This window comes from Radiomyces spectabilis, assembly GCF_025331425.1.
Source record: "Radiomyces spectabilis strain NRRL 2753 chromosome Unknown BYT42scaffold_14, whole genome shotgun sequence".
NCBI classification, from domain to species: Eukaryota; Fungi; Mucoromycota; class Mucoromycetes; order Mucorales; family Radiomycetaceae; genus Radiomyces; species Radiomyces spectabilis.
This window is the reverse complement of record NW_026251939.1, coordinates 1-227,640: the sequence shown is the minus strand read 5'-3', so window position 1 is coordinate 227,640 and position 227,640 is coordinate 1. Positions and strand designations below refer to the sequence as shown.

At 44.4% G+C, this 227,640-nt stretch overlaps 81 protein-coding genes and 2 non-coding genes across 83 annotated transcripts; 39 read left to right on the top strand and 44 right to left on the bottom strand.

Moving 5' to 3' along the window:
- Nucleotides 1–911: 911 nt before the first annotated feature.
- BYT42DRAFT_585594 (uncharacterized protein) lies at nt 912–1,619 on the bottom strand. Its single transcript, XM_051570003.1, has one exon. The coding sequence runs from the start codon at nt 1,528–1,530 to the stop codon at nt 946–948; it is 585 nt and encodes a 194-aa protein (XP_051419306.1). The 5' UTR covers nt 1,531–1,619; the 3' UTR covers nt 912–945.
- A 229-nt stretch (nt 1,620–1,848) lies between these two features.
- Nucleotides 1,849–2,997, top strand: BYT42DRAFT_120803 (uncharacterized protein). Its single transcript, XM_051562142.1, has 3 exons — nt 1,849–2,548; nt 2,628–2,780; nt 2,851–2,997. Exons 1-2 carry the CDS (start codon nt 2,054–2,056, stop codon nt 2,676–2,678), a joined length of 546 nt encoding a protein of 181 aa, XP_051419305.1. The 5' UTR covers nt 1,849–2,053; the 3' UTR covers nt 2,679–2,780; nt 2,851–2,997.
- A 3,156-nt stretch (nt 2,998–6,153) lies between these two features.
- BYT42DRAFT_504051 (uncharacterized protein) lies at nt 6,154–7,464 on the bottom strand (the record flags this gene model as incomplete). Its single annotated transcript, XM_051564947.1, has 1 exon — nt 6,154–7,464. The coding sequence occupies one exon, from the start codon at nt 7,462–7,464 to the stop codon at nt 6,154–6,156; it is 1,311 nt and encodes a 436-aa protein (XP_051419304.1).
- A 4,002-nt stretch (nt 7,465–11,466) lies between these two features.
- On the bottom strand, nt 11,467–11,946 carry BYT42DRAFT_476111 (uncharacterized protein; the record flags this gene model as incomplete). The annotated part of the gene is made up of 1 exon (XM_051563625.1): nt 11,467–11,946. A coding segment is annotated over one exon (480 nt), but the record flags the coding sequence as incomplete, so codon positions are not given.
- A 1,073-nt stretch (nt 11,947–13,019) lies between these two features.
- On the top strand, nt 13,020–13,093 carry BYT42DRAFT_t134. The gene has a single exon. It is a non-coding gene; the product is annotated as a tRNA-Val (tRNA).
- Nucleotides 13,094–14,943: 1,850 nt separating this feature from the next.
- On the top strand, nt 14,944–16,015 carry BYT42DRAFT_539300 (uncharacterized protein). The gene is made up of 3 exons (XM_051565525.1): nt 14,944–15,383; nt 15,443–15,751; nt 15,815–16,015. Exons 1-3 carry the CDS (start codon nt 15,222–15,224, stop codon nt 15,899–15,901), a joined length of 558 nt encoding a protein of 185 aa, XP_051419302.1. The 5' UTR covers nt 14,944–15,221; the 3' UTR covers nt 15,902–16,015.
- Nucleotides 16,016–16,024: 9 nt separating this feature from the next.
- BYT42DRAFT_585573 (NUDIX hydrolase domain-like protein) lies at nt 16,025–17,167 on the bottom strand. Its single transcript, XM_051570002.1, has 5 exons — nt 16,818–17,167; nt 16,664–16,747; nt 16,541–16,607; nt 16,328–16,479; nt 16,025–16,256 (listed from the first exon to the last, which is right to left on the bottom strand). Exons 1-5 carry the CDS (start codon nt 16,884–16,886, stop codon nt 16,146–16,148), a joined length of 483 nt encoding a protein of 160 aa, XP_051419301.1. The 5' UTR covers nt 16,887–17,167; the 3' UTR covers nt 16,025–16,145.
- Nucleotides 17,168–17,393: 226 nt separating this feature from the next.
- BYT42DRAFT_585570 (uncharacterized protein) lies at nt 17,394–17,925 on the bottom strand. Its single transcript, XM_051570001.1, is given in 3 exon segments — nt 17,394–17,603; nt 17,691–17,708; nt 17,723–17,925. 3 exon segments carry the CDS (start codon nt 17,818–17,820, stop codon nt 17,420–17,422), a joined length of 300 nt encoding a protein of 99 aa, XP_051419300.1. The 5' UTR covers nt 17,821–17,925; the 3' UTR covers nt 17,394–17,419.
- Nucleotides 17,926–18,974: 1,049 nt separating this feature from the next.
- On the bottom strand, nt 18,975–19,394 carry BYT42DRAFT_503653 (uncharacterized protein; the record flags this gene model as incomplete). The annotated part of the gene is made up of 1 exon (XM_051564918.1): nt 18,975–19,394. A coding segment is annotated over one exon (420 nt), but the record flags the coding sequence as incomplete, so codon positions are not given.
- A 3,094-nt stretch (nt 19,395–22,488) lies between these two features.
- Nucleotides 22,489–23,667, bottom strand: BYT42DRAFT_585558 (Alpha/beta knot methyltransferase). The gene is made up of 6 exons (XM_051570000.1): nt 23,329–23,667; nt 23,223–23,273; nt 23,057–23,147; nt 22,884–22,997; nt 22,682–22,822; nt 22,489–22,604 (listed from the first exon to the last, which is right to left on the bottom strand). Exons 1-6 carry the CDS (start codon nt 23,566–23,568, stop codon nt 22,522–22,524), a joined length of 720 nt encoding a protein of 239 aa, XP_051419298.1. The 5' UTR covers nt 23,569–23,667; the 3' UTR covers nt 22,489–22,521.
- A 4,677-nt stretch (nt 23,668–28,344) lies between these two features.
- BYT42DRAFT_t130 lies at nt 28,345–28,418 on the bottom strand. Its single transcript has one exon. It is a non-coding gene; the product is annotated as a tRNA-Ile (tRNA).
- A 354-nt stretch (nt 28,419–28,772) lies between these two features.
- Nucleotides 28,773–29,785, top strand: BYT42DRAFT_624751 (uncharacterized protein; the record flags this gene model as incomplete). Its single annotated transcript, XM_051572398.1, has 1 exon — nt 28,773–29,785. The coding sequence occupies one exon, from the start codon at nt 28,773–28,775 to the stop codon at nt 29,703–29,705; it is 933 nt and encodes a 310-aa protein (XP_051419297.1). The 3' UTR covers nt 29,706–29,785.
- A 4,089-nt stretch (nt 29,786–33,874) lies between these two features.
- BYT42DRAFT_469859 (uncharacterized protein) lies at nt 33,875–34,738 on the top strand (the record flags this gene model as incomplete). The annotated part of the gene is made up of 1 exon (XM_051563552.1): nt 33,875–34,738. A coding segment is annotated over one exon (864 nt), but the record flags the coding sequence as incomplete, so codon positions are not given.
- A 6,648-nt stretch (nt 34,739–41,386) lies between these two features.
- On the top strand, nt 41,387–42,210 carry BYT42DRAFT_585537 (cytochrome c oxidase subunit IV). Its single transcript, XM_051569999.1, has 3 exons — nt 41,387–41,699; nt 41,774–41,905; nt 41,984–42,210. The coding sequence occupies exons 1-3, from the start codon at nt 41,495–41,497 to the stop codon at nt 42,115–42,117; spliced, it is 471 nt and encodes a 156-aa protein (XP_051419295.1). The 5' UTR covers nt 41,387–41,494; the 3' UTR covers nt 42,118–42,210.
- A 38-nt stretch (nt 42,211–42,248) lies between these two features.
- BYT42DRAFT_585532 (uncharacterized protein) lies at nt 42,249–44,831 on the bottom strand. Its single transcript, XM_051569998.1, has 10 exons — nt 44,536–44,831; nt 44,378–44,473; nt 43,889–44,312; nt 43,724–43,815; nt 43,549–43,655; nt 43,361–43,490; nt 43,231–43,300; nt 43,066–43,169; nt 42,634–42,994; nt 42,249–42,564 (listed from the first exon to the last, which is right to left on the bottom strand). The coding sequence occupies exons 1-10, from the start codon at nt 44,548–44,550 to the stop codon at nt 42,302–42,304; spliced, it is 1,662 nt and encodes a 553-aa protein (XP_051419294.1). The 5' UTR covers nt 44,551–44,831; the 3' UTR covers nt 42,249–42,301.
- Nucleotides 44,832–46,473: 1,642 nt separating this feature from the next.
- BYT42DRAFT_585526 (uncharacterized protein) lies at nt 46,474–47,308 on the top strand. The gene has a single exon (XM_051569997.1). The coding sequence runs from the start codon at nt 46,480–46,482 to the stop codon at nt 47,050–47,052; it is 573 nt and encodes a 190-aa protein (XP_051419293.1). The 5' UTR covers nt 46,474–46,479; the 3' UTR covers nt 47,053–47,308.
- A 1,078-nt stretch (nt 47,309–48,386) lies between these two features.
- BYT42DRAFT_585523 (Non-repetitive/WGA-negative nucleoporin C-terminal-domain-containing protein) lies at nt 48,387–53,513 on the bottom strand. Its single transcript, XM_051569996.1, has 18 exons — nt 53,305–53,513; nt 53,130–53,234; nt 52,972–53,068; nt 52,816–52,886; nt 52,518–52,753; nt 52,337–52,439; nt 52,199–52,272; nt 51,630–52,124; nt 51,209–51,569; nt 50,937–51,141; nt 50,772–50,867; nt 50,631–50,712; nt 50,461–50,570; nt 50,178–50,391; nt 49,122–50,103; nt 48,950–49,057; nt 48,739–48,881; nt 48,387–48,682 (listed from the first exon to the last, which is right to left on the bottom strand). Exons 1-18 carry the CDS (start codon nt 53,441–53,443, stop codon nt 48,611–48,613), a joined length of 3,693 nt encoding a protein of 1,230 aa, XP_051419292.1. The 5' UTR covers nt 53,444–53,513; the 3' UTR covers nt 48,387–48,610.
- A 130-nt stretch (nt 53,514–53,643) lies between these two features.
- BYT42DRAFT_585517 (phosphoribosyltransferase-like protein) lies at nt 53,644–56,263 on the bottom strand. The gene is made up of 6 exons (XM_051569995.1): nt 55,723–56,263; nt 55,527–55,656; nt 55,351–55,436; nt 55,137–55,273; nt 54,825–55,063; nt 53,644–54,738 (listed from the first exon to the last, which is right to left on the bottom strand). The coding sequence occupies exons 1-6, from the start codon at nt 55,816–55,818 to the stop codon at nt 53,897–53,899; spliced, it is 1,530 nt and encodes a 509-aa protein (XP_051419291.1). The 5' UTR covers nt 55,819–56,263; the 3' UTR covers nt 53,644–53,896.
- Nucleotides 56,264–56,787: 524 nt separating this feature from the next.
- Nucleotides 56,788–58,919, top strand: BYT42DRAFT_585514 (uncharacterized protein). The gene is made up of 6 exons (XM_051569994.1): nt 56,788–57,310; nt 57,431–57,697; nt 57,760–57,906; nt 57,959–58,105; nt 58,176–58,287; nt 58,363–58,919. The coding sequence occupies exons 1-6, from the start codon at nt 56,981–56,983 to the stop codon at nt 58,491–58,493; spliced, it is 1,134 nt and encodes a 377-aa protein (XP_051419290.1). The 5' UTR covers nt 56,788–56,980; the 3' UTR covers nt 58,494–58,919.
- Nucleotides 58,920–59,108: 189 nt separating this feature from the next.
- BYT42DRAFT_120131 (major facilitator superfamily domain-containing protein) lies at nt 59,109–61,309 on the top strand. The gene is made up of 8 exons (XM_051562140.1): nt 59,109–59,367; nt 59,426–59,611; nt 59,678–59,737; nt 59,804–60,043; nt 60,107–60,178; nt 60,256–60,404; nt 60,497–60,639; nt 60,703–61,309. The coding sequence occupies exons 1-8, from the start codon at nt 59,219–59,221 to the stop codon at nt 61,192–61,194; spliced, it is 1,491 nt and encodes a 496-aa protein (XP_051419289.1). The 5' UTR covers nt 59,109–59,218; the 3' UTR covers nt 61,195–61,309.
- Nucleotides 61,310–61,428: 119 nt separating this feature from the next.
- Nucleotides 61,429–62,857, bottom strand: BYT42DRAFT_120120 (uncharacterized protein). The gene is made up of 7 exons (XM_051562139.1): nt 62,395–62,857; nt 62,260–62,333; nt 62,122–62,201; nt 61,946–62,044; nt 61,761–61,883; nt 61,655–61,699; nt 61,429–61,594 (listed from the first exon to the last, which is right to left on the bottom strand). The coding sequence occupies exons 1-6, from the start codon at nt 62,684–62,686 to the stop codon at nt 61,693–61,695; spliced, it is 675 nt and encodes a 224-aa protein (XP_051419288.1). The 5' UTR covers nt 62,687–62,857; the 3' UTR covers nt 61,429–61,594; nt 61,655–61,692.
- A 1,486-nt stretch (nt 62,858–64,343) lies between these two features.
- On the bottom strand, nt 64,344–66,153 carry BYT42DRAFT_585508 (P-loop containing nucleoside triphosphate hydrolase protein). Its single transcript, XM_051569993.1, has one exon. The coding sequence runs from the start codon at nt 65,992–65,994 to the stop codon at nt 64,495–64,497; it is 1,500 nt and encodes a 499-aa protein (XP_051419287.1). The 5' UTR covers nt 65,995–66,153; the 3' UTR covers nt 64,344–64,494.
- A 12-nt stretch (nt 66,154–66,165) lies between these two features.
- BYT42DRAFT_585505 (adenylosuccinate lyase) lies at nt 66,166–68,007 on the top strand. The gene is made up of 4 exons (XM_051569992.1): nt 66,166–66,581; nt 66,665–66,969; nt 67,057–67,719; nt 67,788–68,007. The coding sequence occupies exons 1-4, from the start codon at nt 66,251–66,253 to the stop codon at nt 67,929–67,931; spliced, it is 1,443 nt and encodes a 480-aa protein (XP_051419286.1). The 5' UTR covers nt 66,166–66,250; the 3' UTR covers nt 67,932–68,007.
- On the bottom strand, nt 68,008–69,128 carry BYT42DRAFT_585504 (RNase P subunit p30-domain-containing protein). Its single transcript, XM_051569991.1, has 6 exons — nt 68,981–69,128; nt 68,851–68,906; nt 68,690–68,785; nt 68,420–68,633; nt 68,229–68,361; nt 68,008–68,168 (listed from the first exon to the last, which is right to left on the bottom strand). Exons 1-6 carry the CDS (start codon nt 69,069–69,071, stop codon nt 68,081–68,083), a joined length of 678 nt encoding a protein of 225 aa, XP_051419285.1. The 5' UTR covers nt 69,072–69,128; the 3' UTR covers nt 68,008–68,080.
- Nucleotides 69,129–69,693: 565 nt separating this feature from the next.
- On the top strand, nt 69,694–75,412 carry BYT42DRAFT_119892 (uncharacterized protein). The gene is made up of 26 exons (XM_051562138.1): nt 69,694–70,192; nt 70,263–70,343; nt 70,416–70,482; nt 70,553–70,885; nt 70,960–71,309; nt 71,387–71,694; nt 71,766–71,986; nt 72,045–72,105; nt 72,167–72,202; nt 72,262–72,291; nt 72,350–72,427; nt 72,488–72,535; nt 72,596–72,649; nt 72,711–72,761; nt 72,827–72,871; nt 72,944–72,982; nt 73,046–73,090; nt 73,152–73,469; nt 73,525–73,745; nt 73,807–73,893; nt 74,005–74,025; nt 74,090–74,173; nt 74,245–74,377; nt 74,453–74,760; nt 74,832–75,000; nt 75,066–75,412. Exons 1-26 carry the CDS (start codon nt 69,741–69,743, stop codon nt 75,284–75,286), a joined length of 3,861 nt encoding a protein of 1,286 aa, XP_051419284.1. The 5' UTR covers nt 69,694–69,740; the 3' UTR covers nt 75,287–75,412.
- Nucleotides 75,399–77,849, top strand: BYT42DRAFT_585497 (glucosidase II beta subunit-like-domain-containing protein). The gene is made up of 8 exons (XM_051569990.1): nt 75,399–75,640; nt 75,718–75,840; nt 75,908–76,003; nt 76,074–76,319; nt 76,387–76,773; nt 76,910–77,029; nt 77,126–77,285; nt 77,355–77,849. Exons 1-8 carry the CDS (start codon nt 75,538–75,540, stop codon nt 77,707–77,709), a joined length of 1,590 nt encoding a protein of 529 aa, XP_051419283.1. The 5' UTR covers nt 75,399–75,537; the 3' UTR covers nt 77,710–77,849.
- Nucleotides 77,820–79,874, bottom strand: BYT42DRAFT_521873 (Alpha/Beta hydrolase protein). The gene is made up of 6 exons (XM_051565286.1): nt 79,789–79,874; nt 79,629–79,733; nt 79,463–79,552; nt 78,940–79,396; nt 78,465–78,866; nt 77,820–78,394 (listed from the first exon to the last, which is right to left on the bottom strand). The coding sequence occupies exons 1-6, from the start codon at nt 79,836–79,838 to the stop codon at nt 78,014–78,016; spliced, it is 1,485 nt and encodes a 494-aa protein (XP_051419282.1). The 5' UTR covers nt 79,839–79,874; the 3' UTR covers nt 77,820–78,013.
- A 2,016-nt stretch (nt 79,875–81,890) lies between these two features.
- On the bottom strand, nt 81,891–83,661 carry BYT42DRAFT_648344 (aminotransferase; the record flags this gene model as incomplete). Its single annotated transcript, XM_051572735.1, has 5 exons — nt 81,891–82,148; nt 82,794–82,888; nt 82,963–83,332; nt 83,394–83,548; nt 83,610–83,661. 5 exons carry the CDS (start codon nt 83,659–83,661, stop codon nt 81,891–81,893), a joined length of 930 nt encoding a protein of 309 aa, XP_051419281.1.
- Nucleotides 83,659–85,435, top strand: BYT42DRAFT_585485 (PQ loop repeat-domain-containing protein). The gene is made up of 8 exons (XM_051569989.1): nt 83,659–83,880; nt 83,953–84,017; nt 84,078–84,138; nt 84,196–84,241; nt 84,299–84,411; nt 84,498–84,671; nt 84,744–84,803; nt 84,880–85,435. The coding sequence occupies exons 1-8, from the start codon at nt 83,698–83,700 to the stop codon at nt 84,997–84,999; spliced, it is 822 nt and encodes a 273-aa protein (XP_051419280.1). The 5' UTR covers nt 83,659–83,697; the 3' UTR covers nt 85,000–85,435.
- Nucleotides 85,436–85,447: 12 nt separating this feature from the next.
- BYT42DRAFT_521864 (Alpha/Beta hydrolase protein) lies at nt 85,448–86,818 on the top strand. Its single transcript, XM_051565285.1, has 4 exons — nt 85,448–85,718; nt 85,778–85,891; nt 85,972–86,070; nt 86,151–86,818. Exons 1-4 carry the CDS (start codon nt 85,469–85,471, stop codon nt 86,636–86,638), a joined length of 951 nt encoding a protein of 316 aa, XP_051419279.1. The 5' UTR covers nt 85,448–85,468; the 3' UTR covers nt 86,639–86,818.
- Nucleotides 86,819–87,057: 239 nt separating this feature from the next.
- BYT42DRAFT_585476 (P-loop containing nucleoside triphosphate hydrolase protein) lies at nt 87,058–89,416 on the top strand. The gene is made up of 3 exons (XM_051569988.1): nt 87,058–87,219; nt 87,300–88,745; nt 88,818–89,416. The coding sequence occupies exons 1-3, from the start codon at nt 87,123–87,125 to the stop codon at nt 89,321–89,323; spliced, it is 2,049 nt and encodes a 682-aa protein (XP_051419278.1). The 5' UTR covers nt 87,058–87,122; the 3' UTR covers nt 89,324–89,416.
- BYT42DRAFT_648341 (uncharacterized protein) lies at nt 89,417–91,151 on the bottom strand. Its single transcript, XM_051572734.1, has 2 exons — nt 90,381–91,151; nt 89,417–90,318 (listed from the first exon to the last, which is right to left on the bottom strand). Exons 1-2 carry the CDS (start codon nt 90,933–90,935, stop codon nt 89,476–89,478), a joined length of 1,398 nt encoding a protein of 465 aa, XP_051419277.1. The 5' UTR covers nt 90,936–91,151; the 3' UTR covers nt 89,417–89,475.
- A 165-nt stretch (nt 91,152–91,316) lies between these two features.
- BYT42DRAFT_585474 (uncharacterized protein) lies at nt 91,317–92,761 on the bottom strand. Its single transcript, XM_051569987.1, has one exon. The coding sequence runs from the start codon at nt 92,742–92,744 to the stop codon at nt 91,731–91,733; it is 1,014 nt and encodes a 337-aa protein (XP_051419276.1). The 5' UTR covers nt 92,745–92,761; the 3' UTR covers nt 91,317–91,730.
- A 2,121-nt stretch (nt 92,762–94,882) lies between these two features.
- BYT42DRAFT_617695 (Parvulin-like peptidyl prolyl CisTRANS ISOMERASE, Hpar14) lies at nt 94,883–95,970 on the bottom strand (the record flags this gene model as incomplete). The annotated part of the gene is made up of 10 exons (XM_051572206.1): nt 94,883–94,897; nt 94,963–94,998; nt 95,079–95,104; nt 95,182–95,208; nt 95,332–95,385; nt 95,504–95,543; nt 95,607–95,657; nt 95,718–95,750; nt 95,811–95,857; nt 95,919–95,970. 10 exons carry the CDS (start codon nt 95,968–95,970, stop codon nt 94,883–94,885), a joined length of 381 nt encoding a protein of 126 aa, XP_051419275.1.
- Nucleotides 95,971–96,802: 832 nt separating this feature from the next.
- BYT42DRAFT_503739 (uncharacterized protein) lies at nt 96,803–97,865 on the top strand (the record flags this gene model as incomplete). Its single annotated transcript, XM_051564923.1, has 5 exons — nt 96,803–96,820; nt 96,883–96,989; nt 97,067–97,203; nt 97,275–97,367; nt 97,435–97,865. 5 exons carry the CDS (start codon nt 96,803–96,805, stop codon nt 97,863–97,865), a joined length of 786 nt encoding a protein of 261 aa, XP_051419274.1.
- Nucleotides 97,866–98,290: 425 nt separating this feature from the next.
- On the bottom strand, nt 98,291–99,260 carry BYT42DRAFT_585454 (60S ribosomal protein L21-A). The gene is made up of 3 exons (XM_051569986.1): nt 99,221–99,260; nt 98,959–98,978; nt 98,291–98,833 (listed from the first exon to the last, which is right to left on the bottom strand). Exons 2-3 carry the CDS (start codon nt 98,975–98,977, stop codon nt 98,370–98,372), a joined length of 483 nt encoding a protein of 160 aa, XP_051419273.1. The 5' UTR covers nt 98,978; nt 99,221–99,260; the 3' UTR covers nt 98,291–98,369.
- A 163-nt stretch (nt 99,261–99,423) lies between these two features.
- On the bottom strand, nt 99,424–102,322 carry BYT42DRAFT_585453 (uncharacterized protein). The gene is made up of 8 exons (XM_051569985.1): nt 101,922–102,322; nt 101,811–101,851; nt 101,556–101,736; nt 101,304–101,477; nt 101,073–101,245; nt 100,889–101,007; nt 100,353–100,818; nt 99,424–100,290 (listed from the first exon to the last, which is right to left on the bottom strand). Exons 1-8 carry the CDS (start codon nt 102,022–102,024, stop codon nt 99,793–99,795), a joined length of 1,755 nt encoding a protein of 584 aa, XP_051419272.1. The 5' UTR covers nt 102,025–102,322; the 3' UTR covers nt 99,424–99,792.
- A 708-nt stretch (nt 102,323–103,030) lies between these two features.
- On the bottom strand, nt 103,031–103,342 carry BYT42DRAFT_549345 (uncharacterized protein; the record flags this gene model as incomplete). Its single annotated transcript, XM_051566065.1, has 1 exon — nt 103,031–103,342. One exon carries the CDS (start codon nt 103,340–103,342, stop codon nt 103,031–103,033), a length of 312 nt encoding a protein of 103 aa, XP_051419271.1.
- A 2,102-nt stretch (nt 103,343–105,444) lies between these two features.
- Nucleotides 105,445–106,027, top strand: BYT42DRAFT_119256 (uncharacterized protein). Its single transcript, XM_051562137.1, has one exon. It carries the CDS (start codon nt 105,476–105,478, stop codon nt 105,830–105,832), a length of 357 nt encoding a protein of 118 aa, XP_051419270.1. The 5' UTR covers nt 105,445–105,475; the 3' UTR covers nt 105,833–106,027.
- A 284-nt stretch (nt 106,028–106,311) lies between these two features.
- Nucleotides 106,312–108,189, bottom strand: BYT42DRAFT_617689 (uncharacterized protein; the record flags this gene model as incomplete). Its single annotated transcript, XM_051572205.1, has 2 exons — nt 106,312–106,532; nt 106,599–108,189. The coding sequence occupies 2 exons, from the start codon at nt 108,187–108,189 to the stop codon at nt 106,312–106,314; spliced, it is 1,812 nt and encodes a 603-aa protein (XP_051419269.1).
- A 2,374-nt stretch (nt 108,190–110,563) lies between these two features.
- On the top strand, nt 110,564–112,491 carry BYT42DRAFT_585442 (S-adenosyl-L-methionine-dependent methyltransferase). The gene is made up of 5 exons (XM_051569984.1): nt 110,564–111,114; nt 111,187–111,278; nt 111,355–111,482; nt 111,554–111,859; nt 111,934–112,491. Exons 1-5 carry the CDS (start codon nt 110,996–110,998, stop codon nt 112,231–112,233), a joined length of 945 nt encoding a protein of 314 aa, XP_051419268.1. The 5' UTR covers nt 110,564–110,995; the 3' UTR covers nt 112,234–112,491.
- Nucleotides 112,492–112,511: 20 nt separating this feature from the next.
- BYT42DRAFT_549341 (uncharacterized protein) lies at nt 112,512–115,368 on the bottom strand (the record flags this gene model as incomplete). Its single annotated transcript, XM_051566064.1, has 13 exons — nt 112,512–112,616; nt 112,693–112,833; nt 112,902–113,603; nt 113,663–113,853; nt 113,921–114,029; nt 114,103–114,192; nt 114,255–114,393; nt 114,461–114,665; nt 114,733–114,844; nt 114,912–114,992; nt 115,059–115,121; nt 115,185–115,227; nt 115,289–115,368. The coding sequence occupies 13 exons, from the start codon at nt 115,366–115,368 to the stop codon at nt 112,512–112,514; spliced, it is 2,061 nt and encodes a 686-aa protein (XP_051419267.1).
- A 1,988-nt stretch (nt 115,369–117,356) lies between these two features.
- Nucleotides 117,357–119,383, bottom strand: BYT42DRAFT_585433 (uncharacterized protein). Its single transcript, XM_051569983.1, has 2 exons — nt 118,450–119,383; nt 117,357–118,072 (listed from the first exon to the last, which is right to left on the bottom strand). The coding sequence occupies exons 1-2, from the start codon at nt 118,958–118,960 to the stop codon at nt 117,507–117,509; spliced, it is 1,077 nt and encodes a 358-aa protein (XP_051419266.1). The 5' UTR covers nt 118,961–119,383; the 3' UTR covers nt 117,357–117,506.
- Nucleotides 119,384–120,094: 711 nt separating this feature from the next.
- BYT42DRAFT_617685 (Dak1 domain-containing protein) lies at nt 120,095–122,412 on the top strand (the record flags this gene model as incomplete). Its single annotated transcript, XM_051572204.1, has 8 exons — nt 120,095–120,122; nt 120,182–120,210; nt 120,295–120,364; nt 120,448–120,856; nt 120,935–121,551; nt 121,625–121,762; nt 121,859–122,047; nt 122,117–122,412. The coding sequence occupies 8 exons, from the start codon at nt 120,095–120,097 to the stop codon at nt 122,410–122,412; spliced, it is 1,776 nt and encodes a 591-aa protein (XP_051419265.1).
- Nucleotides 122,413–122,748: 336 nt separating this feature from the next.
- Nucleotides 122,749–123,210, bottom strand: BYT42DRAFT_595588 (uncharacterized protein; the record flags this gene model as incomplete). The annotated part of the gene is made up of 4 exons (XM_051570865.1): nt 122,749–122,760; nt 122,798–122,854; nt 122,930–123,055; nt 123,115–123,210. 4 exons carry the CDS (start codon nt 123,208–123,210, stop codon nt 122,749–122,751), a joined length of 291 nt encoding a protein of 96 aa, XP_051419264.1.
- Nucleotides 123,211–126,135: 2,925 nt separating this feature from the next.
- Nucleotides 126,136–127,473, bottom strand: BYT42DRAFT_118638 (uncharacterized protein). The gene is made up of 2 exons (XM_051562136.1): nt 127,074–127,473; nt 126,136–127,019 (listed from the first exon to the last, which is right to left on the bottom strand). The coding sequence occupies exons 1-2, from the start codon at nt 127,275–127,277 to the stop codon at nt 126,486–126,488; spliced, it is 738 nt and encodes a 245-aa protein (XP_051419263.1). The 5' UTR covers nt 127,278–127,473; the 3' UTR covers nt 126,136–126,485.
- A 916-nt stretch (nt 127,474–128,389) lies between these two features.
- BYT42DRAFT_482876 (uncharacterized protein) lies at nt 128,390–128,656 on the top strand (the record flags this gene model as incomplete). Its single annotated transcript, XM_051563710.1, has 1 exon — nt 128,390–128,656. A coding segment is annotated over one exon (267 nt), but the record flags the coding sequence as incomplete, so codon positions are not given.
- Nucleotides 128,657–129,123: 467 nt separating this feature from the next.
- Nucleotides 129,124–129,459, top strand: BYT42DRAFT_504089 (uncharacterized protein; the record flags this gene model as incomplete). Its single annotated transcript, XM_051564950.1, has 1 exon — nt 129,124–129,459. A coding segment is annotated over one exon (336 nt), but the record flags the coding sequence as incomplete, so codon positions are not given.
- Nucleotides 129,460–129,699: 240 nt separating this feature from the next.
- Nucleotides 129,700–130,533, top strand: BYT42DRAFT_503749 (uncharacterized protein; the record flags this gene model as incomplete). Its single annotated transcript, XM_051564925.1, has 1 exon — nt 129,700–130,533. A coding segment is annotated over one exon (834 nt), but the record flags the coding sequence as incomplete, so codon positions are not given.
- A 5,337-nt stretch (nt 130,534–135,870) lies between these two features.
- On the bottom strand, nt 135,871–136,990 carry BYT42DRAFT_585372 (uncharacterized protein). Its single transcript, XM_051569982.1, has 2 exons — nt 136,780–136,990; nt 135,871–136,704 (listed from the first exon to the last, which is right to left on the bottom strand). The coding sequence occupies exons 1-2, from the start codon at nt 136,927–136,929 to the stop codon at nt 136,012–136,014; spliced, it is 843 nt and encodes a 280-aa protein (XP_051419259.1). The 5' UTR covers nt 136,930–136,990; the 3' UTR covers nt 135,871–136,011.
- A 617-nt stretch (nt 136,991–137,607) lies between these two features.
- BYT42DRAFT_585371 (uncharacterized protein) lies at nt 137,608–139,676 on the top strand. Its single transcript, XM_051569981.1, has one exon. It carries the CDS (start codon nt 137,662–137,664, stop codon nt 139,534–139,536), a length of 1,875 nt encoding a protein of 624 aa, XP_051419258.1. The 5' UTR covers nt 137,608–137,661; the 3' UTR covers nt 139,537–139,676.
- Nucleotides 139,677–139,817: 141 nt separating this feature from the next.
- BYT42DRAFT_585369 (P-loop containing nucleoside triphosphate hydrolase protein) lies at nt 139,818–144,951 on the top strand. Its single transcript, XM_051569980.1, has 12 exons — nt 139,818–140,816; nt 140,901–141,033; nt 141,099–141,119; nt 141,184–142,203; nt 142,288–142,358; nt 142,414–142,534; nt 142,597–142,762; nt 142,838–143,717; nt 143,775–143,923; nt 143,984–144,381; nt 144,460–144,768; nt 144,831–144,951. Exons 1-12 carry the CDS (start codon nt 140,004–140,006, stop codon nt 144,887–144,889), a joined length of 4,140 nt encoding a protein of 1,379 aa, XP_051419257.1. The 5' UTR covers nt 139,818–140,003; the 3' UTR covers nt 144,890–144,951.
- Nucleotides 144,952–149,135: 4,184 nt separating this feature from the next.
- On the top strand, nt 149,136–149,372 carry BYT42DRAFT_539209 (uncharacterized protein; the record flags this gene model as incomplete). Its single annotated transcript, XM_051565524.1, has 1 exon — nt 149,136–149,372. A coding segment is annotated over exon 1 (183 nt), but the record flags the coding sequence as incomplete, so codon positions are not given.
- Nucleotides 149,373–149,685: 313 nt separating this feature from the next.
- BYT42DRAFT_585360 (uncharacterized protein) lies at nt 149,686–151,081 on the top strand. The gene is made up of 5 exons (XM_051569979.1): nt 149,686–149,835; nt 149,903–150,001; nt 150,079–150,227; nt 150,298–150,481; nt 150,545–151,081. The coding sequence occupies exons 1-5, from the start codon at nt 149,788–149,790 to the stop codon at nt 150,710–150,712; spliced, it is 648 nt and encodes a 215-aa protein (XP_051419255.1). The 5' UTR covers nt 149,686–149,787; the 3' UTR covers nt 150,713–151,081.
- Nucleotides 151,082–151,741: 660 nt separating this feature from the next.
- Nucleotides 151,742–153,597, top strand: BYT42DRAFT_585358 (uncharacterized protein). The gene has a single exon (XM_051569978.1). The coding sequence runs from the start codon at nt 151,816–151,818 to the stop codon at nt 153,448–153,450; it is 1,635 nt and encodes a 544-aa protein (XP_051419254.1). The 5' UTR covers nt 151,742–151,815; the 3' UTR covers nt 153,451–153,597.
- Nucleotides 153,598–154,033: 436 nt separating this feature from the next.
- Nucleotides 154,034–155,083, top strand: BYT42DRAFT_624606 (uncharacterized protein; the record flags this gene model as incomplete). The annotated part of the gene is made up of 1 exon (XM_051572397.1): nt 154,034–155,083. The coding sequence occupies one exon, from the start codon at nt 154,034–154,036 to the stop codon at nt 154,949–154,951; it is 918 nt and encodes a 305-aa protein (XP_051419253.1). The 3' UTR covers nt 154,952–155,083.
- BYT42DRAFT_585354 (FRG1-like family-domain-containing protein) lies at nt 154,902–156,140 on the bottom strand. The gene is made up of 5 exons (XM_051569977.1): nt 156,057–156,140; nt 155,926–155,993; nt 155,474–155,857; nt 155,234–155,372; nt 154,902–155,156 (listed from the first exon to the last, which is right to left on the bottom strand). Exons 1-5 carry the CDS (start codon nt 156,113–156,115, stop codon nt 155,009–155,011), a joined length of 798 nt encoding a protein of 265 aa, XP_051419252.1. The 5' UTR covers nt 156,116–156,140; the 3' UTR covers nt 154,902–155,008.
- A 111-nt stretch (nt 156,141–156,251) lies between these two features.
- Nucleotides 156,252–157,422, bottom strand: BYT42DRAFT_585351 (translation protein SH3-like domain-containing protein). The gene is made up of 5 exons (XM_051569976.1): nt 157,137–157,422; nt 156,957–157,052; nt 156,782–156,885; nt 156,553–156,692; nt 156,252–156,494 (listed from the first exon to the last, which is right to left on the bottom strand). The coding sequence occupies exons 1-5, from the start codon at nt 157,242–157,244 to the stop codon at nt 156,370–156,372; spliced, it is 573 nt and encodes a 190-aa protein (XP_051419251.1). The 5' UTR covers nt 157,245–157,422; the 3' UTR covers nt 156,252–156,369.
- A 35-nt stretch (nt 157,423–157,457) lies between these two features.
- BYT42DRAFT_118346 (HotDog domain-containing protein) lies at nt 157,458–159,145 on the bottom strand. Its single transcript, XM_051562134.1, has 5 exons — nt 158,981–159,145; nt 158,748–158,894; nt 158,247–158,678; nt 158,067–158,176; nt 157,458–157,987 (listed from the first exon to the last, which is right to left on the bottom strand). Exons 2-5 carry the CDS (start codon nt 158,808–158,810, stop codon nt 157,648–157,650), a joined length of 945 nt encoding a protein of 314 aa, XP_051419250.1. The 5' UTR covers nt 158,811–158,894; nt 158,981–159,145; the 3' UTR covers nt 157,458–157,647.
- On the bottom strand, nt 158,606–159,328 carry BYT42DRAFT_118374 (uncharacterized protein). Its single transcript, XM_051562135.1, has 2 exons — nt 158,981–159,328; nt 158,606–158,876 (listed from the first exon to the last, which is right to left on the bottom strand). Exons 1-2 carry the CDS (start codon nt 159,268–159,270, stop codon nt 158,813–158,815), a joined length of 354 nt encoding a protein of 117 aa, XP_051419249.1. The 5' UTR covers nt 159,271–159,328; the 3' UTR covers nt 158,606–158,812.
- A 66-nt stretch (nt 159,329–159,394) lies between these two features.
- On the bottom strand, nt 159,395–161,790 carry BYT42DRAFT_617674 (uncharacterized protein; the record flags this gene model as incomplete). Its single annotated transcript, XM_051572203.1, has 4 exons — nt 159,395–160,459; nt 160,552–160,605; nt 160,673–161,146; nt 161,311–161,790. 4 exons carry the CDS (start codon nt 161,788–161,790, stop codon nt 159,395–159,397), a joined length of 2,073 nt encoding a protein of 690 aa, XP_051419248.1.
- Nucleotides 161,791–163,093: 1,303 nt separating this feature from the next.
- BYT42DRAFT_585344 (uncharacterized protein) lies at nt 163,094–165,168 on the top strand. The gene is made up of 3 exons (XM_051569975.1): nt 163,094–163,549; nt 163,615–163,729; nt 163,828–165,168. Exons 1-3 carry the CDS (start codon nt 163,505–163,507, stop codon nt 164,925–164,927), a joined length of 1,260 nt encoding a protein of 419 aa, XP_051419247.1. The 5' UTR covers nt 163,094–163,504; the 3' UTR covers nt 164,928–165,168.
- Nucleotides 165,169–165,890: 722 nt separating this feature from the next.
- On the top strand, nt 165,891–167,056 carry BYT42DRAFT_617672 (PLC-like phosphodiesterase; the record flags this gene model as incomplete). The annotated part of the gene is made up of 4 exons (XM_051572202.1): nt 165,891–165,927; nt 166,000–166,107; nt 166,207–166,427; nt 166,511–167,056. The coding sequence occupies 4 exons, from the start codon at nt 165,891–165,893 to the stop codon at nt 167,054–167,056; spliced, it is 912 nt and encodes a 303-aa protein (XP_051419246.1).
- A 1,135-nt stretch (nt 167,057–168,191) lies between these two features.
- On the bottom strand, nt 168,192–169,729 carry BYT42DRAFT_585334 (Decaprenyl diphosphate synthase-like protein). The gene is made up of 4 exons (XM_051569974.1): nt 169,093–169,729; nt 168,879–168,968; nt 168,575–168,806; nt 168,192–168,485 (listed from the first exon to the last, which is right to left on the bottom strand). The coding sequence occupies exons 1-4, from the start codon at nt 169,628–169,630 to the stop codon at nt 168,395–168,397; spliced, it is 951 nt and encodes a 316-aa protein (XP_051419245.1). The 5' UTR covers nt 169,631–169,729; the 3' UTR covers nt 168,192–168,394.
- A 57-nt stretch (nt 169,730–169,786) lies between these two features.
- Nucleotides 169,787–170,679, bottom strand: BYT42DRAFT_585332 (uncharacterized protein). The gene is made up of 2 exons (XM_051569973.1): nt 170,302–170,679; nt 169,787–170,197 (listed from the first exon to the last, which is right to left on the bottom strand). Exons 1-2 carry the CDS (start codon nt 170,539–170,541, stop codon nt 169,823–169,825), a joined length of 615 nt encoding a protein of 204 aa, XP_051419244.1. The 5' UTR covers nt 170,542–170,679; the 3' UTR covers nt 169,787–169,822.
- Nucleotides 170,667–174,255, bottom strand: BYT42DRAFT_585323 (Muskelin N-terminus-domain-containing protein). Its single transcript, XM_051569972.1, has 11 exons — nt 173,616–174,255; nt 173,499–173,528; nt 173,276–173,412; nt 173,053–173,190; nt 172,717–172,981; nt 172,480–172,645; nt 172,225–172,405; nt 171,986–172,152; nt 171,353–171,925; nt 170,948–171,255; nt 170,667–170,830 (listed from the first exon to the last, which is right to left on the bottom strand). Exons 1-11 carry the CDS (start codon nt 174,052–174,054, stop codon nt 170,721–170,723), a joined length of 2,514 nt encoding a protein of 837 aa, XP_051419243.1. The 5' UTR covers nt 174,055–174,255; the 3' UTR covers nt 170,667–170,720.
- A 1,563-nt stretch (nt 174,256–175,818) lies between these two features.
- On the top strand, nt 175,819–177,139 carry BYT42DRAFT_585320 (uncharacterized protein). Its single transcript, XM_051569971.1, has one exon. It carries the CDS (start codon nt 176,178–176,180, stop codon nt 176,820–176,822), a length of 645 nt encoding a protein of 214 aa, XP_051419242.1. The 5' UTR covers nt 175,819–176,177; the 3' UTR covers nt 176,823–177,139.
- A 3,043-nt stretch (nt 177,140–180,182) lies between these two features.
- BYT42DRAFT_503966 (uncharacterized protein) lies at nt 180,183–180,568 on the bottom strand (the record flags this gene model as incomplete). Its single annotated transcript, XM_051564944.1, has 2 exons — nt 180,183–180,302; nt 180,449–180,568. 2 exons carry the CDS (start codon nt 180,566–180,568, stop codon nt 180,183–180,185), a joined length of 240 nt encoding a protein of 79 aa, XP_051419241.1.
- A 1,182-nt stretch (nt 180,569–181,750) lies between these two features.
- BYT42DRAFT_585310 (DnaJ domain-containing protein) lies at nt 181,751–182,645 on the top strand. Its single transcript, XM_051569970.1, has 4 exons — nt 181,751–181,846; nt 181,911–181,992; nt 182,057–182,190; nt 182,258–182,645. The coding sequence occupies exons 1-4, from the start codon at nt 181,781–181,783 to the stop codon at nt 182,432–182,434; spliced, it is 459 nt and encodes a 152-aa protein (XP_051419240.1). The 5' UTR covers nt 181,751–181,780; the 3' UTR covers nt 182,435–182,645.
- Nucleotides 182,451–186,103, bottom strand: BYT42DRAFT_503740 (p115 like vesicle tethering protein; the record flags this gene model as incomplete). Its single annotated transcript, XM_051564924.1, has 14 exons — nt 182,451–182,548; nt 182,624–182,741; nt 183,027–183,217; nt 183,298–183,357; nt 183,427–183,602; nt 183,771–183,832; nt 183,894–184,069; nt 184,139–184,330; nt 184,429–185,026; nt 185,110–185,297; nt 185,369–185,564; nt 185,629–185,676; nt 185,739–185,858; nt 185,933–186,103. 14 exons carry the CDS (start codon nt 186,101–186,103, stop codon nt 182,451–182,453), a joined length of 2,394 nt encoding a protein of 797 aa, XP_051419239.1.
- A 607-nt stretch (nt 186,104–186,710) lies between these two features.
- Nucleotides 186,711–190,299, top strand: BYT42DRAFT_503910 (leucyl-tRNA synthetase; the record flags this gene model as incomplete). The annotated part of the gene is made up of 15 exons (XM_051564935.1): nt 186,711–186,809; nt 186,894–187,046; nt 187,104–187,244; nt 187,331–187,405; nt 187,477–187,584; nt 187,657–187,769; nt 187,863–187,957; nt 188,035–188,387; nt 188,450–188,530; nt 188,606–188,724; nt 188,793–188,891; nt 188,961–189,163; nt 189,382–189,476; nt 189,542–190,066; nt 190,126–190,299. The coding sequence occupies 15 exons, from the start codon at nt 186,711–186,713 to the stop codon at nt 190,297–190,299; spliced, it is 2,433 nt and encodes an 810-aa protein (XP_051419238.1).
- A 1,119-nt stretch (nt 190,300–191,418) lies between these two features.
- Nucleotides 191,419–192,366, top strand: BYT42DRAFT_503880 (uncharacterized protein; the record flags this gene model as incomplete). The annotated part of the gene is made up of 1 exon (XM_051564934.1): nt 191,419–192,366. One exon carries the CDS (start codon nt 191,419–191,421, stop codon nt 192,364–192,366), a length of 948 nt encoding a protein of 315 aa, XP_051419237.1.
- Nucleotides 192,367–192,543: 177 nt separating this feature from the next.
- On the bottom strand, nt 192,544–193,861 carry BYT42DRAFT_585302 (uncharacterized protein). Its single transcript, XM_051569969.1, has 4 exons — nt 193,716–193,861; nt 193,477–193,642; nt 193,029–193,258; nt 192,544–192,949 (listed from the first exon to the last, which is right to left on the bottom strand). The coding sequence occupies exons 1-4, from the start codon at nt 193,725–193,727 to the stop codon at nt 192,860–192,862; spliced, it is 498 nt and encodes a 165-aa protein (XP_051419236.1). The 5' UTR covers nt 193,728–193,861; the 3' UTR covers nt 192,544–192,859.
- Nucleotides 193,862–195,874: 2,013 nt separating this feature from the next.
- BYT42DRAFT_595577 (PMCA-type calcium-translocating P-type ATPase) lies at nt 195,875–199,712 on the top strand (the record flags this gene model as incomplete). Its single annotated transcript, XM_051570864.1, has 4 exons — nt 195,875–196,354; nt 196,472–196,702; nt 196,946–199,272; nt 199,367–199,712. 4 exons carry the CDS (start codon nt 195,875–195,877, stop codon nt 199,710–199,712), a joined length of 3,384 nt encoding a protein of 1,127 aa, XP_051419235.1.
- Nucleotides 199,713–200,540: 828 nt separating this feature from the next.
- On the top strand, nt 200,541–206,081 carry BYT42DRAFT_585297 (uncharacterized protein). The gene is made up of 6 exons (XM_051569968.1): nt 200,541–203,492; nt 203,583–203,780; nt 203,861–204,597; nt 204,670–204,938; nt 205,019–205,299; nt 205,380–206,081. The coding sequence occupies exons 1-6, from the start codon at nt 200,693–200,695 to the stop codon at nt 206,057–206,059; spliced, it is 4,965 nt and encodes a 1,654-aa protein (XP_051419234.1). The 5' UTR covers nt 200,541–200,692; the 3' UTR covers nt 206,060–206,081.
- Nucleotides 206,082–209,188, bottom strand: BYT42DRAFT_585292 (uncharacterized protein). Its single transcript, XM_051569967.1, has 11 exons — nt 208,753–209,188; nt 208,567–208,681; nt 208,232–208,359; nt 208,100–208,158; nt 207,891–208,025; nt 207,655–207,827; nt 207,317–207,586; nt 206,974–207,250; nt 206,652–206,908; nt 206,506–206,585; nt 206,082–206,431 (listed from the first exon to the last, which is right to left on the bottom strand). The coding sequence occupies exons 1-11, from the start codon at nt 208,794–208,796 to the stop codon at nt 206,092–206,094; spliced, it is 1,878 nt and encodes a 625-aa protein (XP_051419233.1). The 5' UTR covers nt 208,797–209,188; the 3' UTR covers nt 206,082–206,091.
- BYT42DRAFT_521781 (uncharacterized protein) lies at nt 209,189–210,657 on the top strand. Its single transcript, XM_051565284.1, has 6 exons — nt 209,189–209,351; nt 209,410–209,553; nt 209,626–209,763; nt 209,830–210,082; nt 210,164–210,297; nt 210,361–210,657. Exons 1-6 carry the CDS (start codon nt 209,283–209,285, stop codon nt 210,373–210,375), a joined length of 753 nt encoding a protein of 250 aa, XP_051419232.1. The 5' UTR covers nt 209,189–209,282; the 3' UTR covers nt 210,376–210,657.
- A 296-nt stretch (nt 210,658–210,953) lies between these two features.
- On the bottom strand, nt 210,954–212,960 carry BYT42DRAFT_585288 (delta-6-desaturase). The gene is made up of 3 exons (XM_051569966.1): nt 212,760–212,960; nt 212,504–212,683; nt 210,954–212,372 (listed from the first exon to the last, which is right to left on the bottom strand). Exons 1-3 carry the CDS (start codon nt 212,788–212,790, stop codon nt 211,186–211,188), a joined length of 1,398 nt encoding a protein of 465 aa, XP_051419231.1. The 5' UTR covers nt 212,791–212,960; the 3' UTR covers nt 210,954–211,185.
- Nucleotides 212,958–214,354, bottom strand: BYT42DRAFT_117707 (rab11 protein). Its single transcript, XM_051562133.1, has 6 exons — nt 214,173–214,354; nt 213,927–214,088; nt 213,802–213,835; nt 213,539–213,732; nt 213,333–213,413; nt 212,958–213,252 (listed from the first exon to the last, which is right to left on the bottom strand). The coding sequence occupies exons 1-6, from the start codon at nt 214,207–214,209 to the stop codon at nt 213,125–213,127; spliced, it is 636 nt and encodes a 211-aa protein (XP_051419230.1). The 5' UTR covers nt 214,210–214,354; the 3' UTR covers nt 212,958–213,124.
- A 1,367-nt stretch (nt 214,355–215,721) lies between these two features.
- On the bottom strand, nt 215,722–216,385 carry BYT42DRAFT_117678 (60S ribosomal protein L38). The gene is made up of 4 exons (XM_051562131.1): nt 216,340–216,385; nt 216,104–216,164; nt 215,909–216,031; nt 215,722–215,836 (listed from the first exon to the last, which is right to left on the bottom strand). The coding sequence occupies exons 1-4, from the start codon at nt 216,340–216,342 to the stop codon at nt 215,811–215,813; spliced, it is 213 nt and encodes a 70-aa protein (XP_051419229.1). The 5' UTR covers nt 216,343–216,385; the 3' UTR covers nt 215,722–215,810.
- A 333-nt stretch (nt 216,386–216,718) lies between these two features.
- On the bottom strand, nt 216,719–220,086 carry BYT42DRAFT_585272 (uncharacterized protein). The gene is made up of 10 exons (XM_051569965.1): nt 220,064–220,086; nt 219,826–219,961; nt 219,316–219,697; nt 219,024–219,211; nt 218,673–218,906; nt 218,559–218,599; nt 218,249–218,471; nt 217,977–218,172; nt 217,121–217,876; nt 216,719–217,056 (listed from the first exon to the last, which is right to left on the bottom strand). Exons 2-10 carry the CDS (start codon nt 219,955–219,957, stop codon nt 216,959–216,961), a joined length of 2,250 nt encoding a protein of 749 aa, XP_051419228.1. The 5' UTR covers nt 219,958–219,961; nt 220,064–220,086; the 3' UTR covers nt 216,719–216,958.
- Nucleotides 220,087–223,956: 3,870 nt separating this feature from the next.
- On the top strand, nt 223,957–225,078 carry BYT42DRAFT_585249 (thaumatin). The gene has a single exon (XM_051569964.1). It carries the CDS (start codon nt 224,150–224,152, stop codon nt 224,963–224,965), a length of 816 nt encoding a protein of 271 aa, XP_051419227.1. The 5' UTR covers nt 223,957–224,149; the 3' UTR covers nt 224,966–225,078.
- Nucleotides 225,079–225,139: 61 nt separating this feature from the next.
- BYT42DRAFT_585248 (SPX domain-containing protein) lies at nt 225,140–227,640 on the top strand (the record flags this gene model as incomplete). Its single annotated transcript, XM_051569963.1, has 5 exons — nt 225,140–225,416; nt 225,481–225,669; nt 225,768–226,827; nt 226,904–227,248; nt 227,328–227,640. Coding segments are annotated over exons 2-5 (1,780 nt in total), but the record flags the coding sequence as incomplete, so codon positions are not given.

Below are 227,640 nucleotides of genomic sequence, written 5' to 3'. Positions count from 1 at the left end.
GTTCCAGAACCATTTGCAGGATCGTCGAGGGGCGGCGCCGTCCAACGGTGCTGTCAAGTGATGAATAAATGGCATCACAGAGGCGGTGGTGGAGGGAATCGAGAGAAGGAGTGGTGTGGGAATCGGATATTTCGATCAGGTCTTGTTGTAATGAATGTATGTTGATGGTAAATGATTGGAGGAGGCGATCGCAATGATGGGGGTCGGCAAGTTTGTTGAGATTCCATAATTGGCGTGGATGATGAGTGGTGGAGGAAGGAGGTGGTATGTTGGGAACGAAAGTGAGGTGGGAAAGCTTATGATCGGAACCCAGGGATATGTCTTGATCGATGTGCATGGAAGGTGTAAGGAGCGGCTGAGTACTTAGGAACCAGTCAATAATACTGGAACCATTACCACGGAGGTAGGTGTATTGGGCATAGGCCAGCAAAGCATTCCATAGGGTGAGGCCATGTTCGTGGATCCATTCTAAAAATATTGTACCGCGAGGGCTAACATAGTGGTCACCAACAAAGGAACCGATACGCGCATTGAAATCACCGCACAGTATGGTATTTGTGGTGCCGGGTGCAGAGTAAGGTAAGGCATTAAGGGTGGCAAGGGCGTCGGAATCGGAGAGGGATGGGGGAAGGTACAAGCAGTGAATTAGATGTTTGGCAGTAATACATGAGAGGACATATGGTGATGTGGTTGGAAGGACTGTGATGGGGTAAGGAAAGGAAGGATTTACAAGGAGTGAAATACCCATGCTACCGACGTAAGCGTTGGGGAGGCGTTGGCCATAGTTATGGTATTGGGACCAGTGGGTGGGAAATGAGTGTGGGGAGAGAAGCCAGGTTTCAGTAATAAAGATTAGTGAGGAATCTGAGGTAAAGGAAAGTAGATTATCAATAAGTTGACGTTGGAGCCCGTTGGCATTCCATAAAGTGATCGTTAGAGGGTCACTCATTGATGGATATTTTCGGGGGTGGAGGTGCTGGTGGAGTCTGAGCTGGCGATTTGCATCGGTTCGTCATGATCATCATTCATTGTGAAAGGATTGGCAGGGGTGGTGGTGGGTTGGGATCGCGATTGGAGGAAAGAACGGAGCATCTCATCGTCGATCCACTTGTGGCTGTGGAAGGAACGGGCAACGGCAAATTTAACCGATTCACGAATGAACTGGAGAGCACGTTCAAGGCGCTTGAGGTGGATCTGATCAGCCTCACGTTGACGGTCCTCCGTGGATAGTTCAGCGAACTTGGGATCGCGCAGACGCGATTGATCACGGGGATTATACTCGTTGAGGGGTGAGATGTTGTGACGAGCAAACAAATTGGTCAAGGTTTCGTGGTAGTCATTGTGGATCAACAAAGCGACGACCTGGCGATCGGGGTAATGCACATCAAGAAGGCGAGAATTATCGAAACCGAGTGTACGAAGGGTTTGGCGAAGGGCCTTGGTTCGCATTCGGTATTTGCTAGGGATATACACATAGCGGAAACCATGGTTTTCACTAGGTGAAGTAAAGGCGCGGGCGAGAGTAGCCATACGTTTGGGGGAGACCTTGGATTTTGTGGTGCGCTTAACGCGCTGGGCCCAAGTTTCCACAATGGTGGAGGGAGCGGTGGTGGTGATGGACGGGAAATCGTCATGGGCATACTTGGATGCCATGGCACCAGACGAGGTAGAAGACGGGTGCTGAGTTTCCAGCTGGGCAATTTTGGCCTCAGCATCGGCCAATGATTTTTTCAACCGTTGGTTTTCCACGATCAGTTCGTCGTACTGATCCATGCGGCCGCGGAGTTGGTTGAGTTCAGCCATGATGGCGGTCATGAACTCAGGGAGTGCTTCGTGGTGTTCGAAGTGGAGAGCAGAGGATGGCTTGGTGGTCGCGGTTGCACTAGCGGCAGCAGGTGTAACCGTGGTGGTGGGAATGGAGGGAATTTCCTGTTGGGCATCGCCCATTTGGGAGTCCATGGTTTGGGAGGCAGAGGCAGCTCGACCGAGATGTTGTTCGATCAAAAATTGCATATCTATATGACCAAAGCGGTGGCCACAACGGCAAAGGAAAATGGGCATGGCGGGATTAGTTTTGGTATGGCCATTTTTGTTGATGTGGCCAAGATCCAGGCATTTCGGGCATTTGAGGGCAGTGTGGCGCAAGGCCTCAAAATCGGAGTTCAGTTTTTTCAGGGCAGTGGGCGAAAAATTTTTAAGAGGTTTTGCCCCCCCAGCTAGTTCTTGGGTTTTTTCTATTTTTTTGGTGGTTTTAATCGCACCCATTGGAAGTTCGCGTTCGGCGGATGCAGTAACGGTTTCAGGAAGTGTGGTTCGGGTACGTTTCTGTATCGGTAGGCGGGAGATGCGTAGCGGGAGCAGAGATGAGCGGCGCCGTTTGCTTAAAGAATATTGTTTCAGCTGGCGGCCAGATGTCGGAATCGCGGGGCAAAAGTTCACTATTTCGCTTGGCGGTTCTAATGGATCTTGCTTAGCAGGTGCTGGGCAATGCGTGGAAGGTAAATTTGGGGAAGGTTGTGTTGCTGTATCTTCCTCTCTAGTTGTCAAGGTAATTACTAAATCCGGTTAAACGTTTATCCGCGAGAAAAGTGATGGATAACGGAATAACCGGTGACTTCTTGGTGTAGATGAAAGTTTTATTAAAGCGAGGCGAAGCCGAGCACAGACTTCTGGAGTGAAGCAACGTTGCTCTCGCCAGATCGAGGGGGGAGATAGGTCATGAAAAAACCTACTGTACTAGACAGCAGGAAAAAACGAAAAAGGAAACAAATGCATGAAAAATAAAAAATAAAAAATAAAAATAAAAAAAATCTAAACGGAGCTAATGTCTGATTCCGAAGAAACAGAAACAGGTGGGGGCAAAAGCCAGTTCACGAGGGAACAACCAGGAGCGGGATCACGGTAAGCAATGAAATCAGGATCGGGATGACAAGCCTGATCTACCTCAAGGAGGATTTGACAAACAATCGGCCAGGTACAGCGCCAGTAAGCAATGCGATGGGATGAGGTGGGGCGGGTTTTTGGGAGCTGGTTCAAAATACAAGAAAGTGGATCAGCATGATCAGGATCATTGCGAACGTTGAGACGACGGTGCATGTTCAAACACCAGATTAAATGGCGCCGGCTTGTGTGATCATGCTTGCACCAACAGGTAATAGGGCGGCCAGGAAGCCAACCCATTCTCCATCGGATGCAGCGACTTCGTTCATGGCGGGTCATTGGTAGGAACATGATGGGATCTATGCCTAGACGAGGACGACAGGCGCGAAAAAGGATGCTGTTACGACTATCCAGCCGATGCTGGAAAGTGTTTTGACGGAAGGTCCAGAGTGCGGATGTAAAGTCTTTTGCAGACGTGTGGGAGCGGGGTCGAGGGAGGCTAACCCAGATTTGATTCCTGTAGTAGGAAGGCCAAAGGTGCGGAGTATGTTTATGTGAGGCTTTAAAGCACTCAGAAGACTGTCGTCAGGAAGGTGGTAAGATCGGAATAAATATTTAGCTTGGAGAATGCTGTATCGTTCAGCCATTGTGGGCAAGCGGGTCAAGTGACGGAAAACCACTGTGGATGCGGTGCGATGGCCACCAAAAATCATGCGTAAGCATTGATCTTGAGCACGATCGAGCTGAATACGCTGTTTCACAGAAAGGCGAAGAAGGGCAAGGCCATATTCGAACTTGGGACGGACGAATTGTTGGTACAAGCGAGCGGAGAGCAAACGAGAGAAACCATGTGGGTTGACACCCAGGCCACGTAGGACACGCATGGTACCCAAGGCGCCGCTGCTGTTCTGGTGAATGAGGAGAGTCGGATCGATCAAGCCCTGGTTGTTGAAAGGAATACCGAGGTACTTGAAAGTGGAGGCGGTTTGGAGGGGAATATTATATAGAGTTAAAGGAATGGAGGGAGGAACCGAAGGAGAGCCATCGTATACAACGACACACTTTTCGGGATTCCAGCGATAGCCTAGTTGTTGGCTATGCCTTTCACAGGCAGCAAGAAGAGTAGGCATGATATTCCAAGTACCAATGATCGCAACATCGTCGGCATACAGGAGGCAGTTGATGCGTTGGCCGCGGATAAGGAAGTGTGGGGGAGCAGCAAAGTCATCATCATCGGGAAAAAGTGATGCTTCGGCAAGACGGAGGACACCAGGAAGGGTGTTAATGTACAAAGAATAAAGGAATGGAGAGAGTACGGAACCTTGGAGGACACCGGTTTTAGGTTGGAAACGAGAGGAATTGATGCCTGAGAGCAGGACTTCGATGGAGACGTCGTCAAATAAATTACGGAGGAGAGAAAGGAGTGGAGGTAGGGCCGTAGACTCAATTTCTTGCCATATGACGTTCCGATCAACGGTGTCATAGGCAGATTTGATATCTAGGAAAGCTATAACAGGACTTTGTCCATGGATGGTTCGGTGGATGACAGAAAGCTCGTGGAGGCATAAGGCTTGATCCATTGCACTACGTGCTGGTCGGAATCCGCCTTGAGCGATATCGAGGGGAGGGGAAATGCGTTCGAGTTCGGGCATAAGACAGTATTCAAGAATTTTTCTGAACATGGAGGTGAGGCAGATGGGTCGATAGTTTCCTGGGTCAGTAATATCGCCCTTTTTGTAGATGGGTACAGCCTGTGCGACTCGCCAGTCAGAGGGACAAGTCCCCCATTTCCAACAGAGTGCAAAAAGGCGGGAAAGGAGTGGAGAGAGTGGATCAATGAGGACTTGGAGTACCTCAGCGCGAATGTGGTCTACACCAGGTGCTTTTCGGGAGGCAAGGCGTTTGATAGCGGCGGCAACCTGGGTGGAAGTGATGGGGCAAACGAGAGAAGAGGGAACAAGGGAAAAATGAGACGGATCGCCAGAAGGAGTTGAATGGGCGAGGAGGTTACCAGCATATATTTGCTCGAGATGAGAGGCGATGCGGTTGGCGGCAGTTGTGGGGCCAGCAGGGCCTGTGAACTGAGGGGTGGTTTTACGATTGCGCCGTAATTTCCCCATCATGGCAGTGGCATCACTAAAGTTGCCAGTGGTCAGCTTGTCACAAAATTCACGCCAGGTTTGTCGCTTGCGTTGGCTGACTAAAGGCGGAACTGGGCAGAGGCTCGTTGATGGTCGATCCATCGGGACATTTTGCTAACGCCTTCGGCGCGGCGCCATTTCTGGTAACAGGATTCACGATAATCGAATGCGTCTTGAAGTTGTGAGTTCCAAAACCATTTACAAAATCGTCGAGGAGGGGTGCGGCGGCCAACGGTGGTGTCTAAGGAAGCATAAATTGCATCACAGAGACGTTGGTGGAGGCGATCAAGAGAAGGAGCGGTGGGAGAATCGTAGAGTTCGATCAGGTCATGGTGTAGGGAATGTATGTTGGATGTAAAGGAGTGGATGAGGCGGTCGCGGTAAGTGGGATCAGCGAGTTTGCTGAGGTTCCATAATTGACGTGGATGTGGGATGGCAGAGGAAGGAGGAGGTGCTGATGGGATAAAGGTAAGGTGGGAGAGTTTGTGATCGGAGCCCAAGGAAATATCGTGGTCAATATGCATAGAAGGTGTAAGGAGTGTGTGGGTGCTGAGAAACCAGTCAATGATGCTAGATCCGTTACCGCGGAGGTAGGTGGGCTGAGCGTAAGCCAGTGAGGCATTCCATAGGGTAAGACCATGTTCATGTATCCATTCCAAAAATAATGTGCCGCGGGAATTAACGTTATGGTCACCAACAAAGGGACCGATACGAGCATTGAAGTCGCCGCACAGTATGGTATTTGAGGTGCCAGGTGCGGAGAAAGGGAGGTTGTTAAGGATAGTGAGAGCGTCGGCAGAAGAGAGAGAGGGAGGAAGGTACAAACAATGTACGAGATGGTCAGCGGTAATACAGGAAAGGACATAGGGTGATGTGATCGGAAGGATTGTGATGGGATAAGGAAAGGAAGGATTGATAAGGAGCGAGATACCCAGATTACCAACGTAGGCATTGGGAAGGCGTTGGCCATAATTATGGTGTTGGGTCCAGTGGGTGGGAAATGAGTGTGGTGAGAGAAGCCAAGTTTCGGTAATAAAGATGAGTGAGGAATCTGAAGTAAAGGAGAGAAGGTTATCAATGAGGTGTCGTTGGAGCCCATTGGCATTCCATAGAGTAATCGTTAAAGGGTCACTCATTGATCAGATTTTTCGTGTTGGGAGGTGCTGGTGGAATTATTGCCAGAGAGAATCATCTTGTCATCATCATCATCCGTGGTGCGGAAAGGAATGGTGGAGGTGGCAGCATTGGATTCTGTCTGGGTACGGGATTGTAAAAAGGAACGGAGCATATCATCATCAATCCACTTTTGGCTGTGGAAGGAGCGGGCGACAGCAAATTTCACAGGTTCACGAATGAACTTGAGAGCGCGTTCAAGCCGTTGGCGGTGGATCTGATCGGCTTCACGCTGACGGTCTTCCAAGGATAAAGTATTGAACTTGGGATCACGCAGACGCGATTGATCACGGGGATTGAAGTCTTTGATTGGGGTGATGTTGTGATGGGCAAAGGAAGCAAGCAGCGTATCGTGGTAGTCGTTGTGAATCAACAGAGCAACGACCTGACGGTCTGGATAGTGGATATCAAGGATTCGAGAATTGTCGAAACCAAGCGTACGTAAGGTCTGTCTAAGGGCCTTGGTCTTCATACGGAATTTGCTGGGGATGTACACATACTGAAATCCGTGAGTTTCACTAGTGGGGGCAAAAGCTCGGGCGAGTGTGGCCATGCGCTTAGGGGACACTTTGGGTTTTTTTGCGTGTTGCGCACGCTTAGCCCATGTGTCATCAGTCGTGGGGGCGGCAGGGGTGGGCGGCGGAATGGTGTCATGGGCATATTTCGATGCCATGGCACCAGACAGAGCAGGGAAAGAGGTCTGAGCTTCAAGTTGGGCGATTTTGGCTTCCGCAGCAGCCAATGACTTTTTCAATCTCTGATTTTCAGCAATTAGTGCATCATACTGGTCCATGCGGGTGCGCATTTGATTAAGTTCAGCCATGATAGTGGTCATAAATTCAGGCAAGGCTTCATGGTGTTCAAAACGCAGAGCAGACAGCGGCTGGAAAATCGAAGTTTCACTGGGAGCAGAAGGTGGTACAGAAGCCTGTTCAGCTTCGGTCATTTTGGAATCCTTGGGGAGCAAGGCGGAGACAGAGGCAGCACGACCATTGTGTTGGTCGATGAGAAATCGCATGTCGATATGGCCGAAGCGATATCCACAGCGGCAAAGGAAGATGGGCATGGGTGGCTCCGTTTTGGTATGGCCATTCTTGTTGATATGGCCAAGATCCAGGCATTTCGGGCACTTGAGAGCAGTGTGGCGCAAGGTCTCGAAATCGGAGTGGAGTTTTTTCAGGGCATTGGGTGAGAAAATTTTAAGAGATTTGGTCACTCCAGCCGGGTCTTGGGCTTTTTCTATTTTTTTGTTGCTTTTTATCGCACCCATCTGAGGTTGGCGTTCGGTGGATGAAGTAAGGAGTTCAGGAAAAGTAGTACGGGTACGTTTGTGAATTGGTAAGCGTGAAATGCGGAGCGGGAGCAGAGATGACCTGCGTCGTTTGTTCAAAGAATAATTTTTAAGCAGGTGGTCAGATGTTGGAATCGCGGGACGGAAATGCACGATTTCGCTCGTCGGTTCTAATGGAACTTGCTTAGCTGGTGCTGGGCAATGCTTGGGAGGTAAGTTTTTGGGAGGTTCGGTTGTTGTGTCTTTCTCTATTGTCGTCAAGGTAATTACTATATCCGGTAAAACTATTATCCGTGAAAAAAGTGATGAATAGTGGAATAACCAGTGACTTCTTGGTGTAGATTAAAGTTTTATTAAAGAAGGATAAAAGGCGGCTATGAACACTTGTCCGCATGGGGACTATTGCTCTCGCCAGATCGAAGGGAGGGAGGGTCATGAAAAACCTGCAAAGCAGGAAAAAGGTATAGGGGAAGGGTAGCCTGAGTTACTTTCAGTCGGAGCTACTCAATGATTCTGAAGAATGCAATGAGGGTGGTGGTGGTGGGGAGAGCCAGTTCAAGAGAGGACGGCCAGGATCAGGGTCGCGGAAAAGAAGGAATTCAGGATCAGGGTGGCAAGCTTGGTCTACCTCAAGAAGGATGCAACAGACCACAGGCCAGGTATGTTTCCAGTATGTGATGCGTGAAGGGGAGGTGGGAGGCGATTTAGGTAGACGGTTCAGAATGAAAGATAAAGGATCAGGATGGTCAGTATCGAGGGGAACTCGAAGACGGTGGTGCATGTTCAGGCACCAAATTAAATGGCGTCTACTGGTATGATCGTGTTGACACCAACATGGGTGAGGACGACCGGGGAGCCAACCCATACGCCATCGGATACAGCGGCTGCGTTCCTTGTTAGTCATGGGCAGAAACATGATCGGATCAATGCCGAGGGTGGGGCGGCACGCGCGGAGGAGAGTGCTGTTACGGGAGTTAAGGCGAAGTTCAAATTCTTCTTTGTGGAATGCTTGTATGGCCGCCTTGAGATCTTGGGAGGTAGCTTCAGCACGCGGTCGTGAGAGATTAATCCAGATCCGGTTTTTATGAAACATGATCCAATGATGGTGGGAGCGGCGTATGTGTGGTTGAAGGGTACGCAGTAGACAATCATCTGGTAAATGGTGGGAGCGATGAAGATATTTCGCCTGGAGAATGATTTGGCGTTGGGTCATGGTTGGGAGCCGGGTCAAATGACGAAATACAACAGTTGAGGCAGTACGGTGGCCACCAAAGATCAGCCGTAAACATTGGTCTTGAGCACGGTCAAGTTGTACACGCTGTTTCATGGAGGGGCGGAGGAGGCCAAGGCCATACTCAAATTTAGGACGTACAAATTGTTGGTAAATGCGGGCAGAAAGCAGACGGGGAAAGCCAGTAGGGCTAACGCCTAGGCTATGTAACGTACGCATGGTGGCAAGGGCGCCCCGACTGTTCTGGTGAAGAAGGCGATCAGCATCAATCATACCTTTGTTGTTGAATGGGATTCCAAGATAAGGAAAGCAGTCAGCGCCTGGGAGTGGGGTACCATACAAGGTCAAACGGTGGGAGGGGCTAGATATAGGTGAGCCATCGTAGATGAGAACACATTTGTCAGGGTTCCAGCGGTAGCCTAGTTGACGGCTGTGTCGTTCACATGCAGCGAGAAGAGTAGGCATGGTATCCCAGGTACCGATAATGGCAACATCGTCTGCGTATAGGAGGCAGTTGATGCGTTGGTGGTTGATCAGGAAGTCCGTGGGCATGGCAAAATCGTCATCGTCATTGAGAAACGCTTCTTCGGCTAGTCGTAGGACTCCCGGTAAGGTGTTGATATAGAGGGAATAAAGAAATGGGGAAAGGACTGAGCCTTGAAGGACTCCAGTGGTTGGGTGGAAGCGGGTGGAAGTAGCACCGGAAAGGATGACTTCAATGAAAACATGGTCAAATAGGTTCTGGATGAGGATAAGGAGAGGGAGGGGAGCGGTGGACTCAAGCTCTTGCCATATGACTGTCCGGTCTACTGTGTCATAAGCGGATTTAATATCCAGAAATGCGATTACTGGTGGTTGACCATGGATGGTTCGATGCATGGCACTAAGCTCATGGAGACATAGTGCCTGGTCCATGGCACTGCGGGCATGGCGAAATCCTCCTTGAGCTATATCGAGGGGGGGTGTAGCAGCTTCCAGATGTGGGGCAAGACAGTATTCTAGGACTTTGCGGAACATGGATGTCAAACAAATTGGGCGGTAGTTACCAGGATCGGTGGGGTCGCCTTTTTTGTAAATAGGAACAGCCTGGGCAATGCGCCAGCATGAGGGACTATTTCCCCATTTCCAGCATAGAGCAAAGATGAGAGTGAGCACTGGGGTCAATGGTTCAGCAACGGCGTGCAGCATTTCAGCGCGCACATGATCAATCCCAGGGGCTTTGCGCGGTGCGACACGTTTGATGGCTGCTATGACTTGTGCTTCAGTAATGGGGCAAGATTCCGTAAAAGGAACAGAGGATGGTGGGGCATTGGTAGGCGGTGAGGAAGGTAGGAGAGTACCATCATACACTTGTTGCAGGTGAGCGGCAATGCGGTCAGCAGCAGCAGAGGGTCCAGTAGGATCAGTAAACTGAACAGTAGTTTTTCGATTACGTCGTAGCTTTCCCAGGGTTGCTGCAGCAACCGAGAGATCGCCTTGGCCCATCTTGTCACAGAACTCACGCCAGGTTTGGCGTTTACGTTGGTTGGTCAGGCGGCGGAATTTTGCAGCAGCTTCTTGATGGGTAATCCAACGGGCTATTTTACTAGTGCCAGAAGCCCTACGCCAGAGCTTATAGCATTTTTCGCGGTGATCAAAGGCTGTCTGTAATTGTGGAGTCCAGAACCAACGGCAAGAGCGGCGTGGAGGAGACCGGCGGCCAACTGCATGGTCGAAAGCATCGTATATAGTATTTGACAGACGTGTGTGAAGGGATTCGAAACAGGGTGGGATGTTGGATGTGAGGAGTTTAGGAAGGTCATCGGCAAGTGGTTGGAGTAAGGAGCGGAATTTGTCGTTGAGATTTTCCAATGTGTTAGGGTCTGTCAGCTTACTGAGATGCCACAGTTGTCTTGGGTGTGTACTTCCGGGAGCAGGTGTAGGATGGGAGGTGATGAAAGTAAGATGGATGAGTTTGTGATCAGAGCCAAGGGAATTTTCTGAGTCAATGCGCATGGAAGGTGAAATGAGGGGGAGGGGACTTAGGAACCAGTCAATAATACTGGAGCCATTGCCTCTAATGTATGTGGGCGACGCATAGGCCAAAGAGGCATTCCAGAGGGTGAGACCATTTTCATGTATCCATTCTAGAAATAAGGTACCCCGTCTGGTAGTTTCGTGGTCGCCAACAAAGGAGCCAATACGAGCGTTGAGATCGCCACAGATAATGGTATTGCTGGTGTTGGGTGTAGAGAGCGGGAGATCGGAGATAATGGTGTATGCCTCTATGGCAGAGAGAGATGGTGGAAGGTAGAGACAATGGAGAAGAAGGTCGGCAGTAGTACATGACAAGACATAGGGTGAGTTGGGTGGCAGGACGGTGACTGGGTATGGATATGCAGGATTTATGAGAAGCGAGATGCCCATACTACCAGCATATGCGTTTGGTAATTGTTTTCCATAGTTGTGGTGTTGGGGCCAATGGGTCGGAAAAGAGTGTGGGGGGAGGAGCCAGGTTTCAGTAATAAAAAGTAGGGAGGATTCGGCAGTGAAAGAGAGTATTGTATCAATGAGATGGCGTTGTAAGCCATTGGCATTCCATAATGTCAGTGTAATCGTGTTATTCATTGGGAAGGGAGGTTGGTGGGGGTAGTGCTGGTGGGAGGGGTGCTGCCGGTAACCATGTCGGTATCTTCAACATCGTTGTCATCATCATCGGTGACGAAGGGGTTGGTGGGCTGAGAGGGTTGTGTATCAGGTTGAGGTGAGGTAAGAACTGACCGGAGCGTGTCTTCATCAATCCATTGTTGTTGGTAAAAGGAACGAGCAACTGCGTATTTGACCGGTGGTCGGATAAAACGTAGGGCTCGTTCAAGGCGTTGTGCATGGATCTCATTAGCCTTGGTTTGACGTTCATTTGCCGGCAAGTCTGCAAATTTGGGATCGCGGAGATGAGCAGGGTTACGAGGATTAAAATCAGAGATCAAAGTAATTTTGTGACGTTCAAGGTTTTGGAGAAAAGCAGGATGGTAATCATTGTGGAGCAAAAGTGCAACTACCTGACGGTCAGGATAGTGTACATCGAGGATGCGTGAATTGTCGAAGCCCAGAATGCGAAGACGTTGGCGGAGCTCTTTTGTTTTCATACGGAATTTGCTTGGGATATAGACGTACTGGAAGCCACTATTTCCACTGGTATCGAAAGCGCGAGCGGTAGTGGCCATCCGTTTAGCAGAAGGCTGTTGCTTCTTGGGGCGATGTTTGCTGGCTCGGGCAGCCCATGTATCCTGAGTTGGGGGGGGTGCAATAGGTGTGTCTGGGGCATACTTGGAGGCCATGGTACCAGTGGGTGCAGCAGGAGATGAAACAAATTCAAGCTGAGCAATGCGAGCTTCAGCAGCAGTCAGAGAGTCTTGGAGCTGCTGGTTGAAATTTTTTAATCGCTGGTTTTCAGCGATCAACTCATCGTATTTATCCATACGACTACGGAGGGTGTTGAGCTCATGGAGGACAGTTTTCATAAAATCCGGGAGCGCATCGTGATGTTCAAAACGAAGCGCAGGTTGCTGGGGTTCTCCTGAGGTAGCCGGTGGTTCAATAGTCGGAGTGCTAGGGGTAGTTGGAGCAGGGATGTCAGCTTCTGAATCATCGGTCATCAGCATGTCAGTTTTTTCTAGGGTAGATATATTTCGTGCGCGGTATTGTGCGATTAAAAATTGCATCGTAAGATGCGTAAACCGTTCTCCGCAGCGGCAAAGAAAAAGAGGCATGGGAGGATCGCTCTTATTATGGCCGTTTTTACGAATATGGCCTAGAGTGTGGCATTTGGGACATTTGAGATCTGTGTTGCGCATGTTCTCAAAGTCGGAGTTCAATTGTTCCAGGGCTTCAGGAGAAATCTTTTTTTGAGGTTTCGATGCCCCCGTTGGGTCTTGGGCTTTTTTTTCAATTTTTTTGATGGTTTTGACCGCACCCATAGTGTGTTCACGCTTGGTAGTGAAGCTAATAAGTTCAGGAAGGGTGACGCGGGTACGTTTTTTCGTGGGGATACGGGAAATGCGAGATGGGAGTAACGATGACCGCCGCCGTTTGTTTAAAGAATATTTTTTAGGCTGATGGCCGGATGTCGGAATGGCGGGGCAGAAATGCACTATTTCGCTCTGCGGTTCTAATAGATCTTGCGCAGCTGGTGGTGGGCAGTGCGTTGGAGGTAGGATATCGGGAGGTTCGGTTGTTGTGTCTTTCTCTGTAGTTGTCAAGGTAATTACTAAATCCGGTTAAACGTTTATCCGCGAGAAAAGTGATGAATAACGGAATAACCAGTGACTTCTTGGTGTAGTCGGTTATCACGTCTGTCTAACACACAGACGGTCGCCAGTTCGAATCTGGCAGAAGTCATATTTTTTAATTTTTTTTTCTGGAGTCTGAAATTAAGTGGCCAATCAAAAGGTTCCTTCTTTTTTTTTACCAAAAAAAAAAAAAAAAAAAAAAAAGAGGACGACGAACTGAAAGTTAGAGGAAAAGATACGAAGAAAGTTAATAAATTGAATTCGGTGCTTTTAATTTGTGAAAATATGCATATAGTGTTACAAGCTGTTACTGCATTTGGGACGCTTATCGAAGATCAAGCTAGAATAGAGTAAAAGAAAAGCAGTCAGCCTTCTCTCATAAAGAGAAAAAATGTATTACCCGGATAATCTTTGTAAACTAGGCATCCATCACTGTTCATGATTCCCCAGTCGTGTTAACAGCTGAATAATATTGATCCTTTCATATTTTTACACCGGAGATACGCTTTTCAAAATAGGCAAGTACGGAGTTGCGCTCTAGAACGTTGTTATTTTATTTAAAGGGCGTTTCTCAGCTGCATCACCGATGTTTGTGCATGACAATAACCTAATATCTAGTACTCGAGACTAGTATTCCGCATGTGCATTCAAACTTGCAGCGCGAAATTGTGCATTACAAAAAGGAACCGTGCTCTCGGTAAACAAAATGAACCAGTGGGAAAGCGAGATGGAGTCAGAAGAATTGTTTATGATACCAGAAAAAAAAAGTTATCGCCGAATATGTTCCAGACTTTGTAACTCTGTCACGGCGAAAGTGGGAGTGTTCGCGCAAAGATGCAGATATTCGAAATAAATTTACTTGACTGAGGATCTAGGTCATAGTTTTCGGTCGATAGTTATACAAACATGCATGAAAGATTGCAAATAAACGCGTAACTTACTCTGCTGCTCTCTCTTTTTGCAAAACAGGTCCCTGCATGGGTGAGTCTCAATAAGTACTCCAAATGGAATTGCCAGTGACGATGCACTGAAAATCATTCAAACAACGCTCCATAACAGTAAGGAACTTGATTCGCGACTTGAGCTAAACCTCAAACAATAACAAAATATGGTTGGTCTGGTATGTTGTCGGTAGAGTTCAATCGTGTGAGAAACAAGACGGATATCGACTTGCCACTTTATGCACGGTAACATATTCGTCGACATTCCTCCCCTGATCTGTCAGCTCCGGAATTAATCCGATGAATGATGTATTAATGTGCCAATTGGTCGAAATTTTTGTCCAGAGATGACGAAAAACGCGGCGTTTGTGTCATCGGCAGCGGCTGAATCAATACGCGGAAACGACTTACTAATACGAATGCGAAGGATTAAGCGTATATCTTTCAGGAAACGTTTTCTTGATAATGTTCGATGATAGCAGCGTACTTTTCAATTCATCAATCGTTGCCATCATATCCATTGCGTCAAAGCCTGAGGGTGGGTGTCCTCGCCTCCATTTACCGTTTTAATTTCCTTTATTGGGACATTTAATCGTTTCTGGCAACTTCCCCATCTGAAACAAATGATACAGAAAAAATAGCTGCGGAGTTTACATTGGTTACCAGGGAGATTGGAAATTTGGGGACATGGTCATGAATGCCAGGGGCAGCTGGAAAAAGAAAAAGACAATGTTGTGGCCGAATTAAACGTGCTCGAGTAGGTTATACTATATATAACCTTAATGAAGTAGTATGGGGGTTGTCCAGATTCTATCCATGGAATAAAAATTTTGTGAAAAGTAACAGACCGTGTGTTATCCTTTTACAGCAACACACACGCGGTTTCAGACCGTCCAATAAGACGTTTCTATTCGCTTCAGTTCACCCGTGTGATCGCACAGTAAAAGTTTGGGGATGATAAAAAATCGTCTTCAAATAAAAAAAGGTGGAGTCATCGTTAAAGAATAAACATCGTGCAATAAAAGCAACGTTTTGTGGCAAAGCCAGTGTACAAAAAAATATAAGGGCTCCATGTCCCATGTGTAAATTGAGATAATAGGATCGTACTCAGCGCGAGACCTGTCTTCCGTTCATCCGCCGTAACCGCATTGCGGATAAAACTCACACAACAATGATATGATTACGGAGTGTAGGCGTTATTCCATTTACAATTCCGGAACCAATTATAAAAAGAGCGAGCCACGTTGATTCAGCACCCTAACTTTTTACTTCAATTGCTTTAATACTCAATTCCCAATGGCCGCCGCAACTGCACCTGCACCTGCTCCTACCGATCTTTACGGCAAGGTTCCCGCTCTACAACCCTCAACCTTTGATACCGCGCAGTCGCCTGCTTCCAGCAATTCTTCGGTCACCGATAAAGATAGCACAGGAAAGAAAAAGAAAGGCATTCGTCAGGTAACGATTTCAGAAACTACCTTTTTGATAAACGAGTTGTCTGATTGCGATGTGTGTAGGCTGTCGGTATTATCGTTATTGATCCTGCGACTAAGAAGGTGTTGATGCTTTCCAGCCGTAAGCAGGAGGGTGCCCTTCGCTTACCACGAGGCCAATGCAATCGAGATACGCAAGAACAACCTGAAGCTGCAGCTTTGCGTGTGCTTCATGAAGAAGCTGGTGTCTCCACCAACGGCTTAAACTGTCGTGTAGGCACTTACACCGAAGCGAATAAGAAGGGTAACATCATTGCTCACCATTGGATGTATGAAGTGCATGCTTCCACCCTTATGGATACGTGGCCGGCGTCAGATCGCCAACGATTCTGGGTAAGTAATAAAATTGGTGGGGATGATAGTAGCGAAAATGTGTCTGACATGCATTTGATCCAGGTCTCGTACAAAGACGCTCTGCTAGCGACGGCTGACCGACGCATGGCCCATTTGGCCTTGACCAATTGCTCTCTTGCTCATAACTAAGTCCTAGTATTCGCTGTTCCCTTTATGCAATCCTTCTTCTCCTATTTCCGATGATTATCCTTGTCCATAACTTTACTGACCGATATTATAAACTGTTCTCATATTTTGACCTCCAAGATGTTTTCAAAGCCAATTTTCCGAAAGTTTATTGTCCTTTGTGTAACTGAAAAGAATTGTGGCATATTTATTTGTCACTCAGACAATGTTTATTTTTAAACAAGCCGTATGGATGCTATACATAGCATCATGAACGAGCAGGGCTGGCTGCTAGCTTTGGTGCAATGGAACTTTTTCGTACTGCATCTTGCATAAAGGGCTTTGGTGCAAGCACAGTGATGGCTTCATCAAAAGTAAACTACAAGAGGTCATGACAGTCATTATCAAATCGCAACTGATACATGCAATTTACTACGGCGTGCATCATACCCATCTTCGTTCACGTTTTTTCTTCTCAGGCCATTTTTTCATGATTTCATCCACAAGCAGTTCATATATCCAAAATTGTGATTTCGCTTGACCCTTTTTGTTGCTGTCATAAAAGCACCCTAAAAACCCGGAAATGACTCCGCGCACTCCGGCTGTTCCATGCTCTAGTTAGCGCTGACAGCTAATATGGACGTCAACTTTTTAACGATATACCTTCTTCCCATGTTTCCCGTAAAGCCGCCTCTACTTGGGTTTCATCGTTCTCCCAGCCCCCTTTCGGCTAGAGTAAATTATTAGTCATAAAGAATTCAACCAAATTGAACAATTCCAACTTACAATGACCCAGACTCCTTCATGTTTACTACTTGAGATGAGAAGTATTCGTTTAGTGCGGGGATCAATGGGTAAGCATCCCGCCACCTGCAATGAAAAATGATTTGAAGTTATTGCTACTTTCTCAACAACTAGAATGGCAAAGTATTGAGTATACCTGTCGAACATCATTGTCATCATATATTTGATTAGCACGCCCAATTCGTGCTTCCTCTGAATAATGCATCAAGAGTTTTATCAAATGAAGGAAAAGAGTAAATTAATGGGTTGTAGGGAGCGCTGCCTAGGATTGCATTGCGGATTTTGAAATCCCATGTTCACCCTTATCAAATGGTTCTGTTTCAATGAATGCAGGCAGTCTGAGTCTTTTAGAAATAAAGTGTCATCTACGTTGTGGTGTCTCCGATTATGCCACGATGTTGGATATTTTACATCGATAATCTATGGTTGGAAGTTGTGCAACAAGTGTACAGAGCTCTTAAAAGGTAAAATTGTGATGAACGACGCTTTGAGATCGATATGGATTTTTACTGTAATATTGAATTCAAATTGTACACAAATGCAGAAAGAAAGAAAATATGCCTGTTCGCTAGGTTGGATCGTAGTTTCTTACGGTAATCCTTTTGTTTGTCTTACTAGTGGATTATGAATAGAAACCAAGGCATGAATTATCATGTGAGGCAAATTTTGGGAAATAAATAATCCACTTACCCCGAGGGCATCTAGGTGTGGGAACAGCGATAACTGATCCGGATGATATCATGAATGTTTTGGAATCTTGCTACTCGAGGCTTCCGCTTCGGCTCGCTTCCTTTTGAAAAGTGTCGGTCTTTCGTTATTCTCTCGGTGGCCAAACAGAATCTTGCGGAAATTAAGGACTGCAGCCAAGTCTCGATTCCATAATTTATAGCCATGATCATGTTTACATTTTTGATTTGTACATCTAAGGATAAGCGTGAACAAGCACATTCAATATCCCACTTTCATTCATCGGTTACTTAACAGACCATGGCGTCATACTTCTGGCTACTTCGTTCGTCGGTATGACCTGGGATTGGGTACCTTCTTGATTTTTTCCAACGGATCGCCGCAGTCAGGACAGCACGAGGACGTTCAAATTCATCGAGCAAGTACACCTCAAAACCTTGTTTTTTGAGCATCCGTCGCATGCCTACGCCTCTGATCGGCTCATGGAACTTGACATTTGATGCCGACCAATTTCCCATGTGAACCTGATCCCACCCAAAGCACAAATTTATGGTTCTCGCCAATCGAGAATCTGCTCGGCATTAATTGAAATAGGCTGAGAGTCGTAGTTTTCGGATAGAGGGCATCCCAATAGATTTGATGTTGTGTTCGCTTAAAAATTCGATAGTACCCGAGATACGCTTGCGGTTTTCCGTCGATTGTGACAATACGTCTCGAGGTCATTGACTGAAATGGATGCTGTGATAATTTTTCCTGCGCAGTCGTGACATTTGGCAATTGGCTAAGTAATTTTCTCTGATCCTTCTGTACTTTTTCGTCTTCTGGCAGGAGGTGTAAAGATAGAGGATCCTTGCGTTTGGTTCAGAGTACGCGTGCATGCAGAAAAGCAAATCTCTTCGTCCTGGGTCGACCAACACACAGCGGCCCTCCAGGCATCTTTGCTCAATTGGAGCAAGCGAGTCAACGTACGGTACATCTTCGTCTAGAACCTTCGCCTTTTTTTGCCGGCCTGCTTTGCGACTTGGAAAATTTTGTTTGATGACACTCACCCCTACGCCATCAGTCTGCAGAGTCCCATAAAATAACAAACCTTTGCTCTTCGTTTGCTTGAAAGGTCTGCTGTCAAGATCCACGACTCGGCTCCACAGATCGAGGTTGCTGGACTTTGCGAAGCTTCGCTGGCTCATCTGGAGAATGTGTGTGCAAAGGAGCATCGCATCGATTTGCATGTACCGCGGCGACCAGGCAGTACGAATCGGAAAGCAAGTGAAGGAGCGCCAACCTCGTTGAGAAAATAAGCAAGATATCGATAAGATGCAAGAAACTGGTTTTTGGGGGAAGCTTTAACATCGTAATAAATACTATCTTTCGCGAATTGATATGTCGATGCGTAGGAACTGAAAAATGGTTGCAAGAAATCATGGTGTGCCTGAAGTGGAGAATCAATGCGCGAAATTTTTCCTGCGATATCAAGCTTGAACTTCCTTGCGGGCTCGTAGATTTCTGTTGTGAGTCTTGCTGATGTTTCACGTTGAGATAAGCTCTCGTTTTGCAATAGTGCTTTAAGGTTGTTTCGCCGGTTTTTTATGTAAAGAAGCAGATAAATTTATCGCCGCAAATGCTGTCCAAATCGTTCTTTGATATTATTAATGTAAGCGGTATATATCTGCTTTGCTTGATATAGGGCAATTTGCTGGGCGTTTGGTAGATCTGGTGGCGCGAACGATGCGTGGCGGCAAAACGATTCGACATACGGATTGATCAGATCGCGATAGGTTCTGGTCGCCGCTCTGACGGTGCTGCTTCTCGTGCGTCTGTTTGTGACCGAGAGGAAGACTTCAACGAAAAAGCCTTCTTGGACGTAAGCGTGAAGCTCGAACCCATCGTTTTTTGACAACTCTGACAGGAAAGTGTATTTCGCGAATAGGAAAGTGTGTTTGGTGAGGTTATGGACGAGAGCTACGAGCTCACGCAACGGTTGGATGAACTCTTCGCGCCAGCCGATGGCCTTGATGGAGGTTTTGATAACAGAAACTTTTTTGGAAGAAATGATGAGACAGTTTTAGGAAATGAGGAGATAAAGATAAAGAGGAAGATTTACCAGAAAAAAAACCAGCGTTCTCATGCTTTATATCTATTGCGTGACTCGCAATTTTTGGACGGTCTGTGCTGCTCACGCCAATGGAGCTTCAAGCGGTAAACCTCCAGACGTTAAAGACAAACTAACATGCTGGATTTAATGCGTTCATGGGGTATTCTAGTATCTGGAAAGGACACTTGTTTGGTTCCAGACGTCGATTTTGTCTTTTAAAGGTGCTTTTGGGCTGTTATGACGGTTGGCGTTGCTGACTTCGAAATTGCCGTAATGCATAGTAAATCCTCCACCCAAGACTGATAACAAAGTCCACTTTATCAAATGCATAAAACATGTGGGCCAACTAGTACTGATAAATTTTATTTTGATGATAAATAAAGTATCATATTTGTGCTTGTGATACACATGCTCAAACTTGGTGCTTGGGTGTCTAGGATTACGTTCGATCTTATGTCAGATCATATTCCAGCTATGCTTCAGGCACCATGGACTTGCAAACAGGTGTTTATGTTAATATGCGTCAAAATCTGAGGTTAACACGTAAAAAGTGCTCCCCAGATTGAATCGATCTGTGTGCTTTGATGATGAGAAACGACAATAGACCCTATCAAACCTCATACACTTGTCCAAAAGACGATCGCCCTCCATATTACGTCGAGTTTTTGATATAATGGGAAATGCCTATTCTGGGGTTCAACGAACACCATGAGAACCTGATTATTGGTGACTGGTACTTTCATAACGGCAATATACAGTGTAGAGTATGATAGTGAGTTTTTAAAAAGTCAAAGCCAAAGCGTTTTCAAGCAGTTCGCCATGCCCATTTTTTCGTTGTTTTTTTTTAAAAAAAAAAATGTTCAGTGTGGTTGTGCCTGTAAAAAAAAGGTAATGGCTTGCAAAACTTTCTCCAAATCCAGCCGGCCTTTTTAGAGTGCTTTAATACAGTTTATTCAACTTTTGGAGTCACAAAATAAAAATAAAAAATCGGGTGTCAAATGATAAATAACAAAATGGAGACAAACAATGAGAAATAAGCCAAAAAATGTGATCAGACGGACGAAAAATGGAAAAAGAGCACGTCAGTATGGCAGTATAGCAATAGATGTTGAGTGTAGTTGGCTTACCTGTAAACATCTGCAGGCCTTCGTTGCCCGGAAAAACCAACCAAGAGGACCAGGACGGACTACGCAGTACTGTTCAGCGCTTGTTGAACGTGGAGAGCACGCGCCGAAACCGTCGATGGTGGGCCAGTTGAATAAACTACTATATGAAAATCATATTTAGCATTCCAAATTTCGATTCTTAAAGGATCAACAGCCTTGAGCTCACCTTCAGTTCAATGCAAAAAAAAAAAAAAAAAAAGACAACCTCGGAGAAAAAGATGACCTTGAAAGGTAGAATAGAGGTTCGGGGAAAAGGGAAGAACTTTGGCAGACGCAGTGGGATGTCCATTTTATAGACTTTTTCGATGGACTGCTGTTGAGCCAGCCACTTTTCGGAAATCTCAAAAAAAAAGGGGGCGGTAATAGAGCAGAACCGCAAAGAAGCAAACAAAAGAACTATTTTGATACCTTACCACTCGGGAAAACAGAGGAGGTAACACAAGAAGCAATCGAGAATTTTTGTTTTTTTACTGCGATGTATGTACAGTACATATCTCAACACCAATCGAAGTAAACCCAAAAAGGGTATTGTACTTTCGGATGTAATGGATAAACCGAGATCGCGTCTTGGCCGGTGAGCAATTGTCGCAGCTCTTACAGGAGATGGCTGAAGGACGGGCAACTGGACCTTTCCCTGGTTTCAGCAAATGGCCAACCGAGGTTCTTGACGGGTTCCAGCTACTTTTTCGGCCTCCCAGCCTTTGGCTCCACAGGAAACACAGACCAAGGCCATGCTGCCATTATCCATTACTCCATCAACGTTGACGTTTGGACCTCGAATTGAGGCGCCTCCTTGAAATTCTTCAAAGGAGATTTGGGCAGTATTGTGGGATGGTCCTACTACGTAATTGGAAAATATAAGCTCTTATGCATGCCATGTTTGAAGGAGTTTTGAAGAAAATACATACCTTCCGTAGTTGAAGACACAAGAGCAGGCGGGACGGTATCCTCAACGTCGGCTGGCTCAACTGGTAGCCACATAATGGGAAAATGTAAACTTAATGCATGCAATGTCAGAGGAGTTTTGAAGAAACATCCATACCTTCCATAATTGAAGGCACTGGCGCAAGTGGAACGGTATCCTCAACGTCATCTATCATATTTCCAAGGTTTAAAGGACAGAGCGAGCTTGACACGTTTTGGTGGTCTGTACCGCCACATTGACAAAGTAGAACTATCGGGATCTGAGAAATTGAAAATATCCAAGCCGAATGTATATAATATGGCATAATTTTGAATAAACTGCTGCCAAGAGAATATGTAAAATACCTTGTTGGGTGACTTGAATAAACTCAGTAGTTGTATTCATGCGATTCAATGGACACCGTGAACTCGTCATTCTTTGATGATCCGTTATTCCACATTGGCAGCGTCTCGTAAGGTCTATTTGGATTTCGAGAATTTCTTTAATTTAATTAAAAAAATACATTTTGAAAAATTATCAAGAAAAAGTGTATATACATTGTGGAGAGACATGAAAAAACTGCTGCGCTTGTGCTTCTTGAATAAATGGCTGCTCTTGAATGAATTGTTCAGTAGTTGTATTCCTGAGCTTCAACGGAGAACGAGCTCGTAATCCTTCGATGATCCGTACTTGCACAGCGACAAGGCATACTGTAGATTATTTTTTAGCTGTGACAGGATATAACTAAATTAAAACTCAGAGCAATCGTACTATTTTATATACTGTCGGATAGTGTGTGGGCAACGTCCCCTTTTTTGGGTAGATTGTCGTTTAGAACAGGATGTGGCAATGGCCCGGAAAAGGCAATGTTACAGAGACTATTTTAACAGTGTGTGGGTAACATGCCTTTTTGGGTGGACTTTTTCGTACAAACAGTGCATAAACCGCCCCCCCCCCCAAAAAATAAAAATAAAAAAATAGTTTGTCTTATTTACATTACATCCCATAAGTCCTCTAAAGCACAACATACTTTTGCGCATGCAACTGAAGCTGATAGAGAAAACTCGGATATTCCTATTTTACGTATTTTGCGTTAACATAAGCGAAGAGAAAAAAAAAACGCCAACAGACTAGCAAAAAGCATCACTTACCGATTTTGGTGTCTACATAGCTGTCTGCAAATGTATCTGGTCCTTTTGCCATGGCTCCAACGGCAATCACGAGTGGTCCCTCCTCTGGTATTGATTTAAAGTACCGATATAGTCTAACTTTTGGAGCATTCCACGATAATGCTGACAGCTACATTAGATCCAAATATTCTTTAGAAACAGACAGACCATGACCAATACTTACCAAATCGCTTCGCATTTGTTGGCAAATACTGAGTCACTGGAGGAGGCACAATCTCCAATAACTTGACATGGCCTTCTTGATCGCTAACAATGCTGCCTCTTTCCAACAATTGCACTGAAGAAAATAAATCATCAGTTCTTCCGTCTGTTGAACCATATAACACTGGGACTCACCCATAAGCCCTGAGAATCGTTTGATTGTACGTGGTATACGGCATTCTGGATTAATTCGGATGACTACACCTTTAGCTGTGTGAATAAAAACCTAGTGGCAAGTTAATTTTCGAGGAATACATGCAAAGCAAGGATATAAAGCTCCTTAATAAAGACAAGTTCATACCTCCAAATGGCCTGCTTTGTTGAGCGGGCTATCTAAAAGGGTAAGAAGACACTTGACACAGTGTTAGTTTTGACAGTTTTGGAAAGCAGTTGATGTCACTTCTTACCTGATGCACAATATCTGGTCGAGCATCAGCAATGTCTCTACCCAATCTTTTCAGGATCGATTGATGTTCATCACAGTTTAAGAGCTGCATTTTCGTATCGTAACGGTAGGGATGAAGTCTGGCCGCTTCTAATGAAGCATTCTCCAATACGACGATAAGTTTTCGCGATGGTGGAACGGAAGCCTGTGGAATCGGCTGCTCCGGGGCATCTGCGAATGATTCTTCCCCTTCAAAGGCCATACTTCAAATGGGAAAAAGTGTTCAGAGTTGAAGGCTGACAGTTTCAACTCGCTTCGTATTTCCGATTTCTGATGGCAAACTTGGACCCGGTCACAGCTCAACAACTCACAGCCAATGCTTAGACCAATCAAAATTGAGTTTGTGACAAGATGGAAATCTTTCCCGGATGACTTTGAAAATTTGCAATCAGTAGCTACGCGATTTTTTTTTTATTCCATACAACCCGATGCAGCTTCAATGGGGCGGGATCCATCTGTTATAACCACGGTAACTTATCAATTGGCATTCGTGTTATAGTTCAGCTACCTCTTCTTTCAAGGAGACTGATTATCCAAGTTCCTACCTTTTTTCCTTTCCTTTTTCTTTGGCATATTTCACAATGCCATCAGTAGGGAAGTTAAGGAATTCAAAGCAGTGGCGTTCTTCTGTGGCATCATTCAATTTGTTTGTTTTTGTCAGTTATACTGTATATGTCCTTTCATTCTCTTTCAATTTTCAATGAATCGAATAATACATAAGCAGACGTGCTTCGATCTATGAATTCATGCATCAGTGGGGTGACTATTGTTTCATCCATGGAAAACCATATATTTTTGTCTTCAATCTTATCTTTTTTCTTTTGATTTTCTCTCTCTCTTTCTGTTTGCTTGATAAACCCTCACTATCATTGTATCAAGATCCCATCCGCATCCATCATCCAGACCATTCTTATCCCGTATATCTAACTTGGTTAAATCGACCACCATCCTCAAAAAGGTAAGCATCGAGTTGCCCACCATCAATTTTGCTGCGGCAAATCAGACTTACCTCTCTTTTTTTTCCATCCTTCTTTTAGCTTCCGGTTATCTCTGTTTTCTTTTCGCCTGACAAGTTCTGGATACTACAAGTTCACTTTCTCTCACCATCCATCCATCCATCTGGCGAAACCGGATGACGTCAAAGGCCATCGTTGGTGGTGTGGCTCTCTTTTTAATCAGAAAAACGCTTACGTGTCCTCTTCATGTTCCTCTCCTTTGGATTGCTTCTCATCATATGGTATTCGAGATGTCTTCCCGATTATTGTATTTTGTATTTTATATTTCATGTACATATTCTTTTCGCAGTCTTTTCCTCTTTTTTTCCCACAAGGTTTTTTAGGAGGTTTTTACTGACGCGATCATTGTTTTTTTTATCATCATGTACTTTATTTGTTCTTCTTTCTTTTTATTCGGGGGACTCTCGATATCTGGAATCCAACTCGAAATTACCGTCACTTCTGGCCACGTCAATATTTTTTGCCTGCTCAAGCTGACACCACCGATCCATCGCTTAACCGTCCCTGGAAGCAATTTTATTTTCCGCATCGAAGAAGAAGCTTACCTGGCGGTCCGTATTCATCTTTGTTTCTTCCGGTACACCATTTGGTTCAAAGGTAAGTCAATTACTTTTCCTTTGCTATGATGTAGTGAACGTATACTAATTCAAAAATTTTTCAATGTCATAGAATCCAAGTCATGTCAAGCGATCAATGGCTATCGAAAACTCAAATAACAAAGGTAAAATATCTTGACGAAAATTTAAATCAATCAAAGAGCTTACTAACTCATTTTTTTAAATACCCAACATACTCACACATCTTTCTAGATCTGTCATAGCCTGGGCGGGATGGAACTGAGGGGGTCAATCAGTGCTGCTTTGCGCGTGTTCAGAAACAAATCACGTTGCAACGTATGCCATAAGGTTGTCATTAATATACCGAAGTTCCGTCAAGAGTTCTCGCCCAGGTTATGCCGTGTATGCGTTAGGCTTTTTGTCTGACGAAAGTCGCTCAATGTAAGAGGGCGGCCTCCGGTGGCAGGCGGCATCCATTGCACAGCGGGTGTACGGCTTGTTAATGTTAATAACATTTAAGGAGGTCATAAAAAATAGTTATTAAAATTCAAAATCAGATTCCAAACTTGAACTTATGCTCGCCATGTCAGATTGTCTTGTGTCATGTTGTCGGCAAAAAGCGCGTCATACCGAAATTTTGCAAGTATCCTATCTGCAGTTTATTCAACTTTTGAAGTCACAAAAAAATCGGTGTTCAAATGACCAATAAAAAAATGGAGAAGCAACCAATGAGAAATCAGATTGAACGAAACAAATTGGGAAAAAGATCAAAAGTCAAAAAATGTGGCAGCCAGACGAAAAATAGAAAAAAAGCAAGTCAGTATGACTATATAGCAAAAAATGTTGATGCAGCTGGCTTACCTGTAAACATCTACAGGCCTTCGTTGCCCGGAAAAACCAACCAAGTGGGCCAGGACGGACTACGCAGTACTGTTCAGCGCTTGTCGAACGTGAAGAGCACGCGCCGGAACCGTCGATGGTGGGCCAGTTGAAGAAACTAATTATAGGAAAATCATATTAGAATTACAAAATGCTATTCTTAAAGGATCAACAGCCTTGAGCTTACCTTCAGTTCGATCCAAAAAAAAAAAAAAAAAAAAAAGACAACCTCGGAGAAAAAGATGACCTTGAAAGGTAGAATGGAGGTTCGGGGAAAAGGAAAGAACTTTGGCAGACGCGGTGGGATGTCCATTTTAAAGACTTTTTTGATGGACTGCTGTTGAGCCAGTCACTGTTGGGAAATCTCGTGAGAAGTATCATCGCATCAGCTGCGATGTACAAAAAAAAAAGGGGGGGTAATGCAAGAAGCAATCGAGAATCTTTGGTTTTTTTGCTGCGATGCACAGTAGAAAAAAGGGGGCGATAATAGAGCAGAGAAGAACCCCAAAAAAGCAAACAAAAGAACTATTTTGATACCTTACAACGAATCGGAAATACAGGGAATTTTTAGGTTTTTTTTTTACTGCGATACACAGTAAAAAAAAAGCGGGGGGAGGGTGTAATAGAGCAGAACTCAAAGAAGCAAACAAAAAACTTTTCAAGTCTATCTTGTGAACGCAACGGAGCCGACATTGTTACCAGAATGTTCATCGTCTTACAACTAATTTTAAGCTTTTGCTTCATGCCGTTTCCATCAGACTCTTCAAAGACGCCTACGGTTAACGATTCATAGCGTGTCGTTGTTAATATAGCGTCGCAAACAACTGGTCAGTGGGCAACGGAAATTGCCTTCGCTTTTCAATACGGAACTATTCTATCTACCGCGCCTTTTTTATACTTCTCTGCTGCTTTTGATGCACCCAATAGCTTATAGTTAAGAGCTGAAGGTCCCCTTTTGCATTCAGATATTCATTACGGTGTACCCACAGCAATGGCACTTCCTGTATCATTATAGTGTTCGTGCTCTCCATTTTTTTTTTTTTTTTTTTCACTGCTCCCTGCATCCGTTGGAACGAGCAATACTCGCAAACCTTGCGTGGGTATAAATTGATTAATTTCAAAATGGCATTTAATTCATAGTTTATTCGTTTATTTGGCATAAGAGTTTTACTGACATTAATCGCACCGCGTCCACAAGTTCTACACCATGTCACCAACAACCTCCCTCCTCCTCAGTCAACACTCCATGTATCTGATTTCAAGTTTCTTGTTCATTCCTTCCATCTGCCATCTGATGCACGTTTTCACTGCTCTGCTTCCTCTTTTGACGGAACAATTCCTTGGGTGCAAATGACGAAGAACGAACGTGATACGGAATCAAACGTCGGCATCCCCTCAAGACACTGCCCGAAAATCCTCTTGCTCGTACTTTTCTACACTTCCGGTAACAAGAACTCGACAAAGCCGTGCTCCTCATAACCCCCTTCCCTCCCGGATCCTGTTCTCCGCTTGCTGCCCGCATATAGGCCTTGGCCCGATCCATTTCCTGCCAATGCCCAACCATGAATGCAGTTGCTCCTCTGCCACCGCCGTCAATGGCTCCTGATGAACACGTCCACTGTGGCTACGCACGTACTGTACTAGACGCCACCATTTAACATCTTGTTGTTTACATTTTCAGTCTCGGATTATACCTCCTCCCGAACCCCACTCCCAATGTAATGATTATGTACTTCTGTCTTTCCTTTTCCTTGAACTTGACAAGCTCATTCTAGTGATGATTTGACTCACTTAGCTTCCCCTTCTCCTGGCATTGAGTTTCTACGTTGGCTCATCTCATCCCATGGTACTGAATAACTCGACACCCCTGTCTCTTTTTCTTTTCTTTTTCTGCCTTCCTGCTTCTCAAACTCCTCAGGATGCCTTCTATTTTCTTTTCCTATGCGGTTTTCCTGTTAGAACGCTCCGGGGCGAGCAATAATCTGAAAAGGACGCGTGTTCATGCACCTTTAATAAAAAAATCATATTTGTTTTTCCTCTTCTGATTTTTCCAATTGTACATTTCCTAGACATCCCAGGACGATGGATCGTCTTGCAGCGGACATACGTTCATTCACCCCTAATAAAAAAAATCTTCTACGTTTAATTTGCTTTTATTCTCTGTGGAAAACGATGCGTCAAGATGTCGTATCCTTTTTTGGTACTTCCTAAACGTTCACGGCAACATTTTCGTTTTTGGTAATGACCTTCAAGCCAGCGTTTCCTTTATCGAACAGCTCGGCCGAAAGGCTGAGCATTCAGAACCAAAATACCCTGCCAAGCCTAATTACGAAATTATTATGAACCCAAAACCATATAAATATCCCCTCGATCAAAACGAATAAAGAATCAATCATCTATCCTCCAATTCTAGTTTATTTCTTCTATCGTCCGTGGAACCAGTACTCGGAATAGATTCAGCAAACCTCGAAAACGACACAAAAGGGAACAAAAAAAAAGAAATGAGTAGACAAAGCCGAAAAAAATTGCTCACTACAGGGGTCGAACCTGTGACCTTGGCGTTATTAGCACCACGCTCTAACCAACTGAGCTAAGCGAGCACCCTTTTTCCGCTCTTCATCACTTTTTTCTCGTTTTTATAGCGGGGAAACTTTTAGCCGGAATTACACCTGTTCCACCCACACTTAAATCCCTTCCATCCATCATACATCCTTTGCCATATCGTGCATCCACCCCCTACCGACCTATTTCTGAAGTTTGAAATCGTTACCATCGTTCTTCTCTGAGATATCTCCAATTCAAGAAAAGTGTATCAAAGAAACACAACGTTAATTTCAGCCAGTTCCATCGCCGAATCTCGTTTTCCGGCAACCGCTTCGAAACTCGCATCGCCTTCTGTGTCCGGACCGGACTCAAATTTTGAATTTCGCTCGCCGACGACGCATCTCCATCCGATGTCCACAACTTCCCCTGACCAATTTGCGGCCATGCAGGCCCAAATTAATTACCTGACTGCGCAAGTCACTACGCACCGTACTGAACTCGACCAGATCCGCCACCTACTCGAAGAAAATCAGCAACTCCGTAATGAAAATGCCCAGTTGAAAGCCCAACTTGCTGCCGCTACCGCTAGCGTTTCCACTTTCTACTCCAAGCCTACTGTATCCACTTCTGCCCCTAATACTGAGACTGCAACCCGCCCAACTTCAACCCCTTCTGCACCCATGGGTTCTGACGCCTCGCAGTGGGCTACAGTCACCAAAAAGTACCGTCCTGTCCGACCTAAACCTAAGCCCAAAACTCGGGCTTCAGATGCTCGCACCTTTCAGATTACCGACGGCCCAAGTGGCTTCCAGTACTTGTATATTCCTCGATCTCGCCGCCTTACCCGCCACGAAACCCGTACCCGTCTTCGCCGTCTGGGCGTTGATCCATACCGTGTGCTTGACATCACTTTCCCCGTTCGTTCTGTTGTCGGCCTCCTGATCCATGTGCAATACCGTGCGCTCGTAGAGGAGACCCTCGGTCAGCATAATATCCTGGTGATCCACGACTTTGATCCCTGTGACCCCATCCACATGGCTGATCCTGAAGTCAAGCAGATGTCCCTCGCAGATCAACAAGCGTTTGCTGAGTCTCTCCATTCTGCACGATGCGAAAAAGCAGTGCTCCGTCTTCCATATCACCTTGCCTCCCCCATTGCCCGCTCTTTCCTGGAAGCCAACATTTTCGATACTGATGATGTCTCTCGTCTTCTGAGTCGCTGTCGTGGTGCTCCTGTGCCCCCTACCAACACTGATACTACCGAGAAAGACGACACTGATCCTGATACTGATATGGCCGACGCCAAACATGAACGCGCACCTGCCAGCAATGGCAAGCTTTAAAAAAAAATGATTAATCAACACAACACATTCACTCCTTCTTCGTCAACCTCGCTTGCCACTCATCTCCTAACGCTCCCATCTCCAACCCCACCTGTTTCCACCACCCCCTTTCGCATCGGCTTATGGAATGCCAATGGTCTCCAAGCCTCCTTAGTCGATGACATCCTCCAACACTGCCAGTCCTTTTCTCTACTTTTTATCACCGAAACTTGGTTAATCTCTCCAGCTCGACTCCGTACTTCTTGGTCCCAGTACCATTTATATGGTAGCCCTGTTGCGGGTAATTTCCGTGGTTCCCATGGTATTTCTGCTCTTGTTTCCCCCAGCTTTCCTTTCCACATTCTGCAATTTCCCATACCGTCTCCACATGCCCTCGGGCTACAGATCGGTACCTCGTTACGCATTATTTGCCTGTATCTGCCGCCCTCTCTGTCCTCTGATGAAGTCCTTGCTACCTTGAACGCTATCCCACTGACCCAAGACACTATTATTTGTGGCGATTTAAATGCTCGCCTGGGCCCCCTCACTGGTGACCATCGTTCAAATACCCGCGGACCCCTCCTCCAAGACTGGGTGGAAGAACGCAACCTTCAAATCCTCAACATCTCTTTGGCATACGGCATTCCTACCTTCCTCAACTACCGGAACGACCAGCTCCATAGCAGCATCGTTGATTATTTCATTACAAATATGCCTCACCTTTCGTCTTCATCGCTCCACATCTATTCTGCTTTGCATCTTGGCTCCGATCACAAGCTGATGGCCTTATCCTTCCCGTACCGTGACCCCAATGCCTCGGTCAACACGATCCCTCCTTCTTCATCAAGTCGCCGTCTCTGGAACCTCTCGCGCTTGAACGAAACGGACGTACACAAGCTGTACATTGATACTTTTCGCTGCCTGTCGGCACCTCTCTCTACCCAACTCCGGGACCTTTCCCATGATCCGCCTCCTACCCGACCCCCGATTGACCAGCTGAACCACGATCTTAACGATCTTATCTATACTGCATTGGACAAATCGGTGTGCCGGCGTGCCCCTCGGCCTCCTTCCTGGAAATCGTTTTGGAATGCAGAGCTACAGGCTCTTGCTGACGAACGTGAACGTTGCTACCGTCGATGGCATCGAGCCATTGGGCTTGACAAAGTCCCCTGGTGGGATCGCCTCCAACATGCTGCTGCCCGTTTCCGATGTGCTGTGCGTTATGCTAAGCGTCAGGCTTGGCGTGCATTCTGTGATAAATTGGCCCGCGGCGATTTCTCTCGTGCAACTGCGACCGTCAAAAGTATCCGAAACCGCCGTAACCAACAGGTGCGATTTACACATCCCGATGGCCCTGCGGTTGGTGCCCAAGTCCTCCGCAACCATATGGCGAACGTCTACTCTGGCCAGCATCTGCCAATTGCCCGACCTCCTCCACTGTCTGCCACCAGCCAATCGCTTCCCTTCGACATCGCCTCTACCTCTCTCTCGCACACGTTTACCAAAGAGAACATTATTGCCACCTTGAAACGCCTATCACAACGAAAAGCCCCAGGTCCCGATGACTTACGTGCCGAAATGTTACTCCCGATCGCAGACTCTCTTGCCCCCTTGCTTGCCCACCTGTTTACCATTTGTACCCAATGGTCCTATACTCCCACAGTGTGGCGTCATGCTCAGGTAGTTCCTATCCACAAACAAGGTGCCCCCAACGACCCTGCCCACTTTCGTCCAATTTCTCTGACCTCGATTGTACGCAAACTTTTCGAGATGATTCTCTTACCAGCATTGGAAATCACAGCCCCATCCCTGGACGTCGCACAAGGCGGTTTTCGACATCAACGTAGTGCCCTGGATCAAGCCCTCTGCTTGCACGACTTGATGCGCGCCTACCGAGATCGTCACAACCACTACCCTGTTGTTGCTTTCTTGGACATCAAGGCCGCTTACGATACTGTTGACCGTCGAATTGTCTGGCAGACCCTCCTTGCCTCTTCCACGCCTCTTGTACTCGTCTCGCTTCTAGCGCACATGTTTGATGATGTCTCCGTCACAGTTCTTTTGCAAAACCATGCCTCCACGCCTTTCACCCCATCTACTGGTGTGCTACAAGGCTCCGTCCTCAGTCCATTTCTCTATTCTTTATATATTAACACTCTGCCTGCTCTTTTGCGCTCTGCCGCCTCTCTTTCGACCACCACAGTGCCCTCCATTTCACCATCGCGACCACCTCTCTATGATGCTTCTGCGCCCAACGGCTTGCCGTTTGGACCCATCCCATCTGACAGTGACCCCATTGCCTCACCGACTCCCATCAACTGCCTGTTGTATGCGGACGACATCGCCTTGGTTGGCTCGGCTCGCGAGGTACAACACATGCTCACTCTTGCTGAAACTCATGCTCATGTCCTGGGCTATAAATGGAGTCCGCCAAAATGTGCCATCCTGAATGCACCTGTACCCACTTCTCGTAGCTTTGTCCATCTCTCCCTGTATGGTGATATGCTCCCTGCAGTGGATGAATTTATATATCTTGGGATTCCGTTCAACTCCAAAGGTCTCGCCACTTCTGCTTTGATCCGACATCGAGCACGCAGCACTTTTTTGGCCATGTCCCAGCTTAACGCTATGGGTCTCAATCGCAATGGCTTCCCACTTTTGTTTTCAGCACGAATCTACGCAACTTTCATCCGGCCCAAACTGGAATATGGGCTTGCTATCGCCCACTTACTCCAAAAAGATTATAAAGAGCTTGCACGTGTCCAAGACCGATGCCTTCGAATGATAGTGGGCGGCCATAAGAGTGCTTCTACTCAAGTGCTGGTTCACATCTGCAACCTCCCGAGCATGTCATTCCGCGCTGATACCTTGGTCCTGAAATTCTGCCTGCGGATGAGCTACCTGCCCGATGATTGCCTCATGCCTCTTGTTTCTTCGTCTGTGCGTTTGTCACTGCTGTCACGCCTCCAAGAACGTCCAATTGTGGTCGATCATCCTGCTGAACAGATGTCTTCCTCACGCCTTACCACATGGCTACGCAATTATCGGCAACGTCACTTCACTGCTTTCCTGGCCAGTACCCAAAGAGTTCTAATTCGAGCCTGCCGCCCTACCCTGATAGTGGATCCAATACTCTACGTCCCTGCTTCGCGAGCTGATCGTAGCCGCTTAGTGCGATGGCGTATGGGCTGGCTACCGGGGAAACCTCGTCCTTGTCGCTGTGGCTTCAGTACTACCACCCGTTCCCATCTCATGGAGTGCCCTGTTGTCCCTTCCCAACTTTGGTTCTCCCTTCCATCCTGTGTTCCAAATTTTCCTGGCGTTCGCATTGATTACGTTTTGAATCAACTGCCTCTCTCACGTTCCGCCTCGGCACCAACTTATTGGTCAGACCTTTGCACCATCCTCTGGCACTTTGACCAGCTCTGTAACCCTGACGGAGATTACACAAGTGATCCTACCCCCGGCCAAGTCTGGATAGACCTCTCGCCTCCTACTGCCTCTCGCGAATCGCGCCTGGAACTGCCTCTGGCATCTTCCTCCCACTGCGACACCATCTAAGCACGTTGCGGAGGGGACCATGTAGTGAAAGGTAGCTTAGTAGCCTGTGTTCCTCTACTCTCTCACCCTACTTTTTTTCTTCCATCTTTTTGTGATCTATAGATGTTTTTTTCGTTTTATTTCTTAATTGTCCCATAGGGTAGCCGATATCGATTTCATAATCATTAAGGCCATACCCCTCAATAAACATATACATTTTCGACTGAGCTAAGCGAGCCTCTCTTTCTGGTTTTTATCATTTTTCTCGTTTTTATAGGCGGGAAAACGTTTACCCGAAATTGCGAACGCCCCATCCACACCTCAAACCTATCCATCCACCAGCCATCCTTTGCAACATCGTACATCTGTTTGGCTAGACATACCTGCCCGAATCTCAGATTTTTCCACCGACCCATCCTCTCAATATCGCTAATTTTACAAAAGTGAATCGTACGAACGAAACCTCTCGTCTGTTTTCGCCTACTACTGCTCCCGCTTTGCCCCCTGTCTTTTCGAACCCAGACCCAATTTTTGTGTCCGGCCCGCACCCGACAAATTTTATTGACACCCCGATGGCGGCCAATTTCCCCTCCATGCCATCACCCAACGCCAACCAATTTGAGGCTTTATGTGCCCAAATGGCTCACCTGACCTCCCAAGTCTCCACTTACGAAGCGAAATTCGCTAAACTCGACTCCCTGCTCGCCGAAGTGGATGCACTCCGAGCAGAGAACACCAACCTCCGTGCCGACAATGAGGCCCTCCAAGCTCGTTTAGCCGCCGCACTGTCCCCACGCCCCACTTCTGCTGCTGTGACCTCCACCACCTCTTCGCCTGCCAAACCCTCAGGCACAAAAACCGCCAAGCCCTCCTCTTCCGTTCCCCTTGGCTCCGATCAGTCCTCATGGGCTACTGTGACCAAAAAATATCGCCCGGTCCAACCTGTTGCTCTCGCCCGCCGTCAGGCTGCTGCTGCCCGTGCCTTCCAACCAAACGATGGCCCCACAGGTTATAAATACCTGTATGTTCCTCGCTCCCGCCGATTGACCCGGCAAGAAGTCCGTTCGCGGCTTCGACGTTTGGGCATTGACCCATACCGCGTCCTCGACATCATATTCCCAGCTCGTTCCGTTATTGGACTTCTTGTCCATGTTCAATACTATGAATTTGCTATGGCCCAAATTGTGAACTCCAAAATTCAACCGCTCACCGATTTCGACCCCCTGGCTATCACCATCATTGGTGACCCTGAAATAAAACAAATGCCCATTCCCGATCAAGAAGCCTTTGTGTTTGATCTCCACCGCAGCCGATGTGAACGCGCAATTTCCCATCTGCCATACCACATTGCCTCCCCTGTTGCCCGCTCCTTCCTTGCTGACGGCATTTTGGACGACGCCGATCTGCCAAAACTGCTGTACAAATGTCGTGGTGCCCCTCCCCAGCCCATCAAGGATGCTGAATCCACCGACGGTAGCTCCAACGACCCGGATCAACCCATGACCGATGCTGACGACGCTCCCCTTACTGAAACATTTTAAATATGACGACCGTTTCTCCACATCTATTTTCTACAGTCACTCCGTTAATTCACAACACTTCTCCATCATCCATCCCACTCAACATTGGCCTGTGGAACGCCAATGGTTTACAAGCTTCCCTGGTTGATGATCTCCTCCGCCATTGTTCCTCCTTTTCCCTCGTCTTTGTTACCGAAACCTGGCTACTGTCACCCAACAAACTTCGTACCCATTGGCCCCAGCATCACCTCTACGGTTCTTCGGTTGCCGGTAATTTCCGTGGTAGCGAAGGTGTCTCTGCTCTCATCCACCCGGATTTTCCACTTCCTGTCACTCCTTTCCCACTTCCCTCTAAATATGCCCTTGGTATTCGCCTGGGTCCCTCTCTACGCCTGATCTGTCTCTACCTCCCGCCTTCTCTTTCCCTCGATGCTGTCTCCAATGTGCTCTCCTCTATTCCGCTCACCGACGATACCATCATTTGTGGGGATCTCAACGCCCGCCTTGGCACTGTTACTGGAGATCGCATCAGCACTCCACGTGGTCAGTTGCTACAGGACTGGGTCAACGAACGCTCCTTAACAATTCTCAACTCTTCCCTCGCGTATGGCATCCCTACTTACCACACTTTCCGCAACCACCAAGTTCACAGTAGCATTGTGGATTATTTTATTACCAACCTTCCCGCTCTCCCCCAGTCCCACCTCCATATTTTTTCTGATCTCTCCCTTGGGTCTGATCATAAGTTGATGTCGCTCTTATTCAACTACACACCTCCCAATTCCACCACTCCCTCCACTCCTTCACCCTCTCCCCGCCGTCTCTGGAATTTATCTCGCCTCAAAGAATTCGACGTTAACCAGTTGTACGTTGCCACCTTTCATTCATTATCACAACCACTCACAGAGACGCTTCAACAGCTATCCTCTGATCCCCCTCCCACATGTCCACCCATTGATCAACTCAATGCCGCTCTCAACACCGCCATTTATTCCGCTTTGGATAAATCGGTTGGTGTCCGAAACCCCCGCCCTCACAAATGGCAAACATTTTGGAATGCCGAACTGCAAACACTGGCTGATCACCGGGATCGCACTTACCGTAGGTGGTGTCGGGCCGTTGGCCTGGATAAAGCCCCTTGGTGGGATAAACACCAACATGCCGCCAACCTTTTCCGAAGTGCTGTTAGACGAGCGAAACGACAAGCATGGCGTACGTTTTGTGATACTTTGGCCCGTGGGGATTTCCCCAAAGCGATGTCAAAAATTAAATCCATCCGCAACCGTCGCCGCCAACAAGTGACCTTCTGCCATCCTGATGGACCTGCCGCTGGTGCTACTGCCATGCGTGACCACCTGGACACAGTGTATTCTGGTAATGGTTTACCATTGATCCGTCCTCCACCGCTTTCTTCTCCCGCTCCTCTACTCCCATTTCAGCCGTCTACGGACCCCACCATACCTTCCTTTGATTCTGACATCATTGCCAAGACCATTGATCGCCTCCCTCGACGCAAAGCTCCCGGATCGGATCACATCTGTACGGAGATGCTTTTACCGATCAAGTCTCTTCTGGCCCCCATCCTCTCATTAATTTTCGACCTTTGTGTCCAATGGGCATATGTCCCCTCCCTCTGGCGTGAAGCTCAAGTCGTCCCAATCCACAAGAAAGGTGATGCTTCTTCGCCCAGTAATTACCGCCCCATCTCACTCACCTCCATCATCCGAAAACTCTTTGAAATGTGTCTCTTGCCCTTTGTGGAACTCGCTGCTCCCCCCCTCGATGTCTCTCAAGGTGGCTTTCGGCATCAACGTAGTGCGTTGGATCAAGCCCTCTGCTTGCATGACTTGATGCGCGCCTACCGCGATCGCCATAATCATTACCCGGTAGTTGCATTCCTGGACATCAAGTCCGCTTATGATACCGTCGACCGACGTGTTATCTGGCAATCTCTTCTTGCTTGTTCTGCCCCCCCAGCCCTGGTATCCCTTCTTGCCCACATGTTTGATGATGTCTCCATTACGGTCCTGCTCAGCAATCATGTCTCCACTCCTTTCGTCCCTGCCACTGGTGTCCTACAAGGCTCAGTCCTCAGTCCGTTCCTTTACTCAATATACATCAACACCTTACCTGTTCTCCTTCGCTCCGCTGCTTCCCTTCCCACCACGTCCGTCCTATCTTGTTCCCCTACTCGTCCACCTCCCTACAATGTCGCTCCACCTTTTGGCCTTCCTTTCGGTCCCCTTTCCATTCCTTCCTCTGATCCCTCGCCCACCCCCATCAACTGTCTATTATACGCAGATGATGTGGCCCTCGTTGGTTCTGCCCGTGATGTCCAGCACATGTTGTCGCTTGCTGAGGCCCACTCGGTTGCTCTTGGTTACAAATGGAGTCCCTCCAAATGTGCCATCTTAAATGCGCCAGTTCCCAGTTCGCGCAGCTACGTTAGGTTGAGTCTCTACAACGTTCCCCTCCCACCAGTCGATGAATTCATTTATCTTGGTATACCCTTCCGCTCCAAAGGCATCGATGTTTCTGCCATGATCCGCCATCGCGCGCAAAGCACCTTCCTCGCCATGTCTCAACTTAACGCTATGGGCCTGAACCGCAATGGTTTTCCGTTGCTATTCTCGGTTCGGATATACGCTGCCTTCGTCCGCCCCAAGTTGGAGTATGGATTGGCCATTGCCCACTTGCTAAAAAAAGAATACGCCGAGCTCGAACGTGTACAAGATCGTTGCCTCCGAATGATCGTTGGCGGCCATCGCACATCCTCCACCCAAGTTCTGAAGCACCTGTGCAACCTTCCGACCATGTCTTTTCGTGCAGACACCTTAGTGCTGAAGTTTTGCCTTCGTACCGGCTGGCTCCCGGACGATTGCCTCCTTACGCTCCTTTCACCTTCCGTTCCTTTGTCTCTTCTCTCTCGTCTCCGTGAGCGAAAAATCGCTCGCGATTATCCCATGGATGATTCCTCTCCCTCACGTCTTAAGCGATGGCTACGCCAATATCGCCAGACCCATTTCACCGCCTTCCTTGCTTCCACCGATCGTGTTCTCATTCGTGCTTGCCGATCGTCACTCGAAATTGATCCTGTTCTTTTTGTCCCGGCTTCCCGGCCCGATCGTAGTCGCCTTGTGCGATGGCGTATGGGGTGGCTACCAGGAAAACCTCGTCCGTGCGCCTGTGGCTTTGGTGAGACCAAACGATCCCATTTGATGGTTTGCCACAAGATCCCTTCGACCCTTTGGGATAGCCTCCCCTTTCCTCCTTCGGATTTTACTGGTGTCCGATTGGATTATACACTCAACCAGTTGCCAACCTCCCGTTCCGCTGCCATGCCCACCTTTTGGTCCGACCTCTGTACCATTCTTTGGCACATCGACCAACTGTGCAATCCCGACGGCGATTATAGCACTGATCCCACCCCGGGCCAAGTTTGGCCTGCTGTTTCTGTCTCTACCCCTGGTGAAGCGCGCCTGGATCTCCCTCTGGCATCTTCCTCCCACTGCCACAACCATTAGAGCACGTTGCGGAGGAGACCATGGAGTGAACGGTGGCGTCTTAGCTAGTGTTCCTCACCCTTTCTTTTGCCTTTTTGCACCTCTGTGAGATTCTATAGGTGTTCTTTTTCGTTTCCCCCTTTCCTTTGTTTCTCATGATGGTATGGCCTATAGAGGACCCTGCAAAGGGTCGATTGGCCATCCCTCCAATAAACTTATACACTTTCGACTGAGCTAAGCGAGCTTTTTTAGGAAAAAAGCAAAAACTTGCTATATGGCCCTCTAGCATTGTGACTGCATTTTGTGACAATTATGTCACGTTTCGACGCTCTGATTGGCTTCCGTTACAATCACTTACCATATCAAGGCGGCGGTTGTTGAAACGTGAAGGTGAACAAATGCATAATGTGTATTTTTTGGGGCAATATTTGCAATACTTTTTGCTCCAAGGTCTCTTGTTGTTGATGTTTACCTTTTGGCTTAACTTCTGTTTTCAATCCCATATCCATGTCTTTTAGGGTTCTTCTCATCTTTCTAGCGCAATATAGCTGTAGATGTGTACATGCCAAGCTTCAAAAAAATTATTATGGAAATTGCAGCCTTAGTTTTTCACAACCGTGATCATTAGCTTTCGCTTCTTTTGTATCAAAGGCAATGCATACAGTCTAGTAAATTTGCATTAGTAGGCTTAGAATACTCGCTCGCTCTTTATTCAAAGGAAAAATGCAGAAGTGAAATGGGCATTGCTGCAATACTGATTTGATTGTTTTGGCCTTCGTAAGCCGCCACATCTCGGACAATTCACATTAGCTACCCTGTCTGCTCAATCCACTGTGCTTGATCGAGTTGGAGATTATTGCTTGACGTCTGAGTAAATCGAAGCGATCTACTTTGAGCTGTCGTTTGCTTGCAATTGCTAAAAATAAATCTCGATAAAGAAAAATAAACAAATGTTCATCGGCATTCCAATGTGCCGCGGGCGGTGTCTTCCGTAATAATCATCTCGTTACCCAAGAATCAGGCAAACGTGTTCGCACTAGTTCGCGAACGGATTGTGCCTGAAACTGTAAAGCATATTGTAAGACGGAAAACTTAGTTTCATGCACACAAAAGCAAGCGACTATCCGGCGTAGAGCGTTTTATTTGATGTCCAAAAGAACCATCGCTAAGACGGTGTTGCAACCAGGACCATTTACCTCCGATTGTGTCAATGGACATCTTCCGATCTCCTAGGAAATCTAACGATACTCTAACTTTGTTGCCAGCGAGATCAAAGCCTCCACTCCGAAATTTGTTTGCTGTCTTTTTAAGTTTTGGACAAGCCAATGCGGTGTCAAATGCAGTCACTGCAGAGTTGAATTGGCGGGCCTATTCACCAGGGCACCATTGGCCAAGGGTTGTAAAAAATCGTGACACCAATTTGGCGGCTGATGAGGAGGATAATCCAGAGTGTGCGTGAGGCATATTGTACAGGTTGAATACTGTTGCCGGCATGATGATCCCGACGTGAGCGCATCTGGCGGTCAGGCATGTTGTTTCATCGACAAATCCCGAAATCTATCTCTGTTGCCGTAGCGACGCCGCAATCGTTGCTAAGGCGCCCATGTTTGGGATCCGCATTGCATTCAGATATTTGTTGCACCTCGTTACTGGGAAAAATTATCCTTGCGGTTGCCGGGTGGAGTTGCTGAAGCCTTTGAGCGTATATCAACTCATTATCCCAGACCTGATGGTACCGACATCGTAGCGAGAGTTTGCCGCCTTCAAGCTTCGGTTTATGCCATTTTCATCTGACTCTTTATTGATATCTACGGATAATAATTTATATATATAGCTAAACGGTGTGAAGCCATCCTGATTTGTTTTTCAGTGTATGTCTTTTTATCGTCCGTATGCTTCGACCACTAATACAAACTCCACCGCCTTGTCGACAATCATCGCCCCATAAGTAATTTAGCGATGGCATGGAGATGGATATGGCGCAAAACCCCTGCATTCATGAACTTTAATAGTTCCGTAGTGGGCTCAGCGTAATCTCCCTTGGTTTTTTTATTTTTATTTTATTTTTGCATGATAACGAGAATGTATGAATTACACAATGTTTTCTGCAGGAACGAACCATGATTGCTTTTTGATAGTGCAGCCTGCGTCATTGCAGTCCTCGGAATGGAGTTCCATTTTACAAGTCAATAGACGATACTGCTGCGGGTGTCTTGGATCTCAGTACCATCTGTATGACAGTCCGGCTGCCGACAACTTCTGTGGTTCGCGAGGTGTCTCTGCTCTTGTTTTCCCACCTCCCTTTTCCAATTATTCAATTCTAGTATCGCATCGCCACATGCCCTAGGGCCACAGATTGGTGTCTGTCTCCACCTTGTTGCTTCTACCTACCGCCCGCTATCCTCTGATGAAATTCTCGCTTCAAAACATGTCGGTTGGACAAGGCCGAAAATAGGGCCGAAGCGAAGGCAACCCAGATCAATACCGAAAACAAACAATGAATAAATTGAAGTAATCGAATGTAGAGTATTTGACATTGCTCCCAAAAGAGCTTACTGACTATCAAGTGAAAAGGCGGCATACAGATTGTTCACTGAAGGCTTTATATAATCTATCTTTTTATTGAATGAAAACGAGCTGTTGGATCTTTTTGGAGAACATAGTGCTCCATTTGTAAGCATATAATTTCTTGACATTGAGCACTCTCTACCTTTGGACACTCACCGCAAGTACCGGCTGTGCATCATGGGAAAAGACGCTTGGTCTTTCGCCGGGGCCATCTGTTGAGTGGAGTGCAAATCTGAGGTGGATAGAATAAGAGCCTCCCTCCCAATCCAGACAATTGAAATTTGGATGTTTCCAAGAAACAAGACTTCCAGCAACAGCTTTAGGCTTCAAAGGTGTTACACTCAATATGTGGTGGTAGAAGCTGCACTTCATCAAGAGCGCCAGCCGCGCTTATAAACTGCATAATAAAAAAATAATCTGACTTCCCCCCCATTTTCGTGCGCTGTGGCCATTTGTTTCACCCAATCAAATAATTTTGATGACGTGCGCTGGTTAAATTTTTGTCGTGCCAGGATGATGACAAAACGGCGGGGCTGTTAGGCGCTTCAAGCAAATAACAAAAAAGCGGAATTTCTCCGCTCAGAATCCCATTGCAAAAAGACCGTTCTGATTTTTTTTTTTTCTTCTTTCGTCGAAAATCTCTCCCCCTCTCCGTCTTACACTCCATCTTGCAATAATGTTTCGCCTTACTGCCGCTCGCGCTCAAGCCAACGCTTCTCGTGTTATTGGTCGTCGTAACGCTTCCAACATTGCTGTCCAAAACTTGGAAGCACGCTGGAAGACCTTGTCCACCTCCGAACAAAACTCTATTGCTACCAAACTTGAGGAAGCTCAAAAGGGCGACTGGAAGGCTTTGACCACTGACGAAAAGAAAGCGTCGTGTAAGTTGCGCATGAGCCCTTAATTAGTGTCAACCATTCCGAAATTAATGACCCGCATTCCTGCTGCTTGTTAGATTACATTGCCTTTGGTCCTCACGGCCCTCGCGAACCTATCACCAAACCCGGACATGCCAGCAAAGTTCTTGCTGGTGTTTCCGGTGTCCTTGCCGTTTCCGCTGCTCTCTTCTATGCCATGCGCCAGGGTGGTAAGTTATCGTTCAGCAATTTTTTTTAACGTTAATTCTTTTTCGCGGATGCTAATATACACGTCATGGAATAAACAGCTAAAGAAGTGCCAATCACCACGACCAAAGAATGGGAGGAAGCCACCAACGAATACCTTCGAAGCCAAAAGTCGAACCCTATCACTGGTGTGTCCTCTGAAGGTTACAAGGGCAAAGGTGCTGTCACTCACTAAATTTGCTGCCATATAAATTATACATTTTTTAATCGATTACTGAACCTTTTTTTACTGACGGGGTTGTCGCAAAATAAACAAAAAAGTCATGCCATTTTTTTTTCCATTTCGTCTTCCTATTTTTTTTTTTGCCCCTTAGTCTTTTTTTTTTATTGATTATTACTTTTTTTTTCTTTTTTGATACTTATGTTCTCATGTAAAACAAAATGTAAGCTGTCTGATCAGTGTGCAATTTCTCAGATGTACGGGTATTTTCCTCCGTGACCAAAACATCCTCCTGAGAAACAGGTATGATGGCCGTATCGTCAATATGAAGCCATTCGCCGTTCTGCCTCTTGATATCACATGTGTAATGCCCGCCACCAGCAGACGCGCCATGATGATAAATAACGCCAAAAAGTTGATAAGTAATGGGACTTGATGTCCTCGCTGCAGGTGTCATCCATTCTATAGTAGTAAAAAACTCGTCAAAAGACATATTCAAAATTGTCACTCATGCGCAGGATGCAAACATACCTCGATCAATGGTGAGTTGTGGCTCGTAGGTTACGTGTTTCTGTAATTTCTGCACACCACCCACATTATCAAACACAAATCGTTTCAAATGTAAAACGAGAACAAGCGGCAGGCTCTCAAAAAAGATCTGCTTTGTCGCCTCCACTCGAACTCCCTTGTGCGACATGAAATCATGCATGATCTCAGGCACTGTCATGTTATGAATGGCATCTTGAATTGAGGCAACATTCTCAGGTTGGATATCCAAGGGTAACGATTGGAACGGTTCCAGGTTAGCCGAGTCTTTTGCGCCGGGACACCGTAAAACAGACCGGATTTTGCCTCCAAAGATATTGCTAATCGGTGATTCTTCGAAGCCGGTCTATTTGGATATATATATAAAAAAAAAGAATAAGAATATCAACGCGAAAAAAAGTAACCTTTTCAACTTACCGATCGCAAATTGCTCGTTTTATTTTTCGGTCCTACTTCCAACCATTCATCATCCGTTCCATCAGCAGCAAGTTTTGCCAACTTCTCATTATGTTCCTTCAGCACTAATTTTCAACGATTGAGCAAGACGTTTGCGACTGAAATTAGTCCAAAGCATTTGCTTACCAGAAACCATCTCCTCATGAAGTCCATCCAACAGGAAGCACAAAAACTCCTCTGCATCTTCTTGACGGCCCTGAAATATACGTGTTTGAGTTACGGCTTTGCTCATTTTCCTGTTAACTACTATACGTACCTTCAGTGAATCAAATCGTTTCTTTCCGCGCAAGGCGTCATACACATATTCCGGAACAAATGGCTCGCCATATTCCTCGTTTTGGAAGACATTCTTGGGCTGAAGTCGAAATTCGTTGATGAATTCAATACTGCAATAAAAGATGGCTCAGTTTTGCTATTTGTGAATACGATCCTGTTGAAGCTTACATGGAATCGGTTAACGGTGTTTTGCTCTTGAATGTGTGAGCAACATGCGTACTGATATCTTTGAACAAATTGTAGAACGGCGGACAATGGGACAAAGGTTGAAGGATCTATCAAAGACAATGGAACATGAGCCAGTCGGAAAAATTGTGAAATACCATGGCAGGTTTGTACGTACAACGTTCATGAAACAAGTGTTCACGTTGTTGATAAGACCGCGAGGCTCCAAAAGAGGACCCTCCGAAGAAGGTTGATAATTTTGAATCATATCTAGAACCCAAATTTATCAGTGAGTCTACAAAATATCACTTCTTTTCTAGGACGCGGCATCTCGAGAACTTACCTCCAATGCCTGACAATCTGGGAATCGAAGCAGCAGGAGGCACGACTTTGGCGGGTTTGACGACTTGCGAGGGTTTAGCAAGCGCTGCATTGGGTTTAACTTTGGCTGAATCGGAGGACTTGAGCAAAGCAGCCCAGCTGGAAGGTTTAACTTTGGGTGTGGAAGGTGTGACGTCAACTTTTCCATTCTGAATAGGCTTCGTTGCGTCGACTTCCACGCCATTGGGTTGTTGTGCCGACTCGTCTATTGCGTTTTCCGCAATGGCGTTGTCGTCTTTCGATTTTTCCTGGGAATGAGCTGTTGAGATCGAGGATTCTAAAGGTAATGAAGCTGGAATAGCAGGGGCGGCAGATGGCACAGCAGGAGGACCGTTGATGACGAGGCGCTTTTTGGTTTTTCTTTTCACCCCGAGAGCAAAAGGAATCTGGGGAGCGATGCATACGAATAAGTATCCCAGCAATCAATAAAACCGTATACTATACAACGTACTTTTCGAGGAGGTGACAAGGACACACCGGCCTGGTTCAGTGTGGTGTTAATTTCTTCTCGGCTAATGTCTCCAAAGCATATTGTCGGTGTCAAAGTCTGGAAAAAAAAACAAGTATGAGCAATATAATGTTTGAAATGCTCGAGATAGATTTGCGTACCTTTTCTGACGGCATAGTTTGAGGGGGTTATTGGGTTGGGTTCGTATCGTATATGTAAAGGGAAGATGTAATTACTTTGTACAGTCTATGGATCAAAATGGGGGGGGGGGTTGCGAACACGGAGAGGTATTATACAGTTCTAAAGAGGTTGTTCAGAGTAGGACTTTGCCTGCGCATAATTTGGTCACGAAATGGTCGATTTATATTGACAAGCGAAGAAACGACCGAATGGAAGAATGTCACAAACCCACACCAGGAGGGAAGACACAAGCAAAAAAAAGAAAAAAAAAAGAGGCGAAGAGAGAGAGAAAAAAAAAACAGTACCGTGTTTTTAAGGCGGAGAATGAAACTCATTTGTCATCCCAAAAGAATATGCATTCTTGCGTGATTTATGTTCTATCTTTTTTCTTGCTTCGTTTTGCAGCTTTTTATTCTTGTACAATCTTGTTTTTGTCTCACATTTTGATATATATTGAGACCTATATGTTACAATCCAATACATATATTTTTATGTTCGCTGCAGCAGGTGAAATAACCATCCAAGAGAGAGCACTTTGATCGATGTGCGCACCACAGGGGTATCCTCTTCTCACTCTTATTTATCAGGTATAGTTGCTATCGTTATTGAGTTTTCACTTGATAACTAGTTAATAGGTTACTTTTGAGGCAAGGTACCTTTATCAGGTAACTACTTAGTTATCTTACGTCTGATAAGTTCATAGATCAACTTGAAGAAGTTGGCAGTGTCCATGATAGTAACAGGATCACAAAGTAACCATAAAATTCCTATATTGATGACTTTTTTATATGAATGTTATCCGTCAAACCTTTTTATTTACTAGTAATAGTGTTATTCCTCGCTTTCACCTGCAGTCGTAGGTCGATCACGTTTCATGATCGATTCAATGGTGTTATGGCCGCGTCAGATTGGGATTTTCATTTTTATACAGATCGCTACGTCTTTTCAGAAAAGATGTGTACTGGGCATGAAGCTGCAGCTATTTTGACGCGAGCATCTTGAAAAAGATGTCAAACCTTAATATTGTTGTGTTCTGGAATACATTTATATGGCCCAGCGTGATGGTTAGACAACACACACACAGCATCTCATAAATGAGCTACTTGAACCTATCTCCATAGAGGAATTCAGGTGTCTGGATGTAGTTGACTCTTTGCGGTACTAAAACTGTTGGATGGAATGCCGCCTTCATAAATCAATAAAATTACATTAAGTTTTGCATTTCCATCCTTTCGTATAACGGCTTGACTGCTGTAGCAGAGGACGACATTGGAACTCGCAATATGTTTTATCAGAAGAAAAGTTAAAGAATTCTAATTGCAAGTTCACTATATCATTGAAGCTTGGCGTTAAATGGGAGAGTTGCATTTGCAGAGATTTCATTTACTGAAACCTTAATTAAAGCGTTTAAGAATGCTCAATATCTTTGCAGTGCATATGTTTCAATTGCCAGAGTTCAATTGTTTCTTGGGAGTCCGGACCATACCATGAAGAAAGCAGATAACGAGCGCATAGGACGCGCAAATACCACGCTACATGCTACCAAAAAAAATACTTCTTGTCTATTATACAGCGGTCCCATCTCCGATGTTCATTCTTCAGTGAAATGGATTTGCTTTCGTATTTTACCAAACTTCATATAGAAAATGCCAAAAGTTAACCAATGTGAACGAGCTTGACCAATATGAAAACAAGTATCATCATGGGTTCACAAATTCCTTTCGTGGCATCGAGACTTTTCCCTCTATCACACCGTTTATCATCATCAAAAAGCTCATCAACGCGCTATCATCCTGAGATCGGTTATATACGCTTTTCCATTGGTCAAAAATTTCTATCAGCAATCGGTTACATGACAACCGAAATTGCATCACTTCGGGGTTTGAAATGGGCGAAAAGAGAAAACGCAGGATTAGAGAAAAAAAATGCAGTCTAACTTCTTCATTAACTCACCAATATCCATTATGAGTTATCAATACAAAATTTTCGAACAAACTACAAATCCTGACAATCAATTTACCAGCTTTACCACCGTTACCATCAGTGAGGTTGACTCTAGCGACATGTTGCCGCCAATGCCACAAGCGTCATATGAAATCAGCGATGTCGACGATAGCTACGACATGGAGTTCGATGACAGCGACAGCGATGACAGCGACTCATCACAATTTATTGAAGAGCATTGGTTTCCATCCTTGTTACGAAAATCGTTAATTGAGTTTCTTGACGACGGAGACGAGGGAGATGACAACACTATGACAGACAATATGCAAGTCCTGTCGTCTTCAGAGTTTGCGGAGATTGAAGAATGGAGCAGTAGTGACGAGGACCATGACATGGAGGAGGATGAAGACCCTGCCCCTGCTACCCATAGAAAAAGAGCAGGATCTACTCGTCGCCATGATCGCAAGAAATCAAGAAAGATTAGAAACCGAAGTGATGACGAAGAATACGATTCCACTCCGGTGCCTATCGAAATTGTACATATTGTTTTGTAAATAGGACCATCAAATATTTTTGATGTGTGAAGATAGTATTTTTTGAGCTGAGCATAAAAAAAAAAGAAATGTAAACGAGGTTATGGCTTCATTTTTTTTTCTTTTGGCTTTTTCGCTTTAGAAATAATGTGATATAGGGTTTTCATAAATCGGGTGATACAATCAAGAAATTTAATCGGAAGTTGCCAAAGTGAAAGGTTATCACGACATGTTGGAAGAGTCTCCGGAATAAGTTATATTGCTATCCCAATGTAACCATGGGATTTTTTTTTGCGGGGAAGAGATTTCAACGTATTCTGTATTTGTACAGTTTCTAAAAATTGTTGACATGCTGGGTGTCCTGTTCTATTCTTAACTTTTGCAACAGAGAGCACGGGCCTGCTGTGGATTTGATTAAATTCTAGACCTTGTATTCCTGAATTGGGGATACTCGTGTGCTGTGTGATGCTCAAGATAGCTTCAATCTCCGCCCTGACTAAAGTCAAATCGGAAAGAACAACACGTTGACAGCCATTCAAATGATCGACACATTCTATCAGCAAAGCCATGTGGATCATATTTTATCTTTTTTGCTCCATATTCCAAGATAAGAAATGAAAGTTATCATGTTTGCTACAGCTGTTATTTTTATCTTCCTTATAAATATGACCTTGCCAATGCTGCTTCTTCCTTTTATCTCACGTCGACTTACATCCACCTGCCACAGATGATCCTACGCTTTCTTACCAATTGGACGCCTGGTAAAAAACAAAAACCAAATAAACGTAGCGAAGCCGAGGACAATGTCAGTTCACCTTCCATGTCTCGTTCTTCTTCCTTTTCATCTATGGCATCGTCCTCGTCGTCGTGCTCGATTGATTGGCATAATGACAAACGTACATGGTCTTTCAAAGACGACTACGTCTCTTTTCCATCCATTGATGCCGATTATGATCAACTAGCCAGTTCGACCACAATAACAACAACCGTGCTGTAATACCCACCTGTTTGGATCATGTTTCTCCGATATTCTATATGCCAACCTTCCTTTCTTCCACTATCCCTTCCATTGTACGAGGCCTCCTTTTTGTAATTTTTTTTTCTTCCTTTTTTTTTTGTATTTCGATGTATGATATGATATGAAGCCAAAGTGTATGTATTTGTAAATTTAAGAACAGCAATACCGAGTTTACGTCGTATGACCTTAGAAGAAAAGAAAAAATAAAATAACTATCCAGTCTATTATGAGAAATCCTGGAAGCAACCAAAAATACAAAGAATATGGCTGATGCTTGTTCCAAGAGATTCGATTGCTGCCGTGCAGGGGTGTAATGACAACTGCCAACGGAATTTATCTCCGGTGTCGGTGACAGCAGATTTCCTGTCCGTCGCCGCTTCGAGCAGCGCCACTCGGCATGGCATTTTGTCTATTCGTATAAATTAAAAAAAGTGCATGATCCTAAGAGCAAATATGCCAAAATAGGTCGAGATCTGGGTTTTATAATAAAAGGGGGAATTTCAACTGTGGTTTGTAAACTTTTTATCAATCAATTTATAAAGGAGGAAGATGTTAAAGATGTCAAAGGCTTTTGATATAATTGATTTGTGATAGCAGATATTCACATTCTTCTTCGGAGCGCCATGGTGGTCTCTGTGAAAAATGGTTAGATCTCCCTTTCCCATCCGACATGGTGAGAGTCACCTTACCTTGCTTTCTAAATCGGTTATATATGCATCCTCAAGAATATCCACAGGAATACCAGCACATAGCAACGCATTCGCGACGAAACCAACTTGGATCGCATCGCGATGTTGGAAACAATAGCTTTCAAGTATTTGTATTACAATATCTGTGAATGTTTCGGTGTAAGACTATGGGTGCGCAGAGACTTCATCCAAACCATTATTAATCACTTACCAACAGGAAATACAAATTTTGAAGGATATAGCCGTTCAGCCAAGTGCACAATCTTGGGTTTCAGTAATGCAAATGGAGAAATGGCTTCTTTTTGCGCTATCAACTCATCTACAGAAAGTGTCTCATTTGAGTAAAACGGTTGGCCGATGGTTATAGAAAGGTTCGTCCTTACTTTGTTCGATGATTGCTTTCCACACTTGTTGCAAATAAGGCAAGTCGTAATGGTCGGCTATCTTCATAATATACAGTACTTCGTCGTAAACGTTGAATTCCTTTGCAATCATAAAAAGTTCGGTAATGGACGCCAGACGATCGTCAAGCGATTGTGAGATTCGGTCACCTTCAGGTCCACAGCTGGGTAGGATTTGATGTAAGCGAACTTGTATCCGGGCCACTTCCACGTGCTCTTCCAGGTTTTGCAAAAGCTCGGTAGCCTCCTGTCGTCGTTGATGCTTCGAATCTCGGCATCGTGCATTCACTACCGCCAATGCAAGATATTCCACACGCTTCGTGAGCTTCAAATTGGATGAATCCTTGGCCAACTTCTCCAAGCAAAGTGCTGCTTCGTAGTAATTTTCGCGTCTTCGATAATATTGCCAAAGGAATTCCTTCGCTTCCATGGGATCCACGCAATCGTTGAAGAACGGTATTAAATATGCAGTATCTACAGCCAGTAATTCGGATTTCAGCCCATTGTGTCGCAGCCAAGCGTATAACGAGTAATGGAATAATTTGTCTTGACTGGCCAAAGCCTTGGCAAACACTTCAGCCGCATAGTTGCTAGGATTCACCACTTTTGGATGCTGCAGTGTTCCATCGCGGAGCATTTTGGCTTCCATTAGCGTATCAAACACGCGATCGTAGCATGCCACGCGTATATTATAGAAAGTGAGTCGTGGATCGGATGGGGCTTGTCGGCCTTCAGCATAAGCCAGTCCTTGCTGTTGAGGATCGAATTTGTTCGCGCATTCAAGAGCCAATTCAACAGCTCCAACGTGGTAACCCTGATGACGATATTCCATGCATACTCGCGCGAGCTTTTCGTCCGTAACGTATTCCGCTGCCTCTTTGAAGAATGTAAGCGATTCCGATAGCGCGCTGGTTCGCTCAAAATCCGTCTCTGCTTTCTGTGCACGTCGCACATTTTCCATGCCCTATCATAAATACGTCCATCACATTAGAACTCTGGCCAAGATATTTATCGTCATTCGTCCTTTTTCTTTTATACCTTGTAGAAAGCTACATCCGTTGGACCGAAAAAGGAGCTGCATCGACGTTGTAGTAAATCGCTGACCACATCAAATCCGACATGTGTATAGGTGGTTCCGTATTTGTTGATGGCAGCAATTACCAATTCACGGGAAAGAACACGCCCTTGAGGGCTTGTCAACATATTTTCCAAAGTCAGCTTGAATACTTCATTTTTGCTTTCTTCCGGCACACTATACAGTTTCATTAGCATGAATCCACCTGTCCATACTGGCATTCCAAAAAAAAAGAGGAAAACAAACCATTGCAAGATCTCTTGTACTCCGGCATCGATCAAAAAGTCGATGAAAGAAATGGCTTCGATGGATTGTGCAAGAAGCAAATACAATTCATGCAAAGATTGTTGCTCATTCTACAGATCCGAGATTAGCTATATGGCGTCAATGGATGATGGAGACGACAGTTGATTTACCAAGCGGGATTGGATAGTATCACGATCAACCGATTGAAATCGCGAGTCTAACAGATCAGCTGACATATGGAAGGATGAATTCCTATCGTATTCACATTAATTATCTGCCGCAAAATCAATCATGGTTCGATATCCACTTACAAATCCATGAATTTTTTCAGCTTTTCGAGTTCATATTTAACGTCAATCAGTGATTTTTGTAGCCGGGTATAGTGCTCATTCGACTTTTGGTCAAAGCTTTCAAAAGGAAAAAAAAACAAATGAGCATTACTACAGTCCATCGATATTTTTCTGGCCATGACTTACTTTGCTTGGAAGATTTCTTTTTCCCAAACAGGCGACAATAAACGTGCAAAATACAGGACAAATCCATCGTGTTTACTGCTATACCCTGTTGCCGGTGGAGCCACCGCCTTTGCTAAATGGTTGCTGCTGATAATTTGGTTCTCTTTACGGAAAAGTTTCTCTTCGCATTCAAAGAACAACCGCGTAGCACCTCGAATCACGTTCTCTACAAAACACAAATCAATGCATATATCAGCGTATCGTTATTATTCGAGAGTGTTTCTATTTCATACCTTGTTCGGGCATATGGAGCGCAAAACTTGCACAGATGATATTCAAACACATTGCACAGGCTTGGATTTGACCGTAACATTCGAAAAAGGAACGGAATTCTTGTCGATTGGCATCCAAATCCCCGTGAGACTTCAAAAGCAGTTGATGGAGTACGTCGACGGGACGTTGCTTTTTGTAAAACAAAAGCGCCGTATTGGTGAGGATCAGGAACTGTCGTGACGCACGCGTCAGCGGTTCGGTAATCTCATTCATGTGTCGCTGTCCTCTGTTTGCTACATTCGTTTCCACAATGGCCCAGATTTTGCCTTCATCACATTCCACCGAACTGCTGTTTTCCACAAAGCCAGATCGTTGACCCATCTATATATGTTACTTAGCATCTTCTAGTTCATACACCCTTTCGTTGGATGCTTTGTTTACCATCATGATACCAGTGGTGGTTTGTTGGTGAACGACTTCTCCGAGTTCGCGAGCTGTCATAATGATGCTATCCTTATCTTCTGACATGCTTCGAGCGGCGACAAAGATACCGCAATCGTAATAGGATGCGTGGACAGGAAGCAGCATTTGGGGCATCGTCGTTCCATTTGTCTGCGTATTGACTGGAGGCGGTACACGTACGTGAACGAGCTCAAGAACATTCGGACGTCGATCGGTTGATGAATCAGATACAGACATAAAACGCACCGCGCTTTGTTCATGCGTAAAATACAAACGGAAACCCTTGTTGGTCACACCGAGCAAGTGGATACGATTAGATTCCATCTTGGAAATGACGTGGATGGATTGCAGCTCGAATTCAGTCGCATCATACATCATCGAGTTTTGACGGCACATCAGTCGTGCAGAGTTGCCAATGTCGGTGTTTTTCGCAGCAGGTAAAAAGTTGTTCTTTGGATCACCGAGATAAATTACCTGCATCCACCCCAACATCATTCACAACGTTAGTTTTCACGGTTATATTCGTGAAAAGACACCCCAGAACTCACCTCGATGCTGTTATTTTTCTTCAGTATGTACAACACTTTGCGCTCGTTATCAATGGCGAGCGATTTTGCGTTTGCTGCAAAAACTGATATATCAGTATATATTTAGAGGTAATGAAATAGTTCTGCATTGACAGGTACCATCTGGTGTTGCGGTTCTGAAAATGGTGGGAAGATAGTGTGTAAAAGCGCTAGACGTGCGACATAAAAGCTTGCATTGAGGACCGAACCAGGTATCCGGATGCTGTGAAGGATTCGCCAACCAAATGATGACGTTATTTCATGTGAACGGTATGGCGGCATGAAACACTTATTCACTTACTCTGTAATCCAATTCATAGAGATGACCATTATCGCCGACCATGAATATTCTACCATCATCGGTGCCAGCGATCTGTCCGAGTTGTACATCGTCAGATGACACACTCATATCCGTAGCAAATAACGTCACACGACAAGGTTCGCCTTCTCGAGCCGCAGTATAAGACATGGCAAGTACAATAACTTGAAGCGGTGTCGTGACGACGAGCACATAGTTGATATGGGAACCAAATACATCTTTTTCATGACAATTATCAGTATACGCGTCAGTTGTGGTAAAAGCTTATCACGACTCATACCTGGTTTCGGTTTCACCAAGCCAACGCTGCATATAATCTGATCTTGATCTTCGTAGGTATAGATATCTTTGCTGTCATTCCAAAAAAAAAGTAGGTGATGATGTGGTTATTTCGTGCATGGCTCAAAAAAAAACAGGGGCCATTGTTTGCTCTTACCCAGTTTCGTAATTCCACAAGAACAGACGATGATCCACGGTCATCCAAGCATAGTTGATTTCTGGCAATACTCCCATAAAACAGCGACATTCGAGATCTATAAGCTACCATTGTCAGCATTCTGTATCCATGGACAAGCATGGCTGGGGGTTACGTACGATCGATTTGGTCGGAGAGAGATTCGGGCAATTGGACGTAATCACTTTTGACAAACTCTTGCTCTGAAGAATCGACATGCTTAGCGTACTGATCCGATGTAGGCCCTAGAAACCGAACAGTGAGTCACTTGCATAACCGAGATAACTGTTCCATCCATCGAGAACGTGAGCTTGCCTTTAAGCATCTCGGCCAAGTCGGGACACTTGTGGTCGCATTTGAGGATGTTTTTCAGCGTGTTTTGCGCGTTAATGAGAGGTTGATGGTTACTCGCAGGCGCTTTGATGGGATCCGTCATGCCGGAAATGCTAATCATCGTGGCAGAACGCAATATACGAGATATTTCACGTTCGACAGGAACAAAGGCAAAAGGAAAAAAGTAGAAACCGCGCCTTGAATAACTTGGAGGAAAAAAATTGACATCATTCCTCACCTGTCGTTTCCGTGACTGCTTTTAAAGCAGGTTTCCCCAAGGTTTCCCCAATTTGGCGGCAGACAGTCCGAACCCATTTGTTGCTTCACTCATACCAAGTTTTGCCCAAATAGTTTGAATTGCAAAATGCATACTATACTGTTGAATGACAAGGGACCATTACATACTGAGAGCAAAACTAATTTGATAACCTTCTTGCAGATTAATACAGAGAAAGATATAATTGAAGGAGAGTTATAGTTAGCAGTGTATACAAATTATGATGTTTTATTTTCTCTTTGCGGTAGGATTTTGAAGGGAAAAAACCAGCAACTCTATAGTGAATCATTCAGACACTCAATGTCCGTAAAAGTTATTATGTAAACCGACGCTTTCGCTGTCGAAACTTGCTCGGGATCTGCAGTCATCGTTGCGTTCACCTTCAAGATGGCTGAGATATTCGTCATCGACATCACCAGTGACATAACGACCATCAAACACCGATGTGTCAAAGGTTTCGATATTGGGATTGAAACGTCGGACGCACTTGACCAAATCTTCAATGGATTGATAAACCACCTTATCGGCACCGATCTCAGCGGCGATTTCCTCATCGGTACGGTTGTGAGCCACGAGTTCGCTTCTGGTTGGCATATCGATGCCATATACATTAGGGTATCGAATAGCAGGGGCGCAGGAAGCAATGTAAACGTTCTTGGCACCAACATCGCGAGCCATCTGGATGATTTCTTTGGATGTGGTACCTCTCACAATAGAGTCGTCGACGAGCAATACATTCTTTCCGTGGAATTCCAAAGCCATGGCGTTCAACTTGCGACGAACATTTTTACGTCGCGTTTGCTGACCAGGCATGATAAAGGTTCTACCAACGTAGCGATTCTTATTGAAACCTTCACGGTATTCGACACCGAGCTTTCGTGATAATTGAAGAGCCGCCACACGACTAGTATCGGGAACCGGAATGATCACATCGATATCCATCTTGTTACCAAAGGATTTGATCACTTGATCGGCCAATGCTTCTCCCATAGCAAGACGGGACTTATATACAGAGATGCCATCGATAATACTATCTTGGCGGGCAAAGTAGACGTACTCGAAAATACAGGGGGCCATGTAGTCACACTGGATGAGTTGACGATGTGCCACATTCTTTTCGGTAATGATGACTGCTTCACCTATTTATTGTCAACAGGTAAGTGTCATTGCTCTTTTTCTCGCTCATGCCCCATTTTGCATTTATTTTTGCCAACCATTGTCTTACCTGGATTGACATCGCGAACATCCGTGAAGCCCAAGGCATCCAAGGCGACACTTTCCGACGCGAACATATAATCCCAACCGGCCACACTGCGACGGCGACCAAGCACAAGGGGCCGAATACCATGAGGATCACGGAAACCAATGATACCGTAACCAGCGACCATAGCAACACAAGCATAACCACCCTTGATCTGAAGATATAAATCCTTGATGGCGGTAAAGATATCTTCTTCATTCACTCTGTCGTACGGAATATCTGAGTTTTTACTGAACCACGTTTGACATATTTCACCCTTCCATCCAAACACGTTACCTGAATTTTCCAGTCTTTTGCAAGTTATTAGCAAGAATGTTCAAGAGGAGTTCCGAATCGGAATCAGTGTTAATATGACGATGTGCTACTTTGTCCAAGAAGGTACGAATCTCACGGGCATTGGTCAAGTTGCCGTTCTAAAATATCAATAGACGGGATCAGATGGCATTGTTCTCTTTATCTTCCTCAAACAGTGGAGAAAGTATATACTTACATGGGCAAACACGATACCGTAGGGAGAGTTGACGTAGAAAGGCTGAGCCTCAGACATGGAGGAGGAACCGGCCGTAGGATAGCGAACTAAGTAACAGGAAACAGTAAGTAATTAAGTACTACAGCATCGATCATCCCCATGGATATTGTTCGATAAATTAGTGAATATAAACATACCGTGACCGATACCGAGGTGGCCGATAAGGCGTGACAGCTGCTGCTCGTCAAAGACATCTCTCACCATACCGTTTCCTTTGCACTGGGATAAACGACCTTTAGGTCCAGACGTCACAATACCAGCAGCATCCTAGGCAAATAAAAAGAAAGTTTAAGTCAGGGGGCCGTAGTCGATCAACAAGACAAATACACTTACTTGTCCACGATGCTGCAAGAGTCCTAAACTCTCAAATAGATCAGGGCAGGCTGACCCGCTTTGGTCTGCCAAGATCACAGCCGAGATTCCACACATGTCGTTTCAATGAAAAAACAAGCCGGGTAAAGAAAAAGCAGACTCAAGGGATGAGTCAGTTGGAGCTTTTCAATCCATCAGAGTGAAACCCCGACACAGTGGGGTTTCCCCATGGGCCAATGATAATCTTGCAACAATCATTTGAAGCCACCGAAGATTTCAATGACAGAAGAACAGTTGCTGTCATCCATCTCGAAGCCACGTCCATTGCGGCGCTATGAGAGGTTTATTCTTTTCTACCAATCAAATGCAGCTGACGGATCAATGTACGCTCTTAGTGCCGTCCACTTTTTTTTTCTTGTACCCCAGATATAAGCATTTTCGTTGGTTGGACATAACATTATTATCCTGTCATTTTTAGACTACTGCTTGTCAAACTGGATCAAAAAAAGGGGAATTATATACTTCCTTTTTTTCATAAAGCATCATAATCCGTTATTTGCAGAGTTCAGGTTTTTTATGGAAATTCTTTACTTTTTTCTTTTGATGGCTGGAGATTGGCGCAATTCTACCATTCAATAGAAATTTCTATGAGCAAGGCGGATAAAAATATTTACTTTTTTCTGTGTCGTGAATGGAAAACGTAGCAACAAACAAAGTCTCTGCTCCGTTCGCAATTGATAGACATACCACTGTTCTTGCGGATGTGGAGCCTTATGTTGCCATGGAAGTTGTCAGAAACATTTCAATATTTGCTGTGAAGTTTTACCATTCTGGTTTCACTGTCATATACAAAGCAAATGTGGAGTAAAGTAAACGTCAGAAAAGTCGCTTTTTGCATTAATCCGGCTGAACATATTTGTTCAAGTTTTTCACTTTTTGAGTACAGTTATATGGTTGCATGGTTGCAACCTGTATGCAAAATGTCAAATAACGGCTATTAATATTAGCCGTTGAGAGCCTGATCAAAGTCGTTGTGGCGATTATTTTAGCGTTTCCGGATTTTTTTTTTCATCGCAGAAAAAGTGGCAGTGCACGGGATGAATTATAATTAGTACCTTTATTAGAATTGGTGCTATAAGGCTGCTGATGCCTTCAGAGCATTTGTGGGGATGCTGTGGCTTTTTTTTCAAGTCCCGGAGCCTTGGGGGAATTTCGAGCGATAAAAAGTGGGTGCTAGAGAAGCTCCGGAAATACAGTGAGCAGTTCCATTTGGCAGGCCATGTTGGGACAGTATTTGCATGGCTGGCGTCGATTGCCTTCTATTGGAGTGGCATTTTATAAACCTACTGCAAGGACGTATTCTACAGCAAGAAATAAAGTCGCTTGCTACGTATCAACCATCAATGATGCATACACCAACCTTGCCATCGAAGAATGGTTGTTACGAGATACCGAACCGAATCAGTATATCCTATATCTGTGGCGCAATACGCCATGTGTCGTCGTTGGCAGAAACCAGAATCCCTTCAAGGAATGCAATTTACGCTTCATGCAGCAACACGGTATTCCTCTAGTTCGTCGACGTTCAGGAGGCGGGGCAGTGTATCATGTAAGTTTGATATTCCGATATCCATTCCCTTGATTTTTTCCCAGATCGAGGCCCTTTTTTGATGTAATGAAAAACTCTGGCGAAAAAAAAGACAGCCACTCAACTGTGATTTCATTTCAGGACATGGGGAACTCTATATATACCATTTATATGCCACGAGAAGAATTCTCGAGAAAAGCCAACGCAGAGCTGGTGTCACGAGCGTTACAGCAATTGGATATTCCGGCTTATGTCAACGAACGCCATGATATTACGGTTGATGGTCATAAAGTATCTGGAAGTGCTTACAAGATCATCAGTGCGCGAGCTTATCACCACGGCACCATGTTGATCGATACTGACACACAGATGCTGAAGGGCTGTTTATCAAAAAAGTATATGAACAATGTAATACAACCTGACCTCCTACTATCGCATCACATCCCATTCATTAGTCCTTCAATTTTTAGGACGGGATTGTTTCCAAAGGCGTAGAATCTGTGCCTTCACCGGTCACCAATCTACGTGAATACTCGTACACAATCGATCATCAACAGTTTTGCGAATCAGTATTATCCGAATTTGTAGATGCATACAATGATGGATTGCCTATTGAGGTAATGATGACTTGTTGCCATGGAGCCAGCCGTATCTAACGAACCTGATTAGCCTGTTGTTTTCAACGAGACAAATGTGCATCAACTGCCGGAAAAAGTGGAAAATACCCGAAAAGAATTGCAAACGTGGGATTGGATTTGGGGACAAACACCAGAATTTACCCACAATGTCGATCATCAGTTCAGTTGGGGCGCTGTGGTAAGTGTACTTTGTGGGTTTTGGGTTTTGTTTGGTTAGGCGCTTTCAATTTGTTGAAACATGTTGGTAGCGAGCATCGATCCGTTCTAGACACGGCATGATTCTCGAAGCAGATCTGTCTACCGGTTCTGGGGATGCCGATCAGGTCACCATTATCTCGGCCATCGGAGTTGCTTTAGAAGGTAATCAGATATGCATCAAAATCAAGTTATGAACCAGGCATTGAGCCATAAGCTTACCTTTTTATCTCCATGTAGGTTGTCGCTACTCTCAGAATGCAGTAATGGATGCAATAGAGAAGATCAAAATCGAGATCCCGGGCCTTATTAATTCTGGCAACCAATCCATTGTGAATGACGTTAAAGAATGGCTTCATAGCAGATTATAGATTTGGATACAGCATATTTGTGGCATCATCATATGTTTTCATGCACAATAACAGCGTCATAATATATTTCCATCTCATCATGTAAGCAACCAAAACTGTAATCATCAATTGCGTTTAGATCCGCCTTCGGGTAATCAAATTCCCATGCATTGTGGCATCTCTTATTCGTTACACATCAGCCTACAATTGCGAACAATAACGACGTGCCAAACTGGTAACATAATGTTCAGCCAAGGTCTTTCAGCTCTCATTATTCGATTCAAGGTGGCAGTCGCTCATGAGTGAAGAATTTAGGGGACTTACCAGATTTTGTAATCTTTCAGGCCGATCATCAAATTGCTTCTTTGTTTGAATATTTGCTCAATAAACACACAAAGAGAGGAAAAGCCAGATGACGTTTTATGCAGTTGGAGTGTTCGGTTTTTGAAAGAAACATGGCTCGGTATCAAATTTGGAATTGAGTCCTTTGAAGTTTTTGATCTTTCGGTTAAGCAGTGCGATCACAAGATCAAAAAAAAAATGGTTCTATCCAATAGAAATAAATCCACGACATTAGTAAGAGAAGCCTCCCAATGTTTTTAACCACATATGGCTTTTTTTATTACGCCAGGATTTCCCAGGAGGAATTAACTGATGCATCTATTCGTGCAGCTTTCTTTTCCTTTACTTTCTCTTTTTTTTTTCTTTTACCCATTTTCGTGATTTTTTTTCTTACGTATGACAGCATGCTAACAGTATCAAAAGATTCCCTTTCTCAACCAAGCCAGCATGAAGCATATAACCAAATGGAAGAACCACTAAATGATTCCAACACCTTTACAGAAGAAGAATTTCAAACCATAGAGAAGAAATTGATACGCAAGATTGATTTAAGGTTTTTATTTGAGTCGTGGGATTGATACGTTACTCAGGGGATCTCATTCGCGCTACAGATTGATTCCATGGCTCGCTCTTCTATACTTGATGTTGAGTTTGGATAGAAATAACATTGGCAATGCAAAGCTTGGATCGCTAGAGAAGGACCTCAATCTGATAGGCGATGATTATTATACCGCTGTCACCATTTTCTTTGCTGGATACGTGCTTTTTCACATCCCATCCAACATGGTATTGAGAATGTAAGTGTGCCTTATTTCCACAACCCCTGTATACGAATCATTAAAATGGTATCCATCACAAAAAAGTTTGAGACCATCGCGATGGATATCAGGCACCATGGTGCTGTGGGGAATTTGTTCAATATGGTAAGTGGGCAACGGTACTTGGAACTGCATACGATGCGTGGTACCAACGAGAATGCCTTTGAACAGTCAAGCAGCAGTGCGAAATGCATCGGGACTCATTGCCTGTCGCTTCTGGTTGGGTGTTTTTGAAACGGGGGTGGGACCGGCCACGCCACTGTTTTTGTCATTTTGGTATCAGCCTAACGAGCTGGCACTTCGCGTCGCCATCTATTTCGGGTCTTCGACATTAGCTGGTGCATTTGCTGGTGCGGTTGCTTATGGCGTGTTGAAGGATTTAAATGGCGCGCATGGTGTAGCAGGATGGAGGCTAGTATAAAAAAGTAGCATGGGCAACGTGATGGCACTCTCTCTGATGCCGCGCAACAATAGATGGCTTTTCATCGTAGAAGCTGCACCCACCATCGTCTTTGGCCTTTTGAGTTTCTGGATTCTTCCTGACACGTAAGTGGTTTGCATATCCAAAACCTACTCCTGAGCATAACAATATTGATCCCCAAAGACTTTTTTTTGACATACAGACCGGAAATGACAGGAGGACGATGGCTCACGCCTGCTGAGAAACAAGTGGCACTTTTGCGCATCAAACATAGTGGGAATACCGACAACACGCTTTTTGACAGGCACCAATTTCTCGCTGCGCTGCTCGATTACAAAAATTGGCTGGCAGGTAATCCTTTAACGCGACAATCTGACCACTGAGCTGTTTATCGGATCCTTCTCCTTGTCATGTGTGCTAACTCGGGTCATGGAAATGCGTAGTTGTGATTTATATTGGTCTCAACGTTGCGTTGGCAAGTTATGCCGTATTTTTGCCGACCATTATACGCGATATGGGATTCAGTTCGCTGAACGCCCAATTGCTTTCCATTCCGCCGTATGTCGCTGCATGCACGCTTGTATTTGTAAGATTTCCCTGATCTGTGTTGATGTATTCTTCGCTCACACTTTCCAAAAACGTGCATTAGGTGGTTGCGTGGAACTCGGATCGCACAAGGCAGCGTGGATACCACATCATGGTCGTATCGTTCCTTGGTGTATTGGGTTACATCTTCTTGCTGGCGACCCTCAATGTCGGATTGCGATATACAGGAGCGATTCTCGTAGCGTGCGGTATCTACCCTATCATTCCGCTGACCTTGTCTTGGGTATCCAACAATCAACTCGGTCACACGAAACGCGGGGTCGCCATCGCCATGACGAGCATGGTAGCTCAGTGCTTCAGCATGCTGGGCACCCAGATCTACAAACCGGCAGATGCTCCACGGTACGTGAAAGGGCATGTCATATGTCTCGCGTTCATGACACTGGGCGGCATTTCGGCCGCAACACTGCGATTTCTGTTGAAACGGGAAAATGACCGTCGTGATCGCGAGCATGGACCTCAGGGAACCATGCTGCATGCCCAAGATGTGGAGAAACTGTACGATAACCATCCTAACTTTCGATACACATTGTAACTTATATTGTCCATTCAATGAGCATGTCTTACCTACGTAACCAATGTAATAATGTTTATCCATCCAACTTCAATATCAACATATTCAAACAGTCGAAAATCCCTCTTTTTGTTTTGGGGATCGAAACAATTTCATAAGTTTGTCCGGCATTGTCTTTGGGGCGATTCACTGAGGTTGCCGAGTCATCATCATCATCATCTGCGAGTATCCACTTATCGAAAAATCATCATCATTTCCTCTTCTTCCTCATCAGCATCATACAAAATATAGTCCAAATATCTGAAATTCGCGATTGTTTTGTTTTGGGTCTCATTCGAACTCTGTTTTGTTTATCAACGATAGGGTTGAGGTGAACTGCGTCTAAAGCCACGAGAATCTGAAGGCAGAGGTCGGGTGCCATCTATTAACGTCAGATATTAGGTTTCGTCATATAATGAGACCAATGATGCATGGTACTTACATGAATCGGTCAAAGACGGCGCTCTATCAACGACAGAATCATTTGCTAAGATGTGAATATGAATTTTTCGAAGAATAAAAATAAGGGTTGGTGTTTGTGTACTTACCGGTCGCGATAATCGTCCGCAGGTAATGGTGGGGGTGGTGGAGGTAATGGGCGCGAGCTTCGAGTATCATCGCCTGCTCTTACTCCGCCGCGATGTTCATCTTTCTTTGACAGTCCAATATCCCTAAAAAATGACACTGGTTAATCAAAAGCGCAGGCGAAAAGTCACAGCCATTGTTGACGAACCAATCAAGCTTGAGTCTACGTCCTTCCACACTGAAGCCTTGAAATTTATCGAAAGCATCTTCAGCATCTCTGCGATCTTCGAATTCAATAAATGAAAAGCTAGATAAAAATATCTGAATTAACACCAGCGGATAATAATCGTAGTAAAAATTAAAACCAGTGTCGAGAAATGTTACCCTTTGTTTTTGCCTGTGATGGCATCCATAGGTACAGTGACTTTCGCGAGACGACCGTATCGTTCAAACATGGAAGCAATCTGAAAGATTGAATGTTATTTCAGTCATAATGCCTCGCAAGTATTGTACGCTACTTACATCGCGTTCACGGAATGCATAAGGGATGTTACCGGCAAAAATCGTGGTTGATACTTGTCGATCTTCTTCAGTCCCTCTAAACACATATGAGCCCACTGTCCGCAGCGCGTAAGACCTTTTATGACAATAGTTTACCTATCAATAGTTCGTCTAGACCGCGGTCGAGGAGGATACGTTGATCGATAGCTTCCTCCCTGACGGTTGTCATAACGATCGTAAGAACTTCCACTACCGCGAGCACGGTCATAACGGTCGTAGCGATCGTAACGGTCATATCGGTCACTGCGTGGATAATCACGTTCATCTCTGTATCGGGTGGGACGGGAATATTCGCGACTGTCTCTTGGAGGGCGACTTGAACGTCCATAGTCAGGATCACGATCATCTCTGTAACGGCCGCGATCGTGATAATCTCTTCTGTAGTCATCTCTGTATTTGCGATCGTCTAAATGCGACGAAGACGAACGAGGCGGGGACAACGAACGATTGCGTGGCGGGCGCTCAGTCGACCTTAAAGGTGGATATTCTGAACGCATAGACGAATTATAATCAGAAACAGGTCTGTCCATGTTTAAGCTAACAAAGAACAGAAAGATGGTGTCACCAAGTGTGTTCTAACGCTGGCACTGCCATTTTTATATGATCAGAAAAAGCCACCAAATTATAAACTCCGACTGGCCCCTTTTGCGACCCGTCTGGTTCGTCATTTCCACTTGAGATCCTGAGCCCACTCCCCCTACAAAACATTGAAAAAAGCTTTCAGTTGAGATCGCTGTACATACATTCACGGTCCATAAACCAGGCTACTGCTTTATAATGATAAACAATCAACGCAATGAAATCAAATAAGGCGCGTAAGGGGCCAAGCAACTGCTCAAGCTTCAAGCATACAGTTCCATCGGAACTGTGAGTAATGCTCCTATATACTTTTTATTCAGAGCTGAAATATCAACAAAGCGCAAGCAGATATTTCGTATCATTCGGTCTTCAACCACAAAGTGTCTGATAGGGTAGCGGCTGACACAGTAACCCTAAAATGCATTGGAAGCGGTGCATCTTGCAAACTATGTAGTAAAATATGCTCGTTATCAAGCACACGCTCAGCTTTACATAGTATTAACAGCAACAGATGTAATATCCGTTTCTGAAAGCAAAGCGACCGACCTCTAAGACCTTTCTTTCGCTAATTTCATCGAGTGCCTGAAGAGAAAAGGGAAAACGCCGAATCATAACCATTCACGATATCCATCTCAAGGAAAAAAGAGAACTTACAACCAAGGAGCCGATTTGCAAGCTGCATTTGGAAGCATAACTTTCATTTGGTTTGCACCTCTGCCATCAATGAGTCGAATTGATAGAAAATTTTTACTTTTCCTGAAAATAAAAAAAGATTGCTTTCCTTTCACTGGTGTATTCCACTTTCGTTCCTTGCTTGTGAAAGTTCTCACATCAAACAAACACCAAAGATCATCATTGTTTTTTTTTTTTTTTTTTCAAATAGTCGTTTATTCAACATTATGAATTAAGGTAATATAGATATGTATCAAACTGAAATGGCACACACAGGCATCTTTTTAAATTATTGGGTGCAAGGTGGGTTTCTTACCTGGTGCTTGAGATATCATAAGCCAATATTTCATCCATAAGCTATCGTGTGCATCTATACAAATCAATTAAACATTAGTGACCATTCACAAAAATTCACGTCAGAAGAAACGAGCATTCAGCATTTAATGTGTTTGTCAGTGAGCAAATCAGAAAAAGTGTTCGATCATTGTCAAATAGCCTCTCCATTAAAAGATTCATCCTAAACACATGCTGCGGCGCGTAAGAAAGAAAAATATCATATACATACCATCATTTGTTCTTGCTACATTCATGACTCTTTTAGCCATCCATGTCAATAAAAACAGGTTGGACAGTAAGGAAAGGGGTTGCTTGACCGGAGCAGCCAAAAAATTTTCTTTTTGTTAACAAAGCGGTGCCCAGGACAGTTATTGTGCCAAGTCACAGAGAAACAGTCCAAGTAGGGTCCGTCACCCAATTAAAAGTAAGCTCTCAATTTCCCATCATGCTTGGAATCAGCAGCCTTAAAATAACCCCATATACTTCTTCTTACTGGTTGCTTATATCATTTATTTGTTTGAATGATAGTGTGATACGAATCACACCTCTGAGAAATATGAAAAGTGTCAATGAATACATGATATATATAACAAATGCACATATTGTAGATTATGTCAAAACTGTGCCATCTCTGATGGACCGACGGAACCGTTCTGAAAGCATACGATCCTTACGTCCAATCAAAGACGTCGCTTTGCCTGTTTGTCCAGCTCTGGCTGTTCTACCCACTCGATGAAGATAGTCTACAACGGAATCAGGGAAATCATAAAGAATGACGTGATCCACAAAGGTTGTATCGATGCCTCTTGAAGCGATATCCGTGCTGATAAGAATGTCTTGCTTAATTTCATCTTCATCGGCAACAGGCTTGGAAAATAATGCCAAACACTCTTCGCGACTCATGGGAGCATCTTTGTAGAGCGCCAATGCGTTGATGTTCTTGGTTTCTAACCATCGATGTAGTAATTCCACTGATTTCTTCGTATTGCAAAAGATTAGCGTCTTCTTGTCTTTGATATTCTTTTTCAACACCTCCAAAAGCGCCAGCTGACGATTGCCGTTAAATTTTTGAAGATCGATGAAGGACTGCTTCAAATTAGGCAGGGCGCGATGCAGAGAGGGCGTGGTAATTTTCAGGATTTTGGGGAATAGCTGATCCAGTGTAGAATGAACCGATCGAGGTAACGTAGCCGAGACAATGATAATTTTTTCTACAAATTTATGCTGCGCCGCGATATCTTGTATTTTCCTGATAACGACACGACAATCATCTCCCCATCCGGCATCAAACAAGGAATCCGCTTCATCGATCATCAAATATCTTGTCTCTGCCAGTGAAAGGGTCCGGTCTTTGACATAACTCATCAGCGTGGTGGGTGTCGTGATTAGTATATCGATAGGACCGTCAGCCAGCTTTTCAACCAATTGATGTCGCGGAGTCCGTCCACTCAATGCCATGCTTCGAAATTTGGCTTTATGAGATAACGATTTGCATGTCTTGAGAACTTGGCCAACTAGCTCCCGGGTGGGGACCAAGACAATGGCCCGCGGGTGATCTAGTCGACGCTTGACCCCCTTTTGCTCGTCAATCTTTAGACACTCGATGATTGGGACCAGGTACGCCAGCGTCTTGCCTGATCCTGTTTCAGCTGCACACAGTACATGTCGATTTTTTCGTTCGAGCAACTGAGGAATAGAGAGCGCTTGAATCTCGGTGGGTCGAGGATCGTCGATATGCTTCAGATCGTCACGTACGGCAGAGAGCATCGTCGGTGACAGACCAAGATCAGCAAACGTACGATCGGCCAGGATCTTTGATAATTCACGAACGTTTTGTGTAGGGAGCTGTGAGAGTGTCGGTTGAATAGTTTCTAATCGTTTCTTGACAGGAACATAGGGCAACGATTTTGATTTTGGTCGAGCATTCTTCAATTTGTCTTTCAGCATGTTACGTCGTTCTCGACCGGTCATTCCATCCGGCTTTAGATGCTTTGTCAGGGTTGATATATTTGGCTTTTTCAGTTGTGCTCGCTTGGACAATGCAACACTTGTACATGAAAAGGTCCGAACGCCCAGTCTGACGGACTGAACGCTTGATAAGAAATTCATAATGTTTATGATGGTTGGGGAATTTCTCTGATCTGTTGTTCCCTCTTCCCTCTTTTTTTTTTTTTTTGGCCTGCTTTCGGCAAGGATGCGGAACGATATTCCCCATTTTGAGGGTCCGCAGCGGGCATGGAGGAAACCCCCCACAAGCCACAGATGGGGAAATGCGACTCATTTCCATCAGTGAACGAGTTAAAAAAAAAAGAGGCGCTGAACAAGCACCCAGGCTTTTTTTTTGTTTCTCACCAACCGTTTTACCATGTCTCACAGCAAATATCAATCGCCATTGACGTCCCGTTATGCGTCCAAGGAGATGGCTTATAACTTCTCCGAGGATAAGCGTTACTCCACCTGGCGCCAGCTCTGGTTGAACTTGGCTATTGCTGAACAACGTCTTGGTTTGACCGATATCACCGACGAAGCTATCGAGCAAATGCGCGCCAACATTGATAACATCGACTATGAAGTCGCTGCGGCCGAGGAAAAGAAGCGTCGTCACGATGTTATGGCCCATGTCCACGCTTTTGGTCTTGTTGCTCCCAAGGCTGCTGGTATTATCCATCTTGGTGCCACCTCTTGCTACGTTACTGGTAAGTGCAAACCGTGGACTTTATGCGTGGAGGCGAGAGTAAGCAGAGAAAAAGAAAAACTCACCGAAAACATGTGATTATAGACAATGGTGATTTGATTATCCTTCGCGATGCGTACGATATTGTCATCAAGAAGCTTGTTCATGTCATTGATATTTTGAGCAAGTTCGCTAAAGAATATCGTGATCTGCCTACTTTGGGCTTTACTCATTTCCAACCCGCCCAGCTCGTCACAGTTGGCAAGCGTGCCACTTTGTGGATCCAAGAATTGCTTTGGGATTTGCGCAACTTTGAGCGTGCCCGTGACGATTTGAAGATGCGCGGTGTCAAGGGTACCACCGGTACCCAGGCGTCGTTCATGGCCTTGTTCAACGGCGATCATTCCAAGGTAAATAAAAAATGACATGCCTGGCAATGAAAATGGTGGGAAAGCGGGACTGGGCAGTTTCACTGATGGATGCATGTGTAACGACAGGTCGAGGAATTGGATCAATTGGTCACCGAGCTCTCTGGTTTCAAAGAAGCGTATCCTGTGTGTGGACAAACCTATTCTCGCAAGATCGACATTGATGTCTTGCATCCTTTAGCCGGCTTTGGTGCCACTTGTCACAAGATGGCCACGGATATTCGTTTGTTGGCGAATTTGAAGGAAATTGAAGAGCCTTTTGAGAAGGACCAGATCGGTTCATCTGCCATGGCCTACAAGCGTAACCCCATGCGTAGTGAGCGTGTGTGCTCCTTATCGCGTCATTTGATGGTGTTGGTCAACGATGCTTTGCAGACCAGCGCCGTCCAGTGGTTGGAGCGTACATTGGATGACAGTGCCATTCGCCGTATCTCTCTTCCCGAAGCTTTCTTGACCACCGATATCTTGTTGACCACCCTTCAGAACATCTGCGAAGGTATGGTCGTATATCCCAAGGTCATTGCCCGTCGTATTTCGCAAGAACTTCCCTTCATGGCTACTGAAAACATCATCATGGCCATGGTCAAGAAGGGTGGTGATCGTCAAGAATGCCACGAAGAAATCCGTGTCTTGTCCCATCAAGCCGCGCACGTCGTCAAGATGGAAGGTGGTGAAAACGATCTCATTGAACGTGTGAAGAAGACCGAATACTTCAAGCCGATCTGGGAAGAGGTAAGCTCAATAGCATCTTCAGGTTTTTGAACAAGGAATTCATGACTTTTTTTATTGTTTCTTCACAGCTTCCTGCTTTGCTTGATCCCAGTACTTTCATTGGCCGTGCTCCCGAGCAGGTCGATTCCTTCATCGAAAAACATGTGCAACCTGCTCTCGCTCCCTATGCCGATGTCCTCAAAGACAAGGTCAAGGCTGAATTATCCGTATAGATGTCGTCTACAACTTCATTTTTACTTTTTTACATACAATGCTTTCCAATAAATACACAAGTTATGAAATCACAGCAGGACAAATCGGTGGAATGATGGTCTTTTTTCAGGGTGCAAAGGGATGATAAGTCTATGGGTGGTTTAAGGTTTTAGTGACCGATTTTTCGTAGTAATTGTTCGCAGTGCTTTCCAGTGACAAATTGTGCCTTATCGTTCGGCAAACTCAACGATTTCATACTACCTCCGTGGGTTAAAATTTGGATGAATGATGCCAAAACTGTCGAAAAGGTCACTTACAGATAAAACGCATCATATGAAGCGCGTAGGTCAGCTACAGTTTCCGCTTCGCTTGATACAATGAGATTATTTCCGTTGGTTGCACAGACCAAAATATTTGCAACTTGCAGGAAGTAGCCTCTTGCAGTAGTATCTAATAATGATATTTAACACTTGATCGCAGCGTAGCCAAAAGAAAACAAGGAACGCACCTCGAATGCCCGCTGAATAAGTAATTTCAAAGTAAACGCCTCGCTGAATGGCTTTCTGTACACTGTGCGCGTCTACCCTGAAAGGTAAACGTACAGAACAGTCGAGAGAGATGATATCTATGTTGAGGTTGTAGCATGCATCTTCAAATGTATTGAGCGTGGAGGGCCGCACGGCGATAAGGTCGAATGTGGATCTTAATTGGGTCAAGGTATCCTACATAATATCAGCAACATGAACTGCCTTGATAGGCGGTAACCATGCTTCCTTACATTGGAGACAGCACTGCTGGTTTCGATGGTAATACGCGTCAGTTGCTTAACCGGGTGTTTGACGATATCAAACGGAATTTCGTTCAAGGGTTTTACCTGGAAAGCCAAATTGTTGCATTAGTAAACTCATGAACATTTTATGCTGAGCGAGAAATCAGTACATTAGGGAGATCTTTTTCAGACACACAACAATTGAGGGCAACGACGGTTTGATCTACTGCAAGCTACTGTCAGCTGAGAGTTGAACTTTTTGTTGCATTAAGGGGATCAATGAAAGAAAGTGATGCTTACGCTGACTGAATCGAGACAAGATAAGCTTCAAGCGATCAATAGCGATTCTGTTTGGTTGGGATTCACAAGGAACATTAAGATCGTAATACATTTCTAGCACGTGGTGGGCAAGACTTGATGAACCGCGCTTCTTTTCTAATGTTTTTTTGTTGGTGGTCCCGAATCACAGGCAAAACCCGTTTCAACCGCTGTGCGGACCGTGAAATCCTGCAACGAAAATAGCTCGAAATTCAGCAAAGCCCAGGTACGCTTTTTCTTGCTATTCTCTTTTTGTTTCCTAGTCTCATGCTATGTCTGACTTCTTCAGCAGTCTGGGACGCAGAAAAGCAAAACCTGCCGATGAGCGGACCGGTATGTATTGACTCCCGAACTACATCGTAGTTCTGGATTGCGACTAGTGGCTGACAATTTTCAACTTTACAACATAGGCGGAAGCGCTCGGTACTCCATGCAAGGATCAAGTTCGGGTAAGGAAATTGTCAAAGGAACACAATGGGGAACAGGATGTTGCTCTGCTTGACTTTTTTTTATTGCAATATTTTGGTTGAATGGAACGGCTGACTCTTATCATGCAGGTCATCCGCCATTAGATCCTTCACGTGTCATGATGCCTAGACCTTCGAACGAGGACATTGACAGAATGTTTGATGAAATGCTGGCAAGTGTACAAGGAGCTTGTACCGGCTCAATCTTGTATTCTCACACTGACTTTTTCGTTTAGGCTCGACGAGAAATTCGGGATGGACGTATAAGGGATAGCATGAAAGCATGGGATATCGATAAGAAGTGGTTGATGATCAATCAGGATCGACAAGCGGAAATGTTGGCTTCGGGGCATAAATTACAGTCAGAGGATGGCAGGGATACACCGCCACCGCTGATCAATATCTTGGCCGAGAAAGCAGGTGAAATGTGGTCAGCCACTGTGGACGCCGGTGCGCGGGCGGTAGAAAGACATTCCAATCGAACGAGCCAGCTACCAAATCCACGTCGTTCATCCGCAAGCATGGCATTTCCCGTAGCACCCATGACCTCCACTTCCACCTCCCCACCAGCGTCGATTTACAACGCTTATGAACCTACGGTACCGAGTGCAACCGATCGTAACTCACCCGAGTTTTATATTCGAAAATTTATGGAAGCCGATTTACGAGCGGTGAACGCCACAGTGGCCGCTAATCTGGAAGTCAGTTTACGAACCCGACCCATCGAGTAAGACCCAAAAAGAAAGAGCTTTTCGTCTGTAGGTCATATCAATTAACAAATTTTCCTTTGTTTACAGTTGGGTCATCAAATTTATCGAACTAAAGGGTGTCTACGCCCTCACCAATGGACTAGGCTATCTCAACCATTTGTCAGAAAGGTAGGCTTACTTGATATATGCCAAAATACAAAGTAAACGATCCTCGATCTTAAGCATTTTGAAATTCTTTAGAAAGGACCGCACGCTTGATCTTGAAGTGGAAATTGTAAAATGCATCAAAGTCCTCTTAAACACACGCGTATGTACACACATGGTTGAATGAAGTTCGGATCATACCGCATGCTAATGTGAAATTGCATTATTATTAGTGGGGTATTCGCGAGTCTATAGCGCATCCTTCGTATATCCATGTATTGGTCTTTTCTCTGGTTTGTCCTCACTGGCAAACCAGAAAAATGATCTGTGATATCCTCTTCTTTCTTTGTCATTGTGAAGTGCCTGTAGGCCACGAGCACGTATTACAAGGTTTTCGCATGCTGCAGGAACACAGACAAGACTTGGGCCTTTTTGATGCATGGTTTTGTGATTTGGAGCAGACCGTCGATGGCCGTGGTCGTATGGGATCCTTGGTAGGCGCCAGTGATGACCTGAAGCGACTCGGTGTCTACAACGCACCCGATAACCATCTCATTGAATATGCGGTAAGGACTTAATACCTCTATAAACCGCTCATGATCCGACTGATTTTATACCATTTTTTTGTCAAACAAAAAAGTTGTCCAATATGATGCTTGTGAATGTGCTCACCAAAGTACCGGCCGACGTCAATGAACGTATTTATTTACGGAACCAACTGAATGCAGCGGGCATGGCTCGTATCCTTCCAAAGCTGGAAGCTCTCAACTATCATCTGCTCAACGTTCAAATCGAAACGTACAAAATTGGTGCAGAAAACGATCTCGATGATGCTTTTGGCGATGAATTATCCATGTTCTCCGATATATCGCAGCCTGCGGAATTACTGGATCTCATTCTTGATAATATCGCTGACGCTCCACAGGCCTTGGATTCCTTGATCGCCACCTTCCGCAGTATGCTTCTCATCAAAGGCGATGCTGAGACAAAGTAGGAACAAGAGAGGAGAAAACGTTTGGTCATATGGGTAATTGCTGACATGAGTATTTGTGGTTACGTTGTTATAGAACACATTATCACCAAATGATCAGCGAGCTGGTGAACCAGATCGTGATGGATCGACGAAGTGGCGTGTCTTCCGGAGACTTCAGTACAACGTATGGTGTATCGGTTGGAAACCTTATCCAAAAGTTTGGTGAACTGGAGCGGTTGAAGCGTATAGAAGAGGAAGCAAGCCGGGACAGAGAAAAACTATTAAGACTCGGTGCCGAGAACAAGGAATTGAAGCTGGAAATAGAATATCTTCGTGGAGCTAAATCGCACGGGGCACCGCCACCTGCAGCAGTAGCTTTGGAAGATTCGCCCATGCCTCGACGTAAGCCTACGGAAACCATGGTATTATTACATTGAAAGACACGGCTAATAGTGATATTTTATTATCCGTAGGCTCGTTGAATCTCAAAATGGAGAATGCGTCATTGCGAGCGTTACTGCGTACATCCAGAAACACGATTGCCATGTTACAGAGTCAGCTTAAAGAAAGATCCGATTTGGCAGATAACTACGGCTCTCCCACCCCTTCGCCAAGCAATTCGACCATTATACTTGGTGAAGATTGGAAGGCTTCCAATAGGAACCGACGAAAGGGGACCAACGAAGCTTCAACGGTAAGAAAAGATCCTTTAACAATTGTATGACCCTCTCTTCTTACCAGATCCTTTAAAGGTCTCGGGCTCTCCTGTTCCTACAGCTGTATCAGATCAGCAGAGTTCATCATCCAGCAAAGGTAGGTCGATAGCCTCACACCATGCAAGCCTATCATATTAATGAGTAATTTTCGCTTACAGACCATTCATCACCTGCTCCGCAACCTCCGCCACACAGTAAGTTGACAGATATTTACCAATGTGCACAGAAAGAAAAAAGGCTTACACAAAGATAGTCGAACCTGTATCTCAAGAGTCGTTATCATGTAAGCTAGCTCGATCTTATCGTAGGATAAGTACTGTTATTCATATATGATGATATAGCCTCCACCACCCATTCTGCAACTATTCCTCCTCCTCCTCCTCCTCCTCCGCCGCCGCCACCAGCAACCGAATTATCTGGTACGCACAGCGTCACGTATACCAGAGTAATCTCTATTGACATATGTTGCATCATTTTAGACACAGGTGCTCCACCTCCCCCGCCTCCACCACCTCCGCCTCCTCCACGTACGTGCAACATACATAGGCCTGTGCTCTCAGAATATACTTATCCTCAACCTTGCTTAGCGCCTGGAGGTATCGCTCCTCCTCCTCCTCCTCCACCGCCTCCACCTCCTCCACGTAAGTTCGAACGATGGTCCTTTGGAAAAAAAATTAGACCTTAACGTGCTTCATAATCCAGCGCCAGGTGGATTTGCTCCGCCGCCACCACCACCACCACCTCCTCCACCACGTAAGTCCAACGATGCAACAGTCCATTTCATAAATGCAATGTATTCAAAATTATTACTTTTCTAGCTCCAGGAGGCGTAGGTCCGCCACCGCCACCGCCACCTCCACCACGTAAGTCTTAAAGATACATGTCTCCAGTTTAAAAGCTCGACATTTTTTTAACAGCCTTTATGTGTCCAATAGCTCCCGGTGGACCCGCTCCACCCCCGCCCCCACCCCCACGTAAGTACCGCAGATAGAATCCGATAATTAGTCAAATCTCATCATAATGTGTCTTGTCTACAGCACCAGGAGGTCCTGGAGCTCCTCCGCCGCCACCACCTCCACCAGGTAGATTCAAACTATACAGGTGCACTTACAATATAAATCGATGCGTTAACCGAGAATGTAGGTCCCGGCGGTCCGATGATTCCGGCTGTTCCTGTGGGACCTGCTCGCAAAGAGTTGCGCCATTATCCACAGGTAAAATTGAAGAACTTGCAATGGCAAAAACTTGATGCTCGCGGTGTGGACAAGACGCTGTGGAAGACGATCGATGCGAAAGAGGATGAATTAGAGGATATTCTGGACAAGACGGGCGTTTTCAATACGATCGAGGATCTGTTCCCGGCCAAGATCAACAACTTCTTTGAGCGTCGACTGAAAGCCAAAGTCGAAGAAAGAAAGGATGTCATCAAATTCCTTACAAAAGAAAAGAGTAGAAGTATCAGTAAGTCCCATACTTCCTGCTTGCCAGAAAATATGGCACTGATGATGTGGAATAGATATTGCGGTGTTGCCTAGAGTCAAAAATTTCGACAGCTTTGAACAAGTGCGCCAGCATATCCTGCGTGTGGATGATACATTGTGTTCCGAGATTTTCCTTTCGAATCTCATCACCTATCTGCCGAATAAGGATGACAATCTGAAAACCATGGAGAAGTATCTCAAGGCTTCGGACGAAGAATGTCAAGAACTCGATACACCGGATTACTTTATTGTGGTGGTAAAGTGATGGCATCCTTAACATGCTTTAAATCGCAAAAGATGGCTGACTGGTGTCATAGATGATGAGAAGTTATCGCTACGAGACACGTCTGCAGTTTATGCTCTTCCGTGTACAGTTCTGGGAAAAATATGACCAACTTACCAATGTATGTGTGAAAACATTCTACTATGGCTGTGATTGGGTGCGCTCTAACTGGTTGCTGGCGTAGAATATGACCGTCGTATTGAATGTTTCCGATGCCTTGAGAAATTCACAGAGTTTGAAAGAATTGCTCGGGGTAAGAGTCAACCCGTTCAAGACACATGCTGAGAATGTTCCTCACGATGTTGTGTTGCGTCTAGTTAATCTTATTACTCGGCAATTTCATGAACGCTACCAGCTTGCAAGGTGGAGCGTTTGGTATGCGTATTTCAAGTATCAACAAGGTAAAAAAAAAAAAGGCTATTTTTGTTGTGGAAAAACCTGGATATGCTCATCATGTTGTTTTTCCCTACAGCTTGCCGATACGAAAGCATCCAATATCTCATCATTGAATTTATTGCACGTGTTGACGGGCATCATCCGGCGTCAGTTCCCACATGTACTTGAGTTTTTGCACGATTTAAAGGACGTGGGCCAAGCAACGCGAAGTAGGTTTTTCTTTTTCGTTGGAAGCAAACAAGTAGCTCGCATTGTAACAAAATGAAAACTTACGCTTTGCATAGTCATGGCTAGTGTCAACGACATGGTACAGCAGTACACAGAGTTACGTCAAGGACTGAAGCAGCTGGACATAGAATTGGGCATGAAATGGCAACCAGAAGATGTGGAGCTTGAAGAAGGCGATCGATTTGTTGAAGTGATGAATACGCTTCGCAATAACGCCACTGAACGATTTGAGGAGCTGGAGACGTTGTATATCAATATGGATGCCAAGTGGAAGGATGTCATGGTGTACTATGGCGAAAATCCCAAAGTGATGCGTCCTGATGACTTTTTTGGCAACTTTGCTAGATTTGTCAATAGCTGGAAGGTAGGGTTGTACAGGCTTACTTGACCGGGTGTTTACTCGCTGGATTCATTCTCATAATAATATTGGTATAGGATGCGGCTATTGCGGAAGAGAAATACAGCCAGAAACAAGAGCGTGAAGAGAAGCGCAAACGCGAAGAAGAAGAAAGAAAACAGCGCTTGGAGGCAAAGAAGGCGGCGGCATTGAAAGAAGCCGCTCCAACTTCTGAACCTAGAGTCGAGGCTGTGGACATTAGTGACGGTAAGTTGACTTTTATCTATATTGGAATGTTGGACTCAGACTTTTTTTATTTTTCCTTCTTATAGAAGCGAATACTGGCACAGAGGACGATCGTCGTATGATGGACAACTTGTTAGAGAAACTTCGAACTGGCGATGTGGATATCCGTTCGCGACAAAGAAGAGGCAATCGTCGCGAGCGTGGCCAGAATGCTCGAGAGGAACCCAGTCTGCCTTCCGTTGTTATCGATACAGACGGTGAAATGATCTCTGCCGAAGACTTGCTTAATAATTTACGGATAGAATAATAATTGTAACCTGTCCAATTTAATCAATTTCTCATTTGTGTATTTCTATCTCATATTTACAGTCCTTTGGTATCCCTACCCATTCATAAAAACCTACTATTTATATTGAAGTACTTATGTTACGTGCTGTATGCCTTTTACCATTTCGGTGGATCTGTGTCTGAAAATGACGAGAAATCGCATCGCAGCACGTAGAAGGCGACAAGAACAACTCCGCTGCTGCTGTTCCTCCATAGACTGCAAGTGTCATTATGGTTGCATTGAGCCAGTTGTCGCTTACTGTCCCTTGCATTCTCTCAGCTACTTGGCTCGCTCAGGCAGCCACGCCTGCTGTAAAAGGAGTCGATCCTGCAAGTAAGATTTGGCTATTCATGTCGCGTGCACCGAAAAACCTTGTTACTCATTTTCTTTGATACTGAAACTGCGAAAAGAATATGAATTATACGCCTCTCTTGCTGGCCATCAGTGGGAATGTCTGGACGGTTCGAAAAAAATACCTTACTCCTCGGTGAACGACGATTACTGCGACTGCGCTGATGGGTCGGATGAACCAGGTACCGTGCATATAAAAACGATGAACAGGCTATCTAGAAAAGCAAAGAGTAATCAGTCGTTTTGTAGGCACCTCTGCTTGTTCTCACGGTCACTATTACTGCGAGAATAAAGGACACATACCAGCTTATATCAAGTCGTCACAAGTCAACGACGGCGTTTGTGGTAAGTTTATACTTCACTCGATCACACGCGACAAGTTGTACAATACGATTTTCCTAAAAATTCTGGTTAGACGATGCCTGCTGTGATGGATCGGATGAATACAACGGTTTTGTCCAATGTCCCGATCGATGCAAAGAGGTGGCTGCAGAGTACAAGAAAACACAAGACATGCTGAACAAGATTCGTACAGCTGGCGTCAGTGCCAAGCAGAAACTGATTGATGAAGCACAAGCCGAAGTCGCGGCTTGGCAAAACGAAAAGTCAAAGCTGGAGGACACTCTGGTGATTAAGCGTGCCGAGCTACTGAGAAGAGAAAGTAAGCTTCTATAGTCGTCTTGATATTCGATTTGTGCTTACATGTTTAATCGAAATTGTCGTACAAGGTGAATTGGAACAGCTCAGTCAACAACGAAAGAGCCATAAAACGAGCCAAAAGCGATGTCCGTCGAACAAGGCTAATCCATTAACGGATGCTCTGGAAAGACATGTGCGTTCTCTGCAAGAAGAAATCGACGTGCTTGTATCTATCCTTCGTGATATGAAGCGTGATCACAACCACAACTTTCACGATATGGCGGTCAAGGCGGCCATTGCCGGTTACGATGAATTCTTACCAGGCTACGAAGATCTAAAGAAAGAAATTGACACTGACCTGAAAGAGTATGAGGAGCAGCAAGACAATGCCGACGACGATTTTGAGGAAACAGATGAGGAGGAAGCAGAGGAAGAGGAGATCCCTCAAACTTCCGAGGAAAAGGCTCTGAAAGAAGGTAAGTGTACAAACACTAGATGTTTTTCTCTTTTTTTTTTTTGGTTCATATGATGCATGATGTTGCTTACACTCGATTTTATGATTTCAACCTATCCAACTGTTTCTCTCGCCTCTTGATTCTTCTTAAAAACAAGGTAAACTTCAATCGCTTCTAAACAAAGCGGTATCTGCTCTTCCTCTCATGTGGAAAAGCCAATTGGATCAGCTATTGTCCAGGGTTGGCATGAAACAGAATGAGGAAAAAGATGCCCCAGGTAGCTTACCGTGACAGAGGACAAAAAACAGGAAATGGCAGCAGCAGCAGCTGAAGTAAGCTCATTGAAATTTTCTGTGGTTTTTGTATTTCATAGCTTTGGAGACAGCCGAAAAGGTGCGCGATACAATGAAGCGTGAAATCGATGATGCCGAGCGCCGTTTGAACGAAATCAATGATGAGCTAGCCAAAGATTACGGTCCACAGCGAGAATGGCTCAAGCTTAAAGATACCTGTGTCGAGAAAAACGAAGGAGAGTAAGTGGAAAGATAAGAAAGATGGGCGAATTTTCTTACTCGATATTAATGAATGGCATCATCTACAAGATATACCTATTCCGTTTGTATTCATGGAGCTGCCCATCAAAAATCGAATAAGGATAGCATGCGTACCCACCTTGGCACGTTTGAAGCTTTTGTCGGACCCAAGGGCACGGACGACTACTACCGCGAACAGTCATTTACGCATGGAACACGATGCTGGAATGGTCCCGAACGAAGTGTTCGTGCTTTTATTGATTGTGGCGCAGAGACAGAAATCATCGAAGTGACCGAACCCGAAAAGTGTGAATATCACTTCCGTATGCGATCTCCCGCCGTTTGCTCGATGGAGCCCATCCAAGAACCGCATAAACCTCAAGCAAGGAAACCTGCACAGCGTTATATGCATGAAGAACTGTAGCTGATGAATTCACGTAGATCAATCCGAAAAACGGGATCTCAATAAATAAGGATATAATCTAACCATGTGCAATGTTACGGCTTTTTAGTTGAAGAGGATATAATCTAACCATGTGCAATGTTACGGCTTTTTAGTTGAAGGCCGATAGCAAAATTATACTGTTTCTTTGAGCAGATTTTTGTTGGATTTACGAAGCAAGAAGATAATCCATGATTATCACCCTTTCGCTCTCTTTCTTTTTTTATACATTTGGTATGGACTTTTTCTCGTAAGACAGACAATCGGTTTTTATATACAAAAAATTTTACTCGGTGTACATGTCAGTCTCTCTCTCTGGCTCCAATTGATGATTTTTCTCATCCGTTTGAGCATTGAAATGACGAAGCAGTTTCAAAATGTCGGGATAAAGAAGGTGTTCAATATCCTTTCCCCACAGAAAGTCAAGATGTTCCCATGATTCAATGGCTTTGACGTACGCCAAAGGAGGCAAATCGGCGACGAGGACGTCAAATTGTACGAGGGAGTCGGAGTTGCCGTAAAAGACAGCGATCGGTGTACTGATCTGCTTGGTTGGAAACTTGGGAGGGATATGATCCCTTACTACGTTGGGACTGTGATAGGGGATCCGACTTGGAACCTCATCATACATTTGGAAGCGCCCAGTACGGATGATTTGAAACCAATGCTGCACAGTTTAAGCGAAAGGATTAGTTTTGTCAGCAACTGGATGATAATGGATTGATTTCAGTGCTTACCACAAGTGACTTGACACTGGTCAAACTATACAGGTGCTGGTAGCTCACCAACTTTTGTTCAGCTGTCATGTTACGACCTGTCCAACCAAACAGAAAGTTTACACAGCCATCAATAACCTTCACAAACAGAGGCGGGCTGATGATGCGTTGCCAGAACAAGGCGAGTTTCAGTGGTGTTTTGCGGCCGAACAACAGGTACACAACAGAAGGGGTGGCTTTGACAAATGCATCAATCATAGGATGATGCAGCCCTTTGGGGGTGGTAGCAGGGGCCATGGCGATGAATAAATTGACCTTTTTGCAGAGTCTTGGGTTCACTGACAATCCGGCAAACGCCTGAGCTGTGCCCTGAGAAAATCCAATATAGGTAAGACTGGAGGCCCCAGTTTGCTCAAGGATATACTGAGTAGGCATAAATAGTTATTATCAACACGATGATTCAATTTTTGTGAAAATAACATGAGTAAGCACTTACGTCCACGACATCCGGTAAATCGTACATGGCAAATTCGTTCAAGGAAAAGTTCCAAAAAGCCGTATTTGCTGGGCTCAGTGATTGATGGTTTTGACTGTATTTGTTGCCTCTTGAGTTACCAAGCCATACGTCGTAGCCTTGTTCGGATAATACAAAAGGCAAGTTACGATGCTCATCGGTGTTGCATACCCAGACTTCGGACGACATCAAGAAACCGTGGTATAGCAGAACAACGGGTCGATTTCCATTCTTGGTCGGAGGCCGATGAGCTTTCGTTTTGATGAATTGATCAAGATTGTCCATGATCTCGATATTTTTTTCCATACGGTTCTTTCGCTGATTGTTTTTGTCATTGTACTTGTCAGAAGTGATGATTTCCTTATACGGAATACGATGAACACATAAAAAGTAATCATCTTGCGTCCGCACCACATGCTGCTCATACGCATATTTTCGCCTAAAGATTTCAGATGGTATATTGAGGACATGCAGACTTCAAACAGGCATTTTAGGGCGATATTACCAAAAGCGAATAATTTGCTCGAATGATTCGGCCTTCTCCAATGGACTCACTCGAGGCTTGCGCTCAGAGCTCGTTAGCCATGGAAAAGCACTATTAAGATTGGTTAAGTTATCTCGGTGTCACAAAAGAAATAAAGATCCCCAGTTTATGGCTTGTTTCTTCTTACCTCTCGATAAAAGCGTCAATACCATTAATAACGAATTTCGGGAGAAGGATGACAATAATACGAATGACAGTTTCGATCGCAAAGAATAGTACGGTAAAGATGAGACTATCATTGCAGATCAGTATCGTCTCCTGTCCAGGACTCGTATGATGTCACTTACCCTTGGTAATCTCGAAAAGAAAGTCTATCCAATATTGGTATCGAAATCATGATAATGAAAGATACGAGAAAAAAGAACAATGTTGGAGTTTCATGCAGTTATCGATTCGAGACCTGTGACTGTCATGAAGCATTCCAATCCACTAACTCTTTATTTGCTCATTCATACTTTCTTTAGTACGCGCAAGGTCAATGTTGTTTAACACCTATATTAGCCTCTATGGTTTCATCTCTTATTTGAGTGTTGCCCAATATCCGTCTGCAGGGCAGCTGTAGGCATTGTGGAACGGGCATCGAATTCCTTTTTTTTGATTTTCACGTGCAAACCCTAGTTTGTCTGAACATGAATTTCAAGTCCCGCCTCCTTTTTATTCCACCACTGATTTTTTTGTGTAATTTTATTGAATCGCCACCAGTAAGTCAATTACCAAATGTCGAAGGGTTTACTTTTAGGAGTTCCTCCATGGTGCTTAATGGTATTGATTGCATCGGTATCTCTATCCGTGGGCGCCAAGATGCAATGGTTGGAGAACCGTACCATGTCCTCCAGGGAAGCGTTCTCAAAATTCGGGTATATGGCAGAGATAAGGTGATGAACGTCCGTGGTGGGCATGCACCATTCCGTAGGAAGACGGATATGTTCCCGCGAAGGTAGGTGTTCTTAACCGGGAAGGATATGTGTCCTCCCATTGCCTATGGCGAGGCAGAATGATGCAAACGAACTTTGCGGCATGGCGTGGATATAATTGCCTTGGATATTTTGCAGTGTTGATTGTAAGGCGCAGGGTATGGATCAACGGCCACAAAGGAGATAAGGATATGGCGGCATCGATGTTATCAGAACGTGTGCCTTTTCGGATGACTGGTAGGCCTGCCTAAAGTCGCCTCCAAACACAACGATCTTGCCTCCAAAAGGTATAAATGCTGCGGAAGGATCTGACACTCTCATGATGTCACGTAGAGACCGATCAACGGCCTCTACGCAGTAGCGGTTCATGAGAGGTGCCTCGTCCCAGACAATCAAATGCAGCATCGCGGATTTCACCGACTTGACGATCATCATGCACATTCAAATTGCATGTGATGGTATCATCCACAACCTGAGTCACCGGTACTTTGAATCTTGAGTGGGCAGTCGTTCCTCCATCAAGCAATAAAGCCGCCATTGCAGTTGAGGCGACTGCAATGGACTTGTGACCGGAAGAATGAACATGTGCCAGAAGGATATTGTAAAAAAAAGTCTTGCCGCAACCTCCAGGGCCATCCACAAAGAACAAATGAGAGTGGGCGGTAGATGGAATGGTATTGAGTGAAGCGATGATGGTATCGAAGGCAGCTTTTTGATCAGGATTCAGACTTGCTAGTGGGTATCGGTGCCGTTGGTCGATCAAACGCAAGTCGTCGTCATCCTGCTGGATATCGGTATCTCCATTATTGCGGAGCTGCTGGAACATTGTATAGTCGTTCTGCGTGCCAGGTATTAGTGAAGTTGACAGAAAATCGGCCAGCGATTTTCCGTGGCAAGAAAGGAGACGATCAGTATGCAGTAGAGCTCGCGCTCTACATAGGGGGATATCTGGCTCCTCTTCGCAGGATCGATATTGGTATTGATAATCGAGACAGAGCTGCTCAGCAAAGAGTATCCCACAGAAGCCCAGGATCATCAGGGTGAGCCCAAATCAAAAAGGTCACAAACAACTGACGAAGGCGGGGTATACTGGTAACGAAGCTGCGGCATTGGAATTGCTCTCGACTGGAGTTGATCAACCCATGGGCACGGCAGCCTCTTCAAAAGAGGGGTATAGAACACCCTCATGTGTCCGGAGGTATTCAAAGGACGTGGCACCGGATATATGATGCAGAAGCAAGCGCAAAGCAAAGCGTTCTCTATCGATAGGAGGGGCAAAGTAGACACGTCTAACTGCCAGCTGTCCACGCTGCACCTGCGCCAATGACCGCGGTCATGCTGGGAGCATTTGATAAAAATGAACTCGGAAGGAAGCTGGTGAGAACAGAGACGTCTGGCAGACTCGTCCTCCCGGTTCAGAATGAAGTAGGCGTTGAGAGTTGTCAGGTCGTTTTCTGTGCGTAGGAGCACATCCTTTAGGGTATCATCCTCGTTAAAGAACGCTTGCCGGCGGTCGGTAAATGCAGAGCTAGCTGCATGGCTGCCGGTGACCGATGGTGGAGGGAAAAGGAGTATATGCGCCAGATCGCTTTAGGCGCCGAGATATATCGAGCATCTTGGTATAATTGGATTTCATCCACTGGTTGCTGCTCGTCCACTGTCGCATCGAACTCTTGCTGCTGTTGTTGTTGCTCTTGAGCACGCAAAGTAACCATGATGTGATCATGGCCTTTCTAGACGTGTTTAAATAGGTTAATGACACTGATCGAAGAGTATATCTCGTAAAGCCGATAAAATTATAAAAAAGCCCAAAAAAACCCCCCTATTTTTTTTATTATGCACTATCTCACAGCAGTAAAAAAAGCAGCGGAGCATAAAAAGTAAAAAGCCAATTGCAAGGCTTGATTTTTCGAGATCGGATTATGAAATTGCTCAGTCGGACTCGAACAACATACAGCAGGAAGATTGCGTATATGCAACAATTGGTTTACATTATTAAGGAAATGGATCTTTTTGCTCTTCAATATTTATTAGAAAAAAGTCTCACACCGTTTTCATTAGCGGGTGGAAGGTGGAAGTTTTGCAGAGTAATATCTAGCATAGCATTGGACTTTTGCCCTTGGATGGAATATTTATGTTGAGATAAATACGATTGATATCATGGTTCTAAATCATTATTGAAAGTGCTTCGTCATGCCAACCTCTAATAAGAGACTGAGATACGCTTACTGAAGTATTGAATTGAACGACTTAGAGCAATAGTCGTACTCGGTATGCTTTGCGAACAGAATTAAAGCAAATGATAGGATGGCCTTGCTGTAGTGAGATGACCAGCTGTTAATTTCGGCAACAGGATCCATTTTGTGTTTGTATCCTACCTGTTGAGCATGCACGAGATCATCCACCGTAATAATGGCTTCTTTTACTTCGCCGGTAGATAACAGGTATTGTCGAAAAACGCCTCCAAGAAGTCCTATTGCGTGGCGTTACAAGAAAGGTCAAAGTTCAGCAAGAGAACTTTCAATCCTTCTTCCTTGCTTATCTTACCACAATCAGTCATAGGTGTTTTCCAGTTCCAGGTATCGTTTATTGGCTCCCCGACGGCGATGTTGGCAATACTGGTTTCTGTGACTTGATGCTGCTGGTTCCAAAGCACGACATCAAAGGGTTCTCGATCGTTGGAGACGTGAAAACTACAATTCAATCGCTCACGTGCATTGTTGTACAAGTCTCTTCGTGTCGTCTTGTGCCGCAAAAAAAAGTCGGTGATGCAAGGTATTGGTTGTGTGTCTAGAATAACGTTGATCAATGGGACTTTCAGAGCGGCCAGGTGAAGGTTCTCAGCGGAAAGAGTCGGTTCCGGGAGCAGTGTCGCTTCTACTGTAAGTTGAGAAGCGGTATTCAGTAAAAGGCGGACCTGTAAAAGAGAAAAAAAAAGTTAAAACCGGTCAAGAGAGTAAACCGTAATATCATTTTACCCTTTGATAGGAAGAACGGTCCTTCAAGTGGGCGTTAAGAACGTCTGTTATTTGCTGAGGGGTTGGCGGAGACACGAAGCAGTCGGCGGCCAAGGCGCGGTAATCAGTTGCGGATTTGAGTAAGCGTGTAATGTGCAGATCAAGGAGGTAAAATCCTGCAAGGTCAATGGATCAACTGACTGAGCCAAGACAAATGAAATAAAGACGGATGAGTACCTTCTTGAGGGGTGAATAGGATAGTCTCCAGTAAGCTAAAGTCGTGGTTCATGGCAAGAAAAAAAAAGGCACACTGGGACACTGGAGCATGAAAATAGGAATAATACGCACCAGTCACAATGGCCTTTTTCTGAGTCGACCCGTTTCCGGTCGGCGCTTCGTTTCCTTTGCCGCTTTTGTTTCCCTTTATTCGCTCATGGCAGCCCTTCATTATGAACTTGCAGAAGATCCCGGCATAGCCTGGCATATCATTTCCAGCATCATAGGCTGGGTAAGTCACTTCAAGTTTTGACTCTTGTGTCTCCATTCATTAACGCTGTGCTTTTTTCCCTGTTTGCCGCAGACATATTTTGCAGCTTGGTCCGTTAGTTTCTATCCGCAGGCGATTCTCAACTGGAAGCGCAAGAGGTAATAAAGTTCTATATGCTGCGGTTTGCTGTAGCGTTTAATATTGACATTGAATAATAGTGTTCAAGGTCTCTCTTTGGACTTTTTAAATTACAACGTGCTTGGTTTCCTGTGTTATTCCGTAGGTTGCGAGCAGTGACTGACAAACGATGGATCAACTGAACCATTTTCCCAACAGATATTCAATCTATCCTTCTATTTCAGCAAAGAGATTCAAGATGAATGTATGATTAATGGTGTGAATTGATTATTGGAGGGGAGGCTGATGTCGAATACCGTAGATAAGCGACGGAACCACGAACAAGCCAACTTGGTGCGAGCCAACGATGTCATGTTTGCAGTTCATGCTTTTCTTATATCATCCTTCACTCTTTTGCAAACGTTTATCTACAAAGTACGGCCTTGTCGACTTTTATGTTGGCAGACATAAGCATGCATTTTTTTTTTTTTTTTTTTTTTTTTACTTACCGAATGGGATAGAAAGAACAAGGTCAGCGGGTATCGACCTTGGCTCGTATCATCATCTGCATGATTTTTATCGGCATTGCGGTATCGATTGCAAGAGTCTATTTTGCGAACGCCATGTGGATCGATGTGATGTATTATCTAAGCTATGTAAAATTATTTATCAGCTTCATCAAGTACTTACCTCAGGTGATATGCATTTGTGGTATATTTAGCACAACACAACCGGACATCTCACACATCGTTGCATATCTTCTTTAGGCATGGCTTAACTATAAGCGGAAATCCACCGTTGGATGGAGTATCCATAACATTTTGCTGGTAAGTGGTTCTTGGAATACGTCTTCTTTTTTACAGGATGTTTCATTGACTTTTTTTTTAATCTCTTTCTCTGTAGGATTTCACGGGTGGTGCTTTATCCATTGCCCAGTTGCTTTTGGATGCCGCATTGAGCGGTGATTGGAGCGGAGTGTCTGGTGTAAGTAATCACAATCCCTTTCGAGTGTACAGCAAATAAGCTAACTACGCGAGATTGATATAGGATCCAGTCAAATTGTAAGGAACAACATGTCGTCATTCACGAAAAGAAAGGTGTACTGATGGAACTTATTTTTTGGGTAGTGGCCTCGGATTTGTTGCGATTGCGTTTGATCTAGTATTTATGACGCAGCACTACATCCTTTACAGAGACCGAACCGACTTTTATTCAGTTGAAGAAGAACGTCGTAGACTGATAGCTGAAGGACGCGTGCCTAGACGTGACAGCGATGTGGATTATGATAATCAACCAAGTCATGGAAGTTACGGAGTATCGCATGGTTAATTTATCTCACAATAAAGCAAGGACAACCAGATTATTTTGTCTCCCTTTTCAAGGTCTCTGTTTATCCACTTGCTGTTTTTTTTTCTCCAGACAATTCGGTGGTACAAAAATAAAATCTCGAATATTTTCGATCGCTTTTTGGATTTCACATTCTCCCGAGATTATGTCGTTCTTGCAATCATTACGGGCTTGGATCGTTTTATCCTTGCTACGTGTAGCATTCACTGTTCCCAGTCATCGCTATGCCCAACAGATCATACGACTACTGCAATTTCTTTTCTTCAAAGCGGAGAGCCATTGGACTGCGAAAACACCTCACGGCACGCTAATCTCGGAAGATGTTGGAAATGCCAAAATGGAAGCCTTGATCGACCGTTTATTAGCCAGTGATGTTGTCATTCTCTGGATCCCTGGTATGATGGGCCTGAAATATTCCTGTTAGGACGGTTGGGCTTACTGGTGAAGACATTAGGCGGTGGATTTCGTATGAATTTAGGTACCTTGTACGTCCCCACATTTAAAACGTGGATCCGGGCTCTTGCAGCGGATAAAAATATTACTGCCAATGTGCTGGTGGTGGACTACAGTAAGGCTATTGTTTTCAACTACATTGTAAATCAAACAAACCATATACAGAAACACTGATCTTGCATTTATCAAGCATAGGAACCAACACTTCATATCCAGGACCCGTAGAAGAGGCTGTCAAAGCGTACGGCTGGCTGGTGAATCAGATCCATGTCTCACCCAACAAGATTATTCTCGGTAAAATTGCTTTATGCGAATCGATGGATGAATCGAGCAACAACCAAAAAGCTAATGCGAAAAGAAAACAATGGAAACAGGTGGTGATGATGCCGGTGTCGGTATTGCGTTGGATGCCCTGCAGAAAAAATCGATAAAGGTGGCTGGGCTCGTGTGTATGTCACCCTATACTGGCCTTGAAGCGGGTGGCGCTTCATGGCGGGCGAATGACCAGTACGATTATATACGAGCTGCGGCCATTGATCGTATGGAGCAAACCTATATCCCTGCTGAAGGAGATCAGCCATTCGAATACCTAACTCAGGATATCCCTTGGACATTTTTGCCGAGTTCTATGTTGGTCATGGTGGGCGGTCGAGAGGTTTTACTTGACGAAGCAGGAATGTTGGCGGCACGTGCACGTTCGAATGGCGTTGATGTTACTTTGTATCAGGCACCGCTGGAAATCCATCTCTGGTCGATGCTAGGCTTGCCTGTGATCCATGACCCCAAAATATACCAGGCATCCACTGACATATTGGTGCATTTTCTATCTGGCTGTGTCGCTGTGTCAAATACTCGTAGATAGCCATCATCCACTTACAAAATCTTTTAAAGTCGAAATATAAAAAACCGGCACATATTCTCCTTACTATAAAACTAAGGAGACAAGGAATTTCCATATTTGGGGCTGGGATGAAAAAAAAAATGAAAAAGGTTTGGCATTTGCAATGCGGAGAAACATGGTTCTCCACCCAATAGATTGTCGGCGTTAATTTTTTTTTTTTTTTTTTTTTTTTTTACGGGAACAATGGCATGGTTACAATTTAACAGAGGCCAAGAGGTCCCCAATTCAGTAGTTGACGTTATAGTAGTTTTGGTATGGTGCTCATTACAAGGTGTCATTAGAGAAGTAAGCGGAATGGCTGCATTGCTGCGAATGAATCTTTTCCCTTTGATTGGCAGTAATTTATGCAGAAAGTGGCTTTTTTTCCAGGACGGTTTATCCGGAATTTGAAAAAAGGTGATGAAATAAGAAAAAAATTCCACTGCGGATGTAGTTCCTTTATCAAATGCTCACCAAACTTTTATTGCCCACTGTTGCCCGGATCTCGGCGCAACAAGTTTCTGCCAATGCCGCAAGAACTAGACTATTCACCAAAGCAGCCAGTAAGTATCTTTTGTTCTGTAACTGAGGTCCCTGTTTTTTTTGCAGTCAAAACTCACCGTCTGGTATTTCAAAAAAAAAGGTCAACTGTTCAGCAGCCGATCCGCTATTATCCGATCTGGCATCGCTCATGCCAAACTGACCCCGTATGCTCTTCTCCATACAACAACAAGACAATTATCAGCGGCTGCTGTGGAAGCGGTCAAAATTCCGGCCGTGGAAGCAGAAGAGGAAGCAGTGCCAGAAAAACAGCGATTTGACTCCATTGAAGCAATCAATGGAACAACTCAGAAGGCGCTCGACAAGGTGTTTGGATATCAAGAGATGTCGTCTGTCCAAGCTGCTGTTTTGTCAAGACTTCCCAATGAAGAAGACATGTTTGTCAAGGCGAAAACGGGTACCGGTAAAACGTTGGCTTTCTTGATCGCGGCTCTTGAGACGGCCCTCAAGGGAAAGTCCTCCAAAGATCTGCGAGTGTTTGAAGGCACTTCCATCATGGTCATTTCCCCCACCCGTGAGTTGGCTAATCAGATCGCCGAAGAAGCGCAGAAACTGGTGAGTTTCTATCCTTTCAAGGTCCACTGTTTGGTGGGCGGTGATTCAAAACGCCGTCAAATTGTCAATCTCGAACGTCGCCGTTGCGATATCGTGGTGGCCACGCCCGGTCGTTTGAATGATATGTTATCCTCGGTTCCTCACTTCCGACGCATGTGCCAGTCACTCAAGGTACTGGTGTTGGATGAAGCCGATCAGTTATTGGATATGGGTTTCAAGGCAGAATTACAGCGTATTCTCAATCAGATTCCCGACGAACGTCAAACCATGCTCTTCTCCGCCACCATCAACAAGGAAATCCGTGAAAACCTTGGCAAGTTTGCCCTGTCCCCAAAACATACCTTAATCGACACTGTTGGAAAGGATGATGTCAATACCAATGCCCACGTGAAGCAGTCCGCCATCGTGGCTCCTTACGAAACCCAATTGCACTTGGTCAAGGACCTGTTGGAAAACTACGAAGCAGCCAACTCTGGCAAAGTCATTGTCTTTTTACCTACCACCAAGTCCACCATGGTCTATGCACAACTGTTGAAGAGTTTGCTGCCCAAGCGAGAAGTGTTTGAACTTCATTCCAGAAAAAATCAAGATCAACGTAGTAAGATTGCCGATCGTTTCCGACGCTCTCGCCATGCCTCTATTCTTGTGACCTCGGATGTCTCTGCGCGAGGTGTCGACTACCCCGGTGTCTCATTGGTGCTTCAAATCGGTGTGCCTTCCACTCGTGAACAATACATTCATCGGTTGGGACGAACCGGTCGTGCCGGTCGTGAGGGTGAAGGTATCATTATGCTTGCTCCGTTTGAGCAGACGTTCATCACCAAGGATATCGGCGATTTGCCAGTGCAGAAACTTGAATCTCCAGAGTTGACGGAAGAGCAAACTCAATCCAATATGGAAGCTGTGGGCCGTGCTCTTCGAGTCCTGGATGAAGACATCATTACCGAAGTGTACACTGCCTATTTGGGTTACTGTAAGTAGTCTGTTTGAAGGGGAAAATTATAACGGGGAGGTCGGATTACTGACGTAGTGTTTTCTCGAATAGATTCATCGCGTATGCCGTTCTTGGGTAAACGCCGTAGCGAAGCCATCGCTCAGGGCGGAGAGTTTTTGAAGGGTTTCGGTATCGAAGAGACTCCTCATTTGTCCCCCTCCTTCATTTCCAAGCTGGGTCTTTCTGATTCCTCGGACCGTCAAAGCCGATCTTCGTCCCGAAGACGCAGCGATTCCCGTCCCAGAAGCTTTTCTCGTTCCCGCGAGGATGGTGAGTTCCGTCGATTTGATCGACGATCGCGCCGCGATGGCGACGATGATTTCTTCCAAGATCGACGTGGAAAGCATCACAGCGACCGAGAATTCCGTCCCAAGCGATTCGAAGATCGTGATTCGCGACCCAAGCGTTTTGAAGATCGTGATTCGCGACCCAAACGCTTTGGTGGTGATAGGGAATTCCGCCCCAAGCGATTTAATGACGAAGCCCCTCGATCCAGCCGTTTTGGCGACGATGAATCGTCTGGTTTCCAGCGCCGTGAAAAGACCTACCGCCGTTGAATAACATCCCCGTCCTCATAATTTAAATCTGATCTCAAATTTACTCTCCCTCATTGATACAATTCCATATAGCAGCAAATTTTAAATGTAGCATCATTTATTCATTTTCATCATTCGTCTATTATAAATTCATGCTTTGTACTTTTTTTTTCTCATGCTTTTTGTTTCTCTACTCTTTCCAATTCGTCCTTGATGCGTTGATGCAATGAATCTAATCTGTCATCCGGTTGCAAGTGGGGAAATCGTTTAAAGAAGGCATGGTAATACTGGTCTCCCATTTCATATTGTCTGCGGTACATACAAAAGATGAGAATCGCATTCAACGCCGCAACGTTGGGTGAGTCCACTAAAGGCGTCATCGTCGCCGGTCGGTCCTGCCTTACGTCTTGACCGAATCTGCGGGCCAGCTTGTTGCCTTCGGGAACTCGCAAAAAGTACAACCGATCAATGGCATCCACACCGAACCACACGTCCTCCTTTGTCCGTGCCGTGCGACCGAGCGCATTCAAAAAACTCACGACGATTCCATTGTCAATCTTCAAGTTTTCTTGTTGCGCCTTCACTTTCAGGGCATCTTCTTGTTCGCTGATATAGGCCGCTTTCAATGCCAGGCCGGATAGTTGTGTCTGTTGCAAATAATGCGGCTGTTGCTTCATCAGTTTGGACCACAGGTTTCGTACGTATTGAATAGCACGGTCTTCCTTCAAAGCCCCACACACTTGGAAAGCCGTGGTATAAGTGGCTGCATCTGCAGGATACGATCCATCCCCCAAGATCTCGTCAATTAAGTTCAGAGCCTTGTTATTGTCGTGCGCCTTTTGGTACACTTGTAATAAAGCAGTGACGTGGTAGGGGCTGGGTTCCATGCCGTAAAACTTGATCGAATTGAACCATGCTTCCGCTTGCGCCACGGCGTCCGCCGAAGTGCTCTTGCCAAAAGTGGAGATCATATAGGTGAGCGTGGTATCGGTAGGTTCTAAACCATGTTTCCGCATCTAAAAAAAGGTAAATGTTCAGTATATCGTGCTTTTTCTATTAACATGTTTTTCCCATTTACCTTTGCGAAAATGGTTTTCGCTGCTGTGGATCGACCATGTTGGGCACAATAACCCAGTAGCTGATTCCACACCACAGTTGATTGTAGACGTGCAGGCAGACAATTGACAAATTCAATAGAATCACTAAGCTTGGAGACTCTTAACAATTCCTTTACTCGGTCCGAAGCTCCATAAGCGTCTCTGGGCATGGTATAAAGATGCTTATTCGGTCGTGTTTCGGCCGCTTCGATATTCACAAATTTTCGTCGGGACCACGTCTGCCGTTTTTTCGGCTTTTGTTTCTGATCATCAGCCACAATCTTTTTTGACGAACTGGAAAACGATCGAGTGTTTGTATAGCAGTGAGGTTGAGCATTTGATGCCGCTGATCTTGAAAGGATAAGAGATTGACAAGGTGAATGATCAAGCGATCGAGGAGTGATCTTATGCGTGGCAATACAAAGGTTCCTTCGCAGTTGCACGGCCGCATGTTGCTGACGCAGAAACGTAGGAAACGTGCGGGATTCAATGATTTGTAAGTTCGAGACCAAACATTGCTTCGCCCAGGAATTCATGGTAATGTACAGCAGCAAAGAAGCACCAGGAAACGACAAAAAAAGCTGCCATAAATCGTGGATATCCAAATATGGCAAGTCGAACTTTTTCCAAAGTGACTGCTATTAGCGAGGACCTCAATATTGATCGAAAGGCATAAAAATGAGAAAAATTGCCATGTAACGCAAGATTCTTGTAATCAATATCTACTCTTTTTGGTGGAAAAAAGAGTTGGGAATAGACAAAGCAGACAAATGGATGTAGAATCTCTACAAGCTTGTTCGATGCGATCTAGAATCGAAAAAAAAAAGAATGTGAACTCAACCAGGAACATGAATTTTCATTGTCCTGGAAAAACAGAATTCGATAAAGAAAACGGCTTGCTGTATCCATTCATATGCATGAACCATGATTCTTCTTTTTATTTTTGTGAGGGGAGAGATTGAGCATCTAGACAACACCAACACTTCCGGCGAATCTGAACCTGACACTCATATATTCGGGGTCATGGAGTGACCATTCAAAGAGCGACTGATTTCTCACTATGCGCGATTTGAAAAAAAAATGTAAACTTGTTAGAACCTTTTCCGAAAGATCAATCTTTTCTATTGTATTGATGATATCATTCATCGTGCCACATTATTGTTGTTGTTTTCAAAATAATGCAATACAATCAGTCAGAATCGTAAACATTAAAATAAATGTAGAGAGACATGAACGGTATAAAAAAGAGCATCTTGATGGATATAAATGAAAGAGGAAAAAAAAAGACATATATTGAGGCGGGGTCATACAGAGACTATTTACAGATGGATTTATAAAGAAATGATATTGGCAAGCTTTTTCAAAGACCGAGCAATCCGGTTGCTCTTTTTCGAATGGATGGAGAGAGACGCGGAGGACGACGAGGAAGAGAGCGAGGATGAAGAAGAATGCATGAAACAAGATATTTTTTCTTTGATACGCCGTGTGGTTCCTTTTTTTCCTGTGGTTTTTTTCTTGGGCATCAAATCATCTTCGGCTAATTCCAACGCCAGCTGAGATTCATCCCACCATAAATGGGTATTGGGCGGTTCTTGTAGTGCGGATGACGCTGGTGGATTGGAAGATTCAATCGCCGTACTGGCAATGAGGATTTGTTGCGAAGGTGTATCGTGAGCCATTGGCTTTTCTAAAGGAGAAATATCGGTAGGTATAGCTACGGTATATCGGTTTGACAACACGGTGGGCGTTGTGTTTGGTGTATAGCAGCATGGAGACCAGTCGGAGGATTGTCTCGAGCGGGGGGTGCCTAGGGAACTAGCCGATACCGACCGTTGCGGTGGATGATGGGGTCGTTGCAATTCCGCATACCGTTGCGATTTTCGTTGCGGTGGGGCGGATTTCTGTCGGCACGGTTGTTGGATGGAATAGTAATAATACTGCGAATTCACCGACTGGCGAGGAAAATTCAAGGATTGCGGTGTCGAAGTACCTGAAGAACAGCTGGAAATAGACGAAGATAATGAAGGAAGATGCTGATGATGATGTTGACTGGATAATTGAGAAGGCATCGAATAGTAAAATAAAAAGAAAAAGCAACGGAACAACAAGATCTTAAAAGAAAGATACCAGCAAGAAAACCAAAAAAAAAGAGACCAAAGTAGACAGAAAGCAGAATGAAAAACAAAATAAGGAATAGCACCTAAAACCCAAAAATAATAAATGGGATAAAAAAGGTGGAGTGAATATTGTCGCGTGAATCGAGGCGGAGACAAGTGATGGTTGCTCAAAACAACAAAAACATTTGCATCTCCCTTGATACTGCTTTTACTTTCTTTGGATGCCATATCTCATTACGTTTTTCTTTCCTCTCCTGTTGATTTCGTCTTTTTCTGTGAACCCTGCTCCAGCTAAACCATGTATGGCAATGATACCACGTGCATACAACAAAATTTCTATGTTCCACAGCTCCGCTTCATGTAGGGCGAAAAAGACGAACGCTGATAAAAAACTGTTCAGTCAACCGCCTCATGGTTTCGCAGACTCAAATAACCGTGACCACATGGCGGCTCCGAATCCCATTGCTTTTTTCCGAAATTTTTCATTTACATTGTTATTGCCTTGTCTTGACATCAGTTTGCCCTTTTTTTTCTTTCCATCCAGCAGAGAGCCAGGGTGGGATAGTAATATACATGGTGATTTCAAGGATGGATGATAATGAACCGGCGGCAGGTCTCATTTCTTCTTTGATGTCTATTGGATAAACGGTAATCAGTCATCACTGAACTTTAAAATTGCTTTGGATCATTGTTTTTTTGAGTGCAGACTTGCAGGAGAGGCGAGAAGAACACCCTTATCTGGAGAGTGCAAAGAATCAACAGATTCTTCATGCACTTTTTATTACTGCTCTCTGCATTGGCCTCCACATCGCTTAACTACAGCTGAATGATGGAACCGTAGTCCATTTTTTCCTAGACATCATGATATTTTGTACCGATGCTTGAGAACACAAAAGGTTGACGCAGTGATGGAATATCAGACCAGACATTCCATCATGCTTAATGCCGGTTATAGGATCTTCTCCATACCATTTGTACGGTGTTCAATGGCGTAAGTACCAAGAACAAAGAACATAAAGGATGATGAGTATCTTCAGTAATGCTTCTGCAAAAAGGTTTCCATACTGCATAGATACAAGAAAATAATCAAACTTCTGAATGGAAATTTGCTTCCGTAGCTTGTTGATTGCTAAATTTGCGCTACAATTCACCATTGAGAGAGCAAATAACAGGATTCCGTACGTACCTTACGGACGGAATTGACATACGACATGTTGAAGATGAAGCATGACCAAATTTTTAGTGGTGCGTCCCATATATTGCGTGTATGTGCTATTTTGAATATAAAATAATTACAGTGGCCACGTAATTGTTCTCCCTCAGATGGGAGGTGACAGATTCATATAAGTATCTTCCCTTGTGCTGTTGCCAAATGTTTGACCAAAAGATCAGTGCATGTCAAGGAACAGCCAGGGAAAATCACGCAAGTTGTTTGAATGGTGAACCGTTGCATGCATTTGTAACACAATGGATCCTTGAATGTTGCTGCAACGTCTCAGAAGTGTGCAGTAAACTTGCTAAATACGGCACATGCAATTTCTTTGACCATTGGTAGTGAATTCTGCTCGAATCTTGTTTCGTAAGACACATTTGATGCGATTGCTTTTCTTTTCTCATGTTGATCAAGATTCTCCACCACGGATTGCTGCCGATTCGAGTAACCCAACAAAATGTAATTCACGTCTGTAATGTGAGGGCGAACGTGGTAAACTGAATATCGTCGGCGTTTCAATCCGGCCGTGGAAAAGTTCATGCACACGCACAATAGCCGGTATCTTTAGACCATTGTTCTTTATTATTTTATTTATTCGTCTCGAACGCAATGAACCAAACGTGTATTCAGTTACACAGGATCATGTATTGTACAAGTGATAGCACGTAATTAGCCGAAATACTCTCATTCGCCCAGAATAAACTAGTTCTCCTTTTATGCCATTTTTGTGCCCTTGAAATTAAGTTGTCCGCAATGACATCTGATAAAAAATAAAAACACATTTATCACCTATTTTCAAGGCTACTGGTATTACAAAAAAATGGTCTCATATGGACCAAGGATAACGTATCAACGAGTTCTCTTCATTTGGCGTTTTTGAATCGTCTCAGATCATTCCGGCCGCATCTAACGTCTCATTTTAAGCTTCTGCGAACCTTGGTCTCCATCGGATCCGGAGAGGGAATAGCTCCACGTGTGTGCAATAGGTATTTTTATGTTCCACACATCCCCTTTTTTTTTTCGTAAGGTGCGTTGCAGAACTTACAAAGAAGCTCAGAAGTAAGTTCAATGCTTGCGCCCATAATCAAACTCGATTCATTTATCCAGACAAACTTTTTGTAAAGATGATGACACATTTTTATTCTTTCCTTATTTATTTTCTATCTTCCTACATAAATAAAAATTCAGTATCTACGCTTGGGTCCCTTATATATTTTTCAACGAGACACGTACCACCATGATGATATGGTAACCGAAATTCGTCTTGACCTAAGTTATTCCGAATCAAATGCATCAATATATCATGATTAAACCTTAATTACTCGTGGTTTTGGCAAAGAGGGACTTACAGGAGGGTCAGTAAAGATGGGTTTATCTACAGAAAAAGAAACCATCAGAGATGAACCTTGTTACTTTTAGGCGCAGGTTGATTCCTGCGTGAGATATACGTACCACAAGTACTAGGCTGCAAGGCGAATGCTACATTTCAACATTTTGTCAATAAAATAAAATCCAGATACAACAAATCATCAAGGTAACGAGGCATGGGTTTGCATCGCTGATTTGTCTGCCTGAAGCCTTATCCAGTCATGTCATCATTACCTGCATCCTGAAATGTGCCGACCATAGAACCTCTGGACATCCATCCCAAGGAACCTATTTTGAACCAACGTGAATATGGACTACTTTCCAAAGCCATCCTCCTATGGACCGCTCCTTGAAAATTCCCTCCTACTGGGCTGCCATCTCCCAATTCCGAACGGATTTTGATTACCTCCTGCTTTGGCCTTATCTTCGCTATAGGTCTCGGCAACCTTGACGAAAATTATTTAATCATATTGTTTTCCAAGAGAAAAGTAGCTGGTTCAGCCTTATACCTTGTCAAAGCGCATATTGTCTTCTTTCAATTTGGCCATCGCTTCCATGATCTACAGTATGCATATCGATAAAGGAGTCTTTTCAAGACGCCAACTACACGCTATATTTACCTTGCTGTGTTTCTCGCACAGAATATGTCGAACCTAGCATTGGGTCATTATAAGTTATCGTTGCGAGCCATTCCGTTGTGATTCAAAACTCACTTTGATAGCATTGGCAGCCTTCAATTTGCCACCTTTCTTGCTGTCGTCTAGCAACAATGCGCGATTAAGCAAGTCATAACCTAGACAACCCTGACGCATTAAACTTACCAGTCGAAGCACCTTTAGCTTTTTGACCCGCAGCTTGCTTTCCTTTAGCCATGTTGTATGTTTTCGTTTTCAACGCAATTAGAAAAGACGCGCGCTTTTTCTCTGTTCGCTTTGTACGGTATTTTTCCGGGGAGCGGATTTTCAAGTGTTGGCCAACCAGGCTGTCAAAATGCAAGTCGAAGTGAAAATCATTTGCATACAAACTTAATGACCTCCGAGTATGGTTGTCCCTCGTATGTTTATCCTACATGGTTAACGCTTGAAATGATTGTTTTAATGGTTTAATTTTATGATGTCGGGCCATATTTCAGTATGGTCTTTCAATGAAGTATCGGGCAGAGGATAGAGTAAATAGCATTTCGATGTTGTGGCTGTGCTTCAGACAAATAACTAGATTCCTCATCGTTTTAGTCTTGGCAAAGCCCGGTCGAATTGATTAATGACTATTACAAGTGATGGTGACCAACAATAGCTTATTTTTCTTTTTTTTTTTTTCTTCCTGTAAATGATGAGCTTGTTCACGCCGTATCGAAGCGTCAAAAATTGCGGTGAAAAAGCCACATGAATTTTTCCGCTTTGGGCATTATTCTCGCTTTTTCACCAGTAATTCACGCAATGGGCAAGAAAGGTTCAGGTGAACATCGAAGTGGTCCTACATCAAAGTCGCGCTCGGGTGGTCGAGCCGATGCTCAGTAAGCATCGTCACAGTTTACAGAATTTTCTTTCAACGCTAACCATAGGTGTTTCAATCAGTAAATCTCGACGAAGAGACGTTCCGAGCGAGGAAGGTCTTGTTGACAGTAAGTTCTATCCTAATTATACATTATACAGCGGGAGATATTCATTTCCCCCGGATAGGCGACGGTAATGATTCCGGCATCCCGATGCCTGTGGCCATGTGGGTTTGTATCTATTGCAGGCTATGGACAAGTGACTCGGCGGATCGCTAATCAAGCCGTACCAGGACTTTAAACATTGCGATCCGAAACGTTGCTCGGGCGTGAAGCTCGCTCGTACCAATATGTTAAAGACGTTGAAGCTCAACCAACGATTCAGAGGCATTGTTGCCAGGTGAGTGACTCGAGGGATAAAATGATCGTGCGAGACAAGCGCCATGGAGAGCTGATAAAAGCGATCTGTTACTACAGTCCGGAAGGTGAAAAGGCCGTATCTCCAGCGGATCGACGTATTGTAGAACTTTACGGTGCGGCCGTGGTAGATTGTTCGTGGGCAAGATTGGAAGAAGTTCCCTTTTCAAAAATTCGTGGCCCTACCGATCGATTGTGTAAGTTTTGGCTCTATGGGTCTAAAGTAACGCCTAGTTGACACAGTGATTTGTTTCGCACATGCAACAAGTACCATATCTGGTTGCCACCAATCCAGTGAACTATGGAAAACCATGGAAATTAAACTGTGCCGAAGCCTTGGCAGCCATCTTTTATATTACAGGTGAGTGATCGATTGCTATGTGGATTGATCCATGGTCTCCACGACGACTAATGATAGAGATCAATAGGATACCCTGAACATGGTGAAGCGCTTTTATCCAAATTCAAGTGGGGACATGCTTTCGCCAAGGTGAATGGTGGGTTACTGTCACGTTATGCGAAATGCAAAGACTCGGCCGACGTTGTCAAAGTACAAAACGAATATTTGGCATCCTTGGAAGAAGACGATCGCCGCAAGAGAGAAGCAGCTGAACATGAACTCGATAGCGACGAGGACGATTTATTAGTAGAAAATAGAAATAGAGAAACGGCATTCACCGCATTTGATGACGACAGTAGCGAATACGATGATGATGATGATGATGATGATGATGACGATGAAGAGGAAGATGACGATGACGATGCATCAGAGGATGAATTAGGCGACGACGATACCGAAGAAGAGCATGCATCAGAAGAAGAAATTTGCGACAAACTCGGCAATACCCGTATCCGATAGTCGAGCAATGTCGTGTCAAAGCTGCTGTCACTGCTGCAAGTTGGACCGGCATGAGCGATTTTTCTTTCGTATCGCATCGTTCCTTCAATCGCAACAATATGGATGGCACTTTTATATAGTCAATTCGTTCATCCATTTACCTGTACGCATTTATTGTTTGGTTTGTGTCACATGGCACCTGTCTTGTTTACAACTTCAATAAACACCTCTTCAAAAGAATAGAGGATAAAAGTGTGGAGCACCTTGTTGAATCACCATGGCGAAACCAATATCAACGCTTTCTTTTTTACAATCCAAGCGCACCAGCCCTTTTTTACAGCCACTTCCAAGTGTGATGACATCCAATGGATCTGATCCCCCTTTTTTTTTCTCTCTTCTCTTACATTTCCCCATTCTTCCTCGAATTCAAACACACGATCAGGGAGTAAGGTTGATCTCAAATACATTTATTGATGAATTGAAATCATGCAAAACACAACATCCAAATTCCACATTTGCTTACTCTTACAAGAGAGTTTCATAAGGAATGGGAGTGATGGTCTGGGGAACATTAGCCTTGGTGGAGACGTGGCGGGCCTCACGGGGTTGGACAGGGATACGCTTGACGTTGATCTGGACACCCTTGGCTTTGGCGTCCTTCTTCTTCTGAGCGTTTTCCTTGACACGGTCCAAGAATTCCTGACGGCACTTGGAGTGCTTGACGTGCTCAACACGGAGGTTGACACGCTTTTCCATGTAGCGGTTGCCGACACGCTTGTAGACAATGACACCGACAGCAGACTTGGTGACGTTGTAGACAACACCGGTGCGACCGTGGTAGAACTTGTGAGGCATGCCCTTCTGGACAGCAGCGTTGGCCTTGATGTCGACGATGTCACCGACCTTGTAGGTCTTCAAGTAAGTCGACAAGGGAATAGCACCATGTTCGCGGAACTTGCGCGAGAACATGTGGCGGGTGCGAGCACGAACTATATCAAGCGAGAAAAAATATTTTTTTAGCAAATCAATTTTCTCGAAAATCCTCCAATTCGCTTCATGTGGCCATGTCGAAGAACTCGAAATTCGAATTATTGAACGGATCCACGATACTTACGACCAAATGAGTGAGGCATTCTAAAGCGATAGAGTAAAACGAAAAAGAAAAGGAATTAATCAGTAACTGATTCACTTTGTAAGGATGGCATCACAAATGAGTGGCTTATGCGACATGCCATGAAGCCAATGAACGCTGATCCACCCTGGACATGCCATGGCAAATCGTCGTTCCTCACTGTGTCGTATTCACAAACGTAAAGCTACGGTGTGTGTGTGTGTTTTTTCCGAAAGAAAATAAGAGAGGAAATCGGTGACCTTACTTGTCAAACTTTGCACAAGGCTAATGAGAAAGCAAAAGAGAAGGTCTGTTCTCAGTGCAGCTCAGCCATTACTTTTGTCTGGAAAAATTTTCAGTGGCCCTTGAAATTTTATAATACATTTATATACAGAGGCTTGTCGTTTCAAACTCCGAGACAAGAAAAATCGAAGCGCTTGTTGGGTTGCTCCCAATAGGCAGCTCCTTTTTTATTTGCTTGCTTTTCTTTTAGCTGATACGGACACTTTATGACTATCTTGCATAGTTTTGATATCTAAAAGCAGAGCTGCCCTTTAACGAATATGCCTTTTGCTACAGTACTTTGACTTCTACTTTGTCTATTTTTATGGTCATTTGGATCGGTATTTCTGGTATACATTTAATGTTGCCATGGCATTAGCGGAGAATTCTGAAATTTTTATATCGTGCAATGAGAAAGAGTTAAGGATAAGGAATACATCATAAAGAAAGTGAATTAGAAATGGTAAAACAGTTATAGGCTAGAAACAATTAAAGGTGAATCAAACAAGCATGTTCGTACAAAAACCGAGAAAAAGAAAAAAAAGACGCTGCCATCTAGAGGCTGTAAAATTGCTCGCCATTCTTGACGAAACGATCACGACCGCTCAGAGTCACACGAAGATCGTACAACATGTCATTCCACTCTCGCCACAACGAGCGTTTGCCAAAGATTAGGAACAACCAAACGCCAATAAGGCTGACCAATGCTTCGGCGGTGATCATTAGACCGAACGGCGGCAAATGGGGGCTCACAATACCTACGCAAGCATTCTGGTTGCTATCTTCAAGTAGCATACACTGCAACCATCGCGTGGTGATGGATTGGTCGCCTTCAAGGTCGGTCAATCGATGAATTTGCGTGAGATAAAATATCCAATAAAAGATCACCGTGCCACAAGATAAGATAGCGAGGAGCAATCCACGCCACTGGATCTTCACCGCCGTTACCACGTGCTTATGACGCTGAGCCGATGCCGCGCGTTGAATCTGCGTTGATGAACTTGTGGAAAGCGATTGCGTCATTTCCGACTCAATGCCTTCACGGAAAGCCACCTATATCCAGTGACCCGTCAGAAAAAGTTACATCCATCCTACATTCTCTCAAGACGCGTTACCTTGGCAATATACAAGAAAGTACATATGTGAAGAAGAAATGCAGGACAAACGACCGCCGCCATTGGATAGAAGAACAGATTAAATATCTGATCCACCGATACTAAGCATAAATTGGCGAATTCAAACTTGATAACATGCATACCCAGGGCAACGACCATGACAGCCGTGGGGATACCCCAACAAACGACATATAGAATGTAGTATCGGTTGGCAAAGAAACTCGAGTTCCAAACCGTGTGAAAATGCAAGTTCAGAATAAGCGCGGCACACCAGGTACAGGTCGCGAGGGAGGCAAATATTAAGATCGCCCCTTGGGCTGCACACAGCATGTTGTTGTCCTGCTGACCAGGATTGATATGATCCGCAGCACATTGCAATCGTCGGGGATCACCAATAGAGAAGAACACAGTCATGCTGAATAGAAATATAGCCAATGAAAGATTCAAAATGGCCAAGGACGGATGCCTATAGAGTGCAGTTAATTAGAATCCCATAATCGGCAATCATGCGATTTTTTGTACTGTTTTCCTCTTACCTTCGTTTATCGGGCAAGACGAGATAACTGACGAGAATAACAAAGGAAGCCACTGCCGAGATAAAGCGAACGATATCCGTTGCCAGGAACCCGTGAACCATCCATCCTTCATTGTAAAACTACCAAGCGACAATGAATATTCACTTTTGTCGTGTGACCTGAACATTGTCCATAGGATACTCACCAGTTCTTGAGCGGGACATGGAACGCAGCAGCCAAACCGGCAGTAGGTTGGATTGGTCGTATCTGTTGTGCCTTGCTTCGCAAGCGGATCTTTGAGAAAGGGAGCGGGGCAGGACCCCAGCACAAACCCTTCTGGCACAGCTGATAAGTTTAAATCGCCATGTTGATCGGAGACTAAACTATATCATGAACAAACCGGTTCCCTTTTTTTTAAGCGTGTGGTGACGCTTACCTTTGGGTGGGATATGGTTGCAACTGTCATCGGGTTGAAGGGGTTGCTGTGTAATGGGCGAAACGGCATCGCAGTTCGGCAACAGGTCGGTCCTGTCGAGTAATTGAAACACCTTTTTGCAGTTCGAATGAACGTCCTGACAAGCGGAAGTACAGCCCACCCATATTTTAATTTCTTTCGTAATGTTAGTAATCCAATTGACGACAAAATTCACGATTAGATTTTTTTTTTGGCAAGCATACAGATAGATACCTTGCGATGAACTCATTTCACACCTAGGATAACTGGCGGAACATTCATATCGGTAATATGCGTCCACACATGCTTCATCAATTTTGCCCAGCAAAGTGGAGATATTGGTTAATACATGAAGTTGGTTTTCGATCATCGGAACTCCGACATTGCCCGTGAAAATGGAATAATCCACATAATTCTATGCATCAAATCAACCAAAGCGATAAAGGATGAGAACTAGAACAGGACCATGGGTGGACCGTGAATGCTTACACTACAAATGCCTCCGGGGTAATCCGAACAGCTGCTGGACACTGGGAAATGAAATCAGTATAACGTTACACAGAGTAATTTCAAAAGATCTCTTCACTGTTGCATCCGTACCAACTGGTGCTCCTTGGGCAAGAGTGGAATGTATAATATTCGACAATAGGTATAATCCTACGCACCAGCGAGATATTGATAACGTTGGCATGGTGAAACTCATCGAAAAAATTTCGGGGAAGAGTCTGGTAGAAAGTTGACGTTTAGCGATGTATCGATATCAGGACGCTTGTAGTGATCGTCCGAGCTAAACCGCGAGCGTAGATAAAGCGATGACTTGCTGCTTCGCGTGTTGTGTTTGTGATAAGAAGGAGTGGTAGCAAAAAGAATACAAAGTATTGAATTTCAGGAAACACTGCCAGTGAGTAAAAAAAACCAAACTCTGAAGCGTATCAAAATCGAGTGATTAAAAAAAAAATGAAATGAAATGAATTGATTTATGGGAAAGAAAAGCACGAGGGAGAGAAGAAATGCTGCACAGGAATACAAAGCACACGAGTTATTTTCTTGACGTTGCTAGCGTGAAATCTCAGTCGTTTTCTCTCCAAGAACAACGACAGCGACAGATCCGATTTTGCCTTTTACGGCAAGCAGTAATTCCCTGTTTGAAGAACCGCCAGAGCGTGATGAACGTGGAAATCAGATTCATCTCTAATGCTTTTTCTTTAAGAAGAAACCCTTTTTTTTATCAAATGATAAGACCCTATATTCGCTATTATGATGATTTTATTGCTTTATTTTTAATAAACAATGGAAAATTAGGTGGTAATAAATGTTTTCTATGATGTCTTATAGATCGAGAATTCTTTCTTCTCCCATGACTTTCAAGCCACGATGGATGTACAAGATCTGGTGGTTAGATATTGTATACCTTCACCTCCGACGCCTCACCAAATCCCAAAAAGTAGGACTGTACACAGCTTGGGACCAAAATGCTTGAGTCGCAGATCAGTTACTTGAATGAACCAACCCCCCCAAAAAAATAACAGAACCTTCCCAAGGTCAATAACTTGCACGCAGTACACTTCAACATTAAAGATTTTTTGTAAAGTGGTTCCTCCTTTAATTTATTATATTTTTTGACTGTCCAAGCTCATACTTTAGCGAGAGTTATAAAAGAGTGATAAAATCCCTGGATCACAAGATAGCGATATTCACTAGAAAAGGGCTCAAGAAGTGGTACTCTGGAGGTCATCGCTTTGGAGGCAGATGCCAGCAAAGGTATCGGGAATACCGCCGGGGTTGTTCAAAGCCAACGCGACGGCGTGACTCAAACCTTGACAGACCAAGCCACTGGCACATTTATCGACGTGGGTAATCTGGGCATTGTTGTCTCGGAGAACTCGGCACAGTTGGCCTCGTTTAACGGTTCCAGGAGTAGAAGTAGGGGCAGCCGAAGCCGTAGTAGTGGTAGTAGTAGTAGCATCGTTTTGGGCCATGACACTAGCGGCAGCGAGAAGAACAACGTACAAGATTTGCATTATGATGATGTTTTACTTGAGAAAACTGGTTGTATGAAGATTGAACAGGATGCGAATGCACGTCCTTTTATATATTAGTTTTTCCCATTCATTTTTTCGTGAGCTTACGTGCCCTTGCTTATCTCCAGCGGCTAACTTCGGTCGCGAATTGCTCGTACACCTTTTGTTTGATCCACAATGACCTACACAATATTGCAATAAGAAAGAATATTGGCGGTCCAAATTTCAAACTTTTGATCCGGTGTTCATATTCCATCAATGTCACCCTTTCAAGGAGATAAATACAAAGCGCGCTTGAAGCCATACGAACAACCATAAATTCTTGATTCTTGGAACATCATTAATCATTCGAAAAACTACACAAAACTGATAATCTTTTCCCTTTCAAACCATTGCTATGAAGAACTTCAACGACATTGATATCAGAATGTAATCGCCGTATCTTCGGTTCCGGCTCCGTTGATATGGACTTTGACCGATTTTTTCGGATCAGTTTAAGATAGCCGTAATATTCCATCCTTCATTGACCGAGAATTATATCGATCTTTTCTCAAGACGCTTCGGGTTGGTTTTTCTTCAGAAATCCTTTTCATTGAGAATTAAATATAGAGGCAAACGAAGAAAGACGGAAGCTGGCTAGTTGCAATCTGATTCAGCAGATTTGTAAATAAGTAATTTGACCCATGTCCTAATCTAATAACAATTCACAGCTTGAGCCCTGGCCAAATATTCGGTAATCTAATGCCGAAAGATGCAGTCATGCAGCTGCATAAAGGTGTTTTTTTCTTTTTTCATCTGATTCGTAAAGCCGAAGATGAGGTATTTCCTTATGAATGATTCTACGTTGACCGTATATGCATAATAAGGTTGAATAATGTCACAGCATTTGCAATTCATGGATATGTAAATACTGTCATTGCTAAAAGCTGCCATTTGTAAGCAAATAAGCAACATGCAGCAAAATTTTGGCCATGTGCCATGATCTGCCAATGTAATTATAACGGTAGAATTATGCGATACCATATTTGAATCGCTTACGAAAATCACAATGCTGTACAGATCGTCGAAAATTGCAAAGCCAAGCCGGTGGTTTCCTTTGTTCATGCAGTCCTTACTGCTATCTTATTATCATTGCCTTCCAAAGTGCAAGCATGATAAGCAAACTCTCATCGGCAATGAGGCGATAACGGATCATCGGCAGCATTTTGAAGCTCGCAATGGGCACGATGATCAACGAGTATGGGTTGTTAAGCCGAAAGTGCATATTCTAACTGGCTGACAATAAAATTTAAAGGTGGTATTATTTCGACAAGACGTACTCCTGCAAAGACTCGGTAATTATTTGATCACTCTCTGTGCAGTAGGGGTTCCCGAAAACCCTCTTATCTCTATCATTTTGTAAATATAACTGCCGATAATACTGACATGGTGCAAATGACGAACTGGATTCCACAACAGGCCCTAGCAATGATAGGGCTCTTTTATGGAAAACTTGGTTATCAGTTCAGCGATCTACTGTGGAAATATAGCTGAGAACTGCCAACTAGCCGAAAGCAATCTTATAAGTTCACTATGGCCATTCGACCGGAAAAACACAGCAAAGACCAAAAAAAGTGGTGCGTATTTCTGAAGTTGCTCTCAGATGTTAATATCTGGAGACAAAGATGGACGTTGATAGTGAATCGATGCGGTGGGTGTGTGCCTAATTTTATCCAGTCATAGAAGGTCAATCTGGAAGCGGTCATTTTCGAAAAGATTCATTTTTTACTCTCAACAATCAGACGTAGAAATGCTGTAAATCCGTAAAAGTAAAAATTTTGTGATGGATAATTGATATGTGTCTGTTGACACCCATAACAAGGGTCTAATTATCGGCATTGTCGAAATCCTTTTTAAGGTTGGTTTTATCAGGATACAGGGACAAGGACCTGGCAGTAACGAACACGGACCATGATTAACAGATATCGGTCTAGTCCGCTTTTAGAATATGGCACATACAATACGTAGGTAACCGAAAGATGCCGCGTCTAGCTGTAATCAACATTGGAAAAGAAGCTATAAAAGCCTGTGGATTTGAAAGGACCAAGATTTTCAAACAACAACACTTCTCAGGAAAAAGAGATCACCACAGTCATGAAGCAAACCCTTTTCGTCGTTCTCCTCGGTGCCGCTGCCGTCTTGGCCCAAGGCGAGGCACCTCCTGCCGACAACCCTCCTGCCGCAGCCACCACCACCACCACCACCACCACCACCACTACTACTACTACTACTACTACCACCGCAGCTAGCGCACCTACTCCTTCGACTGTTCCTCGCGGAAGATCATGCAGTGTGGTCCGAAGCGACACTGACGGTGTGACATCAATTACCAAATGCGGTGCTGGATTAGTCTGCAGTGGCTTTGGTCCTGGCATTGCGTCTGCTGGCGGAAGACCTGTGGTCCTTCTGAACTCTTGGAGCGGTGTCTGCCTTTCTCCTGACGAGGTTTAAACCCCATTCCAATCGAATTTCGTATAAACGATACGATTATATAGCAGCCAGATGGTTTTCCTATAAGCTTTTATCCAAAAGAAATACAATAAATTATCAAAGTGGTTTCCTCCTACAATAACACCCCATTGCTCGTGTAGTATGACACACCTTGTAACAAAAAATTAATATGATGTCAAGGCTAAATTGAATGTCACTATGACATCAAGGCAGTAATTTTAATGTGGCAGACGGTCAATTTATTATCACAACGCCCGTGAATATATGGGCAACTATATAATGAGCCAAGTAGCATATACAAAACAGTGGCCATACCTGATGGAAACTAAGGAAAAGAAAAAAAAAATAAGAGAAAATACAGAATTGAAAAAAAGTGCGAATAATGTGGAGAATAAGAAATGTCATTTTTGGACTCTGTGAGGTTTATACATGTGGAATACCCAGTTTTTGTTTTGTGTTTGTTGTTGTTCTTTTCTTTTTTACTTGCGACGCTTTTTTGTACATGAGGATGAGGATGGCGCAGAGGCTCTTCTTTTGGAAGATGATTTTGCGGGTGCGATGGGTTCGCTTTGGCGACGTCGTAGGAATTTCATATAGGAATGATAGTCGTACACTTCGTTGGGATGTTTTCCATTCAATTTTGTGAATTCTTCCAGTTTCTTTTGCTGTCGTCGACGTGCGTTTTGGAACCAAGTAGAAACTAGAAACATGTTCTCGTTAGGCTTTTATGCAAATGGTTTCACATGATCAATAAAGCAGGACTTACTCTGAACAGAGGACAGTTTGGTTCGGCCGGCCAATCGTACTTTGTTCTCTGGATCGGGTGTTCGTCCGTCGTGCGTTAAGTACCAGTCCATGAGCACGGTGGTTGTATCGCGCGAATAGTTTTTTCGAGTTTTTCTGGTGGAGCATGCAGATGCTGAATGGGAAACATACGATGATGACGAATGAGCTTCGTAATCATCGTCAAACTCATCGGATTCCTCGCCGGCATCACTCAGCTCATCTCCCAACTCAGGTAACAGTGAATCTTCCCGATCTTCCCTTGACGGCGTCAGTTCCGCTCCAATGTCTTCGTTTTCGGAATACGAGGCGTGGTTGGAGTCTTCGTAATCGCTGTGGACCGATTCAGCGCACGGCGAGTTGGACTTGGAAAGGGAACCGCCGCTGTGTCGATCGGAGCAGTCGGAATCCAAGGAGGACCAGAACGAGTTGGGTGATGAAGCAGGAGACATTGACTCCGTGCTATGAGCCTCTTTGTTGCAGTACGTATTATCCAGTGCTGACATGTGTATGCTTGGGTTGATGGACATGCCATCACTAAAAATGGAGGTTTCCTTTTGTAAAATGTGGGCGCAAGTGATGTCCGAGAATCCCGCATGGCCCATATCGTTCTTGCCGGGGTGGTTCAGAATCTGGCCATAATCACCGTCCAGCAAAGAGAGGGTGCCTTGATACCATTCTTTATCCATTATCTGTGTTGTTCCTTCCAAGTTACATGAGTGAAGCAGCTGAAGTCGACGAACATGATCGTGGAACGTGGGATCGGCATGTTGGTTGTAGTAATACGGATGGACCGGCGCAATGACAGACAGGTCATCAGCTGCTCGGCATTCATCCGATGCGGAGTCACAGGATCCTGTTTGCAGACAGGGATGGCTACTTGACATAGAGAGGGGATACATGGGTCGATGGTCATTGTGGTATTGTTGCTGAAGGATGTGGTAGTCAAATTGAACTGGCTGATCCTTTACCGTAGGTGATTGTTCCCCCTCATGGTGCGACCGATTCGCCGTAGCATCTCGAACCTGATGGCCACCTGCAGTATGTAATGTCGGAGATGCATCATACATATTTTCCGCTGCATCAAAATATAGGGCCTCAGATGGCGTATCAAACAGCGAGCTATGTAATAGGGTTTCGGAAGGATAAGGTGGATTCGCATGCGTCTGTTCCAGCTGATTCAACACAGATGTCGGTGGGGCAAGTGCATCCTCCTGGTCACGGGTGTGGGATGTTAATCCGTCACGGTAATCTGGCGCTACATCAACCTTGGGGGAAGCGGAGCCAAGGAACAGACCAGCACTGTCAGTGAGTTTCATGGCTCTTTGTGTGGCTTGCTGGATACAGATATCGGTTGGATAAGATGCCAAGAGCGCATCCCAGTAGGTCTGTCCGGTGGGATCCAAGGGACTGAGAAGCATGCCAATCTGGCTGTACGGTATATCCTTGGTAACCCCGGATGACGACGATAAGAATAAGCTATCACTTTCGAAGGAGGACAAGAGAGATGAAGACACTGGAGCCGACGTGTAAGCACATGGAGACACGCGAAAAGCGCGACGTAACTGCTGCATTGATAATGCGATGATGGAACGGAACAAGGAAAAAAGAAGAGTAGCGAAACAAGAAGGATACGAATTAAAAGAGATGGTGGAAAGAAAGAAGGAAGAGGGCCGTAAGAAAAAAGATCCACCTAAAAGCTATAAACTTTTGTTTTTCTCTTTTGTGCTTCACCACAGGAGCGAAAAAAAAAAAAAAACCAAACTATGGCACCGCAGTGTGTAAACAATTACTTGGTTCTTCCTTTTGGGAAACAAGGTTTTAGCACTATGGTGACACATAAAAAAGGGGCACGGCTGGCGCGTCTATCCGTTCTTGTGCAAACACTCGATTCTGTTACTGTTGCCTTTTTTAAACTGACGGTATTTTCTCTCGTCTTACTTTAAAGACCAGAAAAAAAAAAAAGAATCGGTATCCTATATGGTGCATGACTTATCGATGATCCAGTGTACGAATATGTGTCAAATATGTTCCCATGGTACTTTTTATCCTAGGTTCATAAGTTTTGATATGACGATGGAGAGCGTCTGCAAAAGTTTGGTTACAGCGTGATCTTTTATGCAGCTGTTGCTTATTGCTGAGAAAGATGCACCTCCTTTTCGGGGACTGGATCTTCGGAAGAGATCTCGTCGGACAAGTCCAAGGAACAATGTACAAACAAACTTGCATGCAACTCGGAAATTCCCATGTTCTGGCGTAATTTTTTTTTTCAAGCCTCATTTAGGGCGTTTTTTTTTTTTTTTTTTGGGCACCCACGACATGAACCGCATCCTGTTACTTATAGTGATAAAACAAAATGGATTTCCATCACGGATACAGAAACTATCATATGAAAAAAAAAGCCCTGTGCTGAGGCTAAAGTTGGATCTATCAATTCGTCCACGGTTATTTTAGATCATCATGTAACTTTGCCTATTGAGATGGTGACACAAGCTTGACATCTTTCATCGCAACGTAGGACCATTTTATTCATTCCGTGATTTTTATCGACTGACCCGATAGCTTCCTGTAAATGCTAAGCAGTGGGGGGGGTTATTCCTTCAGAATCGTATTAAGCTTGTAGGTAAAGATGGAGATTCAACGATGTATACTTGTTTCTTTAGTATTTCTCACTCGATTTAAATGCACAAGATGATAGGCGTCCCAAATGGAGATAAGCTTCTTATTTATCGCATGGTATCGGATCTTACAAATTGATGGCCTTTTTTGTTGTTTTTGCCTAATTGAAACCACACTTCATCCGACAAGGTTTTGAAAAAGGGATGACATTATGGTACAAAGGATAAAAACTGATGCTTCACTCAAAGTGTTTTTTTTTTGTACGTACCACCATCGGCCCAGGGTATTCCGTCGTCTATCCGCTTCCTGAGTAGTACCAGAACCGATATAGTAATTAAACAACCGCGTTAAGATTAAACAGCACGGCACTCACTCACGGAAAATGCCTCCAAGGCCAATATTGCTCCCCCCCGTGAGCCCGTTTGACATATGCTGTTCCTTACAACATCCTTTGAACCATCAAAATATAGATGGGCATGAAAAGTTTTTGATCCTGGGAAATATCCTGCTTCTTTGTAAGAATTCACAAAGCTAAAAAAGCTTTATTTTATTATTTTTCTACAAACTTCGACCTCATGTAAATAAGACGATATATCGAACCAATTAAAGTTTTTTAGATGTTCATCGATTTAACTCGTTTGGCCGTACGCATGATGAGACATTATTTATAAAAAAAAAAAAAAAACAAAGAATTTTCGCAAAGGGTGTCTGCCGCGTTAATGGATGCATAGAAATAACTCATTAACCAAATGAACGAGATTGTTGGATTGAGATAAAGGGAAACGGCTCAGTTGGGTTTTACGAGATGTCGTGATAAAGCATCAGAAAGCAAATAGTGCAGAAATAGCAGCTATTTGGATGATTGTATGGCGGTACAAGAAGGGTGGCACAACCGCATGGTTGACGCATTACCAGTCTAGAATGGTGATCCCTCGGACGACCTTCCCAAAATAGCGAGTTGAAACAGCAGTTTGTTTCGTGATCAGGCAGTATGGTCTTGATCCCCCTCCCATAGGCCAAGCGGATCCACGCTTGAGGACAAAGGCTAATATGGGAAACCATCGCACGAGTATTTTATCTTAGGTTTTTCTCTTGATACCCTCACTAGATAAATAGTGCCTGCGAGAAGAATGCTTCACAAGTTGTGGTACCCCAGAAAACTTAAAGCAGTAGATTAACAAATCAGCTGGTCTTTGCTCTCACGGTTACACCAAACGCTGACTCCTCTGTGCAACCTCGGAAGTCCCTAATTTGTTCAAAGAGCGGACAGCTTCAGTGTGACCCCATCACCACTTGCCTTTTTTTTTTTTTTTAATTTAGTCTAGTTCTCCGTTATCCTTCTCCCTCACTGAGAAGAAAAAAAAAAGTACAATAAAACCTTCTATATTTAACAACTTGACCGGAATATGGCCTGCAGAGCTTCATGGTCTGTTCCGATATTTCCGGCAACAATCTTTATTTTATTTTTCAAGGAGGTTGCAATTCTTATGTTCTTTCATATTCAGTACTGTGCACCTTGCCCTTCTAGAGAGTTATCCCGGTTCAATAACGCCTACAGTAGCATAGTAAAAAACTGGGGCAAATGGCAATGTCTCTTTGTTTGCTTTCACTCTTGATTTTACGTTTCATGCAGCCTGGAGAATAGGATGGTTGTTCAGCTAAGGAGCAAAGCCCCGTGACTGCTTCTCCTCGCGGGCAGTGGCGATTTCAGCAAAAGCCGAGCACATCCCCGATAGTCGGGCCTTTGATTCTTTATACTTCATGACCAGCAAAAAACAGAGTTCTTCAGCACTCGATGTGAGTAGCGATTCCCCCGAGAATGCTACTTTTGGTTCTCGTCTTTTAGTCGACGATGACGCTGTGTTCAGCCATAATGCCTGGTACGAGTCGAGATAAAGATCAGCTGTCCCCCATCACTATGCATATTGACATGTCGCTATTTTGTCAAAAAGGGATCATGTCGAATGGACTGAAGAACAAGAGGAATATGCGCAGGCGCAGATTCAACGCCATTTGGATTCACCGGTTCCTGAAGAGGAGCAAGGTATCTTTTTATGCTTTATGTGCACAAACGGCTTAATGAACTGGAAAAATTAAAAAAAAAATGTCACACACCACAGAGCGTTATTATGCTGATCCCGCTGACTATTGGAACAAATTTTATCAAAAGAACGAAAACCGATTTTTCAAGGATAGAAACTGGCTGAAGATCGAGTTTCCTGAATTGTTCCAAACCGCTGATGCAGAGGTAAAAACTACGTATATAAATGGATTGATAGAAGCCTCGTACTCAATGGCATGGAAACCGTGTGTGGTTAGGCTGGCAAAAAAAGAGTATTTGAGATTGGCTGTGGTGCAGGCAATACCATGTTCCCCTTGCTAGCTCAAAGCGCCAATCCGGACCTTTTCGTATATGCAGCCGATTACTCCTCAACAGCCGTGCAAGTTGTACAAAGTAACCCCAACTATGATACCACTCGATCGTTGGCCTTTGTCTGGGATTTGGCCAGTGATTCCATTCCTGAACAAATCGAACCGGGCTCGCTCGACATCATTGTCTTGATTTTTGTCTTATCAGCGCTCACACCTGAACAATGGGAAAATGCCATCTCCAATGTGCACAAGGTAATCTTCTTTTCTTTTTATCCGAGTAACGAATCATATGCATTATACTGACCTTGCAAAAATACAACACTCAGATGCTCAAAACAGGAGGCCGCGTTCTGTTCCGCGACTATGGACGTTATGATTTAGCTCAATTACGCTTCAAGCAAAACCGATTATTGAAGGAGAACTTTTACATTCGAGGCGACGGGACACGCGTGTATTTCTTTACTTCGGAGGAAATCGCGTCTCTGTTCACCTCAAGCTCGCCAGACTCGGGCACACCCCGATTCGAAATTGAGCAGAATGCAGTGGATCAGAGACTCATTGTCAACCGTCGCAAAGAGCTCAAAATGTATCGCAGATGGCTTCAAGGAAAATTCAGAAAATTATGATCGATACACTTTCATTTGATGTAGAACTGTAAACCGAAACATTTCATTTTGTACCTTGTATTTTTCAATAGCAACATGCATCACAACTCCAGACTCACCAGTGTCTCGCTCTTGCCCGTCTTGACGATGTCGCCAGACAATGCTCGAGCTCAACATTATGATTCACGACTGTGCTCCACATTGTAAATGCTAAAGGTGCGATTATATACGTTCAGATTAACTTTATAGGAGGCAAATTACAAAAAATTATTTTATCATATCAGGATCTTGAACCATAATTATCGTGCTCCTTCGCTTTCTTGATTTCGCTGAAAGGAACTAATGTATTCAGTCATCATATCTACTTGGCCTTGATAATTAGACTCGGTGGTACGTAATAATTCCTAATCATTATAAAAAGACACACATGACATCAGAAAAGGAAAAAGCCATCTTTGTCTCACATGAGGGATCATTTACCTCGACTTTGGCGACCTCCTTTTTGAGTCGGTCCACTTCATCCAATAAACTTTGTTTCTCTGTTTCTGCGGCGGTCCATTTTGTTTTAAAGGATTCGGCCAATTTCGAGTAACGCAGTGCTTTGCTATCGGCCATTTGTAACTATAACACCATCGTGTGAGTGATAACAGCATAGATGGATCTGTTTTTTTTTTTTTTTTTTTTAATACCTTGTCGGTAAGCTGCTCTATATTGCTTTCGTAATATTGCGTCAATGCGGCTTCACGGTGCGCCATACTGTTCTTGGTGTCGTTCGAATCGGTATCCGCCGGTTCTTCAGACGCCGCCTCATCCACCTTTGCTTGTTTTGTCAACGAAATAGGTTGCAAGCTCACGCCAGATGTTGGTGAAACCGTGGGAGCCTGGGACTCGGATATCGGTAATAGACCGGAATCTTTTTCAATTTCCATGGCATCCTGACCTCGATAGACAAACACTTGTTCATCTTCAGATTCTTCCTCGGATTCATTCATATGCCTTTGTGGAGATATTGACTGACCCTCCTTATCGGAAGGATGGGGGTATACAAAAACTTCATCTTCCTCATCATCTTCATCGTCGTTTAACGCGGCGGGGTCGGGGGAAACCTCATTCGCAGTAATCGATTCTTTTGCACTTGGTAATTCATCGGTCTGTATTGCTTCATCTACCGTCTCTTTCGGCGTTTCATGGAAGGGCTGGACTGGCGATGCTTCTTCAAAGTTGCGTGATACGATATTATGTTGTTGCTCTTGCTGTTGCTGTTGCCTCTGTTGCTCTCGCTGCCGCTTTTCCTGTTCCTCCTTTCGCTGCTGTTCTTGTTGCTGCTCTTTTTCTGCTTGCTGTTGCTTCATTTTTTCTACCTCCTCCAATGCTATTCGGAGTTCATTTTCCTGGATAATGTGAATCAGTTCGATGCCCTTAAGCATATACGGAATTTCTGTCAGCTTACTTTCTGCTTGATTTTCCCTTCCAATTCCTGATTTGTCATTTGTAGACTGTTGATTTTATCACGTTCTTCTTCGCGCGACAGCTGTTGCTGAATATTTTCAATTGTTTTCTCTAGTTCCGCAATTTTTTCTTCTTTTTCCCGGTTATGTTCGTCGCTGACTTGCCAATTCCTTGACAATTCTGCGGCTTTGTCTAATGAAGCAATCACCAAATATTGAGCACAATGGGGACGGTGAGCCACCACCCGAGTCCAACTCACTTTCTATATCGTTCATCTTGTTTGCAAGAATCTGCAATTCCTTAGACCAACTCTCGTGTGATAACTTGAGCTTTTCGGCCAATTCATGTGGCATTTCTATTTTTGAATCCTGGATTGACACATGGATGATGAGTGTTATGCAAACGCGCTGTCCCATGAACACACGAAGTTGGGAGGGTTACCTGTTCTCGGAGACTGTTGATATAATTCTTTGCTTGTTGCTTCATGATTTGCAAAGCGTCACAGGCTGGGATGATAGCGTCCAAGGATGGCTGTACAAACGAGAATAAATGATTCCCATCGCTGGCTCCATAGTTTGAATACTTTTACTTACCAAAGCAGTGTTTCCTTTGGAATCCGTCAGCTCGCCAATTTTTGCAAGCAAGATGGCTCGCAGACTCTCTACTTCGGACTTTAACCCAATGTCGCTTTCTTTCATGCGATGTTCATTTTCATTCAATAGCCGAGTTTTGCTGGAAAACTTGCGTTAAGTCTCTCTGTCTCTTTCAAAGAAAGGTCGACGGCCATGGATTCACTTACTCTGCCACAGCAGATCGCAATGTTTCTATCTCGTTTTTCAACGTTTCCCTCTGCTTTGTATGATCGCGTTGTTCTGATTGCCATGATGATCGTTCATCTTCCATCTCCTCTATGCGTTTTTCGAATTGAGCGATTTGAGTGTGCAGGCCGTTTACATGCTCAGTGTAAATATGATTGACTTCCGACAATTCTTCGTGAAGGGCCTCTGCGAACATCATTATCAGTACCATACATCCCCAAATCGTCCGTTACAGTGTAAGCAATTATTTTACCATTTTCCTCAATTTTCTTGGCCAAATCCAGGTTGGCGGCATCCAGTGCCTGAGTGCTTTTCTCCAATTCTTTCTTCACGGCGCCTCCCAACAAAGAAAAGTGAGATCCTTTCTTTAACGGGATGCTAAGTCTATGCTGTCTGTCGCGTTTTCCTTCCCTCTTTCGGTATTGAACTTACAGTATCGCTATCCTGCACGGCCTCAATACGTTTGGTCAACCGCTCATTGTGGAATGCCAATAAATCAAGCTGTTCGTGGAGCTAGCAAATGACCGGACCTTTAGCGAACCCAGCTTGACTGTTTATTCCATTCCTCTTTTTGCTTACTTTTCGTAATTGCTTTTCTCGTTCCTTTACGTTGTTTTGCAACGACGCATTGGTAGCTTGTTCCTAGTCACAAGCGATGAACATTGTGATGCTCAAGGGTGAAGAGGGGGAGGGGGGTAAGCTTACTTTGATGATTGCTTTCTTAAGGACAGTATGCTGTGCTTTAAGACTGTAATAAATCGCGCGGCATGAGTGAAATTATGAAATTGTGGTGAGCGGTGCAATTTTACCGTGCATATTCCTGGAATAGTTTGTGATGCTTTTCCGCGAGTTCTTCGGCAGAAGCCGGTAGAGCACCTAAAATAGCCATTTTAGGGGTTAGTCCATGACCGATGAATATATTAGACCGTTGTGTATATACCAGCACTAAGAGGTGATTGCCGCGACAGCAAGCCCTCGTTCATGATTGCATAAAGTACAGCCTCAAGCTCTTTTTTGCTGAGCCCGCCAACTTTGTAAATGGGAAGTTTTTCCATGTTCCCAGTCAGCTGACATTGGCGGATTTTCAAACGTGACATCACAGCAAAAAAAAAATAGATGGATTTTCCATGCTCTTTTGGTTCCTGAACGCAACCCTTGGAACGGCCACATTTGAAATTATCGACGAACGTCAACTTGAGCATAAGTTTCTGTTATCTCTGACGTGCAAACCCTTTTATCGCGATATAAAATGCGTAATCGTATCAAGCCTGTCAATCTTTAAAATAACTATGAAGTCGTTGTCATAGAACTTGCCCGTTTTTATATTTGCGCGGATTGATGCAGTGATTCATGCCCATAAATTTAAAACGCTGTCATATCGTGTATATTTTTCATTTTCAACCGATGGCATGTCGATATAAACACATTTCAATTGTCGGGTTAGATAATTTGGTTATTTCGCCCACAGTGCAAGGCTCATACAGCGTGCACTCTACTCTATTACATTGCATTAAATCCCTATTCAGCGCTCCTGTGGATCTGGCCAACATGGAATGGATGCCAATCAATTACATTGTTGTTTTGCGACTTCAAGCATTGCCAGATTGCAAAATAAAACAGCTGATCCCCAATAGCCCGTCAGACTGCATTAATCGGAGCTCGGAAGATGTCAATTACGGCGCGAAATAAAACTAAGGACAATGAAATGCAAAATCATGACTAGCACGTCCGTGTAATATCATATCTTATTCTGCATTTGACAAATCGCCGCAGAAAATAAAAAGTTTTTGACGGTGTTTGCCTGCATTGTTTTCATGGAACACTCAGGTTTACTCTCCAGATGGCTGCACATGCTCAAGGGAACGGTGCGATGTCCCGTTAAAGTTTCAAATGCTGTTGAGAGACGACAATGGTATGCTAATCTCTCACGACAGTCCTGTTGTGTAACTTTATGTAAGCGTGTGTCAGCATCTAGAATGACCTTGCTTGTGCGTATCGAGCCGAAGCATTCTCACACCCTACTCGTGACGAAAAACAACATACAATACCATGTAGTAACACGCAGGAGCAGTTAAAATGGTGCATCCGATTGAAGTATTCAGCAGTGATAAGCATAGTTAATAATCATAGTACCTGTCATATCAACGTTTTTATTATGAGAAATGTGGACTGACGTAAAACATGGCGAAAAAGCATGCATTAGATTATACCAACTGCGGCACCGGCTTCAGTTACTGGACCTTTTCTACGGAATATCCAACGGAATATCCAAGCTATGGAACTGCCGACGGGCATAGTCGTTATCGTACAGAACTCGAACATCGATCATCATTTTTTCGCACTATTTTGATGTTTCCAATTTCTCACAGAGAGAAAACGGAAAGGAAACAACAGCGAACGCAACAAACATCGATCCTATCTGAAGCCACAAAACGGAAGGTCCATTTACCGTCTGATAGCATGGGTAACAGCAAATTGTATGAATAGCGCAGCCTAATGGAAGAGCCCTTCAAGTTGGATAACTGATATCAAGGTTTATACAATTTGAGTGCACCCTCAAGATTGCGTCTTGGTTTTCCATACGATAATTTATGCCATACTGGGATCAAGGTCATACCAATTTTGCAGCGCAAGACCATTCCACCGGACGGTTTGTTGTGTACAGATGACAGGTATACTGTAGCTGCGGGTGAGAGAGTATCAAAGACTAAAGAGTATTCTAGATCTTTCTCTGGATTTCCTTTTTCTTTCACTTACCGATCATAACGGAGTAACTTTTTCTTTCGGAATCAAGTCTACAAGATGAAAATATGTTAATCCAGTGTAGGAATGATTGGTTCTTTCCCCTTGGCCCCCTTGGGTAATACGAAACAAGGGTCCTGTTTTGATACAGTAACCTCCAACCAACAAAATGATGAACAATTTTGCTAAAGGGTATGAAACTGTTCCAATTTATTTCATCGCTCATCCCATCAACAACCATTCTACCGAAGCCTATCAAATGATGATACAATGGGACTCCTCTCTCTATATAGAAAATGCATGGAGCAGCCTTGGAGGGTAAGGGGCGGTAGTGGCAGGTGAACGAGACGTATACTTTTGATTCTTCTGGATGTAGCCATGCAGAAGCGCATACCATTTGTCAAAGCTGGTTTTACTCACATAAAGTCGGTAATCGATCAATTTTAAAAACGCCATTTCGGATGCGTTGATTTCAGCAATATCGAGACCACTGATTTTCGCCCAAGCACAGTTGCGGTAGTTCTTGTCATGAAGGAATTTCGAAGCCACCATAAGAGAGGCAAGAAACATACGTCGACCGCAGCACATGAGGTCATCCAGTCGTTCAGAGACGTGAAGTGGCTGGGGTGGCGGACATTGAGATGGTTGACTGTAACGTTGACGCAGCCGTTCATGGACATGTCGCTTGACTCGAAAAAGATAAAATAAACTGATCTGTAGCGTTGAATAGGATGTTTTTGATCGTTTCAGGATTTCGTGAATAAACCCTCGTGTTGACATCACCCTGGCTTTGTGTCGGGTGACTAAAAATCGTGGTTGCCAGATAGAATCGATAATTTCGGCCGACGTATCTAATAAGAGCGGGAAACAAAAACAAAAATTCCAGTCAGTTGCTGCGGCACAAGCGTCAAACATCCAGAGAAAAAGAGAGACCGAAAGGTAAGAAAAGCAAGGAGGAAGACAAAGATCATCATCAGCATCATCAGCAGCCATGATATGCACGAAGCTGGGAAAAAAGATCCGGAGCAGAGTCGGCTGGAAAAAAATAAGAAAAAACATCAACATGTTTTTCTTTCCTTCTTCTGTTCGCAGCAGCGCACACATAAAATGAATCTCTTATTCCTATTTTTTTTTGGACGGTTCTGACCATGGGTTTTGCTTTTCTTGCCTATCATGTTGGAAAAAAAAAGAATCCCCTCCTTTCTCTCTTTTTCTTGGTTTTACGTACCCACTAGTTTTTCGATAAGAATGGAGCGCTCCTGGCGTGCCGTGTCTCGACATGTACGGGGTGCGTCGTTGCACGGTAAGTAAGCAGGACACGTCGACTCTGAGGGATGGGCAGGAAGAACACCTGTTTGCGTATAGTCTGAATTCTGAGAAGAAAGCGTTGATTGCGAGAATTGGGATTGTTGGGATGATTGCGACCATTCGCAAATACCGGAACTTTGGGTCGACGAGCAAGACGAGGCTTCTGATGGCGATGATGGCGGCGATGACGACATTGTAGGAGGTAAATATATACAAGTAGCTTCGTGAACCGAATTAGGTACAACCGAATTATAAGTGTTTGGATTATTGAGAGAATGAAGATGGTTGGGGTCGGTCGAATTCAAGTGGGGTCGGTCAAAGGTTGGGTTACATGGGTGGTAAAGGGCAATAGGCTGTTTTTCAGGCGCAGCGTGTGTGCCCGGGGGTGCTGCGCCCATTCTGCTGGAAAGGCGTTCATCGGATGTGGTCATCGGGTTATCAAACGTTCAAATTCTGTGTTTTTCTGGTAATTAGTCCTCTTTGGACAATCTCATTGGCAGGTCAGAAAAGAGTAAAAGAAGTGCAAAAGAGAAAAGATAACAGAGAGAAAGAATATAATAAAAAAACACAAAAGTCAGCGGGAAAGGATGAAGGCGAATAAAAAAAAGAAAAAAAGAGAGTGTCTTATTGGACAAGAACGAAAGTTGAGGAATACATATAGGCAAAAGAGAGAAAAAAAAGAAGGTTAAAGAAGAAGTGTTAGATAATAGAAAGAGTCAAAGAAAAAAAAAGATATACAAAACGGGGTTTACTTAGAAAAATACGGTGTTTAAGAGAACGGCGAGAAACCAAAAGCAAGAAGTGCAAAAAACAAGGGAAATAAAAGGACCCAAAAATTAGAGAAAGGAGAAAAAGGGAATTCGAAAAAAGAAAAGTGGGTTTTGAAATTACCTTTTATACCTCCGTAAGTGGCTTGGAATTCATCCCGAGTCACCCATCACCTGCCCACTTTTTTTTTTTGAAAACTCTTTTGCTGCGCAACAACACCCACAAAAAGTCGTTAATTGAATGACATAATTTCAAACTCCTCCTTCCTCTCCCTTAGACTTTGTCTTTTTTCGGTTCACCCCATCTTATCTACTCTGTTTTTGTCTACTTTATCCATCCTCTTTTGCCCATGAATATCTATCCATAACATCCTTCTTAGTATTCCCTCTTTTTTATCGGTGATGCTTGTTTTTCTGCAGTTATTTTTTCTCGATAACACCTGGAAACGTTGTTCTACTGTAGCACAAACGAGGAACTCACGTAATTCCCAGATTGGTGACCCACATCATTTGATACTGAATCACTGAGGTCAACACATTCGATATCCTTGCAAGCCACTTTTTTGTTCATGATATTGGCATCACACCATAAAATAATATGAAAGCGACATGGCACTGAATCTGAGAAACTGCTTTTTCAAGAGTGACCGGTTCCGCTTTTTTGCACAGCGTATGCAGTTCAATGCATTTGGTTGGCAATTCATTGGTTGTTTCTTTTTGTGCGACATCCTCAATCCTTGACTCCTAAAACACGCTTTTTTCTCTCCGGTTCTATTTTTCCTTCTTTCCCAAAAAATCATGACTTGCACGCCAGATGCGCCCTTGGGTACGCCGTTTTGACCTGTTATTCTTATCGTCTTAGTTAATACTGTGCTCTTTGAATAGCCAAACACATTATCAACGACGCGGATACGGTAAGAGGCTTTATGTCGCGAACCTGGGCCTCGTCTATTTATTGAACCTGCCCCGTCATTCTATGAATCCTCGCAACGTTACAGCTCGTCGAAGAAAGCATCCAAGGCTTGTGTTATGCCTATCCTCACTTGCGATATCTCGAAAAGGAAAAAGGTGGGTACCAAAAAAAGAAAATGATGAATACAGGAACCGACCGAGGTAATAGCCAATAACCTGCTATTTTTCAACCATGTCAGTTGTGTACAGCGCCAATGTGGATGAAGTAGCGGCGAAACAAGTGACCCTGGTGGCCGGTGGAGGATCAGGCCATGAGCCTGCACATGCTGGTAGCGTGGGGGACGGTATGCTGACAGCAGCCGTGTGCGGTCAGGTATTCGCTTCACCATCCGCCGGCCAGGTGCTCGCAGCAATTGAACGCATCCAGTCACCTCACGGTACCTTGGTCATCGTCAAGAATTACACAGGCGATTGTATCAATTTTGGTTTAGCCGTTGAACGCGCCAAAGCCCATGGCATCAAGGTAGAAATGGTAGTGATTGGCGACGATATCTCGGTTGGTCGTGCCAAAGGTGAAAAAGTAGGAAGACGTGGCATGGCTGCCACCACACTCATTATCAAGATCCTTGGCGGTCTTGCTGCCAGAGGGTAAGTGGGTTGTAGATCAATAACTGTTCAAAAAGAAAAAACGCAAAGCGAAAAAGGTATCTTATCCATCTGGTTCAGTGGTTCCTTGGAGGAAGTACGCGCTTTAGGTGAACGACTTGTCAATCAAGCAGCTACTTTGGCCGTGGGTCTGGATCATTGCCACGTTCCAGGATCTTCCAGTTTGCTGAAACTCGGACCCAACGAGATCGAGTTGGGCATGGGGGTCCACAATGAACCCGGTTTTACAAAAACAAACCTGATGTCCGCCAAGCCATTGGTGCGCACCATGATGGGCATGCTCATTGATCAAGATGACAAGGATCGCGCTTACTTAACATTACCCAAGGACAAAAAGACCCGCGTTATTCTTTTTGTCAATAATCTTGGGGGCACCGCCATGTTGGAATTCAATCTGGTAGTGAAGGAAGCGGTGGAAGCCGTTCTCGCCACAAACCATCTGTATCTGGAACGTGTTATAGCCGGTCCTTTTGTTACTAGCCTGAACATGCCCGGATTCTCATTGTCCTTGTTAACCCTGGATGATAACGATGATACTACACTTTCTCTATTGGATGCTCCAGTTCATGTGGCCGGTTGGCCACTCGGTGCTGCGAAATCATTTTCGCCTTCCATATCACAGACCATGGACAACAAACTTGTCCATCCCACCGTAGATTCCCAAAATATCCATAAACGTAAGCTGCCGCTGGTTTTTTTTTTAACATGTTCCAGCATTTGTTAACAGACAGACTTGTTTGGTCTTCGCAGCATCGGATACGACGTTGTTCGAAAAGGTGATACGTGCTGCAGCCAAGGCGGCCATTGATGTGGAACCGCAAGTGACATCGTTTGATACGCTTCTCGGTGATGGCGACTGTGGTCACACTATGAAAACAGCTGCTAATGGTAATGTTGTGAACCCTACTTTTACTGTAATTCCCTTGTTGCTGTGCAAGGTTTAGGATGATTTTGTCTCACCCTCATGATTTGGTTGTCCCATAGCTGTATTGAAAGAGCTTCCTCACATGCGTACCCAGTCAGTCCCACAAACACTGTATGATATTGCAGATGTCATTGATAAATCCGTTGGCGGTACATCTTCGGCTCTATATTGCATCTTTTTCAATGCCATGGCTGCGGCAATGATGCAACAGCAACCTCACCTTGTGGATCAAGTCATTTGGTCGCAAGGTAAATAATGCGATTCAGACACAAAACAAAATCATTTATTGACAGGGATGGACGTTGGGTTTCATATAGCGGCCAAACAGGCTCTCGCTTCGTTGAAAAAATATACACATGCACGACCAGGTGATCGTACCCTCATGGACGCCTTGGTTCCCTTTGTGGAAACGCTTTCGGAAAACCAAGAGTCGCTTAGAGCCGCGGTGGAGGCTGCTTACCGAGGCGCCGAAGCTACTCGAACCATGCCAGCCAAATTGGGTCGTACCTCGTACTTGACTACAGAACAAGTCGAGTCTGCCAACGTTCCCGATGCTGGCGCATGGGGACTCGCCGCCCTTTTATGTGGAATCAAGGACGCCGTGCTTGCTTAATTATATTGCGGCGGTGTATCCAGAAGAGGAGGAATAGGCATAAAATTACCAATAATTGCCGACTAGCTAGATTGAGTATTGCACGGTCTTGAGAAGAAAAAACCCTTTTTTTAAAAAAATGCATGTTCTTACCGGTCTACAAGATCATCATGAATTAAAAAGGGAAAAGAGTTCAGGTGTCAACTCAGCTTACATGTTGAATCGGTCTCTCCGAATAGTAAACGAAAAGCAGCATGTCATCACAGTGCCACCTCTTGTTTTCAAAACACAAGTTGCAAGCACGGCCTTTTGCCCGGCGTCAAACGCAATGTCCGCATATTTCTACTCATCCCGGCTTTAGCGTCGTTCCTTTTTTTTACACCATGAGAAAAAAGCAAGTTTTTACCTCCCAATAATTAACCACCGAATCTTCTGTCATGATTTCATAGATGCATGTCTGTCCCTACATTCCATTAACAACATCCTCTTTCAGTCATCCGGTCATTCTTTGCACACATGTTTCTTTTTTTTTAATTACGTGTTGTAGTTGTTCCTCCGGGACGCCCACCAAAGATGCAAACTCCTTGTTGCTTTTGAATATTTCACCTGTTCTTCTCCAAAGGCAGGCGGGAACGGCCATGGCACTAAACAATCGATCGTAATCCTATCCCGTTGGCTCAGGAATAGCTATTCATGGTGTACACAGCATGTGGAACAACTCACCAACAGTAACCGCTCAAAGCCTTCTTCTACCATGATGAGATCAATATCCGACAGTGCTTGCGCTACGTTTTGGAAAGCAGGACGGAATATTCCCATCACGTTCAATATCCGTTGCCGGTTTTCCAGAGACATACTGTTGCAAATGAGTTTTTACGATTAATTGTATTCAAAAAAAGAAAGAATGTGGATAATGTAGTCGTACTCATTATCGATGAAGCGCTGTAGCCGCGCGTATCCGTTCACATAATTGTAAGGCTTTAACAAGCCGAGTTGGTATTTGGTGTTGATGATATCGTTGAGTCTCTCTTCGGATGTTTTGCCTGAAGGATTGGCTGCTGTCAAAAAGAAGTTTACGTCGTCCATGTGTTTGCAAGTTTTATTTTTCGGTTTCTCCCGTGGGCTGTTTGTCAGATTACCAACATCCAGCCCAGTTGCTCCAAAAAAAAATTAAATGAAAATAAGAAAAAAGGAGATTTTTTGGTTCTTTGTTTCCCATTTGTTTTTTTCGTTGTGGGGTGGTCTTTCCCACGCTGAATGCATGGACGTATCGTACTGGTCCTTCTGACCTCTTCTGACAAGATCGTTTACAGCTCATTTGATTGGCTCGCTCGTCATTTTTTCCTTCGTCCTACATACCATGCAACAGCATCTTGAGAGAGAGAGAAAAAAAACCAAGGCCAAAAAAAAAGACTTTCGTCTAGCTTATGATATTTCTTTAGGCGTGCCAAGATGGGTTCTCATCAAATACATCGGTTGATGCGAGTTTCCAAGAACTTACTGTTCCACATTTCTTCATGACACCGATTTTTTTGTGACTTCAAAAGTTGAATAAACTGTAACAAAGTTCATGGAACGAATATATTGTACAAGGAACGCGGCCCAGCAGATAAAATAGTAAAAAAGGCATCACTTGATTGGAACATTATTTCAGAGAGCGCCAAAAACATGGCTCCCTGTCCGAGTTATTCTTATATCGAGTGTGCATGGTATGTAGTCTACTGCACTGATTATCATTTTGCCTTATCCACGAAAATAGAATGCAGACCATTCTGCGTGATCAAGCAACAGATCAAGGAGGCAAGATGGGGCAATCCCCCAGTTTTTTTGTCCGACGCGAAACCCGTCATGACGAGATCCTGATCTCTTTTTTTCTTTTGATCGCCGACATACATTCATGGTGAGCCAAAATTGATAGAACTGAGAAAAGCAGCAAATCTTTGTTCATGTCATCTCGAACAAGAGCAGACAAATGCAGCATCATAACATGGCTTTGTAAACAGGTTGTTCTGGTTGCACAAAAAGCTTAAAATGCACATGTATTACAGTTGCTTTCGCACCAAGCGAACTCCGAGATTTTATGCAATTTGGGGTCATCATCACCTTGCTCTTTTTCATTATGGTCACTATAGTTGAAAAACTAACCAATGACAAATCGCAAAATGACGAATGGCATATAACAAAGACCTTCCATGTAAGCTTTTCGGTATCATATAATTATTATTCGAATATGACTGATAGAACAAGCAGATTTATCTGAGTCATATATCAGCGACGTTGCTTGCGACTTCTTGGGACTGATGTTCGGTCGATAGGAAGAGGCAACAACGCTGATAGAACGGGTGGTCCACATTAAGAGTTTTCAGGCATGCTCCACAACCTCTACCGAAGCTTCAAGTTCATGAACGCAGGCTGTCTTTTTATACCAAACCGATGAACTTGGACCTGATGAATCATTGGCAATTGCACCGATTCCACTATTTCCACCAAACACGCGTTCCCCGGCTCTTTGCTTTTACATGGTTTCATAAAATTGGTACGGATTTTTTCCCTAATTTTGCGTAATGTTCACGAACTAAAAAGAAGGCAATCAGTAAATAGCGCTTCTTGAATCCAATTTTTACTAAACTTACTTTTGACAGACAAAGCACGGTTTTTTTTGAGGCAGGTGTGGATTCAATAAAAACGTCAAATCAGTTCATCAGCATGAGAGCAAACATTGATGTGATCTTACCGTAAACAGCAGTCGTCTTTACTACGATGCAAACTGAAATATTTCGGGCCGCCCTCCCCGGACGCGATGCTGGCGGCAATTTGATGAATGTTCTTACTGGCGACGACGTTGCGGTTCCACACCGTCTTGCAATGTACCTCGTTGCAGGCCAAGATGGAGTGCAGTTCCTTATTTTCGTCATCATGAATGGGCTTCAACGTTCTCTCCTGGCATTTGTGGCACACCTTTGAACGGGAAAGAGTTAGGTGGATGGCTCATTAGTGGATTAAGCCAAACTTACTTTTGAGGTATATCCCTTATCTAGGGCCACAACAACAAGCAGGCCTCGTTTCTCGGCTTTCTTCAGCACTGATCGGCACATGCTCGAGATTCCGGGCAAGCCACCTTTGAAGGCTCCCCAGCTGCCACTAACAAATGCGATCAAGGGTATCTTTTGGGATTGTTCAACATCGGCGGCTTTCCACTTTCCCGGCTTCCTAAAACTGGGAGAAGGACGAGTGTGAGTATTCAATTGCTTCTAGTGATCTCAATGGCCTATACTTACCTTTCCTTTTTCTTCCCTTTGCGCTTCTTCCCCTTCTGCTCCTTCCTGTACTTCTTGCGCTTTCTTGCTTTTCGCTTGTCGTATTTGCGGCCGCCGTTGACAAAAATGTTCACCATTTCAGCTTGCAACTGCTGTCGTCCTTTGTAATTCAAAAATCGCAGCTCGTTGAATTGGGTATCGTACAATTCCAAAAGTTGATGCAATACGCCGTTGATGAGAATAAACCCAGATGATATACTTGCAAGCTCGATGTCTTGAGCGATAAAAGTTGCTGCTCCAGGGATTCGATAGATGCTGCGGAATCGGAGGTTGAGTGGTCGGCCTTCCTCATGTTCTCCATTTTCTTGTTCGTCTTGTTGATGCCGGATTTTTCATGATATTCGGCTTTTGTTAAAGATCGCACTGATGAGATTGAATGCCGTGACCGTTACTGGCGACAAACACTTGTCTATGACCTGGATCCAGACCCCACAACTTAAAACGATCCTGCAAGTCTTCTTCGTCAAAATCGTTAATGTCTAGATCGGGTAGCCGTTCGTGAGTTGATACTGCCTTTGCAAAAATGAAAGATGCTGCCTGGCCGTCTGTGGCAAGATGGTTGGTAAATGCTCTATGGGTATCTGTTGGTCTATAACGTATTTTCGCCAAATCGAAAACTCGTGCAAATTGGAGCGTCATTAAATCATGTTTGTTGTGATGATGGTTTGGTGCAATTTTCATCAAAAACTCTCGGTTGTCAGATCGTCGCAAAATTGCCTGCAGCGTGGTCTATCATCACGTGTGGTCGAATGAAACTCAAACGTGGGACAAGAGGGGTTAGCGGATGGTATTGAGAATTGTCTCCACAGGCGGATAGAAATTGTTCGTCGCGATCAGTGTGCGTGTATGAGAAATGAACACTTGAATCTCTGCCATTGTTGCCTCCGAAAGATCGCGTAATCGCGGCGATTCGTTCTTATTAATCGAGTTGCAAATGGCTAAAGCGAACTTCCTTCGTCGTGATTTGCGGGTGCGCTGAAGTTCTTCACAAGTATTGAAAATGGTGGTATATAACCAACGAAGCGTGGCTTCTGACTGTGGTTCACAAGCAGCATAGAATTTTTGATCGTTGTACAGTTCGATGACTGATAGCGCAAAATGAAGGAACTTGAAAAACGGGCCAGGGTTGCGCGTGAGGTTTTCTTCTGTGACCATGAGGGAGAGGGGAAGTTCTGTGCTTTCGAGAATCTCGCCAACCATGACGTCTAAGTCGGCGGTATGATCCACACCTTCAGGCCAATCGGTAGGATTTGGGGTGATGCAACTGTATATGTATGCGGCAAAACGCCATGCTTGGCGCTCACAGAGATCCTATCTCATTCAAAATAAGTGGTGGATCAATGTTTCACCGATTTCCCCACTTACCGGTAATAGCATTCGGATTTTGACGAAAAAATAACGTTTTGCCCTGTTCGCAAAAGGCTCAACAATGTAGTTGATAAAAATTGTCGCTGACTGTTGTGCCTGATAAGCAAGTACGTTTGCGTATATGATGCTTTGATTTGCAGAACGTGGAGAAATTTTCATGCAAGGAATGGTTGTCGAAAGTTCTTCAAAAATGCGGGTCATTTGGGCAAATAGGTAAGTTGGTGTTAGTCACTGGCTTTCCGAGGACGAGCTGTTGGCATGCATAAAAAAATTGTTGCGAGAAAAAAATGATCGGTAACTCGTTCATGGGATTGTCCAACAGGTACAAAAGGAAAAAATTCGCGAATAGCATGGATTTTACGGCCACTTCTCGCACAACGTCAACTATCCGTTCAAGTTCGGAAGTGAATCGTGCTGCCGAATCTGGCGGCAAATTCAGTGCTTTTGCAAGGCTGATCTTGACAACACATCGCCTGTGTTGTCCTCGAAGCTTCTGGGAAAGATGCTCTTTGAGTAAGATTTCATGGAATGGACAACTTGGTTTTCGACTGGAGGCGTGAGGATTGCCCTCAGGGTCGTAAATCCCTTCGTCAATGAATTTCTTGCACGGGTCGATTTTTCGCCCTTGTGCTTCCAGTTTGCGTCTTTTTTTGGCGTCTCTTTTCTTTTCGCGTCTTCCTTGGTACGTTTCTTGCTTTCTTTTGTATGACATGAGGATGAATGGCATAGTACATAGATCAAATTTGATATCCACTTACTGTTGTAGGGGCACTCCCGACTTCGTGCATCTTTATGCCCTTGAGCTCCACATCATTTGCAAACTACCGATGATCTGTGAATCGTGTCGCTTTATCTCTGAGCGTTTTATTATGTATACATTGCTCCTGTTTCTCCATCTCCTCGCGTACACGCTGCTCCTCCCAGGATCGCTGTTTTCTTTGCTTTTTTAACGATATTATTTCTTGAGCTGTTAAGCCTTGGTAGCGTTTGCTTGACGTTGGATCTGTGATGTGCATGATAACGTAATGACGAATGGTAAAATAAGAATACGGAAATAAAGAGAGGAAATAAAATTCATGCTAATAACATAAAAGAACATGACTTGCTTTTTTTTTTTCCAGTGCACTTCAAAGACTGTTGTCAAAACATTGATGGTTTCTGCTCCATCTGGCACTGTTTTACTCTTCGCTATTTGGCGCCTTCAGGGTAAGTTTTTGCATGAAAATTGCCATCAGCATCGCGTCCGGCGAGGGGCGGCCCGAAATATTTCAGTTTGCGTCGTAGGTTCATTGATGCTACTTCTTCGACTTCCGTTGTTGAAGTGCGTCAATGACCTTAAAGTTTCACATAGCACGGTTTATAATTTTATGAGGAGTAAATGCAACGTTTCGTTGACGACAGCCGACTTTGACTATCGAAAGAAGCAGTCAGCAAAGATTGAGGAGCGATACGGTTGGGTTCGTAAATGTCTGACGAATTATGTGTTTCTTGAAGAACCTGCGGTTAATATCAATATAAAAACGCTCCAGGGCTTGTCCCAAAAAGGTACGTGTCCCATTGTTACCGGACCTACTACGAGGATATTGGATATCGAGGATACAGATCTGTTTGCCTTCGTACTAATTCTCCTGAGCTTAGTCCCATAGATTAAACGTCATAGCCTTGAAAGAATAACACTTTATGAAAAAAAAATAACACAAGCCTGCAAAAACTGTAGAGAAAAGTCACTTCAAAGGTCTCTATTTCGCATTTTTACAAGTGTTAGATAAATACCGAGACAAAAAAGCGCATGTTATCGCAAATTGCTGTAGGTACAAAATAAGTAAGTCTAAGAGTGAGATTTGTGGAAGTTGGCAAGGATTGAACAGGTTGGATCAACCAATCTTTAATCACGCACACTGACACGAAATCAAGCAAGTTTACTGAAATTAGCAAGCTTTGTCGAAATAAAAACATTTGATTGACCTGCACAGTCGTTTTTCATTGTTATCTTTTACCTTTTTTTCCCCTGAAAATCCTGCAACAAAATCAGTTTCAACACTTGGGGATGACAACATCGCGTTCGACAATCTCTTCACAGAATACTCAGTCCACAGAACCATCAAGACCGGTGCTTGTTGAATTGCAACACTGCTGCTATGTGTGCTCTAAAAGAGTTAAAGATGCCATAAACTTACGTCGCCATTTACTTAATGTCCACCAACGGCATTTACCATCAATACCTCATGGCAAAAGACGCTTTGACACAGGCGAATACGTTTTTGTGAAATTCACGGGATATTCATCGCATGACGACGTGAAACACCGCTTTGCCTGTCCGTCTTGTCTTGAGCATTTTGGTGAAAAGCGCGAGTACATTCAGCATGTTGAGGCAACCCATTTGCCTCCGGAAGCGCATAAAACAACTGACACTAATCCAGTGGCAGAAGCCTCAACTGCAAGCAACTCCGACTCTGGTAGAAAAAGATCGCTGCCAACAACCGTGGGTGTATCCACAAACAAACGCATAGTTACGTTTTCGTCCATAAGCTATCTTAATGCGCCCAACACTCCTAAGATTCCCGAACGCGTGGCTAATGCACTTGAACCAATTGTACGCATTCATTCTGCAGGTTTACCGCAATCGACGTTGGAGAACCTAAAATTTTTTAAATATGCACATCGGTTTCTTTTGGCCGCCTTGGATCAAGAATTGCAAGATTTACCAAAATGGCTATGGCAACAAACACCCCCCGCGGAACTGAGCAACCAAGAACGAAAGCTGTGGAAAATTATTTGCTTTTCATTGACCAGCTTTGCGGACAATTGTACTGAGACCTCATTTGGATCAGGTTCAGCTGCAATAGCGCATGTAGGAAACGACTACGAAAGAACATGGTGGGTGCGCCGAGTTGTTCCAGTATTTCAGACATTTGCCAACCAAACTGGCTTACTCTCGTTCGACTGGTGCGAGTGTGAAGTGCGGCATCACGCACTGGCAAACATGGATCCCGAGTGCTGGCAAAAAGGAAGACCTTGGTTCGCCGATGGTCTTGGTTACGATTGGACCGGTATGGAACGGTTGGTAATGGAAGGCTCCTCGGGGCAGCGCAAGGAAAGAATACCCAAGACGATTGATGACAGCGTCAAACAGATCCACAACATGCTCAATATGCTCAAGGGAATCGCTAATACGCATTTGAATTCAAGCTTTCACACGTTTCTCCAAACCAAGGTCTATGGCATTCAATCGATCAGAGCGACAGTTACTTTATCTGAGATACAGGTAAACCACCGAGGAAAATACATCCACAGGCAAGTCGTGACAGCAACCATCCCAACTTGTCACCAAGAACGAAACAAATGGCTCGGGGTCTTCAACATGGTTGCGTATTTGTTGGTTGCAATGGAAACACAGGTTAACAATTTGGCCATGTTGGATGACGAACAGGAAGGAAAAAATCAACGTGGAAAATGAAGACAAAGTTCGAGTAAAGCTCTGCCCTGATTTGTCTGACATGCAATAACGATGATTAAACGAATAAAAAGAATTTTATACATACTGGTTTCTGTAAGAATAGTCGGTGCGTGGTTTATCGAGTTATATTAAACGATGGCCTGCGGATGGCCTGCGGATGGTCTGAAGATGGCCTGGAGATGGTCTGCGGATGACCTGCGGATGACCTGCGGATGACCTGCGGATGGCCTTCGGATGGTCTGCGGATGGGCTGCGGATGGTCTGAAGATAGCCTGCGGCTGGTCCGAAGATGGCCTGAAGATGGTCTGTGATGGCCTGCGGATGGTCTGCGGATGATCTACGGATGGTCTAAAGATGGTCCCGATGAGATCTTCATCCATAGATCATCTGCAAGGGCATGCTATTTACGTGGGCTTTTTTTTTTGGCCAACACTTGATACATCCAGAATTCACTCCAAATTCGGGATTTGCTAAATTCATAGGGATTGCACAAAATGAGACCCGACAGTGATAGTATTACTTTGAATATTTATTCTCAAAGACGGCTATGATACATGACGTTAGTCGAGAGGTTATAGATTGATTGAAGTGGGCAACACTTACAAAATATATGAAAAGAAACTTATAATCGGTTAGACCATAGTTTTGCATATGGCCTCGTGAGCAATGAATAGTGTCGGAAGCTTGATTCTGTAATTTTTTTTAGAGGGCGGAGGAAGCCTCCAAGAGAATTTATTGAGAGAATCAACAGCCACGCATACCACTGAGGGAAGAAGCGAGCTGCGGGTGCAAACTGAGGCGTGCTTGTGCTAGAGGCAAGAATGATGTATCTTTTTATAATCACCAGATAAAAGTGATTGGAAGTTAGCTGGAGTATGGGCGGACGAGCGGACGAAGGAAGAGAGAAAAAAGGTACAAATAAGATGCTTTGCTGCTCACTATAAGTGGCAGTAGCAATGTTATAGGTGTTGCATGCGATCATAGCGCCGTCAGGAATCGTAAACCACAAAGCTTAAGGCGTTGAGGTGCATAAGTGCTGTTCAGTGTTGTAAAAAGTATTTCGACAGCGTCGTTGCCAAGAGTACTGATATAAAAGCACAATTTATCCTTCAGATAATCTAGCATATCTGATTTGACCAGCTGCCACCCCTATTCGTTGCCTTTAAACTGTGTGCCATTTATGTTAGGACTATTTTCGATGTTATTTTCTTTTCCATCATCAATATTTTTCATTATCTCGTTATAATCGCCACATTTTAGAAACTATGTAAAAAGTATAAAATATTTTATACTTCAATAATATTTGTGGAAAGTTTTGATGTCCATATATAAAAGTTTTATAATAAGTAAAATAAAAATGTTAAAAACATTTTATGCACATTTTGATTGATAGATATTTTTCCAGTAAATAAAAAAATAATAATATAAGTTTTATACCAATAACAAGCCGTACACCCGCTGTGCAATGGATGCCGCCTGCCACCGGAGGCCGCCCTCTTACATTGAGCGACTTTCGTCAGACAAAAAGCCTAACGCATACACGGCATAACCTGGGCGAGAACTCTTGACGGAACTTCGGTATATTAATGACAACCTTATGGCATACGTTGCAACGTGATTTGTTTCTGAACACGCGCAGGGCAGCACTGGTTCCCCCCCCCCCCCTTAGTTCCATCCCGCCCAGGCTATGATAGATCTAGAAAGATGTGTGGGTATGTTGGGTATTTAAAAAAATGAGTTAGTAAGCTCTTTGATTGATTTAAATTTTCGTCAAGATATTTTACCTTTGTTATTTGAGTTTGCAATAGCCATTGATCGCTTGACATGACTTGGATTATATGACATTGAAAAAATTTGAATTAGTATACGTTCATTACATTATAGCAAAGGAAGAAATTGGACTTGCCTTTGAACCAGATGGTGAACCGGACAAAAAAAAAGATGATACGGACCGCCAGGTAAGCTTCTTCTTCGATGCGGAAAATAAAATTGCTTCCAGGGACAGTTAAGCGATGGATCGGTGGTGTCAGCTTGAGCAGGCAAAAAATATTGACGTGGCCAGAAGTGACGGTAACTTCGAGTTGGATTCCAGATATCGAGAGTCCCCCGAATAAAAAGAAAGAAACAAATAAAGTACATGATGATAAAAAAACAATGCTCGCGTCAGTAAAAACCTCATAAAAAACCCTGTGGGAAAAAAAGAGGAAAAGACTGCGAAAAGAATATGTACATGAAATATAAAATACAAAATACAAACTATAAACTACAAAATAAATAATCGGGAAGACATCTCGAATACCATATGATGAGAAGCAATCCAAAGGAGAGGAACATGAAGAGGACACGTAAGCGTTGCTGATTAAAAAGAGCACACCACCGACGATGGCCTTTGACGTCATCCGATTTCGCCAGATGGATGGATGGATGGATGGATGGCGAGAGAAAGTCAACTTGTAGTATCCAGAACTTGTCAGGCGAAAAGAAACCGGAAACCGGAAGCTGGAAGAAGGATGGAAGTAAAGGAGAGGTAAGTCTGTTTTGCCGGAGCAAAATCGATGGTAGACCACTCGACGCTTACCTTTTTGAGGATGGTGGTCGATTTAACCAAGTTAGCTACACGGGATAAGAATGGTCTGGATGACGGATGCGGATGGGATCTTGATACAATGATAGTGAGGGTTTATCAAGCAAACAGAAAGAGAGAGAGAGAATCAAGCTAAAATTGAACACCAAATATATGATTTTCCATGGATGAAAGAATAGTCACCCCACTGATGCATGAACTCATAGATCGAAGCACGTCTGCATATGTATTATTCGATTCATTGAAACTTGAAAGACAATGAAAGGACATATACAGTATAATTGACAGAAAAACCAAACTAAATGATGCTACAGAACACCCAGATCGACATCGACAACAGCCTTTCTTCAAAAAGGTGCTCTACCCACATTTTATTTGGACAACGAACGATGCTCTGTTTGACCACAACTGGTGCAAACGGCATCTTGCTGCTGATTGTTTCGCCTATTATCGTGGAAGTGGGCAGCGAGGCATGTTTCAAAGATAAAAAAAAAAGGTTTAACAGGTCCTGATAACTTAGTGTAGATATGTGATTTACAAATCGCTAATTTCCCAAAGATTTTAATTATGTAGAGATAGGTGGAGCCCGTGATCTTCAAGATCACAATTGGGGATATTTATTGGTAGACTTCAGGGTAACTATATTTTTGGTGAAATTTTCGTTTGAACTGCTGTGGATCAGGTATCTCCGCCGATACGATAGAATCGTAGTGCTCTGGCGTCACAGGTTTATCGGCTTCTTTTAAAATGAGTAGAATATGCGCATGAGGCAATCCTCTTTTCTGGAACTCGACGGTATAAACGTAGCCAATTACTTTTCCAAGTGTATGGTTTTTTGTTAGATCCTTCAAAAGAGCTCTGAGCTTGAGGTTGAACTCGTGCTGTCAAATCTGGCCGATCAGATACTGTCTGTGAAGCAAGAAGCTCATTCCGGGTTTCTGGCCATTTTGGATTACACGTGACTGTAATGAAGAGGTCAGGCTTTCCGAAACATCTGACGATACTCATTGCACCTTGGTACAGCTGTTGCATGTTTCGAGGGCTGCCAATGAATGACGACGGAAGGATGACAGGCTGACCGATGGAATTTATATTCATATTGTTGTCGTCAAGTTGGAGAGCATCTTGTACGCCTGAATACACATCAGCACGCAGTCGGGACTGGTTGAGGCGAAGGTAATTGAGGCGGTTTTGTTCCATCTTGGCATACATATCTACGATATACTGCTAAAAGAGTCGGCCAAAGAGGTGCAAGTGGTGTCCATCATTTCGATACATCAATGTGAAACTGTAGTAGTTCATCACGGTGACTCTGTCGTTTCTGGTCGATCGAGTTTCAATGTTCCACCCAGGGTCGCCTTCAGGAAACATCAGCACGTAATGGAGTGGGTAATACAGGCAATGCATCTCACTGATTGATGTCAGTTGGTCACTACGCGTACAGATCACAATATCCCTTCCAGAGGACTCCGCGTTTTCACCGATAATGGCACCAATTTCAGAAGCATTTGGTGCATTATAGCGTCGTGGATCTGGGGCATCGTCAGCTCGAATAATCATTCTGATGTTGGAAGCACCACCATTATCTTCTATGTATTGGGCCATTGTCTTGAAAAGATGGACGAAAGGATTGGTTTCATGCATTAATTGCTGAAGTACTTCCAAGGTGTCTCGCGCGAGATGGCTTGCAATTGCATGTCGATTTGATATTTTCGTTGTCAGTATCATGGACGTATATTTGTGCAAATGCAGGTCGTTGGCCATTAGCAGGAAGTAGCGATCCCATCAAGTGGTAAACACTTCCATGAATACGGAAGCAGTAAGCGCCCCGTCTGCCATTCATTACACTTTCGTCTAAATTTACACCAAGAGAAGTAAAACTGAGAGCACTACAATAAGCTCTGATCTTGAGCCGGAAATCTTTTGCTTGCGCCCCAGTCCCTGTCAAAAGCGAGGCAATCAAAGGAGGGGTGGGTTTGAGAGGAGAAAGTACAAATTGACCATTTCCACAACAGAGCTGAAACTTAGGATCATTCATAGTACTTCCAGCAATTTTTTCTCCACTCCACATTCGTGCCTGACAGTGGCTGCAGATGACATTCATGGCTCCTACATCATGAAGATTTGGCATCGAGACATTGGGATCGCGAGCCACATTGGGCCTAGAATTGAAATTTTCTGTATTTCCGTCTTGATTATGAAGGGGATAATGGCGGTTTGAGCGACGACGATGTCCTGTTTGACCACAACTGGTGCAAACCGCATTTTTCTGCTCATTGTTTCGCCCATTATTTATAGTAGTGTTTCGTGGAGAGAAATTTGGGCAACGACGATTGGTAGAGCGCTGGTGATTGTTGCCGTTGCAAGATGGGCAGCGAGGCATGGTTCAAAGAAGAAAAAGGCACCAATCGAAAGAATTGAGATTCTAATGACTTGGTGTATTGCAAAAAGATATTAAGAGGTTCTGATAGCTCAGTGTAGTTGTAGAAGAAAAGAAGGCACAAAAAAAAAAGAAAGAATAATAAGAGGTTCTGAAGAGAGAAGGCACAAAAAAAGGTTCTGATAGCTTAGTGTGGAAGTCATGTGATTTACAAATTATACGTTTCTGTTTTCGTGGTTGCCTTGGCCGGTAGCAAGTAGCAACCCGTTATTTTGCAACCCATCTCTAATGCCTTGTCTCCTTACTCCACTAGGAAATGGACGTTCCTATCCCTCGAAAGCCTACAGCCACTGAAGAAACGCAGTGGAAATTGCGCAAAGAATAGATTTTATACCAATAATTAAATTTTTCATCATTTTTTTCATTTTCTATAATTTCCATCATCTTCAGATATGTTTGAATTATCTGATTTTAAAACATTTTCGATCGCCCGAAATCCACACTTTCCATCCGCTCAGGACTGGACACTGAAGAAATCGATTTGCGACTGATGGATGAGCGTGGGCCGCTTCGCTGATCGTACAGCATCGACAATAGCCGAGTTCTTGACGAATGCTTCAACCAACTTGCGTACAATTGGTTCAAGTGCGTTGACCATGTGCTCATGACACTTGGGAGTGTTAGGCGCATGAAGATAGTTCGTGGACGAAAACGTAACTATGCATTTGCTTGTCGACACACCCACGGTTGATGGCAGCGATCGTTTCCTGACAGAGTCGGAGTTAATCTGCCGCTCATGTTGCTGGATTGGTGTCAGTTGTTTCATGAGCTTCCGTTGCTTCCGAAGCCGGGGATCGTGGCTTTGTTCGTGTGCTGAGGGAGTAGCATGTTGTGAAGCTATTGAGCCTAAGGGGGAAGATGGGTCTCCTCGGAGGGTGACCGGTTCTGATCTTGATCGGAAAGAGTCATGTTGCTTCCGAAGGCAAATGGGTTGCCTCAACATGCTGAATGTAGTCGTGTGCTTTGCACCAAAATGCTCAAGGCAAGACGGACAGGCAAAGTGGTGTTTCAAGTCGTCATGCGACGAATATCCCGTGAATTTCGCAAAAACGTATTCGCCTGTGTCAAAGTGCCTTTTGCCAGGAGGTATTGCTGGCATTTCACTGTGTTTTTTCTGTCTCGAATGATAAGAGGAGCATACTGGTGTCTAGGATGGCGACATAAGTTTGTTGCATCTTTTACTGTTTTAGAGTAACGATTTTTTGCCAGGTCCATTACTTACCATCATCTGATCCCAAACGATTGATTTTTGTTTCATCAGATAATACCACTCTGTTCCAGTCCTCAACAGTCCAAGTACGCTGTCTCTTTGCAAGGGCAAGGGAAGCGTTCTTCCTGGAGGGGTCAAAGGCAAGGTGTCACGCTTATGCATCAACTTGTAATTGTTGGCCTGCAAAAAGTCCCGAATCGTCTGGGAAGCAACAGGCGTAGTAGAGAAGAGTTGTCTGCTAGCGTCCACAGCTTGAATCGTCGAAGGATCAGACACCCCAAGTTGGTATGGCTCTGTATATTGAATCTTTTGGGAACAAATGTCGAAAGCGATGTTGACAGAGTAGCTATTAAAACTGATTTTGTTCGATTTCACAGTCACGGTTCGTCATGCTAGAATGGGGAAATTTGACAAAAACTGCAATTGGGTAGGTTTTTTATAGTACGCGCTGATTTTAAAAAATTCCTCCAGCTTTTTTTTTCCAAAGCTCTGCAAGACAAAATACCGTTTATTTGCGCGATTTTTTTGTACTACAAGAGTCATTATTGTAAAGTAATATAGCAATACTCTTATAAAAAGATTCAAAATAAGTCAATCAAGTGATTATTGTCAACGAATGCTGCGAATATCGCGAGAAAGAAAGGAAAGAAAGGGGGTTGTGGCTCAACAGGCCCCCATGAAAAAAAACGGATGTCTTTCAGTGATTTAATGGAGAAATTTCATTGGCTGGGATTTTGACCATCTGATAAGTCAATAACCCCGAATTTTACAATAGCGGCTGTATATTGGCTGGATTTATCTGATGTTGATAAACAAAACAAATTGCAGATTCCGCACACCCTTTTCCGTTTTCTGTTTTTTTTCTTTATTGCTTTCATTTTCTGTTGTGTTGCGATGACCAGCTTCATACCCTGCCTTCTGGGCGGAAAGACCCTTACGGGTGTCCTTCCTCCAGAGAAGCAACCTATTTCCAAGCCCTACTTGCCATCGACCTCATCCAACGGTCGTGATCAGTCACTCCTTGATATTGAATCTTGCATCGACGATCCCAGTCTGGCCCCATTGGGACGTCACGTTACTGCGCGACAACGTAAATCTCGTCATTCCAATGACCAAGGCGAGGTTCATATTCAAAAGGAAGTTCCAAAGAAAGAAGTTCGCACAGACGGTTCATTGATGCTTCGACGAAGGGGCCTGCGAACGGAAGAATTGGCCCAACACTTGGACGCTCTGTTGCCACCCTTGGCTCCTTTTTTGCAATCCGATGCACGGTATCAAGATTTGGTCGAATTGGATATTTCTCGCAATCGTCTAACGTCTTTATCGAGCAACATCACCTTGTTGAGTCAACTGAAAATTCTCAATGCGTCCTCCAACTTGCTGACCAGTATTCCCAAGGAGTTGTATCAGCTCACCCAGTTGGAAGTCCTCATTCTGAACCAAAACCAGTTGACGTCAATTCCAGAAGAAATGCCAATGCAACTACCTCAATTAGTTACGCTGCGCGTAGCTGCCAATCATATCCAATCGTTACCATCAAATATCCGATTATGGCGCAAAATGCGACATTTACAATTAGGCTCGGTGTATGGTGGCAATCGACTTAGTTCGTTACCCGATGGCATCGTCGACATGTCTGCATTGGAAGATTTGGATGTTTCCCACAACCAATTGCTGAACCTTCCCTACAATATGTTTATACCCCATCTGATCCACCTGAATGTCAGCAACAATCAACTCGACGCTATACCCAAATCGATCGCCCAATGTCATATGTTGAGAACTTTGAACGTTTCTAAAAATCATCTGACGACATTACCAGCTGATCTCGTCGAATTACGCCGACTGGAATTGTTCGATATCAGTGAAAATCTTTTATGCATCATGCCAGCTGACATTCTGGAACGGATGCGGACCACTTTACTCATCACCGGCAATCCTCTGACTCGACCTGGTCACTGCGATCTGGGGAGTGCCGATGCTTATGCACGCATCCTGAGACAGATGACCCAGCGTGCAGTTCCTATGGTACCCTCGTCGGGTTCCTACCGTGATCGATGCGGACCGCAAGGCATGGGATGTCTCAACGCAGACGAAGTCCCGTCACCGGAATCGACCACGCCAACTACCTCCCCTGTTTCTACTTCACCTTCCTCCTCGTCTCCTCCCCCACACCATCTGGCCGTGGTACGACGTCACTGCGAAGACGATGATGCCGCCATTGATCGTGAACTGTCGTTTCATGCACGTCAATTAAACATTCGTGGAGCGCGACCGAATGATGGGCCTCACTTGGCTGGGACCGTGTCCGTCGACCATCCAGTCTTGGAGGCCCAATGCGTACTGTTGAATGAATCAACGCAATTATCTGGCTCTGCCAACCTTATCCATTCCCTGCGAGAATTGGCAACCCGTGTTATTCTTCGGCGAAATATGAAGGTCCCGTTTGACTGGTTACCGGCGCATTTAGCAGAAGATCTTTCCAAGAACTGTCGCATTTGTGCAGCCTGTCAAGGGGCATTTGTGAATGAATGGGTGGCTTCCGTTCAAGTGAAGAGCTACAAAGGCCATCCGGCCGTTGTACGTCGAGTCCGATTCTGCTCAACCCGATGCTGGATGACGTGCCTGGAACAATCAAAAGAACCGACGGCCAAAACGGTTGTTTGTGTCCGTGGCTCGGCTACCTATATCAATCATGAAGATACACCCGGCGATGCAATGCAACAAATTCAAGCAGCGGTAGCGGCGGCCACTGCAGAAGCTCCGTGAACCCACTCCCCCCAAATCCGTTGCACTATACCCCCGTCTTCCCTCTCTACTGTATATAATTCATTTTTGACGTTTTCCTGTTATACCATTTCAGATCACCCACGCTACACCTTGCTTTCATCTTGCTTGATAAACTGGACTTTTTTTTTGCAATGAGTTGCTTGCTTTTTTTTGATGTTTTATTTTTGAGTGCAGGAATTCGTCGTTTCAGACGAGTTATAAAGTGATGTTCCCAACTATAATTTAACACACCGTATCCACAGGTGTTCATATAACGTATCATCCAATGTGCGAAAGTTGAGACGTAAACATATTATATGTCTTTGAGAACAACTGTGTCAATGCCGTGGTAACGAACGATCGGTTTCGGATCGATGCGCCGCCAGTCACACCAAGAAAGGCAACTTTGACGCAGCGAACAAAAAAAAATACATTGGCCCAGCGGGTTGCTGATCAGAAAACCGATCATGTCGGGTAAGAAATCAAAGAGCAAGGCTACGACTGCCAGCTCTTCCAGTAGTCCATCGACGACTCCCGACAAGAAGCCGCAGGGCAAACGTCACATTGTGCGAAGCGGCAATGCTGGCAATAGCAGTAAATCGACGACGACCGATGATGCACCTGCAACCGAAAAAAAATCCATCTTTGGTAATTGGACAGGCAAAACGCCTGTATCGCTTCTGCACGAACATTGCCAGAAACAAGGATGGGAAAAGCCCATTTTTGACATGATGAAACGGAAAGAAGGTTTCATTGGCGCTGTCAAACTTGGCAAACGCAACAAGAAGACGGGGGAGATTCAGACAGTGACATTGAGTCCACCCGATCCTTATCTGCCGACGTCCGTCGAAGCCCGTCATCTTGCTGCAACCTATTGTCTTCACCGTATCAACTCTCACATGCCCATGCATCGTGTTCTTCCTCCCGACCATCGCGACTATTGGCAGCATTTTGAACAGTTCAAAACCAAAAATAATCAATGGCAATATTCGCCCGATCCGTTTACCGCTCGTCCTCCACCCGCTCAAACGAAACCCGCCGTGGATAGACGACCTGTGAAAGAGCATGCCAGTGCTGCGGTTCCTATGCCCGAACAGCCGCAAAAAAGTATGTCCCACACCATGAAGGAAATGTCAGAAACGAAGCGCAAACAGCCTCATCCTGTCATGAGCGAGAAAATGGAACAATATTGGCGAAGTCTGCCCGCCGTTCACATGACGCAAGAAAACAGAGATTTTGTCGAAAGAGTGATCAAACGATCCAATTTGGTGTATCAAACCGTAAGCTTCTTTTTATATTTCGGTTCACCAGAACATGACATGGCTGATTTTTTTCTCTACTTTTGTTTCATCGTATCAATGAAGCCTACCGAACCTTTGTCCACTGATACTCAACGAAAGATTATTGATACCCTGGTACATATGGGTTTCCGAAGATCCCATGCTGAAGAAGCACTTGAATATTGCAGTGACACTTCATCTGCATTGGATTGGTTATGTAAGTGGGGATCCAATTGACCGACCAAGTTCGATGAATTTCTTGATTCTTATTTTTGTTGATAGGTTTGCATGTACCTGAGGATGGTGAGCCCGAAAAAAAAACAATTATAAAGGTTTTCCATAGTTTTATTAACCAGGAGATTCGTAGATCTACCACCTACCTTTATGAATGCCAATTATAATCCAACCATGACCACGGTGTCGCACACAACACAGTCCTTGGGACGCGACTGGCTTATCAAACGAATGACAGCAATGGGATATCCCATGGATATATGTGAAGAAGCAATGCAAGAAACGAATGATGATGACGGTAAAGCGTTGGAAATCTTGCAATGGCGATTGTTGCACGGAGATGAACCGCTGCCTGTGCCTGAGACGATGGACGGTGATAACGAGGAGGAATTAAAGACCTTGCGACAGGATGAAGCGGTGGTGCTTGCCTCCATTTACGAAAAGCGGTTCGAAACGGAAGAAAAAGGCAATCGTGTGTATTACCGAATTCGCATGACGGCACGGACATCCAGCTCGACAAAACAACGTCAACCTCTGATCCTTGAGATCATGGTCCATGAACGTTCGCTGTATCCATATACCCTTCCTATCTTTACTGTCGAATGCGAAGACTTGCCGTCCTACCTGAAACTAGCCATCATCAAGGGGCTGGTCGAAGAAGGCGAAAACAACCTCGGATCGCCTTTGGTGTATATGTGCGCCGAGTGGTTGCAAGATCACGTCGATGAAATCATTGCCAATCCTCCCAAACTTCGAGCCGTGACCAAAAATATGACCACTTTACATCACCGTAAACCCAAAAGAAAAATGCTGCGTACGTTAAAGAAATCCGGTCCTCGAGCCAAAGCGCTTGAAGATCCCAACGGCAACGTATCTAAACAACTCAAGTCAAATTTGGAGGCCATGCATACTTCCTCCGAATATGCGATACTTGGTCAAGTACGGGCCAAGTTACCTGCGGACCAGTTCAAGAAGCAGATTGTGCAAATGGTGTTGCAGCACCAGGTTACCATTGTCAGTGGTGAAACCGGTTGTGGTAAAACAACCCAAGTGCCTCAATTTATCATGGATGAAGAAATCACTCGACTTCGAGGAGGTTTATGCAACATTATCTGTACCCAGCCCAGAAAAATTTCTGCCATTGGCGTCGCAGGCAAGTGCCTTTATTTTTTCTCTTTTTGATTGGTTCTCGGTAAATATATCGTTTCTTACCCGCCCTTATCTTGTGTATCAATAGAGCGAGTGGCTGCTGAACGATGCGAAAAGGTCGGTTTATCCGTAGGTTATGCCGTTCGTGGTGAAACCAAGGTAAGATAATGAATGGATGAAACATTATCAGTCCTCTTGACTTACAGTATTCAAGGTATCTGCCGAGACCCGGCTGCAATTCTGCACCACTGGTGTGTTACTTCGACGGTTGCAAAGCGATCCGACTTTGACCGGTATCAGTCATGTCATTATTGATGAAGTCCACGAACGCTCAGGTATTAAAAGCGACTATCAATATAGAAAAACTTTTTAGATGCTGATCCTTTTTCTCCTGTAGTCGACAGTGATTTTCTCCTGATCATTTTACGTCAAGTGCTAGAGAAGCGAAAAGATCTCAAAGTGATTCTCATGAGTGCTACCGTCAATCAGGAATTGTTCTCCAACTATTTCCATGGCGCACCTTTTCTATCCATTCCTGGCTTTACACACCCCGTGGAAGATTTGTATGTTTTCTCTTTTTTTTCCAACCCCATCTGCTTCGACGGTCTGTGTACTTAGCGAACAATTTTTATCCGCAGCTATCTTGAGGATATTATCAACATGACAAATTTCATGTCCAAAATGCCAACACCAAAGCAAAAGGAAGAAGATGCGGTTTCCAAGGATAGTCAATGGGCAAATTGGCAATTGGATTTGCTAAACGAAGGCTACGACGAGCGCACGGTGAAGATATTGACACGGTATCGGAATCAAGAAAAGATTGATTATGATCTGGTGGCACACACTGTGAAACATATCGTGGATAATGAGACTGCCAAGATCGATGGCAATGCCGAACCGGCTGTGCTTATTTTCATGCCTGGTGCAATGGAGATTAAGCGGTGTATTGAAGCTTTGGAAGCAACGTTACCATCCTCGGGTTCGTATGCCATTTTGCCTTTACATGCCAACCTTTCCCCTCAGGAACAAACACGCGTGTTCCAACAGGTACCGCCCTCTGTACGGAAAATTGTGGTAGCCACCAACGTTGCGGAAACCTCCATCACTATTGAAGGTGTTGTGTATGTCATCGATGCGGGACGGGTCAAAGAGACCCAATTCGAGGCGGCCAGCAGTATGATGCATCTTGTGGAGACGTGGGCTTCCCGAGCATCTTGCAAACAGCGACGTGGTCGTGCCGGTCGTACACGACCTGGTAAATGTTTCAAGCTGTTTACGAGGGATCTGGAAGCCAAAAAAATGCGGGCCCAACAAGTGCCTGAAATTTTGCGCACACCTTTGGAACAACTGTGTCTGCAAGTCAAGTCCATGGGAGAACACGATGTGAAATCCTTCCTTCGCAAAGCCATCGATCCCCCATCCATTCAAGCTCTTAACAGCGCTGTGCATGCGCTACAGGTGGTTGAAGCAATTGACCAGACCGAACGGGGTAATCTCACACCTTTGGGGCATCACATGGTACGTGCATGAAAAAAGATACTTTCGAGACGACGGGAATATTGATGCGTAAAATAGGCTTCGATTCCTGCTGATCTACGTATCAGCAAGATGTTGATTTTTGGTTCCATTTTCAAATGTCTTGAACCCATATCTATTGTTGCTGCCATCATGTCGCTCAAGAGCCCGTTCACGTCACCTATTGATCGTCGAGATGAAGCCAACGAGTAAGCATCCAACAGGGATAGGAAAAGTTGAAAGCGAGAGTTAACGGAATTCCCTTGTAGAGCGAAGCAACAGTTTTTGTATGGCAAGAGCGATTGGCTTACGAGCATGACCGCCTTCAAGGCGTGGGAAACCACGATTAAATCCAAAGGCATGCGGGAAGCACGATTATTCTGTGAAGAGAATTTCTTGTCGTTCCCCACAATGGTGGAAATCCAGTCATTAAAGCGTCAATACCTGGATGCGGTAGAGGATATTGGGTTCTACCATCGCAAAAACAAGGAAGAATACAATGTGAATGCTGGCAATAGCAATTTGTTGAAAAGTATTATTTTTGCCGGTCTTAACCCGAACTTGGCCAAGATCCGCATGCCCGAAACAAAGTATGATCGCGTACTCGCCGGTGCCGTTGAGCGTGAAAAAGAAGCTCGAGAAATCAAATTTTATACCAAAGACGACGGTATGTTAGGAACCTGACTTGGATGTTTTCTGTTTCCGTCACAGGAACTCATGGGAAATTGTTTGCCAAATTCGATAGGTCGCGTCTTTCTGCATCCATCATCAACACTGTTCAGCAGCAACAATTTTGGCGCTTCATTCCTGACGTATTATTCTCGCGTATCCACTTCCAAAATATTTATTCGAGATGGAACCGAAGTACCATCCTACGCTGTATTATTTTTTGGAGGTCGTGTGGATGTCGATCATATGGGTCGCGGTGTCGTCGTAGGTGACGATGGATGGATCAAATTCCGTGCATGGGCACGTATTGGTGTCCTCGTCAACCAACTGAAGCGATTACTCTCTGCAGAATTGGAACTGAAAATACAAAATCCCAATGAAGATGGTAAGATTTGAATTTTTATAGTCATTCGACTGCTTCCAACTGATGATGATGATGACCTGTAGCTTCCAAGAGCGAGGTGACCCAAGCCATTATCGCCCTTATCACCAAAGATGGAATATAGAACGGTTCCTCTTGTACAGAAGAAAATAAAATAGACATAATAGACTCAGTGATTTACAAAAGGAGATACTCTGGGGAAGCGGAGAAGGGAAACTCGATTTTTTAAGTGGAGATCACACCAATCCTGCAAATCAATCAGTCATGCGAAAATTATGGCACAGCGCAGATGGAGAACACAAGTTCAGGTGCTGTTTTGCCTTCATGCGTGTTTCAATTGTTTGCAATCCGTAAGAACACTTTCAACGCAGGCAAGAATATCTTGCGGACACGCCCACATTCGCATCGGCCTTGGTCATTGCGCTCTTCGCGTTCTGTCACCATTGCACATGGCGCACTGAAACTAACACTCTAGTTCCTGGAGTAATACATGATCATTTATTGTCACAGTAATATTGAAGACATGGTTTCAAGAACTAAATTGATACACAGGGACAGGGCAAGGTAGGGAAACATCCTAGCATACAACAAGATCAAAAAAAGTGCGTAAAGCCTGAAGCATGTTGCATCAGCGTTCGAACACAAGCTTTATTGAAAGTTATAGAGTGACTGTAGTGCACATGGGTTGCTCATGGCAGCATGAGTAACATGGCGCAGCTCCTCTTTGCATTCCTTACGCGAAAGAAGAGTGAGGCGCTGAATTTCGCGAGTTTTGTTGCGGGAATCGAGCCAATGAGGTGCATTCGCGGTCATAAAGCAAGGTCACATCGAAGGTCCTCGAACGATTTTTGAAAAAGATATAAAAAGGGGGCGTTTCTTCTCATCTCTTTTTTTCTTTTGTGCGCCAGTTCGGAATCAGGGGCTGCTAGGCTGGTGGTTACTGGTAATGATGAACGCTCCGGTTTTTGGTAAAGCATTCGGGGTATGGCGAAAAATCCGAAAACCATCCTCTAATGATAGGATTGGCCATCCTCTGAAGAAGATTGTTTTCGTTCCCGTCGGCTCTTCCCTTTGGGCGCCTGACTAGTCATCAGCGCGGTCATTGTGGAAGGTATGTCGGTGGGTTTGCTTTTTAATCGCAACAAAGGTAAATGAAAAATAAAAAAGGCTTTTTGCCTTTATTATTCTTTTTCTCAGCCCTTTGTGGGTTGAATAATAAAATAAAAAGTGGGCTTAACGTCCTGTGGACGATCACACGCCACTTCATAGAGAAAGAAAAATAAATGAAAAACACCTTAATTCTCCTTTATATTACGGTCATTTTCATTTGATGCCCAAAGCGACGTTCAAAGCGGTTTGTTTAAGAACAAAATGGACCGGCCAAAAAAAAAAAGCAGATAGATGAAAATGAAAAAGAAACTAGCTTAGCCTAGAAAGACATACAACAGGATAGACCTTTTTCCTTTGTTTGTCGCTCATCTGTTATCTCTTCAATAAAGACGCCAATAAACTCTTGTCAAAAATCGTCCTCTTTATTCAAGTGTTTTGCCTGCCGCGACTCATTTCAACTGTGCCACCCCACCCCCACTCGTCTCCGTTTCAAGTCAAAATACATTTTGCTGGCCGTTCGTTTTTTTATGGTGTCATTATGTCATCCTGTTGCGGTCAGAAATGGTGGACCGGGAAACGAGTTTACTATGTTGACGGCGCTCCATCAGTGCTTCAAAAGTAGCCTCTGGCGGTTGTCCTCACGGTGGCTGCCATTTTTTTTTTTTTTGGAGGCAGAATCCTTGTGCGATGAGGTTTAATCTTCACGAATCTGCCAATGCTTAGCCACTGCTTCTGATGGTCGCATTGTGCTATTGTAAATGGAATGAAAACACAGCTGACTAGCTAGATCTAATGTGCTGCAGCATTGCGTTTGAAGAATCATCAAATGCACATGTCATAAGGGATCAATGAGTAAGTGACAAACGCGCCTTGGTCGATGGCTGAATAAACCTAATGTTGTTTTCGAATACGTCGGTATAAAATGGGATGTAGCGTTATAAGCGATTGCTAAAGAAATGTTCATAAACATCCTAGGGAGCAGTATCTGGGAGCCGCGGTATTGGAAAGGGGCATCGTAAGCAGCGCAAGTCCGCTCATGCCCTTTGCGCCAGATTCACTCGACGATGGGCCCAGACATCAATTTGACGCAGCTTTGTGAAAACCCCAATCACACATTTGATCTGTTTCCTGGTAACCTGCGGTTTGCCACTCTTGCATTTTTCATTAAAATTTGAAACCATTCTTTTGAGCAATATCGCCAGGGATATCTGTGACATTATGATACATGAATTGGGAATATGTTTCCAGCAAAGATGAGCAAAGGCAAACGAAGCAATGATCTACTTGCTATTTGCAACAATCTATTAGCCATAAATGTTTAGATGGACAAAAAGTAACATCGTCTTTATGCTTACTGAAGTTTAGCTTTTCTCGATCGAATGCAAGCATGATCGCGTGTTCGGGGTTCCTGTCGCCTGTGTAATGATAACTCAGAAGTGATACAAAATGCCAAGGGCAGCGTAACACGCATTTTGGGTGACAGATCAATGCATATTGAAGTAAAGAGGTGGGTGCACTCCATATAAATGGATTTCGCTGTAAAAGCATAGCAATAAATTGTAGGTCTGCCACGCAATCGCGAAACGCGTCACGCTCGACGTGTCAAATTGTAAATAAATTAAAAAGGACGCTTGCGGATCCCCTTTTTTTTTTTCCTTACTGATTACTGTATTAAGACCGTCTCACCGTAAGTTTGTTTTAACCCTTGACGTTGTGTGGCCGTGAAGTAGGAGAGGCCTGTGTGTTGCCAGGCTGGCCGGTTCAAGCCATGGTGCAACGACAAGCAAAGAACTGATTTTTTTTGACGCATTATCGTTGAATTTAATTCGCTTTATGAATCGTGGCAGCAATCCTACAGATCCAATTGTGAGTGGTAATAGCTCTTCGCGAGCTTCAGAACTGTCGAATTTTAACTTATGGGAGGTCATTCAACGACTCAACTATGAAAAGGCTGAAGAACTCTTCAAAGAATTGCTTCGCGAACTCGACCTCCCGAACGTGGGTCACGCAGACATAAATCAGCACCGCAAAGACACCCGCTTCGACATCGATGCATTTCAGCTAAGGATTGTGGTGATGGAAGAACGTAAGTGGAAGTGGTTTATCTAATAAAGAATTGTTTTATTGTATTGGTGGAACAATTTGTTCCTCCAATCCGAGAGAAAAGCCACGAAGAAGACGACCAACGCTAGGTTGAAGCTATGATGGTTCTCACGGAGCCCAGAGAAGTTCCATACTCGGAAAACGTAACCGAAGAAAGGAAAGTAAAGAAGATTAGGAATAAGAATGAAAGCCATTTCATCTAACAACGAAATTTTAAATACCCGTCTGCCAGGTCTGATCCTCAGTCAATTCCCTGACTTTGCATCGGAGGGTCAGACCCTGTCGTTCCTAATGCTCGAAAGCCCATGAGATGCCGAAAAATCTGCGGAGCCACGCGCGAGGAAGCTCAGCACTCCGCGCAACAACAGGGCGACGCTCCGTGCAGCCCGCGAGTCAATCCAGTGTGCAGCAACAAGCTGCACAGCGCTATCCTACGGTGAAACCGTTGCGCTAAAATAACAGCATAAAGAAATACGATGGGTTAACGGAAAAGGTAAGCCAATTAACCTTTTTTTTCCCAATTGCATGCTCATCATTAATATAGTTCGAGTAAAAGACGGTGCTGGTTAGAAATGGAAGCGAAATCCCAAGAAGATACAGTGGAGGAGGTTTCAGTGTAACTGCGCGCATATCAGCTTTTCAACCGGCAACCGGCAAAGACACGCAAACAGACAAGAAACAGCACGGAACCAACGAAGCACAAGGAACGGAGAAAGAGACTGTGGGGAGGATCTCACTGAGCCTTTCCCTTCCGTACACTTGCGATACGGAATAAAGAAAACAATTAGAATCCATCATTCCGGAAAAAGGAGAAGAATAGAAAAAGAAAGTAAACGCACGTAATGATAAATATAAAGAAAAGGTAAGCTCCAGATACCGCAAGTCACTGACGGTCCAAGCGATATAAAGGAAGATGATTAAACAAAAATACAGCAGGTGTATGTGCAAAAAAAGGAGAATGTGAGTTGGCTGGGCAATAAGTGAGACGTACAGGGTGATGAGTCTTGCGGTACCGTCGGCTGGCGGGTTCAGGGGATTATGCAAGAGAGCTGGGGCCCACGGATAGGTTTAATTTTCATTTCCGCAGTGAGGGGAGTGAAGAAAGTCCGCTGGCGTGGCAATTTTTTTTCTGGGTGTGGATTGCATTTTTTTGGAGGGTTTCTTTTGGATTATGCTTGCAGATACCGAACTCCTCAGTTTTGCTGCAGCATATGAGTTGTTCCACCAAAGGCTTTCAAAAGAGACCTTATTCACTGCAGCATGTTACGCTTTCCTCGCCTTTGAATCGTCTCAGGCAAGTCAAGAAACACCCTAGTCCATGGAGCAACTCACACTCGGCTTTTTTTCCCCCACGACTAACCTCTCTTTACACAGCACACGCCCGTACGCTTGACCATTCTTTACATTCTTTACGCTCTCTATGCAGACGCTTCACTGGAATGCAATCCTTTTCTAACCTTTTTCCTGGAACGCCTGGAAACAGCCAATAACGATATCGAGCAGCACTTTGTGTATTGCATATTAGGAGGGTCCGTTACTCAAGTAAGGAAAAGTTCAGCTCTGGGGCTGCTCCGCATGCCATTGCTTAACTTGTATATAAACCGTGCGCAGATCAGCGACCTGAAGCCTCAAGAAATATGCGACGATCCTTCACGGCTTCCACCTATTCAGCGGGAAGAGACCCATCTCGTTCATTTACGAAAGACGGTGGCTCGTCTCATCGATGATCCGTAAGCCCTCCATGGTCGATATTTGAATCTTGCATGGCAACCACTCACTCACGCTTACTCTTTGCTTAGCGATACAGTGATGGAGACGGAGAATGAGATTTATTCTTTGGATACAGTTGCAGCCAAGGTGATTTTTGTCAGAAAAAGTGGGCTCTTACAAGATGGAGTATTGACGTTGGAGCATACCTTTACAGTTACACAATGGATCGCCGCTTGATCAAGGCATCATAGAGTACATCACGTCGTTGATGAGAGAAGCGTGTGTGCGCACAATGACGATTCCGGAAGGTCAGGTAAATTTCAGTATGGTGAAAAGTTTGGGGCGGGGGAAACTCATAGACGTATTGAATACGGTTTTTCTTGTCCTCAGGTTTTGGTCAAAGCATTCCAGTATGATGGGTTTGTGGAGAAATGTGGATTATCACCTGATGAATGTTTATTCCCGAGCTTTCTGGAGTTCAATCACTTTATTGCACTGGACATTGTGCCGATCCTTATCAAAACGTCTGACCGCAAAGAGTAAGATAACTTGTTGACGTGGAATAGGGAGGGGGGGGGGACAATGGGACTGAGTTGCTGCTTGGATTAGATTTTTGTATGCGTTGGCAGAGGTGCCGGTGACTCCAAATTCTGTGGATGTCATTCATCATGTGCTCACGTGCGGATCGTTGAGCGAGATTCCCAGCGAATTTTTGCATGCTTATGTGTCAAAATGTATTCGATCGTGCGAGTTGTTGGATGAAGGCGTCGCGCAAGATCGGCAAGTGAAGCTGGTAAGCTCGGTTTCTCAGCAAAAACGATGGCGGATTGAGTGCGTTAACATGAGGATATTCTAGGTGACGAAATTAGTGCAGTCGCTTTTGCAGAAACAGCTGATGCCAATTGCCGAATACTTTATCGAAATCCAATCGTTTTGCGTAGCAAATTTACGATTCAAGGTGGTGGCGAATCTGTTTCGGGTAGCGTCGGCTGAAGCACAACGTATTGGCTATGACATCCAGTAGTATGATGCAATCAAGCCTACGCGACTAAAAATCCTGGACTTGCAATAAGTGGTGGACATGCAATTTTCCAGACCAAGCTTGGACGCGAGAAAGCAAGGCAAACATTACCTGCAAAATGAACTCCATGAGACGTCAACGTCTCTTCAATGCATCGATATACATATCCCATCTCTTGTACCATATATTTCTCTTTTTTTCCGGAAGAATTTATCCTTTCATCTACATAGTTTAATGTTTTTGTTTACATTTTCATTAGCGATTTTGGTTTTGTAATAAAATGATGACAATGATCTCGTTTCTTTTACAATGATCTTATGGTTGGGTTCCCGCCGATCGAAAACAAAGGGGCAGATGAATCCTATGCCACAGGTATGAGGACAGACGCAATCGTGATATCGATTGATACATGTGCGTATGCCCATTCATTGTTCAGACACTAAATGAATATATATAAGTCTAAGTATGCTGACATTTTTTACTGATATTGTTTTCTTTTGCCAAATGATGAACTGTGGTTCTGGCTTACCGACTCCGCCTTCGACAGAGCATATTCATCGTGTGCGGACGACGCAAAGGTTGCCGTCTTTGCGCCCCGACCCTCGACAGCTGTTTTATCCAATACCCATTCGCCTTCCCCCTTTTTTGCACACTTCGTCCATTCAAGCATGTCCAAGATGTCACTATAGAGTATGGTTGTTACGTAAGTGTTGATTCTACAAGATAGCCATCGAGCGAAACTGCCAACTGAGCTGACAGGAACAAAATAACAGGACGCCAAAGCCGTAAAAAAAGTCAACGATGGGTTAATACAATAACCAGTGCGAAACCAGTGCTTCACTTTTCAATACAGTCAACCATCTTGATAATGCTATTAATAAAGCTACTGTTGAACGTTGTAGCCATGTAAATTTTTTCTTTTTTCAAACAACCCCTTATTATGGAAGGCCTTGCCCGTGGGTGCCGTGGGTGTGACTAGCAATTTTTCGTCAAGAGCAGCACAAGGCCACTCTTTTTTGTTCTCCCGCTTGGCTTTTTCATTCGATTTTATTCTTATTCTTATATATCTTTATTATCGTTGGCCTTGATTGTTGTTGCTTTTGCCCATGACGATCACGCATCGACAGAAACCGAGTGGAAATGCGTTGAGTGCGAGTTCTGCCAACGATTCGCAAGTGGACGATAAAGAGCCTCCTAAATACCACTGTGACGCTTGCAGCAACGATGTCACCAATACAGTCCGCATTCGCTGTGCAGATAAAGATTGCCCTGACTTTGACTTGTGCGTCACTTGCTTCTGCAATGCGGCCGAACCGGTCAAGCATAAATCGTGGCACGATTATCGTGTTGTGAAACCCCACAATTTCCCCATCTTTAGCGAAGACTGGGATGCGGAAGAAGAACTGTTGTTAATCGAGGCCACGGAAAAGAATGGCATGGGCAATTGGCAAGCTATTGCCGATTACGTGGGTACACGAAGTAAACAAGAATGCGAACAACACTATCTGGAAGTGTACGTTTCCAGTCCCGATTGGCCACTGCCACGAATGAACTTGACCTTTGAAACGAGCGAAAGCGAATGCAGAGAACGCAAACGAGTACGATTACAGCAATCTCGAGGTTTAGGACCACGAAAACCGGCCGCGGCGCCTGTGAGCAGCAAGCCCATTACGAGTGGACCGGCTTACCATGAGATTCAAGGTTACATGCCGCGACGGTTCGAATTTGAGACCGAACACGAAAACGAAGCGGAACAATACGTGAAAAATATGATCTTTAATGACGATGATACCCAAGAAGAAGTGAATCTAAAAATCATGGTTTTGGACATTTATAATTCACGGCTCGATCGACGCATGGAACGTAAAAAGATGATTTTTGAACGAGGATGGCTCGAGTTCAAAAAGCAGCAAGCCATAGAGAGGAAACGGCATCGAGAAGAACGGGAAATCTACAACAAGACACGAGTCTTTTGTCGATTACAAACGGCCTCGGATTACGAAACCTTTGTGCAAGGCCTTATTAAAGAACAGCAGCTGCGCGATCGGATCATGACCCTTCAAGAATGGCGTCAGGCGGGCCTGACCACGTTCCGTCAAGGAGAACAGTACGAACGCGATAAACAGCAACGATTAGCCCATCTCAAGGCCTTGGCTTCCCTGTCCAACGAACGATCTAATCTTGCCGGCGCCAACCATCGCAACAGCTATCGTGCGCAGATGGCCGCCCTGGCGGCCACCAATGGTGCGAGCTACTACAGAGACAAGGTGGCGCAACAGAATCACGTCAATACTGCTTCCACAGCCGGTGCGGCGGCGCCGGCCGGTGGACGAAAACCGGCGAATCCCTTGAATATCCGGGATGCCGATGGTATCCATCTGCTGACGGAAGAAGAGCAAGTGCTGTGCTCGACCCTACGTATTATGCCGCGACCTTACCTCGTCATCAAAGACACCATTCTGAAAGAGTATGCAAAGCAAGGATATCTGAAACGACGACAAGCGCGAGCATTGATCAAGATTGATGTGAACAAGACCAGTCGGATCTATGACTTTTTCATTGAGAGTGGTTGGATCAAACCGTTCAAAGAAAATTCCACAGCACCAACCCCCACGGCTGCTTCCACGCCTTCTGTCCCTCCCTCTTCCTCTCTCCCCCCAGCAGCCCATGCTTCTCCAGCCCCGAACCCTTCTGTCACCACCCCATTGCCAGCCAACACCGCCACTGAAACAGCATCGTAGAAAAAAAAAATCTACCATATGTGGCCCCTCAACTTTTTTATTATTCACCGAGGCGAAAATAATGACCTACTTTTTTCTCCTCAATCACCTAAAAAAAAGACTCACTCTTACCCCAGAAAGAAACGAAATAAATGGATTTTCCTTTCACTGTTTGTTTGTGTTGATCGCTGTTTTTTTTTCTTGTTGAGATATTTTTTACGTGACGATCAATGTCGCAGATACATGGTATCCAATTGAACAGTCCGTCATCCAGTTTTTGTGAACGGCCATCCTTGGTGCACAAGCGCGCCACCAAGCACCAACCTTCAGTAGAGTCACCGGATGACACGATCGCGTTGATCGTCCGGCTGGAAAACACGTTGAACCACATCAGTCAACAAGGTCGACCGACCAATTTTGCTCGTGTCTTGATGAGCATGCATGAATTGGGTGGTACGTTATACAAGATTTGATATTTTCACACAAATCCACTAATTAATCTTGCTTCTATATTTTTATGGGTGGCCCCTCAGCCAAGACGCAAGACCTTTTGCATATGTTTGAACACCTTTATCATACGACGGAACCGATCCTATACACACCAATGATTGAGAATGTAATTCACCGAGACAACTGGCAAGACTACCTTGGTCAATCTAAACAGTACCGATCGTATCTTTTGTTTTTTGAAAACGAAGCAGGTCGTGTGGGCTTGAACGCGGTACTGGAAGAGTACTTTTACCATCAAAGGTTGCAACAGTCCATAGGCGGCCAACTTCAGCCCCTCGTCCACACGGTGTTTGGGATTCAACGCGGGTTTCCGGAGCTTGTCATTCAGGGATTAGCTCACCTTGCAAGCTCCTATATTGATGTCAGTGACTGGCTCGATGATCGCTTGTCGCCTTTGCAAGCGTATAAAGATGACCATCTACCCAATATCCTGTTTGATCTGGTGCAGGCGGATCCCCGGTTTTCCGGTCGCATTGATGGGTACGATACATTTGACGAAGCACTCAAGATCCTTTTGAAAAGCAAGAAAGAACTGCTCCAAATCTATGTCGCCGAAGCCGCCAAACATCCATACGACATCCGTGATCTGTGTTCTTTGGCTCTTTGTTTGATGCAACCCTCAAGTCACCAGACACTCGATTATCATCTCAACGACGGCCAACTGGTCGAATCTTGCCTAGCAATTCAAACTTTGAAGGAATACCAAGGAGACGTCAACCAGCTGTTGCAGCTGCAATTTCTGGTGACATTATGCATCTATCTCTTGCAAGAACGTCCCACTCCTCCTCCTCCTCCTTCTCCTTCTTGTGATGTAGCTGACTCTTCAATATTGCCGTGGGATGTGTGCATTGACAACATCCTATCCTCCCGTGATGCCAACGCCATCTTGGCTTTGCGCAGCGTTACCAAAGCCCAGGATTTGCTGGATAATTCATGGAACAAAACCTCCAGTATTGCCACGGGTCTGGCCCGATTTGTGGATGAGCAGGGGGTGTGGATCAAAAAGAAATAAACAAGTTTTGTATACAGATCAACATGATGTGTGATGTACATGTCTTGTTTCAAAATTTTATTTACAGTATCGATCAGCCTTCACCTTTGCACGACGATCAAGCATGGCTTCTGCGGCGCGGCCTTCTTGCCTTGCCCTTTTCAGTTCACGCTCGTCTTCTTTGGTAGTGTGAATCCGTCCTGCACCCCATGATTGATATTTTCGTCTAACATTATACACAGAGAAAAAATCAGTCAAGCCAGCATAACAAAATCTCCTGATGTGGAAGAGAGAGAGACTTACATATTATCGATCTCGGCCGCCCCCGCCGGCAGCGCCTTCTTCTTTTCGCTCTTATTTTTATGCTTAAATCGTGCTTGGCAATACACGCGAAAGGCTTCACAGAACCCGACTTCTTCGGCATCTGCTCGAATTTTGAAGCCTAGGCATAATAAAGACAATTCGTAGGTGAGTCGATCGACGTTTTGCGCAGGTGCAGCGAGCTCTCCTTTTTTTTTTTTTTTTTTTTTTTTTTTTTTTTACCTCCGTTGGCGATTTCATCCACCATCAGATATTTTCCATGGACATTCTGGAAAGCAATGCCTGCTTCGGTGATGGCGGGATTCCATTCTTCTTGTCCACTGATCGCTTCGCTATCGCACGTCACTACGCCAAACTTGTCGCTGCCGAGATACTTGCCAGTGCACGATTTGAACGTGAACGAATTGGTAGTCCCCACCAGTCGGGCACCTACAATAACCTGCTCCACAATCACTGGTTCGGGTTTCGTGTTTTCGGCGAGTTCTGGTAATGGGTAGGCCAGCAATCGGTTCTCTTTGTCCGTTGTTATACAAATAGGTGGATCACTCGGATGGGTAATGAATAAAGGTCCTACCAGATCGTCCAGTGAATCCGCTCTCACCCATCCTATTTCCAAGTTTAGCCTTGTTTTTTCTCTCTTTTTCCGTTGCACAGTCGTGTCAACAAAAACTTGCCTTCGTTGTTAAGGGCGTCGGCGTCATTGCGAGCGTCACTATCGTGATGATGTTTTCTCTTTTTCTTCCTAACGTATTGCTCAGTTATTAAAAGGCGCCATGACAATCTCGATTAGCTCTGTTCGTTGTACTTTTTATCTTTATCGCCTTTGAATACGAGTTTGTTCGGTTTGACTGCTTTGCTAGACATGTATGTGAATGGTGCAATGAAGGGCTGGTCCAAAGGCTTTTTCACGGTCTGCAATTTAAAGCGTCTCAATTTGGAAATCCGATCGGTCTTTTTTTCCCTTATTTTTCCTGCCATCACAGCAATCATGAGCCAAATGCACTTGGGTTTGTAGATCATCCATTTTATTCATGGCGATGCTCCACAGGGTCACAAAAAAAAATGAGTAGAAAAACGAGAGTAAATATTGTACATGAAAGAAATGGGGTCTATATCTATTATACGGTACGTCGCTTGTAAGGGTTTCTCAGTTCCCGAACGAGGTCAGCAGGGACAGGAGGTTCGTTGGAAGGTGTATAAGTCACAGCCAGCACATCTTCTGGTGCCGTAGAAAATTGCTCGTCTAGATTGAAATGCAATCAGTCTCTCTCCCTTCTCTTCTTTCCAGTGTCCGAGCTTACCTCCACTTCGATCGTTGTATTTTCGTTCCGGTTTAGGAATCTCAATTTCCGTGCCCTTGACAAATCGAGCCCAACGCTTCTTAACTTGACCATTGTCTAAAGTGGTTTCAATCTGACGTCGCTCGATACGAGTAGGAACTCTGGAATAAAAAAGTAAAATCGAAATTAGATGCCATCAGCGACGAGTGTGACCGAATGTGAGTGTTCATTCGATGGTTCGACAACGTACTGTGTATCAGGATGAAGAAGCATGACATTGGATACGTGAATGGGTAATTCTTTTCGCATGATACCTTCGGGGGCTCCCGGTTGCATAGGGACATGTTTCTTTGCCTAAATCACGGCAATCACAGTTAAGCGATTTGTAACTATACTCCACAATAAAGATGGCGAAAAAAACGTACCAATTTCTTGCCTTCGACAATGACCGTGTTGGTCTGACGATTGACAGATTTAATCTCGCCAATAGTGTCTTTATCTCTACCCGCAATAATCGCCACCTGAAAGTAACAAGGTTTTTGTTGTTTAGTCGTCCGTGGTTAAATTTGAGTGGATACTGTTAATCTCAATGCTTAAATCAGTACCTTGTCGCCGGTAAGAATGGTCCACTGCTTAAGTCTGTCTTTGGGATGCACCCATTGTGGTTTGGAGAATACGCGAGTGCTCACACCCTGAGCCTTGAAACGATGCATGGTCCACTCTTTTTTTGTTGTAAAGGAACCCTGGTTGCCGCCCTTTTCAACGCCATCCTTTTGAAAGTTGACACCGTGACCGTTAAATTTTTGCCACCTCTCCCGACACAGCTCCAACGCTTCGGGTGGCTTGGACAGCCCTCGCTCGCGTCCCCATTCTCCCCACCTCCCATCTGCATCAAATACACACCACTGCACAGTCAGTTTCTTCATATTGACTCGCTCGTTATCAAGATCATTTATATATACGTATTGTTTGATCGACAAGGGATAGGAAGAAGATAAATAATCATTTTTCTTATATCGTAGCCCAGCGCTTAATTGGTTGGGGCGGATTTTTCTCAAGAAAAAATGACTTTCGAGTTATTTAGTTGTAAAAAGAGCGTCTTTTTTCTTTCTTTTTTTACAATTTGGATGAAGTGGGTGACTTTTTATGAAGAGTAGCATAACCGTGGCTTAAGACGATAGCATCGCGTTCTTTGACTCTGGCGGCAAAGATGACGGCGTCAAAAGTGGGATCAGGACTGTCGACTTTCCACATCAATACTTCGACGGTTTCGCCGGGGAATACGGGAAGAGCAAACCGGGCTTCGATGGACCGGAAACGAGCGTAATCATTATCACCAAAATGCTTAACGATAGCATGTCCGCAGCGGCCATACGAACACAGACCGTGCAAAATGGGTCGTGGGAACCCTACTCGTGGAGCCAGCTCAGGATCCGCATGCAATGGATTGAAATCACTAAAACGCCAGTCAAATTCGGCATGAGTACACGATTAAAAATTTACAGTCGCGAAATTCAAGAGGTCGCTCTAATTACCCGGATAAACGATACAGCAGTGCTTGGTTTCGTGCGGTGTGAAAGTGTTCAATCACATCAGGGGCTCGTTTCGGTGGAAGGTATTGCACTGCTTTCGGGCCTTTGGGTCCCTGCCTCAATTCACAGGTTATTTTCAAACCACAGAGACTATTGAACAAAGAAAAAAAAGCGATTACTTACATTCCATCCGCCGTAACCACGAACAAACATCTTTGTACCCATACTGCAGTAATGCAGCCCGTCTGTGTCACCGTAAAGATCAACCACCGACTCAATGACCATGCCGGAGCCTTTATCGTACACTCCCGTACAGGTACGTACGGATTTGAACCGTCCTCCTTCAATCGGGAACGGACGGATCACTTTTAAGCTTTGTTCACCGTGAACGATCTTATTGGGATCATAGTGAGGCACGCCAGGAAGGGAACCGCCGATTTGCCACCGCTCAACAAAAGAGTTCACGTCCCCATCATCGCCCTTGAGCAACAGACTTAAGGGATACGTCGGTAACGGAGCAAAGTTAGCGTCCAATTCGTATAGCCACCGTAAATCGTCATCAGGTACTCCCACGGACAAGGCATAGAGCAAAAAATCGCGGCGATTGCAGCTTACCTAGGAAGAAAAGTTGGTCAATTAAGTGGTTCGCGCACCCCCAGTGACTGATTCTTTTGACCCACTTACGTAAACGGGTTCAAATTGGTGGCCCACTGCCTTTTCAACATCCACTTTGTAACCTTGCGGCATGTTTATTTGATCGTGGTAAAAGACAGCAAAGAAAACAAAAGAGTAAACGCTGGTACACCGTGAAGACTATTTAAGCTTTGAAAACTAGGATGACAAGTCCGCATTCTTCCTATTTTGGAATCCCTTTTTTTTCGATAAACAACCACACCCGCCCCAACCAAAAAATTTACCAAGCACATGCTATTTCACCATTCTCACGATTGAAATTTTTTTTTCTCCTGTTCAATAATGGAATTTCTAACTTTTTTTTTATGCAAAAGCATCTAGCAAAATATAAATGTATGAATACAACGCAAGAAATGGAGGTTAGTGATAAATCAAATATCAATGCAATCATGAAAAAGTGGTCGTTAAATAAAACGAAAAGAACAAAGGAAATAAAAAGGGAAAGAATAAAAACAACAAAGCATATACATGCAGGATATAGAATAAAGGAAAGATACTTTCGATAATACAGCATTAAGTAAGGGTTTCTAGGATGGATGATAAGAAGAAAGAATGATAAACGGAAAGAAAGAATATACGGTGATCGAGTTGTTGGATGAGTAAAAGGGGTTGAAGAACGGTCGTTCGATATGCTGGATCTAGTAAATGGCCAAGGGTGTGACTTGGGATTGTTTGGCCATCCAGTCGTGGGACGACAAACTGGTTCTTCGCCCCGGATGATGGCACTTGGCGATCCAGGGGTCGCACTGGTCATGATCATAGAGCGATCGTCGACGTTGAACTGCCTGCAGCTCAGCAATTTCTTCAGTCACATCGCACATGGCCTGAAAATCGTCAACAGCGTCCACGCCCGACAATACAGTGTGCGGATTTGCTTCTTTTAACGATGCAGCGACGGCCAGCGCTTGAGTGGATGTTTCGTCCACCGCCATCGCCGTGTCCTCCACGAGTTCATACAACAGCATGTATGGATTGGCGCGCAAGACATCGTCCAAACTACAAACGTCCACTTCTTCGTCCGAGATACGATACCAGGAGTCGTGGGTGTTGAGTTCCGGCGGTTCGTTGGAAGAACTGCACTGACGGCATGAACAGTGACTGGGCATCATGCGTCGTTTGTAGGCAATGAAATGGCCAAAGTTGTGACTTCCAAAGTGCACCACTGTACTCATAAGCTTATACTTGGCCGCATTTTTCGATGTCAGCGTGGAAATCGGCATGTGCGGCTGTGTATTGAGCGTTCCGTCCGTACAATAGGGCGACATATCCAAGTATTCCGGGAACGAGATGTGACACTGATTTTTATAAATGACACCGGAAGTATGAAATGCCGATCGGGAAATGTGAAGGCACAGGATCTTGGGTGGTTTGGCGAACATGACCTGTTTACTGGACATTCGGCTTACAGTACGAAGCATAATGGCCTTGTCTTTGCCAAAAGGTTCGTTTTCTTCTTCCTCGATCCGGCCGACGTTGAGTCGGTGTTCAATCTCTCGACGAATCTTGTCCTTTTGCACCATTTTCGTGAGCAACGATCGCTTCGTCTTTGTATCTTTGCAACGCGACGCTTGATCCTTTAACGCTTCCACTTCCGAGCACAAATCCCGCACCGTATCAATCAGTGAACATTTTCGACAGGTAGCATCGTTGAGATATTCCATCGCCGTCAATTGCTCCAAACATTCATCCAATGTGGTGGAGGACTATGAGAGAGAGAGAGAGAGAGAGAGAGAGAGAGAACAGTCAGCATTTTTTTCAGGTAATGACAAAAAGTTTGTCAACAACAATGACGAACCTTTTGAGGCAAGGTCAGCTGCACGTTATTAAAAGAAAAATGGCGAATGGCCTCCTGTAAATTTTAAAAAAAGGACACAGTCAGAACCAGTGCGCTTGCATGCATCCAATGAAAAACGTACTGTATAACCACATTGCATGCATGACAGTCGATTGGCAAGCAAACCCGTAAAAGGATTTTCAGCGAGGATATTCAGATGGCCCTTGAAGAATGAGAAGGAGTTTGCATGGGAAACCGTCGGTCGGCCCCCTGGGTGAGGATACACGATCTTCTGAAAAGATGACCACCGAAGCACGTCCTTGAGACCATCGCCGGCCAGCCCTGTCTGTTCCACGGTCTGGGTTTCAGCGTCCAAAGAACTGGAGATGAGCTGGAAAAGTTCTTGAGCATCCTGCTGTTCTTGGTTCACCACTCGAGTATTGGAAGAGGCCATGACATTGACGATCTCGGTTGGTCGAAAAGACGATTGTTGGCGAACAGGGACGGTAAGTAGACGTAGCGTTTTTAATAGCGAACGTGTCAGGGGTAGAGATTGAACATTATTTTGCGTGACAAAGTCGAGATAAGATTGCAATCGTGGCAAGCTTGACAAAGCCTATTGGATAGGGTGAGCATTTGTGTCAAATAGAAAAAAAAAAAAAGGATACAATGAAAATGGGGAGGATTGGCTTTTTTTCTCTCTCTCTCTCTCCCGCCTCCTTTTTTCGTCGGTCCCACGCGTGCGGTTCCCTGAAATTAACTCGAATCGCGCATAAGTACCTGGAGCACCGAATTTAGAAAGCAAGAATTGCCCGTATTTACAAGCCCGGTGATCAGAGTTGCTTTGGGATCGATATTTGACAGACAAACATTGACCGTCGGAGAAGCCTTGGAATTTGAGATCGAGGACTTGAATCTATTGGGGTGCTGACCAGCATCTCGAGATGACAGCAATGACATGCCAGTGACTGTAAAAACAAGTTGCCATAATAAGCCAAGAATAGAGCTGACGGGTCTTATGAGCGGAGCGACTGCATAAAAAGTGCCGTGACCGATCCATGTCCATCGTAGGGCGGACGAACAACCACGAACGAGTTTTCGAGACACCGAAATCAACGGAAAATGCCAATCGTGATGCAGTACCAACGTGTAAACCAACGGTAAAAGAATCAGCAGACTGCCAATAACCGCCAGCACAAGCTGAATAAACCAGGATAGATCGGTTAATAAGGATTGGAGGTTCTCTGAGGTCAGCTCCATGCCGAACGTGAACGGTTGAAATTTCTTTCTTTTTTTTTGGAGTTTGTAAGGAAAGGAAAGGATGCGGTAAGAAGTGATAGCCTTTAAAAAAGGGAAAACAAAGACTACACCAACAAGAAGAATTCAGAAAATAAGAATAAAAAAAAAAAGATAAAAAAAAAATGTGTTAGGCAACAATCACTCCCAAAAGTGTCCCACTTTCGGAAACGACAACATAAGGCCCCACCTGCCACCAGAACGAAAAGAACACACCCGCCATCCCCGCGTATGAACAGTCACACATGACGTCTACTAAAAAATGAACCAATCAAGTCATTCTGATGACATTGCACTCGAAAATCGTAAAATGTGTGCCTTTTTTTATTCGAGTTTCAGAAAATTCATGCTGAAAACGAAACCATTCGTTCAGTTTCTGGAAAATGCTAGGGCCCATTTTTGTTGGACGGGGAGTTATCGGAGGAAGATTTTCCATTTCTGGCCTGGTGACCCTGTTTGACTCTTGCGATAAATGACCAAAAGAAAAAACTCTAACAACGGTGGAATTTGCTATTCTACAGCGTAACTATGATAAACCTGAATGAGCCAATGACAACCAACCGTTTGTAAAAGAAAATAATGATCCAAGCCATCTTTTTTTTTCCCTTTCTTTTCATACAAATTAACTTCAAAAAGCTGTATGTTATGGCGGTGATAAAGTAATAGATAAAGGGCCATTAAAAAGCCATGCCTTATCAGGAGCCAATGACGTTGTCGTAATATTACATTAGGTTGGCAACGTGCGCAAAGTGGAGAGCCCGAAGGCAGGTTATCACAAGAAAAAAAAAATGATACGATTTTTTTAAGACATTGGCCAACTGTGTTGGATGGGAGCTTACTATACTAAGCATCCCACCTCTCCTTTGTTGTTTCGAACCAACATGTACTCGAGACTTTGCAGGCACATCAACGTTTTTGTTATTTGAGTACTTTTTCAAAAAGCCCACAGTCCCCATTGTAAGGTTTTTGTAATGCTTGGTCCCTAAGTGGAATTTTTTATTAGCGGTTATTTCGATATGGGTAAATGCGTATAGTTGGCAGGTTTGGTAGAGTATTCTATCTAGAACGAAATTTTAATAAGACATAGGTTGGGTGGGGCTCTTGGCTTGGCCTGGGTGGTGCCTGCCACAAGATTTTTTTAAAGTTGCCCCGGTTTTGGAAAATATCAGGCTGCGCTGATATTGCCGTGCAAGCCATTGGCCAAATTAACGCGGTAATACAAAAAGCGGCAGCTGAACCCTCTTTTTTGGGTTTTTTCTAATGGCAGCCATACATTCAATAGTATTAGGTTTCTGTTTCTTCGTCGATCCTTCAGTAATTTAAAATCGAAAAGAAATAGAGGCCATCGATCGTTTTTGCCCCTTCTTATTCTTATTCTTTGATTTTTCTTTTTATTTAAACTATAGAATTCTTTTAAACCTTTGTTTTCTTTTTATTTCCTTTTGTAGTATCTTTTTTCTTTTCTGCCTGAACGAATCTTCTGTATGCATTTGTCACATCTGCGCTTTATCTTCTAAATATCTTTTTCTTTTATCTTTCATCTTTTTCTTAGGATCGCCTTTGCGGCATTAAACTGCTTCTTCATCTTCTTTTCCTTCTTCTTCTCCTTGTCACTCATTCATTTTTGATCTTATTCATTTATACTTCTTTTATCATTCACGAAACCACGTATAAAGGTATGATGATTGATGGTGTGAAATACGCATGTGCCACCTGCATCAAGGTAAATTATTCAATATATCTGGAACTTTTTTTCCTGCTTTTTTTGTTAATAAGCTTGAATGACAGGGCCATCGATCATCTCACTGCAAGCATACCGATCGTCCTCTGGTGCAAATCAGGAAAAAAGGTCGTCCTGTTACGCATTGCCAGTACTGCAAACGTCCGCGTAGTCCTAAATCAGGTATAGGCACTCTTAGCAACACGCTTAACAACACAGCCATATAGAGATGGAAATTCTTACGTCTTTTTTTGTCCATTCTTTTTTATTTTCCTACCTAGTTGCTGGCACCTCGTCTGGGCGTTTCATAGCCAATGGTGCTTGCCATTGCCACGGAGAAACAGTGCTAACGGGTCATGATCCTACGACGGATTATTCTTCTCCCGAATGTCAAGCGGGATCGACAGACCCGCGACAAGCCACTCACGCCACGTCGGTTTTGGAATCATCGAGGCTGACTTCGATTCCATGCCACAGCAATAATAATTTCAGCTCGCTAGTTCAGATCCCGTCCATTGGGTTTTTTAATCCTGAATCGGTCGTCGACTCGTGGTCGTCGACCTCGCACAATGACGAAAACGACATTTCCCCGTATCACGGGCTAGTGGGCTCGCCTATTCCGCTCCTTGCCACTGCTGAACCCTCTTCCGGTTGCATAGATTCTGCCATCCCAGCCAAAGCTGGAATAACCTTGCAGAATACTGATGTGCTTCCCAACAACGCTTGCATAGCCACAGTCAACCCTATGGTGTCTAGCTCCTCCATGTTATGTTCTGGTCCATCCTCGACCCTGTCATCCGATGGTGCGCGCAGAAACAATTTTTGCGCTAATTCCGCTCCATCCGACAATGCAACCCTGTTGCAAAATTTTCCAAATGGAGTCCCAGTGACTTCATGGCCAAATCATGGCCCTTATCCGTCTGATATTAGCGCCAATAGCGCCAATAGCTTCAATGGCATCAACAGTGCTGACACACAACAGGAAATAACCGAATTATTCCTACCACCACCTGGTGCGGATTACCCGTCTCTTCCTCTCGCAGATCATGAAGGCCGGTTCGTAGACGAAGCGGGCGAATCGGCCTTGGTGACCATCACCCCGCTTCATCCCGGATCCAACGGGCGTCCAAGATCCAAAGTTCATGTCGTAACCTGTTATCGCGGCAACACGTGTAATTGCGCTGGCTGTCTCCTCCATCACGGTAACCGTCTCTTTGAAAGCAATCCTTCCGCCAACGGCTCCCCGGCAAGAAACTTTACCTCTCTTATCAATCCCACGTATGGATTGCTTCCATACTCTTTTCCCGCCACCCCTTCTTCAGCCACCGCTTCTTCGGCTACCTCGTCATCCTACGCTTCCGACGATGATTGGCGAAGTTAGCGATTTCATTTCTCATTGCTTTCCACCAACCCCCTTTTCTCTTTCTGTAAACTAGAAGTATGTAAATAAATCAACATCATGTCATCATTTTTTTTTTATAAAAAACAAGCAAGCAGGTAGTTGTAAATCAGTCATTCATGGATTTAATTCTGACCGTGGATGGCTGCCAGTTGCAATGCGAAAATCATGAATAAATTAAATTTGCCTGATCGCCTATCTCGGCAAATCACTTCAAAGGTCATTGAACATGTGCATATCAAACTGAGCCGTTGATACCAAACGTTGGTACATTATTCAAATTTCTCTCATAGGTTAAACATATCACCTTGCTTTCTCGAGAACAAATGTTAAATTACTTATCGAGGTCGTTGTTGTATAATTTTTTTCTTACACATTGGCTCGCGTCACGCATTTTGATATTATGGCAAGTGAGAAAAAAACGAAAAGTCTGCTTTGTGTTTATCACATGTGACCTATCAGCTTGATAACCACACTTTCAATGCCTAGACTTTCTGTGTAATAAAAAATGTGCTAGCATAATTTTGTATTGTATTTGAATGCCAAACAAAAACATTGAACCCGTTTGTAGCAGACAGATAGAGAGATCGCATGGTTTTAGCGAATTCAAATCAGTGATTGGCTTTCGTAAGTGGGTTGTCATCAACCTATACTGATGTGGTCTGTGACTCATCGCGAGGGTTCGTGATTATGGTGCTCAGTTGACTGGATCATAAGGAACGCTCATGATTGAAAAAAAAAAGTAAAAAGGACAACGATGGAAAAATAAATACAGCGACTTGAGATGGAGGAGGTGGGAAAATTTGCTCCCCCGAAAATGGACTAAAATAGTAATTATCCTAACCTTAAAAAGATGTGATCTTCTATGTCCGCCCTGAACTTAATATAAATAGCGGACATTACCGCACAGGATAGGACCTTGTAAAAACATTCAAAAATATGACCATGACTCTAGACGAAACAGCGAAGGCAACCAGCAGAAGTAGGCTGTAGAAGGGGTTGCAACACATGTCCGAGAACTGTAAAAAAAAAGCTCATCACGAATGCTAAACAGACATCCCTGATGTGATTGCCCATCGTGGTTTTTCCGGCAAATATCCCGAAAATACAATCCAGTCGTACGAAAAAGCAGTCGAAGCTGGTACCACTGCACTTGAAGGCGGTAAGTTATTAAGAAACATGATGGCCCAGAATGTGGCACTGGTTATTTCTTTTATCCAGCCATGGGACTTTTTTCCATTGACTTGTGTGTGTATAATAGATATACGCATTAGTAAAGATGGCGAAGTCATCATGATGCATGACTTGTCATTGCAACGAACCACCACAGGCACCGGGGCCGTGAATGACTGTCTTTGGCATGGTTACATTGACGGCTTGGTTACCAAAGCGGGACAACAGCCGATTCCAAGGTTACAAGACGTATTCAATATGCTGCTACGGATACCCAACAAGAGCGTTTACATGATCATCGATATCAAGGTAAAGTGTGTTTGGTGTTTAACATGCAATGTCCTTTTTTTCATGTCAACTCTTCCCTTTTTTTTCTTTTTTCCATGAATTAGTTTGATAATCCGCTGGAAATTTTGGATGCGGTGCATTTGTTGGTTCACAGTTATAATCAAGAGGATCGGGCGTTTTTGGAAAAACAAGTCGTCTTTGGCGTGTGGCATCCGGATTTTCTAAAACGGGCCAAAGAACTGTTCCCAGAGTATGCACTATGCTTCATTGGCCTTTCACTGGAAGCGGCGCGGAAACACTTTCTCCACGAAGTCGATCAATTGAGTATGCCGTTTGCGACGTTGGTCGATGAGGACGGTCAAGCGTTCATCAAGGAAGCCCAAGCCTTGGGGAAACGGGTGTATTGCTGGACAATCAACGACATTGGCCAAATGCATAATTGCGTGGTATGGGGCGTCAATGGCGTGGTAGGTGATTTCATCGACACCTTGGTACAACACGTACGTCATGATATCGAAAATATGACCCCGGACAATTTTGATCACTACCTGAAATCATGCACTTACCTATCCCACCGACGCCGACGATGGTACTACTATTTATTGAAAAAGGGCATGTACTGGGCCAGTTGGAAGTTTATTGGCATATAACCGCCGGCATCTTATCAAGATTGGGAAATTTTTGTTATCACTATAAAACACCTCAGCATCGCTTAACATACTCTACTTTTTGCTTCTTTTTGTCATATAAATAAGCTAGAAAACGTCGTTTGGCGGATCGGCAATCTTGTAAAAGACGACATCCTTTACCGTTTTATCGTTCAACCGTGGCTCAAGGAAAGCAAGTCTCGTGCAGTTATGGAACCTCTCTTTAAAGGAAAATGCGCTCATTATACCAGTAATTTCCGTTTCTTGGTCACAGTAAGCTTAGTCAGAGCCTCCATGTTTTGAAACCATGGCTTTTTGGGGCTGCGCCTCCAAAGAAAACTCGTCAGCAACGAAGACGGCATCAAGCATGATCGGATTGGGAAGGAAGAGAAAGGGGGCAAGAGACTCCATTTGGTTCAAGGATCAAGTCAATTGGCAAGAAGTGAATGGATGATGGGAGTTACAAGCAATATAGCAAACTTGTTTGATACCAAAAACAAAAGTCTCGGTGGCATGGTACAAGCAATTACATAGAATCTCCATCATACAGGTCTGTGCTTGATTTGCTCTCTATTTCCCCACTTGTCATTCAATATCTCGGTTGCCGTAATAACACGTACAAGCCGTAACTTGCAAGGCTCGTCAGTTTTCACAGTTACAGCAAAGATAACATGTCCAACATCGCATGTCAAGTACGAATTGTTGCGCCGAGGAGTATTGAGGTCAATCCACTAGAAGGATTCTTTCGATTGCTGGCACCCGGCCCTAAACTTTAGAAATACTATAAACAATCGATTCAATGGATGCTTCAAATAAACATTTTAATGTGACAATTCATCTATTCTTCGGATCATGTTAATAAGGTGAAAAGACTGCTGCTGGTATACTGAATGAGCCCTTGAATTCCTTCAGAAAAATAGGTTCATTACAGAGCAGTACCAGTTTACATATTGGCATCAACGTAACCTCTGCTGAGCTGAGCCTTTTAAGAAGCTGAATCTTGCAATGACACAATGGTGATAAGTTACAGCATACTCAGCCCGGTACTACGCTTGACGAGTGATGCGCTGTGCCGGCTACGTACTACTTTTTTTTTATAATGGTGCCAAGGGGTGCCTGCCAAGCAAATGATGAGCACGTGATAATCATGTGGAATTCCTTAATAGGCATAATTCTGTTTCCATAAATGATTTGAGAATAAAAAAGAAGCGGGAATGGAACCGTGTGCGGTGGCAATAAATGGTATGGATACAATTTTGTTTATTCGGCCTGAAAAGGGAACATTAAAAAAAAGAAATAGAGAAAAAAGCAGACTCTTTTTTTTTCTTTTTTTTTCGCGCCCTATCGACCAAAACGTTGCTCTACTTTGGAGAATTGATATAAACAGCTTGAAAACATGTTATAGTCTAAACGATGATGATTTGATCGATTCCTGTTGAGAAAAAAAGGCAACGTTGGAAACAAATGGTTGGATCAGAATTGCCGGAGTATGAAAAGGGGGGACATTGGTGAAACACTTACACAATTTCTGTCAATCGGATATGCCATGGTGGAAACCCATCTATGCAAATGTAGTGGTGCGGTAAGCCATCGTAGATGATCATGAGATCCGGATCGGAGAAGGTTCCGTCATGTAGCTTTCGATCAATCATATTAATGTCAATGGCGTTCAATGGTTCGTCCACGAGCTGTTGTGCCTTTTGCGCAATCGAAGCAACGCCGTCCTGTCCTGACAGAACGGAAAAAGTGATGGCTGAGCAAAGGTTAGTGCAAAAAGTTCATCTTTTCGGATCAAGTCCACTTTTTTGTCCAAGGTCAATCGTACCTGGTCGTGGTTGATTGGACGATTTCATCCAATTGTGCAATGCACACGATTGCCGTTTCTGGATTTCCACGGTCATTGATTTCAGGACCCCTAATTTATTTCATATTCATCTTGCGTCAATTACCCCGTTTCATCCATCAACGCAACAACATGAATCCATGGAAACTGGCTTCTGTTCAAAGTCCTCAGTTCACACACCCCTCTCTCCATTTACCTGAAGCATCAAATACCGACATCTCTTGGATGCCAAACTGCCAAGCCCAGCAAGAAGCAAGACACAGATCGTCGATAATGGTATCCCAGTCGTCGCTCGTTCGTTCATGCATCAGTTCCTGCGACACTACAATCGACAGGTGAGACGGAAGTTTGGTCAGATGAGATTTATCACGTGCTATCCTTGCTGCTGTCGATACGTCGTTGTTATGGTAATGATTCAGGGTCTGTGTGAATAGTGACTTTGGGACGGTGAGGACAATGTAGATCAGATAGATAAAGTGAATGGCGTAAAGAGTCACATAACAAAGCAAGTCGCTGGCTGCTGTTGTTACTGTTTTCAGAGGCAATGATAAATGATGGGCCAGTGTCCGTTGAGAAATAGACGAACGATGTTGTGTGTAGGTATTTATGATGGGAGAAGAAGTCAGAAGCGATGGAGCCGAATGAGAGACAGAGGAGATATCGTCTGGACTGGACAACAGTTGAAGAGAAGTGCGACGAGAATGCGCCGTTATAAGGGTAGATGTGGTGGTCATGATGGGGCAGAATAAGTCATAAAGCAAAGTAAAAATATCAAACAAAGTACCAACAAACGTCACTCATAGGCACGGTTCAATACAAAAAAAAGCAACACATGCAATCCCACTTTTTTTTTTAATTTTTTTTGTTATATTTGGAATTTTGAATGTCCGAATAGGGCCCGTTTCTATTTTTTGTATTGACGATTGCTATTTCGGTTCGGTGGGCTGTTCTTTGAGGGTGGCTTCATGTTGAATGGGTGGTTTTTCGTTTTCGGTCGCTTTGAGAACCTTTTTGCGCGTGCTAGTCCAGACCAGTCCCAGGAAGACGATGGCCCAGAACAGGACCACCACGGCGTACCCGATATACAAGCCCAATCCCGCGCGTTTGATACGCATGCCCAACGGCATATTAATAACGGCCAATGTCAGCACCAATCGACCAAGCCAAATATGCACTGTATTGTGCCACGGTCGATGCTTAGGCACCGTGTTCCGTTTTTGTCGATATCGGAACAACGCATGGTTGCCAAGGCCCAGTAGGATCTGACAAAAAGCCAACAATACAAGCACGGTTCCCGTCAACTACGAATGTGTCAATATCTTTTTTTTTTTCCAGCGATTCCCCGCCCCCCATCCACCTCCTCTTTTTCCTTTTCTTTTATGTATTCACATGATTATGCATTTACCGAATGAGGTTTGACTTTGATGGTGCCGGCAGAGGTAAAGCCACAAATGGCGGCGGCGGTCAATGGCAGAATCACCATAGTGATCATAATAAACATGTGCGCTTTCGGCCACCAAGGCCAATTATGCTGTCGTCCAAACATCGCCACCGCCACCCCCAGTGGGACAGCCACTAGCCAAACAAATGTCATCAAGGTTGCATGGCCTACAAAAAGGCTATCTTTGATTGCCCTCGTCGGCATCTTGTCGTTTTCTTTGTTTCACTCTTTTCTTTGAAGAAAAATTAACTTTCTTTCTATCTCGGTGCAAAAAATGACCGAAGAAAACAAAATAGTAATAAAAAAAAAGTCAAAAGGAAAGAAGATCTCGGAAACATCGGATCAATTCTCCGTTTATAGTTTTTGTCAATGTTTATTCCATCCTAAACTAGCTTTACAGCATTGACCAATTGTCCCGTGGGTTCTTTCATGTCCTCAGGAATGTATTCCAGTAGATTCTCAAATAATCGCGTCCGCTCACCATAGAGTACGTCTAACGCCAACAAAAAAAAAGTTATATTGTCAGCCTTATTCTATCATCACGCCATCACCCTCGCCATCGTTCACGTTATCGTCCATTAGTTTGCTGCAGCTTTTTCTTGTTTTTTACCTTTATGTGCGGTGGCAAGAGACGTACCGACATAATCTGTGTAATCCGAGTCTTGCATAACGATATCAGGAAGACACAGTTGCGCACACATTTGGCGGAATTCGAGGGTTTCATCCTCCCGCTCGTGATTGACCAAAGGTGCCACATGGGTGCGTAGATACTGGAGGGCATTCAATGTGGCTTGACTCACGTCATCATCACCATACGCGGTGGTGGACTGTTGCAACCGCGCCGAACGGCTCATTTCTCGTAGTTTTTGCATTCTTAAAAGGTACCGACATCGCCGGAGAATGGATTTCGGATCAGGTCTGTTTTGAGACGTGGCGGTGGTGGTGAGTATTTTCCCATTGGTTAATCCTTATTTTCTTTTATGTGTGTGTGTATATATCATCATCCTCTGCTTACTTGACCAGCGATAATTCCCAGAAATCGTCCAAGCGTTTGCTCGTTTCGGAATGATCACCTGGGTTGCCACCGAAAAGGTATTGAGTTCGTGTCTTTGGATCATACACCATCTGATGCGCGAATCGTGGCCGAGGTTCAACCTGATCCATGCGTTGCCAGTATTCGGGATCTTTGTTTTCGTTTTGATAAATCTTCTTCCATCGGTTGTTATCGAGGTTGTATATCCAGAAAGCGTTCTTGACGACATCGCAGCCTTGATTGCGCATGTAACCTGACAACACATGAAATTCCCGCTGGTCGACGTCCATGGTGGCACGCTGTGTAAATCCTGCATCGGGGCCGGTATCTTTGGAATAATCTTGTGTGACTTCGTACAATGTATCTGTGTCGACCGAGTAGCGATACAGATCGGCCAAGTAATCCTTAACACGCTGACCAGCAAATATGTACAGATCCCGAGAAATATGATCAAACAGCATCGAGTGCCCCACGCGGGATTTAAGGATAGGGCCTGCCGTGGAACTGGCCGAGGATGCCGGCGACGACATCCCTGAACTTAACGCTTCCTCGTTCCTGAAGTGAACCGAGTCAATAAACTTGCTTCAACCGTGTGTGACGGTGATCGCTTTTTACCTGATTAATTTCCACGTATTGGTCCCAATATGGTATGCATACAGCCCGCTGTAACTGTGAACATTGGGATCGGGACACACGATTCGACCACCAAAGATGTACAATGTTTCTTCTTTCGAATCAACACACATCTGATGATCAAAGATTAACTCTGGGCCTCCTTCTTGCTGTCATAAATAAAAAGCACTGGTTAAACTTCCAATTGGAAGGACTGATCCGGGAGATCCAGGGCAACTTACCGCCGTATTGTGACTAATCTTGGTCCACTGGTCAAAGTCGACATAATAACGATAAAAATCGGATTCCAGGGCAGTGTCGGAAATAGCGAGTGATTCCACGTACCGACCCAGCACAAAGATGGATCGGCTGACCGGATCAAAGCATATTTTGTGACAAGACCGAGGAGTTGGCCCGCCTTTCCTAATCCAATTTTATGGTAAGCAATCTCTGTTTCGTCTCGGATAAAAACAAGAGAGGGTTAATAGGATACTTACTCTCGGGTGTCTGAACTTAACAGACGCCATCGTTGCTCGCTAATGTTGTAGCACCAAAAGTCGGCCAAGTCCCTTTTACCATTCCATCCTCCCAGCAAGTAAATTTTCCGGTCATCGATATCAATACACATTTGATGGCCTCCTCGAGCACAAGGAGCGTCCCCATCTGTCACAGAAGCCCAAAATGTTTTTTCGTTCAATCGTGAATGATCCGTACAGGGTGATTGTTTGACTTACCTTCGTTCACGGGCGAGATTTTTTTCCATATTGCTGTATACTGTGCTTCATTGGCGTAAGGTAAAAAAATATCGTGCTCGTACGCTTGATGAAGCAGTTTTTCGCTTGTATCGAAATCACCATGGATCAATGTGTCATGCAGTTCCGTCAATAAAGGATGCTCCAATTGAATCCCGGTCCGATTCTTTAAAACGTGAAAGACGTCCATCATATTGCGCTGTCGGAAATACTTTAAACATAGTCGTGTCGTTTCGTTTTGCTGGAACTGTCAAACATAGCAACAAGGATGATCAATGGATGGTCTTACAGAATTTCATAAATAGAGGGATCAGTTACATTTTCGTATTCCGAGAATACTCTGCGCATAATGTAGGTATCGGCTATCCCGTGGACTTCGATATACCATATACTGTAGTTAAAGTTGGGTCCAAACGTGGCCAGTGGTACAATCTTAATATACTGAATGGGAAAAACCTACAAGCACAAGAAAAAAAATATGAGTGATTTTTTTTTTCGTTTCAGCATAGGGAGGAGGTTGCGCGGATGGTGGTGTGCGTACGAGGTTCTTATGTGAATATTTGAGGGAAAAGGTTTCGGGTTGGGTATCGTTACGAAGCCCGTGATGCAGCAGTTCGGTCATATTGTCTGGATCAAGCCCGCCAAAGATTTTAAACTCTTTAAGATTGCATACGTGACCTGTAACGCGACCATTCCATATTTAATTTTTCATTTTCATTATGTGAAATATCCAGATTATGCACACAAGGAACGACGGGGTTTACCTCGATGAAATTTTCCAAACAGAATCGATTCTGTGATGGGATTTTACGGATCATAACAAAGATTTTGGACTGAGCAATTTTCTCGGGAATTTAAGCAACAACGAAATCAGCACTTACTGGCGACCACGGGGTTTTCAAACGCTATTGTGATGAATTGGGATTGATCGTGGGCTCCGGAGGACCAACGGGAGGATTGTTCGGCAGGATTATTTTCACAGATATTTTGAGGATGATAGCTTCCGGACTGGGATGAGTAATCATAGATAAAATAGGGTAATGGCGTGGCCATTGTATTGGCGACAAGAGAAGATGCCGTATTAGCCTCGTTTCCCATGGTGGGCTTGGATGCGTCGTGGTATGAAAACGCCGTGGCGTGCATGGCTAATGAGTGAATGGGAGGATTCATGGCCATGGACAGATCATAGGTATGATGCGGTTGCTGTTGGAAAACTGAAAACCGATCCTTATTGGCGCGATGAGGTCGATTCGATGAGCGATTACGTTGGTTAGAGTTGCGAGGCAACGTACACGGGTCTTTAACTATATCCTTGCTCATCAAGTACAAAAAGAAAAAAAAATCCACACAAATTCACTCAGCCCAAGATGAGTTATATCCCGCTCAGAGGTGTGAAAATTTTATCTACGCCATTTTTATCCACAATTGATATCAACCGGTTCATTTAACAATCATTCCTTTTTCCGGAAGGAACCATCGTCTTCTTTTTCCTTCGTTGATCGTTTGATCGTCTCGATGAAAAAAAAAAAAAAGAATAATCCATCCGCCGTGTCACAAAACTATGTTTTTGATATCCCGTCTACGATCGCCGTCAGCGTGTAAAGTCAAACTTTATGTTGGTTGTAACCTTTTCATGTATAATTTAGCAATAACAGCATCATCGTTAACGATGAATTCTCAGTAGAGACCTTTTACAGTTAACAGTGATATGAAACAAATCGACGGGTTTGAACCTCAGGTCGAAAAGAGGACATGGGAAAAACACTTATGCAAAATCGTTGTAGAACTCCGGTCCAATTCCCACCCACGGTGGCGCGCACAAAACCACACTGTTATAAATCATCCTTGACAAGAAGAACGCTCTTCTTACTACCATGTAATGCCAGTGAGTATCTTGCCGGGCAATTGGAACGAACCATGTCTCTTGCTGTCAGTGTTGAATGTATTTTTCGAATACTTGATACAGAGCCCTTACCGACCTAAACATCAGTGTTGGGAAGCTGGAGCGACAGCCGTATTGGGCGACAAAGCCGTCGCATGTACTTTAAATAACTTTTTCTTCATTTTGCACAATGAATTCATAGCCGAACTTTTGGGTTATCATTTTGTCACCATGCAGCAATGTTGATGGTTTCTGTATTTTGGCGACAACTGCATATTTTCATTTGTTCCGGGGTGCACGGCGTAGGGCGGCGGAGCGAAGCGGAGATGGGTAGGTGGAGGTTTTGACGCGAGGATGCCTATGAAAAAAAGGAATCGGATACCCTCCCCGCCAAAAAAACAAAAAAATAAAAAAAAAAATAGCACGATTCAGACAATCACAGTTGCATAGCACCATTTCTTAGACAGCGGGTTTTGAGAAATGCAATGTATGATAACCAAGGCAGGTACCCGTCAAAATAGATGGAACACAACACAACATTAGGTAGATCACACACGGCGCTTCTCTCATTGTCCTAACGAGACCTCATTTTCATCGAACAAAAATGATATATAATATGTTTGGAATGACGAAGCAGCTCAAAGTTTTTCGATAGTGCTAGGTTTATGTACTTGCTATTGAACTATGCAGGATGAAAACTGTAAAGCATAGCCACATTTTTACCCATGCAGTAGGTATGATATTGCATGATGCCGGCATTCGTTCTAAAAAAAAAAAAGAGTAAATGGCGATGCTTTTCTGAAACCATGGCCGGTGGGGCAACGTTGATTACAGGAACACAAAATGGCGTAATACGGCTCGTGGTCACCATGCTGACCTGGATCATGAAAAATGGCCCGTTCAAGATGCCTTGCATGCTTTTTAATGAAATGATGAACATGTACATTGACAGACTATTTCATTCAATTGGACGAGATATCTAAAAAAAATTTCGGTCCTAGCGGTCCTGACTTGCCGAACATGATAATGTATATTTTTTTTCGCCCTTTGAAAAAACCAGCCATTGGGAACGTGCGCCTCCTCAAAATGGAGCGGTCGGTGTGTGCCGTGTCGCGTCCGGAGTGATCGGCCAATCAGATGGCAGCCGACTGGTTGACCAGAGTATTTTCCGTTTTCCTTTTTCTTCTTGTTCCTCTTTCTCTTTCCCATTCCCTTATTCATCCTTCTCCATCTTTTTCCTTGATTTTTATTCCTTCCCTCTTTAAACTTCCTCCCCCTTCACCCCCCAAATTTTCGCTTTCAATTTCATTTCAACGGATTTGAACTATACATCACTTTCTCTCTTTTCTTTTCTCTCTCCACCGTATCAACGTAAGATACATCCTTACCGTCAATCGTTGCCTTTCCTTTTTTATACTTTCCTTTCCCTTCTTTCTTTTTACTGATTACCTTTGTTATTGTGTATTTGGATTTTTTTTTTGTTACCTTCAAAAATCCAATCCACTGATTCTTCCCTCGAACCACCGATTCTATTGTGTCATCGATCCCTTATTCATCCCCTATGATGCCTGCTGACGAACCTGTAGAAACGAGAAGAAAGCGCGCCAAGATCGTTAGTGCTTGCAGCGAGTGTCGACGTAAAAAGACGAAATGTAACGGCGAGCAACCTTGTCGTAACTGCCAGAAATCGTCCGTCCCATGTGTGTATCCTTCCACAAGCCATGCCGATGATCGTCGCAACGCTCCGAGCAAAGCCGCCCTGGAGGCGATTGAGGAGCGACTCAAGACGATTGAAGATATGTTAAAGACCATCTTGCAGGCGCATTTACCTCTCGGTGATCTCGATCCTATGGCTGTCAACAACTTTCTGAATAAAGATCGACCGGGTTCACCTACCGTGTCTTCATCCATCCCTTCCCCGCCACAACCGACGGCTTTGATCAGGCCTTCCACGCCTCATGACTTGAAACTTCCTTCAATTCACGATCTCTCGGGCCCTTCGGCCTATCATCATCAGCAGCACCACCCTCACCCATCTCACCATCAGCTGCCTGCCAAACATGAACATCATGATTTACCTCCGCTCGCCCTTCATGATTATTCACTGTATCCTTCTTCGTATAAGAACCCGCCCTCCAACTCTTGTAAATCGTCATCCGACAATGAAGAATATACGCTGCAACCCATCAAAAAGCGTAAAAGATAAAACAAAACAAAACAAAACCAAAGTCTCGGTCTCGGTTGTCCCGGAAAGCCGCCCCTCTCCCCCACCCCCCTTTTTTTTTTCTTCACCCATTCTCCAAGTTTTGTGTTTTTTTACTTTTTTGTTCTATACATTTTTGTCGATATAAACAATAGCTCGCTGATATTTTTCACAGCGCGGTGTTCCTGTTTCTGTAATAACATTCGTTCCTTTTTATTTTCCCCTTCTGTTTTTCTTTCAACGTGGCTCCTTTTTCTTAAAAAATGTTTAGTTCCGTGTGCACTTGCGTTATTTTTTTTTTATTTTTCTTTGATTTCCAAGCCCCGGTCAATCTTCCGGAGGAACGGTTTCATTCTTGTCACAGCGGCTCAGATGGATTTCTTTTGAAACTGAACCAATCATTGACGTCTTTTTCTTTTCCCACCAGATAATGAGCATCATCATGTAATGAGCGGCAAGCCCGGAAAAAGAAAAAATCTCGTTCAGAAGCAGAAAAGGGGGAAAAATAGAGGACAATAAGATAAGGTTTTTTTTTTCATCTACTTGGTGTGAGTATTGATTACTGTCAAAACAAAGAAGAAAATGGTTTCGAAAATCTGTAAATTGTGGGGGAAATTTCGCTATCATTCTTTTTGGTGCCGCTCACGCGGACGGGGTTTTCACGTCACACCGTGAACCGAATTTTTTTTCATTATCGCGACCCTTTCATTTGCCAGGTCTCAATTTTACCCAATTGATCTAGTTGAGTCCACGGAACAAACGGAACCATTACAGCACTTGCGATCACCCGATGTTTCCTATGAAGCCCATTTTTCCTTCTTCTCCCCATGGTCCTTCTGCTGCGAACAAATAGAAAAAAGCAACGACAACCAGGAAATCAATATTCCAGGGAGAAAAATAAAACCGGGAATTTCCAAGAATCTCGGAATTCATCACGTCAATCACGCCAGGAATATGACCGTTTTGTCTGATGGGATTTGGTTTCTTTATGGCAAATCACATTGACGCCAAATGCCTGGCTTATCTAAATTTGACCTTTTGGCCCGATACGTATTAAGGCCATAAAAATTGCGATTGCATTCGACCGTTTAGGCATCACTGTAAGTATACACATCTTTGTGCGGACCTAACCGCTGTTACTCCGCGAGCGTGATCGGATACAACCAATGTCTGACCTTTTCATGCGTTGAACACCCGCCGCCTCTTAATGTTTTCGCATTTTTGAAATTAAAGATTTTGGCACTTCAACAAAATGACTTCATCATTTCAACTTATGAGATGTATACTCTAGAACCGTACTACGATACCGTACCGGTACTTATGACACCTACACATCATCATTGTTATGAGCATTTGCAGGCGCCAATATGGGCACAAACACATAACTATTTAATAAACGCTCTCAAACAAAAAAAAAAAAAAACGCCTTTTTATTATCATCTTCGATATCTATAAATTACAAACGACATCAAGCAGAAACACCTCAAGACAAAACAATGCCAATAACATTAACAAGAAGACTAGAAGAAGATTGAAGAGTAAAAACGACAAGATTTCCGATGACTTACGAGAGAGGATCATCGATGCAACTGTCAGAGAGGGAGCTATGAGGGTCAGCGATGCCGCAAAGTTCTTTCGTGTATCCAGATCGACCATCGACAATATCAAAGACAGATATGTCAACACTGGTGAAATTGCACCAAAGCCGAGAGATGGAAGGCGGCTAGAATGCTTAAACAACCTTGATATCCCTGAAGACACTATGGAAAAAGCACCATCGAATTTATAACCATGTCTGGCGAAAATAGGAAATATGGTGTGAGAGAAGATACCCTCAACTAGACCCGCCAGGATACAATGTCGATAAGTATTTGCGTTTTTCTCATGAAAAACCGCGGATATTTCGCTGCAACATCTTGATGAAATCACATCAGCGATAGCATGGTGTTCAAAGTCATTCACCCTACTGCTGCAAATGATAGCACAACAAGACAGAAATTGGGAATAGCGACATCAACAGATCAAGATCCCCAGGCATTCTGGCTTGGTCACCTGTGATACTGACACACTGTACTGACACAATATGTCAAGGATCATGGAGCAAAAATGAGACGCTAAGGCTGACTTAAAACATGGTCATTTCATTCATGCAAGAAAGAAAAACAAGGATAAGATGAAAAGATAATGAATGCAATTACAGCAAATGGATATAATTTATGAAAAGAAAAAAGAAAAAAAAATTGACATGGAAGGTAGGCATGATTACATTTATGAAAGTAACAAGCCGTCCACCCGCTGTGCAATGGATGCCGCCTGCCAACGGAGGCCGCCCTCTTACATTGAGCGACTTTCGTCAGACAAAAAGCCTAACGCATACACGGCATAACCTGGGCGAGAACTCTTGACGGAACTTCGGTATATTAATGACAACCTTATGGCATACGTTGCAACGTGATTTGTTTCTGAACACGCGCAAAGCAGCACTGATTGACCCCCTCAGTTCCATCCCGCCCAGGCTATGATAGATCTAGAAAGATGTGTGGGTATGTTGGGTATTTAAAAAAATGAGTTAGTAAGCTCTTTGATTGATTCAAATTTTCGTCACCCCTTTTTTTCCCTCAGGGTTTTTTATGAGGTTTTTACTGACGCGACCATTGTTTTTTTTTATCATCATGTACTTTATTTGTTTTTCTTTCTTTTCATTCGGGGGACTCTCGATATCTGGAATCCAACTCGAACTTACCGTCACTTCTGGCCACGTCAATATTTTTTGCCTACTCAAGCTGACACCACCGATCCATCGCTTAAGTGTCCCTGGAAGCAATTTTATTTTCCGCATCGAAGAAGAAGCTTACCTGGCGGTCAGTATTCATCGTTTTTTTTTCCGGTACACCATTTGGTTCAAAGGCAAGTCCAATTTCTTTTCCTTTGCTATGATGTAATGAACGTATACTAATTCAAATTTTTTCAATGTCATATAATCCAAGTCATGTCAAGCGATCAATGGCTATTGCAAACTCAAATAACAAAGGTAAAATATCTTGACGAATATTTGAATCAATCAAAGAGCTTACTAACTCATCTTTTTAAATACCCAACATTCCCACACATCATTCTAGATCTATCATAACCTTGGGCGGGACAGGACTGAGGGGGTCAATAAGTGCTGCTGCACACATGTTTGGAAATCATGACTGTACGGTATGCCAGAGTATTGACATTAATATACCAAAGTTCCGTCAAGAGTTCTCGCCCAGGTTATGCCGTGTATGCGTTAGGCTTTTGTCTGACGAAAGTCGCTCAATGTAAGAGGGCGGCCTCCGTTGGCAGGCGGCATCCATTGCACAGCGGGTGTACGGCTTGTTATGAAAGTAATTTTTTAACGATTTTTTTCTTTTTTTTCAATTTCATCGATTTGCACCAACAACTTTGACGTTCGTCCTTCAGTTCCTTGATGTGACTCTCAAGTTCATTCAGCCGAGCCTTTTTTTGTTGTTAATTAATTTTCGAGGCATGGGGAGCCTTCCTCGAAGATGGGATTCTGGGGATTGGACGGACGTCGGCAAGAAACGCACATTTCCACTTGATTGTAGGTGGCGGCAACACCATGCCTTGCTTGTTGGCTTGACCGCGTTGACGACTCCGTCGACCTTCAAACCATGGGAATGATACTTATTGTAAAAAATGGAGGCCATAATGTGAGTTGAGAAGTGCAAGAAGGCAACACTACAGCAAAGGTGAGAGACCATTCGGTTTATTGCTTTTAATCGCTACCAACCTCGTCGCTTGCCTTTTTGCAACATGTAGTAAATCAAATACGCCGTTTGTTTTGAGCATACCGAATACCTCTGGCATTTTGCAGTAGTAGACCATTTCCCAGAATCTTGACTTGATTTTTCACTTGGAAATAGCTTTTGCAAATGGTGGGATTCATTTTGACAGATAAAAGAAAGAAAGAAATCGAATTGAAACCGACGAATTGATTTTCCTCTAACCGATATAATGTATATCTAAAAAATACCCCCCTCCGTGATGAAATAACCGTCACCATTTGTGGCGACTCCATTGTATGTCGTTCCTAACATCCTTCACTGTTGGCCGACATCGGATGTGGTCATTGTCGCTCTCGAGCCGCGGTTTTATTCTTAGGATGTAAGTATTTTTTTGTTATAGGAGTCTATTAATACCTTTCAGGCCACGCAACGCGAATTATTATGAACGGTAACAATGAACTCACTCCCTCTCAGATCAACGACCTCCTCAAACTCAGCCAAAAGGTTGAAGACTAGGACCTTCAAGAAAATGGCATCGATGGAGAGTTCCTCCCCCCCCCCGCACACACACATCGGGAAGAAATTTTGGAAGAACCGGAAAACGTTCCCAAAAATATCCTCAACGCACGACTCAAGAAATATCGCATGGATGCCGCTCAAACGACTTCGGCCATTATCAAATGTGCTAATCGACAACGCACGTCCGGAACACGCAATATCGCGGAAATCAATGAAGATATATCCAACTCCTTTAATCGCAAACGACGGAACAAGAGAACAAACGCAAGAAATCCTCAAAAATGTGCGGCGTGCTGCAGTGTAGAATTTTCGTACCGCAAAGGAGTTGAATCAAAAAGCCAAGGATCTCGCCCCGAAATCCTTACGTTTACCCGAAAGCCTGCAAGTACCTCGAAGACAACGAAGACGTGGAAAAAGTGACAAACCACAAATGGCTGTTACATTGGTCAACATTCATTTGGGTACCTCATTGGCTCCACTTCCCTCTCATTTAACGTGGTTGGCCGCATTGTTATTTTCCTGTAAAATCAAAAAAGATATTTCGGCATTTCAGTTGTCTGAAATTTCCCAATCATAGCCTGTCAGGGCCGCTGCATGAAATTTTTGGGCTTGCCAAATTTAGGGCCGCCTCGGTTTTACCTTTTTTTTCCCACACTTGCAATTCCCTCCATGTTCGAGCTCCATAGAGAAGACGTCAACTTCTATGAGGTGCTCAATTCAGCACCTTCCAGTACCGTAAGTCCACTCGAGTGCAAAGAATCATATTTCATCCTATTTCTCATCTCCTTTTTTTTTTTAGCCGGAACAAATCAAGACCGAATACAAACGCTTAGCCCTCATTCACCATCCCGATAAATCTCAGACTTCCGAGTCAGACCAATGTATGTGTGCAGTAACCAGCCATTGACTCAATCGAGTTTCATTGAACCCCTCTAATGATTGTAGCATCCTATCGACGGATCAAGGAAGCCTATGATGTTGTGGGTGATCCTTCTCGACGAGCCTTATACGATCGCTGGCGTAACAGCGGACTGCAAATACCATTCTCCGATTTTGAAAAGCTAGGATCGCACGCTCAGGTAAAGGCAAGATCCCCACCCCCTATTCTGTTCTGGCTTCCGATCCATTGATCTTTCACTCTAATAGACCGTCCATTGGCAAACGTTACCAGGAAAGTTATCCATAGCGCAGGATGAAAGTTCCGAACAAGATATTCAAACCGTCAAACCTCAACCCAGTGTAATGGGTCACGTTAATATCGAACGCAAACCCTTTTGGAATCAAGACGATGTTTATGAAAAGTTCAGACAGTATCAAATTTGATGACTATCATTTTATTTTACTCCTCCTCCTCGTCTTCATCTTCCGTGTCTGTTACCGTACCACCAAGGTCACGCACTCGTTGTCTGTACTTTTTAATCTCCAGATCTTGTCCGCCTAAAATGAAAAATAAACAACCATTTAAAAACCACTTGTTACTTGGATTGACCTCTTTCTTTCGCGTTTGCTTACCCATGCAGATCAGCAGATCTTCTTGCTCCCGCTCAAGGTCAACGAATTTCTTCTTTTCAGCTGCCACGCTCGATTCCGAGTCGGCCAATTTCTTTTTCCAGTCCTCGTCTTGCGTGGTCTATGTAATGGTGGTGCTCTTGGTTAGTGATCTTAAAAATCTATGTATCAGTTTTTCTGAACTTACAAAGTTTCTCACTTGGCTTTCCAGCTCGGCAATCCTTAGCTTGAACGATCCTTCTTGTGTTTTCTATGATGTATACTAGTCATGATGCTGTGACGACGCGCTGTGATTTTTTATCATATGCCTACCATGTGTCGCACGGTGGATTCTAGCTGGGCTACTTTTTCCTTCAACACATGGTTGTCGCTTGGCGGCGGTTCAATTTTCTGTGATTGCTTCAACGAACGTGAGCAACATGTATACAAGATTAAAAAAAATACAACAAACACGACAGAGGCTTACACTGTTGGCTAAGGATTGCTCCAACTGAGCGACTTTCTGCTCCAGTGCTTTAATATCGTTGGATTGATTGGCAATCGTGTGTTTGTATTCTTCAATCAACTTTTCAGACGCAGGATCTACCGAAGCGGCGGCTGTTCCGGCTACAACCCGTATTAGTCTATCTGTAGCTTGGCCTATCCATGTTTTCATTGTTTGTTTTTTCTCAGCTTACCCGTCGCTTTCTGTGTTTGGAAACTAGCGGGTTTCTTTTTGATGGAGCGCTGAACGGTTTCTGTGAATCAATATTTGATGAGCGGTTAGTGTTTCACCAAAGTAACGGTAAATCCATTGCGTATGTTACCATAAGTATCTTTGAAGAATTCCACAAAGGTGCTATCGAGAAGCAGCGACGGAAGTGAATGCGTGCTTTGCGAGATATACTCTTCTTCGGCGGAAATCTGCAAGTACTGCGGCGCATTCTTCACCGCCGAACTGTCTCGCAATCGCGCTAAATGACTGTTGAACTGATCCACCCGACTCGATAAAATCGCCTGAAGCTTGGTTCTACAGAAAGCAAAGGACAAAACAAAGTCAATACTCGCCGCCATCGGACGTGAGCGAAGAAAAAAAAAGAACAAGGAAGACTTCTTTTACCTGTCGAGAGGTGTATTCGGATCGTCGTTGAATTCATACACAATACCAAACAAAAAAGCCGCCAGTCCTTGCACAATTGGATCGTTGGCCGATGATTGTACCTCTTGGATCAACTGTAAACAACGCAGAGTGAGATTATAACTTTTTTTGTGGAATAAGTGATACTTCACTTACAAATTGAATATGGGTGCTTTCCGAAAGGAATAACGAAACGGAGTTGGGACTGTCATACAGCCATATGCTCAATAGGCACAAGTACGCGATAGGTATCCGGGCATTGATCCCCTGGCTCTTTGTACACATTAATAACTGAGCCGTAATATGATGCAGCAGAGGCACAGGTTCCTCTCCTATTAAAAAAAAAACAAGCAAAATGAGTGATCTCAATGTTATCAATGAAGAGAGGGACTAAAAGAAACCCCAAAATGATGACTTGCCTTGCTCTTCTTCGCCAAAAACAATGGCTCCAGCGACTTGTTTGGCTTCCTCGTTATTTCGGATGATGTGTGATAAAATAGTGCAAGCGAACCATACTTTGTATGGATCTTTGACGGACAACTCCCAGTTATCAATGACTTCAAGAAGGAGCGAACCAGCCGAATGAGGTTTGTCTGAGGAGAAAACCGAGATTTATATCGTGCTTTAGTTAAAATTATCTCGGCAGCAAAAGAGTTTTTGCTGACCCACACTCTGTCTTCAGATTTCTTACCTGCAAATTGGGTATTGACATTGTCTTCGGGTGGACTTTTCATGGTGGCAGCAAGAACGATTTGCGCGTCCTTGTTTTCTTCGATGCATGAAGAGACCGCATAGGCGGCGGCGGCGCGACTCGAATAGCTGTACTGGCTATCGGTATCCGTGTTGAGCGCAATGGCAATCAGGGACACCATCGCCGGTCGAGGAATGCCTGACGCGGTTTGGGGATCGATCTGACCATCAATGATTTTTGGCGGACTGGCCACCATGATCTGCGAAAAGATGTCTTGATTCACCGCATTGGCGCGTAAAACGTAACCGATCGCATACAGCGCTTCGGCTCGGACCAGCGAAGGGGCGTTGGAACAAATCCCCAGCTGAACAATGGGTAAAAGAATGCCGCTTTGTACCATCACTTTTTGATTCGCGGGCGTATTCGCGCCTTCCGGCTCCGCAAGAATACGAATCAGTTCCAACACTAGCACCGTGTTGGCCACTTTCTGCGGCGGCCAGTCTTCAAAGGAGTAAGGCACATGATCCGCTTCACTATCGCCCACATAACCGAGGAGTCCTGGAATTTGTTGAATACAGCTCGTCTCGCGAAAGTAGATCTAAATCAATACCGCAGATGAGTTCAAGAGTTCACTAATTTTTACCAACCAACGGCCGGTCTATCGTTTTTTTTTTCACCCACCTGATCCGAAACGTTGTAGCGTAAAAGATTATGCATCAAGGTCAAACTGTCCTGAACCACAATATCGCCCGAAATGCCTTCCTGTTCTTCAATAATGGCAAGCAGTTTTTCAAAAGTCGCTTGGAACGTGACGAGTTTCTGCACCTCGGTATTACTTCGCGTCAATGCAATCAGCAGTAGCAAACCCTCTACACTCATCATCATCTGTCGGTCAGTGGATTCGATCTGATCCATACGATATCACCGCCCATTACTTTACCATTTCGAATAATTTCTCGTTTATCATCCAAGAGATCGACAAGCCGAGTGATGCCCATGGGGCTGGTCAGAATACATTCTTGAATACGTTTCTCGCGATTGATCAGCAGTGTTGAAAGCAATTTGATGGTATTGAATCGCACGTAAAAGTCGAATTCTTCGAGAACATCCAATAAAATGGTCACGTTGGTCGAATCCTACATTACGTGCCCATTCCATCAATCATATGCCTCCTATGCTACGTTCAGGCCGTTCCCCTACTTCAATAAAATAATCCGTAAACTTGTATCCGATATCCGAGGCCGAATTCTAAACAGCCCATAGTGGTTAGTCACTACCAAGTATAGCTAATGGTCTTTGCCATTTTTTACCTGATTCTGGACCGTGCATAAAATGGTCAATGTTTCCAACAACGACTTTACAATGTCGGCGTCTCTGTAATCCGTGTGCAAGACTTTCACAAGTGCCGGTAAACTTTTATCACCCACTTGCTAAAAAAAACAGCAACAGTATTTTCAATAAATATGTGCGGGCTTATGGCATGGGTGGAAGACCTCATTGGTACCTCGGTCCAGTCTCTGGCCAAGCCTTTGAGACTGAGCACGCCTGCGCGACGATCTTCCAGCAAAGTGGCGGTTTCAAGGCAATCAGCGAGCTTCTCAATCGTCTCATCGGCCGACTGCGGTTGCCCTTTTTCCCCTCTAAGCGCACTGTATCCTCGTGTGAAAAAGTCCATGAACACTGACGGATTTCCTCTTTACGATGCCTTGAGGCAGCTGCAATAGAAAGTAGGAAAATCACAAGTCGGCAGAGACGGTCCTTCAATTTATTCATCCAATGGAAATTCGCCAATTCTATATTCCATCCCTCACTCAATGGTGGTCTCGCATTCATCCTCCCACTCTTACGGTGGTGTTGGCCAAAGGTTATTGTAGACTCCTTTTATAATCGTATTTATTCGTAGTTATAGTGGTATTAAATGAGTTTAACCGTGTTGAGAGGACGGGTTCCTGGTGCAAGGGCATTATTCAGGCCATGTCGTGACTGTATTTCAATGACAGGGTCCGATTTCCGCTCTTTTTTCGCCAAAAAAAGCTTCCCTTGAAGTAGTAGTAATCCCGTTCATGATATCTCGGTGGCGATCCGTGGCATCGACGAGTCGTATCTCGTCATTTAAGCCGCCAACCACCCTTTTGCAATCCCAGCGACAATATGCAACGGTGAAAAAGAGTAACACTATCGACTTTGCCGCTATTGAAGCCAAATGGTCCGCACGATGGAAAGAATCGCCGCCGTTCAAAGCCCTCGATACGAAAAACAAGCCAAATTACTATGTGTTATCCATGTTCCCATATCCGAGCGGCATGCTGCACATGGGCCACGTTCGTGTTTATACCATTAGTGACACTCTACAACGATTCCGACGAATGAACGGATACAACGTATGTTTTGATATTGGGGGTGGGGTGGTACCCCCACTTTAGTTTGACAGGAACGCTATGCTGACAAAAAAATTGGTGTGCCAGGTACTTCATCCTATGGGGTGGGACGCGTTTGGACTTCCGGCTGAAAACGCGGCTATTGAACGCGGCATTCATCCGGCTACATGGACGACAAAGAATATCGCAGCCATGAAGGAAACCATGAGCAGACTTCAGCTGGAATTTGACTGGTCCAGGGTATGTAGGCATCGCCACCGACCATTTTGAATTCTTTACCGAATAAATTGCCCGTAGGAAATTGCGACGTGCGATCCATCGTATTATCGGTGGACACAATACATCTTTTTGGAACTGTATAAAGCAGGATTAGCGTATCGCAAAGAAGCCGTGGTAAACTGGGATCCCGTGGATCAAACTGTACTGGCCAATGAACAGGTAACCCATTTTTTTTTCCTAACGATTCATCTGAAAAATCATGCATGATTTTTTAACTTTTTTTTTCTTGCAACTGTACATCCCAGGTGGATCATGAAGGAAAGTCGTGGCGATCAGGAGCCTTGGTCGAACGGAAGAAGCTTAAACAATGGTTCTTTAAAGTGACCCATTACGCCGAAGTAAGTTCGCCACAGACCCACGATGTCACGGTTGCTCATTCTATTGTGATTAGGATTTGCTGAAGGATATTGATCGTTTGGATCATTGGCCTGAACGTGTAAAGCAAATGCAGCGTCATTGGATCGGCAAATCCGTGGGTGCCGAATTTGATTTTCCGGTGGTAAGGCAAAACAATAGCGTTCATGGCGCCAGTGTGAGAAAGGAAAAAACTAAAAAAAATGACGTGTTTTAGCATGCGAAAGGACCGAACCAACCGACACTGACCGTGTTTACAAGCCGTCCAGATACTTTGTTTGGTGTACAGTATTTGGTAGTGTCCCCTGAACACGCCATATTAAACAAGGAGTAAGAACCTCTCTCTGTTTTTGTCTCCCCCACCCCCAATTGGATCATTCTCATATGAGGCGACGGTGATCGGGCGCTAACAAATGAAACTAGAACGTTACCGGCCGATCATGCAGACAAGGTCCTAGATTTTGTAAGTAGCCTTAAAATGAAGCAGAACATGGAAAAAGCAGAAGAAACCAAGCAAGGTAAGGTCTCCCGTACTCCTGCGATCGACACGGATAATGCGATGCCACTAAAGAAAAACAAATTATTCGCCCTGTAGGTGTTTTCACCGGGTTATACGCCTCGCATCCCTTGACCCAGGAAAAGATCCCGGTGTTTGTGGCTCCCTATGTTATTTCTGAATACGGCACAGGAGCGGTGATGGGCGTTCCCGCCCATGATAAGCGCGACTGGGAGTTTTGCCGAGTCAATGATATCGCCAATGAGATCAAATTCGTGGTGGAACCGGCTCTGCAGGAACTCGATCGTCCTTTTTCCACCACCGAACCCTTCACCGCTCAGGGTGTCCTCACCGCCTTGTCGGGGCCTTTTGCAGGCATGAAATCCAAACAGGCAGGAAAAGCCATTCTCAAACAAGCGCAGCAGCTCGGATTAGGCCGTCCTGCCACACAGGTAACTCTGAATACCACAGATTACCTATTCCTTTTGTCAATGCTCATACGACTTGTCCACAGTTCCGTTTGAAAGATTGGCTCCTTTCCCGTCAACGGTATTGGGGAGCGCCCATTCCCATGGTGCATTGTCCCAAGTGTGATGTAAGATAGGAATTTTTTTTTTGGATTGTTTTTTTTGCCACTCACCTAACCACTTCTGCTTCTTTTTATCACTAGATTGTTCCTGTGCCGCAAGAAGAATTACCTGTCCTGCTTCCTTTGGATGTGGAATTTTCCGGCAAAGGAGCGTCTCCATTGACCACCTCCAAAGAATGGCTTCAATGCACATGTCCAAAGTAGGCAATTGATCGACGTGTTTGTGAGCGGTTGATGTTTACTCACAACTCTTTGTTTTGTATGACAGATGCAAAGGTCCTGCAACTCGAGAAACCGATACCATGGATACGTTTGTCGATTCATCCTGGTACTTTATGCGATTCACGGATGCCAATAACCTTGATTTGTAAGATACATTGTCAGCCTTCCAAAAGGGAAACTACTGATCAAGACTTGTGCGTGGTTTTTTTTACAGACCCTTCTCTGCCGAAAAGGCATCGGGCCGTTTGCCGGTGGATATCTATATTGGTGGCGTCGAACATGCTATTCTGCACTTATTGTACTCGCGGTTCCTTTCAAAGTTCATGTTGGAAAAGGGATTCTATTCCGAAACGCCTGATACCAAGCCTGGTCACGGCGAACCGTTCAACGTTTTACTGACTCAGGTAAGTTGGGTGTGTATGCACGGCAGAATCAGTCAAATAATGGGAAAGTGAACGTTTTTTTTTCTTTTTTCTCTTTATAGGGCATGGTCCATGGACGCACGTTTAAAGATCCTGCTACTCAACGATTTTTGAAACCAGAAGAAGTGGACGTCTCAGGTAGATCTCACACGGGCTCCTCTCGAAGGCACATGTTTGTCAACGACAATGCATACTGATATGATAATGATACAGATCCTCGTCATCCAAAGATGATTGAAACCGGAGAAACTCCCTTGATTTCGTATGAGAAAATGTCAAAGAGTAAATACAATGGCGTGGATCCAGTGGTAAGAAACGAGCAATTGATCCATGTCTGTACGGTGTAATTCTAAATGAGGTTCATCAATTCTAGAGTGTAATCGAGGCTCAGGGCGTCGATGCTACGCGTCTGCACATGTTATACAAGGCGCCTCCGTCGGAGGTCTTGGAGTGGGATGACTCGAGTATTGTTGGCATGCAACGTTGGCTTGGCAAAGTGTTGAAACTTGCGTCCACGGCAGGAACGGCGAAAACTGAGGCTGCCGAAATTTCAGTCGACAGCTTGTCGTCGTTGGAAAAAGACATGTATCGTACAACCCACGAGACGATCAAACAAGTTACCGAGGCGCTGTCAACTTCGTATACCTTTAACACGGCCATTTCGGATTTGATCAAGTTGACGAATTACATAACTTCGTCGGATCTTGCTCCTCATGCCCCTGTCTATCAGCACGCCGTACGATCGCTGGTGACCATGATGGCGCCAATGGCTCCGACGGTGAGCGAAGAATGCTGGGAGACCGTGTCTGGACAAGACAGCACCAGTGTGTTTGTGCAACCGTGGCCAAAATGGGAAGCCAAGGCTTTGGAAAAGGACACGATCGATTGTATGATTCAGGTACGACTTTTTTGATGGAGGGAAAATGGGCTGGAAGATCTAATCACTGGTGGCGGTAGGTGAATGGTAAAACGCGATTTAGAGTGGTGGTTCCCGTGGATATCGCCGGCGATGCCACGGAAATTGAAAAACAAGCGAGAGCGATGGCTGAAGGACAGAAATGGCTTGGTGATCGACCGATCCGAAGAGCCATTGTCGCCAAAGGTGGCAAACTTGTGAATTTCGTGATTTGAAAAAAAAAAAAAAAAAAAAAGCAGTGTGCATTCGATCCCCAATCATCCTTATCATCTATCATCCTCATTCTCGCAAGTCCGATCTCTTGCCAATAAAGCAACAAATTCATGACTGATTTATACGCAATGGTCAAGTATTTGATTGTGTTCATATGTCATAGATCAACGACTCTACCCCGATCGTCTGTGTTTTACCGTTGGCAAATGTACACTGATTGCCATTGGGTGCAAGTCTAGCTGTGAAGAAATCAGGTAAACAAAGTAGTTGGAGTAACTAAAGCTTTCAAAGCATTTTCACTGTCAAGAAAAAAAAAGGACCTTTTGCAGCAGTTGCGATCAGATACTTTAATTCGCTTAAATTACAGACTACATTTCAATTTGTGACAAGGATCTCAGACGATCCATTCTATATTCGCCAATAAATAAGTGTTTTTTTTGCATTTGTGGCACCCACGGGTTCCTTTTTGTATGTCACTGGAATTGCAAGTGTCTCTGAACGGTCAATGTTGATAAGTCGCCCTTTGAACTTACAGATTGAATGGTGACACTCAACATTTTCAGCGCAAATCTGCGTTCTTGTCCGTACCTGCATTTCGCCGTTCAGGCTTTGTTATTCTCTCAATGTCGGCTGCTATTCCTCAACGTTCGCTCAGCTTGCTGGAGAAATACCAAGTGTCGAAACAACTGGTGCATGCTTACGGTACCGTCACTGCCACCGCGGAATTAACTCATCCACCTCGACACGGGGCTGGTGATTCCCATCACACCAAAATGTACTATTTGCGCTGGTTATTTCCGGCCATCAACAAGTTGGTTCACGATCATCCGCAATTGTGCCTTGCATTATCCGAACCGGAATCGGCGTCTGCTCGGTTTGTCCATTTGCCAAGTTTTGATCTGGCGGCCATGGTGACCGTCACCATGGGCGATGATAAAAAGACGACCACGACGACGACCACGGAGGAAACTCTGACGGCAACTATTGCCGAAGAATGTACTACAGAATTTGATCTGTACGATCAAGCGCTTCCGTTATGGCGTTTACGCATTTCGGTGGACAAGGATCGATCTGATCGCTGTACGGTGGTGCTGGCGGTTCAACATGTGATTCTGGACGGCATGAGTTTAACCATCTTCTGGCAAGATCTGGTACGTTTTCTCAACGAGTCCGAATTCGCTGTGAGCCACGGTTTCCAAGTAAAAAGAGACCCGGGCATCATTTCTGTGCCCTTGGAAGATTGTCACCCGCCATCCATGGCTTGGATGGATTACTTGAAACTGATGTGGGAAATGACGGGCCAAAAATGGTGGCACAAAGCGGCTCCGGGTCCATCGATATGGCGAGGCGATTACCCTGCGGTGGACGGTGAAAATGTCATGACATTGGTGAGAATGGCCCATGTGGAGCCATCCACGTGGAAGGCCGTTATCCAGAGGTGCAAGTCGGCCGATATCTCACCGCATGCCGCGCTTTTGGCCGCTTTGGTTTTAGCGTGGGGTCAAGTGTGGCCCGGTTACGATCTTGAAACGTCGACACCTGTCAATGCTCGAAAGTTTTGCGAACCCGCTGTCCCGGCCAATTGTATGGGCAATTACACGGGGGTGTATGAATCCACATGGTCGGCAGACCAATGTACGCAACCCTTCTGGTCATTTGCAGAGACGTATCACACCAATCTTCAAGCCAATAAGGCCAACGGCGTGAAAAAGTCTGGTTTGCTCGGTTTTTTGACAAATTATCCTCAAGACTATTGTCAGTTTTGGTACGATAAGCGAAAACAGAATGAGTTTGGACGTACGGGCGGGGTGGAATTATCGGATCTGGGTCGAGTGACGATGAATACCAAGACGACGGAGCGTTGGCACGTGGACAAGCTGTGGTTCTGCCAAAGTGCGCAAACGTACACAACCGCCCTCGGTGTCAACTCTGTTACCCTTGATGGCCATCTCTATCTGACATTGTGCTGGCACAAAGGCGCAGTGGATCCCACCAAGGTAGACCGATTTCTTCAACTGATGGTTAACCAACTTGAACAAGTCGCCTCGGCCACCACCACCAGCGAATAAATGGCGACTAGTTGGATCATATATCTCATGACACACGCAAAGTGTGTTTTCCGCCCTCATGGCCCATTTGTATCTATAATTTTAACTTATGTTTGCTAACTGTAATCGAGTGTAATAATACCAACACGACCTGTTATTGATAACCAAAATAATTTCAACAATGAATAACATTCATGTCTGGAGTTCATTTAAACCTCGTGATACGATTTTTATTTTTTGCGGGTTCGGGTGATCGGGATGCACTGGAATTACTGGGTTAGATTGATACAATGACTGGCGAAATGCAGCAATATGTCGCATCAAATCAAAGCGAATTTTTTGGGGTTTGCTGTGAATAGAGAGATGTATAAACAAAGGAGTGTGTCTGTGCGTGACATGGGCTACCATTGGAGTATTTACATTTTGGAAACGAAAAGATAGAAAGGGAATCAATCGACCACGGAACGTTATGCAAGCAAGAAAAGAAAAGAGCCGAGAATTCGCTTTGTGCCAGTTATTCTCCATGTTTGAGAACACGGACAAAATCTCTGTAGTTGAAGTTACCATTCTCATCGACAGCGGAACCCTTGAACATGATATCAACCTAAAAAACCCATTTTTTTTCAATTTAAGCATGATAATGAGAAGCAGAAAATAAAAAGGAAATACTGCAATAGATGTACCTCTTCGTCCGTAAAATGATCACCCATGGTGGTCATGCATTCTCTAAGATAGTCTGCGTTGATCGAACCTTTACCATCTTCGTCAAATGCAGCAAATGCATTCATGATGACCTGTTCCGGGTCCGTGCCGGTTAGTTTATCCGCCATCAATGTTAGGAACACCGTGAAATTGATGGATCCCGGCGCTTCATTCATCATTTTTTCAATTTGCTCCGCGGTAGCAGGTTGACCTAAAAAATTCAACAGAAATGTAAGTATACGGGATTGCCAACAAGAAAAAAAAAAAAAAAAGGTCCATTCAAATGTCGTTCGGTAAGGTGGATTTCTGTTTATCGCTTGTTTTTTTTTTTTCTTTGTCCCGTTGGTTGATCCCATGGTGACCGAGCCGGTACCCCTTCTTTTTTTCTCTCTTTCTTTTTTTGGTATACAAGGTGATGAAATAGTTTACCTAGTCGTTGAAAGGTGACTTCCAAATCCTTTGCATCCACAATTCCGTCCTCATTGGTATCCATGATATTGAATGCTTCTTTGAATTCCATGATCTGTTGCTTATCAAACATGGCAAACACATTGGAGTTTTGACGTGCAGTGCGTTGTTTACTCTTTCGTGACACCTTTTTTGAGCAGCGGAGATTAATTGACAGGACAACAGAAGAAAAAAGGGTTCCTGTTATTTTGTACACTTACAGGTGTAATCATATTGAGAAGGAGTCAATGATTGGCTTGATTGGAATGGCGTCTGGCGCAGTTCAGTGACAAGGGGGCGAAAGATAATATAATAAAAATTGAAAGACAAGGAAAATAGGAAAACCAGGGAAAAAAAAAGATAACCGCACTCAAGAAGAAGGGCACAAAAAATCCCGCGCTTGGACAAATCCATATCTTTGTTTTTGTCTGAAGAGGGAATGCTTTGATTACCATATTAGTCGAATTCATGACCATATTCGGCGTAAACATTCAGATTATCCGTCGCAGCCACTAAAAAATGACCTTGGAGAGCTCCAGCCAATGACAATTGCTCTTTTCTTTTTGCTGCAGTAGTCATGGTCCATTGACAGGGCAACGGATGGTTCTCCATGACAAACGTTTTGATTTCTCAATGCCATCGAGCCGTGACGTTCCCATTGTCAATTCCACAGCTCAATGATTACGCTATATTTCCCAAGGGAACTTCTCTGGATTGAAGGTAAATACAAAGGCAAAGACGCTGTCTTTCTTTTTTCTGATTTATTTATTTATTTATTTTTTTGGTGATCAGCAGGAAGAAGTCAGCCTGCAGTTTATCATCATGCATATCATCAGTTTATATCTATTTTTTTTGAGTTGGACAATTAGTGTACGCCTGCGTCCAAGCATCCAATAAGTGGACGTATTTATTTATAGGCAGGATTGATGACAAAACAGTGACAGTTGCTTTAGCATCTCTGTTTCCATCTTTCTGTCTCTCTCTCTCTCTGTGTGTGTGTCTCTCTGTCTTATTTTCCTTTTTACCCCTTCTGGCATTCTTAAGAACAACGTATTTGCAGTCAACATGATGATGCCCCCATTTTATTCATTCTGTCCGCGGGTGGGAGTCTTTTTTTTGGAGAATGAATGAATGATTGGATTAGATGGACTGCATAGATTGCTTCGAGGAATATGCAACCATTTGGCATGATATGCAATGGTCGTCTTCTTTTCGAAATGTCTCCTATCCCCTACATCTGAGCCTCCCCGGCCCTTGCTTTCCTTGATCTCTCTCTCTCTCTCACTCTCTCACTCTCTGATCTCTCTGCCTGTCTCTGCCTCTCTCTTTTGCCCTCCCCCCAATTCACCCCGAGTCCCTTTTCTTATCATGTGAGAAACGCAAGAAAGCTTTATTTTCTGCAGTTTATTCCCAACTTTTGAGCCACCTTGGTTATCATGTCGTGATCTTGAATAGAGAGAAAATCACTATATTTGGATAAATCATGCAGAGAACTTTCTAAACTGTGGAAGACATAAATATAATGAGAGTTGGCATCTGTTCCGCTTAGTTGTGATTGAAGCTTTTTGGGTTATCCCTTGCTTCGAAAGCGCCTCTTCACCTTTTTTCGATTCCCAAAATCCCCAAACACTACCTTTTTCTTTCATCCCTTCTCTCCTCCCGCCCCCCCCCAACTCAGCCCCTTCCTCATCCAGTCTGCCCACCCAGCACCGCTTCTTTGACTATCGTTTTCGTTGGTGGGCCAAATCTGTTTTTTTTTTTTTGATCCCCCAAAAGCACTTAATTTTTCATCATAAGCATCATCATCATCATCATCACCATCCTTTTTTTCAATTCGGCGGTTTTCATTGCACGAGCCCTTTATCTTTTTCAAAAAAAAAAAAAAAAAAATAGAAAAGAGGACGTTTTTGTTGAACCTGGTTTTGTTTTTTTCGTTTTCCTCCTTCTTGCTTCTTGCTTTGCTTGCTTTCTTTTTCTTTTCTTTCTTTCTTTTCTTTTTTATATCCTTTTTCTGATAACTTCCCTATTATTATTATTATTTTATAATAATTTTTTTTCTTCATTTTTTTTTTTGTCAAGACTCATTTCCATACATATACCTATAAATATATATACATTTATCTAGAACGTATATATTTATTTCCGTGGACCATATTTTTCTTTTTTACATCTCGTTCCTCTTTCTTTCATTCAATCATTGAATATTGAACGAAAGTGCACTTCACCTATTGAACGATCGTCACAGTAACTCACCATGGCATCTCCAAAGGATTCGACGGCCACCAATGGCCAGTCCGCTGGGAATGACCCTGTTATGCTAACGAGTCAAGATCCTACCGTGATTGGCTCCACTGCTCCGACACCCTTGGCTTCGTGCACGATGGAAAAACCGGCTTCTACCTCCGCCGCCGCTGCCGATGACGTTAAAATTGATCTCAGAGACCATCTTACGCCGCACCATGATCCTAAAAACCCTTTTGCTTTTACGCCCGACCAGTTATCGGCCCTGATGGATCCCAAGAACATCCAGTTACTGCATACCTATGGCGGCCTGGAAGGCCTGGCTCGTGGTCTGCATGTGGATCTGAATGTAGGCCTTACAGCGACTGTGAAAACCCACAACCCCATCTCACTGCGCGATGTCATGTCCTCCACGGAATCGGGATACATCCAAGACATCGAAACCGCCGCTTCTTCCATCAAAGCCCTGAGTCGACAAAACACCAATGTCTCCGAAGTCGTCGTCGTTGAATCGGCGTTTCCCCAGCGTACCAAAATTTTTGGCGCCAATGTCTTGCCCGAGGTTCGATCCAAAAATATTTTTCAATTGATGTGGACTGCATTCCAGGATAAAACACTGGTAAGGTCTCTCTCTCCTCACTAAGAACATCCATTCCAACGAAACCTCTTCTCCTTGGATTTTTTTTACTCTCTGTATTATTGACTCACGACGAAAAATTTTTTGTGAATAATGTAGATTCTTTTGGCCGTAGCGGCGGTAGTGTCATTGGCGGTAGGACTGTATGAAGACATTGCTGTACCTGAATATGATACCTTGGGCAATCGGATACCTGGGGTCAAATGGGTAGAAGGCGTCGCCATCATTGTCGCCATCTTGCTCGTCGTGCTCGTCGGCAGTATCAATGATTTTCAGAAAGAAAAACAATTCCGGAAATTGAACGCAAAGAAGGAAGATCGTGTGGTTAAGGTAAACCCTTTCTTTATCTCTGTTTTTCACGCCTTTCCTTTTTTTTCCATCTTTTTTCGCCACCTATCCTTTTTTTTCTTTTGTGCTGTTAATCTACCCATTCCACATATCTTTTGTTTTTGGGGGAAAGGAGAAACAGGGAAGAGAAATCAATTTTGAGAACTATCAATTGACAAAGGGATTCGGTCGTTTTTTTTTTTTTTTTTTTTTTTTTTTTTTTTTTGCTCTTGGATTGTGACATAGGCTACACGCGAAGGCACACTTTCATTGATTTCGGTACATGATATTCAAGTGGGCGATATCCTGCATCTCGAGCCAGGAGATATTGTTGCAACAGACGGTATTTTCATTGAAGGACATAACCTTCGATGCGATGAATCTGCTGCTACGGGCGAATCCGATGCTGTACGAAAACAAGCATGGCAATTATGTTATCGATTGGCCCGCGCCGGTCATCATGACACTGACAATGAAAAACCGCCGTCGGAAACCCCAGAACAAGAAACCAAGGGTCCCACCGAACATAAGCAGTTGCCAGATCCTTTTATCATTTCCGGTTCCAAGATCTTGGAAGGTGTATGCACGTACCTTGTGACCGGCGTCGGTATCAACTCATATTACGGTCGCACCATGATGGCATTGCGTACGGAGCCTGAGAGTACCCCGCTTCAGGAAAAATTGAACCATCTCGCCGAAATGATCGCCAAGCTCGGTTCAGCCGCCGGATTACTCATGCTCATTGTCTTGCTCATTCGGTACTTTGTCGGCTGGAAAGACGGCGTGCCTGATCAACCGACCGAAATCGTTTTGGATATCATGAAAATTTTGATTGTGGTCGTTACCATTGTCGTTGTGGCTGTACCTGAAGGTTTGCCGTTGGCTGTGACCCTGGCTCTCGCTTACGCTACGCAACGCATGCTCAAGGACAACAACCTGGTGCGTGTCTTGGCTGCGTGCGAAACCATGGGCAATGCCACCACCGTGTGTTCCGATAAAACAGGCACCTTGACCCAGAACAAGATGGCCGTAGTTGCCGGGACCTTGGGTGCCTCGTTTCGATTTATCAAAGAAGTTCCCGAAACCCGGTCCGATCTGATCGACATTAGCCTGGTTGGAGAGAAAGCGCCGCAACCCGTGCTCAACATGCTGCACCAAGGCATTGCCGTCAATACAACCGCGTTTGAAGGCAAAGACGAAAACGGCGAAATCAACTTTGTCGGTAACCGCACCGAAAGTGCCTTGCTGGCTTTTGCACGCGACAGCGGGTCCCCCAGCTATGAAACCCTGCGCAACCAATGGCCTGTCGAACAAGTGTTTCCTTTCAGTTCCGAACGGAAAGCCATGGCCACCGTGATCCAGATTCAGGATCCGCTCGACGCCCAGCGATCCATTTACCGCGTCCACGTGAAAGGTGCTTCGGAAATCCTGCTGGAGAAGTGTTCCAACATCGCTACCTTGCAACCCAGTCAGTATACGTCGCCGGCCCATGATTTCGATATCAAGACGCGGGAATTGACCGAAGATGATCGAAGCCGTGTCGACCGGATTATCCAAAGTTACGCTTCGCGCAGTCTTCGTACCATCGGTATTGGCTACCGCGATTTCGACCAGTGGCCACCGTTTGGTCGTGAAACTGGATTGGATGGTGAAGAAATCGATGTCCCTTACGAAGATCTCGTGCGAAACAACGGTTTGACGTTGCTTGGTGTGGTCGGCATTGAAGATCCTTTACGTCCCGGTGTCAAGGAAGCCGTCAAAGCATGTCAGCAAGCCGGTGTCTTTGTTCGCATGGTCACAGGTGATAACCTGGTGACGGCCAAAAGTATTGCGAAGCAATGTGGTATCTATACCACGGGCGGCGTCGTCATGGAAGGCCCTGCATTCCGTAACTTGCCTCAATCCGAAATGGACGCTATCCTTCCTCGATTGCAAGTGTTGGCCCGGTCTAGTCCCGAAGATAAGCGCATTCTCGTGAGTCGACTGCGCGATCTCGGTGATATCGTGGCGGTGACAGGCGACGGCACCAACGATGGTCCGGCTTTGAAAATGGCTGACGTGGGTTTCTCCATGGGTATCGCCGGCACCGAAGTGGCCAAAGAAGCTTCCAGTATTATTCTTATGGACGATAACTTCTCCAGTATTGTCAAAGCCATCATGTGGGGTCGATGTGTGAATGATGCAGTCAAAAAGTTTTTGGAATTCCAACTTACCGTGAATATTACGGCCGTTATTCTCACCTTTATTTCCGCTGTCGCAAGTACCAACCAAAAATCCGTGTTGACGGCTGTTCAGTTACTGTGGGTCAACCTGATCATGGATACCTTTGCCGCTCTGGCGCTCGCCACCGATCCACCTACCGAAGAGTTGCTCCAACGGGCGCCTGAACCTCGGTCGATGCCTCTCATCTCCTTCAAGATGTGGAAAATGATTATCGGACAAGCGATTTTCCAGATCGTGGTGACTCTCGTCTTGCTGTACAGCAACGTGCTCGAGTATGACACCGAAAGTGTGGTGTTGCAAACCGTTGTGTTCAATACTTTTGTATTCTGCCAGATCTTTAACGAAATCAAGTAAGTCTACTTACTGAGTCCAATCTTGTGCCACCCTATCCCTTATTATCCGTTCCGTGACTAACGCTATTCCCTTTTTTTTTTCTTTTTACAGTTGTCGTCGTATTGACAGTCGATTGAACGTCTTTTCAAATATCCATGCCAACAAATTCTTTATTGGTATCTTCATCGTATGTGTTGCTGGCCAGGCTCTTATTGTGGAGTTTGGTGGCGCAGCGTTTCAAGTAATACGTATTGACGGACCTCACTGGGCCATTGCTATCTTGGTGGGACTTTTGTCGCTTCCCATTGGCGTCGTCATACGTCTCATTCCCGACAACATTTTTGCATTTTTATTCCGCGATCCTACGACACGCGAACGGTATTTAGGCGGCCCCTCCTCCACCAAGATGCCTTCCATGTATATGGCTGACGCAGGTGCAGTGGCCATCCATTCCTAAGAACCCCATTACCGATTCTTCCACCAGAACAAAAACAAAACAAAAAGAAGACGCGAGCAATCGAACCCTACCAACCCTTATCCCCCCCTCAAAAAGGAAGAAAGGACGAAAAAAAAACCCACCCTCAGTGACAAAATATAGTATTTTTGATACCTCCCTTGTTTTGATATCGCATGTATTAAAAGAAATTCTAAACTCATACACAATATAAAAATATGTAAAATGACGCCCGATTTTTTGTAAAATGTTGTACAAGAAGTGTATCTTTCAATTTTTTTCGCAGTTTGATTCGAAAAAAAAAAGGTTTCGTAGGAACCAGTTTTCCCGATCGTAGCGCAACGTAGTAACGTGTCGATTAGGGCTGTTTAGGGTGCCTGAAACGATTGTCTTGGGTTCCCCGGACGGGCGGGTACTCCTTGGAGTTTCCTTGAGGCTTCTCGATGCATTATTTTTTTTTCTTAGACTCCATGGCGCAAGATAGTTATTCTTTTTTTTTTATTTGCTTGTTTCGTCAATTTTGTAATCTCATACTGAACTGACACAGATGACAGTGTCACAGGTTCCTTGTTTGTTTGAGAAAATGAACAATGGGTTGTTAAAAATTCGTCAAACCCATTTCTTCATTACTTTTTGCAAGACTTATTCATTGGTTTTTGACCTGGGTTATTGGGGAGAATGAACAATGAGGGTTGTCCAAGCGTTACATGATGTCGGCCTCTTAATTGGCACTGAAATGAAATGACGTACATTGAGGTAACACATCCAAAGCGAGTGGCGATTGGATAAAAGGGCATTAAAAATAGGCAGTCAGGCCCGCACGGCTCATTTCCAAAAGCTTCCCCGCTCATCAAAGAACGGATTCACCTTTCTTTTGATATTCCACTGCATCCTTTTTTTTTCTCCCTCGTATTTGTTGAGGTAGTCATTATATTTTTATTATTTGAATCAACGGGATAAAGTACCCCAGTCAATGAACCTTCATGGCGACCAACGCAACCGATACTGTTAATCTTGTCATGGAGACAGCGGCAGTGGAAGAATCGCAGCGATCGAGTCTTGCTACGGTCGCTGGCTTTATACCCTCTGTGCTGCTCAAGGTGGTCGGATTCGCGACCATTTCCATTCCCGTCTTCTTTTACCGAGTGTTGACTTGGTCATTCACGCTTCACCTCAACTTTTCTTCGTTGCTCATCATAATGGCCTTTGTGGTCACGGCCGCTTACTTGGTAGTGCGGTACCGGTTTCTCACAAAGTACTCTCGGCTGACGCCAGTGGAGCCGCCCAAGGTGGCTTCCTCGTTTGATTTGCATCCGGATTCCGGCGAAGACTCGAGCTATTCAAAGCCAGGATTTAAGAATTATCCCGATGAATTCCTGTCGGCTTTCCTGTCGTCGATCAAAATCTTTGGTTACCTCGAACAACCCGTGTTTCATGAGCTCGCACGTCACTTGCAAACGAAAAAGCTCCTTGCCGGGGATACCTTGTTCCGCAGTCCCGATCAGGAACGGTCGTTTTACATTGTGGTCGATGGTCACGTTCAAATGTTTGTCAAACCAGACAATATGGATGACGACGAAGATGAAGACTACGGTTTCGACGATGCCCCCTGGGAGGACCCAAATGCTGAAGACCAGCAAGATCGCGACAAATTTCGCAATTACACTCTCATCAACGAAGTCGGCGCAGGAGGCACCTTATCCAGCCTGTTCACGATCTTGTCCATCTTTCGCGAAAGCTTTATCAAGACTGAAGAGAAACAAAAGCTGCGGCAAAAAGTCATGCAGTCCCACTTGGCTGCTTCCAACAAACCCATACCACCCTTGGCGGATCCCTACACTGGCACCGGTCAGCCCGCTGCTGTCGATATGAGTCGAGAAGCTTCCACCGAAGAATGTCGTCACGTATTTCCCAACCTGGAATCCACCCTCAACAGCGAAACGTCATCCGTTTCCGCTTCGGATGTCTACCGTCACCGACTTTCCTCCGCAGGCAGTGCCAGTGGGGCGAGCCGACGAACGAGCCGGTTTGGCACTTCGCCTGTCACTGGACAGGACGACCCTCTCGCTTCCGTTGGACGCACAGAGAACCTCCCAGAACTTCTCCACGTCGACAAAGACGACTACTTTGTGGATCGCAATCGGTTAGGCCAAGCGTCCGATTCGGTGCGATTCCCTCAACGACCGCATCTCATCCGCCAACCTTCGCAACGGTCGTACCGATCCATGCATCCCAATATCATTGCTCGCGCTACCGTGGACACCACATTGGCCGTGATTCCTGAAGAAGCCTTTGTTAAATTGACCATGAAATTCCCCAAAGCCGCCGCTCACATTGTGCAGGTCATTGTGACTCGTTTCCAACGTGTCACGCTCATGACCAGTCACCGGTATCTCGGTTTAAGCAAGGAACTGTTGCGGCTGGAAAGACTCATTAATGAATCGGCCAGTCTTCGAGATTTGCCCCCGGATTTCCTTACGCCCGGGTGCCTAGAACGTCTACGAAACAAGTTTGTCACCGATGATGAAACCAAACGCGACAGTGAAGATACCTCGGCTGTGCCCATCGAACTCAGTCGCAGTGAAAGCACGGGCATTATCAAGGCCATTGGCATCATTGATCATCCCGGCACTTCATCGTACCGTGCCAGTCCTGGCGTGACCGCTCAAAGTCCACTCTCAGACACCTCGTCCATGCTCAACAGTTCGCCCCAATCGCGAATTCAACGTCACAACAAGACCCCCGAAAACCGAAACGAATACAGCATTGAGGATGATGAGTATCTGCGGTCGTCAGTGGTTCGTCACATGGCCGATATCTTGGGTATTAGCATGGAATCACCGTCTTCGCAGGCTCCTTCGTCACCTTACGCCATGTCCCCTCGTCAGTCGCGTCGTATGTCCCCTGAGGAATCGGCCAAAGCGCGTTATCCGCACTACCCCATGGATCTCTTCACCCATGCTGGGACAGTGGATTCTAGTGTCTCGCCTACCTTGGCGCCATCCACTGATTTGCTCTTTGATGATGTGGATGTGCAATCGACCACATCGTCCGTCCTCTCCGGTAGCGAGGCCGCCGGCATCGATCGACAAAGATCGGATTCATTGACCGCCGACGATATCCAGATTCTGTATTTCCCCAAGGACGCAGTCTTGGTGCATGAAGGTGAACATAATTCAGGCATTTTCTTTGTGATCGATGGTCTCTTGAATATTTCCATGACCGCCGCAGAAGGTGAAAGGGTACTCAGTGATCGTGAACGACCAAGAAACTCGATGCAGGATGGTCAAGTCGATGATTACATCACCAGTTCGAAACTTCGATCCAAATCGTCGTTCGCCAAACGATCGGAAAAACATCATTCCAAGCATCCTTCTCACTTTACCTTGTCGCCTTCGTCATCGATTTCCTCGGTCCATTCCGAAAACACCGGGGGCGGTGGCGCTCAAAGCCGCAGCGCTGTCACTCCCTTTACGCCAACCATGACCGACAAACATAATCAGACGGTGGCCTCGGAAGCCCCCGCCGGACGACGTCGTGTAGAGGATCAAGAAACCATTCACCAACAAAAGATTGATAAACCCAGTTACACCGTCAAATCCGGCGGTTTGGTCGGTTATCTCGATGCGTTGACGGGCTACCCCAGTTTTGTGGAAATCAGTGCCAAGACGGACACCTATGTTGGCTACCTGTCAAAGAAGACCTTAGATCGCATCAGTGACCGATATCCCGCCGTTATGTTGAAGCTCGCCAAACAGTTGGTAGGCTTCTTGAGTCCTCTCAGTAAGTAATTCTGTTGAATATGCTGCCCGTGTAGGAGGGGGGGGGTATTACTTGTATGGAGCAAGACTCACGTTTTTTTTTCTGCTCTAGTTCTTCACATCGATCTTTCATTGGAATGGATGCAAGTCAACGCAGGTCAGATTATTAGTCGCGAAGGCGAGCCCAGCGATTCGATTTACATGGTTCTTCATGGCCGTCTAAGAACCATCAAGGAAAAAAGCGAAGGCGACATTGACATCCTCGGTGAATTCGGTCATGGTGACAGTGTAGGCGAACTTGAAGTACTGAGTAAGCTTATTTTCAAAGGGAGGTCTGACATTGGAGGATCGGTTGGTTTACGCTCTTTTTCCTTTTTTTTTTTCAAACAGCTGGTACACCAACGCCTTCTACACTGCATGCTATCCGAGATTCGGAACTAGCGCGTATGCCAAAGACCTTGTTCAATGCGTTGGCTCTCCGTCATCCCGAGATTACGTTGCAGATCTCGCGCATGGTGGCTTACCGATCACTGCAACTAATGATGAACAAGAACGCCCAGGGTGAAATCCAAGGTCCCCGAGTGTTCAGTCTGGCCTCGTCGACGGGACCCTCCGAGATTGCCAATATCTCGTCGGCCATTGCCAACAAAGGTCACAGTTATCCAGAGTTATACGGTCGTAATAATGTCAACCTCAAAACCATTGGTATTCTTCCTGTCAATTCATCGGTCCCGTTGACCGAATTTGCCGAAAGTCTGAAAACGGCGTTGCTGCATTCCGTCGGCGCTTCGTGTGTGTTGCTTAACAGTACCACTGTTACTACGGTGATGGGCAAACACGCGTTTTCGCGGATGGGAAAACTGAAAATGGCGTCGTGGTTGGCGGAACAAGAGGAAAAAGTTCGCATCGTGTTGTATCTTGCCGACAGTGGTGTTACATCCCAGTGGACACGTACCTGCATACGCCAAGCCGATTGTATTTTACTCGTCGGGCTAGGCGACGGTGATCCCTCTGTCGGTGAATATGAACGGTTCCTGATCAATATGAAAACTACGGCAAGAAAAGAACTCGTTCTTCTTCACCGCGAACGTTCCTGTGGTCTCGGTACCACACAAAATTGGCTCAAGGTAAGCGATCACAGGAACCCAATTGTAACTTTTCATATCTCATATTTTATTACTTTTTCTTCCACATGACAGAACCGTTTATGGATCCAAGCCCACCACCACATCTATATGCCCATGAAACAGCATGCCACCCTGAGCACCGAGCGAATCCGGCCACCGTGGCTTGCACAACAGGGCCGAAAGATGACGGCGGGTTCAATTAATATGCTGAACAACGTCAAGGATCAACTAGAAAAGTATTACTCGGCGGTTCCCACATTCGGTCGATTACTTGTGGTGAGAAAGAAAGGCGACTCTCAGCTCCGCGGGGTGAATACAGCCTCCAGAAATGATTTTGCCAGGTACCGTCGCACCGAATGCATATCTACATTTTAGACAGTCTCTCCTAACCAGCCCATTTTTATTACTATTTGTGTTGCAGATTGGCACGTCGATTATGTGGTAAATCGGTGGCTTTAGTGCTTGGTGGCGGAGGTGCTCGTGGTATCAGCCACATTGGTGTGATCCAAGCGATGGAAGAAGCCGGCATCCCGATCGACATTATTGGTGGCACCAGTATTGGCAGTTTCGTGGGTGCACTGTATGCGAAAAACATGGATCTTGTTGCCACCATTGCTCGAAGCAAGCTGTTTGCTGGACGCGTTTCCAGTATCTGGCGCCAGTTGATGGATCTAACTTATCCAGTCACCGCTTGGTTTACAGGTAAATTGTCCCGGTTGTTTTTTATCACCTGTCCGTTGGTTAAATGCTTACAATGCAACACTTGCGCATATTATTTTTAGGCCATGAATTCAACCGTGGTATTTGGAAGTGTTTGGGAGACAGTTTGATTGAAGATTTCTGGCTCCCGTATTTTGCTGTGACGACGAACATTACGTTTTCGCGGATGGAAGTGCATACAACAGGGTATGCTTGGCGTTACGTTCGAGCATCCATGTCGTTGTCTGGTTACATGCCGCCTATTTGTGAGAACGGCAATATGCTGGTAGATGGCGGTTACATGGACAATTTACCGGTTTCGGTGGCTAAAAACATGGGCGCCGATATCATTATTGCCGTGGATGTGGCCTCGGATGACGATACCAGTCCGGTTTATTACGGTGATTCCATCAGTGGCTGGTGGGCTTTGTTACATTCTTTCAATCCGTTTAGAACCTACAATATTCCCAGCATTGCCGATATCCAAAGCCGCCTGGCTTACGTCAGCAGTGTCGCGAAACTGGAAGAAGCGAAAATGACCAATGGCACGTTATACCTGAAACTGCCTGTGCAGCAGTGGGGCACGCTGGAATTTAACAAATTCAATGATATCATGAAACTCGGTTACGATGTCGGTCGCGAAGTGGTGGGACGATGGCGCAAGGGAGGCTATGTCTCGGGCCGTCTCATGGAATTGGAAGGCGATGGCAAACTGCGAGGCAAAGAAGTGAAAGGCAAACGCGGAAGACGAAACAGTATCTAGTATGCTTGTCAAAAAGATGTCCTCTTTTTTTTTCAAATCATTTGTATTCTCGCTTTTATTTTCTCTAGCATGGCATTCCCTAAATCATACACATTGTTCAATATATTCACATTGATTGCTTCTCCCGATTTAATATGGGCCATGATCATGTCTTGGGCTTGCGTCAAGAGGGTCGCTTGTTCGGATGGCAATTCCGCAGTAATTAGTTTCAGTATGTGTGGCACATACTTGCCGGACACATGGAGTGGTAGGTCATGGAGCGATTGAAAGCAAAGCAAACTTGTCAAATGCAAGATCAAAGGCGCCGTGGCCGGGGTCGGCGCAGTCGAAGCGAGCTGATCCCCTAAAGCGACCTGAGTCTCTTCATTGGCACTAGAAACAGATGAGATAAGATATGTGAGTGGACGCATCATAAGGAGTTCAATGGTTGCAGCTGTCGTCATTACAATTTAGCATCCTTGACTGCATCAAAAGTCAGATAAGCCGGTAGGTGCGATTCGATATAGTCAATGTAAACGTCGGATTTCTGACATAACATAATGGAAGTCGTGATTAAAATTATGTGATCAGTGAGGGAGTAGGCCATGCTTACTTTGGCTTCGTAAAGACGTTGGAGCGCCCCGTTTTCATCATCATAGTCGCTCTTGATAAGTGCGGCTGTTATTTCTTTTCGACGATCGTCGTGCAATCGACCGGCATCTTCCAGATCGGCTTGAGTGATTCCCATGATGGAAAGCACCCGAGTCACATTGTCGGCACTTTGAAGCACTTTGATTGTTAGTAGATGGTACATGTACTCGGAGCACAGTTGTCGAAAAAGGAACTTTTCCAGACTTTTACGCGAATTCTCTGTTGTGGCGGCTTGTCAGCTCACTTGCTTGGGGCTGCGACTTATTCCTTTCTTTTTTCTATACCTTGAAACAGGGCAATGGCTTGAGCTGTAAAGTATAATTTGCGCTGCAAGTACTCGGTGGCAGCGATTTCTTTTTCCAGCTGTTGTTGCAGTCGTCGATCTTGCAGCAGCGGCGAATCAGACGGCGAATGGCCGGGTTCATCGTTCATCACGCCTGGTAAATAAACGCCTTGCATAGCACGACACAGTGCTTCGCACATCTTTCGTTTAATTTTCACAGCGACCGCTGTTGCCAGTGGTTCAGGTAAGCCTCCTTGTGCTTGCAGATACTCCGCAATCTTATAACAATCGCACAATGACAATTATTATCTAACGGCTATGCATGTCCTTTGGTTGAGGATTACCTGTGGGAGCGTCAATTCAACATCATTCACTCTTTTCTTGCCCCTGTTACTGTGCATATTCTTTTGCGTCTGGAGTTCCGACAGCGCGCGTCGATTCAAAAACTCTTGCGACATCTCAACCAGGCTGGACAAATAATTCATCGTTGTGACATAGCGCAATTCCAAGATCAACAGCTTGTTGTTGGGCGATGCAGGCGGTTTGTCGCGAGAAACAATCATTTCAAGTAGAGCCAAGATATCGGCTGCTGTCAATGCCGACGGGACGAGTTCCTTTGAATAAAAAACGCCATAATAAGCATGGGCCGTCGATGGGTTTGCACATCAGCAGATCCACTTACGGAAGCATCCATCCATGATTGGGATACGCGAACCTCGTTTAGCGACTCCTGAACTTGTTCCACCAGTGACTCGGTGACAGCACAGGTCTCCAGTAACACGACAGACGGGCAGTGTTTTTTTAGCACCTCTTTGGTATTCCCATAACTATACAGTTGTTCCACGGTAGCATATTCTATCCACAACTTTTTGAGACAATCATGCAATGATTTCATCGAATACGTGCTTGTCAATTTACCAATATATCTGCTTGCTTCCAGCAAAGAAGTGATGAGCGATAGTTGACGGTCACGATAGACGTAAGGTTCAAATTTAGCACGCTCACGACGACCGCGAAATATGCCAGGAACGGCTGTGAGCTGTTCCAACAGAACTGGTCCATATTTAAAATGAGCCAACCACGAAACATAGCATTGGAATTCTGCCACACGGATGACGACACAATACCATAGAACAACGATTCCCCTATATCAAGCGTTCGTTGAAGCGACGTCATGGCCAGTACTCTTTAAAAAATAGACGATTCTTTCATTTTAACGATGGGCGTTCAACAGTGTTCCATAGGTTGTTGATACTTACTCTTGTGCTGCATAAAGAACGCCTTTGATCTTTGTTGACTGCTCGTTCACATACTCCTTGGTTAGGATTAAATCCGGCAGCTGAGAATACTTCACATATTTGGTGTGCGCAAGTAATGGATCTAAAAGCTAGACTGCAGTGTGAGTCCAAAAGAAGAAAGAAAAAAAAAACTGAGATCCAGGGAGATCAAGGGATGAGTTAAGGATCGCTTTTTTTTTGGGGGGGAAAGAGGATATGTGAAAAAAAAAAGAAGAAGTACAAAGGATCGCGCGACGTGAGTTTATCATCACGACAACCCAACGATAAGGATATGTACGCAGGGGTGGGCATGGTACCTTTTGTACAAAAGCATAGGGTAGACTGTAATGCTGCGCTTGGGCCAACAAGGAGATATGACCTGTAGTATCGATCTCTTTTTCCATATCATCGGTGATTTTCTTGATATATGAGCTTGGGATAAAAAATGACGTTGATCAGCATTTATGCAAAGATAGATGACTGGGCCGAGAAATATTGCTTACTCGGTTAATATGGAATCTTCTACTGTTGTGACTGTAGTCAACATGCTCAATTGATGATACACGGTTTCCTGGTCGACATTTAATAAGTTGGCGACTGTCGCCACCGATATTTTGCCTAACAGAGATGAACCACCTTATAAGTTTTTTCCCTGTCATGAAAAAAAAAGTAAAGGCTGATCATGCTAAGACAAAAACCTTGTTCCTGTGCATGACAAAGAATGGTATCTTGTATGTAAGCGTCGGTCAAATAAGCGGCACCGTCTAATGTACGAGCGACATGGCGTACATAACCTTTGGAGAGTCCCTGCTCAATCCATTGTATAAAGAGATCCTTTGGCAAGGGAGGAATACTCGTCGACATTGGACGGATTCGTCTGGGGCGAGGAGCAAGGGAACCTGTAAAGCATGGACAGGTTCGTTTTTCGTGACTTTCTCTTGGTCGCACATGGAATGTTTGTTTCAAAATCCCCCTTGTCTTTTATTCATTCATTTTTCATGCATTTTCTCTACTTGGTCTTTATACTTTCTTCATGTCCAGTTTCGCTATTCGAAGACTCACAGAGAATCCATTTCTTTTGACAACGACAATATTAGCCTTGGTAAGTTTTGAGTCAATAATACTCAATCCCCGCTCATTGGGTGATGATGATCTTCCAGAGCTCTTGGATTACCGCATTTGGCGGGGCCTGCACATTGAAAGTCCTCAATGGGGCATGGTGGGTGATGATCTACGAATTTGGTATTATCTTGGGCTGCATGACGTTGTTTCTTCGCGGCTCGATTTTACTGCATCGACATGCGGTAAGTGGGTTATGGTTAAACATAAATGTATACAACAGCGCACGGTGGAACTGAGATTGGCTCCATCAAAAGGTCTTGACACTTCTAGCCAGCAGTATTCCACTGTTGACAATTCAAATCGATTATGTGATACAATACAACAAACCTGTGTCCATTAAAGATTCCGCCAACGCTTATGCGGGGGGGTACATTGGACTGGTAGTTGTCCAGGTACGATCTATCACGATCATTACCGGTACTTTTTCATAAAACTTTATATTTGCTTCCTATGTGTAGTATCTTTGGGTGCTTGTATTTGGAAGCGATTCACAAAGCCGTCTTGGAAGACTGGCCCAGGCACGTACACCGATTCATTCGCCTGATCCGGCATATCACTACAATCACAGCAAGCACGAACCCCTCAGCGAGAACCTCAAAAAGACATTTGTTAACGATGGACCGCCACAAGCTATGGTCCCTTCCAGCACGTCTCAGACATTGATGATGCCAGCCACAGAATATCCCGAACGGGTCAAGGCACTGCATGCGTGTAAGTGAAAAGCGAGCATGAACATGTTTCGGACATTATCACCAAGGCTCCATTTTTTTCTATTTTTGGGAATTCTCCCAGATATCGCGAATCCTGATGATCCCACCGAACTCAGCTTTGCTGCTGGCGAAATTCTGGAAGTAGCCGATCAAACCGGCAACTGGTGGCAAGCCCGTAACAGTCAAGGACAGACGGGCATTGTGCCCAGAAATTATGTAACTATCCCATACAAATGAAAAAGCCAGCCTTGATAAAGCTAATCTTTTTTTTTTCCATAGTTTCTGGATTCCTAATCTGACTTGCACAAATTCTTGTAATATGAACCATAAAGACAGCGTTACAAAAAGAGACGGATTAATGTCATTGATTTGTCGTGATAACACATGAAGAAAAAAAAATACAATGTTACGTAGTACGCAACGACGCTGTTGTTGTGATGGTCACTTGAATGGCTAATTGTTATTTAATTAGGAAGGTCGTATTGTAGAATATCAAGCTTCCTGTTATTGTGGATAACAGGGTACATTGAGATAGGGCTGGCTGTGAATGTCTGATTGAAACGGGACAGTCGCAAGCAAGCCAAGGGAAAAGCGCAAAGGGCCTAGGGGGGGGGGGATGAAAATGCGAAGATCCCCTGACATCGCGCTGAGTTTGAAAACATCGTATAATTTTTTTTCAAGTAGAGATCTAACCTTGATGGAAAACCATTATCCGATCATCAAGGAGAAAATTCTGCCGATGTCTATTCCATATCCGTCCCCACCGTTACATTCCAAAACGTGTATCCCCGTTGGGGATGACTGAATACGTCAACAGAGAGTTTCCCCTTTCAATGAGAACGTGAAACCAAGATCCACTGACACCCACATCTGCCTGTTTCTATAGTTATTTGCTTTATTTTATTTTTTGAGTTTTATATCTCCAAAGCAATAACGAGATGGGTCATGACAAAAAGCAGCGAATAAAAACGGAAAATAAAAAAAGGGAAAATTTATGGTGAATGAGGCGATATAAAAGACGAAAAGAAAAAAGGAATTAGATGTAACATGAGGTGGACAAAGTGGACAAGTTGAGAAGGGGAGAAAATAGAAATAAAAAAAGGTCTAGAAAGCTTTTTTGCTCAATTTGAGCGACAATTGCTGGGCGATGTCCAGGGCTTGCAAGACCTCAAACGTGCCTTTGATAAAGGTGGTATTGTGGTAGTGGATGCCGTATTTCTTGCAAAGTGACTGAACCATGGGTTTGACCTTTTTCAGGTTATGGCGGGGCATGTTGGGGAAAACATGATGTTCAATCTGATAGTTCAATCCTCCCATAAACCAATCACCGAGAGGACCGAGGACAACGTCACGACCGGTGACAACTTGAATCTCGAAAAATTCCATGGTTTCCGCCTTTTCCTGACTGATGACAGGCATGCCGTTGTGGTTCAGAGCAAACACGATGGCGAGGGCGTAGCCGGTGGTCGCTTGACTGATGACGAAGAAAAGGATCATGTTGGTGATATTATCAATCCAGGCAATCGTGCAATAGGTGAAAAGGGCCCAGTGAGCGATCAAACAGGCGCGTTCGTAAAAGTTGAGTTTGGCGGATTTGTTGATAGCGCCTTCCTGGAACGAATGGAGCAACGACTGAATGGCCCACGAGATACGGGCAAATCCAAGAACAAAGAAGTAATAGCGTGTCTGATAGGGAAGGACGCTTTCGGCCAGGAATCGTGAGATCATGCCTGGCTCGTCCGACAGTGAGCCGTAGTAATTGGCGGAAGCGTATTCGTCCCACAACAGCACCGGGGCGGTATCGATATCGGGATCATGACCGCTCACATTGGTGCTGGCATGATGGGTGTTGTGCTTGTTCTTCCACCACGACAGCGAAAAACCTTGACAAAAATTACCGAGGAAGACGACCAGGATATCGTTCAGTTGGCGGGTCTCAAAACACTGATGGTGACCAAAATCGTGGGCCAACCAACCACACTGCTGCCAAAAGACGCCGAGAATAACGGCCGACACCACGACCCCCAAAGTAGAATGGCCCCACTTGTAGATAAGGCCCAAGGATACACCGCATAATACCAAGGTTGACAATACCTTGTAAACGTAAAACAGGTTGCTTGCTTTGAAATATCCTTCATCGGTTAATTTATCGCGTAATTCACGCATTTCCTGGGCAAATGCGGCACTGGATGACATATTTTCCTTGGCCACCGGCGCCGATTCCAAATCTCCGGCATAGCAGTTGGCCAGCAACTCGTAAGCGGAAACAGGATGCATGGCGTGGAACACATCTATAAGTCACAAAAAATAAAAACTTAGTGTCCCATTTCATCCGATGAATTATAACACCATTTCATGCTCCAAGGAAAAAAATTCGAGCCCACTACGCATGCTATTCCTCTTTCCTTGTTTCCTTTCTTACCGGAAGCGTCTTTGCCAACGTGAGTCAACAACACATCCGCGCCTCCAGGATGATCGTCGACAAAATCCGTCACATCATACAATTTGTTATCGACAATGATATACTTTCGAGCGCCAGGAACCCCGTCCTTCACATCCTGGTTGATCTTTTCGAGTTGTTGACGAGTAAACAAGGTGGGCTCTATGCACGATTTTTTTGGGTTCTACTGTCAATAGGCCAATTCTTCAAGGTATACAGTGAGCGAGGTCGAGCTTACCGGTGGTTCCAACAGCAACGGATGATGCCATGATGATGGGGAAGAACGAACTGAAAAGGGGAAAAACTGATTTGATCTCATTTTTTATAGCGTTGAGCGGAAAGTGAAATAGACCAATCCATTGAGCGCGTCTAAAGTGGGTTCCAAGCCACTATGAGCTTGTTGGGTAGGCTTTTTTTTTTTTTTTTCCTTTTTCCTTGGTCTTTTTTGATTCGACCCCGAATAAAAATGGATCCAAAATTTTACTGATTCAATTCCATGGCACTGAAATTTCATGTGATATCATATGCGTACAACGACAAAAAAAAAAAAAAGGGAAGTACCAAGAAAAAATGATAGAATGTAACTTGTTTTTTCCTTCTCGTCTAACAACATCCACCACCTTGTTTTTGTTCGTCAGGGGTTTGCGACACAAGGATCGTTTGACCTCCGGTAGGCTTAATAGCATTATTTGATGATTCCAGCGCCTTGTTGGACACAATCCGATAGATTTCTAAGCAGCGCTCACCAATAAATATTTCCGAAATATCGTCCTTGTCACCGCGCGTTTTGAAATCTCAAATTGGAACTCACCTGTTAATATTTTTTGGAAAGAAAGTTCAACGTTGGTGGCATCCAAAGCTGAAGTTTCAATGAACGACAAGCCATTCTCAGCTACACAAAAAAAAAGGACACAAGCTCATCGTGAGTTCTTAAAAAGGAAATAAAGAGACCAAGAAAATCACATTTCGGTGATCCAAGCATCCAATATAATGCAAAATAAAAATAAGATAACTTACCAGCAAACTGCTTGGCATCTTCGGTGGGCACGGCTCGCAAATGTTTCAAATCACTCTTGTTGCCCACAAGCATGATAACAATATTGGAATCCGCGTGATCTCGGAGTTCCTTGAGCCATCGACTCACGCTCTCATACGTCGAATGCTTGGAAATATCATATACCAGCAAAGCACCCACTGCGCCGCGATAATAACTACAGAAACCCGCTTTTAAGTGTGGTTCAAGCAAGCGAGAAAGATAAAGTAAGATCATGTAAACTTACGCACTGGTGATGGCACGATAGCGTTCCTGGCCAGCTAGAGATGGATTTCCAGTCTGAGTATGCTGTTGGGCGAGTGTTGCACCGGGTGAAGAAGTGGTGTGCCGGTGAAGAAGGGCTCCGCTCACCTGTATCCCAGATTTGTGCTTTGATCACTTTGTTATCCACTTCAATACTACGTGTGGCAAATTCAACACCAATGGTACTCTTGGATTCTAGATTAAACTCATTGCGTGTGAATCGGCCAAGAAGATTGGTTTTGCCAACGCCGGAATCGCCAATAAGCACCACTAAAAACAGCCCCACAGTTTAGTTCATCATCCGGCAATAATAAAAAATAAAGAAACGACAGAAGCTCCTGTACAACAACTAACCTTTGAAAAGATAATCATATTCATCGTCACGACTCATGATGGAAGTTCGAGTTCAACCGTCAAGCGCACTCTCGAAAAAACCCACAGGATTTTCCTTCTCAAATTGGTTGGCGGACTTTAAAATATGATCAAACCCTAACTTGTTTGCCATGCTTGCAGAATGGCATGCGTCTTGTGGTGACGGCATGAGTAAATCGAATTATAAAATCTATCATCAACCTGTCAGTAGAGGTAATATAATCTATGAAAAGCCTACTTGGCCAGTTATAAGTGCGAGAAAGTCCCTCAAGTGCCGCTGAAATTCATTCGTATTGGAACTTTTTGCTTTCAATCGATGTTCTCGCTCAGCTCGACTTGTATGCCAGCCGTCCTTTCATTCATCACACGGACTGGGACGTGCGTCTCTTCCCATTCAGTCATCATTTCGTAGATTTTTGACCAAAATCTAGGGCAGTGGTCGCAGAATGGAGATAACTGGAGCATCGGTTCTGTAACCTATTTCAAGCATTGACTTAAACGATATTTATACCAACTGTTTCGAGCCATAGGATTTTCACCGGTTGGCTCCTTGTTCAAGAGATAAATGCCTTTAACCCGGTGGGTTAAATGAGCCCTCCTGTGTTGCAATCTGAAATCTTGCTCTGATGATGAGAATGGCATTGGACTTTACAATCATTAAAAAATTATGCTTCTCTTTTGCTTGTTTGTTTGTTTATTTGAGAAAAAAAATCAAATTGCCTTGTTCGTATCGTTTGCAAAATTTCAAGAACACCGCCATCTGCCGTTGTTCTTGCAGCCATAGTCGAATTCGTTTTTTCAAGAGCCGGGTCCAATTCTCGAGAATACTGTATTCTATTTTACATGTGACGTCTGTAAATAATGACGGTTCAGTTGATGTTAGCGAGGTTGAATTTAGAGAGAGAATACTGCATGGAAAACAACAACAGAGCTGCAAATGCGTTCCTTTAGAAGTATAACTTATGCCAACAGTGTTCTTTGATTGACTCCTCTATATAACAACGAGTATTCGATTTATTGTCTATAGCATAGCTAATGCATACATCGCGTTTATTATCCGTCGCATTATTAAGCTCAATTGCTAGAAGCGCGGGATTGCAATTCTATGTTTTCCTCAACCAAACCGTCATCCAAGAGAAACAAGTTACAAGCAGCCTATGACACATTTGGACCCACCCCTCGGTCCCTTCCCCCCCGCAAGCGCCTTGTGAGCTAAGGCAAACACAGTGCCTCTCATTCGCACACACAAATATGGACTCTTTTCTGCATCATTTCCCATGTTGTGTGTCCCAATTCCGAACGATTGACCTACCCCTCTTTTCTTCACAGCAGTTAGAGTCTTTCCCTATTTTTTCAGTGGCACTTGCGCAGGTTTTCGTCGAACACGCACGAGAGGAAACGAAATACAACGAATTATTCTGCTACAAGTCTCAATCGCCTTGACACTGACACAATCGCTCGACTTCGCCTTCATTCCAGTGTTGTCTTTTTTTTCCATTCATTGGTAACGATGGCAAGGTCCACTGGGCCCGAATGAATTCGAAAGTAAATTATAAACGTAAGATAGGCAATGGTTACTGTTGCGATGGATTTATTGTATGAAAGAAATAGACGGGTCGTTTATTTGACTTCTTCCACAACGAGAGCTACAGTGACAAGGACGAGGGTTAATGACGAGCCATAAAAAGAAACAGAGAAGCTTGTAGAGATTTACATACCAGGGGGGAGCGACTGCTTGAGCTTGGTGGCCTTCTGCTTATCCTTGACAACGAGAGTGTAGAGATAACGCGAGCATCTCACCTTGAACTTAGTGGAATCGGCATTCTTCTTGATGCGAGCGGCTAAAATTCGACATTTTTTGTTTAGAATCACTGAACGAGTGAGTTGGTATTCGAATTCATCGTAAAGCTTACATTTGGCATCCTTTCTACGGGCAATTTCGAGGAATTGCTTAATGTCCTTAATTTGCTGAGGCTACAACAAAAAAGACAAATGAGTTCACCATGGCTCATCATGCCCCCATATCCAACAAGATTTCCAGTATCGTCCATCATCCATCCATCCAATCCATCCGCACATCACTCTCTTTCTTGGATCTTCTCCCAATGATCAAAAGATGGATGCATGGTCATTTCTATCCAATACGTACCATCGCGCTTAGGATAATCAGGAAAAAGGAGGATCCGGCAAATCCGTAGCACGATCACTCCCTTGTGTGGCTCCTTGCCCAGACCTCCTTGGTCGTCCGGGCGGAGATTAAAATCGAGGTTTTGCCCATGCTGTTGTGGCCATTTTCTTTTTTTTTTTTTTACTTTCTCGCCTGGAGGCCCAAAAGGTGCAAGACAACGGCGCTGCACGCTATATTGGTCGACCCAGCTCGGGTCTTTTGTTTTTTTGCCCCCCATAGGAGAATGGTGATAATTATACTTGATGAATCCCCTTTTTCTTACAGGTTATATTTATCTAGGGACGGAGAGGCGGAACCTAATAAAAGCCCATGCGTTATCGTACGCATGTTATAACTGTTATTACGGAGGCAAAAACTTGGATTTAATTTGAATAGAACGGTCATAAAAACGTGTATAGAGAAGATATATATCATACCACCTGATTACCCGCAATCAAGTGGTCGATATCAGTTTTCTTGGGACGATATAATTATAATTACGCTGGCAGATATAACAAGCAAGTAGATATTACTATACGAAGTAGGATATATTAGCAGTGGGTCATTGAGATTTTTTTTCCGTTCATCGGTAGACGACAGTTCATTCGTAGATGCTTTCAGTGGCTTCTTGGCTGTCGTAGGTCTCTCGAATACTTTTTAACATGTCCATGATCTTTTCTTCATTGCCACCAAAAATATCTATGCACACATCATGTTGTGAGATAACCTATACAGGCTTTTTTTTTGCAGGATATTTTTTTACCTTTAATGGTAAATCGTCGTTCCACGTCCACGCCTTCACGATTCATAAACTTGAATGCGGCCACAATATTATCTAGCATCTGCATACTTGCGGGACCGTTGTGTGATGACGGTGGTCGTCGCACTTCTTTGCCGCTCAAAATTTCAAGTAATTCGATCAAAATGTCCCCTGTTCGTAGCTCGCTTAAATGTGTGAGAGTATCATGCTGAACAATACAGTTGATCCACTCCACGTAGTGTGATGATGTCCATGAAGTCATGCTCATCAAGCTGTGGAAGTCTTCTTGCTGATCTACGCCAAAACTGCTCCCGCCGTCGTTCGATGGCGTTGCTCGAGTGCGGCATTCTTCGTATTCCTCTGCAACAGGGTCTTCTTCCGACTGATCCATGGTACTTGTCGCACTCACCATGCGACTGGAAGCCGACGATCGTTGTGATTCCGTGCAATCAAACCCAGAGTCCTTGAGTTCCTTGGGTTCGCTCGACACGGAACTGTGCGTTGCGTCACCCAGAGAGTTTTCGCTGCTTATAATGGTGCCTGATTCTTCTTGCATGATCCAATCCGCCGAAGAGGACTGATCTGTGCTGGTATTCTGAGATTCGTACGAGTGACGACGCCGAGAACGGGGATTGGGAATGTGAGCTGATTGTATACGCTGATCTTTTCGGTAGAGTAGCGTGGACGGTGGTCTCGGTTTCATGCGTTGAGCAATATCGAGGGTCACGGTCGGTATGGAACTGGATGACAGGACGGGTGCTGCAAATGGTTTTAGAATGCAATACATGAACCAGAAAAGGACATAATTTAAGGTTTCCGTCATGATAAGGTTGTTTTTTCTTTCGATCAGCAAACGTACCGGTGAAATCGCGTGAGATGGTTGCTTTCATTAATGCCTTAATCCAAGCTTTCATGCTTGATTCGGTATCAGTAAAGAAATAAAAGGTGCGTTCTCGGTCATGTTGCGTTTTGAAGCAGTATTTGCCAGGATGAATGGTTTCGTCGACGACAATGCGATACCCTCGAAGATGAATAATGCCTTTCATTCGAACGTCCTAGAATGTTCCTGAAAGATCAATTCCAGTCGTCGCTGACACCATAATGCATCAATATTTTTTTTTTCTTTTTTACCTTTGGACTTTTGAAATAGAATAAATTGGGGCCTTTCAGGACAAACCATCGTTTGTTCCATGTTTTGTATTTATCTCCTTGTTTATGCAACCATCCTTCGTTATCGGGTGTGATGCTTTCGTTGGAAGCCCCCATTCGGTCCTCCGACCCTCTCACGGCCACCGGCAACACCGTTTGTGATCGCGAGTCGGATAGATAAGAATGGATGAAATAGTCTTCCTCACTAATCAGATTATTATGAGGAATAGAATGCAAGCCCACACTGGCAAGATATATCACGACAATCCGTGATGGAAATATTCTCATTTACCTGGAGAAATCCGAATGCCTTGCTTCGAAACCTCCTGCATACTATGGATAAGACAACGGTGTTGTTATAGGGATGTCCGAAAGAAAAAAAAGGCAACACCTAAGGCCAACTTACGGTTCTTCGTTTCACGGCGCCTTTGTTGCTGTGGTTTCGAGGTGGACCTGCCGATGTGGAATAAGCGCGTGCCATATTGGTCTTTTGATGCGTCGCTCCATAATTGAGCGGTCCTTCCGAATGGATGCGCTTTTTTTGCGACAAGTGGGTTGAATCCAAATGACGAGTCGAACGCCAACGATATTCACTTTGACGAAGGTGGGCTTTATGATATGCATGGTTTACTGACATGTCCTATTTTTTTCATCCTGTTTAAATAAACAAGCTCACGGTTCCCCCGAGGTGGCCAAGACAAAAAGAAATAGAAAGAAACCACTTAAGAAAAGAAGGGGATAAACCGGTTTAAATTACCTCAGAAGTTATCATTGTACTTGAACTTCGCAGCGATCGTCGGTAGAGTTTATGCTGCCGAGCCAATTCTTCACGGAGAGCCGTGATGGCGGTGCGGATTTTGAAACGTTTGCCAAAAGTATTGACTTCCAATTCTTTTAGGGAGTTCAAAGTGAGTTCGACGAGAATGTCGCCGGTGATTTCTTGTGCTACCAAACATCAAACACATTCATCAATGCGCTCCGAAGATCATGCATGATTTTTTTTTTTGGGGCTCTCTTATTTCGGCCAACCGATGGGGATCCGCCCTTACCTTTAAAATTATCGGCCACGGTTTCGAATCCCATGGTGGTCAGCCAGAGAGCCACTTGTTCCACATCCCATTCATCAGGTGAACTTGTTTTGAGGGCGGGCAGGGACAACGAGGCGAGGACCGCTCTTTGTACATTTTTGTACGCGGCTGAGACTTGCAAAGGGGCGGAATTAAGCGAAGACACCGAATCTGTATATGGCAGCGAATCCTGTGATTGCCCCGTTGAAGCTGACGTTGACGGAGTCGGTAATTGAGATGGTACCTGCATGTCCGACACCACCTCTTGCAACGAATCCGTTTTGTTACTCAGCGATGCCTCGCTGCCCAACGGAGCCGTATAATTGACGGGAAATAAGCCAATTTCTCCTTTGATATTACGACCCTGAGAAAACAAAAATGACATTGTTATGAAAGTGAGGTTTTTGGGGTTCTTGCTTCCTTTTTATTTTTCCACAAAGTCCAAGGGATTTTTTTTTCTTTAGTCCAAAATGAGAGACATGGACTCATTACCTGCCACCAACCGTCATTGTACCCGTCGTCTTTTTCAAGCACAATGACAGGCTCGCCAATGGAGAATGCAATCTCGTCGTCATTCTCCGCTTCGAAGTTGTGAATCGCATAAACAGTCTCAAAGCCAGCCATAAGACTTTAATATAACGTACAAGAGGAGAAGAAAAAAGAATAAGAGTTAAGGAGCAGTCGCTTTAAGAAAAAGAAAAAATAGAGAGTGAGAGAGAGAGAGAGATACCTGAAAAGGAGAGGGGGAGAGGGAAAAAGTGAGAAAAAAATGTTTGTGAGTCAAAGGAGAAGAAAACATTATGTATAAACCACTTCACTGGTTGCTACAGCATTTTTTTTATCGCCATGAACCAAAATTGGGCCACAGCCAAAGTCACTTTTTGCCTTGTTGTCTAGATTTATCCTTTATAGAAATCAAACAGCGAACAACACCTCTTTAATGAGGAAAAACAACAAACAAACATTATGTAAACACAATTGAATTGGCCATTATCACGAAACTCGAACCACTTGCAAAGTTTATTTTTGCAAAATAACCCAAATAAAAGCCTATCCATTATTCGCATGAACTTTCGACAGATTTCAGGATCTTTGGTTGCAGAAAAACCTTAAAAAAAAAAGACATGTCAAAAAGTTATTGATAGGGTCGCATGACCCATCTCGAGCAGTGAATGTGGTGTTCTCGATCGGGTGAAGTTCAAGCAGTGATTCCATGGTATCCTCTTCACAGAATCGTTTGAAATTCAGTGGAGAAATGGGCAATATTGTTCACTGGCCTATGAAACGATCGAATCGAGTTCGAAAGGGAACTGTCACCACCTTTTTACATAGTAGATCACCGCTGATAGTGCATCATCCATGCTAACCAAAACCAAACGAGATTTTTTTTTTCGTCCTTTCCATCCCGCCTTTTTTTTGTGAATTGCTGCAGGTAAATATGCAACCATGTTGCAGCCATGCAGCTACGACACTAAATGCCTCTCAATTGGCATGATACATATTATTTTTGCACCTGTTTATTCTGAGTCTTGGCATCCACCTTACGGTCTTTTTTCAAAGTAAATGACAAGGCACAGTCTGCATTTAATAGAATGCCCTTTGTCTATTTCATTGAGGACGCATGTTGACCACTAAGGGCCAAAAAAAAAAGTCAAGTCGCACGTCTGCAGCTTACACTTGTATGCAGACGGGTATTTTATGTGGGATAACACGATACATAAAGCAAGAACATTCTAATCAAAGATAAACTGCCGATCCAAGTCTGTTGTACTCGGTTAACAATCGCTCATCCCTCTCTTAGGACGTATCGAGAAGCTTTACTGGGAGCATCATCATTCAGCAGAAACCTACATAATTAAAATCTTTGGGAAATTAGCGATTTTGTAAATCACATGATCTACACTAAGTTATCAGGACCTGTTAAACCTTTTTTTTTATCTTTCAACCATGCCTCGCTGCCCACTTTCACGATAATAGGCGAAACAATTAGCAGCAAGATGCCGTTTGCGCCAGTTGTGGTTAAACAGAGTATCGTCGTCTTTCGAATAAAAATGTGAGTAGAGCTCTTTTTGAAGAAAAGTGGTTGATGATACGACCGGCGTTTTTCTGTAGCATCATTCAATTTGTTTTTTTTGTCAGTTATACTGTATATCTCCTTTCATTCTCTTTCATTTTCAATGAATCGAATAATACACAAGCAGACGTGCTTCGATCTATGAATTCATGCATCAGAAGGGTGACTATTGTTTCATCCATGGGAAATCATATATTTTGGTCTTCTCTCTCTTTCTGTTTACCTGGAAAACTCTAGGTATCATTGTATCAAGATCCCATCCGCATCCATCATCCAGACCATTCTTATCCCGTGTATCTAACTTGGTTAAATCGACTACCATTCTCAAACGTCGCGTGTCACCATCGATTTTGCTCCGGCAAAACAGACTTACCTCTCCTTTACTTCCTTTCTTCTTCCAGCTTCCGGTTTCCGTTTTCTTTTCGCCTGACAAGTTCTGGATACTACAAGTTGACTTTCTCTCACCATCCATCCATCCATCTGGCGAAACCGGATGACGTCAAAGGCCATCGTTGGTGGTGTGGCTCTCTTTTTAATCAGAAAAACGCTTACGTGTCCTCTTCATGTTCCTCTCCTTTGGATTGCTTCTCATCATATGGTATTCGAGATGTCTTCCCGATTATTGTATTTTGTATTTTGTATTTCATGTACATATTCTTTTCGCAGTCTTTTCCTCTTTTTTTCCCACAGGGTTTTTTATGAGGTTTTTACTGACGCGACCATTGTTTTTTTTATCATCATGTACTTTATTTGTTTCTTTCTTTTTATTCGGGGGACTCTCGATATCTGGAATCCAACTCGAAGTTATCGTCACTTCTGGCCACGTCAATATTTTTTGCCTGCTCAAGCTGACACCACCGATCCATCGCTTAACTGTCCCTGGAAGCAATTTATTTTCCGCATCGAAGAAGAAGCTTACCTGGCGGTCCGTATCATCTTTTTTTTTTGTCCGGTTCACCATTTGGTTCAAAGGCAAGTCCAATTTCTTTTCCTTTGCTATGATGTAATGAACGTATACTAATTCAAATTTTTTCAATGTCATATAATCCAAGTCATGTCAAGCGATCAATGGCTATTGCAAACTCAAATAACAAAGGTAAAATATCTTGACGAAAATTTGAATCAATCAAAGAGCTTACTAACTCATTTTTTTAAATACCCAACATACCCACACATCTTTCTAGATCTATCATAGCCTGGGCGGGATGGAGGGGGTCAATAAGTGCTGCTGCACACATGTTGGAAATCATGACTGTACGGTATGCCAGAGTATTGACATTAATTTACCAAAGTTCCATCAAGAGTCTCGCCCAGGTTATGCCGTATTGCGTTAGGCTTTTGTCTGACGAATGTCGCTCAATGTAAGGGGGCGACGTCCAGTAGCAGGTGGCATCCACTGCACAGCGGGTGTACGGCTTGTAGGACAACATCTCTGGAACCGATCATGTGACTCTAATTTATTGTAGCCTTGTAATTTTGCTATAACTTTTTGGTCTAGACTTACAGAATTACAGTGGAGAAAAATAATCCCGTTCAAGTTACAATCCTACAATGGATACTTATCACCGCGCCTTTGTTTCGCATTTTGACACTCACGATAAATCATCTTTAGATGTAAAAAAGTTGCTATAAATAAAAAAAAATTTACTGACACAATTATAATAGCTGTCTGCCGAAATTCCGGAGTATGAAATTATGAATCACTTCACCGAAAAATTCCACAGCGCATGGTCTGAGGACGATCGCTAATGGAGGCAATTGACAGCTGCCCCTCTAAACTGACACATGACCTGGAAACATAGTTTCTTGCCATTTTTCCGTGGGCTCACCTAATCCACCCCAGCTGAATCCCTGTTTTGTTCTATTTACGAATCGATCATCGTACGATTTTCCCTGTATTTTTCTTGGCAGCGATGAAGCGGCCTTTCGACTTTTTGATTTATGGATGATATGGCGTAAAAAATAACCCGAAATGACGACTGCCACACCTCTGAGGATCTCCCCGGGTAACTCGTAGACCAATGATAATACAATTTAGTACCAATGGTAAATGCTTGGCAGTCAATGGGTAGCCATTAGTTCGGATGCATGTCAATGGTGGGCTTATGAAACGACGGCCTGTGATAGGCTTGTTCGAGTATTTCATAGTAAATTCTCCATTTTAAGACATTAAAAGCTTAATGACTATTTACTTTTTTCCATCGAGACTCCAAACTTTGGAAATAGTTCGAGCAAAGAACAAATATCAGAATTCGAAAAACACTGACCACATTGGTAGTTTGTGTCACCCCAGTGTCCGTTTGACAAACGCACGGTCATTTACGAGTCTCTGGAGAAGGATCGGTTGACCGGTAGACAGTCCCGAAATAGCAAATGGAGATCAGCAACAATAATAAAAGATTTGCATCCAAAAATACTCTAAAATAGCCTGAAACCTGGTTGACAGGCCATTCGAGTACAGATATTCTTCAAATCACTGTCCCGAAATTTCAGCAAATTCAAATGATAATTTGAAATGTTTCAAATTCTTATTTTTAACAATTTCAGGCCCCAGACGAGGGTCCCTCTCCAATCATTTGATACACAACAAATGGACGGCTGCAGATCGTGAAGATGTCTTGGTTTAATCCGTTCCCAAGACATCTACTCCCATGGAATGGCACTGAACGTCTCTAGCGAGATGAGGATTGGTCGCTTGCTTCCGAACTAGAGAAAAAAAAAGGTACTAAAAAAAGGGTCTGGATGAGGATCCACAAAAAGCGGGACATCACGAATTCCAGATTTTCAAGTATAAATAGTGGAGGTGTTTGCGACAGGGTGGATGTTTCAGGAACAATAACTTATATCTCACTTTTCATAATGGTTCAACTTACATCTCTCGCAATCTTACTTGGTCTCGCTGGTGCTACTGTGGCTGCCCCCACGGGCGGTGCTACCATTACTGTCAATAACCATTGTGGCCATAACATCCAAGTTAATCAAATGACCAATGGTGCCAGTTCGGGTCATGCTATCAATCTCGCGGCTGGAGCTACTCACAAATTCACGGTGCCTTCCAACTGGGGTGGTCGATTCTGGGGACGCGAAGAGTGCTCCGGCTCTGGTCCCGACTGCAATCCCAGTGCTCCTGCTTCCTTGGCTGAATTCTTGCTGAATGGATATTCCGATAAGGACTTTTACGATGTTTCATTGGTGGACGGGTTCAACTTGCCTATGGATATCAAGCCCTCTGGTTCGAGCGATGGTTCGGGCAATTCAGCTGAGAAGTATGCATGTGGTATCCCCGCTTGCACTACACTGCCCTCGTGTCCCGAAGATCTCCAAGTCAAGGGTGATAACGGCAAAGTAATTGGCTGCAAGAGTGCATGCTCGGCTTTTGGTACCGATGAATTCTGCTGTCAAGGCGCCCACAACAGCCCCGAAACGTGTCAACCCAACGAATACTCTTCAGTCGTCAAAGCCGTCTGCCCCGACGCTTACAGTTTCGCGTACGATGATGCCAGCTCCACCTTCTCCTGCTCGTCATCGGGTTATACCGTCACTTTCTGCCCCGCTTAGATTTAGAAGGTCACATTGATTTCTTCAATTTCCATTATTTCCGGTGACAGGCTGGTTCCTGTTGCTGCATAGAACGCATACAATAAATTATTATTTTTTATGTCATCCCACATTATCTCACTCATCTCCCAGTATAACCACATGGGCAAATGATCGGATCATCCGGATACATACATGCAAGAATCCGGTTATCAAAAAAGTGTAGATGGACCCGATCATAGATCGAAGAGAGCAAAAAAAAAAGAGGAAGAGAGAAGGTTGTATAATCGGATTATAATGATGAACTGGCTGACGATCAGCGAATGGGGTAATATAAATCGATCCATTGGATCATCACTTGCATATGTAGAATCAATGTTTATGTTTTTTTTCCATCAAAAAAACACCTGGAGTGGCTAAAAATAAGAAAAAAAAGGATGCATGGTGGGGCAATGGGTGATGCAGTGCATGTCTATTTGGGTGAGTATTAAAACCGCGAGGAAGTGTTCAGAAAGGAAGGAAAGAAAAAAGCTGACCTTTTTTTATTTCAGTCTCCTTGCCAACCAGAAGCAACCAAAGCCGCATCAAGCGAATTTCCACCTATATTTTTTTCAGTTTCCGTCTCCTTTTTTTTTTCTCTTGTAGGTTGTTCTTCTTTCCACCATGAAGTTTTCCCATCAAATTCAGTTTAATGCTGTACCTGATTGGGCAGACTACTACTTACCGTAAGTGCAAGTTCACCATGACCCAAGAAAACCCTTGTAACTTATCTTTCCGACTCTCTTATTCTGACTTTTTTTTTCTTTCTCACTCGGTTTCCCAGTTACTCCAACCTAAAGAAACTCATTTATGCTATTGAAAAAGACAAGATTGCTGGTACGACACCGCGGCTGTCGGTCGATCGCGAGCATGTGAGTGAAACGACGGCATTGATAAACGAGCCGCAACCGGTGGAATCCGACAATGCTCAGTTCATTGCCGCTCTGGACAAGTCGCTCGATAAAATTGTACGGTTTTACTCCAAAAAAGAGACGGAGCTATATGACGATATGGATAAGCTTCTGTCGGCCTATGAGCATCGCCGCTCGTACTATCGACCTTCAATGGATGAAGAAGCGGGCTTGGAGACCACTCGTCCGGCTCCGACCAACCCCAACCAGAGGCGTCGCAGCAACACGAATGAATTGCCCAGACGTGAGTCGACCGTGGAAGGTGATTCGTACTTGCCTGCGAATATTGGGACACAAAATATTAGCGAGAATGACCCGGAGCAATCCTTGTTGACAAGCGGAAAACAGGGGGAACATAATCTGGTGGAATTACGCAAACGAACCGTCGATCTATTTGTCCTACTTTCTGAACTCAAATCGTTTGTGGCACTGAATCTGACGGCGTTTTCCAAAATCCTGAAAAAGTACGATAAAATTACCAACAACAACCTCAAGCGATACTACACTTCCAATTACGTCAGTCAAGCTTACCCTTTCAAGAGCGCCACCAAAGCGAAGTTGAACCAACGTATTCAGGAAACAGAACAAGGCTACGCTACCCTTGTTACCAATGGCAATCTGGACCAAGCCATTGACGAACTCAAGACGCATCTCAGAGAACACATCGTGTGGGAGCGCAATACGGTGTGGCGTGATATGGTTGGTCAGGAAAGACGCATTCAAAGTGTGGGTCTGAGTGAAGGCAAACCCGCTGCAGTGCATACGCCGTTCGGCACCCTCAAACTCCAGAAAAGCCAGATCACACATGCTTGTTGTCTCATTCTCAGTGTCGCGGTTTTCGGCCTCCTTTTACGAGTTCCCATCTTTTCAGAAATTGAACAGAATCGATGCTTTGCCATTCTTGTATTTGCCAGTTTATTATGGGCCACAGAGGTAAGACTGTGCATAAGCCAATGATAATGGATCTACTGAACTCGTTTTTGGACTGACCCCAACCGTTCGATCACAGGTCATGCCACTCTTTGTTACAGCTCTTCTTGTTCCATTTTTGATCATCACTCTGCGTGTGATGCGTTCCGATGACGATCAGCATACCCGATTGAGTGCCCCGGATGCGACCAAACGTGTTTTTGCGAGCATGTTTTCTCCGGTCATTATGTTACTTTTGGGTGGGTTTGCTATTGCAGGTGCTTTGAGCAAATTTGGCATTGCCAAATCCATGGCCACCTATGTTCTGTCCAAGGCCGGCACTCGACCCAACCGGGTTCTCCTTGTCAATATGATGGTCGCCACCATCGCCAGTATGTGGATCAGCAACGTAGCCGCCCCCGTTCTCTGTTTCTCTCTGATTCAGGTAAAACTAAAAAAAAAAGTGGCAAATGCAGTGATAAGAAGAAAAAAAGACGTATTTACCCTACTTATTCTGTCGACAGCCTATTCTGCGTACACTGCCCGTGGATTCTAAATTTGCTCCTTGTCTTATCCTTGGCATTGCACTGGCGTCCAATTTGGGTGGTATGACTTCACCTATTTCATCGCCTCAAAATATCATTGCTATCCAAAATATGGATCCTGCCCCCTCTTGGGGCGAATGGTTTGTCGTCTCTATTCCATTGTCCATCCTCGGTAATGTGATTATCTGGCTTTGGCTCCTGTGGAATTACAAGCCGGAAAAACAGACACCTCACATCCACACGATTCGTGCATCGCATGATCCGCTCACTGCGACCCAGTTGTATGTCGTCT

Coding starts and splice junctions, on each gene's coding strand:
- BYT42DRAFT_585594 (XM_051570003.1), bottom strand. CDS start 1,530: ATGGCTACTCTCGCCCGCGCCTTTACTTCACCTAGTGAAAACCATGGT.
- BYT42DRAFT_120803 (XM_051562142.1), top strand. CDS start 2,054: ATGGGCATGGCGGGATTAGTTTTGGTATGGCCATTTTTGTTGATGTGG. Junction 2,549..2,627: donor CTTCCTCTCTAGTTGTCAAG/GTAATTACTAAA, acceptor TTCTTGGTGTAG/ATGAAAGTTTTATTAAAGCG.
- BYT42DRAFT_539300 (XM_051565525.1), top strand. CDS start 15,222: ATGGCCGCCGCAACTGCACCTGCACCTGCTCCTACCGATCTTTACGGC. Junction 15,384..15,442: donor AAAAGAAAGGCATTCGTCAG/GTAACGATTTCA, acceptor CGATGTGTGTAG/GCTGTCGGTATTATCGTTAT. Junction 15,752..15,814: donor CAGATCGCCAACGATTCTGG/GTAAGTAATAAA, acceptor CATTTGATCCAG/GTCTCGTACAAAGACGCTCT.
- BYT42DRAFT_585573 (XM_051570002.1), bottom strand. CDS start 16,886: ATGCATTATTCAGAGGAAGCACGAATTGGGCGTGCTAATCAAATATAT. Junction 16,608..16,663: donor ATGAAGGAGTCTGGGTCATT/GTAAGTTGGAAT, acceptor AATTTACTCTAG/CCGAAAGGGGGCTGGGAGAA. Junction 16,257..16,327: donor AAAAACGTGAACGAAGATGG/GTATGATGCACG, acceptor GACCTCTTGTAG/TTTACTTTTGATGAAGCCAT.
- BYT42DRAFT_585570 (XM_051570001.1), bottom strand. CDS start 17,820: ATGCTCAAAAAACAAGGTTTTGAGGTGTACTTGCTCGATGAATTTGAA.
- BYT42DRAFT_585558 (XM_051570000.1), bottom strand. CDS start 23,568: ATGGCCTTTGAAGGGGAAGAATCATTCGCAGATGCCCCGGAGCAGCCG. Junction 23,274..23,328: donor GACCAGATATTGTGCATCAG/GTAAGAAGTGAC, acceptor CACTGTGTCAAG/TGTCTTCTTACCCTTTTAGA. Junction 23,148..23,222: donor ACAAAGCAGGCCATTTGGAG/GTATGAACTTGT, acceptor ACTTGCCACTAG/GTTTTTATTCACACAGCTAA.
- BYT42DRAFT_585537 (XM_051569999.1), top strand. CDS start 41,495: ATGTTTCGCCTTACTGCCGCTCGCGCTCAAGCCAACGCTTCTCGTGTT. Junction 41,700..41,773: donor TGACGAAAAGAAAGCGTCGT/GTAAGTTGCGCA, acceptor GCTGCTTGTTAG/ATTACATTGCCTTTGGTCCT. Junction 41,906..41,983: donor CTATGCCATGCGCCAGGGTG/GTAAGTTATCGT, acceptor TGGAATAAACAG/CTAAAGAAGTGCCAATCACC.
- BYT42DRAFT_585532 (XM_051569998.1), bottom strand. Junction 43,816..43,888: donor CAGATTGTCAGGCATTGGAG/GTAAGTTCTCGA, acceptor TTTGGGTTCTAG/ATATGATTCAAAATTATCAA. Junction 43,170..43,230: donor TCATGAGGAGATGGTTTCTG/GTAAGCAAATGC, acceptor GTTGAAAATTAG/TGCTGAAGGAACATAATGAG.
- BYT42DRAFT_585526 (XM_051569997.1), top strand. CDS start 46,480: ATGCAGTCTAACTTCTTCATTAACTCACCAATATCCATTATGAGTTAT.
- BYT42DRAFT_585523 (XM_051569996.1), bottom strand. CDS start 53,443: ATGATTAGCATTTCCGGCATGACGGATCCCATCAAAGCGCCTGCGAGT. Junction 52,125..52,198: donor AGAAAAATAACAGCATCGAG/GTGAGTTCTGGG, acceptor GGGTGGATGCAG/GTAATTTATCTCGGTGATCC. Junction 48,882..48,949: donor AAAATTTGTATTTCCTGTTG/GTAAGTGATTAA, acceptor AAACATTCACAG/ATATTGTAATACAAATACTT.
- BYT42DRAFT_585517 (XM_051569995.1), bottom strand. CDS start 55,818: ATGTGTGGAATCTCGGCTGTGATCTTGGCAGACCAAAGCGGGTCAGCC. Junction 55,657..55,722: donor TCTTGCAGCATCGTGGACAA/GTAAGTGTATTT, acceptor TTATTTGCCTAG/GATGCTGCTGGTATTGTGAC. Junction 55,274..55,350: donor ACGGTATCGTGTTTGCCCAT/GTAAGTATATAC, acceptor TTGATATTTTAG/AACGGCAACTTGACCAATGC.
- BYT42DRAFT_585514 (XM_051569994.1), top strand. CDS start 56,981: ATGTTGGGACAGTATTTGCATGGCTGGCGTCGATTGCCTTCTATTGGA. Junction 57,311..57,430: donor GAGGCGGGGCAGTGTATCAT/GTAAGTTTGATA, acceptor ATTTCATTTCAG/GACATGGGGAACTCTATATA. Junction 57,698..57,759: donor CAAAAAAGTATATGAACAAT/GTAATACAACCT, acceptor TTCAATTTTTAG/GACGGGATTGTTTCCAAAGG.
- BYT42DRAFT_120131 (XM_051562140.1), top strand. CDS start 59,219: ATGCTAACAGTATCAAAAGATTCCCTTTCTCAACCAAGCCAGCATGAA. Junction 60,405..60,496: donor TTACAAAAATTGGCTGGCAG/GTAATCCTTTAA, acceptor GGAAATGCGTAG/TTGTGATTTATATTGGTCTC. Junction 60,640..60,702: donor CTGCATGCACGCTTGTATTT/GTAAGATTTCCC, acceptor AACGTGCATTAG/GTGGTTGCGTGGAACTCGGA.
- BYT42DRAFT_120120 (XM_051562139.1), bottom strand. CDS start 62,686: ATGACTACAGAAGAGATTATCACGATCGCGGCCGTTACAGAGATGATC. Junction 62,045..62,121: donor ATCACAGGCAAAAACAAAGG/GTAACATTTCTC, acceptor ATTTTTATCTAG/CTTTTCATTTATTGAATTCG. Junction 61,884..61,945: donor CGTAGACTCAAGCTTGATTG/GTTCGTCAACAA, acceptor GTCATTTTTTAG/GGATATTGGACTGTCAAAGA.
- BYT42DRAFT_585508 (XM_051569993.1), bottom strand. CDS start 65,994: ATGAATTTCTTATCAAGCGTTCAGTCCGTCAGACTGGGCGTTCGGACC.
- BYT42DRAFT_585505 (XM_051569992.1), top strand. CDS start 66,251: ATGTCTCACAGCAAATATCAATCGCCATTGACGTCCCGTTATGCGTCC. Junction 66,582..66,664: donor CACCTCTTGCTACGTTACTG/GTAAGTGCAAAC, acceptor ATGTGATTATAG/ACAATGGTGATTTGATTATC. Junction 66,970..67,056: donor TCAACGGCGATCATTCCAAG/GTAAATAAAAAA, acceptor GTGTAACGACAG/GTCGAGGAATTGGATCAATT.
- BYT42DRAFT_585504 (XM_051569991.1), bottom strand. CDS start 69,071: ATGTATTACGATCTTAATGTTCCTTGTGAATCCCAACCAAACAGAATC. Junction 68,907..68,980: donor CTTGTCTCGATTCAGTCAGC/GTAAGCATCACT, acceptor AGTAGCTTGCAG/TAGATCAAACCGTCGTTGCC. Junction 68,786..68,850: donor CTGAAAAAGATCTCCCTAAT/GTACTGATTTCT, acceptor TTGGCTTTCCAG/GTAAAACCCTTGAACGAAAT.
- BYT42DRAFT_119892 (XM_051562138.1), top strand. CDS start 69,741: ATGAAAGCATGGGATATCGATAAGAAGTGGTTGATGATCAATCAGGAT. Junction 73,470..73,524: donor AGAAAAGAGTAGAAGTATCA/GTAAGTCCCATA, acceptor GATGTGGAATAG/ATATTGCGGTGTTGCCTAGA. Junction 74,761..74,831: donor GATTTGTCAATAGCTGGAAG/GTAGGGTTGTAC, acceptor ATATTGGTATAG/GATGCGGCTATTGCGGAAGA.
- BYT42DRAFT_585497 (XM_051569990.1), top strand. CDS start 75,538: ATGGTTGCATTGAGCCAGTTGTCGCTTACTGTCCCTTGCATTCTCTCA. Junction 76,320..76,386: donor CGAGCTACTGAGAAGAGAAA/GTAAGCTTCTAT, acceptor TTGTCGTACAAG/GTGAATTGGAACAGCTCAGT. Junction 76,774..76,909: donor GGAAAAGGCTCTGAAAGAAG/GTAAGTGTACAA, acceptor CTTAAAAACAAG/GTAAACTTCAATCGCTTCTA.
- BYT42DRAFT_521873 (XM_051565286.1), bottom strand. CDS start 79,838: ATGATTTCGATACCAATATTGGATAGACTTTCTTTTCGAGATTACCAA. Junction 78,867..78,939: donor ATTTACCGGATGTCGTGGAC/GTAAGTGCTTAC, acceptor ATGCCTACTCAG/TATATCCTTGAGCAAACTGG. Junction 78,395..78,464: donor CCAGTGTCAAGTCACTTGTG/GTAAGCACTGAA, acceptor TAAACTGTGCAG/CATTGGTTTCAAATCATCCG.
- BYT42DRAFT_585485 (XM_051569989.1), top strand. CDS start 83,698: ATGAAAATAGGAATAATACGCACCAGTCACAATGGCCTTTTTCTGAGT. Junction 84,139..84,195: donor TTGGTTTCCTGTGTTATTCC/GTAGGTTGCGAG, acceptor TTTTCCCAACAG/ATATTCAATCTATCCTTCTA. Junction 84,242..84,298: donor CAAAGAGATTCAAGATGAAT/GTATGATTAATG, acceptor CGAATACCGTAG/ATAAGCGACGGAACCACGAA.
- BYT42DRAFT_521864 (XM_051565285.1), top strand. CDS start 85,469: ATGTCGTTCTTGCAATCATTACGGGCTTGGATCGTTTTATCCTTGCTA. Junction 85,719..85,777: donor TGTCATTCTCTGGATCCCTG/GTATGATGGGCC, acceptor TGAAGACATTAG/GCGGTGGATTTCGTATGAAT. Junction 85,892..85,971: donor TGTGCTGGTGGTGGACTACA/GTAAGGCTATTG, acceptor TATCAAGCATAG/GAACCAACACTTCATATCCA.
- BYT42DRAFT_585476 (XM_051569988.1), top strand. CDS start 87,123: ATGCTCACCAAACTTTTATTGCCCACTGTTGCCCGGATCTCGGCGCAA. Junction 87,220..87,299: donor ACTATTCACCAAAGCAGCCA/GTAAGTATCTTT, acceptor TCAAAAAAAAAG/GTCAACTGTTCAGCAGCCGA. Junction 88,746..88,817: donor CACTGCCTATTTGGGTTACT/GTAAGTAGTCTG, acceptor TTTCTCGAATAG/ATTCATCGCGTATGCCGTTC.
- BYT42DRAFT_648341 (XM_051572734.1), bottom strand. CDS start 90,935: ATGAATTCCTGGGCGAAGCAATGTTTGGTCTCGAACTTACAAATCATT. Junction 90,319..90,380: donor CGAAAACCATTTTCGCAAAG/GTAAATGGGAAA, acceptor ACCTTTTTTTAG/ATGCGGAAACATGGTTTAGA.
- BYT42DRAFT_585474 (XM_051569987.1), bottom strand. CDS start 92,744: ATGGCATCCAAAGAAAGTAAAAGCAGTATCAAGGGAGATGCAAATGTT.
- BYT42DRAFT_585453 (XM_051569985.1), bottom strand. CDS start 102,024: ATGAGTTTCACCATGCCAACGTTATCAATATCTCGCTGGTGCGTAGGA. Junction 101,478..101,555: donor TGAAATGAGTTCATCGCAAG/GTATCTATCTGT, acceptor ACATTACGAAAG/AAATTAAAATATGGGTGGGC. Junction 101,246..101,303: donor CAACCATATCCCACCCAAAG/GTAAGCGTCACC, acceptor GATATAGTTTAG/TCTCCGATCAACATGGCGAT.
- BYT42DRAFT_119256 (XM_051562137.1), top strand. CDS start 105,476: ATGAAGCAAACCCTTTTCGTCGTTCTCCTCGGTGCCGCTGCCGTCTTG.
- BYT42DRAFT_585442 (XM_051569984.1), top strand. CDS start 110,996: ATGACCAGCAAAAAACAGAGTTCTTCAGCACTCGATGTGAGTAGCGAT. Junction 111,115..111,186: donor GTGTTCAGCCATAATGCCTG/GTACGAGTCGAG, acceptor TTTGTCAAAAAG/GGATCATGTCGAATGGACTG. Junction 111,860..111,933: donor CCATCTCCAATGTGCACAAG/GTAATCTTCTTT, acceptor TACAACACTCAG/ATGCTCAAAACAGGAGGCCG.
- BYT42DRAFT_585433 (XM_051569983.1), bottom strand. CDS start 118,960: ATGACCACATCCGATGAACGCCTTTCCAGCAGAATGGGCGCAGCACCC. Junction 118,073..118,449: donor TCTTATCGAAAAACTAGTGG/GTACGTAAAACC, acceptor CGCTCTTATTAG/ATACGTCGGCCGAAATTATC.
- BYT42DRAFT_118638 (XM_051562136.1), bottom strand. CDS start 127,277: ATGACCCGCATTTTTGAAGAACTTTCGACAACCATTCCTTGCATGAAA. Junction 127,020..127,073: donor AAATCCGAATGCTATTACCG/GTAAGTGGGGAA, acceptor TGAATGAGATAG/GATCTCTGTGAGCGCCAAGC.
- BYT42DRAFT_585372 (XM_051569982.1), bottom strand. CDS start 136,929: ATGCATAAGCGTGACACCTTGCCTTTGACCCCTCCAGGAAGAACGCTT. Junction 136,705..136,779: donor TCGTTTGGGATCAGATGATG/GTAAGTAATGGA, acceptor TCGCCATCCTAG/ACACCAGTATGCTCCTCTTA.
- BYT42DRAFT_585371 (XM_051569981.1), top strand. CDS start 137,662: ATGACCAGCTTCATACCCTGCCTTCTGGGCGGAAAGACCCTTACGGGT.
- BYT42DRAFT_585369 (XM_051569980.1), top strand. CDS start 140,004: ATGTCGGGTAAGAAATCAAAGAGCAAGGCTACGACTGCCAGCTCTTCC. Junction 141,120..141,183: donor TTTGCATGTACCTGAGGATG/GTGAGCCCGAAA, acceptor GGAGATTCGTAG/ATCTACCACCTACCTTTATG. Junction 144,769..144,830: donor ACAAAATCCCAATGAAGATG/GTAAGATTTGAA, acceptor GATGACCTGTAG/CTTCCAAGAGCGAGGTGACC.
- BYT42DRAFT_585360 (XM_051569979.1), top strand. CDS start 149,788: ATGGAGACGGAGAATGAGATTTATTCTTTGGATACAGTTGCAGCCAAG. Junction 149,836..149,902: donor TGGATACAGTTGCAGCCAAG/GTGATTTTTGTC, acceptor ATACCTTTACAG/TTACACAATGGATCGCCGCT. Junction 150,482..150,544: donor AAGATCGGCAAGTGAAGCTG/GTAAGCTCGGTT, acceptor AGGATATTCTAG/GTGACGAAATTAGTGCAGTC.
- BYT42DRAFT_585358 (XM_051569978.1), top strand. CDS start 151,816: ATGACGATCACGCATCGACAGAAACCGAGTGGAAATGCGTTGAGTGCG.
- BYT42DRAFT_585354 (XM_051569977.1), bottom strand. CDS start 156,115: ATGTCTAGCAAAGCAGTCAAACCGAACAAACTCGTATTCAAAGGCGAT. Junction 155,858..155,925: donor CGACGCCCTTAACAACGAAG/GCAAGTTTTTGT, acceptor ACTTGGAAATAG/GATGGGTGAGAGCGGATTCA. Junction 155,157..155,233: donor GCGGCCGAGATCGATAATAT/GTAAGTCTCTCT, acceptor GTATAATGTTAG/ACGAAAATATCAATCATGGG.
- BYT42DRAFT_585351 (XM_051569976.1), bottom strand. CDS start 157,244: ATGCATCGTTTCAAGGCTCAGGGTGTGAGCACTCGCGTATTCTCCAAA. Junction 157,053..157,136: donor CCATTCTTACCGGCGACAAG/GTACTGATTTAA, acceptor TGTTACTTTCAG/GTGGCGATTATTGCGGGTAG. Junction 156,886..156,956: donor TTGTCGAAGGCAAGAAATTG/GTACGTTTTTTT, acceptor GCCGTGATTTAG/GCAAAGAAACATGTCCCTAT.
- BYT42DRAFT_118346 (XM_051562134.1), bottom strand. CDS start 158,810: ATGCCGCAAGGTTACAAAGTGGATGTTGAAAAGGCAGTGGGCCACCAA. Junction 158,177..158,246: donor GTGGTTACGGCGGATGGAAT/GTAAGTAATCGC, acceptor GAATTGAGGCAG/GGACCCAAAGGCCCGAAAGC. Junction 157,988..158,066: donor CTGCTGTATCGTTTATCCGG/GTAATTAGAGCG, acceptor CTGGCGTTTTAG/TGATTTCAATCCATTGCATG.
- BYT42DRAFT_118374 (XM_051562135.1), bottom strand. CDS start 159,270: ATGCTGTATTATCGAAAGTATCTTTCCTTTATTCTATATCCTGCATGT. Junction 158,877..158,980: donor GGTGAAATAGCATGTGCTTG/GTAAATTTTTTG, acceptor AAGCTTAAATAG/TCTTCACGGTGTACCAGCGT.
- BYT42DRAFT_585344 (XM_051569975.1), top strand. CDS start 163,505: ATGATGATTGATGGTGTGAAATACGCATGTGCCACCTGCATCAAG. Junction 163,550..163,614: donor CATGTGCCACCTGCATCAAG/GTAAATTATTCA, acceptor CTTGAATGACAG/GGCCATCGATCATCTCACTG. Junction 163,730..163,827: donor TCCGCGTAGTCCTAAATCAG/GTATAGGCACTC, acceptor TTTCCTACCTAG/TTGCTGGCACCTCGTCTGGG.
- BYT42DRAFT_585334 (XM_051569974.1), bottom strand. CDS start 169,630: ATGACCACCACATCTACCCTTATAACGGCGCATTCTCGTCGCACTTCT. Junction 168,969..169,092: donor GTCGGTATTTGATGCTTCAG/GTAAATGGAGAG, acceptor GAAATAAATTAG/GGGTCCTGAAATCAATGACC. Junction 168,807..168,878: donor GTCCAATCAACCACGACCAG/GTACGATTGACC, acceptor ACCTTTGCTCAG/CCATCACTTTTTCCGTTCTG.
- BYT42DRAFT_585332 (XM_051569973.1), bottom strand. CDS start 170,541: ATGCCGACGAGGGCAATCAAAGATAGCCTTTTTGTAGGCCATGCAACC. Junction 170,198..170,301: donor TCAAAGTCAAACCTCATTCG/GTAAATGCATAA, acceptor ACACATTCGTAG/TTGACGGGAACCGTGCTTGT.
- BYT42DRAFT_585323 (XM_051569972.1), bottom strand. CDS start 174,054: ATGAGCAAGGATATAGTTAAAGACCCGTGTACGTTGCCTCGCAACTCT. Junction 173,191..173,275: donor AATATTCACATAAGAACCTC/GTACGCACACCA, acceptor TTGTGCTTGTAG/GTTTTTCCCATTCAGTATAT. Junction 172,153..172,224: donor AGATTAGTCACAATACGGCG/GTAAGTTGCCCT, acceptor TATTTATGACAG/CAAGAAGGAGGCCCAGAGTT.
- BYT42DRAFT_585320 (XM_051569971.1), top strand. CDS start 176,178: ATGATGCCTGCTGACGAACCTGTAGAAACGAGAAGAAAGCGCGCCAAG.
- BYT42DRAFT_585310 (XM_051569970.1), top strand. CDS start 181,781: ATGTTCGAGCTCCATAGAGAAGACGTCAACTTCTATGAGGTGCTCAAT. Junction 181,847..181,910: donor ATTCAGCACCTTCCAGTACC/GTAAGTCCACTC, acceptor TTTTTTTTTTAG/CCGGAACAAATCAAGACCGA. Junction 182,191..182,257: donor AGCTAGGATCGCACGCTCAG/GTAAAGGCAAGA, acceptor TCACTCTAATAG/ACCGTCCATTGGCAAACGTT.
- BYT42DRAFT_585302 (XM_051569969.1), bottom strand. Junction 193,259..193,476: donor AGTCACCTTTCAACGACTAG/GTAAACTATTTC, acceptor TGAATTTTTTAG/GTCAACCTGCTACCGCGGAG. Junction 192,950..193,028: donor ATCATTTTACGGACGAAGAG/GTACATCTATTG, acceptor TGGGTTTTTTAG/GTTGATATCATGTTCAAGGG.
- BYT42DRAFT_585297 (XM_051569968.1), top strand. CDS start 200,693: ATGGCGACCAACGCAACCGATACTGTTAATCTTGTCATGGAGACAGCG. Junction 203,493..203,582: donor AGGCTTCTTGAGTCCTCTCA/GTAAGTAATTCT, acceptor TTTCTGCTCTAG/TTCTTCACATCGATCTTTCA. Junction 204,598..204,669: donor CCACACAAAATTGGCTCAAG/GTAAGCGATCAC, acceptor TCCACATGACAG/AACCGTTTATGGATCCAAGC.
- BYT42DRAFT_585292 (XM_051569967.1), bottom strand. CDS start 208,796: ATGTTGACTACAGTCACAACAGTAGAAGATTCCATATTAACCGA. Junction 207,251..207,316: donor TTGAATTGACGCTCCCACAG/GTAATCCTCAAC, acceptor GATTGTTATAAG/ATTGCGGAGTATCTGCAAGC. Junction 206,586..206,651: donor AACGTCTTTACGAAGCCAAA/GTAAGCATGGCC, acceptor ATGTTATGTCAG/AAATCCGACGTTTACATTGA.
- BYT42DRAFT_521781 (XM_051565284.1), top strand. CDS start 209,283: ATGTCCAGTTTCGCTATTCGAAGACTCACAGAGAATCCATTTCTTTTG. Junction 209,352..209,409: donor CAACGACAATATTAGCCTTG/GTAAGTTTTGAG, acceptor ATGATCTTCCAG/AGCTCTTGGATTACCGCATT. Junction 209,764..209,829: donor TTGGACTGGTAGTTGTCCAG/GTACGATCTATC, acceptor TCCTATGTGTAG/TATCTTTGGGTGCTTGTATT.
- BYT42DRAFT_585288 (XM_051569966.1), bottom strand. CDS start 212,790: ATGGCATCATCCGTTGCTGTTGGAACCACCG. Junction 212,684..212,759: donor CGTTGCTGTTGGAACCACCG/GTAAGCTCGACC, acceptor AATCGTGCATAG/AGCCCACCTTGTTTACTCGT. Junction 212,373..212,503: donor CGTTGGCAAAGACGCTTCCG/GTAAGAAAGGAA, acceptor TGTGACTTATAG/ATGTGTTCCACGCCATGCAT.
- BYT42DRAFT_117707 (XM_051562133.1), bottom strand. CDS start 214,209: ATGAGTCGTGACGATGAATATGATTATCTTTTCAAAG. Junction 214,089..214,172: donor ATATGATTATCTTTTCAAAG/GTTAGTTGTTGT, acceptor GGCTGTTTTTAG/TGGTGCTTATTGGCGATTCC. Junction 213,836..213,926: donor AGCACAAATCTGGGATACAG/GTGAGCGGAGCC, acceptor ATCCATCTCTAG/CTGGCCAGGAACGCTATCGT.
- BYT42DRAFT_117678 (XM_051562131.1), bottom strand. Junction 216,032..216,103: donor CCGTAGAAAGGATGCCAAAT/GTAAGCTTTACG, acceptor GTCGAATTTTAG/CCGCTCGCATCAAGAAGAAT. Junction 215,837..215,908: donor CAAGCAGTCGCTCCCCCCTG/GTATGTAAATCT, acceptor TTGTCACTGTAG/CTCTCGTTGTGGAAGAAGTC.
- BYT42DRAFT_585272 (XM_051569965.1), bottom strand. CDS start 219,957: ATGGCTGGCTTTGAGACTGTTTATGCGATTCACAACTTCGAAGCGGAG. Junction 218,907..219,023: donor GTACAATGATAACTTCTGAG/GTAATTTAAACC, acceptor TGAAAAAAATAG/GACATGTCAGTAAACCATGC. Junction 218,472..218,558: donor AGGCATTCGGATTTCTCCAG/GTAAATGAGAAT, acceptor TAATCTGATTAG/TGAGGAAGACTATTTCATCC.
- BYT42DRAFT_585249 (XM_051569964.1), top strand. CDS start 224,150: ATGAGGATCCACAAAAAGCGGGACATCACGAATTCCAGATTTTCAAGT.